A 285,211-nucleotide genomic window follows, 5' to 3' on the forward strand; every position below is an offset into this window, starting at 1 on the left:
CCCCCCCACCGCGGGGCTAAGTCCCACGCCGCCATACTCGGCCACACTGTCACCCTGTGCATGTGTGTCAGAGGCAGGGGACTGAGGACAGGCCTCACCCACCGTGACATGCAAACTGCCAACTGACTTGTTACATTCCAAAGCCACAGCCTTTTCCTTATTTACTGTTCCAGTAATTTGTCTAGTTATCTTAAAATTACTGATGCAATCGCAGGTTAGTGAATTTTAATTTTACGATGCGTCAAGAGTTGACTGTTGGGAAAGAAAAATAATAGTGTGACACACATTTGCTATGAAGCACATTTAAACCCCCTTGTTACATGGGCGGGGGGAGTTTCTAGGAAAAGCAACAAAGACAGGAGAGAAATTCGAAATGTCCTCCATGAATCAGGTAAAAGAGCTGAAAGAAGAGCTAAAAACAGAATTTGACATCTTTAAAAGAGTCTGGGCAGCAGAGAAACCAGCTGAAGATGTTAGGAAATCATTTCATTCGTCCTGTGACGCTGTACTAGGTGCCAGGCTCTCGGCTACGCTCCAGGGCCCGAGCCGCAGGCCGGCACTGTGGGGACACTGTGTGGGGACACAGTGGGGGGACTTCACTCAGACTCAGGTTCCCAAACCAAGTGCAGCTGCCCTGACACAAGAAGAACCTGCTCAGAGGGGGAGCTCAGTGGGACACAGAGGTGGGAGACCAACCCGCATGTCCAGGACCCCCTGGGGCCCTCTGAGGGCAAAGTGCTGTGCCCCATCCTTCCCTGCGGGGGGACAATGGGGTTCCACATTGATCTAGCACTTATTATCTGCGGGACGCTGGGGGAGCTCCCAAACCTCTCTGTGCCTCAGTTTCTTCGTCTATAAAACAGGGTACATACAGTAGCCCGCTTTCTAGTAGTCTATAGTATAAACTGTACTTTATAGGAATGTTACGAGCTTTCTATGAGATAATTCATATAAAGAGGCACCGAGGAAGTAATACATGTTGGCTGTAATCTTGTTCAATCCCCCAAACATCCGTCTACCCAGCCCTAGGTCAGTGCCTAACCCCCGGCAGATGCTTAATAAATATTTGCTAAATAAGATGAACACTGTGGTTACTGTCCCTAATTGACTGATGAGAGCACTGAAGGCTCAGAGATGAGGGGAAAGATGGGGTGCGAGTCCCCCATCTGTCTGAACAGGCTGCTTTCCTTGAAAACTGACCCACCTTGACCTGGGGAGCTGGGGGCAGGAGAAGGTTCGGTGGAATCTACCTGCAGCCCGACAGGCCAGAACATAAGATATGAGGGTACACACCTGTATGCCTGCTTATAAACTATTCCTTTAAGTCAGTCTGCTTGCTCGAGGAGGGAGATGCACTTATTATTTTTGTAAAATGCCTTTGAACAGCACAAGGAAGAAATGGCACTTTGCAGAGTCTCCCTTCCGTGAGAGTCGGCTGGAGGTACGTGAGCTGCCAAAGAGCCGCAAAGTAAATCTATACAGAATTTCTTTAACCCTGTGCATCAACTGGGTTTCACATTTGGTCACAAATGAAGCCCTTTATATTTTAATTTGCACAAAAATAAATACCACTATCCAAATTAATACTCAGACTGTTCAAAATAATCTTCTCTTGCTACATCTGTTTCTATTTTAGGGTACACAAAATACCATGCCCTTACCTGCCTGTCATTCATGGTTTCCAAGTTATTTTGAGGGTGGAAGAAAGAGAGTGCCCTAGCTTCTTAACAGCACCTCAAGATTTCAAGAGCTCAATGCTCAGAAGTGTCAATTAGTCTCAAGCAGAACTTTAACCTTTACATACGTGACTCAACAACCCCAGCATGCCTCTACACGAAATCAAGTTTTATATCGCTACTGGCAAAGGTTTAAAACTACACAGGCAGCAGGGAGAATAGGCCCATTTGCAAAGCAGAAAAACTTGGATATGCAAGATATGCTCCAAGCTCCCAGATTTATTTTCAGAGCGAAATGAAATTTCCTCCTCGGAATAAGAATGAGCCTCTGAGAGCCAGGAGAGCCCTCCATGGCTGGACCTTCCCTGCCAAGTCTGCGGAATTCAGCCAAGAGCTTACTTCTAGCTACAGGGAAAAAGCCTACAAAGTGGAAACATTTTGTCCACCTCCCTAAATTAGCATCAGCAAGTGCCAACAAAGCCTTCCTGTGCTTCATTTCGGAGTGCAAGGGGCCGATTCCGAACTGCTTCAGGATAACGGGCAAACACCAGGCCTGGCGCATGCAAACCGGGACAGGTGGTCACCCCGCCTACAAGGGGTGTGGGCAGGCACGGGAGGAGCAACACTTCTGAGTCCGCCTGATTCTTGAACCCTATACATGATTTCCATATTTGACAAAATAATTAAAAAAGATACAAACCCTATAGATGGGGGGGGGAGGATAAGGGGGAAGGTGAGGGGATTAGAAAACAGTCGGTAACCACAAGATGGCCTCAGAGTTTTTGAAAATTAATTTGGGGAACGTAATCAATAATGTTGTAAAGATTTTGTTGGATATCCGATGGACACGTGTCCCATTTGGGAGACCACCTCAGAGATGCTGTAGATGCCTGATCACGGCATTGTACACCTGAAGCTGAACAATAATGAATGCCAACTATAATTTTACATATATAATGTGATGGCTCGGTGCAATGTCGGAGGGATAGTGGATGGGAGGGTGGGAGGAGGGGGGGTCCACAGAGTGAGGGATATAAACGATGAACATCTAAGTAGTACCTTGTCTTATGCACCTGAAACTAATAAAAAGAAAAAAGAAAAAGCAAAAAAAAAAAAAAAAAAAGATACAAACCCTAAAATTAAGAACAAACAAAAACAAATGGACGTAATTGTGTATCAAATTGTACATGGTTATGTTACTTCACATTGCTTTAAAACCCATTACTCTAAGTATACTTGACCCTGGAACAATGGAAATCTTAGGGGTGTTGACTCCCCCAGTTGAAAATCTGCATATAACTTGTGACTGCCCCCAAACTTAACTACTAATAGCCTTCTGCTAACTGGAAGCCTTACCAGTAACATAAACAGCAGATTAACACATATTTTGTATGTTATATTTCATACGTAATATATTCTTACAATAAAGTAAGCTAGAGAAAAAAATGTTTAAAAACTCATAAAGAGGAGAAAATACATTTACAGGACTGCATGTATTTATTGAAAGAAATCCACGTATAAGTGGACCCATGCAGTTCAAACCCGTGTTGTTCAAGGGCCAACTCTCCTATATTCTTAAGTATGTTTCTTCTGAGACCCAAAAAGGATCACAAACAAAAATCTAAAACTTCTCTCAGTACGATGATTATAACAATACGGTACAAAAACTTTGAAACTATTTCATGAATATCACAGGATTTAAAAAAAAGCTAGTATCATTAGACAGCAAAACTGTCCGTGTAAGACAAGCAATGTAAAATAAAGTAAGGGGTAAAACTGAGTTTGATCTGTGAAGGAAACATCGACGTGCGACCAGGGTTTTCCTGTTAGGAACATGTCTGTGTAGCGCTGGCCCCGGAAAGGGTCTAAAAGAAGGCAGCCCCTAGATAATGATTCCTAAATGTCATCCCCCACCAAAAGAAACCCGGGCTCCTCAGAGGAATGATTTCAGATCTGAGGCAGGAAAAACACCAAGTGGGCCTAGGACAAACTTGTGTGCCAGAAAACAATGGCGCATTCAGACAACTAGGGCCTTGGCCAAAGGACACAGGAGCCAGTCTGAGGGGGACAACATGAGCACCCAAGGGATGACGCTGATAACTGATTGCGATGCCCTGAAGGCATACAGATCCAAGAGTGTGCAGCGGTTAAGAGACGGAAAGCACAGCGGGGGATGCTCTCTAGAGGGGCAGCACCAGTGAGCGAGTGAAGGAGGACCGAAAGGCGGGACAGTCACCATTTGGCACCTCCCGAGGTCGGCACAACCAGGGCAGGAACCGCGAGGGACGCTGGCATGAGTAGAAGTGCCCCAGTGACGAGGAAGGTCCCAGAGGCACAGGCTCCCCACGGCCCTCCGCAGATTCCTGTGGAAGTGCAGAGAGGCTAACAGCAGGGTCTGCAGTCGCAGCCTCACACCCCGCTTCCTACCATGAGGAGGGGACCACTGGGCATCGCGTCCCTCCCGAAGTGACGCCAAGAACAGGGGAAATGAGGTAAGGCTGCGAGGCAGAGGTGTTAAACCCATGACATGGGAACTGCACATTATTTATATTTTAACACGGCATGTATTACTCTTACAAATTTCTAACTAATAAAAAGTGTCAATATAGCAAGCAGCTACAGTGACCATTGTTACGCATAAAATTCCCTCCAGATAAGAACCATTTCCTGAGCAGAAGTAAAACTGCTAGGTCAGAATGTGAGCGGTTTTGAGGATCTTTACACACTGGTTCTCCAAAAGCCAGCAGATTACTCAGTGGTAGCTAGGCCAGACGGGTACCGCAGAAAGGCCTTCCTTGAGAACAGCTCCTCACAGAGAAGCGGAGGGGCCGCCCACAACTCAGCACCGGCGGGGCAGATGGACAGGCCGAAGGACAAAAAGGGTCCAGATCTCACCGGCAGACCTGGGAGGTGGCCTCTCAGACAGGAAAGGTCCTCCCCACAGGACCTGGAGACTGGCAGGATGAGGCAGGTGCAGAAAAGATGCCAAGCTGTCTCTGGTTCTACCACCTGACTAGGTAGAACACCGACCGCTCACAGCAGGAGGGGCTGCAGGGGGGGGGCGGGGAGATGGTTTGGGCCCAAGCGGAATTTGAGGAGCCCGAAGTGCACCCACCTGGAGTGCACTTCGGGGCTCAGGCAAGGCGGCTGCAGAAAGAGCAGCGAGAGCGAAGGGGCTGAGCGGGCAGCTGAGCCGAAGCTAGCAAGGACCCCCCACCCGGCCCACCCGGCCCTGCCCACACACAGGAAAAACGGCCCCTGCTCTGCAGCTGCCCCGTCCATGCATTTCATTTGCTAAAACTGAACCACGCAGTCTTTCATGCTTGTTTCTCTGCGCAACTAAAGGCGTATTTGGGCTGCATACCGCTGACTACACAGTGAACATTCAGCACCTAGAACAGTGCCTGGCCCAGAGCAGGCACTCCTACATACTTGGATACATTAATGCACACACGATGCGTATACACATAAACATTATGCACACGGCATTAAACACCGTGTATTTCTGTATGTAACGTAAAAGTGCGGCCTGTTCTGTACTTTATGGGATGGGTCATGTTAAGGTTTTTCCTTTTTGCCTAAAGCACTACCTTGATAGCTCACCTGTGCAGAAGTGACTGCTCTAACCCCCAGTTTCTACCCTGCAGCCATTCTTGCCCCACCCCCAACCCATTCTCCAAGCGGCATCAGTATGATCTCGTAAAAAATTCAACCAAATCACGTCAGTCCCTCCCCATTGAGGGCACAATGCCTGCGGGCCCTCAACCGTACTTACAACCAAAAACCCACCTCCGCCAGTAAGGCTCCATCTGACCCGGCCCTGCCCACGTGGCCACCTTGTTCCACTCTTCCCTTCCTCCAGGAACAATGGCCCCACTTCCAGGGCTGGAACCAAGGCCAAGTTCTTCCTTGCCTCCGGCCTTAGCCCCTGCAGCCACAGCGCCGGGAAACTGTCTCACGGGTGGCTCCTTGCCTCAGTCTTCTGATCTTAGCTCCAACGTGAGGCCTTTCCTGGATCTGGGCTGGCCAGCAGGCAGCCGCCCCACACAACCTTGGCCCTGCTTTTCCGTTTAACTCCTCATTCGTCAGGCTGCATCTCACGAGCTGTGTAGGCTGAGAAGGGGTATGTGAGTTATGTCAGCTCTCTGAGGACAGGGACCCTGCCTGCCTTCCCCACTGTGTCCGGGAGCATGGAACCCGGAACTTGAAACCTGGAACAGTACAAAGCCCCAGAGGGGCTCAATCAAGAGTGGAAGACTGTCCCGCGCAGACAATTAAAGGTGCAGAGAGTGGAAGACAAGAAGGCAGGGCTGCTTTCAGAAAGATGGCAAGTCGAGTATGTACGAAAGAGAGAAGATGCAGATGGACCAGTGCCACTTTGAAAAAACATGGTTAATTGTCCGTGAGGCACAAACAAAGGCAATGCGCACAGTCTTCTAAGAGGGGTTCTGCCACTCCTGCTAAAAAGGCAGTCAGTGGGCACACTGCAGGGGCACCACATCAGCTCCAGGCTCCCACCAGAATCAACCCTCAGCAGCGTCCGCTGACTAATCTCAGCTCATCCTGACTATGAGTGAAGTCGCCCTGATCTCACTAACTTCAGCTCAGCAAGGAAGCGTGTGACAGGACCCCACTCAGAGCACTAACACGGCACTACAACGGCAGAGTACGTACGCAGCACTCTGGAGCACACACTTGAGAAAGGCTTGTGCTGCTTTCCACCAGGGCTCCTCCCCTGGGCCGCGGCGGCAGGTAATTCCTCGCCTGTAGAATGCTCAGGAGCGTCCCTGCCCCCACATCCACTTTCTTGCCTTTCCAATGCACGCCACATGCTTTACACTGCTATCAGCTTACCTAAACCTCTGCTGTGACAATCCACACACTTGACCCAGGTAGACTTATTTTTCACTAAGTTGGAATTTTCAGACCTTATTTCCTAGGCTGTTCCGGGTCCTATAGATAGTCCTGACCCAGCGATTAGCAGACTCTGGGAGCGGCATGGACAAGGGCTGGGGTCCCACCCACAATTCAACCTGAACAGATTCTATTTTCTTGGTGTCATATGCTGGAGTTCTCTGCGTGTGATATCTTTAAAAAATCTCGTTTGTTGCTTTCACACAGACTTGATCTAACTGATATACAGAAAACACTGTATTCCCATCAACGACATTCTTTTCATGTGCCTGAGGAATATTTCACAAAAAATGAATATATGCTGGGCCATTAGGAAAGCTGAACACATCTCTAACGAATGAAATAATGCAGAGTATATTTAGGGATTGCTGTAGATTGACAGTTTATGTCCACCCCAAATTCATTACCCCCAAGGTGATGGTATTAAGAGGTAGGGACTTTGACAGGTGATTAGGTCCTGAGTGGAGAGAGCTCCTTCACCCCTGACATCATGTGAAGACAAGTGAGGAGCTGGCTGTCTATGAACCAGGAAACAGGCCCTCACCCAACATCGAATCTGCTGAAAACTTGACCTTGGACTTCCCAGCCCCTGGAACTGTGAGAAATAAATATCTGTAGTTTATAAGACAGCTCGTCTATAGTATTTTGTTATAGCAGCCCAAAAGAGGTATCTTCGTGAAATTAAACTAGAAATCAACAAAAAAGATAATTAGAAAATCCACTGGGATGTTAAGTGATACACTTTTTTAAAAGCTTTATGAATAAAAAAAGATACAACAGAAAATTTTAAATATTTTTACCTAAAAGAAAAAAATTTGGCTTATCAAAACTTAAGGAATGCAACTAAAGCTGTGCTTAGAGGGAAATTTATAGCCTTAAATGCATATACTGGACAAGAAGAAAGGCTAAAAATTAAGCATCTATCTCAAGAAACTAGAAACAAGTACAGCAAACAGAACACAAAGTGGATGAAAGAGAAAAAGAGCAAAAATTAATGAAATCGAAAACAAATATTAAATAGAAAAAAAAATCAATAAAACCAAAAGTTGGTTCTTTGGAAGGACTAATAAATTGATAAACCTCTAGCAAGAACGATAAGAAAGAGACGAAGCACAAGTTACCAATATAAAAAAAAATTTAAAGGGGACATTACAACAGAGCTTTCAGATAATAAAGATATTATGAACCACTTTACATGCATTAACTGGAAAGTTTGGGTGGCCTGAACAAATTCCTAGAGAAAAAAAATGCCTTACCTGAACAGATATAAGATTAAATAGAAATTCAAAAAAATCCTATTTCTACATGAAAAAGTGTATCTGAATTTAAAGCCTCTCACAAAGAAAACTCTACACCAGCTGGTTTTGCCAATCAATTCTTCCAAAAATCTAAGGAAGAAAACACCAGTCTCACAAGAACTGTTCTGGGAATAAACAAGGAACACTCTCCACCTTGTTTTATGAGACCAGAATAACCTTGACACCAAACCCAACAAAGACAATACAAGAAAGTAAAATTACAGACCCACCTCTCTCATGAAGGCAGATTTAAGAATCCTCAACAAAATAGTAACCAAAGAATCCAGTGAAAGAAGACTGTACTGAAATCAGGTTGGGATTATTCTAGAATTGCAAATTTAAAAAAAAAAGTAAAATCACCACATGAAAGAAAAATCAGGGCGGGCAAGGTGGCCCAGGTCGTTGGAGCCCCGAGCTCCTAACACGGTGGTCATGGGTTCGATTCCCACATGGGCCAGTGAGCTGCGCCCTCTACAGCTAAGATTGTGAACAACAGCTCTCCCTGGAGCTGGGCTGCCGTGAGCAGCTGGAGGTCAGTATGAGCTGCCGTGGGCTGCTACGGGCTGCTGTGTGCTGCCAGGAGTGGCTGGTGGCCAGCGTGAGTGGCCAGTGTGAGTGGCCGGCAACTAGGGTGAGTGGCCATAGGCTGCTGTGTGCTGCCGTGGGCTACCATGTGCTGCCATGAGCGGCTGGTGGCCAGCATGAGTGGCCGGCAGCCATTGTGAACGGCCAGCAGTCAGCGAGAGCTGCTGTGAGTGGCCAACCAATGACTGGGACTGACTGGGGGGCTGTGGGGGGGAGCGCAAGGCTGTTTCCTACACAACTAGAGTGAGAAACAGCGGCTTGGACAGGAGTGGGAGGGCAGGCGGCAGAAGGGGGAGGAGAAAAAAGAAAAATCAATTGGTTGTCTCTGAAGATGCAGAAAACACATATAAGTTAATATATAGAGAGAACAAATGGATGGCCGGCCGCCAGATGGGAGAGGGGTTGAGGGATGGGTGAAAAAGGTGAAGGGATTAAGAAGTACAAGCTGACAGTTACAAAACAGTCACGCAGGAGGATGTAAAGTACAGCACAGGAAATGTAGTCGATAATATTGTAATAACTATGCATGGTGCTAGGCGGGTTCTAGTCTCATCAGGGTATCACTGTAAGTTATACAAATGTCTAACCACTATTCTGTACACCTGAAACTAATAAAATACTGAACGTCAACTGTAATTGAAAAAGAGAAAGAAAAAATTTTAAAGGAAAATTAATAATTTAACTCATATTTTAAAAAAACTCTTAGCAAACTAAGAATACAGTTATATTTTGATAAAAACATCTACAAAGAAGCTACATCATATATATGTGAAATACTGAAAGCTTTCCCTCTGATATTGGGAACAACACAAGGCTACCTATTTTCACCACTTCTATTCAACACTGTATTGGAGGATCCTAGCCTGTACAATAAGGTAAAAAAAAAGAAAAATGGTTATAGCACTGGGAAAGAAAAAAAAAAACTGTCATTTGCAGACATAATTGTACACACAGAAAATACAAGAATTATTATTAGAAATAAATGGATTTAGCAAGTGAATACACAAAAATCAATTTTATCTCTACATACTTGTAACACAATTTACAAAGATATAATTTTTAATAACATCAAAACATCAAATACCTATGACTAAATTAAACATGTATAAGATAGATGTATATGTATATAACTGCAAAATATTAAGAAAAATTAAAGATCTAAATAAATAGAAGGCTATACTGTATTCATTGGTTATAAAACCAGTATTAAAAAGATGTCACAGAAAAAGCAGAGAACCCTATGATTTCACTGATATGTGGTATATAAACCAAAAAGAACAAGACAAACAAATGAGAAACAAAAACTCATAGACACAGACAATAATTTAGTGGTTACCAGAGGGTAAGGGGGTGGTGGGTGGGTGATGAGGGTAAAGGGGATCAAATATATGGTGATGGAAGGAGAACTGACTCTGGGTGGTGAGCACACAATGGGATTTATAGACGATGTAATACAGAATTGTACACCTGAAATCTATGTAAATTTACTAACAATTGTCACCCCAATAAATTTAATAAAAAAAAAAAAAAAAAAAAAAAGATGTCACTTCTCCCACACTGGTCTACAGATTAAATGCAATCTCAATTAAAATCCCACCACAGTTTCTGGGGAGAAATTGCCAAACAAATTCTAAAATTTATCTGAAAATACAAAGAGTCAAGATTAGCCAGGTAGTCGTGAATAAGAGCAAAGCTCGAGGACTTAAATCACCAGATACCAAGACTGACTTAATCTACAGTAATTCAGACCCTGTGGCATTTGTGCAAAGATAACAGAAAGATCAATGGAACAGAGGGGAGTGTAGCAACAGATCCATACATTTACAGTTGTGTGATTTATGACAGAGATGACATTGCAGTGCACTGGGGAAAGGATGGTCTTTTTAATAAATTACTGTATTTTGCCGTGTACGATGTGCGCTTTTTTTGTCCAGATTTGTGAGGGGAAAATAAGGATGCGCATTATACATGGGTAGTACTAATTCCGTATCTATATAATGTTTTTAATTCTTTTAGTTATGCTTATGAGTTAAAAGTGTAACTAGAGGGGGCGGCCCGGTGGCTCAGGTGGTTAGAGCTCCATGCTCCTAACTCCGACGGCTGCCGGTTCGATTCCCACATGGGCCAGTGGGCTCTCAACCACAAAGGCTGCCGGTTCAACTCCTCCAGTTCTGCAACGGATGGTGGGCTCCGCCCCCTGCAACTAAGATTGAATACGGCACCTTGAGCTGAGCTGCCGCTGAGCTCCCGGATGGCTCAGTTGGTTGGAGCGCGTCCTCTCAACCACAAGGTTGCTGGTTCGACTCCCACAAGGGATGGTGGCTGTGGGCTGTGCCCCCTGCAACTAGCAATGGCAACTGGACCTGGAGCTGAGCTGCGCCCTCCACAACTAAGACTGAAAGGACAACAACTTGACTTGGAAAGAAAAGTCCTGGAAGTACACACTGTTCTCCAATAAAGTCCTGTTCCCCTTCCCCAATAAAATCTTTAAAAAAAAAAAAAAAGTGTAACTAGAAATCAATAGCTATATCCATATGCAAAATAATATCCTGGAATATGATAATCGATTTTGGACTTACGACAATCTTGGCCTTCTATGATGCGTAAGTTTGTTACCGTACATAAAATTTCTTGTACCTCTATCTGTTCTCGTGATTTGTAATTATTTGTTACATAAAATTTCTTGTACTATGATATGTTAAAAAATAAATGTTAAAATTCCTTTATAATACAAAAAACAAGTACCTAAATGTAAACAGATAAAAATTTGAATTAAAATATTAAAATGAAAGATTTTGTCCCTGAAAGTTCGTGCCAAAAACGTGGGTGCTCATTATACACGGGAGCGCATTACACACGGCAAAATACAGTGTGTGAGGTCAACTGGATATCCACATATTTAAGAGAAAAAAAGGAATCTTTTTTCTTACACCCTATCTTACACCATAAACAAAAATCAATTTCAGATAGATTACAGATCTAAATGTGACAGATAAAACAATAAAGCTTTTACAGGATAATATCTTGATGAACTTCATGATAATGAACAAAGAGTATCAAGTAGGCTACACTAAAATTAAAACTTCTGTTTATCAAGACACCAGTGAAAGAGTGAAAAGGCAAACACACGAGAATGCAAAAAAAACACCTGCCATACGTATATGTACTCAATGTATACAAAGAACTCCTTCAAATTAGTAAGAAACAAAACAAACAACCCAATCCAAAAATGAGCAAAAGACAATCACCGCCCCGGAGGAGACGCCCAATGGCCAACGAACACGTGCCGGGCAAGTCTGCCTCCGCATGTCGCCTGGTCGGTCATCGGGAGCTGCAAGTTCCCACCTCACGGAGGTCTGTCCACTCAACACAGACAGCGAGAGGGAAAGAACTGACAAAACCAAGTCCTAGAGAACTGACTGCTCACACACTGCTGGTGCTGGTACAAACTGGCACCAGCACCCCACTTTGGGCAGTGTCTACTGAGGCTGACCACGTGCACACTCCATCACTCGGCAACGTCACTCCTTTGAACACACCTAGTAAAAATGGTTACATATCTGCACCAAAACAAAACAAAACGAAACAAAAAAACAAGCAATGATATTCAGGGCAGCACTTGCAAAAACTGCCAACAACCCAAGTACCCCCACACAGTAGAAAGAATAAATTATGGTACACCCCTGCATACACTGGCCTCCTAGACAGCAGATGGCAATGAACAAGCGACATGAGACAACATGGATGGAGCTCAGAAACATACCACTGAATCAAAGAATCAAGAAACAAAATACACGTCTTACTTTATTTCATTTATATAAAGTGGAGAGCATGCCACAATAATCAGTGACAAAAGTCAAGAGCGTGGTTAGCGTTGGGGGACAATTACCGGGAGTGGAGAGGAGGGGCTTCTGGGAAGCTTGGTAATGTTCTATTCCTTGTTCTAGGTGGTGGTTACAAGCGTGTGTTCACTTTCGGAAGCATTCAGAGATGAACATTTGTGATTTGTGAATTTTTCTGATATATATTATAGTCACAGTTTTTAAAGTATATTATTACTTGGCTACGTAATGTGCCAGAAGTACAAATGCACTTACTTTACTCATGTGTCTGTCTGGTTACACTACTGGCCACCGAACATGACACAAAGAAAAGGGAAGGATCCAAAACACGTTTACCTAATGGTTCCTATTTCTGCAATGCTGGACTCAGGTGCTCAGCCCGTGACGTGAACAGGTGACATCACCGCATTCTCTACTCAATGAGGCATTTCCAGGTTACCACACTGAGCAGTAGCTAGAAACAAATCATTGAGCAACTGTCTCACCCCACTGGTGTGACACCCTGTACTGCGTGAGACTATAGTGTAGAAAACGCCTGTCCCTTCCTTATTATGTCCTGTGCTCCTTCTTCCAAAAAACTACCTTATCAAATGCCTATTTAATTATACTTGAGTATATGTTCCTTGAATTACGTTAAAACAAATATAATCACACACACACACACACACACACACACACACACACACAAACTGAAAAGATTTACAAACACAATAAAATCCAGGTAAAACATAATTTGGCCAATCCTTTTAAGCTTCTTGTAATAAAATGTGACCTAAACAAACTTGCTAATTTAGAAAATAAGAATGAGAAAAATCTTAATGATTCTCCAATCCAAAAAAGGGAACATTATTGCATTGACATCAAATTATTGTTGCTAAAAAGGAAATCCAAATGCTTGGCTTATCAATCTTTCACGAGGACTGACTAAAGCCAAGAAACGCATTAAGGATAGTAATTATTCATTTACTAATTTACCACTGCAGCCCTATCATGAGAGTATAAATGTATGCTTATTCAGGTCTACCTGGAAGCAAAAAGGCACCTCTTATGAATAAGTAAAACGGCACCTAGACAGCTCATAAACACCCAAGTACCCTTCCTGTCTCCCACTATGCTCTGTGCCATTAACCTTACATTTCAGTTGACACTTTCTCCCTTCACCTATCATTAAATCCTCACTCAGCTCCATAAGAAAAGGCTTTGAAACACTGGGCCAAATGTAATATACTTAGATTAACAACTCCAGTGTGATTCTAAGCTTTATAATTCTCATCTGCTAAGGAGAACGCTACAAAGGAATCCATCTCCAGTATTCTAGTCCCTAAAACAAATCTGATTCACAAAACGCAGGTGGTCTGATAAAGGCAGTCTTAAAAATATTTTTCCTGTGAAACCAATCCTACTGTCCATTGAATGTCATTAGGAAACTGGAAATACAAGATACAATCCATGGGAAATACACGTTTAGCACAAAATGCCTTAAGACAACAATCGAAAGGCACCACATAGGTGCTTCACGGCCCATTTTCCAAAACTTTGGAGAACTATCCCCAATCTAGGCAGTTCCTTCTGCTGCCTCGAAGAAAGGAACATGAGTTATGAGGTGTGTTCACACAACTTGAGAGGACCACAGAGGTTGTTCTCCCTAAGCGTAATCCTCAGGACCTTCATGTATACGTGACTGACTTACAAATGCCAGAACCATTTCACAAATGATCATGCAAAATACTCATCTAAAATATCAACACCAAAGAAAATGACACCATAAAAAAAAAAAAAATGAGTGGAAGAAAATGTGTAAAGCTGCCCGTGAAAAGCATCCATACCTGTGGAAGTGCAGTGTTGAGCTGCCTCTGCAAGGAATCTCGTTCGTGACCGACCTCGTGTAATTTCCCCTGCGTTAATGCCAGCGTTTCTTGAGTCTCTCTCAGCGTGTCAAGAAGACGGTCCCTCTCCTCCAGCATGGAGACCATCAGCTGTTCAAAATGTGAATCTGCGTCTGGCTGCGAAGGGGAGCCGGACCCATGGCCCCCGCTGCCTCCTGGGGGGCCTTCTGCTTCACTGATGGTTGGCATCACCTCGCACATCATCTTCAAACGAAAGACCCAGACTGCAGTTAGTAAGTGCCTCTCCCACAAATCCGCAAGTTTGGAGCCATCTGTGGCTAAAAACACGAGAGGCTGACGCCCTCTTTATTGTCAGGTCCGACAATTAGGCCCCGAACCTCAACAAGCTGGGAAAAGGTACACGCGCAAATCCTAAGGGATGGAACACGCAAGGGGAAGGAAGAGAATGATTCAAGGAAGGGGGTCAGGACCAAAGGCCGCCCCTCCCGCAAAGAACAGACCCTTGGCGTTTGGTTTGCAAGGCTGCACTTCTCGTCGTGGAAAACAAATGTGCTTCTGTAACCTGGTTTTTTTTTCCCCTATTTCCCGGCGGGGGAGAGAAAGTCAAAACACACGCGCCCCAGTCACTTTCCGGGAAAAGCAGGGAAGGAGGGCGCGCGCGGCCAGTGAAAGCGACAGGACGGGACCCACGGGCGCCCGCGGGGACGGGCGCAGGGTCGGGAGAGGGGGTTTGCAGCGGCTTCGACGGTTGGTCGGACAACCCAACTTACGTAAGTGCACACGCACACGCACACACACACGCACACGCGCACACACACACACGCACACACACACACGCACACACGCACACACGCACGCACACACGCACACACACACACACGCACACGCGCACACACACACACGCACGCACACACGCACGCACACACACGCACACACACACGCACACACACACACGCACACGCACACACACACACACAGACGCACACACACGCACACACACACACGCACACACACACGCGCACACACACACGCACACACACACACACGCACGCGCACACACACACACACAGACGCACACACACACGCACACACACACACACGCACACACACACACGCGCACACACACACACACAGACGCACACACACACACACGCACACGCGCACACACACACACGCACGCACACACGCACGCACACACACGCACACACACACACACGTCCGCGAGGGAAACACAGCAGGTCGCCGCCGCCGCGCACGGCCAGGACGGACGGGAGGAAAAGTGAAAGACGAGCCCGGGAGAGGCTACCGGCGCCTCCGACACGAGGATGGGCGAGGCGCAGGCGAGCCGGGTCCTGGGGCCGCCGGCGGGAGGGAGACTGACCCCCCGCACCCGGAGCGCGGCGCCCCGGCCCCGCCGGAACGGCGAGAAGCGAGGCCGGGGCCGGGGCTCCAGCGGCCGCAGGCGCGGGCTCACCCGGGCGCTCGTCCCAGCAGCCGGCCCCCGGCGCCGCCCGCTCCCCCCGGCGAGCACCCTCCGCCCCGCGCTGACACCGACCGGCCGCGCTCCGCCCCGAGCCTGCCTCAGTCTCCCGCTCCCTTACCTTGCTCGCCGGCGGGAGCGGGCGAGAAGGCTCCGCGGCGGCTGGCGGGCGGCCGCTCGCTCCGGGCGAGCTCGGAGCCCGACGAAGGCAGCCCGCGCCCGCGCCCGCCGCCCGCCCCGCGCCCGCGGCCCCGGGCCCGCTGCCCCCAGTCAGTAAGGCCGGCCCGCGGCCGGACACTGGCGGAGTGCAGGAGGAGCGGGCCCGGCTGCGCGACGCCGGCGTCAACGTGCCCGACGTCGGGCGCGACGGCACAGCGTCAGCGCCGAGCGCCGCCGGCCCGCCCCGCCCCCCAGGAGGGGCGACGGGGAGGAGCCGCGGCGGCCGACTGCGCAAGCGCCGCCTCCACAGGTGGGTGGGCCGCGCCTCCCGGGCGCCGATTGGATGGGCGCGGCCGGAGCCCCGCCCCTCCAGGCCCCACCTGGGAGCGGGCGCCGCGGCCGGGCGGGGGCTTCGGGCTCTGGTCCTCGCGCCCCACCAGCATCTCCCACCTCGGGGCGTCCCCGCGCTCTCCGGCTCCGGCGCGGGGACGCCAAAGCCGTGACCGAGCGTCCACTGTGCCCCAGGTTCTGAGCCCGACACCTGCCCCACGTCACGTCTACGCGCCTGACGGGACGGCGCGCCCGGGCGGAAGCCACGCGCTGGCGACAGGTCGGAGCCCGCGGTGTCACCGCCAGGGCCTCCTGGGAGCGGGTCCTTACGGACTGGGAAGGACGCGGTCTGTACGCGAGGCCCCTGGCCGAGCTGCCCCTGCCGGGTGGCGGACACGGGCAGCGCCGATGCGGGGCTTCTGGGCGGCGTCCAGGGGCCCTTCTCCCTGCAGCGTGTGCCCGGGCAACGGAGGGGAATCCGCCTGGATTCGCCCCTTTTCTGGGATGGGAAGGTGGTCCAGGCCCACCCCGGGCCGGGAGAAAAGAGAACGCGGGCAGAGGGCAGCTGGTCGAGCACCTGGCCGGGGACGCGCGCCGTGGATCGGTCGCCGTCGTCATCCGTCCCAAACGGTTTTGCACGTGCTCAGCCTCATCCTGATGCAGACTTTTGAGAACGTCAGCTGCGTGCCGAGTCCTGTGCTCCCCGCACACAGACATGAACACACAGCCGTAATAAGTAAAAACGGGTGCTCCCCGCTCAGGATCTGACTCCCGGAGCACAAACTGTTGGCTCCCCGGCCACTGTCCGGCTGTCCGCGCGGCGCAGCCAGGAGCCCCCGCTCCAATCAGCGGTACGTGAGGGCTGCTGGGCAGGGTGCGTGACCCCGCGGGTGCCTTGACTCTCCCTCGTGAGCCCAGCACGGCCAGCTGCCACCTCTGGTTGGCCTTCTCGCCTCCCGGAGTCCAGCACCACACCTTTTTCGTTCATGTATTCCTTCACTCAGTACTTATCGAGTGACCGCACGTAAATACGAATTTGCACCCCTGACCCAAGGTCTGAAATAGAGAAAAGTTTCCGGCTCTCCAACTATGAACCAGCCGGATTCATCCAGCTCATACTGGCACCATGCTCCTAAAGTACCTGTCTCCTAAGAAATCGACAAAATACCGAAATTTAGCTCAACAGGGCAGAATGTTCGTTTACATCTGAATGTTTGTAGGGCACTCTGGGCCAGGCGTGCCCTAGGTTTGGGGAGTACAGAGTTAAGGCATCACTTCCCCCCAGTTCACAGCCTGGAAGAGAGAAGAGAAACAGGCTATTGCAATGTTTGTCCTATAAACACTGTGTGACTGGTGCTGTGGGACCTTAGAATAAGGAGGAACAAACTCTCCAGCTGGCATCACCAGGGCTTCGCAGAGGAGAAGACATCTTAGCTGGTTCTCGAAGGATGAGCAGTTTCCCCAGCAGGGGAGGGAGAAGCCTGTTTGGTATAGCTCCAGGGAAATGAGATCCCAGATTTCACTTATTTTCATTCATTCATTCATTTATTCCTCCCCCCTCCTCCCAATTGCAAAATCAGTAAGAGGAAAATGGTAAACAACCTAAATGGCCAACAATAAGAGATTGGTTAAACCATTGCACTTCCAAATGACAGAAAGCTTGGTGGTGTTCACAATTATATTTTAGATAACTAGCTAATAACAGGCAAAATTCTATATCTTGATTGTGGTGGTGGTTACAAGACTATATGCATTTATGGAAACCACAGAATTCTACATTAACATGTAAAGTGTGTCCTATTTTTTAAAAATGGGAAAAAACTTTTTTAAAAACAGCAAGTTACAAACCAGTATACAAGGTGTGATCAGACAATACAGTGAATGTTTAAATTTTAAAAAATTATTACAGTAAAAGACACATTGCCATTAATCCCCCTCAAAAACTCCCCTTCGCTTCAAACACACATATCCCATCCTTCGTGTCACTTTCTGAAGCAGTTCTGGAAGTCCTCTTTCCTGAGTGTCTTTAGTTGCACCGTCGTGAATCGATTCAGACATTTTCCTTTCACGGTCATTTTGATTTTGGGAAGAGCCAGAAGTCGCACGGTGCCAGATCCAGTGAATAAGGTGGATGAGGACACACCATAATGTTTTTATTGACAGAAATTGTCATATTCCAGAAGCGATGTGTGACAGAATGTTGTCATGATGGAGGATAATTTATGGCACACTTTAAAACACACTTTCTCTCAACCTTCTCTCAACCGTAGCTCACATCTGACTGATTACACCAAACAAGTTGAAATTTGCCACACACTGTTTCTAAGTTTCAATGTGCCGTTTCCGTATTTCTGGCTCTGCCCCAAAGTCAAAATGATACAGGACATCGAGGCAGCCATGACAACACAACTAAAGACACTCAGTAAAGAGGACGTCCAGAACTGCTTCAGAAAGTGGCAAGAATGATGGGATAAGTGTGTTTGAAGCGAGGGGGAGTATTTTGAAGGGGATTAATGGCAATGTGTCTTTTACTATAATAATTTTTTTATTTAGACATTCACCATATTGTTTGATCACACCTTGTATACAATGAGCCCAAATTCAAAAAAGAAAGCTGTCTGTGTTTAGATGAAGCATGTATTATGTAAAATTTACTTTGCACATAAAAAACTCTAGAATGTTGTTAATCAAAATAATAGAATTTTCAGAAAATGAGTTTTACATGAAATGAAATATTCTTGAAAGTGAAATTAAATTTTAAGTCTCAAATTTGTAAAAGAAAAACACACATCTATATGTGAAGATATTGTTACTATATGCAATTAGTGTTTTCTATTTCTCTATATAAACATATACATATATATTCTTGGAAAGAGAGAGATACATCAGTATGTTGGCACTGGTTGTCTTCGGGTGGGATCGTGGGTAGTTTTCCTGTCCTTCTTTGTGCTGCTCTGTACTTTCTAGATACTTTATGGCGAATGTGCATTGTTTTTATTATTAGGGGGGAAAAAGCCCACAAGTGGTACTTTAATAAAAGCTAGGTAAGAATGAACCATGGAGAATTGCTCAGGAAGCTAAAATGACTTTTCGGTGTAGTTATGTATACCACCCAGCTAAACTATCTCTCAGAAGTATTTATCTGAACAACACTGCAAGATTGGGAGGCTTCCTTATAAGCTTCAGTCGGGAAGACAATGAACATGGAAAAAAAAAAAACAGAAGAAAATCTAATTCTTCTGTTCAAGTTTCGGTACAGAAAATAAGGTAATATGGGTGGTGAGGGGTAGAGTTTATTTCTATGCCCAGGGTTGTGTCTTCACAAATGTGCTGCCAGCCTCGGCTCTGGATGAGGTAGTCAGTTGTCAACTTTGGGTATGACCCGGGCCACCTCTCCTTTCTAGAGAGGTAGGCAACCCACAGGGGAGGGTTCCTGTGAGATCAGAGTGTGTCATAGAGATGTGGATGTGTCTCGAGTTTATCTAGATTATGTAAGCAACCTAATGATGGTGGCGTGACAACGCCACTGGGGAAGTTCTGAGCTGGGAGAGCAGTGTGGGGGTGGATGGTGGAGATGTGGCCCTCCCTTTAGGAGGAAGAGACCGAAGCCAGAAAGGCAACAGGGACCTGCCCATAGGCACTGGTTTGCGGTAGAGATGGGACTGGAGCCTGGAGTGAACCTAGGGCGCCTAGTTCCTGAGTCCACCCCGCTGGGGTTTGCCGTGTACCCCTGCTAAGGTGGGGGGTCGGGAAATGAGGGGAAAGGGAAAGAAAGAGAGCTACCATTTTACTTACTCATCTCATTTAATTCCCCATGTGGGTTCCTGTATCTTTCCATTTTGCAGATGAGGAAACAGGTCTGAGTGGCCACTAAGCAGGGGAGGTCATCAGCCTGAGTATTCCAGTTTCCAAGGCAGTTCTATGTCTCATGGTCAATCAGTTAACTGAAATTGTGGACCATCGGTGAGCCTGTTGGGAGTGTGCTTGGTGTGTGTCAATCCCCGAGAACATGGGTGAGAAAAATCACATTTGCAGAGCATTTTACAGAAAAGCACTTACCCGTATAACCTCATTCAATCCCACATCCTTTTGTGGAGAACACTGAGACTTGCAGAGAGGAGATAATCTGCCCAACACCCCGCAGCCTATGATTTGGTAGAAGCTGGGGCTTGAACCCAAGACTGGCTCCAGAGCCAGGGTTTGTGATGCTACATCCACAGGTGTCCCCAAACCCCCAAGGCTGGGGACAAAACCCCTAGACCTGTGCCAGGCCCCCAAGGGACTGGTCCCCCGGGGCGCACTGAGGGTCTGTGCTGCCTCCTGGCCACCCCATTGTCCCAGCACAGTACCCAGTACAGTCCCAGTTCCGAGAGCGTCTCACAGCCTCCCATACACGGGGGACGATTTCTATCCCTTTCATTTATATAATTATGTTTCAAAAGCAAGTCATAAGCTTCCTGAAACTTGCTTCTCTGGACGATTTCATTGCGTTCATCAGATGGGACAATCTAATAAAAATGCCCAGCTATTGTGGGGAGAAGGGCCCAGAGGCAGTTCAAATTTCCCGAGGGCTGAGCCGAGCCCCAGCTCTTCCCTTAACCTTGACTCAGGCAAGGTATGTAAACCATACTAAGACTCAATCTCCTCATCTCTCAGATAGGCATAATAAACACTAACAACCACTCTGGGACATTAACATGAAAGGAGACAGCCCTGGCACCCCACCCCTGTGGTCCGGTCACCATGTCCCTCTTTGAAAGTCACTTTCACACAGTAGTTATAAAGGTAGACTCTGGAGCTGGGGGCCCTGCTTCACGTCTCGTCTCTGCTTCTTTTGGCTGTGTACTCTTAGGTAAGTTGGTTGACCTCTCTGTGTCTCAGTTTCCTCATTCCTAAGGTGTGGATGATAGTACTCATACACTGGCTGTGAGGGCTAAGTGTCTGCAGAACAGCTGTACAGTATGATAGACAGCTATTGTCACCCACAGAAATCCCTTTTATTTGGGCCGTGCCCATCCCCCCCTGGAGAGAATTGGGATTGGTCTGCGTCTGCTGGCATCTCGTACACCTGTGTCCCGATAGGCTAAGAGAGGGCTTGGGGCCGAGTTCCCATTAACGCCACATAAGGGACAGTGTGCAGGGTCTTCTGGGGTTTTCCTCTGATAAAAGAGAATGGTACGGGAGAAAGCCCTGTGGCCCCCATCCTTTCTGTCCTATTTGCAGCCTGCGCTCGAGGATGTGTAGCTGGGCGCTGTGACAATTGTCTTGAGGCCACAAGGAGAGGCACTGCCCATTGTATTTCCAGGCCAGAATGCCTTCCTGCCATGTTTCAGAAAACTTACGTTTTTCCCAATTCCAAAGAGCGAGAAAAATCGGTCAAGAAATCGAGAAAAAGAGAGAAGCATTATACGTAATTCTCTTTGGAGATTTAAACTTAGCAATCAATAGACGTGGTTACTGGTTGGAAGGAATCCATTGATCAAGTCCAAAGCAAGGGCAGGAAATGCTGTCACGTGCAGCTGAAGGATGAGGCTGACATTTCGGGAAAGGGACGGAAGCACGTGGGCCACAGCCGCCGCCAAGGGACCAGTCAGTCTTGCGTGTGGCTGCATGCGGCTGGTTGTAAGCGCTTGCCCTTGGCCTTGCCCTGCCAATGGTGAGTCATCCTTGCAAGTCCAAGAAATATTAATGAGCTTATACACACAACGTACTTCCTACAAACCCTACGAGTGCTGTTCTCAGGAACAAGCAAAGGAAGCACTTAAACTGGCCACTTCAACGTGTGATTCTGTGCAGAGCTATTAAGGTCGCTAAGAGACCTAAATGTTACACTCTTTGAATCCCACTCAATAATACTTGCCGGCGTTTTCCAGTGTTTGAATATGCACTGGAGGCTATGTTTTTGGGGAAGCAGATAAACTAGTTTCATCGTGGAAAAAGTAACCTCGTGGACAAAGCCTGAGGACATCATGCTCAGTGAAGTAAGCCAGCCACAAAATTCCACTCATAGGAGGTCCCTAAAGTAGTTCAATTCATAGAGACCGGAAGTAGGATGGGGGCGGCGGGGGGCTGGGGAGGGACTGAGTGTTTCACGGGGACCGAGTTTCAGTTTGGGAAGATGAAAAAGTTCTGGAGGTGACGGTGGTGACTTCTGCGAACGTGCTCGATGCCACTGAGCTGTGCACTTACAATGGTTAAGACGGGAAATTTCATGTTACATATATGTATATACACACATATCTTCCCACAAGGATGAAAAACAACCTGTTGCCCAACTCAGAGATGCTTTGGACAGACTCCTAAAAACGTGACCAACATCAATGCCAAATGAAAGACATTTTTCTACGTCTGGAATATTTGTCATGAAACAAAGTACGTACAAGATTATTGGAAGGGGCAATGAATATTTTAAATATGAGTTATTTGTGGAATTATCTTTACATTTTTTAAATGATTTCTATTTGGCATTTATTTTTGTTAATCCCTTCTTTTGATGTTTTCTATTCTCATGTGTCTATGTCAGACAGAGGCCATTTCACATTATTAAAATATGGAATATTATCAAAATATATTGATTTATAATAAGAAGCCATGCGTTTACATTACTTTTTACTGAAAACCTCTGGACCTGTTTCTTGTGGTCACCCATTATTTAAAAACATGTAAACACGGTGTTTTGAAAAACACTGAATAATAAGGGTTTGGGGGTATTCCGATTTCTCGTTCCCACGTCTCGAAGATAATTACCTGTTAGAAGAAACGTGGAAAACATGGTTGCTGACATACTGCGGAAAGAAGGTCATGCTGAGAGCCTGTGCCAATGAGCACAGCCCCCACCGGGCTGGTTAAGCAGAACAGTAAATGAGAGCGTTGTTTGAGTGTGTTTAGTTCAGTGACCTTTGGCACGAGGATAATGGCAGTACAACTTGGAAAGACTTCGTCTTTCCTCCTGACTCGTCCTTAAAATCACTTTAACTTTTCCAGATGATATGACCACTGTTAGGTGTTGCAATTTTTATACATTTATACAATGAACATTACCTGTTTTCGTTCATTTATTCAGCAGACACTATAGGGTTGAGCCACTTTCTGCCCGGCACTGGAAATCCATCAGTAAATCAAGACGGCAGAATCCATTGTCTAAGCAGAGAAATAGACACATGAGTAAGAAAAACGGCACCTGCTTTGGAGCAAGTACTATGTGCTTCGGCCAGTGATGGCTCTTCTGATGGGCTCACGTCAGCTGGACCGCCTCAGTCAAGAGATAGAAGTGAGGCCACCCATGGCCACAAGGTCCTCTCAGCCCTTCTGCTCTCCCGTTTCATGGGAAAGGAACTGAGCTTCTCCGGGAGAAGCCAGAGAGAGGCGGACAGACGTGCACTCACAATGGATTAACTGGTGAATCCATTTGTCAAGCTAAGGGCTCTTTTTTTTCTTTTTAATTTATTGGGGTGTCAATTGGTAATGAAATTACATAATTTCAGGTGTACAATTCTGTATTACATCATCTATAAATCCCATTGTGTGTTCACCAGCCAGGGTCAGTTCTCCTTCCATCACCACAAGGCTAAGGGCTCTTACGTCCATTTTGGATCTTTGTGTTGGAGTCTGGTTGTCAACCTTCCCTGCCAACACCAAGTTAACGTGAAATCGAAGTTTTAGCATTTCATGTAAAAAATACTGAAAACGCTGAAAAACGTTTTGTTTGAGATTGGCATGTGTGTTAATCTGCTAGGGTGGCTGTCACACAGTCCCCCAGACTGAGGGGCTTAAACCACAGACACTCGCTGTCCTCAGTCCTGGAGGCTGGAGCCTGAGAGCCAAGTGTCAACAGGGCTGGTTCTGAGGCCTCTCTCCTCGGCGTGTAGACAGCTGTCTCCTCCCCGTGTCCCCACATGGTGTCCCCTGTGTGTCTGTGTCCCGATCTTCTCCTCTTAAAGGACCCCAGTCACAGTGGATGAGGGCCCACCCTAGTGACCTCATTTCACCTTAATCACCCCTTTAAAGACCCAGCTCCACACATAGCCACATTCTGAGGTCCTGGGGGTTAGGACTCCAACCTATGAATTTGGGGGATGCAATGCAGCCCATCCCAGGCTCCCTGGGCAGTGTAATTGGCTGTCTTTTAAAAATTTTCAGTTTAAATTTACTTTAAATTTAAGTTTAAATACAGTATTAGCTACTTATCTGCCACATGTCCATTTCCAAGGTGTGACAGCTGACCGACCTAAGCTGGAATGGCCGGGCGCACTCAAGGATCACAGAATGCAGCTTACTGCACTGAGAGACTAGTTTTAGAAACGAACCTGAAAACACTCGAACTGGGAGTCGCCTCTTCCATCTCTGTGTTAAAGTATATTTTCACCACCATGCCCATTTCTTCACACCACGTCAGGGGAACTGTGAGCTGTCAGGGACAGGGGGCCTTTTTGTGTAACTGGCAGCACAGATCCCCTTACCCTGACCCTTGGCTTTCTCTAATTGTGTGTATGCGTACTGTGTTCAGGGAGGAACCTGTGGGTTCTCGTGCTTTATAGGTTTTCACACATCGATGCTTAGGACAAGTTCCTTCTTGATGTAGCGTGTGAGTGTAGGTCAGAGTAGTTGGGTGGGTCAGAGAGAATGTGAAAAGAAAAATGTTCCCACGCACGAGGGGAGCTTATGTCCCAAGCATGGAGCGTTGGCCCACTCTAGCCATCCCACGTCGGCACCCTCCGCCCTCTTCACCTGCCCCGGGTGCCCTGCTGCCTGCTGCCCAGAGGCCCACTCTTGCTGTACCTTCTCCTGGCCCTGGCATGATGAATGGCAGCCCACCGCGTGGCCGGGACTGGATGAGAACGTTGTCACTGGCCCCTCCAGCCCAGCCTTCTCAGAGCCCGCTGGTTGTGACTCAGAGCAAAGGAGGGGAAATGAGGCCTGCATCTTGGGCAGTGGGGTTTTTTAAATTTGAATTGAAATATTTAGCTCTGAGTAATGCTATCCTTGAAGCAGGCCAGGTGGCAGCAGCCTCTGAGGATCCTGATGAAGCCGAGAAGGCGTGAGGCAGGGTGTGGGGCGCAGCTCGGAGAAGCAGGGCAGTAAAGGAGTCTCCATCTCCTGGGAGAAGCAAGGGTCCCGTCATGTCAAGCGACCAGCCCACACCAATCCAGAGACAGTTCCGACTGCAACACAAAAGAACCACAATTGTGCTGGAAGTGCTGCCATGAGGCATTGCCAGGAACCGATCCACACAGAAGGGCCAGGCTGCTCAAAGCCCGGGGTCTGGGAGCCCAGGGTCCCAGCCTGCTCACGTTAGTTCACGGTGCTTGGGAGTTTGGCCTTTTCACAGCAGGCAGCATGAGGACGTGTGCGGTCTCTTTACGGGGATCCCCCACAGGTGGCCCGTGGGAAGTTGCAGAGCAGATCCTTCCCACTGCAGACCAGAACAGGCCCTTCCCCAAGTCTGAGCACAGACAGGGTTCCAGCAGGTGTGGGGGCGGGCGGGGCCGGGAGGCAGGACCCTTCCCTCGGCTGTGGGCGCGGCCGGGGAGCAGTCTGTCCTACTGTCTGTCTCCAGGAGCTCAGGCATCATTTGTAGGGCACTTACTGCCTAGGGAGCCTCCTAGCTGTCCAGTCAAGGTGGCAAGGCCGGAGACAGTGAGAGCGCTGCCGCTCTCAACTGCTGTAAGAAGGGAGAAAGGTCTCCATGAGACCACTTGGAGTAATTCCTTCTTCCTAGCCTGGCTGGGAGCCTTCCCTGTGACGCAGTCCGCCCTGCGGGCTCCTTTGGACCAGGACAAGAAGGGGCCATAGCACCCTTGCAGGACCTCATTCTTTCAGCCCACAATCTCTGGAGGGCCAACAGGAAAGAAGGAACAGGACAGGCAGGTCTTGGGGAGGCGATAAGCCAAGTAATTACCCGCCATTTCTTTAATTGCAAGGTGAGACATGCCCCAGAGGAAAGGAAAGGAAAGGGTGCCAGGAGAACAGCAGTGGCAAACCACACTGGACCACAGCTAGTCTGATGGGGGAGGGTGGCGGGCCACGGCGGGGTGCTGTGGGTGGCAGGTGGGGTTGGTGGGGGTGAGAACTGACTGCCCCTCCAGGCTCAGCTGCATCTTAACAGACCTGCACAGGCTCCTGAGGAAGCTTCCAGAAGCCTGGATGAGACCCCTTCTCCTCCATCACATTGAGCAGCAGGGAGAGGCAATGCCAGAAGCACCCCCACTCTTAGAGGGCCCCAAACTTTGGATCGAGCACCCCGATCACTAAGTAACTTTTGAGCACCTTCCTCTCCGTAGTGGGGGAATAGTGGCCTCCAAAAGATACGTCCATGTCCTAAACTCTGGGGCCTGGGGCTGCCATCTTTTTCAGATAAGGGTCTTTGCAGATGTGACCAAGGAAGGCCAGGGTGTCAAGAGCTGGGTTCAGAGTGGGCCCTTCACACAACGACTGTGTCCTTATAAAGAGGAGACACACAGACACGGGGAGAGGGCCGTGTGAGACAGAGACTGCAGTGACACGGCCAGGGGCCCAGGGACACCCAGGCTTTGGGCAACCACAAGAAGTTGGGAGAGGGGACATGGGACGCATTCTCCCTCGGAGCCTCTGGAAGGAACCAGCTCTGCCCACACCTTGATTTTGGACTTCTGGTCTCACAGAAATGTGCGAGAATGCATTTTGGGTGTTTTAAGAGATCGGTTTGTTTGTTACAGGAAAGCAATACACTCTAATAGACTCATGGATTTATATAGTTATCCATTAAACTTAACAACTCACGTTAATACCCTCTGTACACTCTAAAATCATCAAGCAGGGGGCACGAAGCAAGCGGTGAACAGGAAGAGGGAACATGAAGACAAAACCTGGGGTCCTGGTCCCCTGCGGGTGGGGTGGCAGGAGGGGCAATTAGTCCTGACGTGATACATATACGAGGTCTGACAATGAAGTTCGTCAACTCATCCTAGAAAAAGTGCTCCACACCTCATTGCTGAATATCACTACGGTCCCCTTTGAAGTCCTCCCCTTGGAAAGCTATGCACTGACGCCAGCGCCTAGTCCACCCTTCAACGCAATTTTGGAACTTTTTCTGGAATGGCCATCAGGGCTGTCGTTGTATTACCCTTGATGTCCTGAATGTCACCAAAATGTCTTCCTTTCAATATTTCCTTTATCTTCAGGTAAAGAAAGAAGTCACTGGGGGCCAGATCAGGTGAGTAGGGAGGATGTTCCAATACAGTTATTTGTTTACTGGCTAAAAGCTCCCTCATAGACAGTGCCATGTGAGCTGGTGCATTGTCGTGATGTAAGAGCCATGAATTGTTGGTGAAAAGTTCAGGTCGTTTTTGTCTGTTTCCACGCAGCCTTTTCAGCACTTCCAAATAGGAAACTTGGTTAACTGTTTGTCCAGTTGGTACAAATTCATAATGAATAATCCCTCTGATATCAAAAAAGGTTAGCAACATCGTTGCAACAAGTTGGCGATCTCAATGTGTGTTGGCGACCTCAATTGTCAGACCTCGTATTTCCCAAGTGGGCGGTGGTATGTGGATGTCCATTTATTAATATCTTATTATTTTCACCTCTATTCTTTTGTGTGAATGAACTATTTCATAAAAAAGGGTCTTTTTAAGGGCACAGGACTTGGGGTCATAGTCTGAACGTTCTGGCTTGTGGCTTGGTGAGGTCTCCCAAGCTCTCTGAGCCTCAGTTTGCTCATGTACTTATGCAGGGGTAGGCGATGGTGCCACCTTACAGAGGTGGAGAGATGGGAGTGCCTGGCGGAGGTGGGTATGACTTGTTGGTCTCCCAGGGCCAGGGATGGGACCCCAGCCAGGAGGGTGGCATCCAGACATGCAGCTGGTCCCTACGGCAGTTCAGGTCTTTTCCAATAAGGTAGAAAAAGAACGGTCCTTTTGGTCACCTAACTTAATACCGTTTTACAATATAACTTATACCTTTGTGTACGCATAAACCCAGCCACACTGCTTTGGCTTCAAGTTGAGAATGCCAATTGTGCCACTGTCTCCATCCATGTGGGTGGCTGAGAAGCAGGTTTTCTCCAGTCCCCGACCTGTTTCACACCAGGTGACATTAACTGTAGGAACCGGAAGGTAAGTGGAGCTCTGTGTCCCCGCCCACAGGACGCTTTCTTCCTCACTGTGCTTTCTGTGACTATCTGCAGGTTATGGCCATCGTCTGCAGGATGGCGGAGGCGGCTGAGGCCAGAGAGGCTTTGCAACCACCGTGACCCCCTTCCCCCAGCCCTGTCCGTCAGCCTGCCCTGCGTCAGGAAAGCCTGCCCACAGCCATGCTGGCTGAGTCAGGTTGTGTTGTTCCCTGGCTTTCAAAACACCTGGAATAAAATGTACAGTTCACTCAGCTCCACTCCTACTGGCCTTCAAACCTGCCAAGCTGGTTCCTGCCTCAGGGCCTTTGCACTGGTGGCTCCTCCTTGCCCAGAACACAGACCTGGCTCTTCACCTGGCTGACGTCTCCCAGTCACTGAGTTCTCACTCCATAAAGTCACCTCTTCCGGAGGCCACCCTGCCAGGGAGCCCCATTGGTCCAGCTTGCCTCTTCTGCTCCCTCTGCACAGGAGCTGTGTGCCCTGCTCCTGGCTGGCTTTGGTCCCAGTGGGCAAGGGAGAAGCCAGGAGCCTCAGGCAGTGAAGCTAGGTCCTGGCAGAGGAAAGAGGGAGACAGAACCAGCCCATATCCCGTTCCAGCTACTGCAAGACTCTGGTGTTCTGTGAGGTCAGGTGCGAGCACACAGGGGGGGAAGAAGGCACCATCCTGAGCCCAGGGAAAGCAGGGCAGCTTCCTGGAAGAAGCAACCTTAAAGGTAGGACAGAAAGAATGCGCAGGACTCAGTCACGTGAGGAGAGTGAGGGAAGAAGGTCCAGGCAGAGGAACAAGCCAGGACAAAGGCTTAGGAGGCCATGCAGCCCTGCGACCCAAAGATCCAAGGAACTCAGATTTGCTCTGCCTGAGGGAAGGGGAGCTCTGCAGAAGGAAGAAGGGCGCTCTTCCCTACCATCCCCTCCTCTGCAGAGGGGCCTCTCCTGCCCCCTTTCCCACGCCCCGTGGTGCCATCGCAGCCCCAGGGGAGAGTGGGAGAGGGCCAGATGCTGCGGCTGCCACCCACCAGCCAAGCAGCAACCTGCCTGGAGATAACAAGCTTCAGTCACTCGTGAGAAAGGTAATGAGGACCGCTAATAAAAACTGAAAACACCAAATCAAACCAGACCAGAACACATCACTGCTGGCACAGGTGAGCCAGGAAGAGCTGGCAATGGTTTCTCCTGGGCTTTCGGCTGAACAAAGGCTGTCTGAGACACCAGGTGGAGAGAGAAGAGCTGGGCAGGCTGATCACAGGGCCCAAGTCCCAGGTCTGGGGGACACTGCTGGGAGAACACAGAACCATCGCAGCCACACGGGAGTCTGGAAGCACCTGTTCTTCTGAGCCCGGAGCTCAGGCTCCTTTCTTGTGCTCTCGGGCGCCAAGGGAGCCCCTGGGCCAGATCCATTGGCCCAGCCAAGACAGCTTCCGCAGTCCCCCTGAAATCAGCTGGTGACATTCCAGCCCCTTCGGAGACAAGTGGTCATGGTCAGTCCAAAGCCGAATGCTCTGGGACACACTGACTCTCTGGAGCCGGACCAGCCAGGTCTGGGTCCTGGCTCTCCAACTTCCTGTGTGACCTTGGCGAGGCGACTTCGCCTCTCTGTGCCTGGTTTCTTTTGCAGGGTAGGGGTGACAACAGTACTCCTGCAGTACTATTACTGCTCCAGTACTCCAGTACTCCTACAGGTGGCCATACGATTCAATGAGCGGGTCCACAGGGGTGAGGTGTGCAGGGTAGCGCCTGACACGCAGTAAGGGGTCACTCATCATCAGCAGCAATAGGCGCCTTCCATCTTTTCTGGGAACAGGTGGTGGCCGTTGGGGACAGACGCTCTAAGGCTGCCAGGGCCATGAGTGCTGCCGCCCACAGGGGCTGAGTGCCCTGCAGGCCCAGCCTGGGATTTTCAGAAGGGGCCCCGCTAATGTGGCTGAGAATCAGAAGAGACCTTGGGGACCAGGGGTCTTGCCAAGTGAAAACGGAAGTGAAGGAACAGAAATGAAAGCCGCAGATGGGAGCAGGAGGCCATCGTCCCCCAAGTGGTGTCCCTCAGCTGCTTCTGCTCTGTGCATGGGTCCCTGAGTTGAGGGCTCCCTCCTGGAGGTGTCATTTGTATTGTTCTTAGTATTGTTGTTGTTGTTATTCTTGCTTAGTCTTCCTGAAGCAATAGGAAAGAGCAAAGGAGGAGCAGATAGAGGGAGGAATAGGTTTTGCCCCCTCAATGGCTCCACATGCTCCCTCATCATAGGGATGGAAAATGAGGAGGACGAGTATCGGGGTGAACAGCGAGAAGGGGTGCCCCTTTTCTGACACTCAGGACCTTGGACACATCCCACGCCCGCCCTGGCCAGGAGGCCAGACCCCAGTCATTGTTCACATTCACGCACCAAATGTCCGCTACCTGCCGGACACGTGTCCTGGGGGTGTCACGGTGAACAAACTCAGGGGAGTGTCCCAAACCTGGAGGGGCTTCCAGTCCTATGGGAAGAGCTGACAGCATCAGCAAAACTAATACATAAAAACTATGACTTACTCCACTTGCCTGAAAGACGTCTCCAAGGCCAGTGTGTGAAATTTACAAACAAAATTCCGTGCGGTCTGGGTTTTCCCCAAGCATTCCCCCAAAACCACTCTCTTCCTGAAAACCAGGGCACCCAGCTCAGCACCATCTTACTTGACATCCCACAGCACTGACCCTGCCCTCCTGCCCTCCCAGCTCTGACCAACCCCCCTGGCTCCGTTTTAGGGCTCCTCGCCCTGTGGGGACCCCGTAAGCACTAGGACTCCTTAGGGCTCCGTCCAAGGCCTCGTCTCCTCTCCATCTATACCCCCTGTGCATGCTCCTCCTTTCCTGGGGTGTCACTTACCATCTAGAAGCTGATGGCCCCCCAACTAGGTTGCACTGTGTTGTCCCAAATTCATGTCCACGTGGAACCTCGGGATGGGAGCACATTTGGAAATGGGGTCTCTGCAGACGGAATTAGGCAAAATGAAGTCACACTGGAGGAGGGTGGGGCCTAAAGCCAATGACCGGCGCCCTTATAAGAGGACCGTGTGAGGACACCAGGGAGGAGGACACGGGCCCTGGGGAGGCAGGGGGCGGATGACGCAGCTGCCAGCTACGGACCACCAGGATTACTGGAAACTGCCACAGCTGGAAGAGGCAGGCGTGACTCTTTCCTTGCACCTGTCCGACTTCTGTGGGGGAAAATCACTTTCTGTTGTTTAAGGCACCCAGTTTGTGTCATTTGTTATGGCAGCCCCAGGACAATGTCTCCCATCACGACCTGTCTCCTGAACTTCACACCTGTATTCTCACCTGCCTGCCCGGCAGCTCCTCTCTCGTGAGATCTGTTCCCACTTTGGACCCCTCAGCTGGGGGACTGCACCCTGGCTGCCCAAGTGAGAGCCCAGCGGTCACCCGGGATCCTCCCGACCGCACCCTGCCACCCAGTGACTCCACCTTCTCACTTGTTTCTGGACACGGAACAGATGCAACCAAGGGCGGCCCTGCAAACGTGACGGGGCCTTGGCTGCGCGAAGAAGCAAAACCCAGCTATGAAGGCATTCCTGCAGACGGCGCAGCCAGGGCTGCGGCTGCTGAACTCGGGCTTAAGGAGGGAACTGTCTTTACCCAGGGAGGTGCAGTAGAAGGGCCCGGGGAACGAGTGTCTTCATGTCTGCAACTTACTTTCACGTGGTTCAGTAAAGGGGAGTCTGTCTGTCTTGCTGTCCATCTAATGAGAGAAAACAAAGGGAAATGCATGAATGACTGTTGAACCAAGGTGGACACAGTGTTCACCAGCCGTTCCTCCAACTTTTGAGCAGGTGGAGAGCTTTCTAACAAGAAGTTTGGGGAGGACTCTTCTGACCCACCCATCCTCCCGGGCCCACTGCTGCCCGGCCCCAGGCTCCACCGCCCTCTCCCGCCTCCGTCACCTGCCACCTCTGCTCCAGCCTCCCAGCGGGCTTCCTGGCACCATGACTGCTCCCTCTCAGCTCCCACCCACTGCAAACCATCGCCCACCCTGCAGCCAGGCCGCTCTCTCCAAAGCAGAAACTTACCACGAGCAGCCTGCTCTCGGGACAAAGTCCACAGGCCTCAGTGGCCTCCGAGGTGCTGTGGGCCCTCCCGGCCGCTCTCCCCTCCGCACCAGGGTGAACGCTCCATCTGCGTCCCATCCGCTTCCCCTCCCACCTCCTCTCCTTTACAGGGACGCCCTTCCTTCCCATCCTCACCTGCGTCTTCTGCCCTCAGGCCTCAACTTGGAAGCTTCTTTTCTGCAAGTCGCATGCCTGCACCCTGCGCTCTGGGTGCACGTCTGCCCCGGGCGCACCTCTGCTCCGGGCGCACGTCTGCTCTGGGCGCACGTCTGCTCTAGGTGCACCTCTGCCCTGGGTGCACCTCTGCCCCGGGCGCACGTCTGCTCGGGGCGCACGTCTGCTCTGGGCGCACCTCTGCTCCGGGCGCACGTCTGCTCTGGGCGCACGTCTGCTCTAGGTGCACCTCTGCCCTGGGCGCACGTCTGCTCTGGGTGCACCTCTGCCCCGGGCGCACCTCTGCCCCGGGCGCACGTCTGCTCGGGGCGCACGTCTGCCCCGGGCGCACGTCTGCTCGGGGCACACGTCTGCTCGGGGCGCACCTCTGCTCGGGGTGCACGTCTGCCCCGGGCGCACCTCTGCCCCCGGCGCACGTCTGCTCGGGGCGCACCTCTGCTCGGGGCGCACGTCTGCTCGGGGCGCACCTCTGCTCGGGGCGCACGTCTGCCCCGGGCGCACCTCTGCCCCCGGCGCACGTCTGCTCGGGGCGCACCTCTGCTCGGGGCGCACCTCTGCTCGGGGCGCACCTCTGCTCGGGGCGCACGTCTGCTCGGGGCGCACCTCTGCTCGGGGCGCACCTCTGCTCGGGGCGCACGTCTGCTCGGGGCGCACCTCTGCCCCCGGCGCACCTCTGCTCGGGGCGCACCTCTGCTCGGGGCGCACGTCTGCTCGGGGCGCACCTCTGCTCGGGGCGCACGTCTGCTCGGGGCGCACCTCTGCTCGGGGCGCACGTCTGCCCCGGGCGCACCTCTGCCCCCGGCGCACGTCTGCTCGGGGCGCACCTCTGCTCGGGGCGCACCTCTGCTCGGGGCGCACCTCTGCTCGGGGCGCACGTCTGCTCGGGGCGCACCTCTGCTCGGGGCGCACCTCTGCTCGGGGCGCACGTCTGCTCGGGGCGCACCTCTGCCCCCGGCGCACCTCTGCTCGGGGCGCACCTCTGCTCGGGGCGCACGTCTGCTCGGGGCGCACCTCTGCTCGGGGCGCACGTCTGCTCGGGGCGCACCTCTGCTCGGGGCGCACGTCTGCCCCGGGCGCACCTCTGCCCCCGGCGCACGTCTGCTCGGGGCACACGTCTGCTCTGGGCGCACCTCTGCCCCGGGCGCACGTCTGCTCGGGGCACACGTCTGCTCTGGGCGCACGTCTGCTCGGGGCACACGTCTGCTCGGGGCGCACCTCTGCTCGGGGCGCACGTCTGCCCCGGGCGCACCTCTGCCCCCGGCGCACGTCTGCTTGGGGCGCACGTCTGCTCTGGGCGCACCTCTGCCCCGGGCGCACCTCTGCCCTGGGTGCACGTCTGCTCTGGGCGCACGTCTGCCCTGGGCGCACCTCTGCTCTGTGCATGAGCCGCGAAGCTCGGATGCTGGCAGTCAAGCCTGTCTGGCGGCGTCCGGCCCCCACCCGAGTTATCCCCACCCACGCAGGAGGGACTGGGACCGTGTCGTCAGGACCTCCTACCACCTGGAGAGGATCCGGCACACCGCGGGCACGCAGCCAGTGACTGGGGAGGGGCGGCTGTGTGGGGGCTGGGGACGCGGACGGACGGGTCCACGACGGGGGGCGGGCGGACGGCGGGTGGGCGGACGGGTAAATGCAGACACGGGTGGGGGGATAGGTGGAAGCACAGGAGGGTGGACGGGTGGCTGGCTGGCTGGGCGATGGGTGGATACGTGGAAGGGCAGGGGGGACATGTGTGGATGGTGGAGGATGGATGGTGGAGGATGGCGGGGGGGATACATGGACCGCCCGGGGCTGCACGACACAGCGCGCACCGAGGGCCGCGAGCACGTGGCCCGCCTTACGTGGCGGAGGCCTATTGGGGGGGCTGGGCGCAGCGCGTGGGGGAGGCTGCAGTTTAAGGAGCGCCTGCTCCTCGCTGGGCCCGGCCGGCGCTCTCCCTCCGCGACCTCCCTCCGTCCTGCTCGCTCGCAGCCCTTGCGCTGAGATACCGTCCCCTTTTCTAAGTCTTGTCTCATCGGTTAACATTATTTTAACAACAAAAATTAAATAAGCAACCGTTGCATTGGCTACAGCACTTACACGGTGCAAAGTACAGACAGTGAAGAACAATACGCTTCCCCACTGCCCCCCGGGCTACCGCACACGTGGCAGGAGCTCAGGAACACGCACCGAGCCACGTCACACGTGAAGAAACGGCTCAGCGTTTAGGAACACGCCCAACGCCTCACAGTCAGGACGTCAGCGTGCGTGGTCAGGGCGTCAGCGTGCGTGGTCAGGTCGTCAGCGTGCGTGGTCAGGGCGTCAGCGTGCGTGGTCAGGGCGTCAGCGTGCGTGGCCATGGCGTCAGCGTGCGTGGTCAGGTTGTCAGCGTGCGTGCTCAGGGTGTCAGCGTGCGTGCTCAGGGTGTCAGCGTGCGTGGTTAGGACGTCAGCGTGCGTGCTCAGGACGTCAGCGTGCGTGGTCAGGGCGTCAGAGTGCGTGGTCAGGGCGTCAGCGTGTGTGGTCAGGGCGTCAGCGTGTGTGGTCAGGGCGTCAGTGTGCGTGGTCAGGTCGTCAGAGTGTGTGGTCAGAGCGTTAGCGTGCGTGGTCAGGGTGTCAGCGTGCGTGATCAGGGCGTCAGAGTGCGTGTTTAGGACGTCAGCGTGCGTGCTCAGGACGTCAGCGTGCGTGCTAAGGGCGTCAGCATGTGTGGTCAGGGCGTCAGCGTGCGTGGTCAGGTCGTCAGAGTGCGTGGTCAGAGCGTCAGCGTGCGTGGTCAGGGCGTCAGAATGCGTGGTCAGAGCGTCAGTGTGCGTGGTCAGGGCGTCAGCGTGCGTGCTCAGGGCGTCGGCGTGCGTGCTCAGGCTCCTCCCACCACGACGTGCCCTGCCAGCCAGGCAGCAGGAGTGGGGTGAGGAGGGCCGGCACGGGTGGGCCGCTGGGGGTGGCCCGCGAGGCTCAGGGCCGGGAAAGTCATGGCACGTTCCGGGGGCGGGATGAATGCGGCCGCTGGGGAGGCCTGTGTCCGAGTGCGGGAGCGGATGTCGGCATCGCGGCCTGCGCGGGGCTGAGGAGCAGGCCCTGGCCGGCGGGCGGAGGGGCAGGGCCGCTGTGGCCTCAGGGCTGGAGGCCGGGGCTGCGGAGGCTGGAGGCTGCGCCGCCCCGCCTGGCCTTCCCCAGCGGCTGTCGCCTCCAGGCCGCCGGAGGGGCCCCGCGCGCTGTCCCCGGGCCCCGCGGGCTGAGCAGCTGGACCCCACAGGTGCGGCGTCGCCCGCGGGGCGTCCGGCCAGGGCCCTCCCGCGAGTCCGGGGCCCACGCAGCGCCGAGCGGGGGAGAAGGGCCTGCCTCAGTGACGGTGTTTCCGTGCGTGCTCGGCGCGTGGGAGCCGGCGAAGTCCCAGGGCTCAGGCTCCCACGGGAGCAGCGTGTCTCCCCCACGAACGCGGGTGGAGCGCGGCCTGTCGGGCGGCGGGGGCCCCGTGACCCGGCTCCGCCCGCTCGTGGCGCCGTCGCACGTGCCTCCCGGCGGGAAGGAGGCCGCTGGCCGCACAGCCTCCCCGCCCTCAGGGGTCCCGGGGCCACGTGCGCCCCGCACCCCGTGGTCGGGAGGCGCGGCCGGGACCCCGCGGGCGCTGTCCTCTCCCGGTGGAGCCGCCGGCCTCGCGTGTGACCGTCGGGAGCGGCCGTCGCCGGGGGCAGCGCTGGGGACGTGGAGGCTCCGGAGACGCGGGGCCGCCGAGCGAAGCCCGCGGGTGACCCTGGGCGAGCAGAGCGCCGACGGGGCGTCCACGCGGCGAGGGCTCCGTGCCCGCCGCCCCCAGCGCGCCCCCCGCACCGTGACCCTGTCCCCGTCCGTCCCCGTTGTGCGGCGACCGGGAGCTGCCAGCTGCCCCAGGGGCCCGGCTCATAACCGGCTGAGCAGGTCACGCGGAGTCCGGCCGATTCCCGCTCCTTCACGGGCGTCCTCGGGGCGGGCACGTGGGGGCCAGCCCGCTGGGTGCCGGGTGCCGGGTGCGGGTGGGTGGTGAGCGGAGCGCGTTCAGCTCGTGCCCCGCGTGCCCCGCAGGAGCCTCCTGGGCGGGGGCGCAGGCGGTCGGAGCTCCGGCCCCTGACTCCGAGGCTGCGGGTTCATTCCCACGTGGGCCAGCGGGCTCTGGGCCACACGGTTGTCAGTTCAACTCCTTTGACTCCCACAAGGGATGGTGGGCAGCGCCCCCTGCAACTAAGACTGAAAGGACAACAACGTGACTTGGAAAAAGTCCTGGAAGTGCACAGTGTTCCCCAATAAAGTCCTGTTCTCCTTCCCCAGTAAAAAATCTTTATAAAAAAGTCTCACGGGACAACACCCCCTCCCTCCAGCAGGGAGCCCTGGGGGTGGGGGTGGGGCGCTCAATTTTCCCAAAATAAAAGGGCGTGGGCACCGGAAGCGGCTCTCCGCTCCACCGGACTCTCCGGGCGGGAAGCCAGCGGCCGGTTTGCCTCCATTGCCCGCGGCAGAGCCTGTGAGCAGCGCACAGGCCTCAGTCAGCTCCGGGGGTCGTTCCTGCGCTGCCCCGAGACGCCCGGCCCCCGCGTGCTGCCCGTGACCGCCCGCCTGCGCCGAGACGGGACAGAGGCCGTGGGAGCCTTCCCGGGAGCCCCGCACAGGGCGCGCGTGGGCCCGTCCAGGAGCAGGGACTCTGCGGGTCGCCCGCTCAGTCTGGCCGCGACGGAAGGCGTCGTCCTCCCTCCTCCCGCGAAGCCCCGCCAGTGGCCAAACGCCCGCACCGTGTGTTCTTCCCTGTCCGACGGGACAACAGCCTCCCTCAGCCGCAGTGCAAGCTTCGGGGAGGCTCACGCAAAGCACTTGGACAGAAACGAAGCTGCTCTTATCAAACACCACATTCTTCCTAAGTGACAACACGTACGACACCAGGCTTTGCCTCCTAACTGAGCCCCAAACTTAAAGCACAACCCTTGTTTCGTTCCCTCATTTTACAATGAATGAGTCCATTCACTACATCTCTAATAAAATGAACCACACACTTAATCATGTCATCATCCTGTTTAAAACATGGTGCTGGGCCTTTTTGTCTGGAAGATAAAATCCAGGCCTTTCCTTTACCTTCAGGCTGCAAACATTCTCCCGAACCTGCCGGGAACCAGCCCCACTAATCTGCTTCCTGCCTCCCCAACCAGCCCTCTAACTTTATGCCTCCTGGCCTGTGCACTTGCTGTTTTCTGTGTCTGAACTGTTTGCCACCTGGTGAACTCCTACTTACCCTATGAAACCCAATTCAAAGGGCCCCTTCTCTGAAACACTATTAAGTGTCCTGGAAAACACATGGGCCCTGTAGTCATGAAGCTTGGGTTCCAGTCCTAGCGCCACCTTGTGACTTGACAAATCACTTCTGCTCTCAGTCCCTTCCCTTGTAATTGTTTCCATTTCTCCAGTGAGACCTGAACTCCTGAGTGTCATGTACCCATTTTACTCATCCCCAGTGCCTTCCTCCCGAATGCCTACGGAAGTTATTATCCCAGGATAATAATAAAGCAGCAACTAATTTTGCTGGGACTCAAGTTTTGCATTGGCCTTGTCTCACGGCAGCCCTAGGAAGGTGGGGCACCCCCAACTTTACTCAGGAAATAGAGAGTTGGGGGTGTTCAATACCAGTAAGCAGTGAGTGCTTAGGAGCCAGGCGTCCCTCCCTCAGAATGGGTCCCGGCACTGGGTGCACAGGGCTCTAGGGACTCGGGGTGTCACACATAGTCCCAGGCCGTCCTCCTCAGGAGGCTGTGAGCACTGCGCCTGCTGCCTTCCAGAGCCCAGACAGGGAACGAGGAAGGTCAATCACCCCCCCTCCGTTTATTTTACAAACTGGATGGCAGAGCCTCTTAGATTAACCTGAAAACAGAAACAAAACCCCAAAACACGAAAAGTTACTCCCAGCCTGGAGGAAGGTGGGTTTTAAATCTAGGGCTCAGCTATCGCATCCAAACATTCCATTCGCCCTGGTGGTGACTACCCGCCTTCTTGGGGAAACACCCTCCCTGTCCCCTAAGCTCTGAGTTTGCAGTGTGTGTGTGTGTGTGTGTGTGTGTGTCTGGATTGTCATCTGGGGGCCAGAACCCCACGAGGCCACTGGGAGACTCTGCCACGTCCACATGAAAGACAGTCAAGATGGTCCCAGCCTGTCCTAAGCAATTAGGTTGGGAGGAACGGGCAATTAGTGACACTTAACAGTTGGGATGGGAGTCATCCTGCCCAGGGCGGGCAGGGTGGGGCAATGCCAGGGCTCCACCCAGGACTGACTCACACTCTCTGGGGGCGGGGCCTGGGCTTCTGCAGTTTGAACGCGTTTCCAGAGGCTTCTTCCTCGGGGGCACGGTGCTCTGATTCTCCCCCTGGCCAGCTTGCACCCACTCTGTTATCATTCCAGCCCTCAGCCCTGTGGACACACCTCCTTGCCCACTGGACACCTTCCACGGCCTCTGAGGCCCCCCCATTCACGGTCATCAGAACCGAGCATACCTTTGTGGGCTGTCCCTGCCCACACCCAGCCCATTGGGTCCCCTTCTCAGGGTGCCACCTCTCATGGCACCTCCCAGCGCTGCCCCCTCTTTCTTGCCCCACGTGCAGGTCAGGCCCCAAATACCCTGGAATCTATTCCTGCTGTTTCTGGCATCACCACACACCATCCCAAGCCAGCTGCCACCGTCCCCTACCCTCTCCCCCAGCCCGTCTGCACCCTCGCCCACTAGTCCGTCCACCTCAGCCTGAGCAGCACCAGTCTGATGTCAGCCTCCACTCTCTGCCTGGACCTCTTCAGGGCCCTCCCCTTGCTCCTGGGACAAAATCACAGTCAGGACAGTTTCCAGCTGCAAAACAAAGAAAACAAACTGCAGCCAAGGTTGGTGTGGTTGGCGCAGCAAAGCAAGCTGTTCAAAGACAGCGGGTGGCTTTTGTGGGAGTCAGGGGGACAAGTGCCCCAGGACTTGTGCACAGGGGCTCCAGGGAACCGTCAAGTTGGCAGTGCCACCAAAAGCCACAAGACAGCTGCTGTGCTGCTCTAGCCCATGCAATGGGCTCGCTTGTGTCACCAGCGTGTGACTCAATGAATGCCCCGTCGGGTCCTGGGCCAACTCTGAGCTGCTGGGAGGCAGAGGCTGGGCAGGTGCCTCCGCTCGAGGATGTCTCTCAGGTACGTGTCGGCGCAGTGACAGGGAGCCTGGAGGCAGAGAGAGTCGATTCAGCCGTCACGATGGCCATCGCTGGGCTCTGCTATCGGCTACACAAATGTCATTGTGAACGTGAGGTAGTGCCAGGAACGAGAGGCAGACACGTCTTCACTTGTGTCCTTACCGTTGCTCTATGAGCAACTCACCGAATCCTCATGGCACCCTGGGGGGGGGGCAGAAGAATCCATTTGCGGACGAGTTCCGTTGCCAAGGTCACGTAGCTGCCAAGTGGCAGAGCTGGGATTTGAACCTGGGCGGTCGGCTCCAGAGCCAGCCCTCTGGGATGCCTCGCCCTTGGTGGCACTGTTCACTGTACCTGTTAGACCTGCCGACTGCTACCCTGTCACTACAGGGCCCCTTTCTTGGTCACCCGAACTTGGATCTTTGCTGGAAAGGATGAGTTGGTCTCCCAGTCTTGACAATCCTCATACGCTGATTTTCCCCCCCTGGTCTTTGGTTTATGACCTGGACTACAGACACCATCAGTGGGGTCAGATGACAGAAGCCCCATTTCGTGCCAACAGGACTGGGTGGGCAGCCTGGGTCACACGCTCCCACGTGAGAGGTCCCGGGCGGGCTCCCCTGGCGACACCCAGGGCCTCAGGTCTCCGGGAACGATCACATGATCTGAGAGCTTATATGCTGGCAGGCTTACCAGGTGTAAAGGCAAGGCACAGAAAACACGCAGTGACTTAGGAATAAACAATGACATTTAGTGACTACCGTGTGCCACTCTCAAGACACCACACATCTCCCTGAACCTCTCAGCAACCCTGGGAGAGGGAGGGTCCTACGAGGTGAGACAGGGAGGCTGTGGAGGCGAGGCTCCATTGTGGGGTCCCCCCCCAGAGGAGGTGAAGTGGGCCGCCCCAGGCCGAGCGCTTTGCTAAGAATCTCCTGAACGAAAGCTCGGGCGGGTGGATGAATGGAGCGTACAGCTCAGAGTGACCAGAGCTAAGAGGGCTGTCCGTTGCACAGGGTGAGGCCCTGCCTGGGGAGGGGGACCCATGGCGACCTGTGGCTGGGGGCGCCTCCCTGGCTGACCTGCTGGGACCAGGGGCTGTGTCTCGGTTACCGCAGGGCACTCTGGCTGGGGACACTGGGGTATGGGCCACCCTGACACGAACTGCACAGCCTGATGGGCTGGAGCCCAGGGAAAGCGAAGCCCACTGGGGAACCCAAACCCCTCAGATGACACTTTCTTGCCTGCAGGTAACTCCGGTCCCCACAGGAGCCCTGGGCCCGGCCCTTATTGTTGCAGTTTCTTCATTCATTCGCTCAGCAAACCCACAGTCAGCTGGGACTCCCAAAGCCGCTGGATGGACCGCGCTGGAAGCAGCAGTAAAGAGGAGGCCGGGGTGGGGGTGGGGGAATCACTGTGAGCTGCTCCCCCAACTAGATTGAACCAGCTAACCAGCTACTTGACTCGGAGCTGATGGGGCCTGGAGAAACATACTTAAATAAATCAAAGTTTAAAACAAAAAAGAGGAAGCCAGGGCTGGGGGCCCTCAGGGTGTGAGCCTGCGGGAGGGGGGGGCAGGAGGGACGGGGGCGGGGGCCTGCTGCGGGTGGTGGGGTAGGGGGTCGGGCAAGGCTGCCCTCAGACTGGGGTGGAGGGCCAAGAAGCCGCTTGGGCAGGCTGCTGGGCACCCCTCCTGGGCCTCATGAAGCTGTGGGTCAGGGCTGACGCTGAGGGGCCTGGGCGCCCTGGGAACCCGGTCTCTCCAGCCAGAGATCCCTCTGGGAGAGGCACACTGCCCCAGCCTCCCAGTAACGAGCAGAGCTTTGCTTGCGTTACTTCCACGCACACAAACGTAAGGCCCGATATAAGCTTACACTTGTAGGCCTTGTAAACTGTAAATCATCGTGAACGTACAAAAGAGGGAGACACGCCTGCAAAACGGATACGACTCAGATTAATAACGTAATCAAACAGTTTAGTGTGAAGGATGGTTTTTTAATGGGGGTAAGACATATGTAAGATTTACCCTTTTTACCATTTTCGTGTCACTGAGCACATTCAGTGTCGTGTGACCACCTCCCCACACAATAGCTCTGTCCCAGCAAACGTGATGATGACGTCATGTGTCTACTCTGTCATCAGGCAGGTTTGGGAGGCTGGGAGGTCGGGAGGCTGTGTACCCGCCTGGAGCCTGGGGTGACTCAAATGGCCCACATTTTTCTATTCAACCCTTACCAGGAAAGCTGTACGCACGTCACATGGCTCTCACTCCATGATGACCCCATTCACCCACTGAATAGGCCTCTGTTCCTTGGTGACAATTAACGTGATTGGAATACACGTGTGACTCTTGCCACAGTGTCTTTAGTCAGACTTAAAAGCTGAGAGCTTCTTTGATGAAAACGGCTTTCAACTGCAAATTTTCCTGTAGAAGACACATTCTTCCTTTGTACTAGCAGACGGACGGTGACAGGCCATTTTCACAGAAGCACACGCAACCCCGGCACGATCGCCTGGCCAGTTTCAGACGCAAGGCACACAGTGATCCCGCGGTTAGAAAGCAGTCAGCAAGACAACTCAGAGTAGTTATCGTGGAAATAAAAACACAACCCCCCAAAATATGTAGAACTTGTCGTTTCTAAGAATCCAGTAGGGGTCTGCAGATGGGGGATGGGAGGAGCAGGGACGAGCAGAGCTGAAGGGAGAAGGGGTGAGGCTCACTGGGGGGGAGGAGAAGGGAGGGGAAGGAGACATGCTGTGATGTAACCAAGGAGCTGGTGCGTTGAGCCCCAGGCAGGAGGGGCCAGGCAGGGAACTGGGCAGGGATGCCTGCCCCTCAGTGCCCACATCCTAACCTCCAGAACCAGTGAGCTTGTTTCCTTGCGTAGCAAAAGGTGTTGCCCCTCAGTGCTGACAATACGGGTCTAGGTGCCTCGGGGCGACGTGAGAGGTACCAGGGACCTGAAAGAGGGGGCCCGAGGATCTGTGCTCCCTGGTGTCTCAGAGAGGAGGGATGTGGATGGGTCCTGGGAGAGGCTGTGCGGGAGTGGCCGGGCAGGCGGGGGAGGAAAACCGGGAGAGAATTTCATGGAGAGAACGGTCAAGAGGTGTCCAAGGCCCCGAGGTCAAAGAGAAAGGTCAGGAGGTACCTTGTTCAAGGCCCCGAGGTCAAAGAGAAAGGTCAAGAGGTGTCCAAGGCCCTGAGGTCAAAGGGAAAGGTCAAGAGGTGTCCATGTCCAAGGCCCTAAGGTCAAAGAGGAAGGTCAGGAGGTGTCCAAGGCCCCGAGGTCAAAGAGAAAGGTCAGATGTCCAAGGCCCAGAGGTCAAGAGAAAGGTCAAGAGGGGTCCAAGGCCCCGAGGCCAAAGAGAAAGGTTAGGAGGTGTCCAAGGCCCCGAGGTCAAAAAGAAAGGTCAGGAGGTGTCCAAGGCCCTGAGGTCAAAGAGAAAGGTCGAGAGGTGTCCAAGGCCCTGAGGTCAAAGAGAGGTCAGGAGGTGTCCAAGGCCCCGAGGTCAAAGAGAAAGGTCAGATGTCCAAGGCCCAGAGGTCAAGAGAAAGGTCAAGAGGGGTCCAAGGCCCCGAGGCCAAAGAGAAAGGTTAGGAGGTGTCCAAGGCCCCGAGGTCAAAAAGAAAGGTCAGGAGGTGTCCAAGGCCCTGAGGTCAAAGAGAAAGGTCGAGAGGTGTCCAAGGCCCTGAGGTCAAAGAGAGGTCAGGAGGTGTCCAAGGCCCAGAGGTCAAGAGAAAGGTCAAGAGGGGTCCAAAGCCCCGAGGTCAGAGAAAGGTCAAGAGGCGTCCAAGGCCCTGAGGTCAAAGAGAAAGGTCAAGAGGTGTCCAAGGCCCCGAGGTTGAATAAGACAGAACAAACATGTGTGCAATGGGCTTGGCCACCTGCAACCTCAGCTAGTGCAGACTGGGGGGTGGTGGTGATGGGGGTGCTTGGAAGGAAGAGGCAGTGGGTGCAGAAGGGTGAGTGAGTGGGGAGAGCATGGGACGGAGAGGCCCTGCCCTGACCCCACGCCCCCAGTGCTCAGCGTCCCTGCAGAGCCCCGTGTGCGCGTGTCCAGGGAGCGGGGCTGGAGAGCGTGGGGCGGGGTGTGAAACTGGGTAACTTGTGGGGGGCAGAAGGCAGGGGGGCTGACCCTTTGGTTCAGGAAACACTTCATCAAATTCCTCTTTATTGGCCCGAAATCTGCAAAACACTCTTTCTCAGAGGAAAAGGGATTAAGAGCAAAATGCGGCCCTTAACTCTACCTTTCAAGTAAATCACATGACTTGTCGGCACCTTTACCAGAAACAAATTTTACATGATTGCAAAACAAACAAAAAACAAAAAGGAACAAGGATTTCATGTAAAGTTGCTATGAGAAATTCTTGGCCAAAACTTAGAGCAGCCCCTACTGAGGGTTGGTTAATTGATCCTGTCCTCGGGGCTTAGCGCCCATTACGTGTCAATCGTATCTGTCCCAGGAGAGGTTATGAAAAGCTCCAGAACACTGCCTTGAAGCAGTGGTAGGGAAATGCTGTGTGCAGGTCAGTTCAGAGGTGAGGGGAGGAAGGGACATCTCAGGACCACAGGCTCAAGCCTTCTGAGGCCACAGAGAGCAGCCTTCTGACAGACCTCGGGTGGCACTTCACTGCTTGCTGTTAAGGGACCTGAGAAGCCAGTTGCCACAGATTTGGGCACACACTTATAATGGCCCCTGTGCAAGGTGGCAGAGCCACAGGGAGTGGCCCAAGACTCGAACCCAGGTCAGACTCAAAAGCCACGTGCCCCACTGTTCTAGGGACACTCCCCGCGAAACAGTCCATGTTACAAAAAAACCCGTTATAAAAGATGTGGAAAGTGCAGAGTATAAATAACAACCGCCGTTAAGAAAGTGACGGTTTTCAAACGCTCGCTGTGTGTACTTCCACACCTAGTGCCCACATAAGCATTTGGGCTGTTGGTACACCCTATGTGCACATTTCATATGCGTTCCCTTGTTTCACAAAGCTGGGGACACTGCCTCCAGAGGCCAGGCTGCCTGGACAGATGCATGCGGCTATCCGGCTCCGACCCCCATCTCTGACCCCCGTCTCCTGGGGGCAGTTTCTCCTGCAAGTTGACCCCACACTCCGGCTTAAAGCTGGTGGCACTCCTCACCCCCTCCGGACCCTGGAAGTAGAGAGCTGCTGGGCCCAGCACAGGATGGGGGCACTTCCTCACTCGTCTCCTTTCCTGGGTCTTGTAACCCAAGGTCCAGGCTTGTGCCAGTGAGATGAGGTCACACGGCGGGTCACGGGAGGCTGCTCCCAGTCCCGGCTCCTCCCCACGCAGCACACGACAGCAGCTGCTCTCTGCAAGTCCTGGGATGGCAGTGCCTGGCCAGGCCGTGCCTCACCGCACGAGGGAGAGTGATGGGGTGCAGGGTGAGCAGGCACAGCTGGGGACCGAGCCCCGGCTAATTCTGGGCGTAGTGTTGTCAAAGCCTGCCAGAGCACCTGGTGTGATGGAGGGTCAGGGTCTCTCCAGCTATGCCCAGCACGCAGGGGGAGGTAGGGTGCTGTCAGGATGTTAGGTAATCCCAGTTTAGCAGCTTTTGCCATAAACCATAAGGGAATGGCAGACCTCTGAATTCTGCCACTGCTCAAAAAATATGGACGTTTCCCAGACCTACTTCACAAAGCCACCCATCCGCCAAGCCACTCACGTTTATCGATGGTGGGGAAGTGTCTCTCATCCACAGAACTAGCCCTGACCCGAGGCTTGAAGAGGCAGGTGCTTCTGGCCGGCGGGGGCCATGCAGTGCGTCGGGCCACAGCGTAGGGCCTGCAAGCGGCCCAGGGGCTTGGCACCGCCTCGAACCTGTGATGAACCGGTTAACACTGTGCTCCCAGCCAGGCTTTCGGGGTCTCCAGGACAGTGCCACCTCTGTCCCATGTGCTGCCACGGCCCCAGCTCCCAGCAGTTCCCAGCATCAGGAAGTTTATCTGCGAAGGTGCGGCGGGGCTCAAAGGCCAGCTCCACGGTTTCGCGGGGACGGTGCTGCTAGAATCTTAGCAACCCAAGGTCAAGGCAGTGTGGCAGGACATCCCAGCACATGTGGCTTTCCCAAGGCCACAGCTGGAAGGCCGGGAAAGGGGCAGCCACTTGGTTCCCTGCCTCTTGGTGGCCATGGCCCAAGCCGGCACAAGCTGCCCTGGCAGATGGGTGTGCTGAGGTCACCTCCCCCGCTGGAAGTCAGTGTGGCAGGCAGGCAACCCCGCCACCCATGATAAGCTGCACCAGAGACTGAAATCATCTGCCAGGGGACTTTTGAGAATATGTGCACTGGAACCATCGACGGGAATGGAAAATTCTGTAACACGGAGGATTGTGCTGGAGGCATTTGCTTTGCCAAGGTTACCTTAGAAGCTGGAAGGAAGGCTGCTTTTTCAAATTACAGGATTCAGCTACCGTGCCAATTCTGTTATCAAACAGAGTGTGATACAAAATAGGAACTGTGGAATCACAGGAATTATAGCACTTTCAGCAACTGACGCTCCAGAGGGCAATTCTGAGCATCTGATAGGCACTACTTTGGAGGAGACCTAACTCATGCAGGGCCAAGGGCTGGGGCATGGGCGTGGCAGGCCCCCAGAGCCAGGTCAGGGCACTTCTCACCCCGCGCCACGGGCCTTGGCCAACTGCGGCCTCTGGCCAACTGTGGGGGTGGCAGAACGACCCAGTGTCGGCTGTGGGGCCAGAGAGCGTTTGCTTCCAAGCCCAGCTCTGCTATTTGTATCCCAGTTTTCCTCCAGCTCCTTAACTGTGCTCTTTTCCTCCCCTGTAGAATTGTTAACGGTAAGAACTGCTAATTGTCACAGACCCCTTCTGCGTGCGGACATGGTTCTGAAATGTCCTCCTGTAGGAATTCATTTAACGGGCACACGACCATGAGGAATGAACGCAGGCATGTGCAGGATTCCCAAGCCCCGCCTGGCACGGAGAGTTGCTGCCTACATGCCACCTTTCACGGAGAAGTCAGGCTGGCCGAGAGCTGGGGTCCACACCCCAGGCTCACAAAGGACTGGCACCAGAAGGCACCCGGTCAACCTCAGTGGGCGGAACCAACATTCTGACTGCGCCGCTGCCCTCGGTCCCCCAGGAGAGCAGCCGGGTCATCAGACGGCGGTCGAGGAGGGCGCGTCTGAGGCCCATGACATCTGGGACAGACTGCCGCTCCCACTGTCCCCGTTGCCCTGCAGGGCCTGGGCCTGCTGACCCTCCTCCACGAGGTCTGCCACCAGGTTCAGCTGGCTCGCCCTGAGCGCCGCCACCAGGTATGACACCGTCGCGTCCTCCCGCTGGGCGTTCTTCCAGACTCGCAGAGACTCCCTCACCTGTTCTGTCAGGTTTCGGGGATACTTCACCTCGATGGCATCGATCTTGCTGTCTGACACTTTGAGCTGACGAGCCAGCCTTCTCCAGTCCTTCCCCACATGTTCAGAGACGATGTCAAATGCTGCTTGCAGGTCTGGGGATGGAAAGAACAAAATGATTTACCAGGTTTGGAGGCTCTCTAGGAGCCAGGTACCCCCATAGTCTCCGACGGGCTTCGGGCTTCACTCAGTGCTGACCGAAGTGCTGCATACACAGAGGTCCTTGCAGAGGCTGAAATCACCCATAGCAGAAGGGATGGGAGGTCACAGAAGGATCAAGAGTGGCCTCTAATCCTACCCCAGCCAACCCCAGCCCAAAATACTACCCAAGAGCTGGAGCCTGCTGAATGCTGAAGACTGACGGCTGCGGAGGGCTGTAGTGGGGGCTGGGAGTTGCCGGAGGGATACGGCTTGCTCCCCATGCCATCCTGAATGGTGGTCACTAAAAGGGTGCGTCCATGCCGAATCCTTGGACCGTGAATGTTAACTTACTTAGAAAAGGGTCTTTGAAGATGTGATTAAGCTGAGGATCTGGAGGTGAGATCATTCTGGATTATCCAGAGGGCCCCGAATCTAGTGAGAAGTGTCCTTAGGAGACAGACACGCAGAGGCCATGTGACCATGGAGACAGAAACTGGAGGGGTGGGCCACAGCCCAGGGACGCCTGGCACCCCAGAAGCCAGAAGAGCCTCCGGAAGGAGCGTGGCCCTGTGATACCTGGATTTCTGAAGGTGGTTCCAGAACAGTCAATCAACTTCCACTGCTTTTAGCCTCCAAGTCTGTGGATGGCAGCCCAGGAAGCTAACATACACCCGATTCTTATTTTGGAAGCTGCCCTGACTGACCAGCAGTCTTTGCCTCCTGGCTACCATGTCCTCATCTGCTAAAATCACCACTGAGATGAGCGATCTGGGCACTACAGACCATGAAAAGCTGTTTCTGGAATGCGGAGAAAGGACACGCTGCTTGGAGGTCTCCTGCTAACAACCCCCCGAGAGACATGTCAGCCTGGGTGCCATCCCCGCCAGTCCTGTGAGGTGGTCATTTGTTATTACGACCATCGGCACAGGTGAGGAAACCGAGGCATACAGCTGGGCACTGGCAGAGCAGGATGGCGAAACCCTGACAGTCTGATGCCAGAGCCCTTCTAACCACAAGGTGAAATTGTCTTCCGTAAAAGGGTGACACTCATTGCTCCTTATCAACCGCCACACACCTGCTGCTCACCTTCCGGTGTACTTTCCTGCAACATACAGTAACTACATAAATAAAACCACGCACAGACACACACACACACATCTAAACGGCTGTCTATAATTTGTGGACTGCCTTTTAAAAGTATGTTTTTATATCAGCGTTCTCCCTCAGTGAATTGCCTCGAAAGTGTGATTTTCCTAGTTCCGTCTATAGTTTGTGTAGCACCGTGTGTGTGTGTCAGGCAGCGCTGCGCTGTCCAGCTTGCCAGCAAGAAACACCGTACGGAGTGGCACCGTGTGCCCCGTTTATGTCCTCTTTGGTTCAGGGACTGCGTGTGCAGGGTGCCCCCAACGCGCTTCCTGGGAACACAGGGCTGTGGCCGGTGTGTGTCCTCGGGTGTCCCTCTTGGTCCTGGGAGGCTCTGCAAGCCCCAGGCAGGGGGGAAGCCGGTACAGAGTGGACGCGACGAGAGGGGCAGCTCAGCGGCGGGAACCGCCCACCCCAGGCTCCGCGGCCGGGCTTCAATCGGGCGCCGGTAGTTACTGACTGTGCGAGGCACGTGACGTCCCTCCGAGCCGCAGCCCGCTCGTCGTCAAGGCGGAAACGGCACCGGACAGCAGCGCTGAACTCGCGGGGTTAGTGTGCAAGTGCTCCGCACGGGGAGGGCGCAGCACGGCCCCGGGACGCTGTCACCGCCGGCCTCGGTCGGTGCAGGGAGGGCACGGGCACCCTCTTCTGCCCACCGCCCCCGCCCCCGCCCGGAGGCGTTTCCTGATCTACTTGTTGGGCGGGGGTGTCCATGTTCCGTAACGGAGGAGCCAGCCTTTCCGAGTTCTGACCCCCCCCCCCCCCCCCCCCCCCGCAAAGCGCAGGTCACCCGCCCGCCGGCTCGTTCCGGGGAAAGGCGCGCAGACGCCCCCCGCCCCCGGGCCGGCGCGCGTGCCCCCTCCCCCCCTCCCCTCCCCCCCGCCCGTGCCCCCTCCCCCCCGCCCTTCCCCCCCCGCTCGTGCCCCCTCCCCCCACCCTTTCCCCCTCCCCCCCTCCCCCCCGCCCCTCCCCCCGCCTGTGCCCCTCCCCCCCGCCCTTCCCCCCCCTCCCCCCGCCCTCCCCCCCGCCTCAAGCCCCGCCCGCGCGCACCTCGCTCCCCGGGGGCGGCCCGGCCCGCCGCGCCCGCCTCGAAGGCGTCCAGCAGGCGCAGCAGGTCCCGGCGCCGCAGGGCGGCCAGCAGCTCGCGCAGCAGCTCGGTGTGGTGCGCGTCCAGCTCCTTCTGCTCGAGCAGCGCGGAGAAGAGGTCCAGGCCGCTCTGCACGCGCTCCAGCTTCCTCTTGCTCACGTAGCGCTGGCACAGGAACTTGAGGTCGGTGAGCTCGCTGCTCGACAGGTCGGCCGACACCGAGTGCAGCAGCACCAGGAACGGGTCCATGGCGGCGGCGGCGGCAGCGGCGGCGGCGGCGGGACCCGGACCGAACCTTCCGCGCGCGTCCCCGCCCCGGCCCGCCGCCCGCTCAGCAGCCCGCGCCCGCGGGACCCCACAGCCTCGGCTTCCTCCTTATGCGCCCCGGACCTACGCCCCACTGCCGGAAGTCCGCTCAGGGGCCATTGGTCCGACATCTCGCGACTGCTCCGGGTCCCGCGCATGCGCTCCGAGACCGACCGTTGCCGTTTCCGCCCGGGAGGCGCGGAGCCGCCGCCAGGGGGCGCCTCACACAAGCTGGCGGCGCGGGGCTGGAACGGCCTCTGCGCCTGCGCCCTGCGCTCCCTCGTGGTGGGAACGTCTGGCCTTGCGGGGTCCCGAGATCCCTAAGCGCCCGCTGGGACTGCGGGCTTGCGTTTCCTGTGCCATGTTGCACAACGGATGTCGATCATAAATGCATTTATTATGAACATTTGTGATAATGCATGTCCTTTAGTGCCCCCTGCACACCTGTTTGTGGAAAAAAATACTCAAGGGTTTTATTTAGGTATTAATGTTTCACATTTGATTTTTAAAGTTGTAGTCATTGGTACTTTGAATGCTTTTCAGCATTTATTGAGCGCCTACTGTGTACCCGGCAGTAGGTGCTGAGGACAAATTCGGGAACAAACGGGGGAAGTCCTGGCCTGCCAGAGCTTAGTTTTCAGTACACAAGCTTACAAAACACAGTCTCTACAGCCAGGGCCAAGAAGATGGGGGCTGGGGGTGTGTGGCGATAAGGGCTGCACGTTTAGAGCTGTGGTCCCAGCAGGCCTCCTCTTGCAGGTGCAGGGGGTGAGGGGCAGAGATGTAGTGCGGGGAGGGGTCGTGGACCGTGCTGGGGAGGGCACAGGAGAGCAGAGCAGAGGCGCGGAGGAGCCCAGGTTCCAGGAGGGGGTGGGGGTGGGGGAGGTGTGTGTGTGTGGGGGGGGACCAGCAGGTCTGCAGCAGAGGGGGAGGCAGTGAGAGGTCAGGGAGGGGAGGGGCAGGTTAGGAGGGACCTCACAGGCCACATAAGCACCCAGCTTTTCTGCCCCTGGGATGGAGCCCCTGGAGAAGTGAGAGAGAAACCAACTGAGTTACTGTTAAAAAAATTATATATAAATTATATATATATTTAATTGAGAGATAATTCATATTCCATATAACTCACCCTTTTAAAGTGTACAATTCAGTGGTTTTTAGTACCACGTTCCCCCGAAAACAAGACGTAACTGGACCATCAGCTCTAATGCGTCTTTTGGAGCAAAAATTAATATAAGACCCTGTGTGTGATATTATATTACATAAGACCCCATCTTATATTAAAATAAGGCCGAGTCTTATATTAATTTTTGCTCCAAAAGACGCATTAGAGCTGATGGTCCAGCTACGTCTCATTTTCGGGGAAACAAAGGATATCCATAAGGTTGTACAACCCTTAATTAATTAATTTTTAAACGTTTTCATCACCCCAAGTAGGAACCTGGTAACCATTAGCCGTCACTTCCTTCTCCCTCTTCCCTCACATTGCCTGGCAACTGCTAATTTACTGTCTCTTTGGATTTGACTGTTCTGGACATTTCCTATAGATGGAACCAAGCATTACGTGTCTTTTTGTGCCTGGTTTCTTTCACTGAGCAGAATATTGTAGCTTGTGAGCAGAGTGTTGTAGTTTGTGACAGTGCTTTATTTATGCCTGTTTTTATTCCCCCTTCTTCTGCTTCCCCCACCTTCCCCAGTTCAAGCCATTGTTTCTCAGTCTAGTTGTGTAGGACACAGATCCCTGGCCCATGATGGTATTAGGAGCCTTGTGCTCCCCGCGGCTGAGGCAATTGGTCGCCTGTCTACGGTCAGCCGCTCACGGCAGCTCTCGCAGGCAGCTCTCACCGGCTGCCAGCCGCCCACAGCAGCACTCAGCAGCCCACCGCAGCTCACGCTGACCTCTGGCTGCTCACAGCAGCCCAGCTCCAGGGAGAGCCATTGTTCACAATCTTACCTGTAGAGGGCACAGCTCACTGGCCCGTGTGGGAATGGAACCGGCAACCTGGGCATTAGGAGCACGGCGCTCCAACCACCTGAGCCACCCGGCTGGCCCACTTTATGCCTTTTTATGGGTCAACAATAGTATTCCATCGATGGATGGACCATATCTGTCAATCCAGCCATCAGCTAATGGACATTTTGGTGGTTTCCACCTTTTGGCCATTATGAATGATGAACTTTGAGTTACATTTTTAAGGAAGCACTCTGTCCCCGGGCAGAAGCCAGGGGACTCTGTGACGCTGAAAGGAGGGCACCTGGATTGAGTGCAGCAGAGGGGGTGAGAAGGAAGCAGCCCCTGAATTTGGGGGTGTGCATGAAGGAGCTGAAGGATGGAGTGTCCATTGACTGACCTGGGGAAGGTGCAGGTGGGTTTGGGAGAGGACCTAGCAGAAATGTGGTGGGGAAAATGGGATGCACTGGCTAGGGTTTGGGACCGAGACCTGGGTGGGTGATGTGAATCTGGGAGTAGTCTGCAGATAGATGGGGTTTGTGATGGTATCTTTTGCACATCAACTTGACTGGGCTGCTGGGCTAGCTGGTAAAACATATTTCTGGCTGTGTCCGTGAAGATGTTTCTGGAAGAGATCAGCATTTGAATCGGTAGACTGAGTCAAGCAGAGGGCGCATGTTGGCCTCATCTAATCTGTTGAGGATCTGAACAGAACAAAAAGGCGAGGAAGAGCGAATTCACTCTCTCTGCTGGAGCTGGGCCGGTCATCCTCTCCTGCCCTTGGACAATGGTGCTCCTGGTTCGTGGGTTTCTGGACTCAGACTTGGACTCTGTCATGTAGGCACTCTTGCGAGGTCTCTGGTCCCGCTCCCCATATAAGAATACAGGATACGGTGAGGCCCAAAAAGGAACACCCACGGATCCATGGATAGGGGCGTCATACGGTTATATTCTCGCTGGAGGCTGGGTTGGAGACACAGGAAGCAGGATCCACACGATTCGCAGTCTGCCATTCACCCTTCTGCCTGCCAACCAACCAACCAACCAGAACAGTCCAGCAGTTACATCAGTGGGGAGCGGGAGCTGAGACCCCGCAGAGTCCCTACATGACAGACTCACACCATTGACATCTTCTCCCCCCCACCCCAGTTGACAGGCCTGTGGACTCAGACTGAACTACACCACTGGCTTTCCTGCTTCCCCAGCTTGCAGACAGCAGATGGTGGGATGTCCTGGCCTCCATAACTGTGTGAGCCAATTCCTACAACAAATGTCGTGTGTGTGTGCACATATCCTGTTGGTTCTGTTTCCCTGGAATACCTTGACTAATACGGTATTTAGGGCACCCTCAGAATACGGGCACCTATGGAGAGCAAAAAGAAAAGGGGACCAGTGACTGAGCCCCGGGGGTGTCCATTCGTATGTTTTCTCTGCAGAAGAGTCTATTCAAGTCCTCTGCCCATTTTCAGTTGGGGTGGTTGTCCTTTTGCTGTTGAGTTGAAGGGTTCATATCAGATATGAATCCCTTATCAGAAATATGATTTGCAAAAATGTTCTCCCATTTTGTGAATTGCCGTTTCACTCTGTTGATTATGTCCTTTGATGTACAAACGTTTTAAATTTTGATGAAGTCCAGTTTATGTTTTTTTCATTCACTTGGCATTGTGTCCTTAAAAAGAAGAAAGAAAAGGCATCTTTTACTGGTTTCATGGATGCAAATTGATCTTTATTTGTGTGGATGATGAGCAGAATTATTTTCCTTTCTTTCCTTGTGTTGTCTTGGTGTCCCCTGGGTTCTTTTCTTTTCCTTTTTCTGTTTGTTTTGGTCTCTCTTATTTTTTTTAATCTTTTTGTTTTCTTTTTTAAAATTTCATTGGGGAATATTGGGGAACAGTGTGTTTTTCCAGGGTCCGTCAGCTCCAGGTCGTTGTCCTTCAATCTAGTTGTGGAGGGGGCAGCTCAGCTCCAAGTCTAGTTGCCATTTTCAATCTTTAGTTGCAGGGAGTGTAGCCCACCATCCCATGCGGGAATTGAACCAGAAACCCTGTTGTTCAGAGCTCGCACTCTAACCAACTGAGCCATCCGGCGGCCCCCTGGTCTCTCTCATTCATGTTGACATCTTTCCTCAAATATCTGGGGACTCTGGGCTTTGCTGGGGGTAGTTAAGAAAAAGCCTCCGTCCTGGGGGACAGGGGTGTGTGGTGGCCAGAATAATGGTTCCTTAAGATGCCCACGTCCTAATCCCCAGACCTGGGAATACATTAGTTTACATGGCAGAAGCGGCTTTGCAGGTGTGATGAAGATGAAGGAGTTTGAGATGGGAGGTTATCCTGGATTATTCCCGGGAACCCAATCTCATGATGAGTCCTCATCGACGGAGGACTAGAGACAGTTTGAGAGGGATGGCCCGCCCCTGCTGGCTTGAAGATTGCGTAAGGGACCCAGCCCTGCTGACACCTTGATTTCAGCCCAGGGAGGCCTGTGTCAGACGTCTCACCTGCAGAACTGTAAGTGAATAAATGTGTGTGGTTTTAAGCCACTAGATTTGTGACAATTTGCCATAGCAGGAAACAAAACGAAACCAGGCCCCACGTGCTGGGTCTTCCTCCCCGAGTGCAGCTCCCACAGGCAGTCAGCAGAGGGCAGCAGCCACCAACAGGGAAAACCAGGGACCTGCTGTGGGAAATCAGGAATGCGTATCAAGACCCCGTGACAGTTAGATGAGGAGGGGTGACCAGAAGGGAGCACCAAGGGAAGTTTCTGAGGTGCCGTGTCATTCTGTTTCTGAGTCCTGGCTACAGAGGTGTGTGGTTTTTGTGGAAGTTGATTGATGTAAGATATGTGCACTTTTCTGTATGTTATACTTCATTATAAATGTGTGGGGAGACGGAGAGAAGGGGGCAGAGATAGGGGGACAAAGAGGAGGGCAGAGTGAGAATGGAGCAGCGTGAATGAGTCACTTGGCAGAATGGAGGAACTCAGACCTCAGTGTCTGCACGGTACCTCTTTTCAGGGTGCCTTCCCAGTGGGTCCTTGCAAGGGCAGCACACACACCAACCTGGCTGAGGGAGCGGGGCTAAGATGTCTGTGCTGGTCCAAGTCAGCGTTCCAGGTGTAAGCCCATCTCCCCAAGGCTGTGTGAGTGAGCAGCTGTGGGCATATTGTGGGCAGCAGACCTTACCTCCCACATTCCCACTTACCTCCTCCACCAGTACCCTTGCCAGCTTGATTCCAAGGTCCACTCAGCCCAAAGGCAGAAAAACCCAGTTGTCAGTCTATTTACCTGCCATCCATCCATCTATTCATTCATCCATCCATCCTTCATCTACCCATTCAACCATCCATTCATTCATCCATCCATCCATCATCCATCCGTCCATCCTTCATCCATTCATCCATCCACCATCCATCCATCTCTCCATCCATCCATCCTTCATCCAACCATTCAACCATCCATTCATTCATCCATCCATCCATCATCCATCCATCCATCCTCCATCCATTCATCCATCCACCATCCATCCATCTCTCCATCCATCCATCCTTCATCCATCCATCCATCCATCCATCCACCATCCATCCATCCATCCATCCATCCATTTATCCATCCATCCACCATCCATCCTTCATCCAACCATTCAACCATCCATCCATTCATCCATCCATCATCAATCCATCCATCCTTCATCCATTCATCCATCCACCATCCATCCATCTCTCCATCCATCCATCCATTCATCCATCCATCCATCATCCATCCTTCATCCAACCATTCAAACATCCATCCATTCATCCATCCATCATCAATCCATCCATCCCTCATCCATTCATCCATCCACCATCCATCCATCTCTCCATCCATCCATCCATCCATCCATCCATCCATCCATAAAGTGGTATGGGACCACTTTAAGGGGCATGCAAATGGCTCCTGGGTACCTGTAGATAGACTGTGTGGGAGGTGGTCATGTGGGTGCCTTGGGACAGTTCTGAGTCACCATGGAGTGCAGACAAGCCTATCTCAGGCACACACCTTGGCCACGCTCCATTCCAGGGACTCCCACAGCTGGTCCTGCATCTAGGGGAGAGAAGTGCCCCAAGGCTAATCTAGAAAAGCAAGAGTCTCCAGGAGCCACAGTCTCAGCTGCCCCCTTGACCAATGGGTAGGCATGTCTGGAAGGGTGGGAAGGCGGACTGTGATGGGTGGCAAGGGCACGCACCATCTAAAGAGGAGTGGCTACCACTGGGGTCCAGTCCCATGTGAGAATGTACATGGTGAAAAATGGGGCTGTGTATTCAGATGGTGTGATTTTTCAAGAGAACATGCAAACCTTGGGTTTTATTTGGATTTAACTGCTTTTTATGTATTAACTAAAAACCCCCCACAAATCAACAGATACTGAACCTATCAAAGGGAGGTTGCCTTGGGCTCGATGCAGCTTGCACCAGCCTCCACCATCTGGGGAGGGCAGCAGACACCAGTAGGAATGCCTGCCCCATTCCCACCACACTACTCCTGGGACCAGTAAAAAAATGGGCACTAGCTGCCACAGGGCCAGTTTGCTGTGTGACCACAGCAGAGTCCTGACCCTCTCTGGGCCTCCTTGTGCCTGAGTGTGAAATAATGGTGACGGCTGACCAGCTGAGGGAATCCCTACATTGTGAGCTTGCAGGTCTTTTTGACATTATCTGTTGCCTTTTCTCCACCACCTCTGCCACTGTTGTCCAAGCCCCCATCAATATTCTCAATATCCTCTCTGGCTTCCCACCCAATGGCTGGAATGACCTCAAAATGTCAATCAGATCCGTCACTGCCCTGGTGAAAACCACCCAGGCTCTGTTGTGGCACTTGGCACCAAGCTTGCAGTCGTCACATAGCTGGGGAGCCCTGCATGAGTTGGTTGCGGCTGCCTCCCCTGCCCTCTGCTCCTGCCACAGTGTCCTCAGTGCTCCTGAAACTCACCCAGCATGTTGCTGCCTCAGGACCTTTGCACCTACAGTTCTATCTGCCTGAACCATGCTGCCTTCCTCCAGGATTTTTTGTTCTGGCTCCATTGCTCAGGTCACCAGGGGTTTCTCTGACCAATTCAGTGACTCTCGGTCGTACCCTGTTAGATTTCCATCAGCACCCTTTTCTTCCTCTGAAGTTATCTGGTTCTGGGGTTCATTTTCTGGTTCAGCATCTGACGCCCTCTACAAGAATTCATCCCCTGGGGAACGGGCTGTGTCTACTTTGTTCACTGCTCTCTTCTTGAACGTTGCATGGATGAATGTCTATCAGGTCTGGCTGTCAGTCTCTATAAGGTCTCAGCTTAGATGCTCAGCAGGCTGTAATCTCGGATAAGTCACCTTCCCTCTGCTGTGCCTGTGTCCTCATCTATCAAATGGGGCTGAGGGTCCCACGTGAGCCCTCATGGGCTGCTGGGAGGACCCATGGAGGGGGAGGGACTCTTGTGACGCCGATTTGTGTGCTAGCCTGTTACAGGACTAAGGACATGGCCCCAAAGCTTTAGGAGGACGTTCTGGACCGAGGGCAGCCAGACATTATGGGCTTATGGTCTGCTGAGATTCTCGGGGGCGCCCGAGGCTTGGACTGTGCTGCTCCGCTGATGTTCACTGTTACAAATGCTCCTTCTTTCACGAGATGACGGTGATTCTCCAGGTGGTTTAAAAAAAGGTGACCCCACTTGGCCAGGTGAAAACACTGATAACCCTAAGTTGGTCCCCAAAAGGGTGGGGGGAAATTTTAGGGCCATGAAATCCTAAAGGCTACTCTGTTGGGTTGGTGGGACTGGGGGTTAGGATTTGGGGCTCATGGGAGAGGCTGTTGGGAAGGTCTGACAATTCCCATCTCAACACACACACACGGACACACAAGCACATATGCCCATATGCATACAGACACAAGCACATATAAACATGCACACGTGTACACACAAAACACACACACACACGGGCAGACAGATGAAGTCCCAAGAACATCTAGAACAATTCATGTGTCTATCACCAAAGAAATGGGTGCCTGTAAGTCTGTCTTGAATTTGCAGCTCAACCATGGGGTTTGGGGACATTGGGGACGGCCTCTGGAGCTTCCTGGGGCAAATGTCACCAGATAGCATTCAGTGAGGAAAGTGTCATGTATCCACATTTATTCAGATGAATGTTCAGCCATGGCCCTCTGTGGATTTGTGTACATTCACTTAAAAATAAAAAAAGGTTTCCGTAAGAGGATTTTTGGTAATCACCTAATTTTTAATATAATATTTATATACAAAACTCCCATTTCAAACGACTTACTGTACAGGAGAAAACAGAAGCATCAGATTGCATGATTTTAGCAAATAATGAACGTCTACAACGCTTACAGACTCTGATCAGAATTGGACGCTTCCGGGAATGTCAACGTCACACCAACCACATGTTCAACAAAACGCGTTTGTTTCCTTCCCTCCCTTTGGTGAAACATTTCTTTTCATGTTTCTCTGGGCGCTTGAGAAATTTCAGATGAGAAGTTCAGGCTAGACTGATCAATGTAAGCTTAGATCACCCATATCACCTAGGAGACCTGTTTGGTTTTTTTTTAACAAGCTTTTAAAATCATAATTGTCCAACAGTAATGTTCCTGTAAGTAAAAATATAGAGAAGTGTTACCAAAATAGAAAGCTTTATTAATAAAAATCTTTGGTAGTAACAGTATTTTAAATTCCTCTCAATGATATTTGGTTAACTAATAAAATAACTTCCTTCCACCTTTGAGCTACAGGAAAAAAAACAAAAAACAAAACACCCTCAAATCCACCGTAGAACTGATTTGGAAAAAAAAGAAAAAAAAAACAATAAATATCTTAAAGCTGCGGATGTTCCAGGAGGCTTTAAGATTTCGTGAAACCCCTAGGCCATCTTTACAAATGCCTTGGAGGTCATCTCTCTCTCACTACCCGTCGACCTGGCTTTGTCCCACAAGGAGGACGAACATTTGTGAGGTCAGCTCACTGCACTGGGGGAGGCGTGTGGCTGACGGTGGAGACCCCAAAGGTGTTGGTCACCTGCTTACTCAGGGTCACCCTGCTAGTTCTCCAGGAGTAAACCTGACGCCCCACGCCCTCTGGTGGACGGGCCAGGCCACCTCTCTTTTTGGCCAGAGTGTCCGATTCTGAACCCACAGAAGGAAGAGGATGCAGTCGGCTGGCTCCCGTCGCGGACCCAGAGGCAGGTGGTGCCCTGTGGATCCGGGCTCAGCGTCCTTCATTCCTCCTCTGCGTCTCTGTTCTCCTTTCAGCACCAGCACTGGCCCGGTTCCTTGGGCCGCCCTCTGAGTCTCTCTCTGGGCACCAGGAGGATAAAAGGAGGTGATTTCCCGACGCCTCTGCTCACCTTCCACTGAAGACCACAGCCCAGGTTTCCAAGAACTGCTTCTGCGAAGCGCGGGCTGGCGTCCTCCGTGGGTCACCACCCTATCCCCAGCAATCATCTGATTAACCTTGAATGTTAAAGATTAAAAAATTCCCTGCATAACGGTTTTGTGCAAAAACAAGGAAGAAAAGGAAACCAGAAAAATAGACCAAAAAATGTCCTATTAGAAGGTGGCCATCCAGGTTTGCGACAAACTCAGGAGCCACTGGGCCTGTGGGGGCGAGAAGCCGCCCGCCCGGGAGAGGGTGCCCGTTGGCCGGGGGTTGGGGGGGCGCCCGTGGCCCTACAGGGCGCCGCCGCCGTGGTGCTCGGGGCTGTCCAGGCCGGCCCGCGGGCTGTGGCTGTTGTACGGCCCGTCGTCCTTCCGGTCCTTCTCCATCCACGTGTCCAGCAGCCGCCGCTTGCCCTGCTCCTCCCTCATGAAGAGCTCCACCATGAGCACCTTCTCCTTGATGATCTGCTGGCTGATGTCCTTGGGAATGTCCGGGATGATCCAATCCACAAAGTCGCTCATGAACATGACCAGGTTCTGCAGGGGGGAGGGCAGTGCATGCGGTGGGAGGAGAGCCCCGGGAAGTGGGAGCGCCCCCCACCTCTACCTGCCTGCCCCCCGCCCCCCTGTGAGCTCCCGCGGCCTGGGTTTCCAAAAGGCACAAGCGAGGCAGGAAGGCAGGCAGCAGGCCATCCGGAAGTGTCGGCCAGCTTCTTGAAAGAGCAGGACAAATAGGCAAAGCCTCTGAAGGGTTCGGAATCCATTGGCTGGGAGGTTTAAGAAATGACCCAGCTGGTCACGTGTCACCCACTATGAAAAGGACTAAGGCTTTCTAGAAAATACCAGGGGTGCCAAAAAAGTGTATACACATGGACACTTTGGTCAATGTTGCTCAAGCAGTAGCTCGCCATCATCAGAAGTGTCTGAACGCTGATGGTAACCACTTTGAGCACCTCTTGGCATGGCAGAAGTCAAACGTGACTTGTATTAGTCTTTCGTTATCAGTATGTATTGAGTATTACAATTTTAATCGTTTTTTCTGTTCTTAAAATGTGCGTACGTTTCTTTGGCACCCTCTGTTGTTAAAAAACAGCAGAAAAAGGGATGGAACTGAACCCACTGCGCTGATTCTGCGGGCCCTTCGGCAGTTTGCAAGGCCTCCCCCGAGCACCCTCAACCACCGGTCGCCCCGAAGCTTTCTCACTAGAGAAATTTCTGGTTCGTAGAATGCAAATCAGTCACTTTTACAGAATAACCGAAATCTCTAGACCACCTGCTGGCTTGTTGTGGGTGCTAATGGTGCCCCAAACCCCCATTCCCAGTCGGGGCTCCCAACCCCCTGCTGTGGTCAGGGTTGGCTGCTAATGCTCACAGCTGCCCCTTCTCCAGGGAACTGCTCCCTCCCGCTCCCGTCTTCCCCCCCACCATAGCCCACAGCCAATGAAAGGCCAACCTCGGGGGACAAAAGGCCCTCTCTTGCCTCAAGGTGGGCCCAGGGCTCTCTGCAGTCTCAGGCCAGACCGTCTCTAGCCCAGATGCCCTCCTTGCTGAGCTCCCTCCCTGTGCTGGGGTCTCCCCTCAGTAACCCATTTGCAACAACGCATGTGCTTTTGGGGAGCCCGGCCTGGACACTTGTGACAGCTGTGTTCTGGAAAGCCGACAGAGGTGGCAGCAGAGCCTCGGGACTGGACGTCCTGCCTGATGCCACCTGTGTGTCAGGGCAGCTGGGCTTGACCCAGTTTTGGGGACACCTGTGCGTGGAGCCCCAGCAGGGCCCACATGGCTGGGACCCCAGCCCTGTGGGTACCAGCCGGGTCCCCAGTCTCGGGTCCTGTCCACTGAGAATCACTCTGGCCTCAGTTAGCCCATCCCACTCCCTAGAGATGGGCCGGGCGAGGCCGCGTTCCCTGGCTGCTGGCCGGGGGCTGGGGTCCGCCGGGAGCCCACTGCCCTCCTGTGCTCTGGGGAACAGTGGGGAGGGCAGGGGAGAGGAGAAACCCAGGTGGATCCCTTATCCTGAACTACGCCTGCTTTCCCCAGTGTCCAAGTCCTTCACCAGTGCTGCTCCGCCACTCAGTTACTCGTGGGGTTCTCCAGGGACCTGTCCTTGCACAGCCTGGGCGGCCAGGCTCCGTGGGGCAGTCAGAGCAAGCTCTCCAGGCCCTGAACCCCAACTCCAGAACTTAGGAAGAACGTAGGAACTTAGGAAGGCTCCTGCCGTCCTAACCCTGTTCTGAGCACAGAGCTTCCTCAGGGCCCCAGTTCGCAAACTCCTGGGACAGGGACCCGTCGTCGTACCTGGAAGACGATGACGAAGGCCAGCCGTGCTGCCAGGACGGCCCAGAAGTCCTTGGAGATGTCATACTTGTGCTCTGACCACGGGGGCTCCCGGTAGTCTTTGTACCTGCAGGAGACGGTGGGTCTGCAAGAGGAACCTGGGGTCCTGCCTGGTGCGTGTAGCCCCTGAGAGAGCGTCACGAAAGTCTCAGCCGGGCGGGCAGCCCTCTCTGGGGGGAGACGCCCCAGGCCAGCCAGCCCCGGGGGACAGTAGTCTCTCTCCGTGTTGGGGCAGGCTGGCCGGGGCCCATTGTGGGCTGGAAGGGCCCGAGGGGCTGCCTGGAAAATGCAGACCCCAGGAAGTGTCCTCGTAGGCCCACCTGTGGGCCCACAGATGTGGGCTCTGGGACCATCTGGTGAAGGAAGCCAACTTTTCCCACAAGAAGTCCCACCTGAGACCCCAGTAGGTCACACTAAGCAAGGGGGGTCTCCCTGGTGGGGTGGCATGAGGTTCCCTAAGGTTGGATCCCCCTAACCTCAACCCAATCACCATCATCCACAAACTCAAGGCTGAGTTCCACTTGGAAAAGCACCTGTCCAGCCTTTCCCCTCTTTGCGGGTCAAATTATTGGAAAAAAAGGAAACATTTTCTCCAAGTAGCCAGTGTAGGACGTTAAACACACAATCGGCTGGGTTGGGGCCTGCCGGGCAACTGCCCCACGGGGCCCAGCGCCCAAGGACACCTCCTTCCTCTCTTCCAGCTGTGGCCTCTTGGCTGTCACCCCGTCATCTCTCCATAATACCTGTCCGTTCGTCCTTGTTACCAGTTTTAGACGCTGCCTATTGACCTACTGCTCGGAGGGGAGGCTCCTTCGCCCCGTTTTGTGAACACGATCTTTATTTCTCGTCCGTCTGTTCCTCCACCAGTGGGTAAAATGGGCACAGCCCGTGCTTCACGTCTGCCCATTCCTTTCCTCTTTCTCACGGAGGCCCAGAGATGCCCAGGGTGAAAATCGGGTGTCCTGTCTCCACCTACCCCCCCCCCCTACTGCTCCCTGAGCTTGGGGGATGCTTCGGTTTTATGGAGCTGACACCGTTCTGCATTGAAAAGCCATCAGGAAAAGCCCGCGGCAGGGGCACTTTCCAGGTGCTGGGCCGCAGGTGTGTCCATACTGGCTCTGAAAAGCTGAGTTCCTGTGGGGGACACCAGGAGAGGTGGCACCTGGCTCTGTGGGCATAGCCCTGGCCTGGACCCAGAACCAGCTGCGGCTTGGCCTTGCTGTGTGTCCCAGGGCAATGCTTGGCCTCTCTGGGCCTCAGTCTGGCATTCCCTCATTAAGTCACATTGCAAGCATTTATTGAGCAGCTGCCATGTGCCAGACCCCATTCTGGGGTGCAGATTCAGAAGGGAACATGACGGGCAGGGCCCTTTACACACAGAGCTGAATGTCTGGAAGGAGCTGGATGGGAGTCTCGGAGGCCTGTTCAGCACTGTGCTGCCAACCTGAGAGAAAGGATTGGGTTGGGAACACGTGCTTTGCTGCCAGCTGCCGAGCGACTCAGAAATTGCACAACCTGACCTCTGATGGGAACAGGCAGCCCCTGTTCTCCCAGAGTCAGAAGCCGCACGATCTATTCCTCCCTATTCTTTCTGTGCTCAAGGCCAGCGGCTTCGAGAGGCTGGGAGACCTTTTCACCTGGAAAACTCCTATGCATCCCTCAAAGCCCACCTGTCCAGATGCCACCTCCCCACACCTGCACTGACCTCTATCAGAAATAATGTTATTTTTTGCCTTGCTTAGCTCTTGTTTGCAGCCTGCCAGCGCCCCTGGGGGAGAATAATAATGCCCTCTCTGGGGGTGGCTGTGACCACTAAATGAGACAATGCCTGTTTTAGTGCAGGAATACATGGTAGCCAGCGGTGATCGCAGCTCTCAGCTCTGCTATGCTGCCTCTCCCACACCCGTCTCCCCAGGCTGGGCTGGGTGCTGGGCCTCCTGCCCCCAGCTCCTGTGGGAGGCGGCCTGACATGGGTAGGGCCGGTAGTGGCCGGGAGCGTGTAGCACCTGCAGCCCGTGGTCATGGCCAATGGATGGGGGAGGCCCTGGCTAAAACCCGAATCCTAGGGAGCAGAGAGGTCTTCTGCCTCCATGGAGGTAAAAGCAACAAGACGCTTACAAAACGGGGTCTTTGCCCTGTCTTCTTGGCCTCTCCCCCACGTGGCTAGGACACCCCAATGACATAGGAGCCGGGGGGCTGCTTCCTTAACCAAGTCCTGCGACCCAATGCCTAATTCTTAAAAGCTGAGGCTCACCCATGAGTCCGCACTGCCACCTCTGAGGGGAGTGTTAATAAAAGGACCACCTATTTCCCTGCCTTCTTTAGTCATTCTGCCTCTAAAATTCACTTTCAGTGAACAGGTCAAGTTTGAGTGTGTGCTGGGTCACGTGTGTGCTGGGTTCGAACAATACAAAGGTGCTGGTGCTGCCCTGACTAGAAGCTGGGAGGTTGGTTCTGCTGCGGGTGCCTGGAGCCGTGCCAGCGGGAGGACGGCAAGGAGGGGCCCCCCGGCTCCCAGCTCCCCAACTCCACGTACTGCCCTTGGGGACCACGTGGGGGGAGCCCATCATCCCAGGCCCTCCTCGTGACTTATGTACACGCTGACGTGTGCACTGAAACGTGCAGCGGGGGGCGGGGGGCGGGGGGATTCTGTAAACCGGGAACTGTGATTCTGGGTGAACTGGGATTCTGTAAACCCGGGGCGGCTGGGCAGAGAGGCTGCAGAGCAGGAGCTGCTGGGGGCCTTCCGCCTGCTAGGAAACGGTGGCAGCACGCAGGAAAGCCACGTCGCACACAGGGCCCAGAGGGGCCGGCTGGCACGCGGTAGTGCCTGGATCCAGCCGTACCTGAGGCTGCCCTAAACTTCTGAATGCCCTCCTACCCTCATCCCAGGGATACTTTTTTTCCCCTTGAAGCAAGACTGAGCTGTTCCGTGACTCGCCCCTGAGAGAATCCCGGCTCGGAGTGAGCGGGGGTTTCCCGGCAGCCCAGCAAGTGTGGCTCTTCAGCGAGAGCTGGCGAGAGTGGTACCTGCAGATCTGCACCTCGTAGCCCAGGTCCAGGGGGTCATTGGGGGCGGTGCCGTTCTGGAAGTCGCTGACGTCAAAGGACGAGAGGGTGTGGTTGACGAAGCCGTGCATGGTCCCATCCTTGCTGTACATGTACAGGTACACCAGCCGCGGGATGAAGTCAGACGTGAAGGAGATCACGAACGCCTGCGCCGGGAACAGCGGGGTGAGCGCGACGCAGCTGGCAGGGACAGGATGCCCCGCAGCCCGGGGCCTGGCCAGGGGACACTCCGCCCACGAGTTGGAAATGTGACTGAAACGTGCAGTGAGCAAATGAAGGGTGGGGGCACTCCTGTCAGCCCCTCCGGCAGCCTGAAGAGCAGTCTGTCACTGGCTGTGTGGCCTCGGGAAAATTACCTGACCTCTCTGTGCCTCGGTTGTCTCACCTTTTAGATGGGGTGATAAGGCCCTGCCCCTGAGGGCTGTGTGTACAATGATGAGTGGGTGCACTAAAGGAGATTAGATGGGCCTGGAACATTCTAGATGCTCCATAAACAGTAGCTGCCATTATTATTCCCACTCAGAGGTCACTGCAACGTCTCAATACGACCAAGAGACACTTCTAAAGAGGACACAGACGGTCCGGCCAGCTGGGGCCACACCCAGGTTGGAGGCAGAGACCTGCCCAGCTCCCCTGGAAGGGGTCCCCATCTGGGGGCGGATCAGCCTGGGCTTCTGTTGGTCGAGGTCCCGAGGTCACTTACGTTGATAATGACCGCAAGCTTCCCAACGCCTCTGAGGATATTGTACCAGATTCCTGGGAGAAAGAGAAGCACAGTGTGAAAGACCATCCTGCAGCTGGCTCTGTCACTCCAGCTGGCAGGGGCCGCATGGGTCCCTTGCTGGGGTGCCTTCAGACTCGCAGTAATGGGGAGTTGTTCCCGGGGGGACCTGGGGGAGCCGGGCTGACGCCCATGGCTTGTGCCACTCATCAGCTGTTTGTAAGCAAATCGCAGCTTCTGAAAGAGGTGCTTAAAAACAGCTGGTGCCTAAGTAGCTCTGAAAATCTTCCGTGAACCTGTTCATACACTAACTGGCTTAGATGATACCTTTTTTCTCAAGAGACAAAGATTATTTGAGCACAGCTCCTGCCGCAAAGAGCCGACGTAACAGTAACTGGAGACCAAACCCATGAGGCTGGCTGTCCTGGAAGGGCCTCGTAGCTCCAGCACTAGGGTAACTGTATTTAGGGACAGGCCAGAGGTAGCACCGGGCTCAGAGAGCAAAGCCAGGGCCCTCATTGGGGAGGCCGGGTCATGATCTGTGTAAAAGTGATAAAATAACTTGACAGCAGTGGGGTGCAAACCACTTCCTGTCTGGACGCCCTTTGCTTGTCACCCCACGGCACCCTGTTGCACCCGCTCCCAGGTGAGTGAAGGATGACTGCACAGCACCTGGAAAAACGTGTGTTCCTCCACTGGCCTCCCCAGCAGATGTGGGAAATGGCCGGGCCCGGGAAGGAAGCGTCTTACCCAAGGGCCCAGGGCAGGCCCTGCCTGTTAGGGCCTCGATGTTGTGACTCCTGGAAAGGGGCCCAGCGCCCCCGGCCTGGCCTCTACCCATCTCTAATGTCCTATCAGGCCAGGACCCTGCCCCAGGGGCTCTCCCTTCTCCCCACTGAGCCAGATTTGAGATGGCGATAACCAGCACTTCTCAGAAAGGGCGGGAGGGGACAAGGCCTGTTACTGGGTATTGTCACCACAGAGGAATGTGGTGGCCTGAGCTTTCTCTGTCCAGGCCAGGAGAGCCATGAGCGCGTGGGGGCCCCGTTTTGGGGGTACATGCTGCTGGTCTGCAAAGACATGTGGCCCAGAGGCTGGAAGCCACAGGCCTGGAGGCAGTGCCCTAGGTCAGCGCAGGAGGTGCGGGGTCTCTCGCTCCCCAGCCCCGGCTGGTGACAATTCTGTGACAGCAAGCATTTGGTGTCCCCGCAGACCCACTTCTGCTGGCCCTTCCTGCGTCCCGTGCCGGCATGGTGCGAGCTATGACCTCATCTGAGATGGCAAGTTCACGGTGGCTCTCTTTGGTCTTCCCCACGGGAGCGGGAAAATGGTGACAATCACACAGCTCCGGGGCTGTGAGAACACTCCCTGTGCAGACGGTTCACTCATTCATGCAGCCCACCCGGCCCTGTGGGGCCTGAGCTTTAGACCTGTGCTGGGGCACAGGTGAGCCTGGGCAAGGTGAAGTCTCTGGGCAGGGAGCTCCCAAGGGAAGCAGCACCAGAGCTCAGCATGAGGAGACAGGTCTGTGGCTGGCCCCAGTGACCGGCCCAATGAGCCAAGAAAGGTGACAGCAGACAACGAGGTGGGTCAGGGGGAGTCTGCAGAGCCGGGAACTAAGCCTGTCTTGTCGGTGCTGACACGTCTTTATATCCAGACGGATGGTCCTCCGTGTGATCCCCACACCACAATCGGGGTCGGGTTTAAAAAATGCAAAACCAGGACTCCAGCCCCGGCCCGCAGAACCACCCTCTCTTGCAGTCTTGACCTTCCTCTTCCAGTTATTCGGATGCACACTGCAGGGTGAGAACCACTGCTCTGATGGTCTCCAGGAAAAAGGGGACGATGCTCTTGGGAAAAATCTATGGACTTCCTGCAGAAAATCTCGCAGGAGGAAGGGGAAGTTGCCATCTTCTTCAAGGCGCCTCTGTCCCTCCAGGGATGCTGAGCCCCTTTTTCAAGAACACGGAAAAGGAGGTGTTTCATCAGCCCTGACCACGTGCAGTGCCCAGGAGCTGAATGCAGGCAGAAGTTTGTCGCTGAGGCATGGAAGGAGGAGAGGAAGAGCAGGAAGCTTGTTAATCTGGCCTCAAAGGTCACGGCTCGGAAGTTGAAGCCGGTCCCACTTGCACAGGGCTGGTGCCGCCAGCAACTGGCCACGCCCCCTCCCCTCGCCAGGCAGGGAGCTCAAGGCGCATGTGTCTGGTGGCAGAGCTTCCTCCAGCCCCTGCCCTGTGGGTACAGGGCATGGGGGCCACTGGGCCCTCTGTCCCCTGGGGCCCCACAGGGATCGCAGGAGGAATACAAAGGCCTCTTCAAGGAAAGGTGGTTGTGAGGGAGCCCATAAATACCGTGTGAAAGAAGAGCAGATTATACCTTCACCCAACCAGGCAGAAACAGGAAGTGAGCTCTGACCCAGAAGACGTGGGACAAAATGAGGAGTCCTGAGCAACAATCCTGAAGACACGCATTCAAGCCTCGCTCGTGGCGGGCACCACGGCCACAGTGGCCCATGGAGGCTGGGAGGCTGTCCCAGGCACTCTCACCCCGGTGGGTTTTGCAAGTTTTAGGATGTGGCCGCAGGGAATGGCCAGGGCTCTGCCAAGCAAAGGTGCCAAAGCAAACACACGCCACTGTGGACTCGCCTGGGGCCTCTGGGCTCCTGAGAATTGGGTCTTTGTAAGGAACTACTGACAGAGAGGCCACACTCTGTACTGTTATTGGGCACTGAGCTCTAGGATTCCCAAGGACTGTCCACGGTGTGCCTGGTCCATCCGCCCCTTCCTTCCGAGGCCTCTGCTGTGCCACGGAAGCTTTTCAAGGCAAACCCTCTTCTTAGGGGCGCACACGGGGCGAGGAGGGGATGGCGGGGGAGGGAGACCGCTCCAGGAGGGGCCGAGGGCTTGGTGTTCTCCGGTTCCAGCTCAGCTGTTAATCCCCTGACCTCAGTCTCCCCATCCAGAAAGTGGGACCAAGGCTCCTCAGAGGACCTGGCAGCTGAACACCCCAGGAGACGTTCAATACCAGGCACCGCTCTGGGCTCCGTCCTCCGAGCAGGCGTGGTGTCCTTACTTACAGGAAGCCTGGTACAGTGTCACCTTGGTCTCCAGAGGGGATCTGCAAACCCAGCCTGTGGCCTGTGTTTGGATGGCCCACGAGTGAAGAATCGCTTCTTACATTTTGAAGAGTGAGATGAAGAAAACACGAGCGACGTGGCCTTTCTGTGAAAATGGTTGTCCTGGCTCAAGGATGTGACCTCTGGGTCCACAGAGCCCGAAACGTTGACTTGGTGGCCCTTCACGGAAACTATATGCTGAGCGCCGACCCATGTGAGGGTGAGGCACCAAGGATGAGGCAGAATCCGTGGCCAGAAGGGACCTCAGAAGGCCAGCTAGTTCAGGGGCCTTAATGACTGTTTCAAATCGTACCCAGATCTTACAGAAGTCCAGTGGGGAGGTGTCTGCTTGCAGAGTCTTCACTGATGGCTAAAACGCCACGTCACAGGGCAGTGACAGCTGTACTTGGTCCTGGTTCCACATCCCTCCCTACTGCATGCGCCTCTCACAGCAGGTCCCACTGCAGGTCTCACGACAGACCCCGCAGCACAAGTGGGGGGGGGCGCACTGGATGAAATCACTGACACATGACCGTGTCTGAGCTGTGGAAATGTCCAGGTCACGTAGTTTCACCTAGGAAGCTGCCTGTGCAGAAGAGTTCACGCTGTCTTGGAGGTGGACGGCGGAGAGCGGTGGGCACCCAGCAGAGGGCAAGGCACCCACAGAGCCTGCGGCCCCAGCGGGGCCCCTGCTGGGATGTGATGGCCACAGGGGCATTTCCAACGAGGGTCACCCAATGCCAAGGGCCGGAGAAGCTCCTGGAAGGAGCCCCCGCAGGTTAGCAAGATCACGTCTGGGCTACTGAAGTCCCACCTGGAGGTATGCTAACACGCTGCTCTCCAATCCTAATTTTGATAAAATGACAAATAACACTTCTAACATGCAATTCAATCTGCTTACTCCAAAAAGTAGCCCCGAAGTGCTGTTCTCACTCACCGTGTGTTAAATGGGAGAAAAAATTAATATAATTTTGTAATTTTCTATCTCATTTCAGAATGAAATCCCAATAAAGACTTCTTTATTTTCACCCTGAACACCGGGTTTCAGGTTTGAGTTGATTCACTTTAAGATGAGATGGGCCTGGTCCTTGTAGGTGTGGGCCGGCTTTGGCCAAGGCTTGTGTGGGGCTCTGAGCCCCGCCCACGCCATCTCCCTGATCCCTTACCACTTCCGGAAAGACGGGCACCCACATCTGCTTGAATGCCTCTGGTGACAGGGAGCTCAGCACTCCACAAGGAAATCGGCTCCATTTTTGACATCTCTATTAGAAAGTATTCTTTATACTGACATTACAAGGGCCATTCCCCAAGGCCCAGCCCCTCTGTCACATGGATGAGGAACCCCTTAGTGACTTGGGGTTAAAAAGCTCAGCCCTGACCCCTACGGGCAATGTTCTTCCTTCATCAGGGGAAGGGAGCTCTCCCCTCCCTCTCTTCCTCCCTCGCTCCCTCCCTCCTTTCCTTCTTCCTTTCTTTTCTGTGACCATGAAATGATTAAATGATACACTATGTGGAAAGGTACTTGCTAAGCAGCTAATATGAGCTTCCCATTGGTCTATCTCTGTGCTCTGGGGGGGGGTAGCACACAAACACCCCTTGTGAGGAGGGGTGTTGAGGACCACCTGAGAGAAAGCAGCTGGTGGATTGCCTGGGCAGCGGACTGGTGACAGATACCTGGGCTAACTCTTCCCGCGGCCAATACGTCTCAGGAGTTAGGAGGTCGGGGTGGCATGTGAAGGAGCCTTGGGGTCTTGCCTCACCCCCGCCCAAGTCTCTGAGTGTCCATGCAGGCAAGGTGCAGCAAGGGCCCGTGGGCCCCATTTTGCTGGCTCAGGCTCTAGCATCCGGAGAACAGGAGCCCTTCCCCCAACCCAACCCATGCGCAGAAGCCACTCCCATGGGTCACTCACCGATGTCTTTGGCTCTGACGGCCACCGGTCTTCGCAGCTCAGTGACGAACTTTTTGGCATCCAGGCGGATCTCAATGATATTATTCAGCAGTGCAAACAGCGGGGCCAGGGGGAAGGACGCGACGAACAAGGTGACAAAGCCAAACTGGATGACTGCAAAGAGAATGGGGGTCAGCACACGTCGTGCCCCGCCTCCCACACAGTGGGACCCCACCGCCTCACAAGCCCTATGAGCTGAATGGCTCTGGGTCTGGCTGGGGCCCTGCCTCTCGTGTTCTCTGCACGTGCAGGGTGACCCCGGGCTAGGAAGGGGCAGGGGAGGGTTCCACATTTTGCTCTGCACCTCAGTGTAGATTCCTGAACAATGGACGTGTACTCACTTATCATATCTCATCTTTAAAAATCACCGACATTGGGGAAAAGGCCCCCGTGAGCACGAAGGCCCAGCCTCAGCCATCCACGTCCCAGCTGGGAAGGGCCTCAATGCTCCCATCAGCTACATGGACCTGGGGGCCTGCCAGCAACCCCGCGTCCCCTCCCATCGGGCCTCGGGAGCCACTGAGGACAATCTCAGCCCTGCGTCACAGTCCTCCCGCTCATTCCTCCTTCTCATCCTCAGCAGGCCAGCCCTGGGGCTTCTCTGCCTGGACCACAGCAGCCCGCACACGGCTGGCCGGCTCCCCAGAGGGTCAGGAACAGGCTGCTGAGCAGAACTGCGGGAGCAGCTGGTTCAGGAAGTGCACAGCAGGGCCCATCCAAGGCGCCCATGCCAGGTGGTAAACAAGGAAGCAGCACCATGTCACCCTGTGCCTGGCCATCGTTAGCACGGCAGGTGGGGGGCTCCACATGGCCTCTGGGCCCTAGGGTGCTTCTGTGGACACTGGTCTCATTTGAAGGCTCTGGGGGTACTGGGGGCCCTCGAACAAGCTCGGTGTGCAGGCTCTGCGTGTGGGTTGGGGGCTGCTGAGGCTGAGGCTGTGGTCCGCTCTCCCTTACACTGATGGCCCAGGAGGGAAGCTGGAGCCTCCATGGGGCTGCGGTGGGACATGCCTGGCTGGGCCTTTTCTTCCTGTCTGTGGATACCTGCGTGCTCCAGGTGCCCAGCTGGAGCTGGCCTCCAGGAGACCAGGTGGGTGTGGCAGGGTGAAAGCCAGTGGGTGGTAGGGTGTGGCATGGGGCGTGGGTGGGCCATTCCTGGGTGGGCAGGAGGAGCCTGTCCTGGGATCTACTTCCATCAGACCCAAAAGGAACAATGGACTCAACCTCTGGCCTTCACATAAATTCAAGTGGGGGAAATGACCTCCGGTCTCTCAGCCCGTCACAGGTTGCCTCTCTCAATGTCCAGCCTCCCACGATGGCCGGCAGGGGAGGCCATTTCCTCATTTTAGTGTCAGGTTCTTTTCTGTCTGAGCCAAAGGCAAGTGTTCCCTGCACACTCACCCTGGAAGCTGGGAGTGACTTATATGGACTGGCTGGGCCAACAGGAGGGCACGGAAGGCTCGCGGTGCCATTAGACAGACACCTCCCAACCCAAGGTCACCCTGCCGCTCCCCGCTGCACCACGGCAGAGCAGCCCTTGGCTGTGTTTGCCCAGGGGGTCGTTAAAAAATACAGAGTCCCAGGTCTCATCCTGCACAGACCAGGGATGGGCCAGGGAACCAACATTTTAAATAAGCTCTGGATGGTGGCCAGGGGGCACTACATCTGGAACCCCTCTATATGAGTCTTCCTAGCCTCCTTTGCTCATCCATTCATTCAGCAAACATACTTTGAGCACCCACTGTATACCTGGGCCTGTTCTACGTGCAGGGGGGATGGCAGTGAAGAGAAAAATGAAAAGGTCCTGCTTTCACAGACTTTGGCTTCTACCGGGACAGACAGCAGGAAAAGGAATGAGGAGGGCTGACGATGAGAGGGTGATGGGGAACAGGAAGCAGGGGGAGGACAGAGCTTAGAGGCTGTGCCTGGGAGGTGCTGCCCCTTTTCAACACTGGGGTCAGGAAAACTCCTGTGCTGGGGACATTGGGAGCAGGAGCCTGGGGAGGGAGAGAGGACTCATGCAGGTGTTAGGGGGACAGTGTTCCAGGCAGAGCACAGCTAGGGCAAGCGCCAGCAGCAGGCCTGTGTCCGGGTGACAGCGGGGAGGCCAGTGTGGCCGGAGCAGAGGGAGGCAGGTGGGGAGGGGGCGATGGGGTCAGGAGGCTTCAGCTGGCTGCCATGCTGGCCACACCTGGTCTCGTCCCATCTCTCCCTGACCCCTGAGAGGTATGTGCCACCTCTGGTCAGCCTCTTCCCATCCAGGGACACGACTGCAGGTGACAAGGCTCTGTCCCTAAGTGTGTGTTGCTTGCCTCTGTGTCAGGGGCCCAGCGAGCCCAGGGCAGCTGCGGCCGCGTGTGTCCCGCCCGCCCCCACGGCCGCACGCTCACTCATCTCCATGTACTCGGGCGTGAGGCCCGCGAACGGCTCCAGCGTGAAGTCTGCCTCATAGCGCTGCCTCCTCTTCACGTGCTCGTCGTGGTCGGAGAGGCTCTGGCGCCTCAGTCTCAGGTAGCGGATGAATTTCTTCATCTTCCTGAAAGAGAGGAGGTGGCGTCACCTGTCCGGTGGCCAGCAGGGTGGGTGTCGGGGGCCTAGGGCCTGCACCTCCTCTGAGCTGTGCGCTCCACACCGTGTTGGCCGTGCCTTCTGTTCACGACCCCCTTTGCCCTTTCCCCCAAGACAGGGATCAAGGGTCATCGCTTTGCTGGCGACATAAGGAAACAGGTGCACAGAGGGCAGCTGGCCACCACAAAGCACGGAGGACCCTGAGGTGTCAGGGGTCTGGCTGTGCCCAAGAGGCACCTGGGATGGGGGAAGTCGTCGGGGAGGAGGGCGGCTGGGGACAGGAAGTGCATCAAGGACAACTGTCGACAATGTCCCCACCTGCAGAGGGCCAGCTGCCCTGGGGAGGGAACGGGACAGGATTCCTGAAGGGCGCAGGTAAGGAGGCACAGCCTCCACCTGCCAGCCGCAGAAGTGGGCACGTGGGCCTGGGGCCTTTCGGTTCCCTGCATCCTCAGCTTGTCTGGGGACAGAGTCACCGGCTCCTTCCTGTCCCCGTCCACCATGGGGAGGCTCCTGATCTGTCCTCCCTCGTCCTCACCACCTCCCTGTCTCACGCCCCCGCCCAGGCCCAGGCCCCACATCGCCTGTCACTCTGGTCACCCCCGAGGCCCCAGATCCCCTGCGCATGCGCCCGGAGGTACTCACGGGATGCCAATCTCGAACAGGTTGTTCTGGATGAGCTGCTTGCCCAGCATGATGATACTGAGCTGGATACACAGCTCCATCAGGCAGCCCCCGGGGGCGCACTGTGGGCAGAGAGCAGGCACTTGAGCCCCGCCCAGCCCGGGCTGACGGACAGCTCCAACAGGCAGCCCCGCCCCCCGGCACACAGTGGGCGGAGCCAGGACGTGAGCCCCGCCCCTCCTGGGCTGATGGACAGCTCCAACAGGCAGCCCCGCCCCCCGGCACACAGTGGGCGGAGCCAAGACGTGAGCCCCTCCCCTCCTGGGCTGATGGACAGCTCCATCAGGCAGCCCCGCCCCCTGGACACACAGTGGGCGGAGCCAGGACGTGAGCCCCGCCCCTCCTGGGCTGATGGACAGCTCCACCAGGCAACCTGGAGGGTGGGCCGCACTGGAGCAGACAGCGGAAGCGTGGGCCCCGCCCCAATCCGTGTGGGCACTGGCAAAGAGAACCGCAGCCCCCACGGAGGGGAGCGCACCCCTACTGGGATGGGTTGGATTGCATTCTTCACAAAGAGGTCCGTGTCCCAACCCTGGAACCTCAGAATGGGGTCTTATTTGGAAATAGGGTCTTTGCAGATGTGACCAAATTAAGATGAGGTCACACTGGAGGAGAGTGGGCTGTGATCCAGTGACTGGTGTCCTTATAAGAGAAACATAGACACACAGAGGAGAGGTTGTGTGAAGATGGAGGCAGACATTGGAGTGATGTGTCCAGGGGCAGGGGAGTGCCCAGGATTGCCAGCAGCCACCAGAAGCTGGGGGAGAGGCCTGGAAGAACCCTGCCTAGGACCTTCGGACAGAGTGCAGCCCTGTTGACATCTTGGTTTTGGACGCCTGCCCTCTAGAACCGTGAGAGAATGAACTTCTGTTGTGGAGCTGCCCCAGGAAGCCAATGCACCTGGCCTGCAGGCTGCTGGTGTGGAGCCAGGCTGGACAGGGGGGCACACCGCCAGGTAGGGGGCAGCGGTGGGCTGGACCTTGGGTCTCCTCCTGCTTCCCAAGTCAGTGCCCGGTGCCTGGCACCAGCTGCCTGTTCACAAGCCCCACGCCCACAGCAGTCGGGCCCCTGTAGTGGGGAAGCCACATGGGGAGGCAGCTGGCCACCCCTCCGAGGCCTAATGCCCGTCCTCAGTGGGCTTTGCTGCCTTAGCCTGGGAGCCTCCCCATGTGATGAGTGAGAAGCTTACCTTGTCCGAGCAAAGAGAATTCAAGGGACACTGCGTGACCCCCCTCGGCACAACTGACTCCTCTATGAGTCCCTAGCAACACTTTTTATACTGTTACCAAAAAAATGTATCTTGGAGAGCCATCATTTTATTAAAAAAAAGAAAAAGAGGATGTCCTTTGCTTTATTCTGTCCTACAAAGGCACGTCCCCAACATCTCCAAACATTAGAGTTTGACAGGGTGCCAATTAAGTAAAGGGCGTGTCATAACGGGAATACACTGTCTGGGCTTTTCGCAAACATGCGTTACTGTGAATGACACCCATGTCCGGGGATGTTCAGAGGCCAGCACTCGGGTGGTCAGACGTGTAGGCTGCACCCCAGACATCCAGGTCCCCTGCCAACGCCCACCCTGGTCCTCTCCACCTTGCTTTGCAGGGTGTTTATTAGGAAGACCTACTCCCTTATTTTCCCGTAAGATGAATTATTCTGGGAGGTGGAATACCCTGAGGCCTGAACCACTGACTGGCCCTGAAGCCCTGGCTTGGTCTGATGAGCCAGGACTCAGCTGCTGCACTAACCAGACCTGCGGTGGCCCGAGCACTGAGCAGAAGCCAGAGGTCACCAGCATTGTGTGTGTGGGAAGAGAAGTGGGCATTTCAATAGTAAAGTAAAAAAAAAGTAGCTGAGTTCTCTTTTCCCCTCATTAATTCATCTTAGCCAAAGAGAAAAACATTCAAAGTCTTATGAAAAAAGAAAGAAAACATTGGTGTAACTTTTTCATTCCACTGACTCTGAAGAGACTTTTAGGATAATCCTGTTGGACACACTAATAAGATCAAAGCCCGCCACAATGCTGGAGGAGAGAAGAGGGTTCTCAGGAAAAGGAAGGAAGCTCTCGCCTGACAAGGAATCGTTTGCTGGAGGACAAAGCCAGGAGAGTGGAATCAGAGGGTGCAGGAAACATCCAGCTCGGTTACCTCCTCCATGCGGAACGAACGGAAAATGTACACGTAGTCACCCGGGCGTCCGACGAACCTGCAACGATTTGGGGGGCGTTAGAGAGCAGAGACCAGCCCAGGAAGAGCCCGGGTGGGACCCAGCTGAGCTGTGATTCCTGAAGTTGGAGCTTTGAGTGTGTTTACGGATTTCTTCCCTGCCTGTTTCATTGGCTAAAAAATAAGCACAAGGTTTTCTGTTGGTTCATGTGATTTCCAAACCCACATCGGGGTAAGAAATGCAACTTCAACAGGAAAATAGGGGCTGAGGGGCAGATAGAGGCAGCCAGCCCACGAGGAGACTAAGGCCAAGCTGTGTGAGCACAGACAGTGGCACTCAACCGCTACCACCATCACCGCAGTACCCCGGGGACCCCCAGGGACACAGTACCCCCAGGGACCTCGAACACTGGGGTAAGGGTGGTCCCTGAGGCCGTCTCTCAGCTTCCTGTGGGATGTGTGGGGCAGGGGGTCTTCTGAGGGCCTGCTGTATTGTCATAGATATTCTCAGGGGGCCTGGACCCCTTGGCTGGGCTCTGGGGCCCTGGGGTGGGAGGGCAGCCGTGGGTCTTGTAAATCACATAATGCTGAAGAGTGTTCGGGCACGGTTCTGGGATCAGACCTGTCAGCCCCAGCAGGAGAGTCTTTGCGGGTGGGCCACAGGCCCCTCTAAGCCCAGAACAGCTCCAGAGGGTCCAGGCATGGTGTTCACCCGGCCACTAGCCCCGAACACCAAGCTGACCCTCTGTGGCACTTGCCCATTTGAGTCACGCCTACCCACCATGGGAGCACCTGGAGCTTGCTGCCTGGGGTCCTTGCTATCTGCGGTCGGTCCTGCCGCCCAGAGTCCCCACTGCCCAGCGCCCCTGCTACCCGGGGCCCCTATTGCCTGGGGTCCCTGTGGTCTGGGGTCCCTCTGGCCTGGGGTCCCCGTGATCTGGGGTCCCTGTGGTCTGGGGTCCCTCTGGCCTGGGGTCCCCGTGATCTGGGGTCCCTCTGGCCTGGGGGTCCCTCTGTCCTGGGGTCCCTGTGGTCTGGGGTCCCTGTGGTCTGGGGTCCCTCTGGCCTGGGGGTCCCTGTGGCCTGGGGTCCCTGCTGTGTGTCAGGGGCCCAGTGACCCTGTGGTCTGGGTCCCTGTGGCCTGGGGTCCCTGCTGGCTGGGGTCCCTGTGGCTTGGGGTCCCTGTGCTTCGGGGTCCCTGTGGGCCGGGGTCCCTGTGGCCTGGGGTCCCTGTGCTTCGGGGTCCTTATGGTCCAGGTCCCTGTGGCCTGGGGTCCTTATGGTCCGGGTCCCTGTGGCCGGGGGTCCGTGTGGCCTGGGGTCCTCACTACCCGGGGCCCCCGCTGCCTCACACCCAACAGCTGCCAGGCTTGTCTCTGAACTCGGTGGCAGTGGAACGACACTGACTGCTCTGCCCTGGGCCCAGGGGCCTCCCACCTGCAGGAGACGGAAGGGGGGCCTCCCACTGGATTGGGAGGAGCAAGGGGGGGCGAAGAAAGGCAGTGAGCTTCAGTAGCTGAGGAAGTCCTTACCGGCCTTTGAAGAAAGCCACGTAAAAGATGGGGGTGTAGGAATTGACGAACTTCAGCAGGAAAGCCTTGAAGATCAGCCTCTCTTCAAAACTCTTCTCAGTCTTGGGCACCTCTGGAAAGAGCGAGATGCACACTGCTGAGGGTCCAGGCTGACCACTCCACTCAGTTCTCATGGGAAGGGGGCTCAGAGGAAGGAAGTGACCGGGTGACGCAGGGCTGCCTGCTCCAGGGCTCGGCCCGGGGCCACGGCGCTCCTGGGATTCGGCCACTCACCAATCTTGGTGAGCCACCTGGCTATGCAGCCATACACCTCGTCTAGAAGGATGATGACCACCAGATTGATAATGACCGCAGTGGCCGTGACCGTGACCCGGATGTTGGACCGCACGGAGGGGGAGGAGTTCATGGCTAAGGCGGCGGCCGTGGAGATCCTGTAGATGATGACGCCAAGGACGATGGCGAAGGTCACCGCGACCTGCACAGGGAAGAGGGGAGGGGACGCCTTAGCTGGCCCCCCGGGGTCTCATCGGGCTCCCTCAGCCCAGCTCTCCCTTTACCCCGTAGCTCTTCAGCTTCCAAACAAACAGGGACATTTGTTGTCACCCACCACTTGCCATAGGCCTTATGGCATTAACGTCACAGATAGATGACAAGGGACTGGTTTCTGTTTTACAGAAGAGGAGAATGAAGTTCAGAGGTCAGGTAACCAGACCAGGTCACCCAGCGCATGAGCTGGGATTTACAAACCCTGGCTTGTGGGGCAGCAGCCTGACCACTGGGTGGGAGCCTCTCCCCACAACTTGGTGACTTTGAGCTAAAGCAGTGACATCTAGGGTGGAGTGCTGTTTAATGGAGATGGGTGGGGCGTGGGGCGGTCCGATCCCAGGGGGCAGTGCTGCAGGCCTGGCTGAGACAGTCAGATTGGGACCCTTCTCTCAACCTCCCAGGAGCCACCAACACGCTTCTGGCTCGTCCTGGAGAGCGAGCCCCTCGTCTTGCCAAACCCACTGTTGGACTGGAATATTCCATAAAACTCGGACTGGCGGTTGCCTGAGAGATGGGTGGGAGCTGGCTGTGACGACAAGTTTGTTCCGTGTGCAGCTGTCTTTCTGCCTGGGTTCCCTTTCCTTTTTCTCAAAGACCCTAACTCAACTGGGAAGACCCTTGTCCTCACCCTGTCCTGCCCGAGGGGTGAGGCCACTGGTCAACTGCAACCCACAGGACACACGGAGGATGGAGGCAGCCACTCCAGGCTGTCCACCAGGCCAACCCCTGTGTGTCCCATTAAAGGGGTGGAGGGCAGGCCCCGCCCCTGCTAGGACAGTCCCTGTGGCTCCCAGGAGGGTCCTGGAGAGGCAAGGGGCTGTGTGTGCTGCGTCTTTGCAGATTGAAAGGCTGTGGATGGTTCACCCCAGAGGGAGACCGCGGCCATGAGAAATCTCCTAGGAGAGCTCTTATTTTGAACTTTGGGCCAGTGACTCCCCTCCTGCACACATCTGCGGGTGACTAAAGGGTGACCACACCCTACCCAAGAAAACTGTCCAGGGCCATGCCACACCCTGATGAAGGGGAGGCCCCACTGTGAAGTGTGGGTACTCCTCCCAGCCAGCTCTGGGAATGAGGGCTTTCCTCGGAAAATCCCTGACCCCTGCCAAGAGGGCCCTCCTGGGGGAAGGCACCGCCCAGGCCTTGGAGACGTGCCTGCATGGGGGAGGAGGGGCTGAGCCTGCAGGGTGACTCAGCAAGGTGCCCCCCTTCCTAGCCAACGCGCTGGCAGTGCCCCATGATACGCAAGCCCTACAAGCAGTGTCCCTTTCTGGGTGCAATGCCCCTCTGGCAGGCAAGGGCCCCCAGGGCCCGGCTGTGGCTGGGGGTTCACCCCAGGACCTGTGACCCTGAGCACTGGGCACATAGAAGGTACTCGGCCACAAGCTGTTCACTGAATGGAGCTCCTGAGTGTGGGACAAAGCTGACTGATTCATGGAGGGCCAGCTCTTTCCCTCCCCACGGCCCCACCTTGGCTGGGAGCCACAGTGAGCTCATTCCTCAGGCTCCCTGCAGCTGGGGGGGACGATGAGGGGGGTACGTGAAACAGTCTGTCCAGTGAGAAGCAGAGGTTGGGGGCTGGCCTTCCGGAAAGCACCTTCAAAGAGGGGCTGCCTGCACTGGCATCGTCCCCTTCCCCTTGGCCCTTCCCTTCCTCCTGCCTGGAAAGTGGAGGTGATGTTGGAAGAGGGGTAGCCATGTTGTGACCGAGAGGGGACAGAGGCACAGGACGGGTGAGGAGGTCAGAGAAGCCTGACGGCATCACGGAGTTGCCGGCCAGTCCAACACAGCCCACCTCCCTGCGTCTGATCACACAAGGAACTTGAAGCTCCACGGAAGGCCCTGGGCTCTTGTGCCAGTTCCCTGCTGAGGTCAGGAGAAGGGTGCGGCCAGCCTTGCCACCTCCGCCCCCCACATTGCTCCTTCTGCAGTGACACTACTGAGTGGCTCCATGGTCGTGGGGCCCCCACCACAGGTTCCTTTACATGAACTGAGGTCCCTCTTACTGTGTGTGAGAGCGTGAGGGGAAACTGAGGCCTGACTCTGCTTCTAATTACTCAGATTAGGGAACCCTGCCCCCTTCCAACCCGGAAAACCAAGACAAGCCTTTGGCTCCATGTGTCCAAGTTCACACAGAACAGCGGGCTCCCGGGGCAGAGGGCGCGGCTGGCATGTGCCTCCATCACCTACTGGCTAGTGGCCTGGGAGAGGGGCCAGAACTTCGGGCCTCAGTTTCCTCCTCAGCAGGAGGGGACAGTATTGGGACAGGCAGATTGTGAAGACTAATGAGACGCTTCCGGCCGGGTGGGCACACGCTCAGCCCTCTGTCCACAGCAGCCCACCTGGGGCCTCTGGGGGGACAGTCATTTGTACAGTGACCACAGGTGGCCCTGACCTCTTGGGAAGGATGAAAGCACAGCTAGCCAGGGGCCGAGGCTCACTATGGGATTAAAATCCCCTAAATGCTGAGGGGGGGCGCTGATCATTCCAATCAGCAACACTGACCAGCCCAGAATCATAGACCCTCGGTCACCTGAGAAGCGCCATCTGACTTTGGTCCTATGCAAATTTAACGGTTTTCTTTAAAACAAAAACAAAAACAAAAAAACTCCTCAGTTTTGTCTTCAACGTGTCTGTGAAATCCTGGTGTTGAATGACTAGTTACTTAAATGTGTCACTCTCAGAATGAGAGATGAGCCCAGTGAACTCATCCCACTGGACCCGAGCGCAAGCAGCCCCTTTGGGGGTCACTGAGGAACCCTGGCTCCTTCCCATTTTAGGGCAGTGGTGGAATCTCCCCCACCCCCACCACCTCCCATGAATGCACCTGCCATGGTGACAGCTGACCCCGGTCCAGGGCGCTGCACCGCTCCCTGTGGGTTCCCCAATATCCTCCCACCTTAGCCTTCCAGAACTTACCATGAAGACAATGGAGACCAAGTTGGTCAAGTAGGCTGGGAACCGGTCTCTCCAGGTCAGCTTCACCTTGTCCGTCTACAACATAAAACAATGCTGGGTCAGCCGTGGCCATCACAGCCGGGGGAGGTGTGTGTGCGCACATGTGTGTGGCCGTGTGTGTGTGTGTGTGTGTGTGTGTGTGTGTGTGTGAACTTGGACAACAGAAATACTAAGAAACACCTTTAAAAAATGTGCAGGTGATGAGCACATGTAAACATCTAGTATTCAAAGAAATATCTGGGGTCTCATTACCTATGAAATGGTGTCACATAGGTAGTAAAGAGAGCAGTCATTTTAACATGTGATTCATCCACATATGGGGCATAATAGTGCCAAACGCTTTTCTAAATGAGACGATTAAACCCACGTCGGGGAGAAGCCCGTATCTAGAATCCATTGCTTTGGCTGAAAGTCTTAGTCCTAAGGTGGGTTTGCCCTTGGCCACCCAGACCATAATAGTTATTTTTCCTTTGCAGAGCAAGTTGAAACAAGCAACTAGCACGACAAGTTCAAACGCTGTTTGCCACGTAGCAACTACGGTGGACCTTGGTGACATATGGCCCGAAGGCTTTCTTGGTCCTGAGGAACCTAAAGTAGAAGCTTGTCTCTAACCTGGGATGTTTCAAGAATCGGGGTGGATTTTTAAATGGGAGAATGCATGGATTGGGTCAATGAATGCTGCTGGGGATGACACCAGAAGCCACTCGTTCTGGGGGCGGTGGCATGCATGTTAACAAGAAGACCAAGAACCGCTGGCAGGCAGTGGTGACAAGCACGTTTCACAAGCTCCAAATAAAGCAGAGCCCCCCCCACCCTACGAACCCACTGCAGCCATGCAGCAGTGACATCTCAACACGCGTCACAGCTCGTTGGGTGTGGCAAGAAGGCAAGGAAACATGGATGTGATGTTAACAAAAATATAACAGTCAGAGTTTGTTGAGCAAAAAAAAAACACACACAACAAAAATGGACTTTGGTCGTCTGCAAACAGTCAAGGCTCGCGTTGCCCCCGACATAGAAAAGTACCAATTTCACCCCCGCCATGGCTGTCTTAACCCTCTGCTTCCATTTGTTTGTTGACTCCTCTGGAATATTCCGGTGCTTCTGAGGGTGGGGGAGGGAACAAGAGAGCACCGCGGGGTGAGGTGTGAGGAGGTGCTGGCAGACCGTGGGGCCCAGGTCACCGCTGACCCCTTGTGTGCTTGCTGCCAAGGCTGATCCAGGTTCTGGGTGTTTTACACCAGTGAGAGATGGCAGAGACCCATGCTCTGAACAGAAAGGCTGCCGCACAGGTAATGAAGCAGCAGACAGGGTTCCAACACCAAGCCTCCAGCGCAGAAGCCCGGCTCACCAGCCCGCCGCCGCTGTAATTTAGACGGTCCGTTTACGCAGACGCGGAGTGGACGCCAACATAAGGAAGCCACACCCAGAATCGTATGTTAACATACCGATTAAGGGGTGGATTTCTTTAAAAAATGAATCTGGTGCCATAGCTGGGGGGGAAATGAAAACTATAAAGTGGCCGCTGGGAGCCAGTGAAATGGAGGAGAAAATAAAGGGTTGGCCCTCCATCCGGGGCCTGGGTCTGCCTCACGGCCTGCAGTACCTTGTTGCTGTCGTGACAAAGACCTTGGGTCCCAGCCAGGAGACGGGTCCCTGGGAGTCTGGGAGTCTGAGGTGCACTTCTGGCGCAGCTGCCCAGACCCACTGCTGGGGCTTGGTTAGGTCCCTTGATGTAAATGGACGCGATGTGTGCCACAAAGCCTTTTTATTCGCGTAGGAAGGGATGAAGGACCCATCCATGCTCACGCTAAGAGGTGCCACCGTGAAACCACGCCTGGACTGTCCTGGGGCCATCTCAACACAGTCCTGGGGCGGAGGCTGCTGCACTGAGCACGGGTCTTAGCGGCCCCCAGTGGAGGCCTGTGGGGCTTCAGAGCCATTGGCACCCACGCCTGTCCCTTTAGGAGGGGGAAACAGGGCACAGAGCGGGTAATGGAGCCATTCGAGGCCACAGGGTGACTGCTCAGAAGGCAGCCTGCATTGGGACAGGCGGAACTTCTGATTTGTTAAATTGAGAACAGACAGTCTCCTGACCGGGGGGACCACTCACGCTTCCGTGGTTATTTTCTTTGCAACCTTGAGTCATTCTCAGACTCTAAGAGGGTGTATGGGGAAGTGCAACCCCTTTCTGGCTGCAGCAGGACTAAGCTGTATTTTTGCTGTGTTACCGGAACTGGGACCCGAGAGGGGGTCCCAGTGCACCCACTTCACTTTTGGTGAACCCACTTCACCCCCTAGATGCGATGTCAGCAATCGCGACCCCTGGCCACTTTGAACCAGCAAACTCTGTCCACGTGACACATGACAAGGAAAGATAAGCCCTGGCTTTTATCCTGATTGGCCCAGAGGCTAAGTGTGCCAAGGGGAGAGCAAACACTGGCGCCCGGACACGCATCCTTCAATGGTCCCCCATCCCTTCGAGAACGGATGCAAACTTCCCCAGCTGCAGTTTGGTGCCAAGGGCCCAGGCGCTCTGTGCTTGTTCCAGGTCATGTATAAAACCTATTAAAAAAACAGCCAAGCGCCTCTGGAGGTTGGTGAGAACTCAGGCTGCCTACGTAAGACTGCCAATTCAAATGAGAGGATTGGGAGAAAGAAAGGCATGCATTATAAAAAGATGATGGCCTCAAGAACATCACAAAAGGAACACTCCTCTCTCTCATTGTTGTCTGTGAGTAAAACAAGGAATCTGCCATTTGCTCAGGGGCCCTGGTTAGGCAAACCCTTGCTTTTCATCCTTCAACACAGAACACAGAGAGGTCGACACACGAAATGTCTGGTGTACTGTGAAGCAGTCGCCAAGCTGCCCAGGTCTTGATGCTGAAATGTTGGCTGAAGTTTGAGATCTCCCTCAGGATAGATTAAGAAAGTAGATCTGTATAGCAGGTTGGACAAATTACAGCCTATGACCAAGTCTGGGCCCCTGCTTGTCTTTATAAATAAAGTTTTATTGGAACATAAGCCAGCCCTATCCCTCCTTTTGTGCCCCCCAACCTGTCGCCTATGGCTGCTTTTGAGCTACAATGGCAGAATTGAGTAGTTGTGACAGACCTGCAGAGTCTAAATATTTACTATCTGGCCCTCGTCTGGGGGCTAGCCCCTGGTCTACATTGTTGAACATACAGCATTTGCTGACCCACGGTCTACACTGCTGATGAATATACAATGTTTTACTGCGGGGAAAGCCACTAACAGTGGCCACCGTACCTCTTTGTTCTTGGATTCTTTCCTAAGTGACTTCTCCAAAACTCTGGCTTCATATTCAGCCCTGGGATGGTCCTGTGAGAGAAACCAAGTGGGCACAGAGACTTGTGAATTGTGAATTTGAGACCCTCACCATGAGCACGCATGGCAAGTGCAGCCCCTACATTCATCCTGGGCACCCTTTGGGGCCAGTTCGTAGCTGGCTGTTTATACCATTTCTAATTTAGGACTTCCCATACGCAGCCCGTCCAGGATTCTCCCCCTTTTTGGGAACCCCACCCCATTGGGAAGGTCACAGAACCTGGCTGTGCCCTGCATCCCACTTTCTCATTGTGAACACCCAGCCATGAACTGGCCCCGAGAACGTTCTATCAGGAGCTGTGGGGGTCGGAAGAGACGGCAGTAAGTGTCAGCAAGCGCGGGCAGACCAGAGGCGCCAGGCCTCGGGGGAGCCCAGAGCAGGTCAGCGAAGGCACTGGAACAGAAGAATGGGGTTAAGGAGAGACTCAGAGGTGGGGGAGAAAGCGGAGACCCCCAGCCACGGTGGAAGGGCTGCAGGGAGCTGCACGGTAGAAACAGACGGATCAGGTGCCCGAGCAGATCCCTCTCCCAGGGAGAGGCTATGGGAAGATAGAAGAGTGACAAAAAATTCCAAACCTTGACGGCCTCCTTCAGGGAACCAGAAACGTGAAAACAAAACAAAAAGATTTCATTACTTGTGTTGTTTTTAAAGAAACAGGACACATCCTGTAAAGGTAATTTACTCTAGAACCAGGACGAAGGTAAAGGATTGGGTGGACAGGAAACCTCAGGGAATCCGAGATCCGCTGACGGCCACGGCTGCTTTAGGGTTAACCGTGGGTGTGGCTGCTCTTGTAGTTCTCGTGGTTTTGGAAATTCCCAAGGGAGTGCTGGACCGAGCTGTCTCAGACCCAGCTAAGGGGCCCACGGGCCCAGTGGCCACAGGCTTCTCCTGCTCCCAGTGCCAACACCTGGGGGTCACCGCACATGATAAACTCCCAGAAGAGGCCCTGGCCAGCCATGGAGCGGGGAGGCAGACTCGCCTTAGGGGACTCATCGGGCCCCTGCCCAGTGGCTCCAATCGCCACCCCAAAACCAAGCCCCGGGCATCAGGGTGAAGAGATCACAGATCCCCAAGGGTGTGAACAGATGGGACTGGCCCTCCTCCCCCCAGCTTCCCCCACCCCAGGGACATCATGAAAAGGACATTCTAAATCTTCTACAATATGACATAGGCTGCTCTTTGTTGTATTACAATCTTTCTAACTGAAACAATAACAAGGAAAGAACACGCCCAGGTAGCCAGCTGTCTGCCACAGGGCACAGAGGGTTCCATGCCCGGCTCTGCCCCTCAAGAGCCGCGCGTTGGTGGACAATTGCATCCGTCTCGGTGCCACCATGTATGAAATGGGACAATGAGACCCGCTGTGGAAGAGGGTGGAGCCCAGAGGCGGCTAGCCAGGTGACAGGTGCAGGGCCCTGCTGCAGGGCCCTCCCTGCTCTAAGCGTTTTCTATCTGACCCACTGAGACCCCTCAGTGAGGGCTATTCCCCATTCCCCACGAGAAGGGAGGACACTGAAGCCCAGAGAGGTGAAACAACTGACCCGGGTCACACAGTGTAGGCGGTGTCTGGTCAGGGTGGAAGCCAGGCAGCCTGGCTGCAGAGGGCGAGCCGTCACCCCGAGGCTGCCACACCTCCTCCAGCGGACCCTGGTCCCTGGCCCACGGACAGCCTGTCAGCACGGAGCCCGCACAGCGGCTTCTCTGACTGGACAGACCACTTGGCTCAAGACTGACCAACAGACTCAGCCTCAGGAGGGAGCATGTTGTGTGGGGAATGTCACAAAATCCAGACACTAGGAATGTCAAAAAACTAATGAAGACATTTCCACATTACAGTGCAAATGCAGGAGAGCTTTCTCTTTTAAAAAATGAGCGCAGCGTTTTATAGAATTAAGTCACGGTCAGCGTGGCCACACCTTACAGCTCTGCTCTTTTCGCACTACTTGTGGGCACCAGTTTTCCTTTTCATCCCCACTCCTCCCATGGGGAATTCTGGCTGGAGCTGCCCACTCGGGGTTCCCCCGAGGAACCCCGGGGAGAGGATTCCCCACCACCCCAGAGCCCATTCGATCCTGAACGCCCCTCTCTTGGGAACACAAAGACGCCCAGCCAGCATCTGGTTTTCCCTCTTAGGAAAGGCTCTGCTCCCACTTCTCAGCCACGCCCTCTGGCTGGCTCTGTGGAGTGCGGCCCTGGCACCCGGGGCAAATGCTCATGGCTGCTTTTGGGGACTTCAGTTCCCTCCCAGACCCGCCCAGCCTCCCCCAGCCATGATGAGGTCAGTGTGGTGAGCCGTGGCGAGTGTCCCTGACCACGCTGGTGGGTGGTGTGTCCATGTGAGCCCTGAGTTCAGAAACACTCTACTGGACATCAAACGGTCGCCCTGGCAACCGGCGGCAACTCTTATACCAAAGAATAGGCAGGGAGCAGCCTTGCCTGGCCACCATGACCCTCCTGGGCTTCCGTGTGAGTCCCTAGGAAGTAATGGCACTGGGCTGGGGCAGAAGGACACCACAGAGGGCATGGGGGTGCCACTCACCTCCTCCTCCTCGAAGCCTGTGAGGTCCCAGCGGTAATTGAGCCGCATCTGTTTCCGCTTCCAGTGCTCCATGAAGGTGGCAGCTGCAGTTAGGGAGGGGACAACCAGAAGGTCAGGGGCCAAGAAGCCCTCAAATCACTGGATGACAGAGACACAGTCTCCTCTTCTGCCCCATTTGGTGAGTGAGGGCGACAACACGCTGGACCAAGAACGTCACACGAATTGACCCGTTCGGCCCCCTCACCCGCCAGTGAGGCAGAGACTGGATCACGTTCCTATTTTACAGATGAAGAAACTGAGGCACAGAGAAATCAACTCATAGCCAGCCAGTGAGAGGCGAGGCAGGCTGGTCCCAGAGCCTGTGCTCTTAACCGCCCTGGGGACCCCAGGTCACAGGAGGAGCCCCTGTGGGCCAAGGCCACTCCCTCAAGCTTCAAAACCACACAGGGGGTCTGACTGCTGAGCAGCACTCTTAGCTGCTACATCCTGCTTCGTATTCCCAACAGACTAAACAGAGTGCAAAGGCCACCTCCTCCAGGAAGCCTCTGAAAATCCTCCTCAGTGTCAGAAAGAAACCAACTCCTCTTGGGACCGGAGGTATCTGTGAGTTGACCAGGACCAACCCACATGGCCCCTGGGGGGGAGGAGTGGAGACAGTGGCTTGTTTGGCTTGGCTATGTTTAAGAAACAAAGACATTTGATATAAAATTATGACTTTCCTACCTCTGCTTTAAAAATTGGAAGCATTGGCACCAGAAGACTGGAAGTGAGAACTGACCATCCCCTTTTGGCATACCTTCCCTACCTGGCCACAGACCCCACTGTGCCCTTCTGCCTGGACTCTGTGGTACTGAATTTGCCATGTCTGCTTTGGCGCAAAAAGGTGGAGTCGTGCAGGGGGAGAGGGGAGATGTGAAGGCTCACGCAGAGCCCAGGGGCAGTCCCCCGTCTCAGCTCAGAGCCGGGCACTATGAGCAGTGTGATCCACCACCTTCTACTGGGCTGGGCAAAGGCGGAGAGAAAACCAAGTGTCCACCCTTTGCAATTGTGCTCCTGCAGCCCTCCCTCTTACACCAACCACGAGAACAGCAGTGAACACTTCCCTTTCAGGTTCCCAATAATGGTTCTCCTTGTCAACATGCCAACTGCATCATATGAATGTTATACAACGTCTAGCTGACACCAGGCCCTGGGCGGTGCCTCTGCACACCCAATGCCTAAATCCTACCCCCAAGTCCTCAATGCGAATATAACGCTCTCCTTGCACAGATGGGTAAACTGAGGAGTCGAATGACTGGTTAATAAACCTGGCAAAAACCTGGACCTAGGACTGAAGAGCAGTCGGGGTCGGGGCGATGGCTTCCCACCCACCTGAGGACAAGCTGTGTGCCCAGCTCCATGAGTGGCACAAACAGATGGAGAAGTGGCCTTGACCTCAACAGCCATACAAAGGGGCCAGAGAGACAAGCCTATCCCCCTAAAATCCAGAGCTCAGCAGACACCACAGCACACGGACGCAGAGGGGAAGGGAGACCAGCCCAGAGCAGGAGCAGGTGTCTAAGCTATTGTCCTTCTGTCCTCAAACATTTGCTTAATGACACGATGTTAGACAAACACATACTTGTGCAGGAGCCCAGAGGTGGCAGGTGAGTGAAGGTGTCTGGATGTATCGTGGGTCAAGTCCACGTGGGAGCGCAGGCAGGTGACCACCCGCCGCGGCCGGCCTCAGTCCCCAGGTATGCACAGTGGGCTTGAGAACAGTGCCGACTGGGGGACTCCACAGCTCAGCCCCCAGCAGTGCTTAGGGCCACAGAGGGGCGTGCTCGCCTGGCAGTGTCCTTAAGAGGCTGGTCATAGAACAAAAGGCCACCTACTGGATGATGCCCTTTCTAAGAAACATCTGGAATATTTACAGGGAAATCCACAGAGACAGGAAGCAGACTGGCGGATGCCAGGGGCAGGGAGTGGGCAGGGAGTGGGCAGGGAGAACAGGACTGCCTGCTCCTTGGGTCTGGGTTCCCATTTGGGGGGAAGACGTTCTAGAACTAGATGGTGGCAATGACCGCACAACACGGTCAATGTACTAAATGCCGCTGAACTCTGCACTTAAAATGGTTAGTTTACGTGAGTGAATTTCACCTTGATAAAAGAAATCAAACCGCAGAACAAGGGGGACGGGGGCTGTGTGTGTTCACCTGCCGTATACTAGAAGCACAGAGAAAACGGCAATTGTCCATTTTCCTCCAGCGTTTCTCAGAGTGTGGGCATGGGATCCCCCAGGGAGCTTGTTAACATAGGGATTCCCGGGCTCCATGCCTGGGCACCATGGGCTCTGCGTTTTCAACCAGCTGTGCAGGTCGCCCTTCTCCACACGAGGCATCTAGAAGCACCGATTTACCCACTGTCTGTCTGTCTTTCCTTCCATCCATCTCTGCCCATCAGATTAGCTGGCGGTCGATCCTCCCTGCACTCGCCTCTCCCTTCGCCTGCCCCCCCCACCCCCGCTACCCCCACCCTGCCCACCTCAGGCCCTGTCTTGACCCGCCTCACACCTAGGCCTCACTCCAGTCTCCCTAATTCTGGATGCCTCCTCGGCTGGCTGCCGAACCCCCTTTCTGAAACCCCCTCCCCTAAAATGCTTCCAAACTTCATTAGGTGCCCTTGGTTCGGCCTGCCAGCTGGATGTCAGACTCTCAGATCTTACGTGAGAGTCGCAGAGGCCACAGGGGCAAGGCTCTGACAGATGCGGGGCACTTCTGCAGCTGCCCGCAGAACAGCCCCGAGTCCCCGGTGAGGTCCAAGCTCCTGGGGTCTTGTCTCCCAGAAGTCTGCCACCCCCTCCTGAGCCGGCGGGTCCTGGGGGCAGGCAGGGCTCACCCGCTCAGACTCCATCACAATGCGCCCCCCGAGAGTAGAGACCAGCTTCATGGAACGCTGGCTCCCAGCTCCGTCAAACGTTTGCTCAACACACACCCCATTTTCTCACAGTGGAGAGCAGACACATCTCCTTGGGAGGCACAGGCTGGATCCCGCCTGTCAGCACACCGTGAACACCAGGTTCAGGCACAAAGGCGTCCAGCCCTTCATTTTCTCACTGAGTCAACAGGCACGCTACTTATTTATGCTCTGAACACGTGTTAGCTTGTGAACCCGCCACTGTTTAATTCCAGCAGAGAATCACAGTGGAACTTTCCCTACATCCCCACCTGGCTCAGGGTGACTCAGCCGGTGACCTGTCAACTCCATTCAGCCCCAGGGGAAGGGGTTTCAATTGCACCTCTGCCATTTCATTAAAGCTGGGACCATCTTTCTCCAGCTTCTTGCAGGCCGGGCTCAAATCAGATAACCTTTGTTCTGTATGAAACTGACAAGCAGTTAAACCCCATTATTATGCCATAATTTCAGAAAATTGATCCTGGAGAACAGCTAAATGGGGCTCTAAGTTGCTTCATGTGACACCTGATTTGAGGCTTTGAAATGCTGTAAATCCCAAGGAGCAGTGAACTGGGGAGCAGAGTGGCAGTCCCTGGGGAAGCCGGACTCCAAGGCAGAGTAGAAGCAACATTAAAACAGCAGCAGGAAGCAATTCCTCCGGGGCTGACAGAGCCTGGCTCTCTGTCATTGTGGGAGCAGAAACGGTAACAGTTGGAGGAGAGAAGAAAGGACCCAGTGGGAGAAGAAACACCAGCGGGAGGATGATCCCTTAGTGGGTAATGAAAAACTAATTGAGTAATGGACTAAAAACCCCACAACGGGGAGATCTCTGCTGACTACCCTTGACAGCAAGTGTGAAATGGCGGGGACAGAGGGGCTGTCTCCCTCCCGCTCCCTTTGAAGGGGGCGGAGTCCACATACCCCTCTCAGGCCCAGCAGGCTCTGTCCTGTTGCTTCTTTGATTTATAATCAAAGCTCCCTTTTCTTAAGTAAGTGCTTCATAGGAGTGGTTTGGCTTTTGTGTTATTTTTCTCCAAGTGGGAGTGCATAGACCGAATCTGCACTTGACTCTGTTTGACAGGTACATTTGTCGTCTCTCGCAGTGGAACTGGAGCTGGAGGAGGCGTGGGGCAAAAATAGCGGAATACAGACTTGCCTCTTTCCCTCTGTCTCTGTCTCGGGGGACATAACCATGTTTCAGTCCCAAGGACGGGGCGGCTGGTAAGGGCTGGCCAACACCTTTGAAGGTGTGAAGTGGCTTGCACGTAGTAAGTGCTTAATAAAGAAGTGTGAAATGAACAAGTTGGCTTCATGGACCGGAATACACTGGATTGAATAAATTTAATCAAATCTCTGAGGTCCTGGCTAGCTGAACAGTATTACTGCCTGTGTGTCTCTCACTTCCAGCTTTGGGTAAATCTCTGCTCCCTCAGGAGGGCAGAGCTTGGAGAATATCTGGATGGAGAGGTGTGGCCAGGGCACGGATCTGTCATGTCTGTTATGAATCTGTTAGCTGTGTGATCACTTAACCTCTCTGTGCTTGTTAACCTCAAGTCACTTAACCTCTCTGTGCTTCAGTGTCCTCATCAGAGAATACTGACAGAGCCTCCCTCTGTTGTGGGCTGTTGCGGGGTCACTGAGATAAGCTGTGCAGAGCTCTTACCCCAGGGTGGGGCACAGTCAGCCCTCAGTGCAGGTTCTGGAGGGGAAGTGAGGAGTATCTGGAGACAGATGAGGAAGCTATTCGAGGTGAGAATAAATGTGAGGTAATCCCATCAGGATAAGCCAGGCAGGTGTTCAGCGTGGGTTTCAGCCAGAGCCCATTAGGGAGTGGGGCCCAGGGGTAGAGTATTTGGGGTGGGGAACCAGATGCTGAGTTCCTGTCTTGCCCCTGCCTCTTAGTGGTATCAGCTTGGGAAACTTGCCTCTGTGTTCGTCTGCCAAATGGGGTCATGAAGATATTCACCTCCTAGAACCACTGGAGGAATGAATGAGCCACCACACGTCAAGACGCTTAGAACAGTGCCTGGCACAGAGTGGGGAGCCCAGCTCACTGAAGCTAGTGTTCTTTTCTAGAGGAGATGAAGTGACGTAATTCTCAGAGGCCCCAAGCACAGGTGAGAGGTTAGATCTGAGCTCCAGTTTCCTGGGGTCCAGGCTGTTTTCAGATTTTCAAAAAGCAAGTGCTCACTGAATTGATGTAGCAGCTAGTACAACATATCAACTAGCACGACGTGACAAGCAGCACCAGGCACAGAGAGAACGTCACAAGCAGTGCCTCATTCCAGGTTCCCCCCGCCCCGAGGTGGTGCTATTGCCAGCTCAATTTTACAGATGGGAAACCTGGGGCCCAGAGACTAGAAGCCACTTGCTTGAGGTCCCACAGCCGGTAGGTGACAGAGCTGGGAACTGAACTTGAGTCTGGCCCAGGACCTGGCCCCACCCTGGCACACAGCCAGCCCAGCTGAGTTATCCGACTGGAGCAGTCTGTGCAGCTGAGCTCCACCATGGGGCTGTGCAGGCCAGGTGAGCCTTCCCAGTTCAGGCAGGGGAAGCAGGAGGCCTCAGCTGGAGCTTTCTGGGCCCGGATGAGGGCCGGGGGAGGGAGGGAGGGAGCTGACCAGTGCTGAGGTCTTGAAAAAGGCCAGACAGGCTGGGGATGAGTTGCTGAGGGTGGTGGAGGGGTGTTGGTGGGATGGTTCCCATGCATGCAGGGTCCAGAGAGGCGGGGTGGTCAGTGGAGGGAGCACAGGCTCAGGCTGATGGAGGCTCAGTTCCTGGCCCTGACAGTTCAATCCTTGCCTTGCCCACTCAGGAACTCAAGTGACCCTGGGCACCCCACATTAACTCTCAGGGCCTCGGCTTCCTTACCTATAAAATGGGCATGTTGGAGCCTACAGGTATGCTGCAAGGATCTAATGAGAGATGTGCCCCCGGGCTGGCCCAGGTCAGGCCCTCCCTCCTGGAGAAAAGCTACCTTCCTGAGCCAACAGATCCTGGTCCCATGAAAGAGGACCTCTTCTAAGAGCAAATCACCCTCCTAGGCTTTTCACAGGGGCTCCTGGCTGGGTCAGAATAACTTGTCTGCAACTGTGACATAGCACAGAGCCTGGGAACCCACAGACAAAGTGGGGGCTTATTTCCACCTCCCTCCCTCTGTGTTCATTCCCGGCACACGTGGTCTGTGGATACTCCTAAGAAGAAGGAAATTAGGGACCCGCCCCAAATCGCTTCTGCAGCCTCCAAGGCACTCTGCTTACCCCAGAGGGCCATGAAGACAGAGAAAAAGACAGTGGCGGGGTTGTCGAAGAGGTGGCTGGCCCTGGCCGTGGCACACGCCGAGCTCATCTTCCAGTAGCTGCAGGTCTTGTCACACAGCGGACACATGGTAATGTTGTGTCTCTGGTCACACATCTCCATGCTGGAAAAGAGGGGCTTACGAGAGTGCCGGGCCAGAATGTGCAGGGCCTCTCCTGGGAGCCACAGTGGGGTGGGGGAAGTGCTGGGCCTGAGCTGGGGATTGGTGGGGGCCCCTGGGTCCTGCCATAGTGGACACCGGGAAGGCACACCAACCAGCTGCCAGTGCCACGTCCCTCCTCTCCATCGAGGTCCTGCTTCAGAGATATGTGACAGGTGCTGTCACACAGGGCCCCGCACTCAAGAGGGCCCTGCACTGGGTTTCATGCTTGGCTGTTCCCACCTTAAAATTCTTTATGACTTTGTAATAAAAGTCCCGCATTTTCATTCTGTATGGGGCCGCGACTGCTGGAGCTCACAACTTCTGGGTTCTGTGGACCCACCCAGACTTGCTGCGTGGTCACCTCTGGGAGTACCCTTGATTGGCAGCACCCACAGCCTGTGCTAGAGCTACTACCTTCAGGAGAAGCCGAGGTTCCCCAGCCAGCTTCCCTCTAATAACTGGGTGCTGTCAAGGCTTGTGTTAATACTGGACGCTATCCAGCTCTTTACATGTTAAGTCCCTGGAAACTGAAAGAGGAATAGGGTGAAACCACAAGAACACCGCACCCTTCCTGAGACCTGGCCACGTGCCAGGCGCCGTGCAGGTCTCCATGAGTCCTCGTGGGGACGCTGTGAAGAGGCACACATCCCCCAGCTGCCATGGGGTGAGACCCACCCCACGGGGCGCACTCAGGAAATGAGGGGAGTCTGGCCAGGATGGTAGGTTTTGCTCAGTGTAGGCTTTTGCTCTGCTGAGCAGACACAAAGTCTGGGGCAAGCACTCAGCTGCTACCGTTGGCCGGGAGAGGGGAGCTGCATAACCCCCAGCGGCCTTCCTCCTCCACCCTGCCCCCCAGCATGCGAGCTCTCTGAAAAACACCAATATTTAAAGGCCATCAGCTGTACGAGCAGGAGCCTGCACAGAGTCCACCTGGCCCACAGCAGCGTTGGGGACTACCTCAAGCCTGCCTTCACAGATGAGGAAAGGAGCCCAAAAGGGGAAGGGACTTGCTCAGGGCCACATAGCAGAGTGGGGACTGAGCCCTCGTCTCTGTAACGGTAAAGGTGGTGGCCTGCATGGCTCATTGGCTGCCCAGAGACCACAGGAGGGCCCCCAGCTGAGACCCCTGGTTGGGGCGTGCTCAGCTATGCCTGCCCAGCTATGCCTGCCTCTGTGTCACTGCCCAGGTCTTTTCACCTCAGACTTACTTTCTCCTTCTGGAACATGAGGGGAGGGGCCAGAATAAGGCCCTTCCAGCTCTGGCCTGCCCTGCCCATCTCCTCCCCACTAGTTTGGACAAGCCTTTGAGCTATAAATAGACACGGCTGGAGTGTTCACTCAGAGGTGAGCCGGTTACCTGCCAGCAGACTGAAAAGGCAAGGGTGCCGTTTTGGGTTTCTTTGCTTTTAATTTCTGATGCACCTGAATTTATGCACAGAATCACGCCTGGCCCACAGCAGTCGGTGTTTAAACATCAGCTGAAGGGCTCTGATGGGTCTTCCTCTGCCCAGCTCAGTGGGCATTCTGGCTCAATTCTCTGGTACTCACCAAATTTTTATTAAAAAACTGCACATGCCATATGTGCCAGGCACTGTGTTGGACACAGGAGATGGAATGACCAGTGGTGGCCAGCGTCATGGGCTTGAAGCACTCGGGGAAGTGAGCACCGATGGGCGTGAGCGGAGGGCGCGTGTGTGACAGGCGGGTGCACGCAGGCGGCCCGGCAGCGTGCAGCCGGAGCTGGGATGTGAATCTCAGCTCTAGCACTTGGGATCAGTGTGGCCTCGGGCAGGTTTCTCGAACTCTTTGGGCCTCAGTTTCCCCATCTGTAGACTGGGGGTGCTGAGAATGAAGAGCGCCCTTGTTACTGGGCTGTCAAGAGGATTAAACAGAGAATGCATGTGAAGCCCTGGACCAGGGCTGGCACTCGTGGGCCACATTTCTGTTCTCATTATTATTATCATGGGAATAACCAGGCACCAGGCAGCTACAGTGATTTTAAAAGGTGGACGCCATCTTGAGGCGTCCATCTCTTGCCCTTCTCTGAGCTTCCTGTGTTCTGGGGGCCTCTCCTGGGAGGCAGAAGAGGCCAGTGTGTGGGGCAGTACATGACCCGAGCCCCTCTCAGGGGACCAGCCCATAGAAGGCCCCCCACACTCCCCGCCATCGTTAGTGTGCCTCCTGAGGTCACAGTGACTGCCTGGCCCAAAGGTGAGGGGCCTGGAGCCCTGAAGTGGGCAGAGCCAGGGAGGGCCAGGGCCCCACATCTCAGACTGCTGTGAGCCCCATGGCTGCCCCAGCCCTCTTCCCTGCCAGCACCAACACCAGCCAGACAAAAAGCCTTTTTCTGCCAATTTTAAACCCTGTGCCTCTCCCTTCATCACCTTCAGCCAAAGTAAAGACAAGGAACTGGAAGGCCTGGTCTTTGGAGCGGGTGCAGGGGTGGGTCAGCCTCCAAGGGAAACAAGACCTCCCACTTCCTCCAAGGCGCTAACCGGGCCAAGGCCAAGCTCGGACAGGCCTCAGGGATCCCCTAAGTGCTGGGTGCCTCTCTGGCTGTGTGACAGGAGGCTAGGTTGCGGTGCTGGCCTGGCCTCGGGAGCTCAGCGCCCTTGTTGGGGCGTCCACGCCTGCCTGAGCAGAGCCTTCCGGCCGAGGCAGCTGGCAGGGGCATGGGGACGGAGGGTGGAGCCGTCCCCAGCTGCCTGCCAGGGGACCATGAGGGCTCCACTGACCTCATCCCTCCGGGGTTTGGAGTTCAATCTCCACCAGGTCTAGACTACTTTGATGTTCACCACAGTCACCCCTGCACAGGCCCTCCTGCCATACTATTAGCAAACAAAGGGACACGCTTTCTCCTGCCTAAGCCCAAAATAACTCTGGAGGGGACATAAGCCAGATTCCTTTAATGTTTGATTCTGGGTGGGGGGAATATTTTAAGTGTTATTCATGTAGTAAAATGTAATTTACACAAAAATGTACCGGATATGGCCTTTCTGTGCTGAGGGTCCTAACAGGCCAGTTTCCACGCCAGGTAAAGGCCCACTTGCTCTTTACTGCCTGGAACATCCGGTGTATTTTCCAAGCCATAGCTCTGCTTTAGAGATACTGGGCTGAGTCGTAAGAAATGTAACTGATTAATGTCATGGGACTTTTCCCGAGACCGTGAGCTCCTGGGAGACAGGGCCAGCGGGCAGTCAGCTTTCTAAACACCGATTTGCCCATCAGCACAGTGGCCTGTGGGCCTAACACACAAGAAAGTTGTCTTGGGGTCATTGTTAGCAGGCCTAGGAAATAGCTAGAAAGGACGGGAGACTTCTACGCATGTGAGGACGGCGTCCACTGAGCTCGTAAGGCTTCCCTTCTGTCTGGCTGCTACTCTGGCAAAGGCTCAGCCCTGCAGAAGGCCGGCCTGTCTCCGGGGTCTTGGCCTTCATCCCAGAGCCCCCACACCTGCCTGAACCCTTGGTCAACAGCAGAAGGAGCACAAGCTCCGTGATCCGAGGCCTGGGTCTGCTGTTCCTGCCATACTTTCCAGAGCCCTGAGGACAAAGGGAGCTTCGTGGAGAGACCTGGCAGGCTGGGTATCCTGCCCTGAGGCCTCTGAACATCATTTGTCTCCTTTCCTGACCTCAAGAGGAAAAAGTGCATTATCTTGTCACACAATGACTAACAACTAAAAGGGGAGGGGGAAAAAAGAAGTGAAAAGGAGCAGCATATTTGTTTTCTGTGTCCTTTCAACAATAAAACGTCTCCTAGGGCATATACGCCTAAAAAAGGAGGTCTGGTCTTCGATGCCAATTAAACCCCTTGCACGGCGCCTCTCGTCCTGATGGTGTGTGTCCTGGCACGCCGTGTCCGGGGCTGGGTGTGTGTGGGAGGCGGGCTGAGAGCCCCAATGCAAGGAAGCCTGGCGCTGCGCCGGGAACGTGGCTCCTTCCTAAGGAGAGTGGCCACCTACCTGGGGATGTTTTCATTAACAGTGGCACATCCGTAGAGGAAAACAATGATCCCGACCACGGAGGCTGGGATCAGCATCTGGGTATACACGCCCAGCCAGGCGAAGTACAGGCCGATCTTCTCCCCAAAATACTTCCTGCACCGCGGGGCAAAGCCAAACAGAGACAAGCTGACTCTCATTCTGTACCAGTGAGGAGACAAGTCACGTCCCCTCCCCAGTCCAATTCAGGGTCACCAATTCTCTAGACCAAGTAGTAGAGAGTGGGTGGGGCTCTGAGTTAGGCCATCAGGTTTGGGGGTGCGCTCTGCTTTTCCTCTGCCCGCCCCTCTTTTCTGTACCCCCAGGAAGGTGGGAACATTTCCGTGTGGGACGCCCACATTGGTGGATGGGATGGATGGCCCGGGGAAGCTGCCAGCTCCATTTCAAGTCCTGTTCAGCTAAGAACTGGAATGAACTCTGGCCTGGAGGCATCAGGAGAACCAACAGCTCGTCATTAAGCATTTTGGCACCTTGATGGGTTTAAATTAATTTTCATGAGCTGAACACTGGTCTACATGTTCCCACAGGACACACAGGCTTAGTCCAGTCTGCCCCACCTCTGTCCTTGGGACAGAGGTCTTCTTGGGAGAGGACAAATTTTGAGGCAGCTCTTCTGTTCCTCTCCACACAGCAATGCAAGAACCCCCCACCAGCTGCCCAACTGCTGGGCTCTGAATGTAGGAGGAGGCGGTGAATATGACAGGAGAACCCATCCTCCAGTGTGTTCGAATAAACCGCTTAAACTAAGGCTGGCCCAGGCCACTGGTCCTGCTAGAGACCTTGGGTCCTCTGCACAAGCTCTTCAAGTTCAAACAGGTTCCTAGATACTGAATACTCAGTGCAGTTGAAACCTATGGGGACATTTATCCAACTGACATCCAAGTAGGGACTCACCTCCTACAACCTCTGCCTGAGGAGCCAGGCCTGCTCTGGGTGTTCCTCTTACCTGACCAGGTCGATGGGCTGGTACTTATAAAAGACCCCGTAACTCGCCCACTCTTCGTACAGGAGCTGGGAGAGAGAACATAGTGAGGGGCCGGTGAGACTGTGCTAGTCCCAGTTCACTCCCTAGGACACAGAGCTACCAGGATGCTGATGAATTCCTGTGCTCAGTTAATAGCTACATAATCCATTCATTCACTCACTCAGAGTTGGCCATGTGCCAAGTACCCTGCTGGGCACTGGGCTTCCAAAGGTGAGTTTGGTAAACACAGCTCTGAGCCCTGAATTCCCATTCTGGCAGGGGAGATGGATATGAAAAAATGGATCACACCTTTCAGCTCTGGTAAGGATCCCAAACAACCCACCGCGGTGAGCCTCAGCTGGGACTGGAGGCCGGCAGTGGGGTGCGGGCACTCCCCGAGCAAGAATGAGCCTACATTTTTAGGTGAAGGTGGGGTGGGAAAGAAGCTTCGGGCATCATTATGAAATCCTCACTCTTCCTAATTTGATTCAGATTTCATCTAAAATGGTCGGATGCTGTAAGGCTTTTCCGTTTAGGTTTCCTGGTCATACCTGTCACACACCAAACCATCTTTATAAAGGACAAAATCCACCAGTTTCTGGAACAGAGAAATACGAGTGGCAAGATTTTTAAATCTCATAGGATGCAAAGAGCTCGACATTTATCTCCTGAGATGGGCTGTCTGATTAACATGCTTAGTGAAATAAATGAAATCTACACACACCCCATTATCCCCCAGGCTTTGGGCAGGGACAGTAATGAGTGTGACAGATCGGAAGCCTTGTATGAACACGTAGAGGGTGTCCTAGGAAAGACTCCGTGTAGGACTGCTGGTTCTAAGAAAGAAATCCCACGCATGTGGGTAATTAGTGCTTTACCGACCACAACTCAAAGCCTCAGGTCAGACAGCTGGGTGGAGGGGACTTGGGACCCTCCTGGGACCTTCTGTGCCTCGGCCACCTGTCTCTGCTGGAACAGACAAGAAATGGGCAGGAGGCAGGCAGGGGCACGCCCTGAGGACTCGCCAGTCCTCTTCTGTACACTGCAGCTTGCCTTGGGTCCTTTTTCCGTTTCTTAATACTGAACTTAAACAGATTTTTTTTGGGGGGGTCTCCTATATTCAAATTCAGCTGTGGCCCCATGAAAACATGGACCATCTTATCACCCCAAACATGCTATGCTATGAATGGAGTGTTTGTGTCCCCAAAATTCATATGGAAGCCCGAACCCCCACTGTGACTGCATTTGGAGATGGGGTCTTTATGGAAGTAACTGAAGTTAAATGAAGTCCTAAGAGTGGGGTTTTGATCTGAGAGGGCTGGTGTCCTTATAAGGAGACATCTGAGCTTGCTTTCTTCATGTATACACACGGAGGAAAGGCCACGTGAGGACATAGCGAGAAGGTGGGCGTCTGCAAGCCAGAAAGAGAGCCTTCACCAGAAGTCAACCCTGCCAGCACCTTGATCTTGGACTTCCAGACTCCAGAAGTGTGAGAAATAAACGTCTGTCGCTGTGTTACCAGCCTGAGCTAATGCATTCTCCCCCACTGACTTTGTGCATTTCTGTGCACAAAGATATCTCCAAGGAAGTCTTTGAAAATTAAAAATGTGTAAGAGGCTCGCTGGGTGGGTTCCACAGACCAGGGAGTCAGGGGTCCCTAGCAATGGCCCTCTAGTGAATGGATCCATTTCCTCAGGCTCCTCTGCACTTCTGAGAAAAAACGCTCAGGAGACTACAAGCGCTGTGTCTGAAAAGCAGGAGGGAAGTAGCTTAGCAAAGCAAAACACATTCTTAATACATTAAAAGTGACCCTTGCTGTCAGAATCCTGGGTTTTGCCTGCTCTGATCTGTATAAGAGTAGTTGTCTTTAGGTTTTAAGTCCTTCTCTAAGTGGTACACACAGGATGTATTCAGCAGGAATCCAAGTTCTGACAGACGGACGGCAAGGCTTGCTGCTAGCAGGTGAGCCTCTGCCGCTTGCGGTAAGGAACTGGGCTGCCCGGGGCCTCCCCCGTTGTCTCAGAGGGAAAAGCGTCCAGGAATGAGAGCTGTGCTCCTGGGCTGGGACAAGTGTGGCGTGGGCAGACTCTCCCTCTCTGAGTCCCTGGTGGTGGTCGTGGGCAGACCCTACTGGGAGTCCTGAGTGGGTCACCGGGGCAGGCCCTCCGCTCTGAGCCCCATCGTCTCCTTCGTACTGAAGGGTGCAGTTCTTCCTGCCAGTCACAGAGTGAGCCCAGATGGGCTCGTGCCCGTCAGAGCGCTTTCTAAAGGCAGATTGCTGGTGGTTCCTTATGCCTCACTCTCCTGGCAATGCAGCAAATGACGAAAAGCCTACACTTTTACTCTGTAAATAGGGAGGTCTAAACCAGCAAACTTTGATGAAATTGCACAGCATTTCGGGAAAAGCAAAGTGGCCCACACTCCTGGGCAGCTTCCTCCCCTTAGCTGAAATGAAGTCACTGATTTATACCACAGACGGACGGAAACTGGGAGATGCATCACAGGTGGGGGGGAGGGACGGAGGGACGGAGGGAGGAGACAGGGAGAGAGTGAAGGCACGACGGGAGAAGCCATGAAAGAGCTTCTGGAAGGCATGACCACGTCACACTGGTCACTCTGCTCACAGGCCTGCCCACAGCAGGCTGGCTACCATCCACTGACAATTGTGACAGTTGGGGGCACACCCAGCCTGCTCCATAAGCCATTTTACCTCTGGGATTTTCTACCTGTCAAGAAGCGAACATCTATCACTGCAGCCATCAGCATAAAGAAATCTGACTTTAGATTTTCCTATTACCAGTGGCAGAACCCTCAGGCTGCACCTCAGCCTTGTGAGTAGGGTGGGGGTGCTGGGGCCCTGGGTGTGCCTGTAAGGGCTGCTGGCTCCAGTCACAGTGACCCAGAACCTTCCAGCACACAGACCTCGGAGAGATCTCAGCTCAACCCGCTAGCATTCCTCCTGCCCAGACCTGCTTGAACATTCCTACTTGTGCCCCTGCCCCTCCAGCTCCAGGCCTCCACAGCAGGCAGGCCCATCACGGCACTGCAGTCTCCTTTATGTCTGAGACTTGCCCCTTGCCGTCTCCCCCCGTAATGGAGGTCCCAGGAGGACAGCTTTGCCTGCTCTGTGTCATCCCCACCACCTTGAACGAGGCCTGGGGCAGATAACAGGTTTCCAGTGAGTAACTGCTGCATGAATGAATGAATGAATGAATGAATGAATGAATGAATGAATGAATGAAAGAGCGAGCCAGGCCCTGTGACTCCCAGTGCAGCAAAGGATGGAACAACCTCAGTCCATACCTAGAGGAGGGGAGCCGCCCCCGCCCCCCAGTTATAGCCGTGCCTGCCTCTTGCTTGAACATTCCTACTTGTGCCCCTGCCCCTCCAGCTCAGTACCAGCCAATGGCCTTCGCTCGGCTGTGTCCCCCTGTCTGTCCTGTGAGGTACCTGGGGCGAGGCACCGGGGCGCCTGCACTGACAGAATGCCACAGATGCTGTCATTGGAAAGACAAATACTTAGAACCAGGTCGTTTAAGGTGCGGTCACCGTGGCAGAGTCAGTTCTCCAAGGTTCCGAGTTAGGACCCAAACTTATCTGAGGCACGCTCCCTCCCTTGATTTTTTCCTGTAATCCATCCACCCACTCATCTGTCTGTCCATCCATCCATCCATCCATCCATCCACATATCCACCCACCCACCCGCCCACCCACCTGTTCATTCATCTATCATCCATCCATCCGTCCGTCCGTCCATCATTCATCCACCCACCTACCCACCCATCTGCCAGTCTCTCCATCCATCCATCCATCCATCCATCCATCCATCCATCCATCCATCCATCCATCCATCCATCTGTATACCCACCCATCCACCTGTCCAAGACTCCCTGACTCCCTGACTACCCCCATGGCCAGGCCTTGTGTCCATTGCTGGGACATGATAAGGGGGTGGGCAGAGGGTGGGCAGCATGCCAGCCAGAGAGAACAGATGGGTCTGGATAAACCTGGAGCTGTGTTTGCTGGGCCTGGCACACAGTAGTGCCCAGTCAATAGTGCCTGAAAAAGTAACTGAACGAGATCGTCTTGGCACTGATGTGACCACGGGCTGAGTCGTCTTCAGATTAGCAAGGCGGCCGGCCAGTGTGGCTGGAGCAAGGGGAGGCGGGTAGAGGATCAGGGTGGAGGGGCCTCTATGGCCTGGAGCACTGAATTAGGCCAGCGGGGGTCGCTGGTACCCATGCGGGAGAGCTTCAGCGACTGGCAGAGGGGTGCCGAGGGCGACACGCTGACCAGAGTTGTCCGGGCAGGCCGTGCAAGGATGGGGGAGTGCTGTAAGTCATGGGGTCTCAGACGAATGCCAGATGTTCCACTAAAAATAACCAAATATGTAATTTTTGTGCTAACTCAGATAGCATCTTCAGCTGGATTCCTGAGCGGGCAAGTTGTGTCAAGTACCAAAAGTTTAAAAACACGTATGGGGGGCTGGACGGAGGCACGAATGGAGAACATTCCAGACACAGAGGTTCCCAGCCCCTGCGATTTGGGACAAGGCTACTATTGTGAAGCTCTCAGGGAAGCGTCTCCACCCACCACCTCAGAAGGATGCCCTCTTGGGGGCAAGAGGCAGGACAAGGGGGGCTGAGACGGCTACACGGTACAGGGGGGCTGCTCCCCGAGGTGAGAGAGGTTTGTGCTCATTTGGGGAACCGACAGGGACTGATGTGGAAGAGGGGAGCAAGGCTAGTACCCCAGCGTGGGGACGTGTGTAGGGTGGCAGGAAAGAACCTTCTTGAGCGTGGAGGGGAGGATGAGAAATGGCTGTGGTTGGGGAGACGCTCATGTGGGCGTGGGGTGGAGGAAAAGAGATTCTAGGAAAAGCCACGCTGAAGAGGAAAGGGGTCACTCAGTGTTTCCCAAAGTGCGTCCCTCGAAATACTAACTCAATAACTTTTCCATTAGAAAGGGCTCCAGGTCAAGTAAGTTTGAGAAACACTGGGTTGAACACCATCCCACAAGTGTCCCCAGGGTGCTGCTGGGGGCCGTGGCTCTCTGTGTGGCTGGCCACAGTGGTTCCCAAACTTATTTGCCCAGGAGCAGGGCAGGATTAGGCCAAGTGCCAGCAAAGGTGGCCAGAGGTTGATTACCCCGGTTACGACACAGGTTTGAGCCTGGTCAGGTCCAGTGGAGGGAGAACAAAGAGGTCGGGGCAGACTCTGAGGAGGACAGCCTTTCACACGTTCACCAGAAACGGCCACGGACACTTCTGAGAATCAGAAAGAACACAGCGAACCAACGAAACGGAATTCCCCAATGTTCTCCCTCAGATGTGGGAGGAGAAGCATTGTTCCCACGGATGGCCGCTACACACCCTGGCGGGAGCGCCCTGACCCTCCCGCGGCCCCGGGGTCCCTCCAGGCCCTGACAGAGCACCGTGTCGTCAACTTACCTTTCTGTCATTGAACTCCACGCTCTCACCTTCATAGTCTCCCTGTTCAAAAAGAGAAAAGGGACATTCTCATCATCCAAGGGAGCTTTCGAGTAGCTCAGACTCCTTATTTTTCCAGACGAACTTCACACACCTTCACTGATACAGTGAAGATAATCCTAGGACAAAACTTCACACAGAGTGGAAGACAGACCAGGCCTCCTTCCCCGATACAAAGTGCTCTGCGTGTCCCATGGCTGCTTGGCGTCACCAGCCACCAGCGGGAAAGCCCAAACCGCCCCCAATACCAACACAAAGTCCAGGAAAGGACCCATGGTCAGGACCTTGGAACTGGTAACACAAAAGAAAGGGGGCTTCTGGGGCTGGAAGAGTCGTATCAATAGGGTGAACATACATCCCACGCTGTGTCTTGTTCCCAGTGCCCTGCCCAGGTGGTGCCCTCTTTCACATTCAGTGTCCCAGGAAGGACAATAAATAATATGATCACTGTACATAGACATCAGGAGTCCAACACTCCCATTTTAGAGATGGAAACATTGAGTCTCAGAGGAGCAAACTGACTTTCCTGAGGACAGATGGCTGAATTTCGTCAGACTTGGGACTCAGATCTAGTCTCCAAGTCCACTGGAAGAGAAGGAGGGTCTAAAAGTCAAAAGTGAGCCCCGGGTACCAGCAGTTGACACCAGTGACTAAGCAAGAGCCACAACAGAGGCTCTGTGAGCCAGTCCCGGCATGGCTGGTATGACCACTGGCCCAGAGGATCGCCAGGCAGATAAGCCTGAGACCTCCTGGAGGTCTGCCTGCTGCCTGTTGCAGGTCCTTCCCTGACTCCCGCCAGCCCTGCCAGCCCCTCCAGGCGGGGAGGACTTGACCACCAGGCAGGCAACCCAATGCCCTGATCTTTGAATGGAGACCCTCAGAGCAGTTTAACCAGTTTCCTCCAGAGTTTTCAGGGACCCTCCCCTGCCCACGCCCAACCTTTTAGCATTTCCCAAGTTTCTCTCAAGAAGCCACATGGAAGACAGCCACCTGGTCCCAGCAGCAGCACCTCATTGATCCAGAGGTCAATTAGCCGGTGACCTCTAGGGGGGTAGATGCCAAACGTGAAGGAAAGTCAAAAGCTGCTGAGTAGCCAGCTGAAATGTCAAAGTCCTTCCTCTATAATTGACACACTAATTAGAGGAGACGCCCTGGGGTCTCCCTCAGAGCACAGCACGCTTCCTGCACACATTAGTCCCGCAGGTGGCTATCTGCCTGGCACCAGCCCCCTGCATCCTGCTGACAGATACTCTCATCGAATGAAAGAATGCAGTAAGCAGGCATTGGAGGGGGTGGCGATGCTATGGGCCATGCGCGGAGGGCAGCGAGCAGTGACATCAGACAACTTAGTGGTGAGGGAGACAGACGATGAAAACTTTCGAACCAGAGCTGCCAAGCACAGAGGCCAAGTTCCCTGCGGGCAGCATTCTGTTGGAGAGCATGGGCTGTACTTGGCCCCACTCAGAGTGATGTAGCTCCCTAAACGTTTGAACACAGCTTAGGTACTTAAGGAGGTGGGTGCCCTTCAAGTGCATGGAAAATTCACGGATGTAAAATTCCACATTCCCTCAAGATGCCCCAAGTCCCTCATCCAGCTGGAAAGGACCCTGGAAGGAGAGCCAGAGGACCTGGGCTTCTCGGGAGGAGGCGGGAGTGATGGCCAGGGTCTGCGGGGCCTGAGCCCTGCCCTTGAAACATTGTCCAGCAACAGGTTGCTCACCAAGGCAACTTGAGAAGATCCAACCCAAATCAATACCGCATTTATGGAGCAGCCACTAGGAACGAGCGTGGGGCTTTCATGAGCTACACTTACAAGCAACGGTGCCCAAACAGTGGTGTCTTTGTGGGACAGGGAGCATCAGAAGCCCAGAGGAGGAAGGAAGAGATCAACTGTGCCGGAGAAGGGGGGACAAGGAAAAGCTTGGAGCGGATGTGATGCTGAGTGTGCCCTGGGGAGTGGAGAGGCGCTGTCTAGGCAGAGGCGGCGAGGAAGAGCATTGCAGGCGGAAGGAACAGCAAACAGGAAGTTACAAAGGTGGGAGAGCTGGTCAGTCGACCCCAGATTCCTACAGTGAGTGATGAGGGGATGGGCAGCAGGTCATGGTCCGGGCGGGTGGCCCTCTGCTGTGCCGGCACCCTCCGTTTGTCCAATCCAGTGTTACTGAAAACCCTTTCATTTCTGTATTCCCTCTGACACCTCCTGCGACCCTGGCCATGGGACAGGGCAGGTATCATTCCTGACTCGCAGGTGGGGACGCTGGGGCTCAGAGGCAACAAGGGAATGAATGCCTCCATTCAAGGGTGCAGAGTGAGTGGCCGGGACTAGAAGCTGGGTCCCCGGCCCCCAGGCCCGCCCTCTCTTTCCAGCTTCTTGGCTCCTAGTCTTTGCAGTAACACAATTTGGAAAGTTCCAGAGATCCTCTGTCCGGGCTTCCCACAGTGCTCGGGCCTCACGGCCCATTCCCAGTGCCCTGCTGAACTCTAGTCCCTGTTTCCATAGAGATAATAAGAAGAAAATCATCTTGCTCTCTCTACCCCGAGCCAAGACAACACACGGCCATGGCCACGGGCTATATTTGTCAGGAGGATCCCAGTGGGATTTGAAGATTCAGCTCAGGAAGCTGGCCACTTGCTCTGAGGAGACAGAGACATACAGAGCCCTGGTCATTGGCCAACCCGGAGGGGCCAGGGACGACATTTCATGCCCAGCTGGCCGCAGCATTTCTGCCACAAATCCCTGTTGGGTGGAACTGTTCTGCAAGAAACGGTGGGCCCGCGTGTAACTTCTCAGTCCCCACCTGGGGGAACAGAGAAGGCCTGTGCACAGTTGACATTTAAGGGAGAACCAAAGCAGGAAGCCAGACCACAGGATAATTAGAGCTCCCTGGGTGGGGGAGGGGTGGCCCGCGGGGATGTGAGGAGGCAAATGACGCAGACATCAGTTGTGGGTCCAGGTCACTTACGTCGTGTAGGGGGTAGGCCGCTGAGTAAACGCCATTAGCCAGCAGGCTTGTGATACCTTAAAAATAAAGGCAGAGAGAGGATTATGGACCAGGCACGTCCCCCGCTGCTCCTCGTTCCATCAGAGCGGTCCCAGGACTCTCTCAATCACCGAGAATTTTCTCAAAGCGAACCACACCTGGCTGCACAGAGCCCGGCAACCTTCCTGGGGTTTCCTCCCCGGGTCCGACTAGATGACAAAAACATGCTCTACTGGCAGGATTAGGAAGACACAGAGGAAACCCCAAGAGGAAGTTACGTCTGGGAGGAAGGAGGAACCCCCAAACCTGCAATTCACCAACTACCCCGCCTGCTTGAGGGCAAGCCTGCAGATCAGAAAGATGGATTTTAAGTGGTTAGAAAAGCTGAATCATGAGAAAAATATGATGGGAAAATTGATGGTGTCAGAAACACACATACAATTTGGAATTAGATTTTAGGTTGATTGGAAAAGCCAAAGAGGAGGCCTGTGGGCCCCGTGCTGGGGCAGAGGCACTTACCGTATTTACCACATTTTCGCCTTTTACTTAAAAGGGCAGAGTCCTTCTTTCTTCCCTCTCCTTGCCCTGTTTATACATCGGCTATTAGTTACATGCAAAAGGGCCTGAAAGGATCAAAGCGGCATTTGGGGGAGAAAGTGCACTGTGGTCCAGTGCTCCTGGGGCAGTGGGATGAGAGCCAGGCCGTTATTTGCAGACCCCAGGCCCTGCACCTCCTGGACTCTGAAGGTGTGGATTCAGGCACAAGGCAGATGCGGCCAGTGCATGGGAACGGGGTTCCTGGGAGTCTGGTCAGCTCCACACACATCCTTGGGGGCCAGCGCTGCTGAGAAGTTTCCATGAAGCCCCTGTTAGTCACAGAACCCTCTGCCTAGCCCAAGAGGCTTTCTATGCAATAAATGAGTCAGATTTTTCAGGGGCTTGGCTGGCCCACTCTCTGCTACTGTGAAAGTGGTGGGAGAGTGCCTTCCTGAAGTCTGGTTAAACACAGACCATTTCCTCGGTTAGTGATCTGGAATGGTCAGGGCACCTGAGAGATGCTCAGAGAGACATGGGAGCACATTGCTAAAGTCACACGTGAGCGAGACATTCACCTGCAGTAAAAGATGCACATGGGGTCTGGTCCGGGTAGTCTCCTCCTCCCTGTTTTCCCAGGAGCTGCCAGTGTGCAGGCTGCTTCCCCTGTCTGCAGGGCTCGCCCCTCACCTTCTTCATGTCTACGCTTTCTCCAACCACTGCTTCTAATCCCCCAAGCGATCCCCACCCCCTTCAACTGCAAGGTTATGTTCTGGTTTATCTGATTATTTGCTATGTGTTTCCGTCCCCCGGAATACAGACCCCCTGAGGGCAGGGAGCTCCTGAGAAGAGGCTTGGCGTGTGACAGAATCCATCATTTGCTGCAAGTGGAATGAATGAAGTTCGGAGGCCCGCACGGCCTACAGGCAAGGCAATAACATGAAATGGGGGTGCAGAGAAGGCCCCTCGATCCATCTGCTCTGTCACCAGGCACTGGCAACCAGCCCTGCCAGACACCTGGCAGGAACAGAGTGCCCACCCCAGGGAGCACCCGGAGCAGGGTTCAGTTCCCGAGGTCAACCCTCAGACTCTGGACTCTTTGCAAACGTTCACAGAAACCACGGCAGTTCCCTCGCAGAGGGCCTCAAGGGGCCCCACGGGGACGCTGAGGTCTGGCACTGCATGGGACTAGGACCACGCTTCCTCCCCACTCTGGTGACCTGGGCCATTCTGGAGGCTCTCCCTCTGTCGGAGGTGGGCCAGGCCTATGGGGACAGTTTTCCGGGGCTCCTCTTGACCCCTGGGTGAGGGCCGCCACTCCCACTGTCTCAGGATACAGCTTAGAAATATCAGGCCTGGAAGGGTGTCCCTGTGACCGGCCAGAAGCCATACCAGCTAGGGGACATGCAGCCCACCTGATCCTGGAGAGTTCATCCTCTCCACCCTGTACCCTGGGCTTCTCCCCGGGCCTTCAGCTGCTGCGCATTTTACTCCTTCTCCTGTTCTCCATTTCCCCACCCGTGGCGTCTTTCCCTCCACAGGAAGACAGATGCGTGTGTAAGGACCTCTCTCCCGGAAGGGTGCACAGACTCAGGCTCTTACCAGGCCTGCCCTGTGGCCCTGCGGCCACAGCCCTGGGACCTGAGACGCCCCTGATGGCACTGTTAGCACAATGCTCGTCTGGCCATAACACAACTCGAGGAGAACGGGGAAGGCGAGAACAGCATTCCTTTGCTCTGAAATGTTCCACGTTAGCAAACACCCGCGTGGGGGTGGTTCCCGTCCACAGGCTTAATCAGAAAGGTTTTGCATCTGTGGCTTCCTCTGGAAACTGGGACCAGAGGAGCCTGGCTGGGGTGGTCCTGCGGCAGCTTCCGGAATCAGGGCGTGTGTCTAGGGGAGTGCTTTCCAGCAAAGCCTGCTGTGGGGCTGCATTGGCCCCGTGGGGCGCCCTCCACTCTAAGCCGTGAGCCTGCCTGGCTGCACCCAGCCTAGAGTGCTGCTTTGGGCCATCGCCCCGGCTGGAACCCTAACGACTTCCTGCTGGACTGTGAGGGACAAGAGAGGGTTAAGACACCTGGTTCCCCTACAGCTTCCAGAAGCCAGGATTTACGGCGCGTGTCTGTCTCCACACACCACCACAAATGCCTCAAGACAAAGAGAGGCAGACCTGGGTGTAAAAAGTGCCAGACTTTGGTAAAAACGGACCCTCGGTCCTGAAACGGTCCTGAAACGGCTCTCCTGTCTGAAACTGTCACACAGGCTTAAATCAAAACTCTAAGAAACCCCAAGGGGGCCGCCCACCCCCCACGGAGATGATTCTGAGGCAAGATTACCACTGGGAAAACCAGCGCTGATGTCAAGCCCCAAAAATGTCCTTACCCATGCTGTACTTGGCTTTGGTACACGTTGTTCTTTTCAGAATTTCATAGACCTAGTGTGGAGACAAAAAGGGGAGGACCGTCACTCAGGCTGCAATGGCACGCAGCAACGGCCGTGCGATCGCCGAGAAGGGACGTGGTCGAGTGTGACTAGTGACGACCTCCCACCCCTCTCCAGGGACAGTGGCAGACTTTTCTGAGGGTGCTTCATCAGCAGCTTCAGGGGCTCGATGTTCTCAGGGACAAGTAAGTACGTCGCGCAGGGGTCCCACCGGACACTTCCCTTCATGCAGCACTGACTCTGTGTCACGCTGCTGTTCATGGTTAGGACTTGTCCCATGTGCCCTGCTTGATGGGCTATTATTGTTCCTACAGCTGAGAGATGAGTTAGAATTCGGAGGGACGAGGACACAGCCAATAGGACAACTCCCGGGGATAGCCCTGAATGTTCTAGAAACCCAGGGGCAAGTCTCAGGATTCCATTCCATACTGTGTGAGGGGGCAGCAGAATGTGGGGTGTCTGGCAGAAGCCCCCCTGAACAGCCACACAGCACCCCAGTTCCATGCCCTCTTCACTAATGAAACATTTAGCTTGGTGGCCTCAGGAGCCCCAGCTGGGGAGTCTACCTGCCTGGGTCTGAGTTCTGGCTCCACCACTTGTAGCTGTGTGGTCTTGGGCAAACTATCTCACCACCCTGTGCCTCAGTTTCCCCACCTGCCAAATGGGATGAAAATAATCGGCCCTACACTATAGAGGCGCGGGTCAGAGCACACCAATCCCCCTCGAAACCCTCTGTGCTCCCATTCACTCGGGCGAGGCCAACGGCCTTCCAGGAGCTCCCCTGACCCGACTAGCTGACCTCCCCCCATCTCTGTCTGTTCCAGTTCTGTTCCAGCAACTCCAGCCCCCTGGCTCCTCCTCTCATTCACCAAACCCTCTCCCACAGCCTCGGGGCCTCCACTCTGCCTTTTCCTTTTGCTAGAAGCACTTGTCCCCTGAGCTTTAATTAGGGGGAACTTAACAGGCCAAAGAGCACCCACCATTTCGTTCGCTCTGCCTTCTAACTCTGCTGTCTTGTCCTGAAGTGCATTCCACCACCTGCCCTATTATAAATGTGCCTATTGCCTCTTCCCACCTGCCAGTCTTGGAAACGTGGTGGGTGCTCAATAACTGCCCACTGAATGAAGGAATGAGTGAATGAATGAATGAATGGTGCACTCAGATGGCTCCCTCCCCATCGCCCCCCCAAACCTAACTGGTGGCCTCTTCCTGACCGTGAGGATTCTCCTCCCATCACAGCCCTGTTCACAACTGCGGCTGTGACTGCATCGGCTTTCCATCTGCCCTCCCACAGCTGGCCACGGGCAGTGACTCTGTAGGACCGATCTGACTGCGTCTTGAACTTTGCCCCATGCCCTTCTATGGCTACCTAGTGCCCCCAAGCTGAAGGCCTAAGTCCTGAGACCAGCACTTCGGAGCTCTCTCCTGCTGTTCCCAACTCCTAGCTACTGGCACCCTGGGCGACCCTGAGGCCAGGAGCTCAGGGAAGGAGGCCGGAGGGGCTGTCGCATTTCAATAACTTTGCCTATAACGAACTCACCCCAAGCTTTCTTGCGGATCACAGACTGAACCCAATTTTATAGCAGAACCCCAATGAGATGGGGGCTACAGCTGTCGATTCACATATGTTCCCCCGTGCCCCACCTCGGCCACCTCCCCGATAGCAAGCACCTGACCTCTGCTTCTGGGGAACATTTGGCAGCCTCAGATAATGTAAAAAGATGGGGTGGACATGCATATTGGAACACAGGCACATGCCTCAGTTAATTCAGTTGGCCATTGTCTTGTGTCTCACACCAGCGCAGGAAAGGGAAACCATCCAGGTTAAAACTGGGGCTGGTTCTCCCACATCTCAGGGACAGGGATCACCTCTTACGGACACGTCAACCCCAAGCTACATCAGGCGGCTGGTGATTTTGCATAAACAAGTTCCTTGTGGTTTATAATTGTGTGATTTCATTGCTAAAATTAATCAGCAACATGGTCAATAATAAAAATCACAGCAGCAGCTCTGTTCCTGAAACTGCGTCCTGGTTACCCTCGGTGGGGGCACACGGCCGCCCTTTGAACAGAGAGCCAGGGTCGGCCTTGTTCAGGTGCCGGCTCAGTGACTCCCGAGGTCACGAGGCTGGGAGGGAATGAAGGGTGACGGTACCCGGATCTGCCTGTCCTGGCAGCGGCCTTGAGCCCCTCATGCCAATGGGACCTGCACCACTCTCTCACCTGGCCACCTTCCAGTCTCAGGATGTGGCCATGAGAGGCACTTATTTACTCAAGGTCAAGCTCTGCACCTCTCCCCACTAGGCTGGGCTTTCGGGGCAGGGAGGAGAGAGCAGCAACAACGGCTTGGCTGCGAGGTTCATTTCTTGTTTAGATAAAAGCTGGCTCCTGAGCCGTGCACGGCTCAGCCTGGCTAGCGGACAAGTTGGCAGCCAATGGATAAACATTCAACCAATACCTTGAATAGAGTAGGGTGGCCTGATCAGGTTTCAAACCTCAGTCAGCTCGCCTGGCAAAGCCCCAGATATCTACCCCAACCCTACCGCCACTGCCCCATCACTCCTGCCAGGCCTGCCTGCTGGGCAAGCTCAGGGTCTGGAACCCGACAGCGACAGCGAGGAGCGCACCAGGCGGGAGGCAAGGAGGCCGGGGAGGTGGGTGGGAAGCGGCAAAGACTGGACCCTGCGAAAATCATCCAAGGAACCCCTCTGCCTCTTTCCTGCTGTACCTCCTCTCCTCCTCTCCGGCCTGGGCTGGGCCATCCCCTGGGCCCCTTGCAGCCCTCTTGGTTATATTATTCTAATTATTTCAGTCACAGACAATTAGAGCCTCTTCCACCCGGAGGAATTTCTCCGAAATGAAATTATCATCGGTTTCCCCGGGGCCACCTTGCTGGTGACGAGCAAATCCCTCCATGACACTTACTATTGTGCTCCGGGTTTTGCTGTCGAAAAAGGAATCCTTGTCAGACAGGTCAAATCTGTTGAAATACCGGGAAGAAAAAGAGACACAGATCACGGGAGTCAGCTCTCCAGGTTTCTAAGGCCTTGGGGACCACGCTGTTCCCATGAGCAGCAACTGTGAAATCGGTGAAACTGCGGGCCAGGTGTGACGCGACCTGGGTACTTGGAACAGTCTGTTTCTTCTGCCCTCACCCCTCCGGGAGGCTGGGAAATCTACAGAGGTGGGAAGCGACCCTAATGGCCAGTGTGCTCAGACCTCCCCCTCAAGGGTCCCGTCTCCTTCTGATGATAAAATTAGTGGCCAGTTTTTGGTCTCTGTCTCACTATTGCTGGGTGTGGGGATGGTCTCACTTCACCATCACACTTCCAATATTTAAGAAAATCTCATGGGGCGGCCGGATGGCTCAGGTGGTTAGAGTGCGAGCTCTGAGCAACGGGGTTGCCAGTTCGATTCCCACATGGGCCAGTGAGCTGCGCCCTCCACAACTGGATTGAAGACAATGAGCGGCCACTGAGTTGCTGGAGGGGCAACTGGATGGTCCAGTGGTTAGAGCACGAGCTCTCAACAAGGTTGCCGGTTCAATTCCCGCATGGGATGGTGGCTGCACCCCCTGCAACTAAAGATTGAAAATGGCGACTGGACCTGGAGCTGAGCTGTGCCCTCCACAACTAGATTGAAGGACAACGACTTGGAGCTGATGGGCCCTGGAGAAGCACACTGTTCCCCAATATTCCCCAATACAATTTTTTTAAAAAGGAAAATCTCCCTGTAACTTCCAAACGGCTTCGGTCCTAAGGTCTGGGGGCTGCATGGACATCGCCTGTGGCTTTCTGAGTGCACAGGGACATCTGTGGGAAAGGTCCCACTCCCTAAGGTAGAGTTGGGGAGGGTGGCTGTGGGGGGCTGTGTCCCCATGGAACCTGGAGGTGAGCCTGCCTTGACAGGCCAGGGGGTCCAAGGGAGGTGTCCAGGGCAGAGCGAGGGAGGCCAAGGCCATGGGGGTCTGGAGGGCGGGGTGTCCTTCTAATGCCCGGGGAATTCTGTCCTGGAGTTGGTGAAAGGAGCAGAGCGGGATCCACTATCTTATCCCTATTTCTCATCCCAGTAGGATCAGGACACACAGCGGAGTGACACACGTGGCCTCTGCTCTGCGACTTACACATTTGCCAGGCAGAAGCCCCAGTTCTGAGTCTATGCACAGCTCTCCACATCCCGTGAGGCCAGGCTGTCCAGGAGCTCCCCATCAAAGTCCTACGGTGTTCCCAGAGCCCAAGCCTTCTCTTCCCACCGCTGCACATGCTCTAGCTTTGCTCAGCAGCCACCGACCCAGGTGGCTATGCCCCACTGCCCTGAGGGGGTGAGGGAAGAGGGAAGGTTCCAGACAGGTGCAGCACTGCCCGGCAACCTGGCTGGCTGCGAGTCCCCGGGGCCTCAGGATTCCAGCTGGGGCTGCTTTTCAGCTCCTGCATCCTGGAGCCTCCAGGAGGCCACGAACCAGACCCAAAAAGGACAGAGCTGGGTTGGAGGGAGGGGTGCCCAGACCACTGCTTTGGGGCTCTGATCCAAGGCCCATGCCTTCCCTCCCCTGTGCCTACACTAGTTATCCTCAGTGTCACCTGGCAAAACGACAAGACTATTTGCCCCCTTACTCTCTCAGTTATCAGTGACCTTGGAAAGCATTTTCAGGGCCTCTTCTGTGCTCAACAACTACAAGCTCTTATGAAACCAGGCTGCAAGGGCTGAAATGACCGCTTCTCCAGGGAATGGAGAAGTCCCTTTGGCCTTCAGAGGACTTTATCCCACAACCTGCATTTCTCATGTCATGTACGATGTACAGGAAAGATCACCACACAGCAGGGTCCTCCAGGGCGGGGCTGGAGGTCTCCACTTACAGGTGCTGCTTCTCCCTGGAGAAGGGGTAGGACAGCCTCTTCATGGTCTGGGGTCTGTGCTCCGCCACCTTGGGCTGGATGGGGTCCGTGATTTTCTGGAGCACGGAGTTGATCTTTTTCAGGAGGCCATGGGTCTCGTTAATGTGATACAGCTGCAGATGAGACCCGGAAGGAGGAATCCACGTCATCTGCTGAGCTGTGACCCTTGGGATCTATCCTCAGATGGTCCCCGAACTGTCCCACCCCACCGGGATGGCACGTCCTGGGAACAGCATGCCGGGATGGGCCAGGATGCCCCTCTCCACCCCTGGGTTCCAGATAAACCCTGAAAGCCTGCCGTTTCACGAGAGCCCAGCCAAAAGTACAATTATAATACATTCCAGGAAACTTCCCCCAAACTTTATTTTTGTTTCCAAAGAGGTAATGCAAAGGATTCCAGTGGATTTGAGGAGCGGGGCTGACTGACTCTGGGCACAGCCTCCCCCCACTTTCCTCTTTGCGCCCAGCTAAGCTTCGGCGGGCTCCCAGTCAGGCAGCGTCTGAGCTGTAACGTTTTCAGAGATTAAAAAGAGAAACGCCAGCCGGCTAGGAAGTGCAATTACAATCAGTCTGAGGAGCGAGCAGAGACGCCACAAGTATGAAATTCCCGCGTGGGAAGTTCAGTTGTATTTGGGTTTACAGCATGCCCCCACCCCCGGTGGGTCTGCTCTGGGGTCTAGTGCCCTCCCTGGGTGTCCCTGAAGCTCACTGGCTTTCATGACAACTCAGAGCCTCCTGATGGCATTTGATTATGGTGTCTGCGTGGCCCTGGGACCCGGAGACCCGCCTCAGAGCAACGCGTCACCACCAACCTTCTTGGTCGGCATCTTTAGTTTCAAAAACTCAGCCTCTCTGCACAGCACGTTCCAGGGCGCGTGGATCTTGACAAACCCCACCCCGTGGATCTTAGTCTGGAGAAAGGAGACAAGTTCTCAGTCAGCCTGGGCTGGCACTTGGGTTGAAAACCGTTCTCACCTTACGGCGCAACGACAGTTTGCCAGGGGCCGCTGCACATGGCGGCTCCCACCTGTCACCTCCCTGGCTCCTCCTGATGGCACTTTGGGGTGCTGTTAGAATCCTCTCCTTGCGGGTGTCACTAGGGAGCCCGGGGTTGAGCCTCACGGGAACGGTGAAGAGCCAGAGGGCCTGCAGGGGGGTCCCAGACTTCACAACCCCTGGGAAGTTTTCTGGGGGCTTAGCCGAGGGCCCCACAGCAGCCCCTCCACAAAACGGGAGCTTTCATAGCACAGGACCCGGGCCCTTCGGCCTCCACCTGGGGGCCCTGTTGTCACCGAGCAGGGACAAGGAGGTGATGGTGAAGATGGCCCCTCTGGGCATCCTCCCTCTGTGGGGACAAGCCACACACCTAGTATCTTGCAGCTAGCAGGTGTGGGAGCCCACGTTGAAATGCAGGCCGTGAGGCCCAGTCTGCACTCTTAGTCACGAATGAGATCCAAGATGCCCCTAACGACCTACTTTTCCGCCCCCACCCTCAGCCTTGGATCTCATGTTTAGAAGGTTCCCTTTATGAAGTGAACAGCGTCAATGTAGCAATCACACGTTTCCCCATCAACGGCAAATGCAACACCAACAGACGTTCCAGTCGCCCTAATATAACTGGGGTGCCCCGTGGCGTTGATGGCATTACAACAAAAAGCAAACGAAACACAAGGTTTCTCGGAGCCACAGCTGCTCTCCGGCAGTGTAGTCTGTGGGATCCACCAGACTTCAAGGGGACCCCCAGGGGCTGGGAGCCCAGACTGGCCCCCAGACTGACCTGCCTCTGCTCTCCTTCCCACAGTGCTCAGGCTGAAGGAACTGAGTGGGCGTCTCGGCCAAAGGGGTCCAGGCTAGGGAAGGGAGGGTACGGCTGGCACAGGGACACTCTCGGGACCCACGGAGCCAGGCCAAACCAAGGCCAGCCACTCTCTTCCAGGCCCCACATCACGTCACCAGCCTGAGAGTACGGGCACCACATGTGGGATCTTTGCAGGTTTTTTAAGAAAAGCAGCAGAGCCAAAGTCACTGGGGCTCCCTCCTCCTCCCAAGGGAAGGGCAAGCCCACACGTCCTGGGTGAATCCCAGCTGACTGCTCTTTATGGACGCTGACACCGAGGCCCTATGTCACCTCAGGGGGCAGGGAACCCCAGCTTTGGTGCCCCTCCACAGGCCTCCCTGTGCAGCCCCGGCTCGGGGACCCACTGCCAAATGGGTGGGCAAATGCCGATGGTGATGGTGATGATGGTGAGGGCTACGCGCAGCCTCTGCTTTACACATTCCCGGATATTAACTCAATCCCCACAACAGCCTGTGAGGCTGACCCTTCCACCGTCCTCATTCCGGAGCTGAGGAAACTGAGGCACAGAGGTGCAGTACGCAAGCTCCTTATAGGATTTCCTGGGGCTGCTATCACACACGGCCACCCACTGGGCAGCCTAAACACAGTCATTCTCTTCCAGTTCTGGAGCCAGAAGTCTGAGATCAAGGTGTCCGCAGGACCGAGCTCCCACCTGGGGCTCCAGGGGAGGCTCCTTCCTGCCTCCTCCAGCTTTTGGGGGCTCCAGGCTGCCCTGGGCTGTGGCCACATCCCTCCCCTCTCTGCCTCAGTCTTCACTCGGCCCCTCCCCTCTATGTATCTCTGTTTCAAATCTCCCCCCTGCTTTCTCTTCTAAGGACTCCTATCATTGGATCTGGGGCCCACCCTAAATCCAGGATGATCTGCTCCAGAGATCCTTAACTTACATATGCAAAGACACTTCTTCCAAATAAAGTCACGTTAGAAGGTTCTGGAAGCACACCAGTCACGAAGCTGCAGCTCAAGCCCCACAGGTCTCTGTGCACAGGGCTGTCTGGCTAAGCCGTCCGAGAAGCTCCACGGAAGCATGAGCCCAGAAGCTGGGGCTGGCGGCTGCTCCAGGATACAGCCAGGAATAGGGAGCTCAGGACCCGGACCCGATGGGCGAGGACTCGGAAGTGTGACGGTGCGGGGCCCGCCTGTGGGGAGCCTGGCGCCCTGACACAGCAGCCCGGGGCTGGGGGACTCGGGGAGGGGGTCACTAGGCCAGGCCACACGACTTAGGGTCCTTAGGTTGAGCAAATAACTCAACCTCTCTGAGTCCCCATATCATCATCTGCCAATCTGGGCAACACAGAACTTGCTTCACATTTGGGGGAGCCCCTGGCACCCAGCCTCTCAGCTGGTGGGAGAGGTCAGACAATGAGGGGCTGCTGCAGGTGCTCAGGACCTTCCCCCCCCCAACCACCCCCAGCCAGGAGGCAGCGGAGACCAGAGCTACTAGGAGCACAAACGCCTTTGGCCAAGAAGCTTGAAGCTGCCTCCCCAGCCCTGGGAAGCCCTGGCGGGCCCCGAGGCACGAGCCCTCCTCGTGGGGCACCCCTGAGCAGAGAGAAGCGACCATGGACAGCCCACGTGCGGCAGAGCCCGTCTCTTCCTGTTGCAGACCAGGTTTATTTCTAGCACTGCTCATCTGCACGCAAAGACCCAAAATACATCCTTCCGAGTCCATGGAGATTTCTCTTGATGGTGGTCAAAGAGCTGGTGCCGCGGCCGGCTTCCCTGGGAAAACACGCTCCTCTGTTTACGTGAGCAACGGGGTCTCTCCCAGGAAAACATCTGGTGGATTTAGGAAAAGGGTCATGGGACCAGTTCAGCGAGAGCCCACATGGGATGTTTGCAAACGTGGTGCCCGGCTTGATGGCAGCCCACCCCCGCAGGAAGACACCGTGAGACACAGGGTCCCCTTTTCCACCAGCCAGAGGTCCCAGAGCACCATCTGTCCTGACTCTGGCCCTCGTGCTGGGGGGAATTTGGAGGTCACAGACCAGCCAGGGCCAGGAGCCATGGCAGGGGGCTCCCTGAGGGGACAATCAGGGCCCTGACATGGCCCCCAACCAGAGGGGAGGGAGGGCGGCCCGAGAGAGCTGCTCCCCTCTGTGCAGAGCTCTCCCAGCACAAACTAAATACATTTAAATCTCCATTCCAAGCCCACCTCACAAAGGGTGATCTCACCAGAACTCTTTCCAGCATTTTCCTTTCAGAAGGAAGAAAACCACAATCCAAGCAAACAAGACACCCTCGTGGTGCATTCGTGGTAGTTAAGGACACTAAGGGGTCCCCTCTCTACCCCCTGGACCTTCTAAGTCACAGGCTGGACCACAGGCTCCACCATCCATTCATGGCTATCTACTACGGCGGAAGCGTGGGCTCAGAAATTGCTGGAAGGTTTGCACCACTAAGAGCCAAGTGTGGCCGTTTCTGGTGGCCCCTGGCCCCCTGAGGGATCTGCAGCACTACCCCTTCAGCCCCATCCTCACCCCACAGGCCACCTCACACCCTGAAGGGCACCTTGCGCTGTAGATGCGCACTCCTGAAATCAGGGAATTAGGGGCCCCCGGGTCCTGGTGCCACTAGGCGGGGCCACCCTGGACAGCATCCTGTGTGTGTGACTCTGTCCTAGCTATGGTCACCTGGGAGCCCTGGGCTGCATGCTACATACACAGCAGGGAGACAGAGACCCTCCCTGAGGCAGGCGGCCAGCAGCCCAGGAGGGGCTCAGGCACCACGGGGGCAAATTCCAGGCTCTCTCCATCCGTCCTCAGCTCCCAGGGGGACAGTACCACCCCCCGTGGGCATCGGAGGCCCGAGCGGGAGGGTCCAGTCCTCTCCTGGACCCTACCCTCTGGGAGGGTTCAAGTTTCCTGCAGCAAATAGGCTTTTAAGGCATGTGATGCCCAGTGCCTCGTCCCCTCTTGGTCCCTTATGACGAGGCATGTTTTCGGTGGCACTGGTATCTGCCTGATGTTTCTGTTCACACTGGCTTGAGCTAGCTCACATGGTGTGAGCTAGAATGCTGGTTCTGGGGGCTGTATTTGTCTGTTTAGGTGACCGGTGTGTCTTTATGATGGAGATAGAGCCTGGCGTGGAGTAGGTGCTCAATGGTATTTACTGAGTGAGCCGTGAAGGAAGAGGGGGACAGTCCCTGCTGAGTACCTACTGTGCGCCAGCCGAGGGCAGCCCTGGCATTTGGACCTCCCCCCAGCCTCCTGACAGGTAACCGGTGCCCACTCTAATACACAAGGACACGGCCTGAGAAAGGCCTATAGTCCGACCCCGGGGTTGGCCCTGAAAAGCTCCCGACTGCCCTCCGCCCAGATGGCTCCCTGGCGAGGGCAGGAGATGCTCAGTCCCGGGTGTGGTTCTGTGTGGAGAGGCTGCCCACTCACTGGCACTTTCTAAGCTGCGGTTACTGCTGACCGTGTCTGCACGGCCCGGGAGGAGTGGCTTTGACCCTTGGGCACCGTCACACTGTCACGCCTTCACAGCGTGATGGTGTCCTTTCAACTTGCGTCAAGAGAACCAGGGGTCCCGCAAATGCTGTCTCTGTGGGAGTCCGGGAGCTCACTCAGGGGCCGGCCGGGGGCGCCTTCCCCCCGCTCCACACAGGCTCCGGCCTCTACGGCCTGTCTGGTTGAAGAAATAAATGGTGAGTAAATCAGCAGAAAATACTCATTTATAGACCTGCTCTGTGATAGGCGGGTGGATCACTCAGACCCACCTTCCCACGGAAAATGATAAAAAAAAATGCTGGATAAAATAAAATAGAATAAAATAGAGTGAAGTGAAATGAGATGGAGTGGCCTTCAAGATGCTGAAGAGCTGAGAAGACAACAGGGTACTGCCAGGCCCAGGGGAGTGACCCAGGGGCATCTGTTGACAGAGCCACTTGGCCTGTGTGTGGGGGGCAGAGTTTTAGTCCCAGACCCATCGAGGTCGGGAGTCTAACAGGAGACCCCACGGAACTGGGTCCCCTGGAGACGACTCTTCCAGGTGACCTAGGGAATTGCAAAGATAGCAGTCCCGGTGCGAAAGGAGCAGAAGGGAAGGGACAGGAGGTGATGACAACCACCCGGGAAATCATGGCCCCAAAGGCCACAGCCATCGTGGGCCTGGGGACTTCAGCCATGACCTTGGTTCAAAGTGGTTCCATCTATAACGCCCTCGGATGTGTGATGGCCACAGCCCCAAGTCTCTCGGGACAAAAGCACCTTCCTCCCAGGCCTTGGGGACCCCACCATGGGTTATGTAGGGTGGTGACCAGTGGACAGGACAGCCAGGCCCACCAGGTCGGGAGATGGTTGGAGGAGTACCCCAGAAGTGAGCCCTCAACCTTGGAGTTCTGAAAGGACTAGATGGATAAGGAATCAGCTGTGATTACCTCATTTACACAGTCAAACCTCTAGATAGAAAGATTCTGTAAAGGACAGGAAACTATTAATACATAACATAGCCAATGTGGAAAAGAACCTAACAGAACTTCCAGAAATAAAGTGTCATAACGAGAATTAAAAACTCAACAGACATGTTTGAAAAGAGTTAACCCCTCCAAGGAAAGGAAGACAATGAGGTAGAGCAAGGATATGCCGGTAATCTGGCTTTCCAGAGAGAACGCAAAACAAACAAACAAACAAACAACAAACAAACAACTGGTCCTGATCTGCAGCTGTAGCTCTGCCCGTTTCCATGGTGTAAATACTCCTGCCAAGGCCTACTGCAAGCTGCCAATAGGTTAGCAACTGGCTGGCAGATTCCTGAAGAGCCAGAAAGAGCCAACGCTAGCACGCCAGGGCCTGGGACACACGAGGACATCAGAACTGCAGCTAGAGTGGCACAGATTTCACCTTAACCACCTGTTACCAAGAGGTGGTTGCAGAGCCGTGCAACCATCTTTGGGAGACTTTAAAGACTTGGCTTTAAAAAAAATGTCCAGAATTCATTTTAAAAGAAGTGTGTTTCCACAAACCAAGACAGGCCCAAAGGAAGTTAGGCGGGTGTATAAAAGCTGTAGCAGAAGACGTGAGAGACTTTAGGGCCAAACAAAGGACTGCGTAATGGTGGAATTATGAATGGAGAAATGGTAGCTTCAGAACTAGACCAGAGGCCCTTAACATCCCATCATATGAGAGGCCCACGGCGGGGGCACTCACCTGGGAATGGACGTGGGCAGCTAGAGACCGTATGGTTCAGGGCAACAACACGAGGAGCCGGGACTCAAGTTCAAGGGCTAGTCCTGACCCCGTCAGGTCCTTTGGGCTCCGTCTCCTTGCCCACCTCTCAGAGCCTCAGTTTCTTTCTTCCCATCTGTACAGGGATCTGATTCCTGCGCAACCTACTCATGGTGGGGTTAAGGAGCCCACACGAGGTGGGGGGGGCTGCGTCCAAATCAACAAGTCCCCTGAGAACGTGTGTCGCTCATTTGTCCTTATATATGGAGATGTTGGGATTAGACCTCAGGTTCCTCAAAGTCAAAGACCCTCCACCCTCAGTGTCCGGGGCTGTGAGGAGGGCCGCCCCCACCCCCTCCAGTACTAAGGGCCAAGCTCATCCCCACAGGTAGCCGAACCCCAGGACTGCTGGGGATAACTGCCCAGGCGCCCAGGCCCTCCCTGTGACCGTGGCCACAGCAGCCCTGCCCCCACCACCACCCCATCACCTAGTGGTGTCTCCACAGGCAAGGAGACCCTTCCTTTCCTGGATTTGCCTTCTGATTCCCAACTGGCAGGAACTATGAAGGGTTGTCTGGGTCCAAGGGCTGCGGGACGGGCAAGGAGACCCTTCCTTTCCTGGATTTGCCTTCTGATTCCCAACTGGCAGGAAGACGGGCAGGAACTGTGAAGGGTTGTCTGGGTCCAAGGGCTGCGGGAGAGGGTTGTTAATGCTCCTCTCAGCTCTTGCCCACCATTCCTTGAGGAAGGAAATGCTGTCACCTCCATTTTACAGATGGAAAAACTGAGGTCCAGCCTTTGCCTGAGGTTGCTCAGTAGGAAGTGGCCGAGGGGATCTCAATCTGCACGGGGAACTCCGAGCCCATGTCTCCACCGGCCCATGATGCACTCCGCACGCTGAAGCTTGACCAGCCCTTCTCCCACAGTCAGTTCCTCACTCCTTTCTCAAAAGAAACACAATAACGAAGATGGGAAGCAGATGTGCCGAGGGACCTGACTGGCTCCGTGGGAGGAGTGCCCAGGAACGAGCCAGCCAGCTGCGGCGCACGGCGAACCCCGGATCGCAGCATGAAAGCAGACCGACTTTATAGGGCTCTGGTGTCTGTGGCCTTCACGATGCTGCTAAAGCTGGGGTCAGGTTCAACCTCAGGGCAGTGGGGGCCTCGGCCACCCCCAGCACACACAGCCAGGATTTTAGTGTGTGGCCTTCTCGGCAATGACCCATGGACATAAATAATGTCCAGCGGGCTTTGAGGTTGGACTTGAAAAATGCTGATGGGTTTCAGTTGTTGGCTCAAAGCGCTCTTGTCCATTTGATGGGAACCCTGCACGCTGAGATCACGGCTGTCAGAGGATGGGGGGAAACTAGGGGGGGACCTTCCTTGAGAAGGAAGGCTGGGCCTCTGCCTCAATGACCCTTTTCTTCCCGTCATTTCCTATCATGCGTGCTGTCCTAGGGGGTTTCTAATGGGACCCCTCTTAGACTCCCTCATGTGTAAAATCTTCTTTTAGGGCCGTCCTCTGAATAAGGTGCCAGAGCCTATCGTGACACCCACGGTGAGTCTCCGTCTTCCAGGTGTCCTGGGGAGCAGTTTTCAAATTAGGTTCCTCTGAGCACACAGTGCCTGGGTGAGGGTAGTGGGGAGGAGGAGAATGGGGGAACTGTAGTCACAGCCTGTTGGCCAGGCTCAACCTTTATCTGTCCTATGCGGGGAAGAGGGGAAATAGGAACAGAGTATCGTCCCTTAAGCTGCCAGCATGCTTCTCAGATACCCATCCTCCCCCTCAACAGGCTCTCAGCCCAGCATGGCCAGTGTTGGGGGCTCTGTCCGGGGCTACCTCTGGGGTGCCAAGCAGTGGACTGGGGGCTTAAATGTTGGGGGCCCTTCTCTGAGGATGCCTCTGCTGGCATGTGGGGAAGAAGGCTTGCACGCTCCTCACGCCTCAAAGTGTGGTTCCGGACCAGCAGCCTCCGCACGCCCTGCGAGCAGCTCAGAAACTCAGTCCTGGGCCCACCCCAGGCCTGCTGAGTCAGAGCCCACATTCGACAGGACCACAGGGAGTTCCCGTGCACATTCAGGGCCCGCGGCCAAGGCTGGACCCCTCGCCCCAAACCACCTGCTGTGCTCTGCCCCCCCCCCCCCGCATGCCCCCCAATCACGAGCCATGTCTCCCTCACCCACTGGGGTCCTGTGAGTCCCCCCCCGAGATCACCACTCCAGTGCACAGTCTCAGCTGTTGTGGTGGGGTGAATGGGGTCTCCCCAAAAGAGATGTCCATGTCCTAACGGCCCGTTTCTGTGACTGAATGGGAACTTATTTGGAAGTAGGGTCTTCGCAGATGTCATTAGGTTAAGATAAAGTCACACTAGGTTAGGTGGGGCCCTACATCCAATGGCTCGAGACCTTATAAGAAGAGGAGAGACCTCACAGATACACACAGGAGGCCATGTGAAGGCAGAGGCAGAGGCTGGAGTGTCACAGCCACTCCAGGAGTGCCTGGGGCCCTGGAAGCCGGAAGGGGCAGGAAGCACCCTCCCCTGGAGCTTTGGGGGGTGGGGGGGAGGCAGGGCCCTGTGGACACCCTGATCACAGACTCCTGGCCTCCAAAAATGAAGAAAAGGTACTTGTGTTGTTTCAGCCACCCAGTTTGTGGCCATTTGTTGTGGCAGCCAGAGGAGACTAACCATTATATGTCCCTACGAACTGGCCCCCACTGTGCCTTCAGCCGGACTGGCCTTCCATATGTCATCATGGATGTCACAAAAATAAATCTTCTGACTTGGGGGAAAGGCAAGCACAGAGGGGCCCCAACTGTGTGGGGCGCATAGCCCACGCTGCCAAGAGCGGCACAGCATAACACACGCGCTGGCCCCTCTGGGAGCAAAGGCAGGTCACGTCTGTGCCACTGGTGACTTCCACACGGCTGTCTGGTCACAGCCGCAGAAGGCTGGGCCAGCAGACGGCTCAGGAGGGGGCTGCCAGGAGGCCTTGTTTATTTGTCCCCTGTGTCCGTCTCTTTAGCTCCCTCTTTTCCTTTTGCCCCCTTGTCCAGTCATTAAAGCAGGGCTTCTCAATGTTGCGCCGCAGGTGACATTTAGCAATCTCTGGGGACATTTTCGGTGGCATGACTTGGGGGTGCTACTGGCCAGAGAGAGGCCAGGGACGCTGATAAGGATCACATGCCAACAGCACGAGGTTGAGAAGCCCTGGTTTAAAGCAACGATCCCTCATCTTTTGGGGTCACTGAGCATTTGAGCACCTACTGGGTGGGTCTCCCCAGGAAAGTGCACATAAGCCCCCAATTTTGCATCACATTGGGGAAGGCTGTGCAACTGGGCTCTCTCGGAGCTCTCTTGTTTCCAGAACTGCAAAGCCTTTCACTCCCTGTAATCTGAGTATACATACCCCGGGGGCCAGCTCATTCACAGGGGCAGCTCTCCCCCTGAAATAAATATGGCAGCCACTCTCTGCTAATCACACTGGCAGGGGCCTACACACACCTCCAAAGAGGCATGCGCCCAAGCGGCCCTTGAATGGACTCCGGTCCTGCCGGTCTCGGGAGAGCAGGGGAGCGCTCTGGGCCGGCTGCAGCAGATGAAGGCTTCCCTGCCCACCCTGGGCCTAGCTCACTGCGGTGAGAGCCCCGGAATTGCAGGGGCCCTTCTACAACGTGGTATATAGCGGACATTCCACCGGGAGATGGCACACACTCAACTGCAGCTGCCTGGCAACCTCGAACCATCTAGTCTACACCACCGTAGCGTTTGTATTTTAAAATGGCCCAATCCATGGCTGATAAGCTACAGAGCCAAATTAGCAATGAAGTTTTCGGTCCCTTCAAGGGAGCCTAGATCTTTTCTTGGTGACAGTATCGAATGTCTTTACATTTGCTTGTTATGTCAAAGTCATAATGGAGAATATGAAGTTTTTGAAAAGATACGGCTCTCTTCTCCTTCCCGGGCACTGCTATTCCCACGTTCGTATGAGCAGTAATATCTGCTCTAATATTAACATCACTCAGGAAGAATTTGCTGCGTGCCAGATTCCGAGTTAAGCACTTTGCACTTTGCTCCCGATAACCCAGTGATGTAAACACACTATTGTTATTTCCATTTGACACACAGGGAAACTGAGGCCTGCATAGCTCGATACCTTGCAAAGGACAGATAGAGAGTCTGGGATCGGGCCAGGGGAGTGTGAACGACCAGACCTCGGAGGTCCTTTCAAGCCTCGTGAGGCTGCCTAATTGTAGCCAGGAAAGAACGACAGTGACAGACAGTAAATCCCTTGGTCAACAGACAAAGCACACATCGCACTGAGCTCAAGGCCTCAGCTCTGAAAGCCCCAGCTCCCGTGAGACGCCTCCCCTGCCTCGGATGGAGCCCGTCTGTTCCTCCAGTTATACAACGACTGTGGAAGGCAGATCTGCATAGTAGTAGCATTGTTCCCGCAAAAAGTTGTAGGGCTGGCCGGACATAATAATGCAAAAGGTCAGCAAGAATCGCCTGCTCTCCTCCGAGTGGCCCCAGCTCAAGCCACAGAAATGCCAACACACACCTGTCTGCAGCTGCTGCCCCAAGTCAGGCACAGAGGCTCTCTGTAACCTCGTCAGGACCGAATCTTTGCTTCCAGATCGTCAGCGTGGTTTAAGGCCCCTCACACATCCTCGAAACTCCAACGTCCCTGAGGCAGAAGTCACCACCCTGCTAGGCAGGCAGCCCCACCTCCAAAGGTGAATGGGACCCAGAGAAGTGCTCCCTGGGGAACACACGGTCCCTCGACCACAAGCTCAAGGTAGAAAGACGCCCCGCCGTGCATGTCTATTGCTTTCAGAGGAAGTCCTACGAACTCGGCATGAAACAGACTTCACACCCCGGGCTCCCTAACTGACCCCCAAAGGTATTCATTATTTAAGGACATGGTGGGTCTCATCAGTGAAATAGCAAATCAATACCAGCTTTTACTTTACACACTCATGGGTGACTGCTGACTTCTCAGTTAGCCTGCTGACCCCTTGTTCTGCTCTTAGAGTATTGGAGAGACTTTTGCTGATTTCTCAGTTAACAAGCACAGGGAGGGCTCGCTGGGCTGGGGGCCTGTCCCCCGTGCTCATGGAAGGCAGGGCCCCCATGCACAGACAGGTTCAGGGGGTGGTGGGGAAGCAACAGCAAAGCAAGGGCTGCCGAAGCCCTCTCCATCACCAGGGCAGCCCTGCTCGCCAGGGTGTCGGCTTTCTGCTCTCCCCCGAAATCCTTCCCTTAGAAAGGTTCTCAGGCTTTGCCAGGGAACGGAGGTCCAGAAAACAGTGTTACTGTCGAGTGGTTTCAGTGCACGAGGGCCCCAGCGATCAGTCAGACCCACCTCCTCATTTGACAGATGGAGAAACTGAGGCCCTGAGAAGGGCCAAGGTCGACTGCCAGAAAGCCTCCCAGGGGAGTCGGTTCTCTGCCCCTCTGACCAGGGAAGGAACTGACCCGAGCAGGAAATGCCTTGACCCCCAAAAGTCATCATTGCCAGGTCAGCCCCTTCCCTGGAGCACATGTGGCCCGGAGGGAGCTGGCCGGGGGCCTCCAAAGCCGCCCGGGGGCAACTTGTTGTGCCCAACCTCAACCAGAGTAGCATTGTCCTCCGCCATCTCTAAGAACAGCTTAGAGCGAGGACAGTCCCTGCACTGCACGGCCCGTGCCAGCCACCCCGCCACGCCCGTGCCCACGAGAAGCAGGATAGTTACGTCCTCGTCGTGCTCCAGCTCCAGGCCGGCCTCCCGGAGGTTCCCCTCGTACTCCTCCCTGCGGAACCGCTTGTCGTCCTCGTGGAAGTCTGCTGGGGGCTGCGGCTCGCCCGCTCCCACTGGGCCCCCCTTGCCGGGCAGCGGCTGGTCCTGCCTGATGCTGCGGGCGGCCAGCGCAGTGTCGTTGTGTGGGACCCTCCTGGCCAGACTCCTGTTGCCCGAGGGCCTCTTGTGATGGTATACCAGGACATAGTCCACCTTGCGCTTCCCGTCCCTGAAGTACAGGCCATACTTGCACTCGGCGTCGGGGTCCACGGACAAGGAGTTCAGCAGCTGAGGAGGAAGCAAAGGCAAAGCCACTCACCGTCACGTTGTCCGCGACGGGTCTTCTCGGGGCACGTGCTTCAAAGAGAACCACTTTGGCCACTCGCTCCTGCAGTCACTCAACAAACACCAAATGCCCGCCAAGGGCCGAGGCAGCGTGAACACAGCACGCAGGCCCTGCCTTCAGGCTGCTGCCATTCCAGAAAGGACACGCGCTGTGAGTGACACATGAAGATGTCACACATGCCAGGCAATCCCCCCCTTGGATCCAGAGCAGGCCGGCCACAAGGGACCGGGCAGCTCGCGAAAGGTGTCACACACGGTGACAGGGTGGCAGGCAGACCAGAGCCTGCACATCTCAACGTCTGGAGGTCAGCGTGTGCACAAGGTCGTGCCGGGGTGGCCGCAGGACCGTGACGGTGCCTGGGCCGGCTCTGCCGCTCACCAGCTGAGTGGTCGAGAAGCCAGGCACTTCCTGCGTTCATTTGGGTTCTCTCAAAAGCAGACCCCCAGTTGAGCGGTGGGGCTCAGTTGTTTATGTGGGAGGCGGTCTCAGGGGCCAGAGTGAAGATCAGGGGCCAGAGGTGGGGAACAGAGAGGGTCACTGCATCTATAGCCCTGCCTCGGTTTCCTTATCTGCCTGGACGGCTCTGGGAGCCAATGAGGTAGGGACGGCAGGCGAAAAAGCAAGACCGCCACACAGCTGCAGTGATGTCAGCTTCTGCTAATGTTAAACTCGAGTTTCTAGACCTCGCGTGGGATTTTGCTGGTTATGGAGGGCACGTGGGTTCATCCAAGCTGGTCTTCGGAACTAAGAGAAAATAAATAAATCCATGCTGAGAAGTAGCCTGAGGAGTGATTCCACACCGGGGACCGTCCTCAGAGCTGAGCCCCAGCCCTACACCGGCCCTCCTGGCTCCCCCACCACACCCCAACACACCCGCTTCCCCTTCCTGCTGTCTGTCCTCAAGATGCATGGAGTATGAGGCTGGCAGGTGGCTGAAGGCAGGCTCCCAACCCCCGTGGCCTGAGGACGGAGCTGTGCTGGGGCTTTGCTGGCCTGGAGAGTCTCCCCATAGGCTCACCTGGAGCTCAGGGCAGGGATGGGGGTGGGGAGGGGCTTCCCGCTGCACGAGGCCACCAAAGGGCTGTGCATTTGGTCAGGAGAAGCAAGAGTCCCTCACTCCAGTAGTGGCAGACTGTGCTAGCCAAAAGTGCCACCAGAACACCTGGAGGTGGGTCCCCATGTGATCAGGTTTCAAACTGTCAAGCATTCAGGGCAGCCAGAAGAAAGGAGAGGAAAGAGACTGGGTGATGGTGGAAGAAGAAGGGGCATTTGGGTAGGGCCTGGTGGCTGGGGTCTGCCCTGCCTTTTGGGGGTCAGGAAGCCTTCACTCCTGGTTAGGGAGGACGCTGCCTCCTGGAGACTGGGTACTGCTCACGGCCTGGCAGGGCATGGCCAGCAACTGGAGCCTGCAGGGGGCTGGACATAAGCAATCAACTTCGAGGCACAGTAACACAAGGCTCAGCACTGTCCTGTGGTCTTCACAAGACCAGATACTGTGGACGCCTGGCTGGCCTGCCCCACACGTCTCCCAGTCCAGAGACTGCCTGGTGCTTCAGGGCTGGGACCACGCCCTCGAGGGTGGGTGACACCGGGAGGGCTCAGGGGGCAGGCAGTCCCAGCGTGTCCAGGGCAGCACTAGTGGAAGACCCCAGTATCTTTGGTGGGTCATATTTCGGGAGAGGTGGGAAAGAGTTGTTCTTCTCAATGTGTCAGGGAGGAAACTGAGGCCCAGTGAGGTGAAGGGAGTCCGAGGTTACAGCCCAGCCTTGAATCCTATCTACACCTCTGAGGTACTCTGCCCCTCAATAGTAATGGGGACTCGGGTTAATGCTGTTCCTTAGCACGGAGTAAGGACTGCGAAGGGCAGCGGCCGAGCCCAAGGCCCTGCATTCAGCCAGACCTGGCTTGCAGTTGCGCTTGGTCCACCTGTATCAACAAGGCCTCTACTGCTTTGGGCCTCAGTGTCCGCCTCTGTGAAATGGGAGGATAATGTACGTGGCCCCACTGGCGGCCAGGAGGGTTAACCAACTCAAAGCACGCCAGTGCTGGGCAGACTCTCCATCTAATCCCCGGGACAGGTGCATGAGGGTCATCCCGGCACCGTGCCCTCGATCCTGGTGCCAATGTCAGAGGTTCATTGTCCTCCATATCTCAGGAATATCAGAGAATTGCAGAGTCATGGTGAGTTGGCGGCTAAAGGTGGTTTCTCTCCTCCCAGGGCAGTGGGCAGAGGAGCCAGACCTGTGGGCTGCCCAGGGAAGCCACCGGCCGGCACTCAGGAAATGAAGGTGCTGCCAGGCAGGGCAAGAGCGTGGGAGGTGGTCGGGCCATGGGGGACTCTCGGTCTCTGGTCAGGGCAGGGTGCGAGGGCACACCACCTGCTGCCAGCATCCTGGACACTCCACACTCCACACTCCAGCATCTCTAGGAGAGGCTCATCTCTATTTTCCAAATGAAGACCTGCGATTTTCCGAGCTGAGCCATGTACAGCTTCCACGAGCTGAATGTCCACCTCATGTCCTGCCTGCACCACCTCCCCCAGCTTCCTCCCCTGCCTCCTGCCACCCGGGGCTACACTGGAGTCAGGACATCCTCCTCGCTTTGCATGGGCTGCGTTCCTTACCTGTATGCCCTTCCTTCCTTCTCTGTGCTTTGTAATTTTATCCAGCTTCCAGAGCAGGGGACAAACCTCCCTGACCACTCTAGTCGGGCAGGTCTCATGTGCTGGGACTGCCTCGGAACCTTCCACACACAAGCTCTTAACTCCCAGGGGCCCCTAAGCTGGGTGACAGGATCCCTGAGGCCTGACACACCTCCATCCAGAAACTGCAATGCACATGGCGGGCTCGCCACCTGGCCCCATCGATGCCCCTGGTTGGCTGGAGTAATGACTAATACTGAACACAGTGGACAAACAAACCCTTAGAGAATGGGGAGGAAATTCAGAGAGACCCACCAAGCCAGAGAGCAGGGGAATCATAGTAGGGAGCAGCCCCAAATTCCCCACCAGCACGAGACAGGAAGTTGTTACCAAGTTCGATACTGAACGATGACTGTGCAGTGGGGTCTGACTGAGGCCCCTCAAGGCCTGACAGTCTGGGGAGCACGGAATCATCCGCTAAACATCTCCTCCCATCTGAGCAGCAGTACAGACACCTGAATAAGAGTGGGTGTCCTCCTGCCTGGCTCGAAGACCAGCTCTGCCACTGACTGTGTTCCCAGGCATACATGACAATGTCGCTGTCCTCTGGATCCAGCCCTCCTTGTAAAATGAGGGCCGGAGGAATAACAGACCACCCTCATCGGCTACGACTTTCCTTATACGGTTGTTGGAAGGATTGAACTTGTTAATATGAAGGTCTGACAATTAAGTTTGTGAACTTGTTGCAATGATGTTGCTGACCTTTTTTGATATCAGAGGGATTATTCATTATGAATTTGTACCAACTGAACAAACAGTGAACTGAGTTTACTGTTTGAAGGTGCTAAAAAGGCTGCGTGAAACAGTTAGATGACTTAGATCAGTTAGATGACTTTTCGCCAACAATTCATGGCTCTTGCATCTCGACAATGCACCAGCTCACACGGCACTGTCTGTGAGGGAGTTTTTAGCCAGTAAACAAATAACTGTATTGGAACACCCTCCCTACCCACCCGATCTGGCCCCCAATGACGTCTTTCTTTACCTAGAGATAAAGGAAATATCGAAAGGAAGACATTTTGATGACACTCAGGACATCAAGGGTAATATGACAACAGCCCTGATGGCCATTCCAGAAAAAGAGTTCCAAAACTGCTTTCAAGGGTGGACTAGGCACTGGCGTCGGTGCATAGCTTCCCAAGGGGAGGACTTCGAAGGTGACCATCGTGATATTCAGCAATGAGGGATATGGCACATTTTCTAGGATGAGTTCACAAACTTAATTGTCAGACCTCATATGTGTAGAATTTACCACAGGGCCTGGCATATGGTGAACCCTCAACAGCAGTTTGACCTAATTGGGATCTGAGACACAGCACAAAGAACTAGGGGAGGACAGGGGAAAACAATCTCATGGTCAAAGTGGACCACAAGTGAAAGATGGTGGCAGTGCCAAACTTAGATTTTAAAGTTACAGAAAGGGAGCTGGATGCGTTGCTGGGATCAGCAGGAGGCAGAACCAAGCACTGATATGAGAGTCCCAGATCTAACCCCTCACACACACACACACACACACACACACACACACACACACCCTGTCACTGATTTGTTGCACGATCCCAAGCAAGTTGCTTTGTCTCTTTAGTCTTGGCTTTATAAAATGGCTTTATAAAATCCTGCCTGACTAAGTGTAAGGGGAAGTTAGCAACCTTTAAACAGAAAGTATGGACTCTCTTCTTACTCTACTAGACATGGGCTGGGAGTCCCTCAGGGTCTGGAGAGAAATTCTGAGCGGGCTTAGAGTGGGTGTGGAGGTAGCCACACCATGAGGACCACAGAGGTTGCTGTGGAGGCCATGTGACCCTACGGCCCCTCCCACGGAGCAGGGGAGTGGATACTTTTCCTATGGCGGACAGGACAAAAGTGTAGATTTAACTTGCAGTGGGATGATGTGGGTTAGACTGCAGGCATAACTTCCCACTTCGAAGCTTGGGAAAGCTTTAGAATGTTCTCCTTTCCTATCCTTAAGAAAGAGGCAGGCAACCCCTCAGGGCATCGTGCTTGTGGAATGAATGAATGCAGGGGAGTGAATGACAGAGGCTTGGCTTTTACACACTTACTGTGGGGGCCCCCAGATCAAGGATACAGAAGCTGAGGCCCAGCCAGACCAGCAACTTAAACGTGATTCTCCCCAGCGCTGAGCCTCAGGTTTTCTCTTATCGGTGAGATGGGGACAAAATGGCTCCTGGACATAGGTCACCGATTCTTGTGAGGGCTAAGAGTGAGGGGAGATCCGGAAGTATTTGAAGATTAGCCCCCAGAATATTTGGGTGGAAGTGCTCCCGGATAGAGCTTCCCGGAGGAAGACAGAAAAATGGTGGAAGAGAAATGGCTCCCTGAGGTCCCGTGGGAAGATGGCAGGAGACAAAGGTCCTACCGCAAACAGGGAGAGGGCAACCTACGTATGTCTGATCCACACCTACCTCTCCAAACTCTTTCCCTTAACCTGGAGAACAGGGCAGAAGAGGGGACCGTAGCCCTGTGTCCACCTGGGATGCTGGATTGGGTGGGACCCCATGCATTCATTTATTTGGCTTCTGACCTGGAGTTGGTGCTCCAGGAGCTGAATTCACACATTCTTGTGACATAACCAAAGTCGGGTAAGTCTCAATGACCATTCCTGGGGAACCTCCTACACTCGCTTTTTCTGAAAGGGGGGAAATGAAATCAGTGACCTGCACATTTCCTTTTGGTGTTGATTTCACGTCTGAGGGATACATCCCTCTTAGACGTCATTTTATCCTCCCAATGTTTAAATTAAATCGCTAGCACTACATAACAATTTCTGATGATCGGGCCAATCTGTAACCTATCAACAGATCACCTGCAGTTGCAGATAAGCAGGGAAGCGCTCTTATCTTGCAGGCAGGCAGTTCCCAGAGTCAGGTGCCTGGCTGGGGTGTCTGGACTTGTCGGGTACACAGGTCCGGGGCCACTGACACATGTCAATTTGAAGGAAGAAAGTGGAAACACTCAAAGATGAACAAAGGACACTTAATGAAATAAATTGCATTCAACCTGGCCTCTGGCTTTTGAGTCATTTCTTACACCTCTTTGTACAGAAACGATGAAGTGACTTTTACCCTTGAACTTGGGAATGGCAGAGAGAGGAGAGGCACAGAGACATGAGTGCGGAACCACAGCCTGCATGGGATAGGCTTTTCTGACAGCCGATTTAAATCACGTTGTCCTTGTGCACATGGGGTGTATGTCTGGGAACCTGTAGGAACTTTCTGAAACGCAGCCCACGCCCTCTGGCCTTTACATGCACAGAACCACTGTCACTGGGTGACTCAAGATAACGACTGAGCAATAATTATTGGCTCCGGCTGTGCCAGGGATGCCCTGGGAGGTTCTCCCGTCATGCTGCTGCCTGCCTGCACAGACAGGCCCCCGGCTCCGGGAACTGCTGTTTCCAGCCTGTTACAGCCACTGCTGCAGTCAGTGCCACAATTCACAGCCCTTCAAGCCTGTGAGACCTGAAACCTGTGTGTGCACAATAAGAGTCTCATCTGGGCTTGTCTGCGTGTTTCCAGCCTGTGGAGACCTTGAAGGAAGGGCCCAGCTGCAGGCTTTGTGGCCCTCACTGGGGTTTAGGGGAGGCAGTTTCTGGATCCGGATAAACACGAGGTCTCTGAACTAGGACTCCAGAGCAAAGGGCCATTGGCGAAGACCTCCATTTCTTATCTCAGGTTGAATAGGACCTACCTCTGGAATGCCCGTTTCTCTCCATGTCCTTAGCTGCCACCATTATCTCAGGCCTCCTAACTGGTGTCCCACGTTCCTACCTCTGGGTCTGCACATGTTCAAGTTCTTTGTCGGAACCCCTACCACCCCAGCACAGGTATAACTAGCCCCTTCTCCAGAATGTCCATTCTTCTAGCAGGCTGATGATGGCCACCTCCTTTTGTGTCTTGGCCCCTCCTACCTCTCCTCCCAGCTGGTGGGTGACTGGGAACAGGTCATCTGTCCCTTCTTGGTTCCGGTTTCCTCATCTGCAGTAAGAGCACCTACCCCATACAGTTGTTCTGAGAATTAAATGAGCTAATATGCAGTGACTGGCCCAGAGCTATGGAAGTGTCCCTTGCCACTCTCCTGGGTAAGGTCCCATCACTGCTCCTTAAGCCCCAGATGGGCACAGCTTCCCTGTGTCAACGCCTGTGGGGTGCCCAGCGTCCAGTATGGCCTGGCACATAGCAGGCACACCGTGTTCGTTGAAATGATGACCCTGAAGTTCTCACAGCTAACGGTATTTCTCTTAGGCAGACACCCTCTCCATCAGTGCTGGTTCCCAACGCTCCCTGCACCTCTGTGCAAGTCCAGCTTCAGAAGAGCCCCCAAATGCCCACAAGGAGTCCCAGTTGTGACCCTAGGGGGTGCGAGGCCTGCCAGTCACTGCCCTGCATCAGTCCCACCCCGCAGGCACTTCCCTGGATGCCCGTGTCCAGCCCTGAGGCTAGAGCAGCAGGGTAGGGCAATCCTCTGCTTGGTCAGCCTGAGCAAAGGGCTGGGGTGTTGGCATCGCCTGGGCAGGGGCCTTGGCAGTGGCTGTGGGGGGATGGGGAGTCTGTTCTCTGGTCCCAGAGGAGCAGATGTGGGTTCCCCCAGCTGAGGGTGCTGGTCTCAGCCCGTCCCTTTGGGGCAAACTTTGTTCTAACATTAAGCCAAACCCCTCACGAGAGAATTCTGCCCTCTAGGCATCCCTACCACAGCTGGGACGGGCCGCAGGGAGAACGGTGGGGGCAGCGGGGACCCCTACTCCCCAGCCACGAGGCCGGCTCGACGCCGGCCCACGCGTCCCGGGTACCACCCGGATGGGTGTAAAGAAGCCTGACAGACCAGCGCCCCCCTGCTGCCCTGGGCGTTGGGAGCTCCCACACCGGGCCCCACGCCCTGGGAACTCCCCACACCCCGGGCAGGTGAGGGAGACACCAGCGGGTCGAACCCCAGAGGGTCGCAGCTGTCGCCAGAGGGTGGCGGCGCGGAGGGGCCTAGAGGCTGCCACCCTCCCGCGGCGATGCGGCTCCCCCACCCCCACCTCGGCTGCCCCCACCGGCACCCACGGGAAGGGAGTGTCCCACCCAGGGCCCCAGCCACGCGCTGCGGGGCACAGCGGCAGCGAGCCCGGACGCGGAGCCCAGGGGCCCGGTCAGGGACGCCGCGGTCACCGGTGGGCGCCGCGCCTGGACGCGCAGAGCGCAGACCGTGTGCTTGCCGGCGGCCAGTCCCCACGTGCGCGCGTGGAAGCCCCCGCAGGTGCGCGGCCCCCCGCCCGGCCCGGCCGCCCGCACTCACCGTGCCCTCGGACGGCAGGTAGCCGACGTCCTCGATGGCGCAGATGTTGATGATATGGACGCTGCGGTCCTCGGCCGGGAGCGTCGAGTACTTCTCGTTGACCCTCATCGCGGCCGCCTGTGCGCCGGGACCGCCGGGCGGCGCGCCCTCCCCATCCACGGCCCCGCCGGCGTCTGCAAGCGGACACGCAGCGTTCGCGGCGCGCGCTCCTCGCGCTCGCAGGGGGCCGGGCCTCCCGCTCCGCCCGCCGCGCTCGCCTCCCGCCGCCCCGCACCGGGGCGCCCACCCCCCACCCCGGCTCCGGTCCTTGGAGACGGAAGCGCTGCGCCCGCTCGGGGCCGCGCCGCCGGCCGCGGGTCAGATTTTCCGTAGAAATTTAAACACAGGAAGAAAGGATTACGTTCCTGCGGGCCCCCTCCAAGTTTTTATTTTTATCCGGGGAAGGAGCCCCTTGGATTTTTTTGAGGGTGGCCAAGGTTTCATACTTGGGAGGAAACTTCCTGCAGCCCCCACCTTAAATAAAAGTCTCCCAAACTCGCACGTCTGTGTGGAGTCGGCTTGCAGGGGAGAGCCGCTTCTGAGAATGTAGTCAGGAATGTTCTCCCTGCCCCTTCCCCCTCCACCCGCTGGCGTTCTCCTGCTGTCACTCAGTCTCACCTCCTCCGAGGAGCCTCCCCTGCTTGCTGCAGGCCCGCCCTCCCCAGCTTGTCCTGGCCCCTGGCGCGGCCTGAGCGTCTATCCAGGACCCCTCATGTTGCCGGCAGCCCCCACTTATGGAATGATTAGAAATCTGTGACCAGGCACGACCAGAATCCCTTACACAGCTCATCTCATTTAACCCCACACCTGGTCCTTATTTTGTAGAAGGGGATGGGGGCTTCCAAGGCCAAGGAAAGGGTGCGGTTCCTGCCCAGTTGCCTGGGAGTACTTGAACGACTCGCTACTGCCTCCCTGAGGGAGGGATGATGAGTTTGAACGCTCTCCTCCCACGATCAGCAGGGGCCTGGCACACAGTAGGTACTCCTCAGGACACGTTCATAATCCTCCATCCTGGCACAGGGTGGGTGAAGGTCTCCCGGGGCAGCCACACCAGGCAGCCCCCAGGGACCACACTGCCAACGCTGCCCAGTAGGAATTCTCTCCCTTTCCTCTGCCTCTCTGTATCCTGTTAGTTCTTCAAGGTGTGTGCCAAATGCCACCTCCTCCAGGAAGCCATCCTGGATTTCCCTTTACCCAAGCACTCAGGCCCAAGAACCTGCCTGTACTTCAACTACAGTACTTCCTTTATGCTACCTCATTTTACAGAGGGTTCATACAGTTGGTGTTCAATAACTGCTTGTTGGATGGCCGTTGAGGAACATTCAGGGCCTGCAGAGCCCTGAATGTTACAAAACTGCCTTCCAAGATCATGATGTCATCAGCATGCCATGGTTCCAAGGGTGGATTCTGGAATTAGGATGGGGTGGGGGCGATGGGATGGAGGCTGGTTCCAGCTCTGGCACTTCCCAGCCCTGTGACCTTGGGCGAGTCTCCTTAGCCTCACAGAGCCTCTGCCTTCTCCCCAAGAGCCTCCAGGGTGTGTCTGGCTGCAGCTCCACACCCAACACAAGGGGAAGCTGGGCAGTGGTGGCCACTGTTACCACTGCTGTCATCCTGTCTCTGTCATGGCCTCCCCTGCCCGCTCTGCCTCTCATGCAGGCTCAAGTTTGTGAATTTCTTGAACTTGGAGAGGTGCAGGAAGGTTAGCCCGTCCTTGGGCTGGCCTTGCCAAGAGGCGCTGCGTGGCCCTAAAGGACCCTTTGTCTGCACCTTGGACAGGGAGAGCAGCTTTGGAGAAGTGCACTAGACGGGCCAAGTCCCCGCCGGAAACAGCTGTCCACGGTCTTTGCCACGCCAGGGAGACCCGGCCCCTAAAAGTTCAAGTTTTTAGACCGGGAAGAATCACACACACACACACACACACACACACACACACACACACACACTTTATATAACTTCATTGTCTTATCCTTGCTGGTAAACAACAAAGATTGTGTAGCTGTGATATCGTCTTTCTAAATTTATTTTCAAGTCGCAAAGGGTTTTGCAGAAATCTACAACGTATAATTTGTGAAAAAGAGTAAATATATAATTCCTTAGTTCTGAGTACATTGGCATTCCCAAATGTTTGGGAAGTGACACTTGACTTCTGACCCTGAGAGGGCTCTGGGGCTTCGTGTTTGGGCCATTTGGGGCGCTACAGGGTGGGTGACAGTCTCTTAGGCATGGTAGCTCCCTGCTTCCTCCTGGGGCAGTGACCATATGGCTTTGCCCACGAAATTGTTTCACTCCTTGTTTCTGTGATTTATGCTGTAGCCGATACGCAGGACATCTGCTTGCTGTAAAACATTGTTTTCTTGGCCTTATCTCAGGGGACTCCCTTGCTTTGCCCCTCTCCTTGCATTCTGCTTCCCTTCACCCCTCCCCCAGTCTTCCCAGGTGGACAGTGTGGAAATATTTCAGCAAGGGGAGGGGAAATGCAGGCAGGGTGGCCTCTGCACAGGACAGGTGAGAGGATGGGCCAGAAAGGACCAATTCTGTCCCCAGGCCACTTATGGCGTGGGCCAGGAGTTCTTGGATGTTGGGATTTCAGGGACAAACAAAAAATAAAAACGATATTCCCCCAAAATCGGGGAGGAGGAATGAGATTCTTCTACATTATTTCCCAAGTTAGAGGACTCTAAAGAGTTCCTTTCCTTCTGGTGGTGATTTCGGCTGTCTCACGTGGACCACCTTTTTGGGATTCTGTCTTTACTCTGAGTCTCTAACTGCTTATAAACAGGCCCGAGAGATCCACTGTTGCATTAATACGGAGTGTTCTGCTTTTTGACTCAATGATTCTCATCACTAAAAATCCAAAGGGACAGATTTTACCAGTAGAATTAATTCCTGGCTCATGAATTAGTAAAAACCAGTCTCATTTGGTTCAATGCTATATTTGATTATGGGAAGTTCTGGGCTTCACCTTGTTTTGCCACCCATTGCCCTTCCGTGTCATTGGGATCTCACCCACTGTGAGCCATTTACGTCTTTGCTGACATTTTAATACCATGAGTACAGGCACAAAGTGACAGGGACATAGGAGACAATTGAGCAAATGTCGGGAGAATGTCACCCTTGTTAGAGGCCCTTTCCAGTAGTGTTTTATTTTCAACATCAGTTTCTCCTCCTTGGCTGCCCACAAGAAAGAACATCTTGCTCTCTGCCTAGCGGCACATGTCTGAGTGCTCCCCAGGCCATCTCCACCTTAGTGAAAAGGTGACCAAACCACTCTCTGCGAAGCTCGGCAGAACCAGGCCCTCCAACTCGCCTGGCCAGGGGACCTGGGTCAGGGGTTACTCCAGCGGTAGTCTCTTCTCATATGGAGGTCAGGGGCTTCTCAAGCTCGGCACTGCCGCAAGTGAGGCCGGAGAGGCCTTTGTCTGAGGGGCCGGCCTGTGTCCTGTGGCATGTGGAGCTGGTGGTACCTTCCCCTCCCAGGGTGACAACCAAAAATGTCTCCAGACATTGTCACATGTCCTCTAGGGGCATGCACCCTCAGGGAAGACCTGTGGGAGGGGGAGAAGGGGATGATCTTGTTATCCTGTATTTGTCAGATGAGAATGTGCAAGCCTGGGGAGGTGACGTGCTGGGCTTGAGGTCACAGTCCAGAAAGCTTTGGCCTTAAATCTAGGTCTCCTCACCACCCCCTCTGCCCTGCCAAACTAGGGCTCTTTCCATGAAGTGAACACACATACACATACACACACACACGCACACACACACACACAGAATTAGAGAGGTGGGGATTTGGTTTGTTCTGCCCTCAGTTGGTGGAGGGGATTTGGTTTGGGGCTGCCCTCAGTTGGTGGAGGGGTGGTACCATGTCCAGGCTGCTCTGTCCCTTGGTCCTGGCCACTCCTGCACAGCGCAGTTTTGTCCCCTGTACAGATCTCTGCGCTCAGAGGTGCTAAATAAATGCTACTGACTCACCACCAGTCCCGGGTGGGGAAGGAGCACGGAAGAAATGATCGGCTCATGACTCAGGGCTACTGTGAGCACCAACGGCCACCATCCAGCTCCCGCGCTGGCTCTGTGCCCCTTTAGAGCTTCCGGTGGGCAACCCATGTAGGAAAGCAACAAACCCCAAACAGGTATGTGACTTAACGCGCTAAAAGTGACTGGGGGTGTAATTATGCCCGGGGAAGACGTGCCTGGGGCATCTATAACTAAGAGATGGTGGGCGGGAGACCGGACCGCTGTCATTTCCTTCCCTCGCATGATGTCAGAACCCCCGAGCAGAGAACTGCAAGCTGAGCTGGACAGGGAGGCTCTGCGGGCACAGAAACTGCCAGCCCAGCGTCCTGGAATGCAGCCCAAGCATGAAGTTCTGTCTGGGGGATTTTTTTCCCCCAACAGAATCCATGGGTGTTGTTTCCATCCCAGGGTTTTCAGAAGCTTTATGTTTCCTTAACCCAAGGCCCGCCTTCTGAGAATTCCTAAGAACTCTAAAAACACACCCGGGGTAGGTTAGAACCCAGCAGCTCAGTCGCCCGCCACCTCCTCCTGGAAGCCTCTCTGGTCCCGTCCACTCAGTTGCATTACTCGCGTTTGTTCTGCTGGCTCCGCTCAGGGCTCTGTCCAGGCACACCGGCCCATTTCTGGCCCCTCACCCTCACGTCTCCTTCGTGATTTCTGTACTCGGCACCCCATCCGTCCTGGTCCTGGCACGCTACATGTGTCCCGTTTGTGTTTATTTAACAAGCAGTGGTACCGGGCTTCCTGCTCAGCACCGGGCTGAGCTGTCTACAAATACGCAAGTTCTTCGGCGATCCCCCCCCCTGCCGTTTGCAAGTGGCTTCACACAGAGGCCCCCAGCCCGGAGGGGGGTCCCTGCCTTGGAGGTGTGGGGAGAAGTCCAGACTGAGTCTCAACAGCTCCTTCCTCCAGAGTGACCCTGCAGGAATCACAGCATTAACCCCCACGAGGACAGAAACCTCGCCTCCCTTAAGCATCCCGGCCAGTGGGGGTTGGGGGTGGGGGGGGACTGGGACACCCTCCCTGAAGCAGAACAAGGCTGAGCCAGCGGCTGGACCACTCTGCCCAGCAGAGTGTGGAAACTGCGCGTCACAGCCCGCTGACTCCACGCTTCTCAAAGGGAAAGTCTTGTCCGCTGGTTAATTCTTCTTCCAGGCACTTGAAAGAATAAAAGAACTTCAGATTGCCCTGCTCTGAGTAACAGGGATCGCCTTTCTTTCTTTATTTCATGGCGGCCCCCAAGAGAACAAAGGATGTCCGTGTCCCAGGCAGAAGGAATCTCCTTCTGAGCTTGACCCACTCTGCAGAGGCAGGGACTTCCTCCTGAGATGTGTGGTCTCCCCAGCCCCACGAGCCTCTGACAGGTCAGGACCAGGTCCGTGGGCTGAAGGCTGCTTGAGGCCCCTAGGCTGGGAGCCAGGATGGAAACGGAGGTGCTGCCCTGCGGAGAGTGTGTGCACACGACCGAAGTGACTCTTATCACACAGCCCCGCGGCCCTTCATCCTGTACTGGGTGCTGGGGGCAGGGGGTCAGGGTGGGGGCACCACACCTCATCATTGCTCCCCTGGGGTCAGTGACCCTGAGCAGCTTCCCTAAAGATCCATTTCCAGGGAGGCCGGACCCTGTGTCACAGGCACTGGCTGCAGCCTGTCTTGCTCCAGAGGGGACCCTCTTGGACCAGTGTGGCCTCATGCAGCTTTCCCAAAGACAAAGCAAAGTCCGAGCTCCCTGGACAGACAGAGGACGAGGTGTCTTTATGGGAAGAGATCCTGATGCTTTCCTGTGAGACCCCAAAAGCAGAATAAAAGATCTTCCGGGTTTCTGTGGGGCCCGGATGGTCTTTCCCTGGAAGCCTTGGCCTCATTTGTGCCTTCATGTGCGTATGACTTGGGGCCAGTTCTGTTTTGTGTCAGGGCCTCCGCTAGGTCTAGGGTCTCCGTCCTGCCGCTGAGTGGGCCGCGAGCTTCTGGGGGGGGGGGGACACTCTGCGTCCTGTATTCCCAGGGCCTGCCTGCTGGATACCCAGCCCAAAGCAGTGGCCCAGTGTTTGCGGGAGACATGAACAAGCCGATGAACCAGGCGCCTCAACAGCACGTCTGCGGATATTCCCGACCCGACACTGGGGATTAGAGTCTAGAACCTCCACCAGGTTCCACCTCAGGCGTCATCCCCTCGAGGGAACTTTTCAGTGTCCTCGCGGAGGGCGTGCCCAGGCCCTACAGCGTGTCACTGTCCAACAGGAACGTGACAGGAGGCACACAGGTCAATGGAGATATTCCAGCAGCCCCGTTGTAGAGTAAAAGTAATCAGATGTGATTAATAAAAACATGTATGTAGCCTAGTCTATAAAAGTATTATCTTTTCAACATATAATCAACATAAAAAGTATTAATGAGGCATTCGACCTTCTTCACCCCGTGGTGTGTATTTTACACTCACAAAAGATCCTGGTTCAGATAAGCCATGCGTCAAGGGCTCAAAGCCACGCGTGAGCAAGGACAGCTTAGCCACAGAGCCTCTTCCTATTACTGAAGGAAAACCAATTGATGGCTTTCAATTTCTGCTTTATGTTTCTCTCTGTTTTCTAAGATTTCTGCAGTGAACACAGATTGGTTTTATCATCAGGAAAAGGGTGACTATTATTGAAAACACTGACATACTGTGTACCCTGCAGGCTTACACCGGACCCTTTTATTGTTTAAGGAAAAATGGCCAACGTATCGGATTTTTATCTGTACAGCACCAATTTAGAGAAAACCACTTCTGCCTAAGGGCCAGTTGGACGCACATTCCTGAAACATTTTGACAGAGCAGTCTTCAGTTTCAAAACATATCTGATTACACAGCTGGTCACATGGGCTTTCAGTGGAGGAGGAGAGCAAGTTCTCTATGTTGGGACCAAGAGAAGCCCACCTGGACTCCTCAGGGTTCCCGTGCTAAGTGTCTGCAGCACGTGTCAGCTGTGTGCCTCACCGTGAAGGGAACCAAAGCTGAAGCGGGCTGGGGATAGGGGTGTGGGGTGGGCAGGCTGTCTGAAAGGACAGGCCAAGTGCACGAGGTAGGGTTGTCTGACCAAGCCGCCTCCCTCGAGGACTCCTGGGCACGGGGGTCCAGCCAGTGCTCAAGCAGGTAGGTGCCCGAGAAGGAGACACTCAGGCTCCTGTGCCCTAGTTCTTTTGATAGCACCACGATGGCTGGTTGGGGCTTCATTCATTCCCTCACCCATGATTTACTCACTCATTCATTAACTCATTCATCCACTTATTCATTTGTTTACCCATTGTTGGTTCATTAGTCCATTCATTTACGCACGCGTCCACTGGCTCATGCATTCGTTCACTTACCCATCATTCATTGGCTCACACATTAGTTGGCTCACCCACTCACTCTTCACGCACTCACTGTCTTACGACCCTACCCCTCCCCAGTATCCGTCCCAGCTCCACGCTTCTCCATAGACTTTATCACCTTCTATCTATCGCATAATTCACTTCATTGTCTTGTTTGTTGTCTGCCCACCCAAGTCAGATCCAGGCTATTTTGTCATGATTTAATGGCTCCAGATTTTCTAGCCTGAAAATGACACCAGAAGTGTGCTCTAGGAGCCTAGGGAAAAGGCACAGAGTTGGGCCAGTTATTCAACGAGTTTTCCTCCTAAGCATATTTACTAAGGTCCAACTATGTGCAACCCCTGAGCTGTGAGCCATGGCCATCGAGGGAAAGACAGACCTGCCTGCACAGGGCTTACCGTCGCCTGGGAAAGTCAGACAACTGACGGGCTATAGAAGTACGGAAGGGCCTGAGAAAGAAAGGTCATGGGAGGTTCTGGAAGGTTCCCCAGAGGGAGTGGCTTCACAGCTGAGCCCTAACGTGTCCCCGGGAGCCAGGAAGATGAAGAGGAGGGGACGGCGATTCCGACAAGGGGGAAGGCCTGGGACAACAGTGCCTGGGCCTGGAGGGGACTTGTGTAGGGGTGGCTGGGGGGCGGGGAGATGGAGGGGCAAGAGGGGAGGGCAGCTGGGAAGGGGCCATATGTACGTCCCTCTGATCGTTGCCCCTGCAGCATTGCCATCGCGTGACACAACGTGACACAGATGACACAGCACTTAGAAGGCTGTAACAGTTGCACTGGAGCATGGCACAGGGGACCGAAAGTACCCGGAATGGCCAACGTGGACAGTGCCCGTCATCAGCCCAGATGCCAGCAGCCACTGGCCTCCACGTTGTCAGACGGCCTTTCCTCGCTTCGGGCGCCTTGGCATGTTGTTCACAGGTGGGCAGCTGTTTCCTGGCTGACCTAACAGTGTCTGTGGGCCCCGGGTTGAGCGTGTCTCTGTGATGTTGGTGCCCCCTCCCTTCGTGTGCCTGGGTAGCTGCTGGGGTCCTTCCATCCACAGTGCAATGTTGCAGTGATGGGCCAGCCTGTATCCCTGGGCCAGGAAGTATTTCAGACTCCTTGGGACAGAAGTCTTCTCTGTGCCAAAGTTGGGCTGCCCCTGCACTGACCCCCCATCACCAAGGAAAGGAAGATGCAGCATGCCTTTGGACCCGACAAATAGCAGGTGCGCAATAGGTACTCGTGGAAGAGATGGTCCCAGAGGACTCGTAAAAGTCTCTACCTATCAGAATAGAATTTTCCAGAGAATCCAATGATGGTGCCAGGCATCGGCCATCTCTTTCCGGGTCCCTGCATGTGTCATGGGTGGCCTTGGACAAATTATGTAGCATCTGCGGCCTGTTTCCTCCTTGGTCCCAATACTAGACAGGCTGCTGGGGTGCTAGACCCAGAGCACGGGTCCCCCATGTAAAGCAAGCTCAGCACCTGGACACCCGTGGTCACCACTGAGAAGCTAGGTATCTGGCTACCTGCTTGTAATAGCTGTTTATTATGACAATTATTACAGGTGCAGAGGGGCTGAACAGAGGGAACCCTCAGCCATCTGGGCCAGCAACTCCCACATCTGGCAGCTCAGCCATTCATTTGTTCACACAATGGACATTCATTCATTCATTCATTCACTGAACATGTCTAAGAACCAGGCTCAGAGCAGGTGCTGGAGACACAAAGTGAATGCTGCCGATGAGTCCCTGTTCTCATAGGGCTTACCTTCCCATGGGGGAGGCAGAAAAAAAACAAGCAAACAAACAGGTAAACGAGTATCAGAGGGTGATGGCTGCTGTGGGGGAGGTCACTCAGGATGGCAGGCTATCAAACGTGGGGGTGGGGGCAGGATGGTGGGAACTGGGATGTGTATTTCAGCCAAGGGCTGCCAAGCACCTGGTGCGGCACAACTCCTGACAGCGTGCAAGGCCTCCTCTCGTGACAGCTGACCCTAAGAGAGCCTACCCTCTGTGACAGAGACCTCACTGCCTCTGGGAGGGGGGCAGCTCTGCCTGTCTCAGAGGGAAGCTGTTCTACAAAATCAGCCCTGCTTCTGCGCTTCACACAAAACCACTTCTTCAGAAGAAAAACCTAAGCGATTTAGTGTCAGCTGTCTTAGGCAGCTCCCGGGATCTCCTCTTTGCCCAGTTCTCTCTATGCTTTGTCCCTGCTGATGCCACAAATCACTCTCAGATGGTGAGAGTGATTTTCAAAGTCCATTGTCCATGGACAGTGCAAAGTAAGGGAGGTATTGGGGGTAGCAGCTTGCGTGTGTAAGTACCTGGGCTCTGGCTATGACCTTCATCAGCCTCCCCCGACCCCACACTCCTGTTCTCCTATAACTGCCCTAACTGTCTATATGGCAACCCTAAACTTTTCCTTGACTTACAGCACAAATAACCTGAGAAAAGGCAAACTAGTCAGCTAATTCACACTAAGGTGTAAATGACTTTCTTTTCCCAAATAATTCTGATAGGTGAACAGGGCTACCAGCATCAGGCCCACAGACATCTGGAGATGGGAGAAGTGGAGAAAGAGGAAGAACTTCCCACAGCTAAGGGAAAGGGAAGAAAGAAGAGATTTGGGGGAAGGGGACAAGGAAAACCTTTATTTCCTGCTGGCCTGGCCTGGACTGGCTCAGGCCTTCACTGCCCACCACCTTAACACTGGAGGCCAGCACAGCCAGGGAGAGAATCGGCATCTGTCTGATCTCCGGGGGCAATTTTAAGCTCCCTTCAGTCTGAAAAATCTCTCCAGAGCAAAACTAGGACCCAGAACAAAGGAGAAAATGGTTCAGAGCAACAGAGGGCTACTTGGGGACTGAGAATCCTGTTTCTCAGATAAGCATCTGGCCTTTGGAGACATTTTCCTTTTCATCTGTGGGGCTGAGGCCAGAGAACCAGCCCTGGTGGGGGCAGGAGGGGGCAGGGGGAGTGAAGGAGCGATGTGGGGCTCTTCCCAACAGACAACAGGTGTGGCTGCACGCAATGCAGAGGCTGAGTGACCACCAGGCTCCAGCTGGGCCCAGGCTGCGTGACCCCCACCCTGGGCCCAGATCCACCTCTGTGGGCGGGGCTTCCAAGCCATCAACATGCTACAGGGGCCCCAACAGCAGCAGGAAGGACTCCGCCTGGTATTTCACTGTCCTTCCCTCAACAAGCCATGAATCTGCTGGCCTGGCACAAGAACCCTCTCAGCCGGACCCATCATGAAACCACCTGCATGTTGGGAAAAGTGATGAGGGAAGGCTGCGCCCTCCCCACTGTATTCACCTGTCCACTTTCAAAGTGTGAAGACTTCTTTACCAGATAAAGAAGACTCAAAGAAGGAAAGGGAAGAGAAAAGAAAGGAATGAGAGAACAAGGGGAATAAAGACAGAGCAAGATTCGCAGAAAGACCTGGATCTCTGAGAAAGGATGGTCCCTAAGGGGCCGATTCAGAACCTTCCATGTCCTATCTCGGTACCAGTGGTGGCCTGATTTTGATTCATCAAAAAATGAACAAAAGGGTGGGGGGTGAGTGAAGACTGGATATGACCGGGTCCTATTTCTACAGAACAAATGGGGTTCTGAAGGCCGGGGTGGGTGGGGTACGAAACACCCATTCTTCAGAAAATCACAGTGATGTTCTCAGGTTAATGGCATTTTCCTTATCACGGGTAAGGAGACACTAAGAAAGCAGCAGGTGAGGCACTTGGGGAAGGCTGCGTTTCCTGGCATAGTAAGACCTGCATTAATATAAATGTAGTCTTATCTCTAAGAAAGGCAGGAATTACTCAGCTGAAATGCCAGCTCTTGCTGCAAGGCCCACCACAGTGGAGCTGGGCTTGTTCTGATAGGATAAGAGGATCTCGGCCCCAGGCCCACTGATGTTCCCTTCCACTCCCCTCTCCTCCCTGCTTCCAGCTCTACCCTCCCTGCTACCAACACTCTCCTCACCTCCCCTTCTCGCCTTCATTTGACCAGGCACACTCTGGCCTATAGTAGTTTCCTATTCCAAGGAAGTTGAATATCTTGGCCAGTGTCTCGGACAATCCCTGCTTCACCTGGTAACTTTAAAAAATGTGGGGGTTTCACAGTCAGAGATTTTCAACTGTCCCCAGGGGCTCCAAGGGCAGTCAGGTTTGGGACCAGTCTCGTGCATGCATGCAGGAGGACACACATACACACGGGGGACTGTGGCACCGTGGGACCAGTAGACCCTTATCGAGACAGGCTGGGAGTCCAGTGGAAGCCCCAAGGAGGGAACGCTGGACAAAGCTCCCAAGAAAAGCCAGCTTCTGGGCCCTTCACCCGCCTCGCTCCACCTGACCTTTCCGAACATGCGGCCCTAGAGCACATTCTCAGTTGTTCTGCTTCTGCTCCGTGAGATTCAGCTCATCAGGAAAGTGTGTTTAGTGTCTTGTGGAAGATGAGCCCCCTGGGGAAGGTTTCCTGGAGCACTCGCCACCCCTTGCAGATTATTCATAAATGTCTATCAAGGGTTTGGTAACTTCACACAGCAAAAGGCTCTTGTTTTGACTCTGTTCCTTTATTTGGGACCCATGGCCTCTTCTTTATGAAACAAAAAAGTCACTTCTTCATTCTCCCAGTATGCTGGGCTGCATTCCCCATGGCTCATCCTCACACAAAGTGTATGACATACACAGGACAGGTAACATTAGACCCACTTTGCAGAGGAGAAAACTAAGGCCCTGACAGATCCAGCAGCTTCCTCAAGGTCATGCAGTTGGAAGCAACAGAGGTAGGGACCCTCCCCTAACTAGTAGACCCCCAAGAGCTGTCGATCTGAGGTTCCAACTCTCACAGCCACTCTGTGTGTCCACCTCTCAGGCATAAAAGAGTCTGCAGGGGGCAGCTATTAAGACGCATAATGGGAACTCTGCTTCCAACCACATAGAGTAGTGACTGTGTCTAGGGTACTCTTTCAGCTAAGAACAACCATAGAAGTTGGATAAAAACAAAAACAGAAAAACTTAGGTGTGGAAAAGGCTTGGAGGATAGCCAAGGCAGCCAGGACTCAAGGGTTAAGATCCCAGATAGAAGGGAACCACAGAGAAATGAGCTCAACATTTTGCTCAGTTGATTTCGGCAGCCTCTTGATCCTGGGGAAGCAAAAGTTGGAGTTCAGGGCCTACCAAGGAGATGGAGGTCCTGGTAAATGCTTCCGCTTTCAAACAAGAACCCTGAAAGGCTATGTCCCAGAAAGAGACAAACAATCCTGAAGTCTAGCCTCAAACCATCTCCAACCCTGACAGAAGCAAGCTGATCCATCTGTGTTCCGTGTACCAAAGGAACAAACATCCCCTTTGGAAGAACTGGGCATCATCCCTATATTCACACACAATATCCAAAAGTCAATGAGAAATTACCACAAGTGCCAGGAAGCAGGGTCAAACAATTAAAAATCAAGCAAAACAAACAAATAAATGACAATAGAAACAGACCAACAGCAGACCCAAATATTGGGGGTTATAAGAACCATGTATTCATATGTTGAAGAAAATAAATGAAAAGATGGAGAATTTCACCAGAGAACTGGAACCTACAAATAGAATCGAATGGATCTCAAGTCAGAAACAAGAATTCAAAAGGTGGTTAGAACAGCAGAGAAGAATACGTAGAAGAGATCAGTAAACAGGAAGATAGGTTAGCAGAAAATACTCGATTTGAAGCACACAGGACAACAAGTTTGGGTGAACTTGCCTGACATACGTGCAGTGGGAGTTCCAGAGAAAGACAAGAGAGAGAAAGGGGTCAGAAGCAATATTTGAAGAGAGTTTGACCAAGAATTTCCCACGACTGGTGAAACATACCAGGTCATGTTTAATTATGGATATGAGGAGCTCTGTAAAGCTCAAGGAGACATACAAGGAAAATGTCTTACAAAAGAAAAAAGGCTGAGAATCAATGATTTAAGTGCTCATATCTAGAAGCAAGGGGGAAAAAAAAACACAGCAAGTCGAACCCAAAGTGGAAGGAAGCAAATAATAAAGATACAGGTACATCACAGTGAAACTGGTGAAAACAAAGGAGAAGGAAAGTAAAGCAACAAAGCTTCTAGAAGATACCATAGGAGGCTATCTTTGTGACCTCAGGATGGACAAACATCTCTTAAACAGGACACAGGAAACAGTAACCACAAAGGAAAATATTATGCATTAGACTCCATTAAAGTTTAGAACATCTGTTTATCAAAAGCCATCACTAAGTCAGTGAAAAGAATCATGGAGCAGGAGAAGATATTTGCAATACACGAACCTCCAAGGACTTGTATTTAAAATATATTTTTTTAAAAAAAGCCTCCTACAAAGGAAGAGGCTCTTCCTTCCCCCAAAAGGCTCTCCCAATGGCCCATGTGTGGGTAACATGGTGATTCCCACCATCGGTGCTCAGAGAGATGAAAATTAAAACCACAGTGAGATTCCACTGTACACTCACCAGGTCGGCTCGAAGCAAAGCAAAACAAAACGGAAAACCCCGAACCTCACAGTTCCGCATGTCGGAGGGTGTGGGGTTCCTGGACATCTCATGGTGCTGATACAAGTTTTGACTGGTACGACCACCTTGGACAACTGGCAGTAATGACTGAAGCCGAAAACCGGCGTGTCTGATGACTCGGCAATTCCGCTCCCACGGGGGAGCCCAACGGAAGGCATGCAGACATTCACTAAGGGACCAGTTCAAGAGTTCACAGCAGCATTGCTCATCACAGCCCCCGACTGGAAACAGCTCAGATGCCCACCAGCAGGAGAACTGGGTGTGTTTACACCACAGAACATTCGAGAGAGATGCTGCCATAGTCAACAGCATGGCTGAATCTCGCAGACATAACACTGAGCAAAAGCCAGACTCCACTGAGTTCCAAAGCAGGTGAACTGAACGCACAGTGACGGATGGGGAGGTGAGGACGGGGACGTCCTGAAGGGGGTTTCTGGGGAGCTGAGATCTTCTTAGCCTGATCTGGGTGCTACTTATCAGGTGCATGCGTTTGTACAAACACATCAACTATGAACTTAGGATCTGGGCACGTTTATAACCGTCTGCTTCACTTCAATAGAAAATGTTTCCCCCAAGACAAAAACCTGCAGAAGACAGTGGTAGGTTCTTGGAGCACAAAGGGGTCCAGTTAACGCTGGCATCGGTTACCAGCCAGGGATTACTTTTCTATCCTTCTAAGAACTTCCAAAGACATCCCCTCTTTTAGTTTTCCCCTAGCCCTGCTAGTATCCCCATTTTACAGATCAGGAGAGTGTGGTCAGAGACGTGAAGGAACTTGCCCAAGGTCACACAGCTAGTGATGGCAGAGCAGGATTCGAACCTAGGCCTTTCCCCTTCACATACCCTGTCCTCTCTGCCTGTCTAAAGTGAAGCACCCCTGAGGAGAGACAGAGCTGTGAGCCTCAGGCAAGTATTAATTTATTAATTTAAGCACTAGCCATCGGTGAGACACCCACGGGGTGTACTGTTCTTAATGTTCCTGAAGAAGAAAGGCGGCGAGTGTGGGGCCAGCCCTGAGGAGCTCCAAGACCACCAGGAGAGAAGACCCAGGCCCCACAGTGGGGCAGCAGTGCCCAGGCAAGGTGCAGACGTGGGCATCAGGGCACCTTGGTGGGGAACACGGGCCAAGGTCTCCAGAGAAAGGGGAGAAGCACAGGGGGTGAGGAAAGTGAGAGAAGGCTCTGGAAGGAGGAGGCATGGGACTGGGCTCCGGGTGGGCTGGGGACCAGAAGAAGGGGGCTCCGTGCAAGGGACAAGCAGGAGCCATGGTTCCGGATGTGGAATAAGGGGGTGGCCTGCAGCTGCACTGGGAGCTGCCCCGCTGTGGGGAGGACCCAGGCCACCTACTTCACGAGGCTGTGCTTCCCAGTTCTTCTCTGTCAACAGTCATACAATTCCGACACCACCTGTCGCAGGTACAGAAAGAGCTGTGTTATCACAGCTGCGACAGAGTCTCCAGCATTAGGCTACTTTTGTCATTATGTAACTTGTACCACAAGGCAGATACTGGTTTCCATGTTAAAGGACTGGGGCCAGGAGGAAAATCTCCAGGTCACATTCAAGTGATTTTCCCAGAATGCAGTCTGTCTTCTGCAAGGATGGAAGAATCACTTCCAAAATGGTCCAGGTGCCATGTCTGTTGCTTTAAACACAGATAGCACATGTATTTGTAGGAGACGAGGTGCGCATATTCTCATTCATTCATTCATTTATTCCCTCACTCCCTGGAAGAGTTATCCTGACTATTACCTTTTAGCACTTGTCCAATGAGGTAAAGTCAAGACTAATATTTATAAAATCCAGCCCCAGGGCCCATAACAGTGCCTGGAACATAGTAGGTGCTCAAAGCACCACCTGCTGAATGAGTGAACCAACTACCATTTATTTAGTACCTACTATGTGTCAGGAACTGTACTTTATATCCTTTGTTTTGGTCATCTTTGAGAAAATCATTAGGCAGGACTCTTATCCCCACTTGACAGATGAAACTGAGGCACAAAGAGGCAAAGTAACCTGGCCAAGGTCACGGGCTGCAAACAGCCAAGTCAGGGCTTGAAACTGCAGAGGTCACGAGGCTGCCAGGATGCCTGCTGCCCCCACTGGGTGACACAGGGAGCAGCAGGAGTACAGGTCGTGGGGCTGAGGTGCCTGATCCTGTTTCATGCCAGGTCCTGGCTTTCTCTGCTGAGCTGGGCTTTTGGCGCCTTGTTGGACCTTGGATTTTTACTTGCCAGGTGTTACAGCCAGCTCCCAATGTAAGCCACCCAAAAGCACAGTGGCAACTGCTGTGAACACAGCCATGGTTCGGGAAGAAAGCACATCCTGCTGGTCCGGGAAGCTTATATCCAGGTGCTCACAGGACACACACAAACCCAAAGAAACAAGGCATAGTCCTTGACATTCAAGAAGAACCTGTTTCTGCTGGCAAACACAGCGCCCAGAACCCTGTCCGTCCACTTTCTGGAGTGGCAGCGAGGCCCCGGGTATACCATTTCCTGATGAGCAGAAACCAACTGCCAACTTGGAGGTCTCTAGTACGCACTAAACAGCACCTAGTGGCCTGAAAGGTAACTGTGTCTATCTATGCCTACCTCTGAGGACAGGAGAGAGAGGGGAGAGAAGGGGCCAGGAGAGAGGAGAGAGGAAAGAGAGGGAAGGATGGGTGGATGGACAGATGGATGGATGGGGGAGAGAGAGAAAGATAGAGGGAGAAAGAGAGGGGGAGAGAGAGAGAGAGAACAAAAACCAAGGACATAGTTTATTTCCAGTCTTGGATTTCCTGACGTTCAATCTTACATCCAGTCAATAACCGCCCCCCGCCACTGCCTAACCTCAAAAACTTGATTAAACACGAGCAGAGATGGTGTCTAGAACCATTTTTGAAGCAAGATGGGGGAGAAAAGAATATAAACTCATCTTTAAAACATATTCTGCATGAACCTTAAACTTTATTCAACCTTAAAAGAAGCAAAAACATCTAATAAATTGATACAGTTTAGAGAAACTAGATAGATTATTAAATAGAAAAATGTTTACTATGCTTCAAAAATTCAAATCCACCCGTTCATCCATTGGGTAAATGTTTAGCTAAAAGTTCAGGGGCAAAGTTAAACAGTTGAAATAAAATGGAATTAAGCCTTAATATTTTGTTTTACTTGCGTACAGATGGAAGACAAAAATAATATCTCATAAAACGGAAAGTTTCTATTTTCACCAAAATATTTGGAAAAGTGATTTTATTTTTAATTTGGATACCTAGATTCAATGTAACTTTTGCAAGGGGGGGTTTCTGTTGAATCCTGTGAGCTGGAATATATCTGGAAACTGGCTTTGGTTATTATTTAAAATATTCATTCTACAAAGATACAATTTGTTTCAAAAAGTGTCAGACCAGCCAGAAACTGCCTGTAAAAGCAGCCTTGTAAAATCCCGAAGACTCCAGGGGAAATTCCACCCTCCCCTTCTTTCATTTGACCTTATCTCAGGTGAAAAGGCAGGTCCTGAGTCTTTATATCTAAGGCACGGCTCTAATGGGTCAGGTCCCTCATTTCTGAGTTTCTCCTGGGTCTTTTTTATGATGACGATTTTGTAGGCAATCATCAAAATTATTTTCCAGAGTGTCATTGGCAATGCTGAATAACAAGAAAAGGTGATTATAATTCAAACAACTGCACAGAAAACTTTGTTCTCAGTTGAGAAGAAAGTCTTCAGAGACCCAGAAAGCAAACAGAAGTTATTCTTAACGGAGTCCTTCTTTGATCTTTTTTCCCCTCTAACCCAATTGCAGAAACACAGTTCTCTGTTTTTTGCTGTTATTCTGTCTTTATCCTCTATCAAAGCCTTGGCCTCACTCGTTAGCTGTCTCTGATCATTCAAAGATTCTTATATCTTTGATAGGTTTCAATCTATTGTGGCCATTATTCTTATTTTCCCATAGAATTAAAAACTGTAATTCTTAGCTTTATGGAAAAATGGAGGAGATGGTATAGAGTTCCCATCTCCCCAGCACCTGATTTCCCATGACAAACAGTTTATATTAGGATTAGCTACATTGTAACAAATGTCTACAATTAATGAACCCATATTGATACATTTTTATTAAAGTCAATGCTTCATTCAGATTTTTAGTTTTTACTTAATGTCCCATTTCTGTTCCAGGGCCCCACCCAGGACACCATATAACATCATTATTTTTTCTGACGCTCCAGTGTCCTCCTCTCTGGCCAGTGAGAGCCCCTGTGACCTCCTGACCCATCCACTATACTATGAGCTGTGAGCACACAACCAGAGGCCCCCCGCTTATTTGGGTCCTTTCTCACCCTGGGACCTGGAATCAGCCATTTCACACAGGATCCCGGGTGGTTTCATTTACCTTAAATTGCCATATTCCTGGAAAAGCTGCAAGTAACAACCAGCTATCTTCCCAACGTGGAATCTGCTTTTGTGACTTTCTTAGCCTGTTCTGGACCAGGTAAGGTCTGCTAAACTCTCTGGAACACAGACGACCCCGAGCCGCATGCATTGGTAAAAGACTCCCAGAGATGTCAAGGGACAAAAAGTTATTGTGTGTGCCACCCTTAGGCTTTGCGTGCTGATATGCGAGTAAATAAAGAGAAACCCTGTAAACTGCTCCTAGGGGACCACGTGTGCTCCCATATCATTTAAAAGAACCGGAAATGGGCACGCAACACACACAGGCACTGGGGGTTTCATGTGGAGCCTGACGAGCTCCCTGCTCTCGTCACAGTCCCCCACCACCCCTTTCTTGTGTCTCAGAACATTCTTCCTTCTGCTTTTCCCTGTGTTTGCTGGCACTATGGCCAGGCTCACTCAAAGATGGGGTCCCAGTGACCTGGGACTGAGTGTCTTGTCCTTCTCCTGCACCTGGGCCCCGAACACAGTCATCTAAGCTGACAACACATATTCCAGACAAGAAGAGACTCGAGGGCGGATTGACAGACATTCCTTTCTCTCTGAGGCCCAGATCCCAAATGCAGGAAAACCTCACACCTGGCCTCCGCATCTGACCAGCTGTCTGGTGTCGCATACAGGGAGCCCTCCTTCCCTTATGATCGCTTGGTGTCCCAGCTCTGTGCTTTTGCTCCCCTGGTGGGAGAGCTTATCCTGGAATGCCTTGTCACATGGATGGGAGTGGGAGGGGTGAGGTCGTGGGAAAGTAACGCTTCATCCTTCTTATATGACACGGAAGAAAATCCACTGTGAAAGTCTTGTTCAACTTCACACCCTGGCAAATTGATTAACTGATTGAACATTGGCCCTGGCGGCCTGGCCTGGAATGTTCGCTGATTCTTTTGCTGGTGTTCTTGAGTGTTCCAGTCACGGCATTTGAGGACCCACTGGAGGACCATGGGCTACCGTTTGTTCTAAAATAGCCTTATTCTTCAGCTTTGCTTTCTTGCTACATGAACGCAGCTTCTTAACATCCAGCCAGTCCCAGAAATTCTGCTATCAGACTGCATTTGGAATGAACTGTCACTTTTGAAAAAGAAAGTGTTGGATTTTTGTGCTTGTCTTTTTTATTTTGGGGAAAAAATTAATATTGAATAATTTCAATTTTACAGAGAAGTTGCAAGGATGGGACAAGGAACAGCTGTTTACCTTTTACCCAGATTCACAGATAGCCACGTACGTTTTGCCCCATTTTCTTTCTCATTCCCTCCATCGTCCCATAGCCCCTTTCTATTTCTATCTCGAGGTCCACGTGTGTATATCTACAAGTTATTTCTTTCCTGAACCATTGGAAAGTCAGGTGGAAACAAAACACTTCTGTTTGTGTTTCCCAAGTGTAACGACATCCTCTTACATAACCACAGTACAGTGATCAAAGTGGGGACATTGTACATTGAAACAATGCTACTACCTACCTCACAGCCTACGTCCAAATTTCATCACCGTCCCCACGTCCACTCCCTCAGATCCGGAATTCAACCTAAGACCAAGCATTGCATTTAGCTGTCATTTCTCTTTAGTCTCTTTCAATCTGGATCAGTTCCCCAGCCTTTCTTCGTCATTCCTGATCTTAACAGTTTTTAAGACTACAGGCCAGTCACTATTTTTCCCTTTGTAATCAGTAAGAAATTTGTAAGGAGATACCTTACGACTGAGCAAGAGCTCTGTTCCTCATCAAACATTCACCATCAATAGTAGCTTTCACTACTCATACTTCTGTATTTACAATTTGGTATTCAATTGTAAGAAACATCTTCCCTTTCTTTTTCTCATTCTCTTGCTCTGTCTCTCTTTCTCTCCCCCCGATAAACTCTCTATTGTACTCAGTGGATTATAATTGTTATTATATTACTTTTTAAATTTGATGATATTACTTTTTAATGTTGATGCTCCAATCATTCTAGAATTGGCCAGTGAAAGCCCCTTCCAGCTGGGTCATAGTGTCCTGCTTCTTTGTTTGCCTGGTAATTTTTGATTAGATGCCAGACATTGTGATTTTATGTGGCTGGGTGCAAGATTTTGCTGCTTATTCCTTTAAGTAGTGGTTGACTCTGTTCCGTCATGCCATTAAGTTGGTTAGCTTCAGTTGCTTCCTTTCAAAGTTTGCTCCTACACTTTTGGTAGTGCAGGTCCACAGGGCACCCTCGGAGGACCCGGCTCTGTGGTGCCCCATGTGTCGTGGGATCCCCACTTCAGCTGGTGGGCACTTGAGATATTTCCAGCCATGGGTGAGTCCTCAGAAGTGTCTCGTCTACTGCTTTCTGAGGGTTTCCCCCTAGCCTAGGTAGTTTGCTCTCATGCCTGGGCAGATCAGTAGTCGGCCAAAGATTCAAGGGCCCTTTGCAGATCTCTCCTTTCCAAGTGAACAAATATTGCAGTGAGGAGCAGACCCGGGTTTGTTACTCAGGGGTCGAGGTCGACGCAAAGTGTTGATTTGCTTGCACTCTCACAGCTGCAATTGCAACATGGCACTCACAAAAACCCATATATTTTACAGTCAAATGGAAATGCAATGTGAATGCCAATGGGGCTTGTGATTCCGCTTCTGGGGTGGGCAGCCCCTCCTCCCTGATGCCCTGCGTGGGGGCCGTCCCAGCACACGGCTCCATGGAGCCTCGGGGCTGTGAGGGAACTGACAGCCCACCTACTCGAATGCTGTAGTCAATGCCAGGCTGCCCCCAAGCTCCTGGAACAGCTCCGCCGACAGAGCCCCTCGAGCTGTGATGTTTAGAAAGTTCTTTCTTGGTTCAATTCAACGTTCGCTGACGGCTTCTTTCTAACGTGGGCCTGCTGTTCTGTGTTCTGCTTTCTGGAGCCCCGTGGAACACCTGCACATTCACAGAACTGCCCTCTCATGGCTTCACAGCCTCCCTCACTGAGACTCTGTCCACGTCTACTGAGCAGTCTTCGTGGAACATGGTTCCAAATCCTCCCGCGTCTGAAAAGCCACATCCAATGGTCTCATTTTAACCCTAATTCTCATGCGCCTATTTTTTTTTTGCCACACGAGGACCATTTGCTGTGTTCTCCTTTGTTTGTATCCACAGCTCCAACACGCAACAAGCTCTGTGACCCAGACATGGTTCTGACCTGCTCTCACTGCCTCAGTTTCCCCATCTGCAAATGGACGTCACTGTGCTCAACCAGAGCTGGTGTGAACTAGGAGGCAGTGACGTCTCTGCAGAGCCAGCCCCTAGCAAGCAGTCAGCACACATCAGCTGGTGCTGAGGGCCATCTTAGCTGGAGGCTGTTTTACCATGTGCTGTGGGAATATTCTTTCAAGTCTTCAAACTGCCTTGTCAGAAGTTATGATAGGCTCAGAGAGGCTGGGTAATCTCCCCAAGGTCCCACAGCTAACATGCTGTGCTGAAACTCTTTTCCCTGTGTATACTTTGGAAAGAATGTCTGCTCTCTGCTCATCTTCTCAAGGTTGTTTTTTTTGTTTTGTTTTTCTTTCTGATGTGTCCAGTTTATCCAGTCTGTCCTTGCAAACAGGGCCACAGGCAGTGAGACCACCCCAGCCGGTGGCTGCCACAGCAGCTGAAACGCCAGGGGAGGGGAACGGAAATCAATGCGTAATTGCTCCCTTTTCCTTTCACGATAAATAATTTATGTTGGTTTTGGACACTGCATTTGATCAGGAAAGTCGACTCTCCCTCCTGGCCCGGTGGTGCCCAGCTGACCTGTGTTCAGTGCCCATCTGCTTCCCCACAGCCCCCAAGCTCTGGCCGGCTGCAGGCACCAAGGGCTAGGGAGCTTTCCGGGTCGCTAGGCCAGGAGGGATTTTTCTGCCCTCCAAGCTCCTGAGACAACATGCCTGCCCCTTCCAAACGGCATGCGACACTTTCTACCTTGAATTTGTCATGAGCCGGGTGCTTGTCTTATTTTCCACACCAGTCGTTGGCCACCATTTTCTGTAAAGGACCAGATAGTACATATTTTAGGCATGGGGTCCCCTGGCATGGATAAAGGAAGACTGAATGGGAGAACCCAGCTTTGAGCACAGAGCTGACACCTGGCACACACTACCTGAGTCTCCTTCCTCCCCTGGGCCCAGCACCCGGCAGCCCTGAGGAAACCGTGCTGGGCTTGGGGATAAAAGGAGATGGCATTAAAGGGACTTGGCTTATATTTGTACATCCACAGAGAAAAGTCTGGAAGACAGCAGTCTACACTGTGTGCTGTGGTCTTTTTTCTCCTATGACAGTTGAGTTTCTCTGCCTCCCTTCCTCCATTCATCCTTTTTCCTTCCATCTTTTCGTTCCCCCTACCCCTCCCTCTCTCCCTTCGTTTGTCCTTTTCTTTTTCTTGCCATGAGCACGCATCCCCATTCTAAGTTGAAAAAACAAAAGCCAACCCTCTTTCATTCCCAAATGAATAGATTGGGTTGAGACACATGCACAAGGATCCCGGAACTGTTCCTGCTTTTTCCAGTAAAAGCAGAAGCTGCAGAGGCAGCCAGACTTCTCTCAGTAAATAGCACCACCGACCAGAAACTGGGAAACTACCGTGGACGCCTCCTCTCCGCCCCCACCAGGTAGGTTCTGTGGATTAGAGCCTCACAGGTGCCCCGAATCCACCCACCTCCCTCAGGACCCCTGGCTTCTCCCTGGGCAGGACCACCACCTCCCCTGACCCCGCTTCCTGCCAGGCTCCTCACTCCCTCCCACCTCAACGCCCTCCCGCCCAGAGTGACCTTGCAAGACACAATTGTTGAACTAAGTAACGTCCAAACCTGTGGATAATTTTTATGAGTTTATTTGAGCCAAACTGATGACAATTGCCGGGAAGCAGGATCTCAACGGATTGAGAAAATGCCTTGGAGAAGGCAGTTTTGTAGCTTATTTTACACATTACGGCTGGGATTATACATTAGTATTAAAGGAGGAGGCATAAGGAGGGCTATGTGAAATCCACTGGTTAAGGGGACAGGAGGAAGCAAAGCAGGGAACTCTCTGGGATTGGATAAAAAAGGTAAAACGGAGAGACACATACTTTTACACTGGTGGGTGCAGGATAGTAAATAATTAACATCTACGGCACACAGAGATGGTATTTGGGGAGCAAGATAACAATGAGGGGTCCTGTGGTCTCTGCTCTGGTGGGAGGTGGTGCCCTGAGGGGTGTGGAAAAAGAGACGACTGACATTTCAAAGGTATGTGATCTTAGGTGCCAAAAGAGAACAGACAGGCTCACTTAAGGTAAAGACTGACCTTTGTCAAGGAAGCTACAGGCCTAGGACGTGACTGCCCACCATGAGCGCTTAGAGTCTGGAATTTTTATGTTCAGACCATCCTGTGTGGTTACTTTCGGTCTCTGGGTTTGTAGGGCCCCCCCATATAGCCCCTCCCCGTCTCCCCCCTAGTTTATCAGGTTTTTCGTCCACACAATGGGGTCTGGTCCTTCTGCTGCTCTAAAAGTCCGGCTTCCCACTGCCTCAGCAGGAGCTGCCCAGCTCTCAGAGGGCAGCACACCCACCTCTTTCCCCGCCTCCACCCTCTTCCTGACAAGTACTCTCCTGTCACGAGGCCTCTTTTCGGGTCCTCAGACTTACCAGCCTTTCCTCGACCTGTGCTGCTCCACTGGGCTCCCTCCTTCCTCCGACCCTTCCTGACCTCTGACCCAGGGCGACCCCAGCATCCTCAGCTCAGCCCCAGGTTTACGCCCTTCACGCATGGACCACGTCGGAACCGTCCTAGTTGGCCGGGTCCTTCCCTGACCTCCCACTCACACACTGCCCGCTCCGAGGGGTAGAACCACATGCGTCTGGCTCTTCTCTGAGCTTCTGGAGCCAAGCAGAGAGCCTAGCTTGTGGTCAGCCCTCACTAAATGTTACTGAGTGAATGAATGAGCAAATGAACGGACAGTGCGGGAGGGGGTGAGTAGGGTGGGGGTGAGTGGACGAGGTGCCGCTTAGATTCCCTGGGAGTCTAAGGTGCTGCCATAGGCAGAAAGGAAGCCCCACAAGGGCTCCGGACCCCCAAGGAGTCCTCTCGGGCGGCAGGGGCATGAGTCTGAAGCCTCCTGGGCTGCCACACCTGGGGACCGCGAAGCCTGAACATCAGTGGGGAGGCCTGACCAGAGCTCGTCAGGTCCAGGCTGCTCCCATACCTGTGATGACGGCCATGGTGATCGAGGGCGCTGAAGGGTCTTCGCGGGTCTCCTGCTCACCACTTCAACCCCAGCTGTCTTTCTCCTCCCACCTTAAACACGAGACCCCTCCCTCTCCCCACTCCCACCAATCTCTTGGTCTCCTGGAATCTCGCCACTCTGGCTCTCAATGGCTCCTCTCACAGGGACCGTTCTCCTCTATGCCTCTTTCTTCTGCCCCAGTGGGTCCCTTACAGCTGGAACACTGGCTACAGCCAGCTGGTAATGGCCGTCCTAATCCCGTGGACTTGTGAATATGTCACCTTATATAGCAACGGCACTTAGCAGATGTGGGGAATTTAAGGCTCTTGAAATGGACAGATTATCCTGGATTATCTGGGTGGGGCCTAAAAGCCATCACATGTGTCCTTGTAAGAAGGATGCAGAGGGGCATTTGACTACAGACCAAGGCAGAGGCTGGAGAGACGTGGCCACCAGCCCAGGGACACCTGGAGCCCCCAGAAGCTGGAGGAGGCAGGAAGGAGCAGTCCCTGGACTTCTGGCCTCCAGACTGTGAGAGAATCAGTTTCTGTTGTCTGAAGCCATCGGTTTGTGGTCATTTGTTCCGGTGGCCACAGGAAGCCAGTCGTAGTCCGAGCAGGGGCACCAGGGTGCTCTCAGAGGCCTGGGCCTGACCCATGACCTTCACAGCTTTGACCCTTCCTGGCTGCGTCACAAATCACAAATCGGGACTGTTTGCTGGGAGAGATGATGAGGCCGTCTGCAGAGGAAGCCCCGCCCTGGCAGCAGCTCCAGTGGGTTCTTGGTTCTGGGAAGCCCTGATGAAGGGTGTTGGGGCCCCGAGCCCCAGGGGTGGCTGAATACCCGGGTCTCCCTGCTGCTGGGCCCCAGGTGGTCTCGCGTCTTCCTACCTTCAAGGGGAGGCTGACCCTCATGATGGTCCCTCATCCCCTTCAGCCGTCGGGGACAGGGGACGGCACACCCTTTGAATTTGAAGGAGTGGGGAGCATTGCGTACCTTGGGTACTCCACGTGCAGCACCCCCCACCCCAAAACAGGCAGCACCACCTTCCACACATCAAGTCTTCTGGTCCAGCCCCCACGGGAGCCAGCGCTCCTGCCTCTAGGAAACTTGGAGCCCAAAAGGCCCTGGACCCCCAGCTTTTCTCCCTCTGATTGGGAAACAAAATGAAATGCCCCACCATCAACCTGTTCCTTGAAATGTCGTCACTGCACCAGTGGAGGATTTTCGACATGACCAAATTCTGGACCCTATTATACTTTGCAAACATTTAAAACAACACCAACTAAGGCAAAGACACTGGCGGGGGCCTGATGGGTTCCAGCCACCCTGGGACACGGAGGGTCTCCACACACACTCCCATGCACGTGGATTCAGGGCACGCACACCTGCCCTTCACCTTAGCTCAGCATTCTGGAAGCGAGAGGAAGATGATTGGCTGGAGGAGGAGGGGCATACACCTACCAGGCAGCCCTACGATGAACTCTGCAACGCCAGGCGCGGCCTGTCAGTTATCCACGTGTGAGGGTCCAACGTGCCACACCTGTGTTTAACAACACCTCATTTTTATAAAAACACATCGAGCTCTTAAAACGTATCATTCGCTCTTTGGGAAATAGGGTTGTTGATTATTCAGACACACTTCTTCTGAGGAAAGTAAGCAGTACCTTAGCTTTTCATGAAATAATCTGCTTTTTAAAGAAAATAAAAAATACTTTCGACTTTTTGAAAACAAAAACAAAAAACCCAAGAATGCATTGAGCTCAATTATGTTACATAAAATTGAAAACCACAGACGTTCAAGACCCGGATGACTTAGAACCACACAAATGCCCCAACGACACAACACAGAGACTGGGATTTTCACGGTGCGCTTAGGACAGCGCTTTAAAAATGTGCAGCAACGGTGGGGGTCTCAGCAGTTTCCGCTAAAGGGGAGCACGAGTCACACCTGCCCAGCCCTGGGAAGTCCACCTGCACCCAAAGCTGCCCTGGCACCTGCAGCAATGACCACAACGGCCCTTTCTGTGAGGTCGCTCTGTGTCCTGGTTCCAGGTTACGACACCGGCAGCTGCTACGGATTCAAGCCCAGACTGCGGGCCAACCATGGATGAGGCACCGTTCCAGGCCCCCGGGGACAGGGTCCTCACCTCCCTGTGGCTTACGAGTTAGTGGCGGAGACAGACAATAAATCACACATGTCTTCTGAGAAAAGTTAGTAAGTAGTACCTTAACTTTTAATGAAATAATCTGCTTTGTAAAGAAAAAACAACAACTTTTGACTTTAAAAAAAACCAAACACCCAAGAATGCATTGAGCTCCATTATGTTACGTACAAATGTCTGGAAGTGTGAAGGCTGCGGAGAAAAGCAAAGCAGGAAAAGCACCTGGAAGGTTATGATGGGGTGCGATTCGGGGGCTTCTGTCACACTGGAGGTGTCAGGGGACATTTGGGCAGAGACCTGAAGGAGGGCAGGACATGAGCCACGTGGGAAACTTGAGGAAAGGTGTTGCCGGCAGAGGGAACAGCAAGCGTGAAGGTCTTGAGGTGGAAACACACCAGGGGTGTCTGAGGGGCCTGTTGACGAGGGGTGGACCCTGCACCCTGCATGAGAACCCCCTGCCCAGCTTCCTTGAGGAATCACCACTGTCCCCTCTCAATCAACATGGTTCCAGGGCACTGGGTCCCCCAGGCCCCAGGAGTGGCTGTGGGGTCTGCTTCTGGCCAATCACAATCTCCCAGCCATGGTGACTCACTTAGGGATGGTCACAGACCTAAGTCGGGACAAGTAGAGCTGACCTTGGAACTCTTGCTCAAGGGCTCAGGAGACAAGCGTTCTCAGTCCCCTGGGGCTGCCCAGGGTGGAGGCCAGAAGGTATGCTGAGGGTAGGCCCAACCCAAAGGACAGCAGAGCCCAGAAGAGATGGAGAAAGATGAAACTTTGGAGATGTGGAGCCCTGGATCCAGCTATGCCTGAAGCCGGCTTGGGTTTTCTGTCACTTACAACCCAAACACTCCTGACCCATAGGGAAGGGTGACACCAAACCACCTCCATTCTCTTGTTTAGTGTCTGTGTGACAAACCCCCTAGATTTAAAGTACAAACTTTAATGGCCAGCTAGTTTTCTTTATTGTCTTCCTTCCAACCCCCCACAGACAGCCTAGAGACACACACTCCTATGCAGATTCTGGAAGTAAAGTTCTGCATGAATTCACTAACAGAGAGTCATGCAGGGACTCTAGTACCACTCCCCACACAGGAACGCAGGACATGGTGAGGCCAAAAAGGAACACCAATGGAGCCATAGATACGGGAGTCATGCTGCTATATTCTCACTGGCGGCTGGTCGGAGATATAGGAAGCAGGAGCCACACAATCCACAATCCTCCACCCACGTTTCTAACCGCACTTGCTAGCCGCAATCCACCGTGTGCTTCTCTGCCAACCAACCAACCCCCTAGCAGTCACAGCAGTTATATTAGTAACTAATGGCTAACCGGTAACAGCTGATGGCCACCCAGCCACAGTGCATGGCCATCTGATTACAGCTGATGGCCATCTAATAACTGAGCCAGCACCTTTCCACGTGAGGCTGAGAGCCTGGACACTGCTCTCTGGGACTCTGTCCCCACACAGAGCCTTTATTATTATAAGCCATCTAGTGATGGTTTAAATCTTTGGCATTTCTTAAAACAAACTGAAATCTTCCTAGATGGGTTGTCTTGTTGTTTGGGTGCGAGGATGTGACTCTAAAACCAGGACAAAATAAAAGCTTGATCACCCCACGCCCTGACGTTGGGACGTTGGCAGGGGCTGGGCCATCTCAGGACGGGTCCAACTTCACCCCTGGAGGAAAAGCAAGTGACCCCTGCCCCCACCCAAAGGTCGCTGGGATCATCTACATTTGGGAAAGGCTGCACCCTGCCTCTTCCTCGTGGGCCTTCCTCATGGATGTTAACAATGAGAAGACACACAATGAAGACATCAACTGGACGTGGTTGGAGCTGGGCTCCCCCAAGCGGGTCTGCTCCTGAGGGCAGGGATGTGTCGGCCATATTCTTGGTCCACGAAACGGCAGAACTACGGAGCCTGGAAGCTCCTCTCCCCTCAACTGATGATGTAGCTTAAAATAACACACATGTATTGTCTTCCAGTGTTGGAAGCCAGAAGTCGGAAATGGGCTGAAATCAAGGCGTGGGCAGGGGGTTCCTTCTGGAGGCTCTAAGGGAATATCCATTCCCTGACCTTTTCCAGCTTCTAGAGGCACCTGCATTCCTTGGCTCATGGCCCCTTTTTCCACCTTCAAAGCTACCACATCCTCACTGCAGCTCCCACTTCCATGTCACGTCTCCTCTGACTCTGACCCCCTCTGCCACATTTGAGGATCCTACGATTCCATGAGACCCTCCTACCTCATCCAGGCTCATCTCCCCATGTCAAGGTCAGCTGCCTAGCAGCCCTTAGTCCATCTCCACCTTAACTCCTCACTGACTGTAAAGGAAGACATTCCCAGGTTCCGGGGATTAGCACGGGGCATCTTTGGGGGCTGTCGTTCTGCCAGCCACACCTACCAAGTGTGAACGCGACCAAACTTGGAGAAAACGAGAAACGAATAGAGGGGGTCTAAGGCCATTCATTCCTGCATCCATTCATTCAATAAGTGTTAGTGGAGTGCTTCTTGTGTGCCAGGCCCTGATGGGTACGGGATATACAGCAGGAGGAAGGCAGCCCAAGTCCCTACACTTATGGGGTCTTTTAGTAGAAATAAGGGGGCTAGAGGAGAGAAATCTGAATACACAGGAGAGGGCCGGCTGCTGTCTTGCCCAGCCCTGAAGCTGTCCATGGACCCGTATCAGAAATCCTTGTTTTCCTCTGGAATCCTTGTTTTTCTGCCTCTAAGCATGATGTCAGAGGGCCAGGAAATGGAAGGGGTGAGAGGAGGGGACACCGTTCTGAGGAAAAGCAGTGTTTTCTCAGTTTGGGTTGCTAAGCACACACCCCAGCCCACCTGTCCTTGGTTTTGTCTCCTGGTTTCTCTGACATTCTGGTCTTTTGGGGGAAGAAGCTCTCCTGTGAGGGCCGCGAGGGTTTAAGCCCCTCGCGGCCCTCCTTAGTTCGGTTCACACGCTCCTGACTTGGGAAGTCAGCGCGGTGGAAGCAGAGGGGCCACGTGTAGGGCTCAGGGTCAGGGTTTTACGGGCTCTCTCTTCATGTCTCTGGAGCCTTCCTGGGTAAGAGCCCGGATTTGCAGTCCTTGGCCAGCCATTGGCCAATGTTTAATACATCTCATCACTGGGATTTCTCAGACGATTAACATGGGAAAAACGGAGGGGCGAGCGGGCTGAGGAAGTGGGTGCATTAAAAATAATAAGGCTGCTTTAAACGGACACCGGTTCCAGGGAGAATGTGAACCAAGCCATTGGTTTATTTTAGAATACACTTTATTTTCCATTCTGTCTCTGTTTAATCTCTTCTGATAGAGCTAAGAAAAAAAAAAACCCTCCTTATTCTAAAAACTGAAATTTATATATAGCTTGAAAAAGAAAAAGGGGGGTTAAAATATAGGTCAAAACAGCACCCCACAACAACCATGCTTCTCTCAGCACAATGGAGCCAAATAAATAAATATTCGTCAGAACGAGGAGAAAATTGCTCCTTGAAATTTACAATGAAGCCCAGACTCCTGAGCCTACATGGGATGACGGCACTGGGCACATTTGAAAGTTCTATCATGTTCCTTGATCTTTTTGCAGATCCATATTTTTCCTTTTCTAGATAATTCTATGGTGATGCGGTGAGGATAAGCTCTAACTTTGGAATCAGGAAGATTGGGGTTCGAGTCCTGCTCTCCCTTAGCAGCCCAATGAGCTGGGGCAAGTCTTTTTACTTCTCTGAGAGATAAATGCTAATTCCCACAGGAAGGTCCTGGTGCCAACACACGACGTGTTTGGGAAGGGAGCACCCAGCACCCTGCCTGGCTCAGAGTAACTGCGCAGTAAATACAGTTACGACCGCCATCAGAAATTATGCCATGAGAGTAATAACAATAACCCAGCCTATTTTCCTAATAAAGATAGCTCTTGGCCCCCGAACAGTCAAGTCTTTTAATGCACAAAGAATAATCTGCTTTTGTGCCTCGTTCTGATTTAGACTAACAAACGGCTCCTGCTCAAACAGACACCAGGGGACCAGCACCAGGTAGAACACTGTCCTGTCCTCAAGGGTGTCGCAGGGCTGAAGTTCCAATGAGCAGGGACAGAGGACTTCTTGGGGGAAAGCTGTCTGAGTGCAGAGGTGCTCGTCCTTGCCTGAGACTGGGGGAGACTCCAGGAGACCCCTGGGGGGCTTGGCTCAGGTCCCTGGGGTTGGGGCAAAGTGGACCAGACCCCAACTTGGGCTTCAAAAGCATCTCTGGCTAGAGGCTGGCTGGAGAGCCCGGGCAGTGCTGACCATGGGGGGTATGGGGAAGGAAAGAGGGCAAGGGTATCAGAGAGGGTCCTAGAGACAAGAAATGAGCCTTTGGGAGGGAGGCGGCAGGAGCAAAGAGACCCCTGCATCGCTATTAGTCGCAGATGATCAGGTGGGGTTGGGGGTCCAAGTGGGATGTTTTCATCACACCAGGGTCTAAAAGACCCACGAAAGGATTCTCAAAGGAATAACATCAAACACCCACCCCACTTGGGAGATAGAAGCCCACTGAGCCAGTGCCCCCTGCCCCTCCAGCCTGCACCCCCTCACCCCTGTCCTGGAGGGTCTGAGGGCTCAGACTGTGGTGGCAGGCGGAGGAGAAGCATGGCACAGAAATGACAGAAGGGACAGCAGCCTCCCCCCCAAGCTGAGGCCTGGGGGGGAGGCCAAGCTGAAATTGCTGGGCTGGTGGAGAGAAAAAAGGTTGTTTTCAGGTGAAATCTCACATGGGACTGGACGTTTTAATTCTGCTTGTGAGAACTCATGCTTTTGTGACTAAACATGGCTGGGAAAGTTTTTATTATGACAGTGATTAGAAAGTCATGAGGCCTACCCTAGCATTACCCAGGGGCTGGGAAGAACCAGCTCCCGACAGTGGTGGGTGGGTCAGCTGGTTCTTGGAAACAAACAAATCAGACCTGATTTACAGTGTTTGCTGATTACGTGGTATAAATACTCCCACCATGGTGATTTCAGGCCACCGGTGTGATGTCACCGAAAGCAGAGCTGGGAAGAGATACACACAGTTGACTCTTGCGGTTGGGTGTGAGCCAGTGTGAGCCTGTGTGAGCGAGTGTGAGCTGCTGAGCTGGTGTGAGCCTGTGTGAGCGGGTGTGAGCTGCTGAGCTGGTGTGAGCCGGTGTGAGCTGGTGTGAGCTGACTCCAGCACACCCAGGGAGCAGTGCGGAAAGTATTGGACCTTTCCTGCTGTGCCCTCTGGAGTCCTGATCCTTTAATGTCATGACTTGTCTGCTTTACTTTCCTTCAGAATGCTCCTCCACTCCTCATATTTTGTGCATGTGTGTGTTTGGGGGGGTCTACTTTCTCTCCCCTGCACCCTAAGGTACCTGAGAACAGGCATACTGTTTTGATTACTGCTAACCCCCCCGCATAGGCTGCATAGGTCTGGCTCTAAGCAGGCTCTCCATGTTTGTTGAATGAATACAGAAATGAATGAACGGGGCACCTCCTCCAAGTCCTCCGGACCTGGGACAGGTCTCCCGGCCACACATTCACACAAGGCCATGCACTTTGCAGCAGATCATGTAACAGCGTTTAGCAATCTGTGGGCCCCAGATGTGTACGTCCGCTGGAAGAAAAGCCCCGTCAGGCCGGGACCACAGCTGCCTAACTGACGGCCACATCCCCAGCGCGGCTCCGTGCCCAGCACTTAGCAGACCCTCAGTAAATATTCCTGAACAGATGAACACATGCATAATTAACGTGTGGTCTCTCGCTGGTGCAAACACAGGCACAGGATTTGGTGTGAGCCCACATGTCCCCTCCGTCTTGTGGTCACGCTGGGCTGTCCGTCATACGGGTAGGTTCTGCTCAAGTAACAAACAAGGCCCAGCTCTCAGGGCTTCAGACGGTACTTTCTTTCTTGCTTACAACCCAGGTTGGAAGGGGCTGTGTTTGCTGGAGTCATGCAGGGTCTGGGCAGAGGGGGCAGCCACCACCCCAAACATTGCCAGAGGGATGAGAACTTGGGGGAGTAGAGAAACAGTCAAGAAACACTCCTGCCCAGAAAAGACCCAATGTCACCTCCACTCAATACTTGACAGTCAGACTAGTCCACAGCCCTCCACCAAGGAGGGGTCAGGAGACCCAGTCCCCATGTCCCGGAAGGAGGGAGACCTGGCAGTGCTTGGCGAACAGTTCCCTGCCTGCAGTAGCTAGCATCCAGTGAAAAGAAGACAGGGGCACAGGTAGGATGTACCCTGTGAAAGGCAGCGGTTATGCGGGGGCAGGACGTTTCAGGGGGCAGAGGGCTGCCGTCTGGGATGGGCGCCCAGGAAATGGCCTGATCATTGATGGCACACTGCAGAAGCTGGATATGCTGGCTCCTTCCGTTTCTCCTTTGCCCACAGTGTCCCGGGTGCAGCCAGCTGAAACTCACAGCAGTGCCCAGAACGGGCCTGCTCTGCGACCCCTTCAGTCCCTCCACAGGCCCGACAGCCTGGACAGAAAATCATGCAGGAAGACAAGTGGAAGTGCCCCCCAAAGTGTCTCCCTCACCCCCCGGAATCCCCAGGCTCAGAGCAGCAGCGGGGCAGGGCCCTGAGAACGTCCCTCTTCTGCCCCCAAGCAATTTCCGTCCTTAGCGTCCTGGGCTTCAATCCATCCTTCGATCCAAATCCAGTGACTGAGGTCGGGCAGGAGGATGGGGGCTCGGTCCACCTTGTCCTCGCTTTGCCTCCAAACTGAGGGTGAAAGGCACAAACCGTGACAGTTTTCCCTCGTCCTTTTGGCTCTCCTGAACTGTATCTCGTTTTTGCTAACATGCACATTGCAAAAGCTGAGAAACAGCCATACATCCTCTGTGTCATTATTTCTAGAGCAGATCGCTCAGAGGTAACATCCTTTTACTCTCCTGCCATCTCACAAGAAGAGACGGCTTAGAATGTGTCCTTGGAAGCTGTGCAGCCCTGGATGGGTCTCCTGACCTCTGTGGGGTCGTGTGGTCCCTGCCTGACTCCCTCTCCCCGGTCCTCCTGTGTCCTGGCCCTCGAGGGGCTGCAGCGTGATGCAGACCCCAGGACATCACAGGCCCTTGCTCCCCTCTGGTGCTGAGCAGGTGGCAGGGCAGCGAGCTCTGAACCAGTTCAGCACAGCTCAACGTGCAGTACTGGGAAGACGGAGCAAAAATAGCTTGCTGCATGGCCGAGTTAGCAATGTGGGCCGCTGAGGCTGGGCGATGCCAGGAGCCAGAGTCATGGCAAGCTCAGCAGAAGCAGCCAAGAGGAGTGAGGTCCCATCCATCCTTGGAAGGGCCAAGTAGACGGTCTTCTTGAGACTCCCCAGCCAGGGTCCCACTCCCTCAAAGTCAGTAAGTGACAGACACAGAGATGATGCTCAACTTTGGGGGACACACATCCTGGCGCCCCTTGGGATTATAGCCCCGCTGAGGGCAGGGGGCATATTTTAACCCCCTGGATTTTTTTTTTAAAAAGCCCAGCACACAATAGGTCCTCAATAAATCAATATCTAGTTATAGGGAAATAACTCACTGGTTTTTAACCTGCTTTTCTCCCTGGCTTGAGGGTTTTAAGACTTTAAGAAAATAATCACAACAATGAAAAGTCAACAAAGGCTCTGAGAGTGGAACAATGAAAAGACAGACGAAACGGAGAATAGACCCCAAGCTTTATAAATAAAAGGGGCAGCTGGGCCTCTTATAAAATAAGGCACCGCAGAGCCCTGGGCAAGAGGCTTCCACACGTCAGGCCCACGTGTCCAGGTCTCCTGGGCCACGCCCTCCTCTCCTCCGGATTCCCAGAAAAGCCCCCGCTCTGGTCCCACCTCAGCTGCCCGATTGCCACACGCCACAGGGTAGCCAAAGTGTCCTCCTAGAGAGGGAAATTGGAGGTGAGGCCACGGAGCCCTCGGAGCCCCCTCATGGTGCTGTGCAGAGTGTCACTTGGTGAAGTGACTTCAGAACATCTACTGGAGTGCCACCTGAATGCCCTTGGGACCTGGCAGTTCTACTCCCTGACCGGGACCTGACAGCAGTGTTCCCGCGTGTTCGCCAGCAGACTTGCGTAAGAATGACCAGAGCTGCGCTGTTCCCGGTACCCCCACACTGGGTGCCCGGCGGCACCGGCGGGTCAGGATGGGTGGTGGGCACAGAGGGGGCAGCAGAAATGCAGTGAGTGAACTAAACGGCACGGAGCAGCGCGCAGGCACGTAGCGAGGGAAAGCCTGACACGCACAAACGTTCTGTTGGTATGCCGTTCAAACAGGCATGAGAGTAGTGAGGGAAATGGGGGGAGCGGGGGGGGGGAATGAGAGGGGGTGGTGACTGGAAGAAGTCATGAGGAGGCTCGATGGGGGATCACATCCTTTTTCTCTGTTTGGGTGCTTGTTACATGGGTGTGTTCGCTCTGCGAAAATCCATTGGGTTGTCTGTTACTGACCGAATCATGTTCCGTACCCTCACCCCCAATCCATGTGCTGAAGCCCTATTCCCCAATGTGAGTGTGTGTGGAGACGAGGCCTTTACAGAACGAATTAAGGTGAAAGAGGTCATAAAGGTGAGACCCGATTCCCATAGGGCTAGTGTCTTGTACAGGAAAGAGACATCAGAGAGCTCTCTCTGCACGAGCTAACTGATCTCTATATGCTAGGACGTGTGCATTTTTCTCTATGGCTAGCATATCCAGTTCAAACTTGATTTGAAAAGGCAGATCTGCTCAGAGTCCTCCGTTTGAGATTCCTGAATTCTCCTCTGCTCTGATCAAGTCAAAATTCACAGGGTGGACCCAGCCTGACCAAGCCCCCTTTGGCCGCTCCAGCCGGGGGCTACTCGGCTGCAGCTACTCTAACTTTGTCTTAGTTGTCTGAACACACCAAGACTTACCTGCCTCAGGGCCTGTGCTCTTGCTGGTCCCTCTGCCGAAAACATTTTCTCCACCTTTTTGCCTGGCAAACTCCTACCCATCCTTCTGGGCTGGCTTAAACATGTTTTCCTTGAAAAAGTTTTCCTGATCCCAAGCTAGGTCAGATCCCTCGGGTGTAAACTCTTGAAGCATCTGCCTTTTCCTTCGTTGCACCCACGCCAGTTGGAAATAAATGAAATATTGCTGCCTCTTGTCTGTCTTCCCCACTAGACTGTGAACTCCCTGAGGGCAGGGGCTGGTCTTGTTCTCCACTGGGACCACAGTGCCCACTGTGAATGAAAGGATGGATGAAGAGATGGACAAATGAGTGGATGGATGGATGGATGGATGGGTGGGTGGACAAATGGCTGGATGGATGGACAAATGGATGGATGATGGATGGTGAATAGATGGATGAATGGATAATTGAATAGATGGACAGATGGATGGATGGAAGTCAATCCCCAGTAAAAATATTTCCAACAGACCGCAATTCTGTTTACAACTGTGATTCTAGCCATGTACTGAAACTCTGAGTTGTGTGGACACTGCAAAAATGAGTCAGCAGTCTGTACTCTGCTGATTTTTAAGAAGTGATCTAAGAATACATCTCGGAGGCTTTCATCGATGAGGCAAATGGTGGATGTCTTTAAATATTTATGTTTCTAAAGTGCTAAAGTTTGGAAACACCTAAAAAATACTCCTAACTGTGATGTATTGCCTTGGAATGCCTACTCGAGGCCATCCAGCTCTATGGAAAGGGGGGGGAAGAATGTTTTGTGAGTGGACAGGGGACATTTTCCCAGCACCATGGGGGAATGTGAGAAGATTCTTGTACCCAGTTGTGTAGGCAGCTGGCACATATCAGGGCGGTGGCTGCTGTGGTTATCAGAATCCCAAGGGGTGGTCCTCTAAGAACTGCAAGGTCAGACAGGCAGAGGTAGGGCTGAAGCGGGGCAGGGGGTAGTCTTAGACCCAGCTTACAAGGCACTGAGTGTTCTGATACCTGCATAACCTCGGAAGGTCACTTTCCACCCTCCACCCCACCCTCACCTGCTCTACTTCAGTCAAACGCCTTGTCTTTTATTTCTTCCATCCTGCTCTCTCCTTTCCAGGCCTTTGTATGCACTGTTCCCTCTGCTCAGAACACCCTTCCTTCATCTTTCTGCCTGACTAACTCCTACTCATCCTGTACGTTGTCAGCAGAAAGGTCACTCCCTCCAGGAGGCCCTTCTGAGATGCCCCCTAACAAATTACATCAGGCTCTCCTCCCACTGCTCTGTGGCACCTGGCACTTCCCCTCTACATTCACTCCACACTCGCAGGGCACCTACTGTGTGCAGGCGCATATCAAGGCACTGGGAGTGAGGTAGTGGGCAAGACAGCTTCTAGCCCCAGGGAACGTATGTCCTAGCGGAGGAAATAATAATAGCCACTGGATGCTGTGAACAATAATCAAACAGGCTGGGAACCCGGCCAGGTAGGTGGTGGGGAAAGTGTCTGAGCATGTGCAGTGCGGAGTACATCTCAGTCCCAGGCAGGAAGGACAGCAAGGACCAGGGCCCACGGTGGGAGGGGCGATGAGGCCTGTGGGCCCCTCTCACCTGCTTCTAGTGTCGCTGGGTGTCTGTCTGTCTCACTGTCACTTCGGGGCCCTCTGCTACCCCTGCTCTCAGAGGAGCTTCTGGCAGGCGGTTGGGGCTCTGGCAGCTTCAGTGTGGGCTGCCAGTCCCTCACCTGCACATGAAGGCCCTCCTGGCCTTTTCCAAGAGTTTCTCCAGTCCCCTGAGAAGATGGAAAAGCTCAGGTCTAGAGAAGGAAGCCGCTTTCTGTGGTCAGATGTTACCAGCAGTAGCCACAGGAGAATCTGGCGATGCCTACAGAAACCCCCAAAGTGTGTTCACCCCCAACCACAGGCCCCAAGGGGCAACCTGGGGTAAGTGGGAGCAAAGATGCTGGGTTCGAGGGTGAATATGGGGATGTCTTGGCTGAGAGGCTAAAACGAAAGCTCTCTTAGGGCTGAGTTGTGTCTCCTCAAAAGTCCTATGCTGGAGTCCTGAACCCCAGAACCTCAGAATGTGACTGTGTGAGGAGCTGGGTCTTTAAAGAGGTGATTAAGGTGAAATGAGGTCACTGGGGTGGGGCCTCACCCACTGTGACTGGGGTCCTTATAAGATGAGGAGATCAGGATAGACACGCATAGAGGACAACCTGGGAAGAAGATGGTCATCTACACACCAAGAAGAGAGGACTCTTTGGATTTCTAGCCTCTGGGACTGGGGACAGTAAGTGTCTGTTTAAACCGTCCTGGCTCTGGTGCTTCGTTATGGCCGCTGAGCAGATTCATACATTTCCCTTTAAAGGACAAAATGGACGTGCAACGCAAGGCTCCCAGATTTCCGTGACGTGTAAGGAAACAACCTAAGGCTTGAACCTGTGGGTAGCCCGAGCTGCAGAGATGGTTCCCAGCGCTCTTTCTGGGTGGCCTGTGAGTGAGAGGGAGCTTTCCATTGTTCTGGGGAAAATAATCATATATAAGCAGAGGTTTGTGGAGACTGCTTTCCTGCACTTCCTACGCAGCCCTCCACGAGGGGCCTCTCCAACCCCATCTCACACCTCAGGAGACAGAGCACAGGGAGGGAGTGATTGCGGGTCCTTGCTGTCCCAATCTCAGGCCCGGCCGCTTCCCTAGGTGTGGCCTGTGTCCGTCCTGGAGCGACCCCATCATCTGCAAAGACTTTCTCACGACTCTCGTGGCGGGGGTGTTACTTGCCCCTGTGGAAGAGCTGCTTGGCTCATATGCCCACATCCAGGGCTGCTGGACATGAGTGGGAGGACGTGCCCACCCCAAAGGGCTCCGAGAAATCCAGACCCTCCCCTCTCAGCGGGTTCTGCTTGTCATGACTCAAGCTCAGTGGCACAGGGAAGTCATTCAATCACGCCTTTTGTCCTTTGGTCCCCAATTGGCATAAATTCTGCTGGGTGTTAAGAGGAGGAAATAATAAAACCTGCCAGGACCATGTCATCATTTCCAGACGTCTGGGGGCACGTGTGGGAAAGGCCTGTGGCGTCTGGCCCCAAGAGGACTGTCTGGGCGCCTGGGTGCATGGCTAATCGCCTACGGAATGTGACTTTGTCTCGCTGGAGACTTTGGCTGGGCCACACTCATCCCTCAACATCTTGATGTCTCCCCACTGAGATGTGTGGGACAGCATGCTGAGTGCTGCATCCACGTGGGCTTCCTGGAAGTGGTATTTCTGCTCTTAGGCAGGGGAGGCTGGGATGTGGTCCACCATCGACAGTGACCCAGACACCACTCAGGACAGTTTCCCTTTGCAAGGTCTCTGTGGGCATAACCTGCTACCAAGTCTAAAGGGTGCTTGCTTTGTTCAAAGTTGGAGAACAAGTGAAAGCACATATTGCCAAAGATGAAGGGAAACACCACACCTTTCACAAAGAGCTAATAGTTCACAAATGGTGTGGCAGTGGCGTCGACACAGACACAAAGACCCGTGGCACAGAAGAGAGAGAACAGAAATAATCCTGTGTGTACAATCAAATCATATTCCACAGTAATCCAAGACCATTCAGTGGGGACAGGGTAGTCTTTTCATCAAATGGTGGTGGGAGAACTGGACATCCACATGCCAGAGAGTGAACTTGGACCCTTACCTTACGCCACATACAAAAATTAATGCAAAATGGGAGATCCGAGATGGCGGAATAGATAAACACCGTGCCTGCCTCCTGCTGTGAACACATTCAAATTACAACTAAATTATAGACCAATCAACCTGGAGAACCATCCGAAGTCTAGCTGAACATAAGTTTTATAACTAGGGATACAAAGAAGAAGCCAGGTCAAGACTGATAGGAGGGTGGAGATGTGAAACCGCTCGGCCCCACACCCACGTGCAGCAGTTGAGAATCAGGAGGGATATCTCAGCTGCGGAGGTTCCCCCTGGAGGAACAAGAGACCCCAGCCCCACACCGGCCTCCCCAGCCCAGAGTACTGGTGCTGAGAAGAGGAGCCCCCACAACATCTGGCTGTGAAAAACAGTGGGGATTCCGACCTTCGGGGTGGGATGGAAGGCTGCGGGAAACCCAGGCGTCCTCTTAAAGGAACTGTGCACAGACTCACATGCTCGCAGGCACTCACCTTGGGCTCCAGCGGAGGGAAGGTGACTCAGAGAGCCTCGGAGACATACGGGGGCATACTGAGGTGTGTGGCTTTGAGGGCAGGGCTGGAGGACAGCCACCATTTTCTGTGTGGGGTCCTCCTTCCGAGTAGCCGGCAGGCAGGCGCCATCTTTCCTGTGTTGAGCTCTGCCCCACAGGCCAAATCTGAATCTGATTGGCGTGGTGAGTTCTGCAGCTCCACCCTGCTGACTCACTGAGGCCCCGCCCCACCCAACTCCCCACTTTCTTCTGAGCAGCCAGCCCTGCCCACATTGCACTCTTTCTTAGAAAACTATCAGGGTCTGCAGGCCCCAGGCGGGTGGTGACTGGCCTCGGTGAGCTCTGAGTAGCTCAAACTACTTTTGCTGAGTAGCTCCAAGCTCAGCACTGGCACCAAACCAGAGTCTACATTAACCTGGTGACCACACTCTTTCCACTCTAGTGACTCCCTGAGACCCTGCCTCACCCAACTTGCGTACCACACGAGGCTTTACAGGTGGCTGAAACTTAAGGCAGCTGGCAGGTAGCAGCAGGCCTGGGGGTATCCTGGCTTTTTTGAGGAGCTACCCCAGGCCTGGTATTGGTGGCAGCTGTCCTCGGTTTGCAGGCCTCTCCCACATGTCTCCAATTTTAGCACAGGCAGGGAACAACCGTGGATCGCTCACTTTATAACTCCTACCAGTTAGTCCCCGGCCAGTCAAAGGCAACGGGTGACCTGGGCCTGCACCGGAGCCCTTCCCAAGAGTCCCTAGAACCAACATAATTGGAGATTGGCTTCAGATCACAGCAGAGCACCACCCAATTAGCCCCACAAATGGCACATCCAAAGGATGGTCTCAACAGGCACCAAAGCCCACTGGAGTGAATCCCACTCAGTGGGGTAAGCCCCACACACAGCAGCCTGTTAGCTGTGGATGTGGCCAAACCCCACAGCCAGTCAGCCTGAGGGTCAATACCACCCACTGAAGAGCCAGTAGCAATCCAGGCTCAACTATAACAGGAGGACACATACAACCCACACAAGGGACACTCCTGGAGCACCTGGAGCAGGTGACCAGGGAGACTGAGCCAGGGCCCACAGGGCACCTACTACATAAGGCCACCTGGCCAAGACTGGGAGACATAGCAGATCTACCAGATACATAGGAAAAAAAACAGAGAGACAGCCAAAATGAGGAAACAAAGAAATGTGTCCCAAATGAAAGAACAGGAGAAAACTCCAGAAAAAGAACTAAATGAAATGGAGGTAAGCAACCTACCAGAGACAGAATTTAAAACACTGGTTATAAGGATGCTCAAGGAACTTTGTGAGAACTTCATCAAAGAGATAGTAAGCATAAAGAAGGACATAGAAACCATTAAAAAAAAAGAACCAGTCAGAAGTAAAGAATATAGTAACTGAAATGAAGAATGCACTAGAAGGAATCACCAGCAGACCAGAAGAAGCAGAGGATCAGATCAGCAACTTGGAAGACAAGGTAGCAGAAAACACCCAGTTGAAACAGCAAAAAGAAGAAAGAATCCAAAAAAAATGAGGATAGTTTAAGAGACTTCTGGGACATCAAGCATAACAACATTGACATCATAGGGGTGCCAGAAGGAGAGAGAGAAAGCAAAGGACTGAGAACCTATTTGACGAAATAATATAATAACTGAAAACTTTCCTAACCTGGCAAAGAAAATAGACATAGAAGCCCAGGAAGCACAGAGTCCCCTCAAAAATGAACCCAAATAGGCCCACACCAAGACACCTTACAATTAGAGAGAATCTTAAAAGCAGCAAGAGAAAGGCAGCTAGTAACTTATAAGGGAGCCCTCATAAGATTGTCAGCTGATTTCTCAATAGAAACTTTGCAGGCCAGAAGCGATTGGCACAAAACACTCAGTGATGAAAAGCACGGACCTACAACCAAGGATACTCTACACAGAAAGGCTATCATTAAAAATCAAAGGACAGATAAAAAGCTTCAAACTTAAAATCATTCGTGTGTCAAAGGAAACCATCAATAGAGTGACAGGCAACCGACGCAATGGGAGAAAATATTTGCAAACCATTTATCTGACAAGTGGTTAATATTTAGATTATATAAGAAACTTCTACAATGCAGCAACAGAATCCGATTTAAAAAAATAGGTGGACTTGAATAGACATTTCTCCAAATGAGGTATATAAATGATCGACAAGCACATGAAAAATTGCTCAACCTCACTAATCATCAAGGAAACGCAAATGAAAAGCATGACATACCACCTCACACCCATTACAATGGCTACCATCATAAAAAAAAACACAAACAGAAAATAATAGATGGCGAGTAAGTAGAGAAATTGAAGCTTTGGGCACTACTGGTGGGAATGTAAAATGGGGCAGCCGCTCTGGAAAACAGGATGGAGATTCCTCGAAGAATTAAACAGAACTACCATACGACCCAGTGATCCCACTTGTGGGTATTGATACAAAAAAACTGAAAGCAGCATCCCGAAGAGATATTTGTATCCCACATTCATAGATGCATTATTCACAGTAGCCAAGAGGAGGCAGCAAACTGAGTGAGGAACCTCCACAGATGAATGGATACAGAACACGTGGTCCATCCATGCAATGGAATATTATTCAGCCTTGAAAAGCTAGGAAATCCTGACACATGCGACAACGTGGATGGACCTTGAAGACATGCTGAGTGAAATAAGCCCGTCACAGAGGGACACGTGCTGTGTGATTCCGCTTACAGGCGGTGTCTAACGTAGACAGACTATTGAAACAAAAAGTAGCATGGTGGTGGCCAGGGGCTGGGGGGGGGGGATAGGGAGGAGCTGCTGTTGCATGGGGACAGTTTCAGTTTTGCAGAATGAACAAGGTCTAGAGGCAGACTGAACGACAGTGCCCACAGTTAACAGTGCTGTGCTGCATGCTTAAACATGGTCAAGATGGTAAATTTTATGTTCTGATCCTTCAAAGGATCAGAATTTGCAGGAGAGGGTGGTGCATGGGGGTTAGGGACAGAGAGCAGAGCCGAGGAGAGATGGGTGGGCAAGCAAGAGGCATGCCGAGGTGGCACGAGCCCAACTAATCCAGGCTCTCCTTGTACTTGGCAAGTTCGCTAAACAGAGTTGGGGTCAGACAAGGTTTTGAGTTAATACAGGGAAGACACAGGCAGGCAGGCAGGAAGCCACAGGGATAAAGTGTGGTGATGGGAGGGAGGGGACAAGGTTGGCAATTGGGACTCAGGCTTGGGTGGGAGGAAGTCTGGGTAGCAAATGCGTTGCAAACTCCTGCAGCACCTGCTATGTGCTGGGTTGTGGGCACAAGTGGAGATGAGATAGCTCAGGGGATAGGGAGACAGAATTAGGCACCAGGCCTTGTCTCCGAGTGCAGGTAGTCTTGAAAGGGTCCTCTTGCCATGAACGTCATCTTTGGTTTCATGATCGATGGCCATGCCAGCCGAGAGCTACTGCAATTGTCCCCACTAACATTTGTTGGGAGTCTGCATGTGACCTTCAATGGCCAAGGTTTCAAGGGGGCCTCGGGTGCCCGGTACAGGGAGGGGAACCCCTTCTGGGCTTGCTCGGATCCTCGGAGACCAGGAACTCAGAGCAGCACAAATCTTGGGGTGTCGGTGCTCTGTGACCCCACATTGGCACAGACTGTCTTACAAACCGAGAAATGGAAACAGATGTACCTCTTGGTCCACCACTGTTTCCAATTCAAAAAGCAGATTGCTTTCAGTGGAAAGAGCAACTGTCCTTAACTGGTAGCCCCTTCACGGAGCCATCATCACAAATGATCAGACGCACTGCTGACAGGACAGACCTCCGCTCTCCCAAGGCGCCTAAAGCCACCTCCTGCTGCTCGCTCAAGATGCAGACTGTCCCTTCTCCGTTACTCACGGGAACTTTCCATTTTGAGTTCTCTGGAGCTGGTACACTCACTTGATTGGTCCATTCATTTGTGAATCATGCACAGGAAGTAAGATGAGGGGGGGGGAGGGGAAAGCCATGGCTTTATTTATAGAAAACTCATTTTTGCTATTCATCAAAAAAAATAAATAAACACAACCCACCTCACACTAAAAATATGCATCTGAAGATCAACAATGAGGCCATGTTTGGCTGACTCCACAGAGAAGTGGAGATTTCAAACCCTAGGAATTTCTCACAGACGTTCCTAGAATAATCCAGAATGGTGTGCCAACAAGCCCGTTTTTTTTTTTTTTCATTGACATTTTGAGCAACATGTCACCTCCTCCCTGAGACTGGCAAAGAAAAGCTCATGCTCTGATATATTAGTACAAGCTGTGTGACCTTTGCCAAGTTACTTAACCTCTCTGAGCCACAGTTTCTTTGTAGAATCTGGGGTTAATCATAGCTACCTTTCAGGGATGTTGTCAGGAGTAAATGAGATAATAAACCCATAACAAAGTACTGGACACAAAAGAGATGGTCAATAACCAGTAGTGACAATCATAATGCATGCACGGCAGGAATTTCTGTGGAATTCTAATTCCAGCAGTCAAGGGCCTTCGCAGCCATGCTGGTAAAGTTAGCCTTATGTGGGGCCACCATGTTGCACCTTGCCTAGCTGCACTGAAAGATTGTTTGCTGAGTCTAAAAGAAACCTAGGCAGTTGTGAAAAAGACAGCCTATGCTCCTGGTGTATTTAGAAGACAGAGCAATGGAGGCGTCTGTGGTCACAAGCCCTAAGGACAGAGGGTGCCACACAATGTCTCGATGGGTTTTTATCCTGAGCATCCATCCCATGGTGGCCTGGAGTGCTGCCAAGTGCACGGTCCCGCGTGTGGATATGAACCCTGACCCCACTCCGTCCTAACCCTGCGACCTTCACTGTTCCCATATGTGTGAAGGGGGAAGGAGCAGCAACTCCATGGTCAGATTCAATGACAAACGCTGAGGTGACCCATGGAAAGTGCACACACCAGCATCTGTAAATTTTAGCCACCGTAGTTGTTAATAGTGATAGCATTTTATAATCTATTCTCTCTCTCTCTCTCCACTTAACTGTGTTCCAGGCCACGTCTGTTTTATTCACCATTGTAACCCCCACACCTAGCACACACCAGACGGATGTTCAACAAACATCTTGCCATCACCGCAGGAACACGCCCTGCTCTCATTCAGATGAAGCCTAGTGAGGTGGGGGTGACGAGTAAGGGGGTTGTGTGTGGGGGGGTGCATGATGAGCTCCAGTGGTCAGGAAGGTTTGAGGAGGGAGAAGCAGGTACCGCCCCTTGTGAGGTGTCCCAGGTAATCACACACCCCTCACTGTGAACACCTAGGGGGTTTCCTGTTTTTCACTATTCTATGCAAAACATTCATTGCCCACCGCCTGCTCAATTAATTCCTTAGGATGTGTTTCTAGAATTGGAGTGATTGGATCAAGTGTAAACACCTGTTTTATTCATTCCATCATTCATTCATCACCCATCCATCCATCCATCCCCCCACCCACCAACCACTTATTAAGCCCCTATCTCTGGAGACAGAGGGTGAGAGGGCCCAACTGACCACTGCCCTCCTAGCACGTAGCAAGTTTCCTGATGCCTGGAGAGGGCTATAGAAGGGAAGGCTTTTCATATAAGAGCACCCGGCACATAGTAGGTCTGCAGTAAATCTGTGGAAATGAATAGTCACACACTGTCAGGCTGCTGTGAGATGCCGGGACCATGTCAGAGTCAAGAGTTGTTTGGGAAGGAGCTAGTTTTTTTACAGGCTCAGCCAGTGGGATTCTGACCAACGTGGCCAAAAAAGGACAACTCGGACGCTGTAATTTGCATTTCCCGGATTACTAGGAAAGCTATCTTTTCTAGAAATTCAGCCTTTTAGGGGTAAGTTGCCTATTTTGGTCTTGTGCTAATTTTCCTGTTGCTTGGTTGGTCTTTTTTTTTTAATTAATCTGTAAATACTTCTATTTTAGAGTGACAAAAGCAACTCTTTACCAGTACTCAGCAAGTAATTATCCCAAGCTTATTTTTTTATATTTGTTTATATTCATTTTTTCCTTAATCTGTAAAAGTTAATTTTTTTCTTTATAGTTTTTGGGTTTACTATTGTGCTTAGAAAATCTTTCCCCAAGATCTCATAAATGTCAATCTTATTTTCTTCTAGAATATTTATGATTTTTTTTTTTTTACACTTAAGTCTTCAATGCATCTGGAATTCATTTTGGTGTATTTTGGGTTTTGGTGTACGACAGGAATCAGATTTGCTTTTTCTTCAGTGGTTGTTGGTTATTACAAACCGATGAAGGGCTCCAGCCTCTCTCTGTCCTCAACTTCATACAAAGTTTCTTTAAAACTATTTCCTTACTTGTATCTTCCAGTTGTTTGGGAATTTGAAAATAATTTAAACACCCCTTCAGACACTGAACTTTTTATTGGAATTACGTTTCACTTATGAATCATCTTAGAAATAATTTGTCTTTACAATATTGATTTTCTCATTCAGGCATGAAGCGTGACTCTCCATTTATTTGAATTTTGGGTTTTTTTTTTTTTTGGTCCCTCAGTACAACTTCGCATTTTTGTTCATGTTAGTATTCTATTCCTCTTAAGTTTATTGCGAGACAGCTTTTTTTCCCTGCTCTTCTGAATTAGATCTTTATCCATTATAATTTCTAGTAGTTTCACCTGTTCAGGCCACCGATTGACTCTGGAGAGTTATTTAGAACCTGAGTTGGTTACTGAGCTCCCCTGTGAGTTCTCACCATGTTTCAGCTGATACGTCTGGATTTTTCAGGTAGGCCGTCACACCATCTTCAATCAGGGATCACTTTATTTCCCTCTTTCAGTGAGTATAATTATTATTGAATTTTCTTGCCCCGTAGCACATTCTAGAACTTCCTAGAACTAACACAGCTGATCACAGCATCCTTGATTTGTCCCCAACTTTAATGAGACTGCTTTACCATGTCACTATTCAGTGATATTGGCCCTTGCCTTGAAACAGATAATTTAATCCCATCACAAAGGTGTCCTTTTTGCTTTTTAAAAGAGTTTTGAATGGGCAGAGATGCTGAGTTCTATCAAATGTCTTTTTTGGCATCAAGTTAAGGTCACAAGGGTAAGTGGATTGCAGAAAAGCCACAGTTCTCCTACCTGACCTCATCTACACCCACATCACTTTGCAGTGCCTTCCATCAAGACGCAGGGGTATTTCTGTACTTTGAGTCTGGATGGCCTTGTGACTTGTCTTGGCCAATAGAAAGAGGCAAAGTCACAGACAGGCCTCTTGAGGTCTGTGTGCGTTGATTCTCCATCTTGGACCAAGCCACTACCATGTGAATAAGCCCAGGCCAGCCTGCTGGAGGATGACAGCCACATCACCGCCGTCACCCCAGCCAACAGCCAGCTTGTCTAGCTTTAATTACGGCTGACCATAGGACAGCCCATCCGAGCTGACCTGCCAGCTGACTGTGGATGCAGGAGAGAGCCCCGCTGAGATCAACCAAGCCCGGCCCAAAGCAGCCCTCTGACCCACAGCCTGATGAGCGATGACACATGGCTGTTGTTTCTGGGCCGGTCACTGTGCAACAATAGAAAACTATACAATGCTTCCTATCTGACCTACCCCGTTTCCCCAAAAATACGACCTAGCCGGACGATGAGCTCTAATGCGTCTTTTGGAGCAAAAATTAATATAAGACCCGGTCTTACTTTACTGTAAGATCAGATATAACGTAACGAACGTAACGTAACGTAACGTAATGTAGCATAACATAAAACGTAACATAACATAACACCGGGTCTTATTTTAATTTTTGCTCCAAAAGACACATTAGAGCTGATTGTCCGGCTAGGTCTTATTTTCGGGGAAACATGTTATCTAACACAAACTGAGGTTCCCGTGGTGTCCTGGAAGTCACAGGATGAGTCCGCACATGTGATGGTGCCCAGTCTTTCTAGCAACTTGTTGAGTTGCCAAAACCTAAGCAGGTGTGACCAGGCACTCTTTGTCAGAATTGGCTATCTGAGACCTCATGAAATTTAAGGCTCATTTATAAATGTCTTCTTGCCTGCACCCCCCCCCCATGACCCTACAATCAACTCGTGGGAAAGGACAGGTGTGGTTTCTGGATTTGCCCACTAGCCTGGCTTCTGGGTGTGCCAGGTAAGAGGACAGTGAGCATAATGTCCCCAATGAAGACATGGTGGTTGACACATAGGTCCGCTTAGGTCCCACAGACACAGGCCAGCTGAGGCCACTTTCTGAAGGGGCCTAGGGACCATTGGTTCCCTTCCACTGCTGGTCACAGAATCTAAGCTGAACAGGGCCCCCAGAATACTGCTGTCTCTGGAGCTTTGCTGTGTTTTAAAATATGTCCACCAATTCGGCGACTCTTCTATTCAGAAAGCAGAGCCTAATCTCCCCTTGAGTGTGGGCTGGACTTAGTGAGTCACTTCTAACAGAGTGAGGTAGCAGTGACAGTGTGTGACTATTGAAACTGGGTCATGAGACGCCTGTCAGCCTCTTTCTCGCGCTCTCTGGGACCACCGCTCTGGGGAATGCCAGCCGCCATGTTGTGGGGACATTCCAGCAGCCCTGTGGGGGGGCCATGTGGTGAGGCACTGAGGCCTCTTGTCACAGCCCGACAGCTGCACGAGCGTGACGTCTTGGCCCCAGGCCGGCTTTCAGGTGCCAGCAGCCCTGGCTGACACCCTGACTGCAACCTCCTGAGAGACCCTTAGCCAGAATCACCCAACGAAGTCATTCTTGAATTTGTGACCCACAGAAAGAAACTGAGATATTAAATACGTACTGTTTTAAGCCACTAGGTTTTAAGGTAGTTTGTTACATGGTGCCAGATAAATGGCACCTTTTTATGGTGGCTCTGAGTGGTGAGCTCATCCTTGTCAGCTTGCTCTCGGTCACCAACTCAAGCACCTGGTGCTGTCTTCTCGGCTCTAACCTCCCACTAGTGGAGACTTCTTACTTTTCTAGACACTCTGCCTAAAATGCATGCGGCAGGTTGCTTGGCAAGGAGCAGGCCTGGGTTTCTCAGACCAGTGCTGCACATGAGAAGCAAGATGTCTCTGAGCACTTCTACAGACCGCCGCAGGGAAAGCTGCCCCAACATTTGTTCCAACTGCCCTTTGCGTTGGCCTCTCACCCCCTTTGCAGTGATTGGCGACAGGCGGAGACCCCACAGAGCTCGGGGTACCCGCGTGCAGACAGAACCACCCCCACTCTGTAATTCCACAGCGGGAGCTGGCCAGAAAGGAGGCTGTTCTGTAGAGCTGCTTCTGGTGGCTCAAAGCAGGGGTGGCTTCTGGCAGTGCCCTCTCCGTGCTTCTTAAAAACATGTCATGAAAGTATCGCACACGGACCAGAAAATGTGCAACTTGGAAACTTCTCGCTAACTAAACACACATCTGCGCCAGCTCCCAGACGAGTCGCCTTCCTTACCCCAGAGGGAAACCACTGTCCCAACTCCTGCCACACCGACGGTTATGCACGTTTTAGAAACAGGGTCATGCACCTTGTTCTGGCCCCCTTTGTTCATCAGGACTTTTGAGATTCTCTCCCCAAGGTGGGGGCAGTTGGGGACAATGCACCCCTGTGGCTGTATAGGGCGAGCCAAGGTGGGAATGGATTCCATGTGTGTCCCTCCTCGTGTTGGTGGGCCTTCGGGGAGCGTCCAGTTTGGGGCTATTGTGGATGGTGCCGTGAGGAACGCCCACCATCTTTGGATGAGCAAGTGTGTGATTCCAGGGGAGAGCTTGCCCACGAGTGGCTAGAGTCTACATTTGTTTTACAAAGGAAATGCCGCCTATTGATTTTCCAGAGTGGTTTCAGCTCACATTTCCTGAAGGCGAGTGAACTTCAGTGCCTTTTCATATGCTTATTAGGTTCTATCTTTTAAAATGCTTTCTAATGACCTGCCCTGATTTTCCTGATTAATGGGAAGTTCCCTCTCTCTCTCTCTCTTTCTCAGCTTTCCCCTATAAGCAGGCAACACATTTCCTTTTCTGCCTTTGTGAGGAGCCCAAACACAGGAATGAAACTACTAGCTAATTATTGACAGAAAGAAGGCTTATCAGACAAATATTTTCCCCCCAGGGCTCATTTTGCATCGCTCTGTTCCGGCTTTAATCCCACCATTCAACAAGTAATCTCATTTAGTTACAGTTACACAAGTTTTCTCATGAGAAGTCCCCTGGGGGTTCTCTGTAAGTGCTGTCCTGAGACCTCACTCGGCCCAGGTGAGCATCTGGTTACACCTGACTCAGAACCTTTTCAGCACACAACAGCGCAGGCCGTGCTGTGGGGAGGACACACAGGGCTTCCCTGGCCTTTTGTCCTGGAGGAAACCCTTAGCACTGTCATCAGACACTCCCAGGCTGCCTCTGAGTGGACATGGGACCAGCCTGCTCCAGCTCTCACTATCTCCACTTTTCACAAAAGGACGTGTGTCCCTGGGCAATTAGAAGCAGAAAACAGACTAAAGGACAGGTATTTCCTTCATTTGGCAAATGTGTACCGAGTACCTACCACGTGTCCAGTCCTGAGCGGGGCGCTCAAGATTCAGGACGTGCTTCAGGACGCGCAAGAGACTCAATCGATCCTTGAACACCTGGCGGTTCCCTCACGGAAAGGGGCGGGGAGGGGGGGCACGATAGTAAAGAAGTCCAGTAAACAAAAACCCTATTACGATTCTCAGACACTGCGGGGGCGGGGGGAGGGTGCCGAAGCGCCTCGGCTGACTGTTTGGCAGTTTCTGAAATAGATAAACACACTTCTATCCTATGACCCAGATTCCACATGTAGGCATTTACCAGGGAAAGGAAAACATATGTCCATCAAAAGCTGTGCTCCTTGCAGTTTTATGTATAATGGCTCCAAACTGCAAACAAGCAACCTTTCTAAGAGAATGCATGTGCAGACTGTGGTCCGTCCACACCATGGGACAGACTCAGCAAGAAACCCACTACTGGCGTGCGCGAAATGTCATGTTGCACACCAGAAACTGGACGCGAGAGAGTGCATAGGTAGGCTTTTATGTCTATGAAGTTTAGAACAGGCGGAATTATTCCATGCTGATGCAGGTCGGGGTAGAATGGAAAAGGGCATGAGGCCCCGTTCTGGGGGTGATGGGAATATTCTATATCTTAATGGAGTGTGAGTTACACAGGTGGATGAATCTGTGTTAAAGCTGATGGAACCATGCACCGAAGACCTGGCCCTTTCACTGGATGTCGATTACACCACAATTTGAAACATGTAATTACGAAGCGTGATCAGAGTTATAAAGGAGACCGGCTGGTGTCGAAAGCATAGCTAATGGGCACTCCCAGTTGTATGGAGTGGCCGGGAAGGTCTCTCTGTCAGAAGACATCTTAGGTAAGAGAGTGAAAAGGAGACAGAGCGCAAAGCATCCCCAGGGGACGAGGCTACTTGTACAGAGTCCTTGTGGCTGCCGTTTCGGGGGCTGGAGACAGCCTTTCCTGAGCCACTGGTTGATTTTCATTTCATGGCCCGGTGGCCTGTGTGACCAACAGGTCTGGCTTCTCAGAGCCCAGGTGAGCACTGCCTGGGTTCACGCATAGCCCTTCTCTGTCCTCATCCTTTGCTTCCTTCACTGTGTTTTTTTTTCACCCTGGTGTTAAAGTACGCTATTTTCTTATATTTTATCCACATGTATAACCGGAGTGTAATCTTTTATTTGGGAGATAGGGGCACAAAGCAGGCTCTTTTATTTTCTTTTTTAAAAGCCAGAGTTAAATGTGAAATGTGAAATCAGCCCCGGTATGCTTTGGGGGCCATGCATATTCCCCTGGTGGGGACAGCGAACTCATACAGACTCAACTAAACTGGCTGGTCCCCGCCCCCAAGAAAAGAACTGTGATAAGAGCAAACATTTAACTACTGCAGGTGGTTCCACCCACCACCCACTTTCCAGGGCGGGGAAATCCCGGGGGAGCCTCGTTGAGAGAAGTGAACTTGCTGTTCCTTGTTCAGGGCTCATGCCTTCGTACCTTTCAGTCTGTGGGCATCGTCCACTCCCTGGGATCCCAGCCCTCTAGGAGCTTCATGCACTTTCCGAACTAGCTGCCCTCCAAAGCCAAGCTGAACTTTAGCTGCCATTCAGCTGGAAGAGACGGACGTGTTTCCAGTGGCAGGAAACAGGTGGCACTAGACTGAACTTAAAGGTTGGTTCCCAGTGTAGCCTTCTGAAGGGACTTTCCAGTGTCCCTGTCCTTACCCTCAAACCTCCTCATCAGATTCAGGAGATGGGGAGATAGCACCAGACGTGGAGTAAGCACACGTGAGCTCTAGTCACATCTCTGCCACCAAACTGCTCTGTGATCTTAGGAATATGACTCAACTTCTCTGAGCCCCCGTTTCCTTCTGTAACTAGGAATGTAAGGGAGTTGGACCTGGCTTTCTCATTCCAGGGTCTCTGGAGGAAATCTGGGACATTTATTACCTTTGTAAGGGGCAGAAAAGTACCTGTTCTGAGGAATAGTTATTAAAATGCATGACGTAATTATTGAAAGATTTCCTTTTGAAATGGCAGTTAGAGAGCCTCTGTGTATAAATAAGAGGGTCAGTTGAGGTCAAGACTCAATTTATCGCCCAGCTGAACCCTTCTAACCACTCTGGAACTGTGGCCCGGCGAGAGTTTTCAATTGTTTGTATTCTTCATCATCTATTGTTTAATTTATTACCACATGAACTGTCGGCCGTGTTTAAGGAATGCTGACGTTACAATATTCATTAAGGAAGAGGGTGACAGCAACTCAGCAAATTCAGTTCAGGATGTTTCTGTAAGTCGATGGCTTTGATCTAAAACCTTCTATGGCCCATTAATAAATCTCCAGAACTGCAAACACCAGAGTTCAAAAGAGAAACAAGTCACCACAGGGGAGAGGCCTGACAGGCACACCTCAGCCAGGTGAGCAAGGCCAGCGCCCCAGGGAGAGGCCATGTTGACAGCGTGCGCCCAGATATGATGGGATGAGAAGGCCACCTCACCTCTACGGTCCCCCTCCTCCCACACCCACAGCCCCGTCTAATTGTGAGAAAAAAGTTCCTATTAAGAGACATTCCACAAAAGACTGCATAGTCCGCTTCCAAACTGACAAGATCATCCAAACCGTCAAGGTCATCCAAACCAAAGGCAGTCTGTGGAGCCGTCATAGCCACGAGGAGCCTAAGGAGACACGACGACGAAAGGCAACGTCACGGATGGGGTCCTGGGACAGACAAGGACGTTAGGCAAAAGCCAGGGAAATCTGCAGAAAGGACAGACTTCCGTGAATTGTACGTGCACCTGTGTGTTGGTTATTAGTTGTGACAATGCCCCCCATTGACATAAGATGTTAACAGCAGGGAAACCTGGTGTGTGGTGTTTGGGGACGTTCTGTACTATCTTTGCAATAATTCTGTAAATCTAAAACTGTTCTGAAAGAAAAAGTTTAAACAAAAACAGAGTAACGATGGTGACAATTATCCAATTATGACTGCTGGGATTGAGCCCTGCTTTCGCCTGCCGTGTGCCCTGCTGGGAAGAGCTTCGGAGAAGCAGTCTGAACCCACCCGTCCCTCTTAGCTTACCAGCTGGAAACATACAAAACTGGCTGGCTGGTTTCTAAAACGCATCATGCCAGATGACAAAAGGAGCTATTTTCTTAATGTGACAACATACCCCCAAATCAGTCATATTGATCACAAATTTTAATTTATATATATATATATATATATATTTATCTATATATAGAGATTATATATGTTACACAAAATCGTGATATATCTAACTACCCATGTCCACCACTGTATCAAAATCCAAAATGAAATATTTTTCACTTAAAATCACTTCTTTCTTATATGGCTCACAAATGAAGCACAGTGGTGTGTCTAACTCCCAGACGCCCTTCCAAGACCAAGAACACTGTGAAAGGGTGGGTGACACCCAGCAAGAAGGGAATCCAGAGAGGCAGGAGCTCCACCTGCAGGGAGGAAAAGAGGGGGCGGGGGCGAAATGGACAGCCAGCCAGGGCAGAGGCGGCAGTGAACGTGCGTGAGGTGACAGGCGTGGGGAGCAGTGTGCATTGTGACACATGTGTAGGAACTGCTGTTAACCGAGCCAGGCAAAGGGTGGAATGTGGGGGCAAAGTGCAAATAGGGACAAAACACCGCTCACAGCTGCTCACAGCTTTGTGACTTCTGTAAGGCCCACATGGAGGCAGGAGGGGTCTGAGCCCCCTCACGCAGAGGAGAGAGCCGGATGAGGAACTAAATGCTCCAAGCTCCAGCACGGGGCCATCTCCACAGACCCACCTCCACAGAATGCGCAGATGGAGACCCGGGCACAGTCCTGGGCCCTCTGCCCACCCCCTTTGCTCCACACCCTCATCGGCTCCGGGCAGGGGCTGTTCACTGTCCAGGGAACACAATGCAGGAAAAATTATGGCCAATTACGCCTCCTCTCTGATAGCTCACATGAATAGCTCCATTTCCACTACAAACAGTGTGTTTAGACTTTTGCACTGAAAAGTGCCATGTCAACGCATTAGAAAATCATTATATACCCGAGGCCCTACGTAGGCAGAAGTCATTCCAGTTAGTGTGAAAGGGAAAGGATTCAATCTTGGGTGTTAAGGGTAATATTTGCATACCATGCCCAGAGCAAACAGGGGTGCAGCTGGAGATAGGGACGTCTGGGGCCTGGGGGTTTGGCTGTGTGGGAACCCCGAGCCCAGCCCAGTCTCTGTGAAAGGCGCAGAGGGGAGCTAAGTGTCCCCCTGGGCTGCAACAAGAACACAGGCTGGTTGCAGCCCCCTCTGAGGGCTAAGTGCATGAAACTAATAATTTGTCTACCTAATGGCCACGTGACATTGTCAAATGGGTTTCAGAGGATCAGAAGGCATTTAATACTTCATTAAGCAGCATGGAGACCCTGACACGTGCTGGTGCTGACGGCTGAGCGCCCACTGACGGACGTTCAGTGGGAACCAACACGCCAGGCAAAGCTCTCCTGAGCCACCAGGGTCCCTGCTGGAGCTCCAGCAGCAGTGAGGCCCCCCACAGGGGACAGCCTTCTCCCTGGACAGCTGGGCAGGAGCTGACTTGGGGAGGACCCTGGTGGGGGAGGGCTGGGGGCCCAGTTCCAGTCCTCACCTCGTTGCCCCGAATTCTGGTCTGAATGTCAGGGTCTCCATTCTCTCCTCCCGTCCCCCCCCCCCCCGCCCGGCACAATCAGGCATGGCCCACCCACCTCAATGGATTCACAGGGAACTCTTGACTGTGTGAGTATGGGCACGTTCCTTGTTTTTTTTGGTGCCTTGGTTTCCTCATCTTTCCAAAGGGGTTCATAATATTACCAATGGAACAAGTGGGCATTAAAGGATGTGACATATATAAAGGGTTTGCAGCAGTGCAAGGAACAGAATGAGTTGGCAAAACTGTCAGCTACCACCCATCCATCCATCCACCCATGGAGCCCTGCCATGTCCGGCCCTGTGCTGGGGCTAGCAAAATAAGTCCACCGGGGCAGGCAGACACGATAGGTGCGGTTAACAGAGACCTGACCTGCTGTGTGCTTTAAGGGAAGTGACAGCTGAGCCCCCATGGCAGCAGGGAATGGCTTGAGATGAGGAGGTGGGGCTGTCAGGATGGACCCCCCCCCGCCCCCCGCTCGGCACACAGAGCTTACTTAGGCAGAATCAGGAACACCCACAAGGTAAATGACAGCATACTTTTACAGAGGCCGTGAACTCCACGATAGCAAGGACCGCAGTCACCCTGCCGCTCCAGCTCCTGACACAGTAACTGGCTCTAAAAGGAGATTCGTCTGTTTAAGTTGAATTGAATTGTGCATCAAACTGCCGTGGTACCAGCTTCCTCGGTTTGTCACATCACAGCCTAGAAATACATTGTACGTGTGAGTCCATCAAAGAGAATTATCCAGAAAGTGAAAAGACGACCCACAGTCTGGGAGGAAATATTTGCAAATCATATAACTGGGAAGGGTTTAGTATCAAGAATATATAAAAAGCTCCTACAATTCAACAACCAAAAGGCAACGCATAAAAACCAGGCAAAGGAACTGAATATATACAAACAGCCAATAAGCATACAATAAAGACGCCCAACATCAAGAGTCCTCAGACAAATGTAAATCAAGACCACTACCAGCTACCATTCCACGCCTACGCGGATGGCTACAATAAAACAACAACAACAACAACAATAAAAAAAAAACCCCGTAAGATAGCGAGTGTGGGTTAGGATGTGGAGAAATTGGAACCCTGGTACCAACTGGGAACGTAAATGAGGGGGAACATAAAATGGCGTGGTCGCTGTGGAAACAACCTAGTGGTTCCTCAGACAGTTACAGATATGACGCAGATAACTGAAAATAGGGACTCAAACACGTGTCTGTAACGCAAACGTCCACTGTATCATTATAAACAACAGCCAAAAGGTGGAAATAACTCAAGTGTCCACGGGCAGGTGAATGGGTAAACAAAATGTGGTCTCTACAGACGATGGAATCTTATCCGGCCTTAAAAAAGGGACGGAGTTCGGATTCATGCTCCAACATGGATGAACCTTGAAAACACGTGAAGTGTAATATGCCAGACACAGATGGACACATAATGTGTGGTTCCACTTACATAAAGTCCCTAGAATAGTCAAATTCATGGAGGCAGAAAGTAGACTAAAGGTTCCCAGGGGCGAGGGGCAGGAGAGGCAAATGGCATTATTGCTTACCGGGTCCAAACTTTCTGTTTGGGGAAAAAAACCAACAACACAAAAGTTTTAGAAATCGGTGGTGGCGGTGGTTTCATATGTTGTGAGTGGACTTAATGCCACTGAATTGTACACTTAAAAATGATTAAAATGTTATGAGATACACACACACACACACACACACACACACACACACACACATATATACTCAACCTCAATTTAAAAGAACAAAAACAAAAAACCAAAAGTCAACCTCTCACCTAACCCACCCGAACTCTTTGTCCTGATCCAACCAGAACTCTTGGCGCTGTTCTTGATGCTTCTCTGACCCACATACCCCACATGCAGTGTGTAAGCAATTCCTGTCTGCTCAGATTTTCAACACATAGCCAGAACCTGACCTCCACCTCTCCCCCAACCCACGTCTCCAGCATCTCGCACCTGCGTTATTCCAAGAGCCTCTGAAGCAGCTTCTGCCCTTGCCCGCTCAGCCTGTTCTTTGAGGAGCAGCCAAAGGGATTCTGCCCAAACCTGTCAGCTCCCGCCACTCTCTGCTCGACACCGTTCCTTGAGCTCTTGCCTCACCCAGCCCAAATCCTTACAGTGAGCAGAGGTCCCTCATGATCTGATCACACCTCCTGCTCCCTCCCTCTCTCCATTCTCCCCAGTCTCCATGAACCTACCTGGAGTGTTTCAGTCACTCCAGTGCAGGGCTTTGCACTGGCTGTTCCCTCTGCCCAGAATGCTCTTCCCTCACTTCCTCTGGGTGTGTGTTCCCATACTGCCCATCGGTGAGTGCTTCCCTGGCCACGTTATGTAGAATTGCCCCAGTTCCTGTTTGACTTTTCTTAGCAATGAGACACATTGCTAAGCCAACATATTAGAGTCTTCTACGTGGTCAAGAAAGCTTCAGGAGGGCTAGGCCTTGGTCTGCTCTGTCCCCTGCTGTGTCCCAAGCCCCAGGAACACAGTGCCAGGTGCCCAGCAGGCGCTCCATAACTGTTCATTGAACAGGTGAATGAATGAAAGATTCAGGAGTGACAGCTCCCCAGTCCCCACTGAGGGGGTAGAACAGCACAGCCCGCCTAGGCTTCAGATCCTGCCTCTGCCACTTGTCAGCTATCTGACCTTGAGTAATCAGTCCATGCCTCAGTCTCCTCATGCATAGATAGGGAAAACAACGGGGCCCACCTTGTCGAGTGAGTGAGGACCGCACGTGATGGTGCAGTAAGAGGACTTCTACATGCCTGCCCACAGTGACCTGCTCAGCTAGTTAGCTATCTGTACTCTGCCTCCCTCCCTCCCTCCCTTCCTCTTTTCTTCCTTCCTCCCTCCCTTCCTCTCTCCCTCCATACCCAGGGTGTCATCCGTGTACACGGGCACATGGGACATTGCAATAGGGTTTTGAGGGATGAGCAGGAGTGCGTTGGGCAATGGAGCTGCCCACCTCCACCTCACCCTACCTCTCCACCTGCCCTTGCAGGAGGTACAGACCATGTACATGGGCTTATGAACAAAGAGCTTCTTAATAAATAATGAGGAAGCTGGTGAAGAAGCCAGTATGGGAGGTGGCATCTGCAACCATCAATTGCCCAGGGAAGTGAGAATGAGCAGGTCCTAGGATTCGCCACAGAACGTGGGGTATGACCTCACATCTGGGTCTCACAGACCAGGCTTATTTCGAGGAAGCCACTCGTGAAAGCAGGATAGTTTGGCCAGGCCCTCTAGGCTGACTTCCCAAGCCACCCCCTTCCCTCCTGTGCCCAGCTGTGCCCTCCCCACTTTGGCTGGCACAGACCCTCTCTCTTCCTCCTGGGCCCTTAATCTGATGAGTGCACAGTCACTTCTAGAAAGAAGTCAAATTGGGCCGTTTAAACTGATGTCAGGATAAGCTTCTCCTTGGAAATCCAAAAAGAAAAAGGGGGGCTGGGGAGGAGAGAGGGAGAAAGACAGAATAAGAAGGAGGGCTTCCCAAGCTATAGTTAGCAGCTCCCAGCCAGCGTCGGCATCCCGATTGCAGGGCACAGAGTCCTAACCAGGGCACTCCAGGAGGGTGGGACTCAGCTGCATAACTAAATCCAGGGAGTGTGGGCCGCAGCCCCTCGTCACTGCCCCGCTCACTCCCGGGTTTATTTAATCACCTCTGAACTGGGAGGGGGGAAATCATCCAGGAAACATTGCTTGGGTCATTTATTTTAAAGTTATTGGTATAAAAATATCCAGGGTCGTGATTTATGTGCAGGGAGGGGCCCAGGAAGTGAGGACACCCCCTCCCAGCCTCATTTATCCACCCCCCCCCCAGTTCCTCTGCAGTTTCCATTATGACTTCAAGTCATAGTAGTTACTTTATATCGCAAATAAATCTCCAGAATAGCACGGAAATATTATGTGTATTAATAGCGCCTGTAAAAACATCCGAAATCCTTCCATCCGCCTGGCGTGGACGGGGCAAGGCTGGGGGATGCTCTCCGGGGACTGGGGAGCCGCTGGGCGCCCTGGCAGTGCCCACAGGGGGGCGCGGCCACCCCCACCCCCAGCCCCAACCCAGCCCCATCCTGGCCCCAACCCAGCCCGCGGTCTGTCTGCTGTCTGTCCCTCCGTGGGTGCCCCCAGTGACCTCCTCACCGGGGAACGGCGCGGGGGCGGTCCTCCGACACCCAGACAGGGGTCCTGGTGTGCCCCTCTGTCCCCGAGAAGCCGCCATCCCCCGGCGACCCGACGCCGCTGCGGCCGCGCTGGGGGGACCCTGCGCCGTCCCTGGATACTCACGGGCCGCGGGGTCTTCCTTGGGGGACAAGCCCTCGAGACCGATGTCTCCCTCCAGCATGGCGCAGCTCGTGCGGGGCTCCGGCGAGCCGGGCGCACGGGTCCAGGAGAGGGGCTGACTTCGTCTTGGTCGACTCCAAGGGCCGGGGTCCAGCGCGGGAGGGGACAGTCCCTCTCCTCCTCCCCAGACGCAGGACGCGAAGCGGCGCGCGCGCGCCGGGAGCCAAACTTGGCCGCCTTGCGCACCGCCGCGCCGCTCCTCCCCCTCGGCTCTTTGGGCTGGGGGTCCCGGGCCGGCCTCTGGCCCCCGGGGGCTACCTGCGGACACCGCCCTGGCCCCGCCCCGCGGTCACCCAGACCCAGAGCGAGCGCGGGACACTGGAGACTAACAGCCGCCCTGCTCGGCCCGCGGGTCCCGCCTGCCCCTCGCCGCCCCTCTGCGGTCGCGTCCCCACCGGCTCCGGACCGTCTTATCAGTCCGGTTGGCCAGTGGGGCCCTGAGCGGCGGTGCGCAGCGCGCCCCTCGTCAGGGCCCCCGGGAAGGGTGCCCACTGAGAGGAGGGGGCAGCGACCCAGCACTGAGAGAGCGGCTCAGCGTGGGGTGATTCCGTGGGTGGCCCGTGCGGGTCCAGCGTCAGTGAGCGCACTCCAGCCCCCTCCTCCGGGCGGCAGGACCCTAATTCATCACTCAGTTTGTCGGAGGCGGAGGAGGTGAAGCCCTTGCATGACAAGGAGAGCTGAGGTCACAGGTCAAGTGCCAGCGAGGACTTGAACCCCAGCTAATGCAGAGCTCGGGGTCTGAGTAAAGGGAGCACTGCCCCCCAAATAGGAGAAAAATCCTGTGACTTTAGGACTCCAGTTAAGTGAGGCTAAGAGAACTTGACCAGCATTGAGGCAGGGGCGCCTGACTCCCATCCTGCAGCCCTGCTCCGGGCTGAGAGCTGGACTTGCCATGCTCCAGCCCTGCCGCTGTTTAGAAGGCCAGGTCTGGACAATTCAGCATCCTTGCCGACAGCAGAGATGTGGGCACCAGGAGAGTGCTGAGAGCCTCAGAGAAGGCACCTCCTGTGTCTGCAAACCTCAGGCCCATGGCACCTCAAATAAATACAATAAATTCTGAGCAGAACTGCCTTCAACAAAACACTAATTTAAGCTGGTCCCTGACCACCACACAGCGGTGGCAGGACAGGAGCAGCCCGCCTGACCTTTTGAAAGGTCATCTCACACTTTCTGCACCCCAAAGAGCTAGGCTGGGAGCCCTCCCATGCCAGGGCCCCCTGGGTCACACGCCAAGTTAACATGCCACAAGCCACTGGCTTTGGAGACAGACCCAGCACTCTGAGGGGACAGTTCACATTCACACGAACTCGCGGGTGCCAGTCCCCCCTGATGCAGCCAGGCCTGCCAAGTTGGTACCCACATGCCCGGCTCTGGGCAGAACTGCTCCTACTAGCAACAAAACCGCAAAGAAATGTCTCCGGTTGGGAATGTTCTCCTCTACTCCCCACCCAAAGTGCTGTCTGTGTACAGAAAGGAGAGTCAAGCCTCCTTCCCCCCAAGGAGTCAGGGAGAAAGGTGACCTGCCACTGTCTTTAGTATTTATCTTGTTCCAGTCTAGACTAAGAAATTGGGAGATGAGGTATCTGGTGGAACGTATTCTCCGCAGACGAAGTCTCGCCCAAGAAAGGTCTGCTTAGAAGCCCTGGGGCGTGAGCTGTGTACCCCAGATACCGGCCCCAGGAGGGCAGAGCGGCCCGTGCTGGGGCCACAGGCATTTCTCAGAGCTTTTCCACCTGACCCAAACCATTGTTGTGCAGGAATCAAGATAAAGACTCCTTTTTCTTGGGAGGGCCTGATAGCCAACATGATACATGGCAATAGTTCAGTTGTGTAAATACACAGAGAAAATTTTAGAATTCTAACCCCTGGAATGATGAAGTATAAACCAAAAAGGCTCAGGGGAAAAGAAATGTAAATACCTACTGGGGCTATTTTTAACCATCATTGTTTACCTTTTCGGGATAGGGATGGCTATGGTAGGTTAAGCCAGCTTCGAAATGCAACGTTATTTAACGCATTGTTATTAGCAGAAATATGTTAAACCGCCATTAATAGATGTTGATTCATTCCGATTGAAGCCATTTTTTTCCTTTTCACTTTCTTGGCTCCAATTAAGTTGTGTTCTGATGAAACCCTTCAGCCGAGTCCAACATATGCAAAAGAGCTGATTGTAGATGGAGACCATTTAAGAAGCTATTTAATTCTAGCCAGTTTAAAAAAGATATTTTGGTAAATACCCGAAACAGCTCATTTTTACAAAGATTCGTTTCGGCTGCTATTTTGGTAAATGTTACCGAGTGAGAAGGATATCAGGCTGGCGGGACATGGGACTGCCGTGTGGCCTGAACAGGGAGACAGTGCCCCGGGAGAAGGAGATGGAACACCCGGAGCACCCCAACCCATATTCCAGGGAGCCCCGTGAGGCAGGCAGGAACAGCATGTCAGGAATATGTTTATGTCAAAAGCAGAGTGGGGCGAGTGGACTGGCGCAGGGAGGTGGCCCGCCTGTCATCACCGCCAGAGCCATCATTATAGGATACGGCAATCACGCCGTACAATGCTTATAATTATGGAAAATGGTTTCCTTTTTTGGGGAGGCAGCGAGGGAGGAGAGAAGGCAGCTCCTGGCGAGCTCCGGCCCTGGGGTTGGCCCAGGTTTAAAATAGGCATTGCAGGGTGAGGCCAGCCCAGCTGGGTGGGACAGGCTCAGCCCTCCCGGGTGCTGGGGCCTTATCAGATGCCTGGGCCTCATAGAGACTCTGAACTTGGGCGAGACTCAAGGCCTCCAGCAACAGTCCCCGAGTCTCCGCTGTTGCCCACTGCAGCTCAGAGGCCAGAGCTGACGCTGCGAGCAGAGTGTCACCATGCGTGTCCAAAGCCACCCTGTCTGTAGCCCTCTCCGTGCATCACCTACAGTAACCCAGCCCCTCCCATAAACCAGGAGAGGCCCAGAGTGTCATATACACCCTGCCCCCACTGTCGTTTGTCCTCAGAACAGCTATAGAGTCACAGGTCATTTCAATACTGACTTCTTGACGTCTCAGGGAATCTGTTTTCAGTTCAACCTGGTTCTTTGAGCACCTCCTGTGAGTAGGGCCCCAACTTCGAGTTGGCAGGGGGTGAGCTTGCAAATACGCAAGATGAGGCCCCAGCCCCCCAGAGCTGGCATACGGTGGGAGGAGATAAGCCAGGGCCCGCAGTGCAAGACAGGAGATAAATTGGGGACAAGTTGCCTTTCGCACCTGGCTTTGAGCATCCACAAAAGAGGCCTTCGCTAGAGCTGCCTGGTGGGGTTTTGTGAACCTGGAAAGAGAATCCAGCTTCCAACCCAGAAGCTGGCTCTTGTAAGCACTGGGCTGGAGGTGTCACTACTCGGTGTGGCACCCTCAGCTCAGGCAGGGTCTGGGTGGAGGCCTCTCCCAGGAGAGCAGCGGGGAGCCCGCAGTGGCCCCTGACCTGGGGGTCAGAGTGAGGGGCGGTTCTCTAGGTTGAGAGCGGTTTAGGGCAGAGGCAAGGAGAAGGCACAAGGTGGGGGAGTGGGCAGGTGTTAGGAGGACAGTGAGTGATGAGGCGGAAGGCAGTGGCGGTCAGCCCTGGGGCCCCAGGCAACTGCGCTGAGCAGGACTGAAGGGTCTTTTTGAAAATTAAAAAAAAAATGGTATTGAGGTGAAAGTCATATAGCATAAAATTAACCATTTTAAAATAATGATTCAGTGGCATAAAGTATATTCACGGTGTCGTGCAGCCATAGGCACTGTCTAGTTCCAGAACATTTCTGTCACCCCGGAGTAACACCTTGAACCCTGGAGCCGGCACTGCCCATACCCCGCCCCACCCCCACTCCAGCCTCTGGCAACAACCCAGCTGCTTCCTGTCTCTGTGGATTTCTCTCTTTTGGACATTTCCTATACACGGACTCATACAGTATACGGTCTTTTGTGCCCTGCCTCTTTCATGGTGTTTTTCTTTTTCCATAATTCAGAATGTTCTTGATGCTCATCCGTATTATAGCACGTATCACAACTTAATTTCTTTTTGTGGCTGAGTCATTTCCATGCTCTGGCTATGCCACATTTGGTTATCCATTCCTCCATGGACGGTCCTTTGCGCTGTTCCCAAAGCGTCCCATCAAGGAGCTTGCAGGGGTGGGGGTTCCTCGATGGCCCGAGGGTCGCTGACAAGGCCGGGCAGAGGGCTCAGTGACTGTACCAGAAGAGGGGAACCAAGGAGCTGGGGAGAAACCAACCCAGCTTTCCTGGCAGCTGGAGACACGAGGCACTGCTCATTGCTGATTCTGGGGGCTCCACACTGGCACAAAGTTGCTGGAGTGAGCCCCGGGCCCCCACACCCAAGTAGACGACCCACTTCATCTCCGTGGGCTTCTCCTGCAAGGGGCCCCGCAGATGAGGCTGGCCACTGGCTGGGCTTCCCCTTGGAGCCTGTGGATTTAACAAGCACTTGGCGACACCTACTACTGTGCCCAGCCCTGTTCCAAGCAGTTTATAAAACCAGCTCTCTACCATTCGTGCTAGGATCACCCCCAGTTACAGGTGAAGACACTGAGGCTCAGAGAGGTGACGTCACACAGCGGCACGTGTGAGAGCTGGGACTCAGCGCAGGCCGCCTGGCTCCAAAGTCTGTGTCTGAACTGACGTGCGCTAAGGTAGAAACCCAGACTTTCCCTAACATCGGTTTTCCATTTCCCACGGCCCTGATTTGAGCCTGAGCTGGGATCCTCCTGGGCTCTAATGTGCTTCATGTTTCTTTTTAATGCAGTTCACTTTTCCAAACTTTTTTTGGTTAGTTTTATTTTTTTAAATTGTGGTAAAATGTATATGACATAAAATGGCCCGTTTTAAACATTTTGAGGTGTACTGTTCCGTGGTATTAAGCACATTCACGTACTGTTGTGCAACCGTCATCCATCCTCAGAACTTTCCATCATCCCAAACTGAAACTCTGTCCCAACGGAACACTCAAACTGTCCCCATGGAACACTCACTCCCCACCCCTCCCCCGGCCCTGGCACCACCATCTACTTCCTGTCTCTGTGAATCTGACTCCTCTAGGGACCTCCTGTGATGGGGTCACACGGGATTTGTCCTGCTGTGACTGGCTCATTTCACTCAGCACAGTGTCTGCCAGGTTCATCCACATTACAGTGGGTGCCAGCGTTTCCTTCTTTTTTAAATTTTTTTTAAGGCTCATCAAACTTTATTTTTAAAGAACCCAGTATCGCTATTGGAAATGGAAAACTAGAACCACTGGTCATAAACAGAAGGTGATGGCCTAATAAAGCACAATAAAAATACAGCCATGTTTGCTGCTACCTGGCAGTGGGCGGGGCCTGAGCCTGAACGGTGCCACTGACAAGGAGACTGGAGTGGGAGAGAGGTGACAGACCTCCTGACCCTAAGCCAAGACTTTCTCCTTGACATACTTGAAAAGGCTGTAGGAGAAGTGAAAACTGAACCTCATTCTCACCACGTGCTGCCAGCCCCCTATCCCCGAGTCTTCGTGCCACCTGAAATTGGTTCCCTTTGCACTGAAAGTAGGTTTGCAGCACACCAGTGTCTGGGGTGCCGCATTGAGAGAAATTTTAAAAATAGCAACAATCACTTCTGTGCATTACACAGGTTTTGTGAGCTGATACTGCGGCCCCATCACATTTATTGTCTTCCCTTTTAGATGTAAGAGGGCGGCCGCGGGCTCAGTGACCACGGGCAGCACAGTGTTGCCGGAATTAAATATTCACGCTATTATTTTTATCTGTTACCTCAACCACATGCGGTATGAGTTATTATTCCCACTTACAGCTGAGGAAACTGCTACCCAGAGAGGAGGAATGACTTGCCCAAGTCCACACAGCTGGTAAGCGACAGGACTGGGACTCAAAGCTAAGTGCAATCGATTCTAGAACTTTCTAGTTAATTCCAGAATTCTTCCCACCACACCATACCAACCTTCTGCTTGTTTCTCTAGAGTTTGGAATTAGCATGGATAGGCCCAGCACATCAGATGCAACACATTATTCTGGAAACAATAAGAAGTTTGTGGAAACAATAGGAAAAACCCTTGTTTAGTCCCTTTAATTTGCTACGTCCAAAATCCGGGCTTGGGGCAGCTTGGCCTCTCCTTCACCTTCTGCCTGTTTGTTGGTTTGCAGGAGAACAGGGCAGAGGCCCTATTGAGGAAGACACTCAGTTCGCAGTCTTCCAGGTATGACTAACATCTCACGGCCCTGTTCACCCTTCGAGGCTGCTCATATGGCTTGAGTTTTTGGAATTAAATGGACTCTAATTAATGGTGCAAATATTTACGCTCAACGCTCCATCAAAGAAAACACAGCCTGTTTTTTTCAGAGTAAATATCACAAATGCCACGGCTCTTGGTGACAAGCCAGAGGCGAGATTGCGGACTCTAGATACGTGTTAAGCTATCTGAGGATGGTAGATTTCTACAGAAAGTCCCTTCTGTAATTCAACACACCTGGCGGGTTTTGTCCCCAAACGGCCCAAGTTCTATTCAGGCAGTGCTCCGCGAAGACATCGGGCTTTCATTCAGGAGTCGGTGGTGAAATGCCTCACCGGCGAAGGATCACTTTACACTGCGTTTAGTTAAAAATACGGCAATCGAGCGAGCTGTCTGTAGTCACCCGGGACCTGCTTCTTAAGGCTGGGCCTTTTTCAGGTGCATTGCCAATGAAAACTTTAGACATTGCCATCTGATCGGAGGGGCTTGCCTGGCGAAACGGCCCATCAGACAGCGTGGGGTGCCAGCCCCTGCCAAGAGCTGGAGGGCAAGCCTTCATGTCACTGGGGGTCTTTTGCACAAGGGAGCCGTTTTGTCCCAAATGCCTCACCCTCTTCTTCATCATGGGTTGGGGGTGATGATTTCCAGGAAAGGAGAACAGGGAGTCCCCCGCTGCCCGCCTATGCTCTGAGGGCCCTTGAGCAAGGCTCCTCGAGTGTCCCCTGGGGGCTTTCCTTCCCCCTTTCAGTCACAGTATACAAGACAGAGAAGGCTGTGCACAAACGTTCCTCTCGGGCCAGATAACGCTTTCCCAGACATTCAGAGGGAACCTGAGAAGGGAAAGCAGAACTGACTCCATTTATCTGCAAAGGGCTGGGGGCCGCGGCGACACTGAGCCCATGGCACCCTGGGCCCTGGGGTGCACAAAGCCACGGTCATCTCGGGGGAACAGCCTGATGAGGAGTCAATGTCCTTTGTCCTTGAAAAGCAGAGGGGAAGGCATGTCCCCAGGCCACCTTAAGCTGCCATTTATGACATTCTGGATTGAAAAATCTCACACTCAGAACACCAACCCATGTCCACCCTAAACCCAGGGCCAGGCAGGCTGGCCTGGTGGTCGAGTCCACTGTGACAGCAGCATGGAGCATGGCGTAGCCCTGACACCCACCCTGCCAGCCCTGGGACTGTCAGTAGTTGTGCCTAAAGCACAAGGGGCCTTCCTGGGCTCGGGTGCGTCTGGACCGTCAGGCCACCGTGCACGGGCTCGGGAGGCTGGGGGCAGGACCATCCATCCACAGCCACGACGTGTGTTTGGAACAATGTCTAGCTGTCAGCACCGCGTTTCCTGTTTCCGTGGTCTTTGAGCGTGGCATTGTTTGGGAGTTGAATGGGCTTTTCTGGATGCTACTGAGCACGCAGGTGGGACTCCCCTGGGCCAGGGTCGGTTTGACAGGTAGGTTGCTCCCAGAGCTGCGTTCTGCCACCTCTGTTTACTTCAGTCTGAAGGATTTAGTGCCTTTGTGGGCCTCCCACTGGCATGATGAGTCCTGTCACACTCTGAGATGCAGGAGTCAGCAGGGTGTGGGTGGGACCACCTGGGCCCATGTCCGGTCTGTGCCGCTCACCACGGCACCCTTCAAAGCCTTCTCAAAAGGAGCACCCTTCTCAAACGGAGGGGTTGAGCATGAAGAACCCATGAGGGGAGCCCGGGGTCCAGGTGCGTTGAAGCCCACCGTACATCTGAGCTGTCGCGAGACTGTTGTGGAGTGCGCCAGTCAGCACCTGGCCGCAAACAGATGGCTCCCTCCAGGCGGGTTTGAATGAGACAGCCCACAACCAGTGCCACGGAGTAGGGGCTCACACACAGACACTCGCTGTCCCCAGTCCTGGAGGCTGGAGCCCGAGAGCCCGGTGTTGGCTCTGAGGCCTCTCTCCTCGGCGTGCAGACGGCCGTCTCCTCCCCGTGTCCCCACACGGTCATCCCTCTGTGCGTGTCTGTGTCCTGACCTCTGCTTATGAGGACCCCGGTCACAGTGGATGAGGGCCCCACCCCAGTGACCTCATTTCACCTTAATTACCTCCTTAAAGGCCCAGCTCCACACACAGTCACATTCTGAGGTGCTGGGTTAGTATTCCAACATATGAATTTGGGGGGACACTATTCAGCCCATGACAGGGTGCAATAAAAGGATAGTTTACAGAAGCAGGGGACAGCTTAGGGGAAATTGACAAGGAGGATGAGACACTGGGCCTCTAGCAGCAGTGGGGAACCAACCCGAAGGGCCATTAAGAGAGAGGGTGAGGGCAGGACCAGAGGGCTGCCTGGGGGCACTGTGGGCTTCAGGAAAGGGACCTCAGCCTGGCAGGAGTGGCCAGAAGGGTAGGCCCCCAGGTCCTCTGGTCCTGATGGCTGAGTGTTCAGAATCCAGAGGGTGGTGGGGACAAGCGGACACAGTCCACAAAGCCCCCACCCCCAGCACAGAGCAGAGCAGGGTGGCAAAGGAGCAGGGGCCACAGAGCCTCTGGCACTGTGTCCGAATGCTTGACCCCAACTGCGTGGACAGCTTAAGAAACCAAACAAACCAGAGCAAACTAAAACAAACAAACTGGTCAACCCCCTGGGCCTACCAGCCGCCAGGGTTTGAATGAACCATCCTAAAGGGCCAGTCACCCCACCTGGTCGAGGTCTTTCAGCTTCTCACTGGCTCAAGGGAAGGATATTGGTTCCGGGACCAGGGCGGCTGTTTGGGCACTTTGTCCAGGAGAGCCCTGGGCCCAGAGACGGAGCCCACAGCTGCCCAGAGCACGATGGACCCCATCAAGATGCTTCTGCACGTTTCTGAGGACCAGAAGAGGGGCTGTCCCTTTCGGGCCCTAATCACCCACAAGTCTCTCTGCTACAGGAGCCCAAGTCACCCCTGAAGGGGGATCGTGGACCTGCGCTCAGGCCCACTCAGCTCCCTGTGCTCAGGGGCCTCCTTTCCACAGAAAGGCAGCCCTCTTACCCCCAGCTTCTCCCTTAGAATCTGTGCTTCTCAGTGGAGCACTGTCGTGGAGGAGTCTGCAAGGAGGTGGGGGTGAGCTTTGGTCATTTTGGGGAGGGGGCTGCTCAGCACCTAACTCTCCTTCCAATTGGAGGGTCCCCCAGGTGTGATACTGGTAGATACAGAGCCCACACCTGTGTAAGGGGTTGTGAAATCTTCCAGCTCCAAATCCCTGGCAACTGGGCCACAGACATGTGACCCAGGCTTGCCCAATCAGACACACCAGTGAGTGGCTCGGCCTCTGGACCAGAAAGGGCAATGTTAGGGTTTTCTCAGGACAGCGTGGCACTGTCCAGGGCTATGGCAGCCATGTGCAGTGGCACGGGTCCTGCAGCAGCACGGGGGTGGGACACTTGCCCCTCCTGCTCACGGCTCTCCCAAGCTGTCTTCATTCCTGCGTCTCCTGGGGCCTCCCTTCATGTTCTTTTCCACATAGGAAACCAGACTTGGTGTCTGTTACTTATAGCCAGGAACTTGACCCATGGAAAGTGAAATGTGCACTCATAGCCAGAAACCCGCTGGTCTCTGACATCTTTCTTCTGAGCTATTGGTATGGTCTTATTTCGTGGACACTGTGGTTTGTACAATGGCTCTTGTTTCCTCTTAGAACTGGCTGCTGGGAGGCTCTGAGATGACGTGGGGAGGTGCTCTGAGCAGGTGTTTAGAACTCTGTGTCACCTGCACCTGCATCCAAGCATCAGGGCCAAGAGCATGGGCGAAGAGACGACTGACCCACACCCGCCTGCCCTCTGCCAGCTCAGCGATCTTGGGCAAGTGCCTTTTTCTTCCTGAGCCTCAGTTTCCTTATCTGTAACATGGGAGTCCAGTGCCTCCCCCCAGCATAACTTGTTGTCATGGACAGTAAGTGAGCAAAACAGTTAAAACGCTCCATACCTTGTGCACAGAAACCATTCGGTAAGTGTTGACGATTCTTTTTAACCATCTTACTTCTAGAACCTTATCTTCCCTGTGCCCCCTTTTCCCTACAAACCTCCGAATTCTTTTACTTCTTGGGGAATATTAAAGATCTTGGGAAGCTCCTTTCATGCCCTTTTAGAACAAGATGGAATCTAAAAGCATACGCTCCAGTAGAGCGCACACTCTGACGTCTTATGCCACCTGAGAACAATCCGTGAGAATTGCCAACCCAGGGAATTGAAAGCATCTTTCATCTTTAATAGAGTCTTGAAGGGCCAACAGGAAATATTTAGGAAAGAGGAAGACTTCAAGCGATGAGAATTTATCGAGCAGCTCATATCGTCGTGGCACTGGTCTAAGGGCTGAGGATATAGGGCTTTGAAAAAGTCTTGCCACTTTGGAAATTATATTCCCATGTGGGAGAAAGAGGATAAGCAAATAATGTCTTGCTGGAGAGCAAGGGAGGGGGTTGAAGAAAAATGAAGCAGGGTGAGGGGATAGAGAATGACAAGATACCATGGACGCGGGTCACGGAGGGGACTTGTGCTTGGAGGTCTCAGTAAAGGAGGGGAAGGAGTCCTGCAGGCACCTGGGGAAGGACTTTCCAGGCCCAGGGAACAGCTGTGGAAAGGCCCTGAGGGCAGCCGTCTGTTACTTTTACAACATGCTTAACTGTCCTCACAATGCTGGTGTAGAGGAAGGACACAGAATCCTCTCGGATTTAGGAACACGTCTTCAGGCATAATCCCAGGCAGATATTGACACAGCGTATTTACCCAGAACTATCTTATCACAATACAGTGTGAAAGTGACAAAAAAAATCCCACTGGTCACAGATTGTTTTACAGCTCCCGGAAGATGACACATATGCTGATAATTACAGCATTGTACAGTTTCCAACACGAGGAAGTAACAGAGATGTGTATGTAAAGCCTACCCGGGAAATGAGGTAGCCCAGGTGTCCGTGAGGCAGTTGTCTCATAATTGATTCACTGCCAGCTGCCTATGCACTTGAAAGAATGCTCACATTTCACTGGGACTGAAAAATACTTATCCAAGGGACCATGTCCCCACCTGACAAAAAAATGTCTAGGCTTGCCTGGCTCCCCCTGTACATGGAAGCCTGAGATAACGCCGGCATTTCCAAACATGGCCTAGTGGTCAAATACCCCAGCGGTTTCTCTGAACTCGCTTTTCTTTCCAATGGAGTCATTATCCGAAGCAGAGGCCGTGGGGGTCACCCATCCCATTTTACAGACGACAGACCAAGGCTCAGAGGGAGGAGGGGAACCCAGGTCCCCAGCCAGCTCACGGTCCGTCAGCACCAGGACGAGAAATTGTCCTGAACCTGAACCTGTGCCATGGACTGCCAGTTGCCCCACCCCCCAATATTTATTCTTTGTCTTTTTCCTAGTGAAAAAACTCCTAGTTTTCAGCTTGTACGTGACTACCCAGAACAAAGACCGCGTGTCCTGGTCTTCCTTGCAGCTCAGTGTGGGACCAAGTTCAGGCCCGTGGGAATGAGTGAAAGCGTGAGGGCAACTTTTAGGGAGGGACCGTGCCCTTCTTTGCCTTTTCTCTTTCCTGTACTGGAATGCAGATTTGATGGCTTGAGCTCAGGCAGTCATTTTGGGCCATGAGGTGCATGCCTTTGCTGAACAGGGCAGAACAGACTGAGAAAAGGACCCTCCCTGGATCTCTGATGAGGTCGGGAAACCCCTCACCAACCTGGAACCCTGAAATGCCCACCTCTGGACTTCTCTTCTATGAGAGGAAATCACTTCCACCTTTTTCAAGACAGCTTTTTGTCCCTTGCTGCTGAACCAACACAGGCCTTCCCTGGGTCTCCTCTCCCGGCAATGCGGCTGTTTGTGCAAGATGAAGAAACAGCCCCGGGGAGGGGGGTGTGAACTGTCCGAGGTCATGCAGCTCTTTTTACACGAACATTTCACTTCAGACCTTCGTGAAACGATTGCTACAGCAAATAGCCTCTGCCTCCAGGGCGGAGGCTGAGACTGAGGCCTGGGGAGCATTCCCACCAGGGCTAATCAGTGAGGCTCATGACACAGTGGAGGCCTTGGCCACCACGGCTGCTGTCAGCCCAGCCACACCCCGCCCTCCCTGAGGACACACTGCAGGGGCTCTGAGGAAACGCTTCCCTCAAAGGCCCTCGAGGCTCAGCATTGGGGACAGTTGGGTGCACTGATCCATTGAGCTCTGGTCAGGCTTCGTATGTGCAGCACCCTCATCCTGAGTTCCCTCGGGAGCGAGACGTTCCTTCAGGCCTCCCTCACCCCCCTTCCTATTTGCCCACACTTCCTACCTCCTAAGGACCTGATTGGCGAGGAGTGACCAATCAACCTGCCACGTTCCTGCCATGGGGTCTCACAGAACCCCCGAGTTGTCTCCTCTCCTTACCCTGAGAGTAGGGTTTCCAGGCGGGAATTCCCACCCATTTTCAGGAATTTTTTCGCTTTCCTGTTCCCGAATCCCAAGAAAAGTTGGTCAAGAAATCGCGAAAATCAACTCCTTGAACCCAGTAATACCCACAATGGGAAATAAGCGTACTACTCACAATGTATCTCTGAGACATTTTTTTCTATTTATCGCTAGGGTTTCCTGGTGGGAATTTCCGCCCGTTCTTGGGAATTCTTTTTGTTATTCCATTCCCGAATCCTGAGAAAAGTTGGTTGGGAAATTGGGAAAATCGGCTCCTCGAACCCAGGTCATTTGTAGTATTGGCCGTCACTTTGTGGAAACGATTCATCACGGAGAACAGAAAGCAGTTTATATTTCAGGATTCGGGAACGGGAAAGCAAAAACAAATTACTGAGAATGGGCGGGAATTCCCACCTGGAAACCCTACCTGAGAGCCCATAGTGGCGCTTCACAACTCTTCCTCTGGGTGCAGAGAGAGGCACAGGCTTTCAGTGGGGTTGGATACTGAAGAGGAAATAGAGGCAGCAGCCAGAGAGAGGCACTTTCCAGCTCCAATATCAGACAATGAGCAGAAAAAATGCTGCCACATGCATCCTATTCTTCTAGGAGCCCTCTGGAAGGGGGCTTGGGAGAATAGACCCATTTTACAGAAGAGGAAGCTGAGAACTGCGAGATTGATTTGCCCCAGCTCGGCAGCCCCAGCACCCAGATCTAACCCTGCCTGAGACCAGAGCCTGGGGTCTCCTTACCACCCTTTCCAGCCTCCATCCTGGGAGGAAAGGGAAACCCTGGATCTTAGGTGACGGCTGGAGGAGAGCAGCTTCTCACTGCCTGCCATGTACCCCCATCCCTTGCCAAGGACTCCCCCACGGTCTCTGCAACCCATGCTGTCCCATGGATGTCCAATACCCTCATCCATTAAGCAGCAGTCACCAGGAAAGTCTTGTGCTAACCTCATTTGTAGTAGGGTATGACTGATGGATATATGTCTGTTTTCCTTCTGAGATGCTGGAATTATAATCAAGGGCTCTGAGAACCTAGCGCTTAATGACAAAGGAAAGACGGAAAGATGCAGATTCCAACGGTAGAACAACAGGTCTTTTCAGGGGACTCTCGCTCAAGTTACAGCCCTGGGCTGCCAGTGGGGTAGTACTTAAAGCCAAGTCAGAGGACCGTGGGCTGCCCAGTCAGCGCAGAAGTATCATCTACTCTGCAGCTCCTGGACAGAAATCCCAGCCAGGAAATGTTCCTGGGAGAAGTGGAGGCTGGCTTCCGAGGCTGGAGATCTACGGGCTTATCCCGTCCAGATACAAATGGCACAGACCACTGCATCCCAGCCCTTCCCTGGAAGGACCCCAGAGACAGCCCCTCTGTTCCTGCTTTCCTTCATCATCTCTATCAAAGGGCTCACGTGTTTGCTCTAAGATTTGGCATTTCTCAGAATCCTTAGCCCAGATTCCCTGCCTCCTCTGCAGCGGGCTGGCCCCTCCCACCTGGCCTCTGCCTTATGCATGATGATGACAGCAGTGCCACCATGCCTCTCGGCTGGTCAGCCGAAGAGGAAACAGGTCCTCGGACAATCCCAGTGTAGGGATCTCAAAAATTTGGCAACGCTTTGTAGCTATTTGAGGGCTCCGCTGTAAACATTTGATTGCTCAATTTGCATTCTTCCGCCCTCTGTCTTGACTCTCAGGCACTTTGAGATCAAGCCAAAAATAAAAATTAGTTCTTTTCCAGCTAATTCGCTCATTTTTGCAAATCCTCACTCTGTCCCCCTCTACCCTTGGAACTTGTCTCCCAAAGGAGGCCAGAGGGCCCAGGAGACAGATAGTCATCCTGGGGGCTGTTCCAGCTTTAAGGGAGTCTCTGGGAAGACAGCTACCCCCCAGGACTCTGAATTCTGACCTCTGACCTCTGAGGAGGAAGTGGAGTGGGGGTCACTGAGAACCACCTCCTGCCCCCTCTGTCCTGCAGGAGAGGATTGCCCCAGCTCCTGTCTTGAAGTTCCCTCTGTGAGGCCAGAGGAGGTGAGTCAGCTTCCTCATTCATTTATTCATTCATTCATTCACTCACTCAATCACTCTTAGGTGGAGTGATGTCATTCATTCATTCACTAGTCAAAGGACAGAGGGTGGGGCTGGTCAGATGGAACCAAGTCTTGGACTTGGTGGCTGGATTCCCGTGAGACAAGAAGAGGGCTCTGTTTTCAGACACGCCCTCCACCCTGGCCCGAAGCACCCCCAGCTGGTCCCTGATGCCAGGAAGGTCCTCAGAGTATCCCGCTTCCCAAGCAGGGCCCTCCCTCTAGGGATTGCAGGCAGGACATTACTGGCTGGGAGAGCAGAGTGAGTTGTTGTCCTTTTTTGAGCTTCCTGGTCTTACCCACCTGGCGGGGAGGGTGTGAGAGACGCCGCCTGCCTCACCAGGCCAACCATAACCACCCCACGCGTGTTGCTCAGAATGGAATCTGCTCGTCGTACTGGAGGCCGAAGCCTGGAGTCAGGTCTCAGGCTGCCCGTGCCTCATGGTGAGGAGAGGGTGGGGCTGGGACCAAGCCCCAGTCTCTGAATTCTCAGCCCCCCTTTATGGTCCCCTCTTCCTACACGAGGGGCGGCTTAGTGGTTACAGGAGGAGTCTCTGGAGAGAGGCAGTCACTCACAGCCCTGACACCACACGCTGTGTGACCCTCGGGGATGACTTCATCTCTCTGGGCCTCAGCTTTACTATTATGTGAAATGGGATCATAACAGCACGTTAGGTACCAGACCCTGTGCTTACAGCCCTTAACACATTGTAACTCAAGTCTTTCCCCACCCTAGAGTGCTTTGGGGTGGACACTATTATTAGCCCCATTTTACCGATGAGTACACCAAGGCACAGAGAGGTGAAGCAACTTGCTCTAGGCAGCACAACTGGAACACAAAAGAGCAGGGGTCTCACAAAGGGCCTGGCCCCAAAACTTTGGCATCGGGTGACCTCACAGGGTCCTGGGCGGCCCCAGTACATTGTGGCCTGAAGGCTCGCCTGGATGTCCAGTACACAGTTAGCGCTCAATGCAGACAGTAGGCGGTTTGCAGTGGATGGAGGTGCATTGTGCCTTCAAGGGACATTGGGCAATGTCTGGAGACATTTTGGGTTGTCACACCACACAGAAGGTGGCCTCTAATGGGTGGGAGCCAGGGACGAGGCTCAATACACCACAGAGCACAGGACCGCTCCCCCGCAACGACAAGAACAAGCCAGCCCACATGCCAACCATGCCAAGGCTGAGAAGCTGGGAGTTGTGATCTAGAAGGATCTTGCCATCCAGAAGGTGACTTCACTGACCCTCTGATGAGCCTGCCCACACCGGGAGGGGGGCGCTTTCCCCAGACCAGCTGGTCTGGGTGTCCCTAGAAGCCTCATTCCCTGGGTCCTCCCTGCAGGCTTCCAGGGTCCCAGAGAGCAGACTGGGTGTCCAGCCTGGGCTGGCTGGGCTGGCAGCAAGCGGCATTCCCCTGGCCCCCACCCCTGTGGACCCCGCATGCTCCTTACTTGCCAGCAGAGGGTCCAGAGCCGTCTCCTCCATTGGAGCACCTCCTGTGCACTGGTCTCCGGTGGACGCTGGGCTCCTGCAGCCAAGCTGCATGACACCTCTGCACCGGAATCTCGGGCAAGGTGACAGAGGCCGCCCTTGAAGGTGAGCAGAGTTTGCAAAGTGAGTCAGCGGGACAGAGTGTTCACAGCCAGGTGTTGCTGGGGGGTTGATTATTAACATGCAGCTCAGACACTCCCCCAGGATCCCCCTGCATGGCATGCGCCAGCCTTAATCGTGGGCCTGAGTGACACACCCAATCAGGGCCTTGGTTATCTACTGAAGGGGAGGGGCGGTGCCCAGGGACCCTCTTCCCTTCACCTACAGGGCTTCAGTTCTGAAAAGTCAGGGTCGCTGAAGGAGAGTGGTCCCATTTCACAGCCGGCACTAACCCCCTGGTCAGCAGTGGTCCCTTCAGACCACCCTGCTGCCCTTTCGCAAGCACCTTTTCTGTTCCCCATGCTGTGCCAGGCACTCGGCATATGTCATCTCCTTGAATAGTCTCTCCAACCCTGCAAATAAAGGTTTGGGCATCTTTGTGTCACAGATTGAGTGAAGCAAGGCCCAGGCAGGTCGCTGTCCAGCAACAGGTCTGGTGATGAGCGAGGAAGAAGAAGAGTAAATCATTTCTTCTCTTGGGGTCTGTTTCCTTAACTGATAAATGAGCTCACAGTACTGCCTGCACCGCAGGGCTATTGTGAGGGGGATCAATGCAGGAAAAACGTTGAGCCTGGAAGTCTGAGCACACAGTGGGTGCTCAATAAATGTTGGCTGTTTATTACGTCACTGGGCCATGTCTCGAGACCAAGGATCCTTGCCTGCTCCGCTCACTGGCGTCTCAGCACGTGGCAGGTGATGGATGAATGGTTATGTCAGGGGACGTGGCCCAGGCCACAGGGCAGGACAGAGTCTCCACCCACGAGGGTCCGACTCCTTTGAGGCCCCAAGATATTACTCATCACCTGGGGAAGTGAATCACACTTCCTTTAGGTAGGAGGTTTGAAAGCAGCAGCTCTAGGTGTGTCCGCGGGCTCGGTCCACATGGGCCCCCGGCCAGGAAACTGCTGACATTCCACCCGTGGTGCACATGACAGCAGAGGCCTGGCCCTGGTGACAGTGTGGCTGCTCGGCACTCTCTCCTACTGCTCTCCTGATTGGAGGAGGGGTGTGAGGGTGTGGACCAGGGTGGTGGCTTGATGAAGGAACGTGGGGAGACCTCCCTTGTGCGAGTGGGGGAAGCTTGGAGGGCAGGGGACTCTTGACGGGGGCAGGGCAGGAGAGCTGAGAACACATTGCATTGTTGCCCTCCCTAAAAGTCAACTCTGCGCTCAAGCGTTTCATTCCTAAGCCGGTCCTGGCTCTCTGGCCACTGCAGCCCCATCCTACAGGACCTCAAGTGAGATTCAAGGAACGCAAATCAGAGGCTGCCATTGGAGAGATGCAATGATACATCCAATTCATTCATTTCCTCCCTCCCTCATTCCCTCATTCACTCATTCACTCATTCATTCCATTGTTCACGCTCCTCTCCAGAAAGCATTTTCTGAGCTCCCATGATGTCTGGAAAGGATGTTTTGGGGTAAAGAGCAGAGATGAAAGTAGCCACGTTCCTGACAGTGCCTGGGATGGTGCAAGGGGGTCTCGCGGGGAGAAAGACGGGTTACAAAATTCCATTTTGAAGGTGAAGTAGATGCTCTCCTGTTGTCCCCCTTTTATAAGATCGGTGCCCTCATCCTGGGCTCTAGATGTGGTCTACACTGGGTCATGCTGAAGCTGGCAGAATCCCCCAGGGTTAGAATTTTCTTCGCTGTAGGTGAGGTTAGTCCACAGGGAGGGTGCAAATGCCAGCCAGTTGAAGCTTTGTTTGGCATTTAAAGCCTCCTAATGGGTTTTCAACATTTACACTTGTCTTATTATTAATAATCCCAATTACTAAGGCTTGGCCCTGCCAACTGCATATCGTTTTATAAATACTGTCGGGACAGGAAGGTCATCCACGGCTCTTTGCAGCAGCAGCAATGGTCCTATTGGTGAAAGAAAGTTTGAAATAAATTCTCAGGGCAGAAAAAGTCACCTCCCAAACGGAGGGCTGAGGTTTGCCCTTTAAGAAGTGCCTCTGTTTGCACTCAGGTGCTAGAGTAAAACTTTTAGGGGCTCTCCTGACCTTTAAATCATGCATGTGGACATTCAAAGCCAGGTTCTGCAGGGACCCGGCTGCCTGAGGGCGAGACTGGGCCACTTCTCGGGTATTTAAAAAGTGACAAATGGGTGTTTCTGTCAGGACATTCGAACAGGCTCTGGGCAGAGTTACTGGTGCAGGGAATGGAAAGACTGGGGAACTGCACTTCTCCCGGTGCCCTCTGAGCCGCTGGCTTCGCGTGAGCCAGGCGGGCGTTGTAAACAGTGAAATGTAATATTGCCTTATTTGGTCACAGAGGCAAGTTATCACTTGCCGGGGCCTCTTTGGCTTTGACTGTGTGAGCAAGGGCCAGACGGTGGGAGTGTGGGGGCTGCCGGGCGGGGCTCCAGGACCCCCCATTTGGAAAGAGCCCCCTGGGTTCTGGCATTGACAGGCTGCTTATGCTGGGGCACTGCCGGAGTCAGGGGGTGTCTCCCCGAATCCGGGGCCCCTGGCTGGCTTTGCAGTAGACTAGGAGTCTAGTGCAGGGGACTAGGTGTTAGAACCGCCTTCTACTTCTCAGTGGTTTGTATGGTACCCACATAGAAACTACAAAACTGATCGTCTCAGAGCAGAGTGGGGTTGAGACGTGGCAGGGGCCCCTGAATTTCAGGGGTATCAAGGAAAGCAAAAGCCAGGGGTCACTGTAGTGGGGGTCACTGGGGTGCCACGCTCGCGACTCAGCACCTGCCATGTGTCCTGGACACTGAAGTGCTTGGCTTCTGTTGGAGGGACAGATGGCTGGGGCCCTGGTGCTTGAACCGGAGCCTAGTGACAGCCACAGAGAGGACAGTCCCTCCCTCCAGGAGCTGCCCAGAGATAGCCCAGTGGAAATCCCCCTTGGTCCAGGGACAGCAGCACGCCACATACCCCTCTGGGAGACGCTGGTCTCCATGGGAAAGGCAGCCTCCTGCTTAGTCACCATTCTCCATGCCTGGGCATTCCCTCTGAGGGGTGACCTGGGGAGGACCGGACAGCATGAATCACAGGAAACAAAGAGGAAACACAAAGGGGCCATGACTCACAGGTGGCCCAGAGTGGAGAGGAAGGGCTGGTGCACAAACTGGTGGGCGGGGTGTTGGAGCCGGGGCCTGGCATCAGAGGACCCTGGGCTCAGGGCACCCAGGCAGTGTCACACAGGCCACGGGGCGGAGTTTGACATGTTTCAGGTGAAAAGGCAACTCCTGCTGAATCTTGATGGTCTTGAGCAGCCTTCCAACTTCACCCTGGCCCAAGTCTTGACCTCTTCCCCAGGCTCCCTGTCTACTGGACGGTTGGTTTCAGGTGAGCAGACAAAGCTGTCTGGAGCACCCGTTTCTTTTCCTGGAACCTGCTGTCTCGAACAGGTGGGACATGGGCTCACTGGGGCGCAGCCGTGCTCTGGTGAAGAGTTCGGCGGCGTCCCCCATAGCTCAAGGGGCCGTCCCTTGGGCAAGTTTTACTTCCCTGGACACTGGTGTCCTCATCTGTCGAATGGAGAGGTGTGATGGTTCTTCTAGGGACATTGCCACGTCCAAAGCAGTAGAAAGCCTGAGGACACAGTTTGTGCTGAGCTGGCCCAGGTGAGCAGCAGAAGAGGCAGAGTGGCTGGAGGCGGCCCCACGTGGGGTGATCTTAGTGTGGACGCCCGTGACCTCGGCCTTTGCATCTGAAAAACCAGTGAGGCTTGATGACGGCCAAGATGGCGGATCGTAGTTTTCTGTGAGCTTCCCAATGGGTCTGGCCTTTTTTAAACCTTATCGTCTCATCAGGTGTTTAAACCCATTTGCACCAATTTGGTTGCTGAGAAAGCTGACACCTGAAGAAATGAAGCGACTTGGCTGAAGTCACTGAGACCTGGATCCCGGTCTCTGGGCTTGTCCTGTGGCACCGAGACCCTGTGGGGTGTCTGAGCTGGGGAGGCCCAAGACCATCGCCCCCCTACCAGCGATGCTGGGCTCCTTCTGGGTAAGGAGAGGAGGTTGGGTCTCCAGAAACATCTCTTTGGAAAGTTTTAAAAATTCCCATCATGAAACAATTCAGTTTGGGGGTGTGGGGGGGAGCAGGCACGATGTGAACATCTGATCTAAGAGTTGTTCCTCCTCCAAAAATCCTTCCAATAACTAAGAATAGTGGATTCTGTTCTGACCATTAAACTTGAACCCCACTTATCATTTTCCGACACGTTATGCCATTATTTTGAATTGTCGGCAAGAGCGCCTGTTGCTTCAGGGGTTGGCGGGCGTCCCGTTAGGCGCTTTTGTTTGGGCCTAGAGATAGGATTGCAGCTGTCTTATAAAGAGAGATGCGAGAAAAGGAGAAGAGTGGCATTTTTTTCCCCCTTCCCTTTCTGAGATATGTTCTGAGTTCTGCCTTCTGGGCTGGCTTCCTGGGGAAATGCATAGGAGGCCTTATTTGGGATTATGGAGTTCCTTGGATTTTACGGGCATTAAATACTTGCTCTCAACACCATGTCTGAGCTTCAGTTTCTGCGATGGGCGATGCTGGTCTTGTGGGAGGCTGCGTGTGACGGCGAGAAGCTGGCGGACCCGGTCACCAAAGTTGCTCGACTGAGCCGTCTGCTCTCCTGCACGGTGGCAGTGATGACAGCTCCAGATGCAGGATGCGATGAGATGCTGTGTGTGTGTGTGTGTGTGTGTGCGCGCGCGCGCGCGAGTGTTTGCGTAGGGACGTGGAGCGCACGTGGCAGCCTCTAGGGCCAAGCCTGCGTTGCATGCTGGGCTGAGAATAAAGAGTAGAGGTCTGCCGAGCGCTCACTGTGGCCCCAGATCTGATAGAGGCACTGCAATGCTCAGTGAACCCTCCCAGCAGCCCTGCTGGATGGACGAGGAAAGTGAGGCTCAGAGAGGTTTAGTTACTCTCTCAAGGGCACACAGCCTGAGTGGTCACACCAGAGTTTGAGTACTCTCACAGATTGTCCTTTCTCTCTCTGCTCTCAATCAAATGCCCACAGGTGCCAGAGACGTGGACCCATTGTTGGTGGTCTCCCTGTGACATGACAAGCCAGGCTTTTCAAAAAAACCCAAAAGGGAATGAAAAATGGTGCAGCAGTTGCAGAAAACACTTTGATTCCTCACTGAGTTAAACATAGACTAGTCCCATGACCTAGCACTTCCACTCCTGGGTATTCACCCCAAAGAACTGAAAATGGGTTTGAACAAAAGATGGTACACTATGTTCACAGCAGCATTATTCACAACAGCCCAAAGCGGGAAACAAGCCACACCCACCGACAGATGATGGATAAACCAAACGTGGTCCATCCACACGACGGAATGTTCCTCAGCCGTAAACAGGAATGAAGCACGGCACGCTACAGCACAGAGGGACCCTGAGGACATTATGCTGAGTGCAGGAAGCTGACCAAAAAGACCTCAAAATGTACGTTGCCATTTATATGCAATTCCCAAATAGTCGAACCTATAGGACAGAAAGCAAGTTGGTGGCTGCTAGGGGCTGGGGGGAGGGGCGGTGGGGAGTGACGGCCAATGGGCCTGGGTTTCCTTTTGGGGTGATGACAATATTCTGGGACTAGATGGTGGCCATAGTTGTATGACATGGTGAAGGCACAAAATGCCACTGAACTGTGCACCTTAAAAGAGTTAAAATGCTGAATGAGTCAGAGTCGGTATGTGGGGTCCCCAGGGGATGTGTGGCTTCTGCTTCCTGGCAGCCTGTCCTCCCTCTGAGACAAGGCTCCCACTTTCCCTGGGACCACCGTCCCCACTCTGGTCATGAGGACAAGAAGGGGCCGACCGCTCTGTCCAGCTATCGGGTGGCCTGTGACCCGGTCTGGCCTTGAGCTCTGCCAGTCCTGGGACACAGTGATAGGTCCAGGGATGGCCATGGGGCTCAGGCTGGCCTAGTAGAAGTTAGTCCTGGTAGTTTTGCTGGAATCTGGATGAGACAGAAGCCTGGAGCTGCTGATGGCATCGTCACCACCCCTTGGGGACAGCGCAGGGGTAGCAGAGCTAAAAGCTGAAGGCAGTTCTACCCTGGGTCCACCTGGGCCTAGTTAGTGGACACTTGACCTTCCAGAAATGTGACCTGATCGTTATTCAGTTGTCTAAGTTTTTATTAGGTTTCTGTCACTTGCAGATAGGGCGTCCTGAGGAATGCAGGAGGTGTGCAAATTTTAGCTGCCCCTCGGGCCGGGGTGGGAGCTGTTTGGATTAGCATTAGCTGACTGACCAGGCGGGTACTGGGGCCTGTCCTGCTAAAGAAAGGGTATGTAGCAGGGCCCTCGGACAGGGCAGTGTGGGGACACACCCTTCCTCACTGCGTCTCTGGGGCCCATGCCTCCTCAGAGGGCCAGCCTTCCCCACCACATAGTTGGGAAGGAGTCCTGGCTTTGGTTTCAGGCACACCTGCGTGTGGCACCTCCCCACCACCTGCCAACCATGTGACCTTGGGCTGGACTCTTGTCCTTAAGGCCTCAGTGTCCTCACCTGCAAGTTGGGGATCATGATGTCCAACACCAGGTACCATAGCCCTGAGTGCCCCTCGGTCTTTGAGCAGCCTGGCCAGATCCTGGCTCCATCATGTGCCCCCTCCTGCCTCCATTTCCCCATCTGTCACATAGGAGGAATGAGGTTTCTCCTTCCGGGGCGGCTGCCCAGCGGAGGAATCTGTGAGTATAAATGCTCAAAACAGTGGCTGGGTGACACTTGGTGAACACTGCTAGCCCCTGGCCGGGCTATGGTGAGGATTAAGGGGACAATCTGGGAAGGGCACGGGTCCCCCTGTTCACCCCGCTCCCAAGCCATTCCAAGCCTTGGAAGTGGCTGCAGCTGGCTTCCCTCCAGAGTGGGCTGATCTGTCACCCAGTGACAGCTGTGCCTGCACCCTTGCCCGCTCCTTAGCTGTGATGCCAGCGTCCAGGAATGCCCCGTCCCACAGCCTTCAGCCTCTTCTCTGGGAGCTCATGCATTACGGCTGCAAAGGTAAATAAATGCCGTAAGCTGTGCTCCAGCTGCCTGCCCGCTGATGTGGCATCTGCAAACACAGGGTGCCGCCGGCCACACGCTGGTGCCACACAATGGACCTGACTGCTCCACGTTCAAAATGGGGTGTGAAGGAGGCCCAGGGAGGGCCTGGTGGCTCCCTCCTTTACCCTGGTGGGCGGGGCACTGGCCTGGTGGGACCCTGGCTCATCCCTCGGCCCTGCACCTGCCCCCAGACCCCCTTCCTAACCCGTCCTCTAACTCTCCCCCTGCTTCTCCTCTCTCTTCTTCCCTTCCCCTCTCCCTCTGCCCTCTGTCTCTCCCCCACCCCACTCTCGGTTACACCAAAGCTCCTTGGAGACTTGGGCTGGCAGCAGGTTCCGTGGTAGCTGATGGAGAGAGAAGGACAGAAAATTCTCCTGCTGGTCTTTGGGGATTTGGAGAAAGGCAGATTTGAATTAAAATGAGACCTGACTAGATCTAGAAACCTTGATGTTAGAAAGAAAAAAAGGAAAGGAAGATGCCGCATTAAATCTGTGGCCCTAATTGTACCCCAGTGGGAAGAAACTGTACTCATTAACCAAGGAACGTATCATTTATAAGATTTTTGGCCTAGATAGAATCCAAAGGCACTCGGATCCCCAATAAACCCACCGCAGTGAGTACAGGCCAAGGGTTCCAGGTGACGGTGGGAAAAACGCCTGTTTCAGAGCCAGTTTCCAGGTAGCAACCTCTACAGTCACACAGAGCCCCACGCTTGGTTTAATGTTCTGCTGTCCCCATCCTACTCTTCTCAACTCTTTTATCTTTGAACTTGTGTTTTTAGATGAAGTCCTATGGAGCACGTGTACGACGAGCAAGGAGCCAGGTACAGCTCACCCTGGGAGCCAGGTGAGGCTCTCCCTGCCTTGCTGCCCTTTCCAGAACACACCTGAGCACTGAGTTCTGAGGCAAGGTAAGCGGGTTCCATCCAGACCCAGACATACTTCAGTCTCAGAGAGAAGGCACTGCCATCCTAGGAACTCACCCGGTTCTCCCTTCCCCACGTCAGCTCCCTATTTCACCAGGCACACCGCCACGGACAGTGTGGAAGGAAAGGGACAGATGTGATGGAAACACGGCTGAGACAGGTGTGCAGTCTTCCCGCTGCTCTGGTTAAAAACAGAAATGCACCTGTGTGTATGAGCTACGGAATGTGAGTGGTGTAATTTCGGCGATTCTGCACATGTGTTCGGTGGTCTTATATTTGCATTCCCTTTCCTCCCCCTCCCCCAGTTCACACTCAGGGTCCCCTCTCAGGATGGGATTCCCACAGTGATGGCCAGCACCAGAATCCAGCGCCACCTGGCAGGCGGGTGTCAGATACATGAAGTGTCACGTTTCGGTCGTGGTTAAGGCAGATTCTGACCATGTAATAAAGAGGGCAGTAGTACAGAGAAGGGGTTGGAGCATGAGCTTGAGGGGAGGTCGGGTAAAATGACCCATTGTGGCTAGACCATCTCTCCCTCCGGTGCTCTTAGGGAGGAGATGGACACACCTGTCCAGGGAGCAGGATTCTCCTGGGCAAGGGGATGGAACTCCAGACCCCTGGACACACTCTCGGATGGGAATGTCTCCAACCAAGGCCATGGACAAAAGAGGGACCTGGTTCTCAACGGGACCCCCACCTGCTGGCTTCATAGCCGAGTCTAAGGTTGAGGGAGCTGGTCCTGCCAAGCCGGGGCTCCTGATGGGGAACAGTGACAACCCTTCAATCCATGGGCCCGTTGGGACACGTGGAGGACCTGAGTGGGCCTCTCCAGGCGCGCAGCGGGGATGCGCCGGACCCGTGTTCCACAGCGACACCTTGTGGCGGCAATGGGAGCCATCAGTCCAACTTGGGCTCCGGGGGCCCATGGAGCCCGGCCCGCCTCCCATTGGAGAAAGACCTTTGGGCTATGAAATCTCCCAAGGTTCTCAGACCATTCACTGCGGTGGCGGAAGCTTCCAGAGGAAGATGCTCGACTTCCAGCTAAGGTGGGCAATGTCGGAATGCACAGAGAATTGGAAGACTACGAAAGGAGCCGGTTTCTGTGTCTGGGTGGGTTCTAGTCACGTAGGTCTCAGCGTCACGGGTGACACCAGCCTGGTGTGTGCAGCGTGGGCCTGGGCTTCACGAGCAGTTTGGCACAGAAACACAGAAATGCGTTTTCCTGCTGGAGCAAACAGTCCTCTCCCAGTGAGCTGTGCCCCTCAGCCAGCCCCCTCCAGGGCTCAGGACCTTCCACTGTCTGACAAGGCCCCTTTCACTCACCTGCCTCCCTGGTGCCAACCGTGGCTGACAAGCCCGCTGCCCTGCCTCCACCCGGCTCCCCTGGGGACCACAGTGGGCACCCCCTCTGCTCTGAAGCACCCAGATTGGAGCCCAGTCGTGTCTAAGGCAAGGACTTCCCTAGCTTTGCACTTGGAAGGGAAACCGGTAGGTGCTCAAGAATGTCAGCCTGGGTGTCTCATTCTTCCTGCCCAGGTTTGTCCTTCAAAGACCTGCCCGCTCTCCAGGAGACGGTTGGCCTACTTGAGTCGCCGGGAAGTCCCCAGTGGGGCGCCTGAACCTCAGCCGTGGGGGCAGCTGTCACCTAACATGTCCAAACTGACGGGCAAGCCCTGATCGTCAAGTGCACAGGTGGCGTCACACGTGTCACACCCCTGGAGCCGGATCCTGGGCTTACGTCCTGCATCTTGCACCCACAGGAACAGGACTGGGCTTGCCCCAAATTCTTCCCTGCAGCGGACATGACAGGTCACTGAGACCCACACCCGTCCTGGGGCAGAGGTGGGTCAGAAAGCATCTGGTGTCCCTCAGAGCCCCCTTTCACCAGCCCAGTGTCCTGGGGGGCTGACATGCACAGGCAGCCCGTGGCCCCCGTGTTGTTGCCCTCTGGCTTTCACTCTGGTTGCTGATTAGCCTGGCAATAGCAGGGGAGGGAGAGGTTGGGGAATTTGTCCCTCGTTCCTCCCCTGCAGTGGCCGAGCTCCTCTCGCAGAGGTGGCAGCATTGTTGGGTGGCCCATCCTACAGCCACGGCTTCATCCTGTTCTGATAACACCTGCCCCTGGCCCTTTCAGTCTGGGGACACATGGGCTACCCATCTACTGCTGCCAACAGGGGACCCTGGGTAACCCCCATCGTTGGTTTCTCTTCTCTCTGTTCACACCTTTAAAAAGTTCCATTCATTAACCGCTCTTGGTCTCCCCTTCTGAGAGGGATGTGTCATCTCTCTTCATTTGAGCACTTCTGGAGAGGGTTTCGGCCCTTGGAGAGGCAGAGGCGTGGGGCTGGGCAGGGCAGGCTAGGAAACGGTCTTCTCTGTCTAAAATTGTCCCGTGTCACAGCCACTCCTCATCTTGAGCAGTGACCAGCTCCCTCTGCTCTCTCTGCCATGAGTCAGTCCTGCAGATGGCGGGAGCCAGCCGTGCTGTCCCCTTCCATCTCTTTCCCTACAGCCTGGAGGTTCCGGCCCCTCCCTTTCCTGGTCTTTGTTCTCCACTCACACCCAGTGACTCAGGGTCCCCTTGACAAGCAGGCCCAGACGTGAACTTGTGCCCTGCGGTCTGATGCCAGGTGATGAGGGGCACAGATGTATAAGGAAAGCCCAAGCCTTGGAGACAGGGTGAGGTGCAGCATTAGGGGACACCCCTCCTTTTCATCTCTTTGCAAGCCCAGAGAGGGGCAAGTCCAGGAGAGGACGCTGGTCTGGCAGCCGGGAGGACCCGCACCCCGCCTGGGGAGGCCCAGCCCCAGCTGTGAATCGGAATCACCTGGAGAGTTTTTAAAAGTCCAGATGCCCAGGACGTTCCAGTCACACAGAACCAGACTCACCGAGGATTTCCAGGAAACACCTGGGGGCTGGGGACATGTTGCCTGGGCCAGGCCGGTTGGCTCAGGGAGGATGGTGGGAGGGGCCGCACGGCAGGGCAGTGTCTCTGTGCCAAGAACGCCTGTGTCAACAGGAATGGTTATTGCTCAGAAGCACAAGCTGGTGCCTGGGGACATTCCATGAACTGTGATGCTTAGAGCATCAGGGACTGGGGTTTCCAGAATGCCCAGTGTGCCTGCGGGGACCACAAACCACAGTGGGGTTTCACTCCTTTCCTTAAATAATTGTAGAAACGTGGAAGTGCTGGGATCTGGATGTATGGCTGTCCCCTTGTCCACGCGGCGGGGCTCTGCCTTGGGTGGCCTCTAGCCATGGGGCAGCTTCATGCACAATCAGGTTGAGGTGTCCCTTTTACCTGACAGAGAACTGCACAGACGTTTGTCTGCAAGGTCCATGCGGCAAGTGACGTCCCGAGGGGCCATGCCCTCATGCAGCACACACAGTGAACAATGCCACGGCCACTGAATGCCACAGAACTCCGAACCTGGTCGTTTCATTTTTAGGCTGTATGGGTAATTTCCTTCCTTCCTTCCTTCCTTCCTTCCTTCCTTCCTTCCTTCCTTCCTTCCTTCCTCCCTCCCTCCCTCCCTCTCCTTCCTTCCTTCCCTCCCTCCCTCCCCCCCTCTCCTTCCTTCCTTCCTCCCTCCCTCCCTCTCCTTCCTTCCTTCCCTCCCTCCCTCCCTCCCTCTCCTTCCTTCCTCCCTCCCTCCCTCTCCTTCCTTCCTTCCCTCCCTCCCTCCCTCTCCTTCCTTCCTTCCCTCCCTCTCCTTCCTTCCTTCCTCCCTCCCTCCCTCCCCCCTCCCTCCCTCTCCTTCCTTCCTTCCTTCCTCCCTCCCTCCCTCCTCCCTCCCTCTCCTTCCTTCCTTCCTTCCTCCCTCCCTCCCCCCTCCCTCCCTCTCCTTCCTTCCTTCCTCCCTCCCTCCCTCTCCTTCCTTCCCTCCCTCCCTCTCCTTCCTTCCTTCCTCCCTCCCTCCCTCCCTCTCCTTCCTTCCTTCCCTCCCTCCCTCTCCTTCCTTCCTTCCTTCCTCCCTCCCTCCCTCCTCCCTCCCTCCCTCTCCTTCCTTCCTTCCTTCCTCCCTCCCTCCCTCCTCCCTCCCTCCCTCTCCTTCCTCCCTTCCTCCCTCCCTCCCTCCCTCTCCTTCCTTCCTTCCTCCCTCCCTCCCTCTCCTTCCTTCCTTCCTTCCTCCCTCCCTCCCTCCCTCTCCTTCCTTCCTTCCCTCCCTCCCTCTCCTTCCTTCCTTCCCTCCCTCCCTCCCTCTCCTTCCTTCCTTCCTTCCTCCCTCCCTCCTCCCTCCCTCCCTCCCTTCCTCCCTCTCCTTCCTTCCTTCCTCCCTCCCTCCCTCTCCTTCCTTCCCCCCTCCCCCTCCCTCCCTCCCTCCTTCCTCCCTCCCTCCCTTCCTTCCTTCCTTCCTGTAAATAGTTGCTGAGCACCTGCTCTCTCTACTACCCCCTGATTAGAGTCTACTGAAAAATGAGTCTTTCCTGATTGAGGCCTGTTGAAGCCAAAGAGCAGCACCCGGGACCGGCCTCACAGGAGCAGCAGATTACACGGGCAGGCCCCACTGCCGGACGCTCATGGATTCTGCTTTGGGATTGTTTTCTCCTTACTTGCTTTCGTTACATTCTGGAGGCCAATAACCCAGCCTCACTGGGAGTCCCAGCTATTGAAATTGTGGTTAGTCCAGGTTTCATTTGTTACTCAGTTTCTACCAAGTGACACCTGAGTGAAGCCAGCTGGATTCTGGGTGGGAAATGACGCCTGAAGTGAGGGGGGAGAGGTGTCCCAGGAGAAGACGCGGGTGGGCAAGGAGGGGGATTGTCTCCATTTTGCCAGACGGGGTCCTCCCTTCTGTTCCAGGAGCAGGACGCCCCACAGAGAACAGGCAGGGGGTCCTGAGAGTATATTGCTCCATGGTCTGGGGGTACAGTCTCTTCCCAGCCCCAGGCCCATCTGACCAGAGGAGGCCAGACCCGGAGGGTGGGTGCCACCACGGGTCAACTCAGCAAGAACCTTGGCCACCTGTCATGCGGGGTCTCTGGTCCCGCTCCCCGCACAAGAACGCAGGAGATGGTGAGGCCAAAAAGGAACACCCAAGGAGCCATAGATAGGGGAGTCATACCTCTATATTCTCCCTGGCGACTGGGTTGGAGACACAGGAAGCAGGCTCCACATGATGTGCAATCCGCCATCCACTTCTCTGCCAACTGACCCCACTTGCTCACTGCAATCCCTGCCTCCTAGCTCAGCCACGGCAGTTATATCAGTGGCTAATGGCTAACTGGTTACAGCTGATGGCCAACTAGTCACAGCTGATGGCCATCTACTACCTGAGCCAGCACCTTTCCACGTGAGGCCGAGAGCCTGGAAACTGCTCTCTGGGGCTCTGTCCCCACACCACCCAAGCCCTGGAAGGTGGCAGTCCTTCAGGAACCCCCACTGTGCACACTCATTCTGGTCATTGGGCTTCTGCCTCAGTTTCCCTCAGTGCTGAATGGCCACACCTCCCACCCTGGCTGGGAACCGCTCCTGAACCCCGTCCAACTTAGCTGGGGTCCTCCTGCCAGCCCTTCCCATCTCAGGCACTGCTGTGGCTCTGGCATGTGACCCTCTTGCCCTGTCCACCGAGCTCAGGCCCCTGAGCAGAAACAGCGCCAAGGCAAATTAAAAGGAGGGCCCATGTTTTGATGAGAGCCCACAGCTTAATCAACAGCAGTCAGTGTTTCAGGGGAAATGCTTGTTTGTTGGGAGGTGGAAACATACCAGGTGACCATTCCCAACCATCTTTGCTTCACAAGCATGATTAGATTCCTCTCTACGGATGGATTTCAGTCCTGGCCATGCAGGAAGGACATCACAATTCTGTGTGGTCACTCGCCCCTTTGCTGACCTGGAAGAACTCAGAAGGCCTCTCACCTGGTGCCCTTTAAGACAACTTAAAAATGACTGACATTTTGGGGACCAGCCTCAGAGGAGAAGCAGGGTACCCGAATAATGGCTCCCCGATGGGGATTGAGTTTCTCAAGTCTTACAGTGACAAGCCCACAGGTATGAAATCAGGAGGGGCCTTGCTGAGTCCTGAAACCAAGACCTGGAGAGGAGCCCGGTGGCCTATCCAGGGCAGGACCCCCTCCGTGCCAGCGCCACCCGGTGGTACAGACTGGCCGTCAAGGAGGACGTCCCAAAGCCTCTCAGCGGGTGTCTTCCGCTGCTGCTGCTCTCTCAGGGCCCCTCCTGGGGAGCCTCCCAGCGCTGGCTTCCGGGTTTGGCCTGGGTCAGTCCCTGTAATAGCTTCCCCGTGGGAAGGAGGCGGCGGCGTGGGAAATGGCCGGGTTGGCCACAGGGCACACGCTGATGCAGACCCCCACCTCCCTCTGGCCTGGTCCCCGTGGGAGGAGGGAGGGGCGCCTGGCAGAGCAAGCTTTCTGTCCTCTAAGTCTTTTGTAAGTGCAGTGGGATTGTCCCGTCCCCATGGCTATTTCCACGGGCCACTCGGCTTCCTCCGGACCCACACTCAGGAGGAATTCCACAGGCAAAGTTCTCCTCTTTCAGGGTCCCTTTTAGGCCCTGCTTCCCGCCTCTGAGACCAGCCTCGCCCCACAGCCACAAGGTCTTAGCAGTGACTGAACTCGCCCGGTGGCCTTGTGGCCAGCAGTGTCCTGTCCGCCTCTGGGGTAGGGCCTTTGTGGGTTCAGGGCTCATCCTCAGCTCCTTCCTTACACCTGGAAACTGCCAGGCTGCCAGTCGGTCTTTGCCCTCCAACCCCGGCCTGTGGGAGCCTCTATAGGTCACCAGCAGGCTTGGCTTTGTCCTCTAGGGTAGGAGCTGCTTGAGGGGCCAGTGGCTGGGCTGGGCAGCACCTTAATTCCACCAAATCTGGAATCCTGTCTTCTGCCACCAGCACTGTTGGTGTCCTTCATTCCTTTATCCACCAAAGTTATTGTGTCCCGCCTGCTGTTAGGTACACACCCAGTCCTACCCTCTTGGGGGTTCAGCTCTGACGGAGGAGATGGACATTGATCAATTGAAACTGGCATCTTGGACTCACAGTGATGGGGAGGTCCCTGGTGCCACGAGGGTGTGCCCCACGGAAACTGGTCCTTGCCAGGGAGACCAGAGGACACCTCCCGTACATGATTACGCATGGGCTGAGATCTGCAGACTGTGGAGGAGGATGGGAGCGAGCCACCCACTGAAGCTTTGACACGAGGGCGAAGCCGGTTTGCTTTTTGAGTGGAGCATGGATTGGGGGAGGGGGTTCACTGGAGGGAGGGAGAACAGTCAGGGAGCAGGCAAGTTGTCCAGGTGAGAAGCGACGGGTCCCGGGTGGTATGGGTGCAGAGGGCAGAAATGGGCACAATTGTAGTATTTGCAACCATTTTCTCTTCTACTGTGTTTCCCCGAAAATAAGACCTAGCCAGACCATCAGCTCTAATGCGTCTTTGGAGCAAAAATTAATATAAGACCCGGTCTTATTTTACTATAATATGAGACTGGGTCTTATATAATGCAATGTAATGTAATATACTATACTATACTATACTATACTATACTATACTATACTATACTATACTATATAATACCGGTCTTATATTAATTTTTGTTCCAAAAGATGCATTAGAGCTGCTTGTCTGGCTAGGTCTTATTTTCGGGGAAACAGGGTAGGATGAACCAAGGCATCGCAGCCACGCGTGGAGCTCTAGTCCCCAGCACAGTGCAGCCAGGCCCCGCCTGTGGCTCCCCACTCCCTCGCCTCCTGGGCCGTCGCTCCGCTGGCTTCTCAAGGGTCTTCTTTGTGTGGATTTGGACTTGGGTGAAAACCGCTGCTTTTCCCCCATGAACCCACCTGTGCCGCCCACTTGGCGGTCCCGAGGCGCCTGGAACCTGCCGTGGCTTGATTTGATGAGCCCGTCTTGCTTCTGGCTCGTTTGTTCCTCTTTGTGGTAAAGGCCTTTTATTTTGTGAGAGATTTTGTCGGACGTATCCCTTTGCAGAGCCACAGAGGGAGCTCCAAGGTCCCAGGTGGGTGGGATCAGGGCCAGATTCACACGGGCTCCCAACGCCTGCACCTGGCCCGGCCTTCGCACCTGCCCCGTCTGCACGGAGCTCCCCTTCCTGTCGAGTGGAGAGGAAAGAGGCAGCCAGTCCTGGGCATGGGGAGGCCGAGCTTGGCATCAGGACAGACCCTCGTTCTCAATGGGACCAGGTGGCGTTGGAGGAAAGGGACAGGGATTTTGCCCCCCCCCCCCCCCGGGGACCCTTGGTGATGTCTGGAGACATTTTTGACTGCCACAGGTGGGCGGGGTGCTAGTGGCATATAGTGTCCTATAGAGCACGGGACAACGCCCACTCCAAGCAAGGCCTGTTCTCGCCCAAATGTCAGTCGTGCTGAGGGGAAGGACTCCGACCCTGGGGGAAGCCCATTCCAGCCTCCGTGAGGGGTTGACTTTGGGGTTCCTGGCACTCACTCTGCCCCCTGTGGGCTGAGAGTGCTGGCCCCGTGTTTGTCCATCTTTAATAAAGATTTGCTGTGGGCACTGGGCTATACTATTGAAATAGAAAAGAGAGTAAGAATTGGGACACAGCCCATGTCACCAGGGGCAGAGGCCAGCACAGGGGCAGTTACGGCTCAGTGTGGGGGTGGTGGGCAGCCTCCTGAACAAAAAAGGGGCTGGATCTGCCCCAGGGATGTGCCTTTGGGATGGGCCGGGACAAACCAGGCCAAAGGACACAGCATGCACAAAGGCCCTGAGGCGTGGCCCCTCCACAGGTTAATGCCCATCTGTCTGAGCTGAGAAGCTGGAAGGTGGAAAGGTCCTCCCTGGGGCCTTGTCCCTCCTGGGTGCCCTGGGTCCCCAACCCACGTTTATCCAGCCTTTTTACTTCCCTATCTCTGGGGGAAGAATGCTGATGGCAGCCAAGCCATCAACATGGACTTTCAACATGAAAGAAAGGGCAAATCCCAGGACTGCCACCCCTGTGACAGGGAGAGGACATCCCCCACTCCTGCACTGTGGCTGGAAATACAGCCCAGGATGGCTACGCGAAGCAAGTCTTGGAGCCGACCCAGTGCCCTGGCCTTGGCCATCCCACAGTCTCTCCCAGGACTGAGTGACCCATCCTGACAGCACACAGGACCAGGAGGGGCTGTTCACCCAGGATCTGGCAGCCAAGTGACCCTGGTCGTCAGGGAAGCGATGCCTGCCACGTCTCCCTGCGGGCACGCCGGGGAGGGCTGGCTGGGAGGACCGGCTTTCATTGTTTGCAGATATGTCCACTTTCTCTGTTCGCAGCCACGCTGTTGGTCTTCAAACTTGGCAGATGAACTTCCCGGCGGAGATAATATCCTAGCAACGTCCTGGGTAACCCGGACACCCGTGGTTAGAGCTGCAAAGTTGTTTACATTGTGTTTAATGGCATTTGAGAGAACTCGGCTGTTTTGAAGCCTGGAGCATGGCCGTTCGGAACTTCCAAAAGTCGATCCTAGGGCAGCGAGGTCTAAAAACAGATGGGCTGACTTTGTAGGATGGTGAACTCTAAACTTCAAACACAGCCCTGGGCGTTTGGAGGCTGCTGGGCTGCGAGAGGCTGCGTATCCTCTGTGGAGCTGCGTCTCCTGTGAGAGCCCCTCATGCTGTGGACGCAGGCTCAGGGCTGCTGGTCTCAGCTGGAAATGTGTATGTGTGTCTAGGGGGGGTTAAGGTGACGGGGGGTGGGGTGGATCAGAAAAAGAAGTGAAAGAGTCCACAAACTTAATAAGAATAACATCTAACTTTAAGTGTAGCACATATTAGGAGCTCAGTGTTTGTTGGAAGCAAAAGAAGTGTACTTTTAATAATGATGACGATGATGCCATTGTGGTGACTGTTTTTTTTACTGTTATTAGTGTGTTGAAGAGGTCCAGTGACAATGCAAACAAACAAACAAGCAAAAACCCACAAATAAATAAGAAAAAGAATAAGTTCCTGGAAGAAGAATCGCTGGGTCAAGTGGACAGCTGTTGTTCACTGACATCTGTAAAAGAGCAGATTTAGACTCCCAGCAGCAATAATGAGAGTTTTCTCCAAACCCTCCCCAGCACTGTGCACTATCCACCTTTTCCATCTTTGATAGGTAAAGACGTGTAGTTTTCTTCTGCAAATCTTTCTCTTTTTTTTATTGGGGAAGCGGATCAGGACTTTATTGGGGAACAGTGTGTACTTCCAGGACTTTTTTCCAAGTCAAATTGTTGTCCTTTCAGTCTTAGTTGTGGAGGGCGCAGCTCAGCTCCAGGTCCAGTTGCCGTTTTCTAGTTTCAGGGGGCACAGCCCACCATCCCTTGCGGGAATCGAACCGGCAACCTTGTGGTTGAGAGGATGTGCTCCAACAAACTGAGCCACACAGGAACTCAGTGGCAGCTCAGCTCAAGGTGCCGTATTCAATCTTAGTTGCAGGAGGCGGTACCCACCATCCTTTATCCCTTGCGGGACTCGAGGAATTGAACTGGCAACCTTGTGGTTGAGAGCCCACTGGCCCATGTGGGAATCGAACCAGCAGCCTTCGGAGTTAGGAGCATGGAGCTCTAACCACCTGAGCCACCGGGCCAGCCCTCTTCTGCAAATCTTGATTTCGACTGAAGTTGCCCTTTCCTTCACACACCTAAGAGTAATTTTTATTACTTTTCTGCGAGGTCTCTGTGCACCCTTTGCCCATTTTCCCCTGGACATTTGGTTTTTTTCTGTGACACTCACAAGTGCTCCTTGCCAAACAGTTTCGGTTCATGTCACATGGAGAATGTGGTTAAGCCACACTTTCTAGCCACATGGTGAGTACCGGGTCATATGTCGTTATAAAGGGAAGTTTCTGCCTTACTACCGGCATGTGCGTCTGATCGCTAGTTTGAAGCCCTCAGAACGCTCCTTTCTGCCTGGCAATGCAGACTGGCAACATCTGAGATGTTCCCTGAGTAACTAGGAGGAGACCAGCATGTCCACACACCCTAGCTGGATGTGTCTCATGAGCTAGAGATAAACCATGGTAGTTTTAGGCCATGACAATTTGGGGGTTGTTTTGTTCCTGAAGCATAACCTATCCTAGATTGACTAATACATTTTCTTATTGATTCATAAAAGCTGTTTATTCATTAAGGAAATTAACTCTTAGTCTGTGGTATGAATAACAAATATTTTATATAGGTTTTTTGACATTGGGCTGTTTTTGCCATTCAGAGATTACAATTTTTGTATAATCAACTTTATTAATGTTTCTCTCATGGATTGTGTTTTTCACCTATAGGAAGGCCTTTTCTTTTCCAAAACCCTTTTTTTAAAAAAATCCTCCCTGCTTCCTTTTTCCTTTTTCTTTTTATGACTTTATTAAGAGATGATTCAAATACCATAAAAGCTACCCATTTAAAGTGTATATTCACAGAGTTGTACAAATAAACCACAATCTAATTTTAGAATATTTTCATCCCCTCCCCAAAGAGAAACCTAGTCTCAATTAGTCGTCGTTCCCGATTCCTAACATAGCCCCAACCTCAGGCAACTACTGATTCGCTTTCTGGCTCTATACATATTCTGGGTCAAATGGAATCATGTAATCTGTGGTCTTTTGCGCCTGGCTTCTTTCACTTAGCATACTTATTCTGAGTTTCATCAATACTGTAGCATATATCAGTACTCCATTCCTTTTTATGACTGAATAATATTCCATTTTATCAGTTGATAGACATTTGGGTTGTTTCTGATTTGGGGCTATTATAAATAATGCTGTTATGAACATGCATGTACAAGCTTTTTCATCGACATATGTTTCCATTTCTCTTGGGTATTGGAATTTCTGGGTCACATGGTAACTCTATGTTCAGTATTTTGAGGAACTGCTAAAATGTTTTCCAAAGCAGCTGCACCATTTTACATTCCCACCAGCCACGTATGAGGGTTCCAGTTTCTCTACCTCCTCACCAACATTTGATATTGTCTGTTTTTTAAATTTGAGCCATCCAAGTAAGTGTGAAGTTGTTTCTCATTGTGGTTTTGATTAGCATTTATCTAATGACTCATATTCAGAATCTTTTTATATGCGTATTGACCATTTGTATATCTTCTTTGGAGAAATGTCTATTCGAATACTGTGCCCATTTCCAAACTGGATTATTTGTTGTTATTTTGAGTTGTAAGAAATTTTTATGTGATTCACAAATCTTTTTCTCCCATTCTGTAGGTTGTGTTTCCAATTTCTTGACATTATTGTTTGCAACACAAAAGGTTTTGATTTTGATGATGTCCAATTTATCTATTTTTTCTTTTGTTGCTTCTGCTTTTGGTATTATATCCAAGAAGGCTTTGCCTAACTCAAGCTTGTAACGATTTAGTCCTATATTTTCTTCTAGGGGTTTTATAATTTTAGCTCTTGCATATAGCTCTATGATCCACGTTTAGTTAATTTTTGTGTATGGTGTGAGGAAGGGATCCAAAGTCATCCGTTTGTGTGTAGATATCCAGTTATTCCAGCACCATGTGTTGAAAAGATGATTTCCACCCCCCATCCCCCCACTCCACTGAATGGTACCTTTGTCAAAAATCAAATGACTGTAAATGTGAGGGTCTATTTCAGGACTCTCTTCCATTCCATTGATCTCTAACTCTATCCTTATGCCACTGCCACTACTCGGCCTTACTACTGTAGCTTTACTGAAATTAGGAAGTGCGAGTCCTCCAACTTTGTTCTTTTTCAAGATTGTTTTGGCTGTTCTGCGTCCATATGAATATTAGGATCAGCTTGTCAATTTGCAAAAAAATGAAAAACAACACCTAGCTTGCATTTCGATTGCATTGAATCAGTAAATCAATTAGGGGAATATTGCCATCTTAACAATACTGAATATTCTGATGCATAAACATGGAATGTCTTTCCATTTATTTAGATCTTTTTAAGTTTTTACATGTCAACAATGTTGTATAGTTTTCAGTGTATACTAAGTCTTGCACTTCTTTTGTTAAATATCTTCCTAAGTATTTTACTTTTCTTGCTGCTATTATATAATAAACGGGGTTGTTTTCCGTATTCTATTTTCAGATTGTTCATTTCTGGTATATAGAAATGCAATTGTTTTTTTGTATACTGATCTTGTTTCCTGCTACATTGGTGAACTAGATTATTAGTTCAAATAATTTTTTTTAGTGGTTTCCTTCCTACTTTCTACATACAAGATCTGGATGCCTTTTATGTCTTTTCTGCCTGGAATCTCCAGTATAATCTTGAGTCAAAGTGGTGAGAGCAGACATCTTTGTCTTGTTCCTGATCATAAGGGGAAAGCATCCAGTATTTCACTGTTAAATGTGAGTTTTTCATAGATACCTTATCAGGCTGAGGAAGTTCTGTTCCTAGTTTGTTGCGTGTTTTCATCATGAAAGTGATTTACATTGTTAAATGCTTTTCCCACATGTATCGAGACAAACTTGTGGTTTTTATCTTTCATTCTGACAACGTGGTGTATTACACTGATTGATTTTCATGTTAAACCAACATGGCAGCCTGGGATTCATGCCATGTGGTCATGGTATACAATCTTTTGAAATGTTTCTGGATTTGGTTTGCTAGTATTTCCTTGAGGGTTTTTGCACCTGTATTCACAAGGATTTTATAATGCTTGCTAATATTCTATTTCAGGTTTTTGCCTTAATATTCTAGAGATTGGCCTGTGGTTTTCAAAATTTTGTTCTATCATTTTTGAATTTGGTATCAGCGTTGCACTAGCTTTTTCTAAAGATTTTTGAAACTTTTCTACTTTTTCCATGCCCTGAAACAGTGTAAATGGTCTCAGAATGACCTGTTCCCTAAAATTGTGTTAGAACTCCCATGTGAAGTCACATAGCTTGGTACCATCTGGGCACAGGACAGAGGCATCTACTTAAGGACTTTATGTTATTTTTTTTTAATGGTATTTGGGCCATTTTCTTTTTTCTGTCTCTTCTGGGGTTAAGTTTTATAATTTACATTTTCTTAGAAAGGATCTGTCTCATCCAAGTTTATAAATTTATTTGCACAGAGTTGATCAAAGCATTCTCTGTGGTTCTGTTCCTTTTCTGTCTGCTGGTACTTCTCTGTTTGTATTTTCTTATTCTGTATATGTGGGTGCACGAGTAGTCCCCTTTTCCTTAATGAATTTAGCGAGTGTAACTGCCTTTTGCCCTCCAAAGGGCCAGCTTGGCCGACCTTTCCTTGGAACAATGCTGCATTGGAGACTCATCCTGCACAGACAGTCCTATCTTACCTCTTTCCTTCCACAGGTGACAGTCCCGCACTGTGGTCTGAAGGCACTTTGTACTTTCTCCTACTTCTCCCTCAGTAAATCTCTCCAACGTCAAATCTTGTCTTTGTATCTGGCTCTTGGCAGACCCAAACAAGCCCCAAGCATTCCCTGGCTGCAGTGTGGAGAATGAACTAGAAGTGGGGGAAGGGAGGAGGAGGCCGTCTGCCTGGCTGTTGCAGTGGTCTGGGAGCCCAACCACGGCCCCATCCCAGACGATGGGCGTGGGAGGGGGTGTACAGTCAGGATGAGCCTGAGCTCTTGGAGATCAACAGGACGTAAGGGTCAAAACGCATAGCTGACATTTTACCATTTATTGCTTTAAACGTTCCTCCCCAGGATGATAAAAATCAGGCAAAACTACCAAACCGAAAACAGACTTGAAATGTTTATTCACAATTTCTCAACTTTGCCTTAAACCCCTCATCATATCTCAACAAGATCTTGCATGAGAAGGAAAGAGACGTGACTCTCAAGGTGACTGCGAATGTTATTAAACAGCCTGGAAGGGGCAGAGCCCCCAGCGGACCCCGCCTGCCCTGCACAGAGGGGTCTGGGGGCATTGGTTGGCTGGGGAGGGTCTAGCCAGCTCTGGCGAGTCCTGGACAAGGTATTTGGATCCAGGGTATCAACATGGGAGGGCTGGTGGCCAGCAGCCCACTTTCCCCCAAATGCTAAAAGAAGGAAAAATCCAGCAAAACCTAGTGCTTTCCAGATGGGTTTGTGTTGTTTGTCTAGTTTTTTTCGGCCATCCTGTACATTGTCTCTGTTTAGAAATAGAATGTTCTGGTGAAAGGAGACCTTAGAGACCATCTTAATTCCTTGGTCTTCAAGCCGCTCAGCAGAGAAGAGACAAGGGGGGCCGGCTGGGGGACTTCCTGCAGCCCAATACCCCCCACCTGCAACTCCAACTCCTGTGGTCCGCACTGGACCCCCCTCCCGCCCGGATGGGCAGACGTTTGCCCCGAAAGCAGACACGGCACCCCAAGCAGGTGTATGGTATCCCCAGTGTTAAGGTTCACCAGGCTAAATTAAGCCACAGAGGTTGATCCCATTGCACACAAAATGCCTTGTGCGTGACTGACAGCCCTCAGGGCCAGTGGTGCGGCGGGGAGAGTGACTCCAGCCAGTGGACTGGAGTCCGAGGGGCGCCTGTGCCCCAGGGCCCCTCCCACAGGATTGCTGCCTAGCTCATCTCCTTCCTCACTCCTCCCTTCATTGCTCTGTTCCTGCAGCCACTGCATGTAGCCGGGGTCAGGCCTGAACCAGCTGCTGGTCATCCAGGTGAAGGCGCTCACAGTAAAGGGCCAGCGAAACCCAGAAACTGAGTGCACTCAGGTGAGGGTCCCCCAGATGAAGGGGGGTGGTGGGCGCACTGGAGATTCACGCAGTACTCGTCTCCTGGGTTCTTTCCGTGTGCCGGTTCCGATAAAGGTAGATCAGGGCTGGGAGCCCCAAGAAAGATGGCAGTGAAGCGTCTGTGGGGGTCTGGCAAAGCGAGCGCTGTCAGTCATTGTCACGCCCAGACTGGCTTTGAAATCCCCAAGGGAAGGTACAAGGGACAGCTCGGACTTCACAGGGTTTCACACGTTGGCTCCTCCCCTGAATTAAGAGATTTTTCTTCTTGGGTAATATGTACAGAGGGTGCCAAAAATATACACATTTTAAGAAAGGAAAATTGTATTAAACTTATAATACTCAATATATGTATATATGTATATATATACATATATATGTATATATATATTAAAAACTCAAACCTGACGAGTTTCTTAAATAGCATTCTTTTTTTTACGCTTAATTTCCAGTAGGATTACTCCCTGTTGGGGCTAAGGATGGGTCCTGCTGGCTGGTAAGGAGTTGAAAGCAATCCTCAAACAGGGTCTCCCTGAGGCCTGGGGTCTGGTGCGCCTGCAGCTAGCCCAGGTGACAGAACGCAAGCTGTCTGCAAGCTAAAGCCCAAGCAAATGCCTTGTCCCCTCCAGTCCCCTTTTCCACGCCCTGTTGACAGGGCAGAGGGCAGAAGGTTCCTGAACCTGGCTGTCCATTCAGGTTAGAGGCACCTGCTGGAATGCATATCTCTAGGCCCCACCTTAGAGGCACCCACCCTCAAGGTCAGGCAAGGGAGCTGAGGAACCTGAATTTTTAGCAAGTGGGCCTGCAGGACGCTGATCAGTCTGTCCATGGCCTGGCATTTGGGAACCCTGGCTGCAGGGGACAGGGAGGCGAGACAGACACGGCCCTATCTCTGGGAAGCTGGCCGTCTGGCAGGGAGGGTAAGACATGGACCCACCCGAGTCACATACATCATCCCGGGAAGAAGGTGGTGACATGCTGGCCTCGGGGCCACGTGCTCTCTGGCACTGAGTCTGTAGGTTCCATGTATAGATGGGGAGATGGAGAGCTCCTCAAGTATAGTCATCTAGCCCAGTTACCGTTAGCTATGGGGCCGGGTTCGAGTCCTGAAGTACCTCCACTCGTGGCCTTGGAACACAGACTGTAGGATGTGTCAAGGAAGGGGCTGCCCTTGAAGGTGGTGAGCTGGGTGTGTCTCTCCGCCTGGGCTACCTGCCCGAGTCGAGGAGCCAGGTGTCCCTATGCAGGTCCCTCCTGGAGGCCCCGCTGTTCCCTATACACACTTAAAAACAATTGAAGTGAAATTCACATAACATAAAATTAACCATTTTAAGGTGAACAATTCGGTGGCAGTTAGTACATTCACAGTGTTGTATGACCAGCCCCCCTCCATCAAGTCCTAAATATTTTTGTCACCCCCAAAGGAAACCCTGTACCCGTGGAGCAATCACTCCCATTCCCCCCACTCCAAACTCTGGCAATCACCAATCTGTGTCATCCCCCTGCGTTTGCCCGTTCAAGACATTTCCTATAAATGGGATTGAGTGACATGTGGCCTTTTGAGTCTGGCTACTTTCACTGAGCATGATGGTTTCAAGGGTCATCCACGTGGTAGCATCTGTCACTGCTCTATTCCTTGCCAGGATTCCCACACATACTCTTGTGCCCTCCACTACAGAGCGGGGAGCGAGGGCCCAGCAAAAAAGCAGGCTGGTATCAGCTCGGGAGGAGGTAGGTCTCCTGAAGATCCAGGCCTCTCGCCTGCCTTCTGACCAACCCCCTCCCCACCCCTTCTACATCCTTCAGGTGAGCACGGGGACAGGAAACCTCAAATGCATCTCGGGTGTCGAGGACAGATGGAGGCAGCAGATGACCACTGGGAGCCACAAGCTGGGGTTCCATCCCCTTCCTCTCCTCCAGCCCCGAGGCCTACATCTGCCAGCAGTGTGGCATTTTCTAAATAACCTCTTTTGGACTTTGCTTGAAAGTACTGTTGGGTGGATTGCTCCAGGCCCTGCTTGTCCTTTAAACTAATTTCCTTGTGAAACTGCCCCGGGGCTGAGCGGCCATGCATGTGTGATGTCGGGTGATCCTCTTCCCACCGGACAGGGCACAAGGACTTCAACCCAAGCCAGTCCTGGGGAGCGGGAAGCCCTGAGACAAAGCGGGACCCTGGCTTCCAAAAGGAGGGCCACACCATCCTCCTGCTGCGAGGACTGGGCAAGCGGCTTCCTGCCCAGCTCCTCTCCTTCTGGAATCCAGCCTGTCTTGGGAGGCCCTTGTATCCCACAGCCCCTGGTTGGGCAGGATGTCATAGCTGTTTCCCCCCATCCCCTCTGTGTCTTCTTCCTGTAGTATGAGACTCGTGGGGGGTCTGGAGTGAGATAAGTGACATCCTGGTGCCTGGAGACGGCGGGATTGGAGGATTTCTAAGGCAGGAGACTCGTCCTGCCTCTGCTCTTCCCCGAGGCCTCGGATGGGCCACAGGTTCCCGCCAGTCGTGAGGCGTGACACCCCCCCCCCACACACACACACACACACTGGTGGCAGGAGGAAACCATTTATCATCACGGAAGGATCTGGCTGCTAGCATGTTTATTTAGAGGAAGGAAATGAACTCTTTTCATCTCCTCCAAGTGGCGTCTGGATCGCTCGAAGCCCTATCTGTCAGCCTGGGGAATTTTAAATAACGCGTCTCACATTTGTCAGTACCTGTTTTGTGTCTCCCACAGAGCCGTCTGCTCATCACTCCTTGGGTGTCACACTTTATTGCTCCTTCCTCCTTTAAATAAACTCTCATAAATTTAATTCTTGTTGGAGCCGAGTTTAGAAGTATGTCCCAGCCACATAGGCCAGCAGGCAAGGCTGTCTTCTTGGCCAGTGTCCACCATGGACTGCCCAAGACACCTGGGGGCCTGCGGGGTGCCAGCTGAGATGCCTGCATTGGTCTGGGAGGCTGCTATCCTTCAGGCTCAAGGATAGCACTTGTTTTTCCAGATTTCCAAGCCAGGGAATGAGTAGTAAAAAAGAAAAATCTCACCTGGCAACTGGCATGGAAATTGCTGAAGTGCAACGGCACAAACCCAGCAGCCTGCACCAGACTGGATACTTCTGGATGATAGGATCATTCAGCTAAGAGTGCCTTCCTAATTAACAACCATGGCATTTGCCCCTCATCTCCTCCAAGGCAAAGTGACACTACAGTGAGACCCTAGGGCAAGCAGCTTCCCATCCTTCCTTCCATTCATCCATCCATCCATCCATCCATCCATCCATCCATCCATCCATCCGCCATTCATCATCCATTCATCCATCCATCCATCCATCCATCCATCCATCCATCCATCCTCCATCCATCCACCATCCACCCGTCCATCCATCCATCCATCCATCCATCCTCCATCCATCATCCATTCATCCATCCATCCATCCAACCATCCATCCATCCATCCATCCATCCTCCATCCATCCACCATCCACCCGTCCATCCATCCATCCATCCATCCATCATCCATCCATCCATCCATCCATCCATCCATCCATCCATCATCCATCCACCCACCCATTTATTCATCATCCATCCATCTATTGAAGGAGTGAGGGGGGTTGTTTCAAAGAACAGATGTCTTTCTGCCCCACCCCACTTGCTATCACAGGTCTGGGGTAACTAGAGTTAATGGTGGGTTCTCCACATCTGTTGCATTAGTGTCTAGGTTCTGACAGGACAAAGTATCACAAACAGAGTGGTTTAAACAACAGAAACTTCTTCTGTGATGGTTCTTGAGGTCAAGGTGTCAGCAGGGCCACGCTCCCCCTGAAGGCACCTCGGAAGGCCTGTCCGGGGTCTCTGCTGACTTTTGGCTTGTGGCAGCTTCTCTCCAGCCGTCACATGCTGCTCCCCCTGTGTGGACATCTGTCCCTGTTTCTCCTGTTATACACCAGTCAGACTGGATCAGAGGCCACCCTACTCCAGTGTGACCTCACCTTGACTGATCTCTGCAATGACTGTCTGCAAATAAAGCCACATTCATGGGTTAGGACGCCGACGTAGGGATTTAGGGTGTGGGGGACACAATTCAGCCCATAACACTTGCTGAGGCTAAAATCCCTTTTAGGGTGGAAAAGGACCCTAGAGAATCGCACCCTCTGTTGTCTGACAGTCCTCACACTAGCGCCTCCGGGTAGCCAGTTCTTGGTCACAGCATTGGTGAGCTTCCTCCCTACTGTCTCCCAGCACTCAAGACCAGCGGGGTCAGGGCACCCAGAGCCCGTGGGGGTTCAGGCTGGGCTCCCTGCTGAGCCCAGGGACCTCTTGCAGGGAAGGTGTCAGGCCAGACTCAGGGCACCCAGCTCTGCCTTCCACCGCCTACCTCTCCATTCGCTGCCTCCCACAGGCTATTCCCAGCAGCCTCGGGTCCCCCTGGTCCTTCCGGTGTCCCAAGTTCCCAGAACTAACCCAAGGGTGCTGTTCCTGGGCCACACTCTGCCCAGTCTCAGGTGCCCTGACCTGAGGTAGCTCCAGGAAGCCGTGGAGCTCTAGGAGTTTGGAGGGGTCCAGAGCTATGTCCAGAGCCACTAGTTGGCCTGAGGCCCCTCTTGGCCTCTCAGAGAAGCTGAGTGGGGGAAGGAGGACAGCTGATGAAACCACATAGAGGAGACGCCCGGTGCTGGGCAGTTAACAGTCCCTCTCATCATGAATCACCTCCTTCCACCTTCTGGGAAGGGCATCAAGCTCACACCAAGCCCTCACAATAAAGACTCTGCTTTCCACACGCCCATTATCTGGAAAGAATTATTCCAGGTGGGCGTAGGGACAGGACACACACTTCCTGCCTCACCCACCTGCTCCCAATCGCTGGGCATGCCTGGAACTTTCCAGTCTGTCCCTGCTGTGCTCGGCCTGCAGCTAAGCTCTACCCAGCAGGGAGCCTCGGGGTCCCCAGGCCCCACAAGCCGGCACATGCAGGCTCCATAGAAGCTGGCTGGGGTGGGGGAATTAGAGAAGGACCCCAGGAAGGAGGACTCACCAGGGAGCCTCCAGGAGTCCCTGGGGAGAGGTGATTCCTGGGGCAGCTGGTGACAGCACAGAGAGGACCGTGCCCTAGAAGGCTGGAGGGGTGTTGTGTGTGACCGTATGCATGCATGAGTGAGTGTGTGTGTGTGTGGGCACAAATAGGTATGAGCAAGTGTGAGTTAGTGTGAATTTGTGTGTACAAAAGTGTGTGTGGACATGTAATCAAGTTTACATGCATGTGTACTTGTGCATTTCTGTGAGTGTGTGCATGTGTGCATGTGAGTGCTCATGAACATGTGTGAGTTCATGTGTGAGTACACGTGTGTGAGTGTTTATGTACGAGTGAGCATTGCGTGTGCACTCACATGCAGGGAATGTGAGTGGATCTATATGTATATGGCTGTCTATGTGTGCACATGTGCGTGTCGGTATGTGTGTGCATGCATGTGCATGAGTGTGTGTGTGTGAGTGCACATACATGTGTTAGTGTGCATTGTGCAATGCACTTGTGTGTGCAGGCATGTGTATGAATGCATCGTACGTGTGTGAGTGTGCACACATGTGTGTTAGTGTGCTGCATGTGTGCACGCGTGATTGCTCGCATCTGTGGGAGCACCAGAGCCCGCACCTGTGTGGAGTGAAGGAGCTCGAGGCCCTCCGAGGTTCCAACACCCTGTCGGTGACAGGGGTAAAAGGGGGACAGTGGCCTGGGGGAGGAGGGAAACGAGGACTCAGGGAAGGAGGTGGGTCCTGACTCCAGGCTGCCCAGGGCCGGGGAGCACAGAACCCAGCAGCATCGCTGGGATTCCCAGTGGGACTCAGGTGGGGAGGACGGTCCACCCTGGCCTTCCATGAGAGTGTAATCTTGGGAGCCACTCCTTAGGTTTATAGAAACAGGGAAACGGGGTGTGGGTAGGGCCAGGCCGGCTCTCACCGCCCACGCCCTATAAACCCAGGCCCTCTGCCCTCCTAGGGAGTGGGGGGGGCGACGCGCTCCCTCCCGAGGTCTCCCTGGTGGGAACCGATGCTTCCCCCTGGTGGTGGGAGAGCCTCCGGCCTGCGGTTCCTAAGTTTATATTCCCATTGCACCCTGGGAGGCTGAGGTAGAGATGCGTTATACAGGAGACCTTCTGGGCCAGGCTGAATGATCCAGTGGCCTCCAGATGTGAGACGGTGGGGGGACATCACTACTCTTTATCCCCTGACACCCTCTAAGGCCAGGGCGGTGGGCCTGTTTACCAGCCAGTGCTGGTGGGTCTGCCAATAGCTGGCAAATTCAGACTTGAACCCCAATCTTTCCACCTGATCCCATAGCCCTATTCTTCACATTTAATAGCATGGGAAACTGAGGCTCACAGGACGGAGAGGCCAGCCCCAGTACCAGCACTGGGAGGTCAGCCTGCCCCTAAGCTGTTCACCCCAATGGCCCAGAGCCCTGGGGTTCTGGGGTGAGGGACCGTGCTGCATGGGGGGAGGGGGGACTGAGATCGTTCCCTACAGTGGAACGCCTGCGGTAAGTCCCTGCTCGCTGAGCATTTGGGTCCCTGTGGCCGAAAGCCCTGGCCTTGCTGAACCTGTTTCCACTGGGATTGGGAAGCCACACCTGCTGCCCCAAACTGGAGTCCAGATAGAAATCCTCAGGAGAGTGAGGCCTGGTATGCAGTTGGTGCTCAATGCTCTAATCCAGGGGTGTCCACACTGCGGCCCGCGGGCCAACTGAGGCCCGTAATCCATTTTTTATTAGCCCGCAGCAAATTCCAAAAATATATTTAGTTTACTCAAATAAACCAGGTGAGGCAATACGTACTTCACCTCGAGTGAGTGGCCCGGCTGTTTGTGTATTTTACCGCATATGGCCCTTAATGAACAACGTTGAAAAAAGTTTGGACACCCCTGGTCTAATCAGTCCTCTGAGCACCAAGTGTGTTCAGAGTCTATTGTAGCTCGAAAATAATGGACACCCCGCCGCCAAGGTAATCCATATCTTAGTGCACAGAACCTGTGCATATGTGGCCGGACGTAGCAAAGGGCCACATTACAGATGTCATCCTGAGTTAAAGAGCCTGAGACGGAGATTATCCCAGGTGATCTGTGTGGCCCGATGTCATCGCAAAGGTCCGCATAAGACTCAGAGTCAGAGAAAAGACGTGACCGTGAAGCCGAGGCCAGAGGGAGGGAAGAAGGTTGGAAAATGCTGCACTGCTGACCTTGCAGACGGAAAGGGGGCCCCACGAGCTGAGGACTGTGGGTGCCTCTGGAAGCTGGAAAAAGCAGGGAATGGATTCTCCCCTGGAGTCCCCGAAAGCAACCAGCCCTGTGACCTCTTGATTTTAGCCCATCAGATTTTTGACCTCCAGACCGGTAGAGAGCAAATCTGTGTGGTTTCAAGCCAGTAAATTTGTGGTGATTTATTATTACAGCAGTGATAGGAAACTAATTCAGGTGCCATTCTAGGACGTGACTTAGTGAACTGTGAATGAAAGAGGTCACTTGGGCTTATTCCACAGTACTCACGTCATCCCCATGCCCCTTGGGAGAGACTCCAGCCCCGCTCTGCCCAGACCCCAAAGCTGGGGTGAGGCAGCTGGACGGCCTTATGGCGGGCTGGAGCACCCTCAGTTCTCCCGGGAAAGCAGGCAGCTGAGCACTGCTCTCATGGATCTGTCGGAGGCCAGGAGTCAGAGCTGAGCTATCGGAGCCCCCAAAGAGCTCTCGCTAGCAAGACGGCCTCGCCACAGCCAGAGCCTGCCAAGAGCCACCCAGCGGGAAATAGTAGAACATTCCTTGTGGACGTGTTTCCTCCTATTTTTAAATTGTTGGTTTCTCCCCATACCTTTTTGAGTACTGAAAAGGGCCAGGAGTGAAGCTATCTGGTCTATCTGAAGTGATCTCGGGTGGCCTAGAGTCCTGACCTGTCACACCCACTGCCGCCCCAGCCAGCGCCTCCCACCCAGCATGTTGATTCTTAGCCCCACTTTATGGAGGGGAACACTGAGGCTCGGGAGTAGAAGTGACTCAGCCAGTGTCACTCAGCTAGTGAAGCACACAGGGACTGGATCCAGACCCAGGTCCCCTGAAGCCAGCAGCTTTTTCCCACGACACCATGCTGCCCCCAAGAGGTGACTCTGCTTCTCCAGAGAGTGCTAAGCAGTGTGGTGCCTGTGGGCGTCCCTCTCCAGCTCCCACTGCCAGATCTGCAGCTAGACATGACTGATGGGTTAATCAGGGAATATGGTTTGTGTTGCTCAAACACAGCCGGTCTCAATGGGGACTGACTGGGAGCTGGCACCCCCTGTGTGGGGAAATAGGGCACAAGCAGAGGGAAAGCCCAGGAGTCTGGGGACTGGGCTGCAGTTTACGTCCATCTGGGGCCTTAAAAATATAACAATGCGTGCTTTGTATCTTTGCTCAATGGAAAGATATTAAGTCCTACTATGTGATGGGCCTGGATATACAGGAGAGAATGGCCTCATTATAATGGAAGGACTCCATTATAAGGGCACATTGTGGGGGTGTGAGGTAATGGAGAGGTGGGCAGAGGCTAGAGTGTGTGGGGGGGTGCTGGGAGCCCATGGTGAAGAGTTGGGCGGCGAGTGGGGCTCTGCAGGATGGGCCATGCAGTCTCTCACGAGCCGCATGCTCTCTGGGATGTTAAGATTTGGGCAGTTCTGGTGAATGCAGTCATTTTCTTTGACCTTGCAAAGGTAGGCTTATTGCTGCAACCCCTGCCTGTAGTATTGAGGTTCCCATGAGGAGAATACAATTTACTTTTCCAACGTGACCTGCAGCCACTTGCCTCCTTCTCCCCTTGAAAGCAGGTTTTCAGCTGATGCAGTCTGATAACGCATGATGTCCTTGCAGAGAAGCTCTGCTCTGGCACAACGGGCACTTTTAATTCTTCATGCAGCCCCATGTCTCCTGCCCCCTCCCGCCAGCCACAGAGCCTGGCTGAGCCCCTCCATCAGTGGGTGTCTCCTAGATTCCCCAAGGATGTGGAATGGAGGGGGCTCAGCCCACTCACCCAGGCTGACGTCCATCCCACACAGCTCTCTTTACTCCCCTAAGCCTTCCTGATACAGGGCTGTAAGCCTCTATCGGGCCTGAAGGTTTGGGAGAACAGGAAGGAAGAAGAGAGCGGGGTGGGAGAAAATTCAAATTCACCGTCAGACACCTGTGTCCCCAGAAACAGAGTCACCTCACGCTTACTGTGCACTTGCCACACCCCAGACCCCAACCTAAGTACTATGCCCGTGTTACCTTACAGAATTCCTCACAGCGGCTTCTTACAGAAGAGGGAACCGAGACACAGAGAGGTTAAATGATTGGCCGAAGTCCTGCCAAGGTGGTGCCAGGAAGTCTGGGTGGAGAGACACGTTCTCCCGTGGCCTCTCGGATGGCGGGGGGTCACACCCCTCCAGGTACCCCCCGGATGGAGTGGGGTCACACCTCTCCAGGGCCCGGCTCTTCACCTCTCACCTCCCTTCCCTGCCCTGGCTGAGTACCCCAGCCCCGGTCCCAACTGCTCACACCTTCATCTCTGTTGCGGGCCCAGCGTCTTCTGCTCCTGTTCCAGACGTGCCTGGCACCTTGGCTCCCCCAGGCACAAGAAGCAGTTTGATGATATGTAATTGTTTTGCTTTGTCTTATTTGTTCACTGTCATCCTCCTCCAAGATGGTTAGGTCCCCAAGGGTAGAGACCATGCCTGTCTTGCTGACCACTGTCTCCCCGGCACCTAGCACAGGCCTAGCACATAGAAGGTGCTCAGTGAGTGTTTGCTGAATGAAAGGATGTATGAACAAACACACATATCACCTGCCATGAAATGTGTCATTTGCTCCGTCTCATTCTTTTGGAAGAAGGTTCACGTCAGGGAAGGATGTTGGGAGTCAGGATTAGTGAAACAACTTCTGGGGAATGTTCTAGGCGCCATGCATCACACTAGTCTCCTGTACACCTCCACCTTTCTTCAACTTCTTTCCCTTTTGCCTTGGCTGCTAGGAAACTCTGAGCCAGCTTGTGTAACCAAGGATTAAATGATCTCCCTCAGACCCTGGAGAACTTCCTCCCTTCTCCTCCCTCCCCTGCTTTCTTTCTGATTTCCTTTCTAATTCCTCTTTATTACTTGCCACCTCCAATGCTGCAGAGAGCAGGCCGGTGACAGTGACAGGAAAGGCCTCTAGGGAAGCGGGTGCTGGGGGAAGGAGACAGAGGCTGGGTCCTGAGGCAGGAGGTCCCACCCCCGGGGCCAATCCAGACACCCTTGATTCCCCACCTGGGCCTCCTGTACCTCTAGGAGCCAGCTCCAGAATCCACAAGGACACACAGATAAGATCTCAGCAGATAAGGATCCATTGATCCTGGGGGCATGACGGAAACAGCAGGGCCTCGAGCTTTAACCACATCTCCTGGCATCAGACTCACGTGGGATTAAAATATCAGGGGAGGGTGGGTGTGGAACCTCTGGAGAGACTTCCCAGCCTGGCACCACTCTGCCAGGGTCACCATACAAAGGGAGGAACAACAGGAAATTCCAAACGTGGCCCCACCCAGCAGGAGAGGCCTGCCACTGGCCTGTGAATGCCCGCTGTGACCTTAAACAGCTGCCTGGCCTCCTTGGGCCTCGGTTTCCTCATCTGAAAAATGGAGTCACAGCCCCTGCCCCAGGTGGGTGTAAAGCTCAGAGGAGAGAGCCCACAGGAGGTGCCTTGTAAACTGTGGAGTGCTGTGCTCCTGCCATGGGCCTGGGTTGCTCTCTGAGGACACTCTGCTTGGAGCAGACTCTCTAAGCTGATCATCCCTCTCCACAACTGCCCGGTCCTGGACCAGCAGCAAAGGGGGAGGGCTCCCCGATTCAAGGTGACTCCTGGGTGCTGCCCCAAAGGCTCCTGAGGTCAGCTGATGGGCCCAGTCATCCTCAGTTTGAGACCATCTTGTTCCCAGGGAGGGGACTCATAGGGCCAAGCTGCAAAGCTAAGCCCAGCCTGGATGCTGTGTCCCGTTTCCGGAAGCCGGGCGGGAGATTGGGGCTGATGATGACAGAGACGCAGGGTCCAGTCTCATGTCGGGCTACCACCCTCTCTGCAGTGTGGGTGGGCGTATTCCGTCCACTGGGCCTTCCCAGCCTGCAGTCCCGGATTCGAGACGGGGGAGCCTGCTTGAGCTCAGGCCTGGGTCCGAGGTTGCGAGCACAGGTGCGAATCCTGCCCGCGTCCCCACACCTGAGCAGGTCCCCAGGGCGCAGCCCCACAGATTCCCACTCAGCAGGTGTGGGTGGCCCGGGTTGCGGCACTGTGGGAGGTGTGCGCAGGGAGAGGGTGCTGCTCTGTACCCCCTCTGCCTGGCTCAGTACTGGGCACACAGGGTAAGTGAGCAGACGCTCTTTGCCTGTGAATGAAGGATGCTGCTTGGGTATTTCCCCATGACCTTGGGGAGCCCTGTCCCAGAAAGGGCACTCTTGGGGTCCCAGGAGGCCTGAGGAATACCCCTGGCAGGTGAATGGGCCTTGAGTGCCCACCTGGGAGTATCTTGGGCAGCAGTTGACATCTCCACCCCCAGGAAATAGAGATTCCAGAGGCTTCCTGCTTGGATGGGAGCCCCTGGGGAGCATTCTGCTTGGATCGGCAGGCTCCTGCCCTGAGCCGGCCTGGAGCAGCTGCTCACACAGTTCCGAGATTGCCGTCCAGGGGGCAGTGCCTGCCTGGGGACCGGTCCCCCAGAGGACAGGGCTCCTCTTCCCTCCCTCCCTCCCTCCCTCTCTCCTTCCCTCCCTCCCTCCTTCCCTCCCTCCCTCTTTCCCTCCCTCCCTCCCTCTGACTTTTCTGGAATCCCACATAGGGCTGGAGCCTCAGGAACAGGCTGGCAGCCTCTGCACCAGCGTGGAGGAGCGGGGAGACGCCTGCAAAGGGAAGTGCCCAGAGCCAAAGGGACTGGCGGCTCAGAGGGTGGCACCCTATCTCCCCACTCCCAGGCTGGGGGACGGCTCTGAGGGCGAGGGCTCCCTTCCCCTAACCCGTGCTCAGGTCCTGTCTGCTGAGGGGCTCTCTCAGAATCAAGCCCACGCTCTGAGCTCTGCTTCCCACTGGCCTGTGGCCTCGGCTGCACTGTCCCCTGTCCCCTCCTGTCTCCCTGGCTCATGCCCACACCTGCCAGTCTGTCTTCTTGACCCACTTGAGGCCCCAGAGGAGATGCCGTCACTCAGCTGTTCCAGCTCATGGGACCTTTGTCATGTTGTTGGGACAGAAGGAGAGGACCTGGGGTCTCCTGGCTCCCCTGCTCCTTGACATGTGACCTCTGTCCCACTGGCCCCTTCAGTGCTGTCCAGAGGGTGGTGATGTCCAGTCTCCCTGGACCTGCTCCATCTTGCTCCCCACGCCAAGGAGGGCGGGGGACACATGCTCTATCTGTAGCACCATCACACCGCTATTGTGATTTGAAGCCCCTTTGCGGGGGGTGCACATGTGGAGATGGGAGGACAGATGGATGGTCCCTCTGGCTTTGCCAGGTCATGCTGAGTGCCCTGGGCCAGGCCATGGCGGACGGCCGTCCTGCCAGCAGCACTCTGTGTAAGGCCCATGTGGGACAGGTGCCATCCTCACCCCCACTGAGGCCCCCAGAGCAGAGGGAGGGGCCGTCAGCATCACTGGGGACAGCAGGGGCCCCCATAGGGGTGGCAGTAGAAAGGGGGGAGGGAGAGAAACAGGAGAAGAGTGGGAGACCACAACAGAGGGGGCTGTCTGCAGTAGACGCTACAGCCCCAGGTTGGCCACCTGGGGACTGGGGAGAAGCACTTTCTTTGGTCCACCCTCTGAATCAAGGGGTGGGGATGAGGACAGGCTGGGCCACCATGCCCTTTCCTGCTCCTGGGCGGGAGGCTGCATTGCTCAGATGGTGGGGGACTGTGGGTGGCCACAGCTGCAGCCCCGGACTGAACTGGACACTGACTTTTCCCCAACCCTCTCGGAATACATCGCAGCCAGAAGACGGCCCTGGCCTGACTCAGGAGAAGCCCAGATGTGAGTCCCTGACCCCAGCTCCCAGCTGGCCGCCGCTGCTCCAGGAGGTGTGTCCTCCGTCCAGCCACGGCAGGCCAGCACCCCCAGCCCGGACTGTAGGGACAGCAGAGCACGCCACTTGATATGTGTGCCTGTGAGCCCCAGTGCCACCTGGGAAGCTGCAGCCTCTGGCTCAGGGCCAGAAGCCCCTGGTGAGTGGGTGCCTGCTGCCTGCTGCTGGGTGTCATGGGGACCATCTCTCTCCCAGAGCCTACCTTCGGGGACCCTCTGGAAGAGGCTCGGGGTTGCCCAGCCTCTCTGCTCCAAGACAGAACCCCATCCAGGCTCACTCCTGGACAACTGCACCTGAGCCCACCTCTGTCATTGACTGGCAAATTCTTCATATTTCATGCCTCAGTTTCCTGCTCTGTTAAATGGGGGTAGTGACAGTACCTGCCTCCTGGGGGTTTTGTGATGACTACCCTAGTATCTGTAGGCCAAGTACTTGGCACCGTGCATACAGTTGGTGCTTACTAACTAGCATTGTCATTCGGCTGAGCCACGAGCACCGAGGAGCATTAACTCAGCCAGCACCACCAAGTGCCTGTACCATGGTTCCTTCCCCTGGGACTCCTGAGCTACTCGGATTTTTCGGAAGAGGAGGCAGCAGCTCAGGGAGATTATTCAATCTGCGCAGGTCACATAGCACGTTGGGGACAGACCCGGGGTCTGCCCAGGCTGGGGGATTCTAAGCCCAGGTTGCCTCTTCCTTACTGGGCACCAGGCTACCTGCTGCCCACCTGGCCCGCTATCTGTGTCTTATAAGGACACTTGTCGTTGGATTTAGGGTCACCCTGACCCAGGATGATCTCATCTCGAGACCTGACCTTAGTTACATCTGCCAAGAGTCTTGCGTCAAATAAAGTCATATTTGTTCTGAGGGTGAAGACAGGGATAGGTATAATACTTTTTATCTTTTATACTGTATTTTGCTGAACCTTTCCTATATTTAGACACACAAATACTCACCATCGTGTAACAATTGGTTACAGTATTCAGTGCAGGAACATCTGTTCAGGTGTGTAGCCCAGGTGTGCACTAGGCTGCCCCCTCTAGGGGTGCGGAAGTGCCCTCTGTGATGTTCGCATGACGAAATCGCCGACGACGCATTTCTCAGAAAGGATCCCCTTCGTGAGGCAGCACGTGACCATAACTTGTGAGGAAGATAAGGAAAATGCCCAAGCCCCACAACCCCTCATATGAAATCCGGGATAAAAATAAGGTTACATGATAAACTCAGTTCCAGGAACGTCTGTCTGTATGCGTGTTATGTGTATTTTAAAAGAAACAAACACTTTTTAAAATACTTTCTATTCTCATCTTTGCCTTTCTCATCCATTCCCTCTCTTGCCCCTGCGGCCTGTGGAACACCTTTGTACCAAGCGTGCGGGTCACAGAGTGGGACAACCATGAAACAGAGACAGGCCTGTGAGACGCGCAGCACTTACCTGGCACGTGGTTTTAAAGGAAACTGATGTCGCCCGGCGGTCATTGTCAGGTATGGAGCAACGTGGGGCTGAGGGGCTCCAGGAAAAGGATGGCTGAAGGGGCAGGGACCCAGGCCTGACCTCAGGTCCTTCAGCATGTCCGGCTGCCAACTTGCCAGGGTCATTAGTTAATACCAGTCTCTTCCTCTCACACAATGTCCCAGCTTGCGCAATAACTGCCATCGGAGTTGGCAAACTGTGGGCCTTGGGTGGAACCCACCCACCACCTGTTTCGGTCCAGCCTGTGAGCGAAGAACAGCTCTTACATTTTCAAATGGGTGAGAAAAATCAAAGAGAGAGTGCTATTTCACGACACATGAAAATGATACGAACTTCAAAGTCAGTGGCCGTCCTTCCGTGAGTCTTCTGGGCGCTCAGCCACCCGTTCACGGACTCTTGTCTGTGGCTGCTTTCCTGCTACAAGGCAGGAAACTGAGTGGATGCCACAGGACCATGGGGGCCGCAAAGCCAAAAATCTTCCCTCCCTGGCCCTTTATAGACCATTTTCAGGGCCCTGACCTGGTGGTGGGGGACTGGTCGTCCACGTGGGGAAATGGGGGGCTCTGTGTGGATTGTGGCCAACGTCCCTGCCTCTTAACATGAAATGTGGATAGAAATACCACCGGTGGGTAACGTCTGCTCTGCCCGGGGGCGCCACCCTAATCATTGTACACAGCTGGGGTGGCCTTGTGGTTAAGGGCACAGGCTCTGTAGCCACTCTGTGCCTCAGTTTCCCCAGCCTGAAAGTGAGATAATTGCACCGCGTTGGGAGAAAGGATTCTGTGAGTCAAGGGCCTGTGAAGTGCTTAGAACAATGCTGCTTCCTAGTGAGGAGGGCTCCATGCTGTGCTCACCTGCAGGTCTCATCCCCCCCCATCCTCCCTCCCCCACCCCCGCCGCTGCTCCCCACCCCTCACCCCACCGCTGTGCTCACACAGCAGCAAACCCCGCTCCACCCTCCATGGAGACCAGCGTGCAGCCCCTCCCGCCCCCTCTGGCTAGCGCTGGCCTCAGTGCCACCCACTCTTACGTGGCTGATGCGAGTCCACTACCTGGGCTCCTGCTTCTGTCCTGCCCCTCCGTCTCCTGACCACTCAGCAGTGAGTAAATCTTTCAAAAAGCAGAAAGATCATTATCTCTCCTGGGCTCAAAATGTCCCAGGTTCCATTCCACTCGAAGTCAAAGCCAAGTCCATGTACTGGCCTTTTACCTCCCTGCTTCCTCTCCTGACCTTCTCACTGATCCCTCCCCTCCAGCCCCCTGGCGATTCTCTGCACACGCCAGGCTCCTGCCCCGGGCCTTTGCACAGGCTGTAACCTCTGCCTGGACCACTCTTCCCGGATTACCATGTCTCACTTCCTCATCTCCTTTGGGTCTCGACTCAGATGTCCCCTGCCTTCCCTGGCCACACAACTGAAAGCTGAGGCTCCGTGCCCACCCTAGACATACTTGTCTCCACTCCCTCTGGAAGTGTCCTGTTTGGCTCTCATCACCATGTAACAGACCATGCATTCTACTTAGCTGTCACGTTTATCGTCTGTTTACTCCCGCCCATTGGAGTCTAGGGGCTGTGTCTGTTTTGGCCCCTGCGATGTCCCCAGCTTCCCTGCATGCCACATAGGAGATGCTCAACAGAGATTTCCTGAACAAAGGAATCCAGGGAACTGGACGGAACACACATCCCGGGGGCTCAGCCTGGCCTTGAATATCCTGTGGGGCGAGATCAGGGATCAGGCTCCTACAAACTTCCCTGAAGGATGGCACTTGGGTCAGCCCACTCTGGCTGGTTTCTAGGACCCGGGATGCTGCCACCTCCGTGCTTCCCCACAGCCACCCTGCAGGTGGGGGCCCAACGTCTTATGCTCATTTTACAGGTGAGGAAATTGAAGCTGGGGGGACAGTGGAGGCAGTAGCACAGGAAGGGGGAGACCGGGCTGCTGGGGTCCAAGCGTGCTGTGAGGGACGGGAGATCAAAGGGGGCAGAAGAAGAGGCGTGGGGCACAGGAGCACCACAGGGTCTCCCTCCCAGGGGCCCCTCTTCCTGTCACCTCCCCTGGCTCTGCTCCCACTTCAGGGCTGGTGAGCCGGGCTCGTCCTTGCCCTTCCTGGCCTCTGCTCTGCTTCCCCCAGCCCTCCACGCAAGGTTTCTTTAGGGCCCACGCAGCCAGCCACCGAGCCAGGGCTGGCACAGGGCCCGCTGCTTTATAAGGAAGAAATCTCGCCCGCCCCCACCCCCACCCCACTAGGCACTTTTGAAGATCACTCCTACTTCCCCAGAAGAAGCAAACTGCCCTCGTAAAAGCATAAACCAGTGACTGGCAGTGAATGGTGGCTGGAGATAAGACAGACCTTTATGATCAAATAAGCTGACAATAGCGTCTGGTCCCCGAAATTTGGTCTAGCACCAGGCACAGGGTGGAGCGAAGGCCCAGCTGGGCTTGTAAAAGATAAGAGGACAGAGGTGGGCTTCCTGGGCTGACCCCTTCCCTGGGGGCAGGGGACAGGGGACAGAGGGGCCAACAGCGGAACCTCCGCACAGGGGCTGGGCTGGGGAACAGGCCACTTGAAAGCAGGTGACATTTGGGGTAAGTTCTCTAGGTGGAGAGCTCTGGGCCCAGTGAGCCTTGTGTTTGGAGGTTTGATTGTTTTTCTGTCTTGGTTGAGAGTGGAGAAGCCCCTTAAAACGGCGTGGAGGGCATGTGGGCCCGGTAGCTCCACCGTGTGACTCCGGTCTGCTGGGTCTCTGTGGTCATTCTGTAGCAGTGGCCTTCCCATCAGCCCACGTGAAGCCCCCCGTAACTCTAGGCTGGCATTTCCCACCTTCAGGTCCTGGGGAAGGAGAGCACGTCTCCCTCACATTGCCACAAAGGCCCCCAGAAGGAGACCCCCCACTGACCTCAAGGTCAGGAATGCACCCCACCCCATGCATGCCTGGGCACAGGGCGTGTGCTAGAGCAGGGGGCAGGGCGTGCCCCGCCTGCACATCACATGGATGGGCAGGGGGTGGGTGGTTCTCCATAGGAAAATCAGACAGGGTGGGGGTGGCACCTGTGGTGCTGAGCAAGCTGACCTCAGGTTGAAGGTGAGAGACGCCCCACAGAAGTCAGCGGTGTGGGCGTAGCTAGGGGTGGGGGGTCTGGCCTTGCTGCTCTCCCAGAACCCCGGCCCTGGGCTAGCGATGACTGTGGGTCAATGCTTGCCAGGCAGCACTGGGTAAGGGTCGTTGTCCTGTCTGAGACGGAGTCATCACCCATAGCTGGCTGCGTCTTACAGCCTGGGAGGTGGTTCTCAAACTAGTGTGCCTTGGAACCCCCAGGCTCTCATCGTGCCGCTGACTTCGGGGTTTCGTCCCTGCAGGTTTGGATTCAGTGAGGCTGAGGTGAGGCCTCTATTTGTTTTCCAAAGGGGAAGTGGACAAATAAGATGAAGTAATCAGGGAGGCAGCATCCCACCGGGCCCTCGTGTGACGAGTCGGCTACGAGGCCCACAGGACTTAGGCCACGGCTCCAGGGCGGCTGTGGCCACCACTGCCTGGCCCCTGCAGCGCACAGGACAGAGGCTGAGTCCTTTTTCCAACACCCTGGGAGGCAGGAGCACATCTCCACTTTGACAAGAGGAAATTGGGGCCAGAGAGGAAGGGGACTTGCCCTTGGTGCGTACGGGGTGCACGTGGGATTGCTCCCCAGGCCCTGCGCACTTGGAACCTGCTCAGGCATTGACCCTTCACATCCGAAGCCCCCCCTTCCACCCCCACCATAGCTCCACTAAAGAAAAGGAAGCCCTTCACCGGTCTGCTTGCCCATTTACCTGGGTCCTGTTCTCAACGGCTCCCCCTAGAGGAGGCTGAGGGAACGGCACCGCTGGAGGCGAGGCTTTGCAGAGGGTCCCTCTGAGCTCCACGGACGTCATCCCATGAGTTACGGGAAGAAAACACATTTGTTTAAAAAAAGACTAGAAATAAATAAGCTAACAGGTTAAAAGTGGCTCATTCTAGGTGGGAATGTAAATGATTGCTACTTTTTAGTTGGTTCCTTTCTGAAGTAGTCAGGTTTCGAAATATATTGTAATAAAATATATATTGTTTTAAATATATATTGTTTTAAATATGTCTTGTTTTAAAATATATTGTAATAACTCCCCACCCCCTTTCTCTGCCACTGGAGGTGGCATGGGCACGTGTGGCAGCCTCCAGGCCTGGGTTCCCCGGAGCCGGAACTGGCAGGTTATTTATTAACCAAACCACCCAAGACAGGGAAGCTAGCCAGGAGAAGGGGTCTGCTTGTAGTTTGGCCCAGTGACTCAACAGGGGCTTCCGGACACCCCAGTGGTGGCCCGGGATTGCCTTGTAGGTCAGTGATCCCTGGCAGCCACCCCGGAGCTCGTTGTACCCTCACATCTACCTTGGGAACCAGTCCCAGCTCTGACCCAGCTCTGCACGGTTGCCCTGGCATTGCTGTGGTTATCGCCATCCGGCCGGGGGATGGCACGGGGTGTGGTGGTGGCCAGGACAGAGGCAGGATGGCATAGCGTTCTCTCCTTTCCTTTCTCAGGACGTATCTGAATAACTGACAATAGAAATGAACTGGGAGCCACAGGCAATATTAAATTTTACACTAACCACATTAAGAAAAAAAGTAAAACACAACAGATGAAGTTCATTTTGATAATATATTCTATTTATTCCAATATATCCCACATGTTCTGATTTCAACATATAATCAACAATAACACATTGTGAGAGGGCTATTGGACATTCTTACTTTCAAGCTAAGTCTTTAAGATCTGGCGTGGGTCACAGTCAGAACACATCTCAGTTCGAACTTGCCCCAGTTCAGTCTCCACAGCCACAGGTGGACCAGTAGCCACCATTGTGGACCCCACAGGTGTCGTTGTCCTGGCCTGAGGGGACCACTAACACCTTTCAGATAAGGCAATCGCAAATGGTTATGGCGACAGGGGAGATCCAGGCCACCTCCCCCGGCTCTCTCCTTGGTTAGAAGGCGCGTGCATGTCTGATGTCTGATTTGGCAGGTCTGACCCCTGGGCAGGGGGGCACCGGCCCGGTGTCAATCCCTGGGGAAGTGAACAGGTGAGACATGGCAGGCACATCTAGACTCTCCACACCTGTGACATGGAGGCTCTTAAACATGCAGCACTCGTGAAAAAAGGTGGGGTTCAGCTTTAGCACCACCCGTGTCGACCTCTTAGTTTTGTAAGATTGGGTTATGTAAGACGTTGGCATTTGGGGTAAACTGAGTGAAGGGCATATGAGGACTCTCTCAGACCATCTTAGCCACTTTTCAGTAACTCCAAAATTATTCCAAAACAAAACATTTATTTAAAAGACAGCAGTCTATCAAAAGTGATGAACTGGGTGAAATCTATGACAAAATCTCATTCGCATCAGTTAAAAATATACATGATCCCTTCTACTGTTGGCTACGGGAGAGTCATAGGGATTGGATTTACACTCCTGTCGAGAACCCAGATAAAACGTGGAGACCACGGTTCTCAAAATGCTGACTATCAGGCAACAAAAGACAGCGATTCCTAGGAGACGGTGATTTCCTTCACTTGCAGCCTTAAGAGTTTCCAGGATTTGCTACAGGGTAGAGAGCTCCCCGAGTTGAGACAAAGCTCAGAGTTTAGGGAGACAGGATCTGCAGAGGACCTCCCGTTAATATTCAGCAAAGAACATACCACCATGTGTGTGAAAAAATTACCCAGCATCAAGGAAAGAACTATCCAAAAGAATACATGAGAAATAATGCCTGTTTTCCCCAGACAGACTGGAAAACCTCATAATTTATAAGGTTTTGGGTTGAGTATTTAGAAAGGCTTTGCTTCCATAGCTCTGGCTCATCTAAAAAAAGTTAAGGCAAGACCCCAAATAATCAAACATAACTACATACAAGTGACTTAACTATACTCCAAACTCAAAGAATATTTATAGAAAAAAAATACCCAGCACCTAACAACATAAAATTCACAGTGTCAGGTAGCCAACCAAAAATTGCCAGCCATGCAAAGATGGACAATATGACACATAATGAGAAGGAAAACAACAACAAAAGGAAACTGACCCAGAATGGACACAGATGTTAGATTTAGCAGATAAGGACATGCAAATGATTGCTATGACTCTATTCCATATGTTCCAAAAGCTCTAAGAAAGATTGAACATGTCAAGTAGAGATACAGAAGATAGAGAAAAGACTGTTTTGGTTATCCATTGCTGTAGAATAAATTATCCAAAGCCTTAGTGGCTTCAATGTTGAATATGTTTTTTGTGGGGCAGGAATCTGGGTGTGGCTTAGCTGAGGCCTCCGACTCGGGGTCATTGACCAGGCTGCAGTCACGGTGTCAGCTGGGGCTGCAGCTATCTCAAGGCTGACTGGGGAACCTGGATCCCAAACTCCCTGATATAGCTGTTGCAGCCTCAGGTCATAAATGACTATTGCCCGGAGACATCAGTTCCGTGGCTTCTGGCCAAGGAGCCTCTCCATGGGGCAGCTCACAACATGGCACCTTGATTTCCCCAAAGTGATGACTCCAGGAGAAACAGAGTGCAAGAAAGGGCAAACAAGATAGAAGGTATAGTTTTTTCAAAACCTAATCTTGAAACTGATTGTTATCACTTTGTCATATTTTATTCACTAGAAAGACACTATTCAAAGGTAAGGGCTTCCCAACGGGGTGAATACCAGGAGGCGGGATCATTGAGGGCTATTCTGGACACTGCCGACCCCAAACACCCGAATCAAACTTTCAGAGATGAAAACGATAATGTCGGTGATGACTAATGCACTTGATGGCATTAACAGATTACAAGTGAAAGAAAAGGTCAGTGAACTTGGAGGTATGACAATAGAGACTGTCAAAATGAAACAGAGAATAAAAGGGGAAAAAAGAACCAAGAATTAGTGGGCCATGGGACTACTACATATATTATACGTGTGTGTGTGTGTGTGTGTGTGTGTGTGTGTAATTGGAATCCCCTAAAACAACGAAAGAAAGGGAGTAAAGGGGAAAAAAACTGAAAAACTGATGATCGAACATTTTTCTAAAGTGGTAAAAAATATAAGCTCACAGATCCAAGAAGCTTGATGGGCCCCAAGCGTAAGAGAAATAAAGAAAACTACACCAAAGCACAGCATAATAAAATTGCTCAGAACTAGTGATAAAGAGAACAGTTTTACATTGACAGAGAAAAAAAGATATGTTCAGAGAAACAAAGAGAAGAATGACAGCAGATTTCTTTTCAGAAACAATTTGAGTGAGAGAACAGTGCACCGACATCGTTAAAGCACAGAAAGAAAAATCTGTCAACCTGGAATTTTCTACCTAGTGAAAATATTTTTCAAAAATGGAAGTGAAAGAGAGACTTTCTCAGATATACAAACACTGAAAGAATTAATCACCAGCAGACCCACCCTCCAACAAATGTCAAAGATAGGTTTTTAGGCAGAAAGAAAGTGATACCTGATACATTTCTGAATCTGCATAAAGAAATGATGAGCATCAGAAATGATAACTATGTGAGACAATGTACAACTTGTTTCTTACTATTTAAATACCTTTAAAAGGTAATTAATTAACTATATAAGCAAAAATAACATAACGTAGGGTCATAACACAGGTATAAGTAAGATGTGTGACAACAGGAGCAGAAGGGGAGAAATAGAATAGAAATATGCTATTGGAAAATTCTTACACTAATGAAGTGACATACTAAAAATTACAAAACAAGGTGTTAGAGCTAATAAAGCAACACAGGAGATAAAACCAAGTCATACAAAGTACTCAATTAATCAAAAATATAGCAGAAAAAGAGGGAAAAGGAAACCAAGCACAGATGGGACAAACAGAAAACAATAGGAAGATGGTAGATGTAAACCCAACCATATTGATGATTACATTAAATGTAAATTATCCAAATACCTCAGTTAAACGGCAGAGACTTCAGTATGAGTGAAAAACCAAAACCCAACTGTATACTGTGTACAAGAAACTCACTTTAGACATAAGGGTATAAATAGGTTAAACAATAAAAGGATGGAAACAGATATATCACGCTACACTAATCACAATAAAGCTGAAGTGCTTATGTTAATACCAGAACAGACAGATATACATCACTATCAACCACCTTGATGTCATTTACATTTACACAATACTCTACCCCATTCCCCCCCACCAAAAAAACCCACAAAACTAAAGAAAACAACAACAACAAAAAACAACAGGATACACGAACATTATTCTGGTCTGGGTGCAGGAACTCTGATGGCAGGCTGTTCACCAGGCCCCACCATCAGATGGCATGCTTCATGGGGCAGGGACTAGGTCTGTGTTATTCACCAGCAGAGCTCCATGCATGCCTGGCACCGACACAGAGAAAGATTTATTTTAAGAAATTGGCTCACGCAATTGTGGGTGCTGGCATGTGTGAGGCTTGTGGGGCCGGCTGGCAGACTGGAGACTTGGGCAGGCTTTCTCCGTCACAGTCTGAAGGCAGAATTCCTTCTTCTCTGGGAAACCTCAGGTTTGCGCCTTAAGGCCTCCAACTGACTGGGTGAAGCTCATTGAGATTAATCTCCTTTACTTAAAGCCAACTGATTGCAACTGTTAATCACATGTACAAAACACCTTCACAGCAACACCTGGACTAATGTTTGACCAAACAATTGGGCACTGTGGCCTGGCCAACTGACACATGAAATGAACCATCACAATAGATGAGCCTTGTTGGGCTGAGGGTGGAGGAAGGCATTCCGGTGTCTCACTCTGATGGACAGACCCTGTGAGGCCCTGCTGTGGGCCCCCTCCCCGACCCAGGGGCCAGGCGTGGAACCTAAGGTCTGCGAGCCTTGAGATCATAGATAAAAATATGGTGTCTATGCACAAGCCTCCTTCCCTATTTTGAGTAGAGGTTTTCTAGCTTTCATCAGATTCTCAAAAGGACCCATGACCCTTGAAAGGTAAGGACCATAGCCGTCCGGGGTCCGTGGGACCGGAACCAGGTCAAAAGCCCCTGGATAGGGTCGTTGTTACAACCTCCAGCTCTAAGACTGATGCGTTCATCTCTGAAATGGCTGTGCCATCTTGGTAGGACTGTTCTGAAATCTTCACACATTCAATTTGCCCCCTGCCTGATGGCCGGAAGCACCCCTGACCAACAGCATAACGAATAAGGACAAACCCCATCCTGCAAAAATGGTTCCGTGAGCAGCTCTTCCAGCTGGAGGCAACAGAGGGAACACTCCGGAACCTGATTTCTGATTGCTATATCAGCACTGAGGAGGAACGTTGGGCTGAGAGGTGGTCAGCGCTCTACTCCCCGGGACACGGGCTGCACCCTCTTGCACCAGCCGATCTCCTTTGAGGGCCGTCCCAGAGGCTGGCTGGCTTCCTGGGCCAGACTGCAGCTCCTGCCACTTGCTGACTGTCACATTCCTATTCCTGGAGGGGTTGACTCATCGCACACAGAGCCCTGCTTCAGAAGGTCAAGGAGAGGCTATCCACCTCCACTGGAGTCCTGGCCTTTCTCCCGAGGCCGATGACCCCCTGTCCACACATGTGCTGGGCAGGGAGCTTGCCCTGCCTGAGGGACAAGAGGGCCAGACCCAGGACCTGTTTGCCCACGAGGCTCCGGCCTCCCCAGGCCCAGACCCAGAGTCCTCCTTGGCTGCAGAACCCGGGGTGTGCCCGAGGGGCAGCCCCAGGCGCAGGAGCGCCCCTGGGCCTCCCTAGGGCAGCACTGGCTATTCTCTGCTGGCTCCCCACATGCAGCTTCCTGGCCTCTGGGTTCCAGTTGTATTCAGCCAGTGGAAGGAGCCCGTGACAGATCAGAGTGTGGAAGGAGAGGGGCTGCTGGCTTTTTTGCTGGGCCATGGGGGCAGTTGGTGCCCTCTCTACCCAAAGCCACAGCTCCTGTTGGCACCTCCCACAGCCCCTCTCTCTCCGGGTTCCGTAACTGCTTGGGAAAATAACCAGGTAGGTATTCTACCTTCCTTCACCATCGATTCCCACTCACAGCGGGCCGTCTGCTTCTGCCAGGACCCTGATAGACACGTGTGTTGTTGGAACAAATAATAACAACGATAATAACAATAATTGCCACCCCTTGCAGGGCCCTTTATTTAATCCTCTGAGCAGTGTGGGCAGTAGGTACTCTTATTAGCTTTACAAATGGTGAAGCTGAGGCCCTGGGGGCGGGGCAGAGTAGCAGGCTTAGCAACCAAATCAAGGAGTTCAGGGCCGGGAGGAGGCGGGGTTTCTTCTCTGAAATGTGGGTGTGGGGTCAGTCACACCCAACCTTGCGTGAAATGTCAGGTGGTCAGCCCTGGAACTCATACAGGGGTCCTGTTCGGGTCCACAGGCCCCAGGATTGGCACCCCTGGGTGGGACCGTGCTGCGGACTGGGTTCCCCTCCAGGTGCAGACCCTCACTGGGTCCCTGGATGGACACCTTGATCCTTGCCTCTGGCCAGGCCTGGGTCCGCTCACACACCCTTACCCTCAAGGGCTGAGCGCCATTTGCCAGCTGTGGCAGGCTTGTCACGGGCAGAAGCTTGACCTCGGTGGCCTAAGCATTGCCCGAAAGTTACCCCGGTGTTCAAGCGACAAGCGTGTTACTCTCGGTTTCCTTTCTATTCAAATAGAGCATTAAAAAGGAAAGTCAGTGATCCCAGGGTAAAAGTGCAAGCTAAAAATACTCCCCATAAACAAACAAACCAGGTCAGTGATCAGCGATTCCGGATACACAAAGGCCGCCGTTTATGGCTGCCCATCTGAGTTGGTTGCCCAAAGAATGCCATGCCCGAGATAATGGCAGGCAGTGCCCCATTGGGCAAGCACGCCCACATGAAGTCATTAACCTCAGCTGGAGGCTTCGCCTTCCGAGGCTGCAAGGCCTTCCCCATGCCTTCCTGGAAAGGGCACTGGGCCCCTGACCCAGAGGGGATGAGGCTGCAGCTGGGCATTGAACCAAGGTGGAGACACATCTGGCCCGGTGGTTTATTATCCGTGACAGACAGAACTGTTCGGGAGCCGCTGTGAGGTGATTGCTTTCAGCGTGTTATCAGTGTGAACTCTTGGAGAGAGAGCGACACTGCGTGCCAAGGAGCCAGGGCTAGTCACCAGGGAGGGCCCTCTCCGCACCCTGCCCCCAGTGGGGCCCAGGGCATGGGAACCCGACTGGAGGTCTAAGGGCGGGGCAACTATTTGGGTCTTCAATGTCAGGATTTTAACCAAAAAGAAATGCATCGGTTATCGTTTCAGCGGGTTGATCCTCAATAATCTCCGGAGAGCTGTCAAAGCTTTCAGAGCCTCCATTTCTGTCAAATAGGGGCGATAACAGAGCCCGTTTCCTTGGTGTATTGAGAACATTCCAGGGGATCCCGTAGGATAAAGTGCCTGCACAGAACCTGGGCACAGTACGTGCCTGATAAGGGACACTTGTGTCTGTGAGTGCTATGGCTATCGTTTGGCTAATTTCACAGACTTCAGAAATCAGGATGGAACACAAAGGTCTCTGCCCCGTGGGTTCCCCGGGGAAAGCTAAGATGGTCCTGTTCCCTGCTTTATTTCTCAGGCTTTCCCTCTCATTAGTCTGCATAATGAGCTGGAACTGCTTCTCCTTGGCAATTAGGCATGCTCGCTCCCTGGGGACCCTGGATCTCTGGAGGGGGCTGCCACGGCTGAGTGGGGGGATGATGCAGGTGCCAAGAGGGACGGGGGCTGTCACGGATGGGCCTCAGATTCCCCTTGGAGCCAAGCCAGGCACGGCCGGTGCCCATGGGGGCGATGGTGGGGCTGCCCAGGCTGAGGGAGGGGCGCTGAACACTGGTGCTGGGGTCGCGCCACCTGGGCACACCCCCAGATCTTCAAGTAATGGGCGTCCATTGTGTGTCCAGCTCACAGCAGGGACATTCTATTTGGGAGAGGGCCAAGGGGCAGCAGTCTGGGTGGTGAATTAGGGAAATTGTCAGAAAGTGGAGGTGAGCCCTTTTTACTCCAATTGTGTTTGTTCAGAGCTGCAGGTGGGGACTGGGGGAGCTAAGGCCACCATCATGGCCACCAGAGAACCCCGTAAGGCTGCCAGACCATCTTCTGTGGACGTGGGCACGCATGCTCTGCCCCAGGACTGCCCGTGCCCTGGGCCTGCCGTGCTACTTGGTTTGCACTTGATGTCTTAGGCGCATTGTCACTGCAGTTACTGCTGGAAGTTTCCAGAAGAGTTCGAAGCCTGACTTGAGTGCAGCTTTGGCCGGCTTGGCCAGCGTCCTCTACACTTTGCTTTTTCACCAGGATGTGGGAGTTGGTTAGAGGCCAGGCGGTTTTACCCCTAACTGTTCCCCCTGATTCCTAAATAGGGGAAGGAGCCTGGAATCTCTCCATGAGGCACCCCAGGGCACAGTCTGGTGGTGAGGAGGAAGAGGAGGATGGGTCTTGCAGAGTGAGCCCCCCGAGCCTCCATTCCTATTATATGGCGGTTTACTTGGGGGCGGGGTGGAGGCTGATGGGCCACAGTAACCCCCAAACGTCCCACAGCTTGGCCTTTCAAAGCGTTCCCGTTGGAAGGATGTGGCTGCTGGGGCCGGCCCAGCTTTTCTGCACCAAACACTTGACACGTCGAGCGCTTTTAAAAGCCAAGTTTGCACACGACCTCAGAGCTTCGGTTTGGAGGTTTTGTCTTGACTGTGTGTCCACCAAGCCCCAGAAGGCAGACCGTGGGGCAGGCCTCCTTTGGGGATCCTTGTGGGGAGGTTTGAATGTAGGGCTGTGAGACCCATTAAACTGATTCTGCACATCCTTTGACAAAGGAGAGCCTTCAGCCAAAAGCCAGCGGCTGGGAGCTGGGGCAGGTGGACCACCAGGAAGGCTGAGGCCCTCATCTCCCAGATTCCCGGGTAGAGAAGGGTCGTGCCCTCAGTTACCCAGCTGGTTTTCAGCAGAGGTGACTTTAGAACACAAGCTGCCCAGTTCCGATCTTTGCCTGTTGTTTCTCTTCTTAGATCCAAGAAGGATTCAGATCAACAGCAAAGTATCATGTGCCCATCGCTGTATCTTCGGCCAGGAAACCAGAGCAGGCTCAGCAGACGGCAACTTGTTTTCAAGCGTCTCAGGGCTCACATTAGTCCTCGATTGGCAATTAGCAAATGTCGCAACCCCTCCTCTCTGTGCGAAGGCTGTTTCAGATGTCAGATTCCTGCCAAGCTTCACGTCTTGTTCTAAAACCTCTTTCCAGGGGGACTCGGGGGAAATTAACATTATGCCAGACAGGAGAAAGCCCCTCGGAGCCTGAGCGTGTCACGTTCTCCCAGGGAGGGAATTCAGGCGCCGCAGGACAAACGTTCGTTCCCATCGACAGTGAAAGATTAATTGGTGTGGAGCAAATTATGGAAATGCACAAAGCCATTCCCACCTCCGATGCCTTTGAAACTGGGTTCCCGGTCGTGACACCGCACATGCCAGGTCCACGGTGGGGCTGCAGAAATCCCAGCCTCCTCTTTTTGTCCTCTGCGAGAGGCCTGTCCCCCAAACTCTGGGGGATGAAGCCCAAAGTTAAATGTGTTTAGAACTGGGGAGAGGAGTTGAGCAAGGGTGTGAAGCCAGCTCCACCTCCGCACATAACACTTACCGAGCAGTTGCTGTAGGCCACGTGCTGGGCCGAGCACTTTGAATGAAATAAACTGCATTTACTCCTTCCAACAGCTCTGTAAGTTCTGTGGTTGTTCCCAGTACAGACGAAGGCTCTAATGCACGGAGACCTTTACCCCCCTGGTGAGTGAGTGACAGAAGCGGGAGTCACCCAGGCAGCAGTTGCAAAGCTGGGTGCTTCCCTCTCACTGCCAGGCGAATGTGGGGAAGGGCAGGTGGGAGAGATGCCATGCCTCCTCGTCCACCATTCAGGCTTCGGGGTCACTTGTTCACTGAATAGTTACGAGCTCTCGTCCCTGCTGGCGGGGGGCTGGGAACGGGGATAGGGAACAGAGCCCCTGCCTCAGAACTCAGGGTATCCTGGGGGCAGGGAATGCCCAGAGGAGGTGAGGGGTGCTGAAAAGTATTCTGGGGCTGTTGCCCAAATTCTCTATGGTCAGATTGTCTGAGTGGGGCCCAACATCCTGTATTTCTCACAAGCTCCCAGGTGGTCTGCTGAGGAGAAAGGGGGCCCCTGGTGCTGATTCCCAGCTAATCTCTAACATCCAGGTGGAGACCCCCAGGTAGTCTCGGCTTCAGGCCTCATGTAAGAAGGCAGACCAGTCTATTCACAGAGGTCCCAGGGCAGGATGAGAGATTCTAGATATAGGTGAGCATCAGTGTAATGGTCCCATTTCACAGATGAGACAAGTGAAGTCCAGGGGGAGGAAAGGCTTCCTAAAACCCCCAGAGCAGGACTCAGTGCCCAAGTGACCCCAGGCCCATCAGGAGCCAGTGTAGGAGGGAAAGGGTGTGGCTCCAAACCAGAGCACCCCACCACTGCCAAATAAAAGGGTGCCTAAGCGCCTGCCCCAGGCTCCCATCCCCTCCTCCCCTGGGGGAAAAAGGGGTGGTTACAATTGATGTCAGCCCACCTCAGAAGTGGCTCTAGGCAAAACCATTCCCAAAGGAAAGAGGCGGCCTGCTTCTTGCCTTGTCCAGCTGCCACCACAAGATGGTGCTGTTCTGTGGGGTTTGTGCTTTTTGTCTGGATTATTTGCAACCTAAGAGTGACCACCCCAGGCAGGGACCTTCCCCAGGTTAGATGAGGTTCTCAGGCGTCTGGGGCTGAAGGTGATTCTGTCATCCCACTGCAGAGAACAAAAGACACTCTCCATGTGTGTCCATGTGTGGGTTCCTTTGCATGCATGGGGTCTGCTCTTATCCATTTGTACATCCATACATGTGTGTGCACCTGTATGCATACTACATATGTGTGCTTGCATGTGTGGCCTCGTCTGTGTGTGCAATCTGCCTGCGCCTGTGTGCTTATGTTTGCAGATGTACGTGTGTGCATATATATTCATATGCTTGGTGCATACTCATCTGTGCACACATGTATTGTGTTTTTGTGTCAACGAATAAGTGTGTGCTTACATGCACGTGTGTTTGTGTGCACAGTGATTTCCTGTCTTGTGCACACACGTGTTCAGCTGTACGTGTGTGTATATTTGTATGCATGGGGTACACTCAATTCCACTGGCCTGTGCGTGTGTGTATGTACGTGTGTGTGCATGTTTGTGTGGTATACAATCGTGTCTGTGTGTGTGTCTGCATGTGTGTGTTGGAAGCAGTGAGACCTGTCACCTTTCCTTAGCTGCCCTTCTCCTCTTCTACTCCAGCTAGTACCACTTATTCTTCAAGACTCTACTCAGAGACCAGGTCCCCACGAGAGAGCCCGCCCGGATGCCAGGGGCCGGGTGGGGCTTCTCTCTGTTACTCAGGTACCATGTATGGACGTCTTCTCTTCCTATGCCCGGAGCTCTGTGAGGCTCAGGGCCGGGTGGTTTCAAAGGGCTCCCAGATTTGGGCATGGGACCTGGCCTCCAGTAAGCACTGTCTTCTCGAGACCAATAGGTGCTGAATACTGAGTGGTGCTTCCTGAGTCTGCCAGGTGCTGCTCTACGCAGTCTCTGAGTTTCATTTATTCTTCCAGCAGCCCTCTGAGGCAAGTTCTGTGACAACCCATCTTACGATGAGAAACTGAGGTCCAGAGAGGTTTCGGGTGAGTCACCCGAAACCACCAGCTGAGAAGTGGAGGGCTGGCGTCCCACCCAGGGTCTGAGTGGGTTGGTTTACGGGGGGAAGTGAATTAACGATTCCACTGGCCCGACCACGTTTTTGCTCAGGATGCTTCATCAGTGTCTTACTGCCACAGGGAGCTTCACTGCTGTGTCCACGGAGCAGGGGGCCGCGGGCAGTCCTTCTCAAGTCCTTCAAGAAGGTTCTTGACCCCATCAGAGTGAGTCCCGGCCTCCCCCGTGTGCCCACAGCCTGCGGCGGTCCAGCTGGTGGTCCTGGGGCTGGAAGCCAGGGGCTCGGGGAATGACTGACGCCTCTGAGATTCGGAAGAGACCTGTTGAAAGCCCTGTACGCTGGGATAATATAGGGGCCCAGGTAATCGCCCCTGGTCTTACGGGCTTCACTAACGATACTCTCTCAAAACACCCAGGCAGGATGCCGACTGCGGGGCCTCTCCCAAAGGGGCCCTGCACTGCCAGCACCCGTCCGGGGTCAGCCCCGAATCCAGCACTCAGTTTATCTGTAAAAGGGGAGCTGCAGTCGTTGTAACCCCCACACTGTGTGCTGACTGGACCAGGGGCTCCATGGTACTGGAGAGACTGGCCCTGTTTGTTCTCCGTGTGCAGGATGAGAGGAACCGAGAGTGCGAGAGTGTGAGCTGTAAGATGAGGAACGGCTGACTGCCCACAGACTGGAGGTGAAACCAAAGGGGAGCTGCATCCCGTGCTTTGTGGGAAAAGGAGAAAGAAAAAAAATTCCTCCCGCCGAGAACGCAGGTATGACAAGCCCTCCAGGATCTCTCTCCAGAGACTTCTGATCTCAGCCCGGGCCGGCGTGGCCTCATCCCCCCCCCTCCATGCCCGGGCTGCCCCTCCTTCCACTGGCCTTTTGCCGCTGCCATCACCCTCACATGGTGTCACCCCACTTTCTCCTGCACTTCCTGTGTCCCTGCCTGCTGGTTATCTTCACCTGGAGCCCATCCAACCTGAGATGCTCTCGCTCCCCAGACCTCAGACACTGTGCACCCCTGCGGATGTGGCCATCTCTGTGCCTTCTCCTTTAGGATACGCGTTGCCCGCTCCGGGATCTACCTAGTACTTGGCAGACAATTGGCGCTTAATAAATGTGTGCTGATTGAACGAAATTTGCATTTGAAAAAAACCTCTCGAAACCCAGAACATTCTGCAGGCCGTCATCTCCAGGCCCCACCTGGGAAAAGGACCGGGCTGTGGGCAGAATCCTGCCAGAGCGGGAGGCGCTTGGGTGGAGGTCCCAGGGATTAATCGCGGCTGGTGGAGAACTCTGCGAAGTCCTATTTGGTGACTGCTCCGGCCCTTGGAATGTCCCGGTTGGTATAAATTAATGGTTTGGACGTCCCGAGTGCTGTGAGGTCTGCGTCTGGATACACAGAAAGAGCTCCACCGAGATGCATTCTGACCCCGGACTCAGAGGCATTAATTACTTAAATGAATAAGTATTAAATCAAAGGCCTGGCTTCAAAAATTAAACTCAGATTAGCCCCTTGCTCTGCTTCCTGTAAAATCAAAACCATTTGGTTGAAGAATAGACACCCGGGAGGGGAGTGCTGAGAAGAAAGGCCTGGTGGCCGGCCTTGTCTCCCGAGGCAGGGCCGTGGGTGCCTTCCAGGGAGGGGCTGCTACCCCCACCCCCACCCCCTGCCCTCCTCACCTCCCACACCCAAGGCCCTGAATGAAAACCCCAGGCTCTGGAGAGGTCGGTTCACCGCAATGGTCTCTCTCCCCTGTGCTCCTGCATCCAGCCACGTCTGGGGGGCCAAGTTTCTGGAATACCAAGGAGGAGCAACCCCAGCCAGGTTGCCAGGTCTAACTTGGTGGCTCAGGTGAATTCTTGGGCACGCAGTCTCTGCCTTGGTGTCACTTAGGTATCAGATTGCTCGAGGGGCCACATGCTGTCTGAGCTGGCCCTGCGGTGGCCGGGGCAGCCCTAGTGACCACAGCAAATGGGAACAGATTGTTTCTGGGGCCCTGAGAGAGTACACCCTTGCCCCACGATGGGTCTGAAGGCAAATCTGCCCTGAGCCAGCTGCCTGGTTGGGAGTGACCGGGCTCACAGTGCCACATGGGTGGGCCACAGTGAACCACACAGACACCTTCTGATGCTCTGAGGAAAACCTGGGGCTGCAGGAGCACCGTCCTGAGATCTGGCCAGAGGAGTCATCCATCTGGGGGCTGGAGGGCTGGCATGGCTCCATCGGTGGAACTCGAAGGCTGAGGGCAAGGGGCAGTGGGCAGGGCCATGCTCTACGGGGCTGCCGTGGGAGGTGTTTTGTTGGGGAGTCCAAGGGGCTTTCAATAGGAGGCTAACGTGGGTAAGGATGGGCCTGGATGGGGCAGGGAGTAATTTCAGTTCAAAACTGCCCTGCCCGTAGCCCACTTCCCTTCCTGCAAGGTCCACGGGGTCGACAAGAGGCCCCCAAGAGAGAGGAGGGGCCATACATGGTGGGGATGGGGAAGGACCCGATTGTCCCATCTGTGCAATGGGCGAGGACCGACCCTGCTCACCCACCTCATGGCATCTGAGATGCCCGGGAAAGTGCTGGGTCAACCCGGCTTCCACTAAACAGATGAAGTGTTATGCTGAGGGCAGGAACGAGGTCCAGGACCCTGCCCCCCCCCCGACTTCAAGAGACAGGGGTCTCTGGGAACCTCAGCTCCATGGCTTCTCCTGAGACCCTAGAAAAGGTCTCGAGATGCAACACCGTCGGGTTGTTATTTATTTTTTAAGTTTTATTGGAGAGTATTGGGGAACAGTGTGTTTCTCCAGGGCCCAGCAGCTCCAAGTCGTTGTCCTTCAATCTAGTTGTGGAGGGCGCAGCTCAGCTCCAAGTCCAGTCGCCGTTTTCAATCTTAGTTGCAGGGGGCACAGCCCACCATCCCATGTGGAAATTGAACCGGCAACCTTGTTGTTGAAAACTCACGCTCTAACCAACTGAGCCATCTGGCAGCCCTCTTTTTTTTTTATTTATTTAAAGATTTTGTTGGGGAAGGGGAACAGGACTTTATTGGGAGAACATGTGTACTTCCAGGACTTTTTTTTTCCTTTCCCAAGTTGTTGTCCTTTCAGTCTTAGTTGTGGAGGGCGCAGCTCAGCTCCAGGTCCAGTTGCCATTGCTAGTTGCAGGGGGCGCAGCCCACCATCCCTTGCGGGACTCGAGGAATTGAACTGGCAACCTTGTGGTTGAGAGCCCACTGGCCCTTGTGGGAATCAAACCAGCAGCCTTTGGAGTTAGGAGCACGGAGCTCTAACCGCCTGAGCCACCAGGCCGGCCCCGGCTGCCCTTTTTTTTTTTAAAGAAACGTTTTGGTTCTGTGAGCATGCCTGCCCATTCTCTTTTGAAGCCCCACCCTCAGGGAAGGCAGACCCTAATCTCTGTGCCCTGTGAGGGGCCAGGCCTGGCAGCCAAGCCCCTGCTCTTGGAAGAGGCCCGGTCAGGTCGCTGCCTTGGGTGGAGCAGGAGGGGACAGGAGGCTCATAAAAGAAACCTTTCTCACCCCTCCTAGGAATTGAGTCTCCGCAGGACACTGTGCCTGGGTGACTGGGGTCGTTCCAATGCCTCCCCCAAACACAAACAAAAAAAAAGATACCGTGCCATTTGGCTCATCAAAGCCATTTTGTCCCTGGCTGGGCCCAATTCGCACCTGGTCACAGGTCATTGAACAGGCAGGGGTGGGGGGGGTAAGGGTAGCTGGAATGGGTTTATGATGGGCAGGGCGGGCCACACAGCCTTCAGCCGGGGGTCCTGGCCCCGGGAAGCTGCAGAGTTCACACCTTTTGGGGCCCCACATTGGGGTCTGTCTCTCCTGCAGGTCCCCACCCCGCCCCAGCACCAGCAGGTCTGGGAAGTGGCCGGCAGGGGGGGTGGCAGGCCCCACCCCTGCTGGGACAGGGGCGGCCCCTGGGTGTGCACCTCTGTACATGGCAGCCAGCGTGGTCTCTCCAAAAGCAGACTGGATCACAACACCGCCAGCTTATAGCCTTCCAGAGCTTTCTATAGGGCAGTCTTGCTGCCCCCTCCCCCAGCTCACAGGGCCTTGCTCTGTCCCTTCCCGCCTCACGCCAGAAACACCCTCCCCAGCTCAATTGTCACGTCCCCAGGGAGGTCTTCCCATATCTTCCTGCAGTCACCCCCTCCTAAGGACCTCACAGCCCAGATTCCACGTGGTCAATATCTGTCTTCCCAGCTGAACTTGGGGCTCCCTGGGGGAGAGGCCCCACTGCTGTTTGCTTACCTCTGTGTCCCCAACCCCATAACAAGCCTTGGGAGACAGCGGGTTCCCCAGAAACGTGTGTGGGTGAAATGAGGAGGGTGGAGGGTGTTTGCAAGTGTCCTGGATGAGCATCTGGGGGACCTGCGGGGCTCTGACAGGCCGAGGGCACCCAGCTTTTCCTCCCCTCGTCCTGGTGAGAGGGGCTGGGACTGCTGAGGCCCAAGGACAGGAGACCTCAATCGGCTCAGGACTCTGATGGCCCCTCCTGAGCCGAGCTCCGGGTCCAGCTCAAGAGCCTCCTCCAGTCCTTTCTCCACACGGGGGCAGGGAGCCAGGGCACTGGCCGTGTGACGAGGGAGAGGGGACTTTACAGCTTACACAGCACCCCGAGGGCCCCCGCAAGGAGACTGGGTCTGCGTGTGTCCCCGTCACACACAAGTTGGAGAGGCTCAGGGCATGCCTTCGCTATCATCCCTCTTATTCCCGCCTCCTCCCAGCCCCAGGCACCACTCGTCCACCTTCCATCTGAAGAGTGGCCTGCTCTGGACATTTCATAGGAATAGAATCATACAACACGAGGTCTTTCGTGCCTGGCTTCTATGACTTAGCAGAATGTCTTCGAGGTTCATCCGCGCTATCGTGTCAGCACTTCCTTTCTGTGGCTGAGTAATATTCCACTGCATGGCTAGAGCACATTTTGCTTGTCCTTTGTTAACTGATGGACACCTGGGTTGTGTCTACTTTGGGGCTATCTTGAATAGTGCTGTTATGAGCATTCGTGTACACATTTCTGTGGGGACCTATGTTTTTATTTCTAGGAAGGGAATTGCTGGGCCCGCATAGAGTCACTTTTGATTTAAGCATTTGGGAGATTTCAGGCTGTTTTCCCAAGCAGCTGTGCCTTTTTCCATCCCATCCAGGAGTGTACGAGGCTCTGAGTTCCCTACCTCCTCACCAACCCTTGGTATTATCTGACTTTTTTATTCTAGCCGTCTTGGTGGGTGTGGGTGCCAGACCTCACCTTTGCCTGGATGTGTAGGTTCCAACCCTGACAGGGCCCCTTGGAGGGCAGAGTTTCTCTCCAGCACGAGGCAGGACTGGGGTCACCTCCCCACAGCCCGGGCTGGGTCTAGAACTACCTGGCTGCCTGGCTAACAGCCCCAGCAGCACCTCCTTGATTTTCAGTGAGCTGCTCATCAGAGGCTGTCTCAAAAGACTTTGGTTTCCAAACAGGAGCGAGAAACTCAGCACCTATTGACTGAGCACCAGTAGTATACCCAGTAATGTTTTAGAATCTAGAGATTCCGGATGAAGAGGGAGGTGAGGGCCATGATTAACTGGACCCCACATTCTGGAGAGACAGACACATAGACACGAGGGACCAGTTCAAATTGTGAAACGTGCCTCCAAGCCAGCAGGCGGTGATGTACAGAGGGTATCCGGACCTGGGACGGCCCTCGGTGGGGTGCTGGGGAGCAGGCTTGCTCAGTGCTATGTAACCACGCTGGTGTCCATGGAGAGACTCAGTAACATCCGTAGCGCAGGTGAGGACACAGGGTGCGGATTTTTAGGCAAAAATGGTCTTTTCAGTGGCAGCCAGGCCTGCGAGCCTCGGACCACAAATTCCTGGGCCTGGAGCTTCAAGCTGTGTGTCCGAGCGAGGAGGTGGGTTGGTGGAACTTTTAATCAGGCCGAAATTGCACCAGCTGCCTCCGGGACGCACACAAGAGGAGCCACGAGGCTGGCCCAGCCATTACTTCCAGTTTGAGCTGGTTTAATAAATAGCTAAATAAAGCAACTGAGAACACTTCACAATTAGCCTGGATTCCTTGCTAAGTGGTAGGTGGTTTCCCGTTTTCCTAAAATAAGTTCTTTCCATTGCTTGGTGGCGAGGCAATCAGAGTCCCCTGTAGGACGAAAGCCCGTCCTGGCTGCTGAGACACAGCTTTGGGACAGGAAAGTTCCCTGCAGTTGAAGCAAATGACCGAGTCCGGCGTGGGGAACCCTTTGGAGCTGAACACACACCCAGCGGTGCCGAGCCCAGCGTCTCCTCAGGCAACGCAAACCCCCCGTGCCTGCCCATCTCTCAACCTTGCACTGCTTCCCAGGTATCGGTGTCCCCGTCCCTATGAGACGCCTGCAGAGCAGACCTCCCTCCCCTTAAGAATCTCCCTGGCAAATCACACGGGCAACATAGGCCAGAGCCCAGGAAAGCCACTCGCCAGCAGTCCGGAGACCCTGGGCTGTCTGCTCTGTAAAACGGGGCCTCTCCTGTGGGGTTCAAAGGAGACAGTCCCTGAAGCACTCCGTGTGGCATTTGGTACACTTCCACTCCCAACATCTGCCCTCTGGACACCTACGTGGTTCTCTGGCTCAAAACTGTCAAGGTGGAGGAAGGTTGGGAAGGGGCCAGCTTGGCGCTGGTGACCGCAGGTCCTCCAGCCTCGGGCCAGGGTTTTCCACATGCTAATTTCCGCCTCCTCTGGGCGGTCCAGGGTCTGCACCTTTATAAAAACCCAGCAAGGCCCACACGAGCCTCTGTCCCTTCTCAGATGCGGACATGGGCAGAAAGCAGTCAGGGCCATGTGGCACCTTGGTAGGCCCCATGCATTCCACTTTCTTCTCTGCGGCATCCTCACCCCCACGGTCATGCGGGGTCTCAGCTCCTGCTCCCCGTATGAGAACGCAGGACAAGGTGAGGCCAAAAAGGAACACCCACGGAGCCATGGATGGGGGGGTTCCACTATATTCTCGCTGGCGGCTGGGTTGGAGACACAGGAAGCAGGCTCCACACGAAGCACAATCCGCTGTCCGCCTCTCTGCCAACCAACCAACCCCACTTGCTAGCTGCAATCGTGCTTGCTAGTTCAGCCACAACAGTTATATTAGTGGCTAATGGCTAACTTGTTACAGCTGATGGCCAACGAATTACAGTTCAAGACATGGCCCAGGGGGTGTCCCTACTTTCTGGGCACAGCCAGGGTCTCTCAGGGTACTGCCAGTCTTTCCGGGCACAGCCAGACTTCCTGGGCACAGCCAGGGTTCTCAGGGTACCATGCTGGAACAATAGTGGCTCATAGCCAAGGTCATTACATATTCTCGACGGTGGCTGGTCAAGACACAGGAAGCAAACATCCCCCAGTACCCCAACATGGTGGTACGTTCCCAAGCAAACAGTCAAGCTGTCCATCAAAACAGGGATGGAAGGCAATTCCCCAGAGTTCACAGCCATTTGCCAGGGCTGTGTGTTGGCCTCTGTCACGCAGGGTGTCATGTGGGGTCTCTGGTCCCGCTCCCCACGTAAGAACGCAGGACATGGTGAGGCCAAAAAGGAACACCCACGGAGCCATAGGTAGGGGAGTCATACCACCATATTCTCGCTGGCGGCTGGGCTGGAGACACAGAAAGTAGGAGCCACACGATCCGCAACCTGCCCTCCACTTCTCTGCCAACCAACCCCACTGGCTAACTGCAATCCGCGCTTGCCAGCTCAGCCACCATCTTCTTGCTAGCCCCCATTTGCTGCTAGTGTAACCACGGCAGTTATATTAGTGGCCAATGGCTCACTGGTTACAGCTGATGGCCATCCAATCACAGTTGATGACCATTTACTACCCTAGTGAGCACCTTTCCACATGAGGCCGAGAGCCTGGAAACTGCTTTTTGGGGCTTTGTCCCCACACCTCACCCCTACAGGGTCTCGCCTCACAATCTACGTGACAAGCATCTTCTGCGTGGGGCCCTGTGCGAGGAGCCTGGAGGTGAATGCAATATCCTGGACACAGCCAGGCTTTCTGGGCACAGCCAGGGTTCTCACATATTCTCGACGGTGGCTGGTGGAGACACAAAAGCAAACATCTATCAGTTCCACTACATGGTGGTACGTTCCCAAGCAAACAGTCAAGCGGTCCATTAAACCAGGAATGGAAGGCAATTTCCCATAGTCCATAGTCATTCGCCAGGGCTGTGCACCGACCCCACAATGTGTGCCCTCTCCGCAGGGTGAGGGTTCCAAGTCCTCCCCAACCTGGGGGTGAGGGACGACCTTGACCTCACCCTCATCTCCCACTGAGGACTCAGCAAGCATTTCCTCCTGGGACTACAAGTCCCGCAATGGGGGCCGCCTCAGCAAGCACTTCTCAGCCCACACGGCCACAACGACCTTCACTTTCTCCGGCCTGTGCCGGTTGGAGAACCGTCCACGTCTTCCCACCCCTCCACGGGGGTCCAGCTGTCCGGCAACTGCATGGCTCTTTCTATGCCGGTTGGAGAACCATCCAGATCTTTCCACCTCTCTATGGAGGTCCGGCTCATGAGAACAGTGGCCACCGGGCACCACACATGGTGTGGGGGCCACATGTCCTCCTGCCCAGAGTCAGACTCCATTCCTACCTGGCCTGAGTCCTGTGCACCGCGCCAGGCATCCGATTGGGTGGAGGGCTCGGTGTGAGATGTCCGCAACCCTCGGAGCCTACAGCAGCAGCGGACCACCAAAAGGAAGGAAGGTGACGCCTGTCATGGCCAACAGGGTGGTGTGCCATCTGGAGGCTTGAGAGGACCACCGATTCACTGAGGGGTCACGTTTCTCCCAGGCAGATTGCGTTTCCTGCTCCCAGTGCCGCTCCTCACGGCTTCCCGAAGCTGAGGTTTCACACGTATAAACTGCTCCATTACCCCTTTGAAAATTCTGGCCAGCACCACACTCTGCTCGCTGCGCCGTGTGTCATGTGGGGACTCTGGTCCCACTCCCCACATAAGAACACAGGATATGGCGAGGCCAAAAAGGAACACCCACGGAGCCATGGATCGGGGGTGGGGGTTCCACTATAGTCTCGCTGGCAGCTGGGTTGGAGACACAGGAAGCAGGAGCCACACGATGTACAATCCACCGTCCGCTTCTCTGCCAACCAACCCACTGCACTCGCTAGCTGCTATCCCAGCCTGCTAGCTGCAATCTGCAGTTATATCAGTGGCCAATGGCTAACTGGTTACAGCTGACGGCCAACTAGTCACAGCTGATGGCCATGTACTACCTGAGCCAGCACCTGTTCACGTGAGGCCGAGAGCCTGGAAACTGCTCCCTGGGACTCTGTCCCCACACCCACTCTAGGACGGAGCCTCACAGGAGCTCCCATCTCAGCTGCTCACTTCCATCCTCCTGCATGGGGTCAGGTCCCTGGGCATACCCTAGGCATTCACTAGTGTTACGGGCCCCAAATTCCTATGTTGGAGTCCTGACCCCCAGGACTTCAGAATGTGATGTATTGGGAGCTGGGGTCTTTACAGGGGTGATTAAGGTAAAATGACGTCACTAGGATGGGCCCTGATCCACTGTGACTGGGGTCCTTATAACAGGAGATCAGGACACAGACACACATAGAGGGACGACCGTGTGGGGACACGGGGAGGAGACGGCCGTCCGCACGCCGAGGAGAGAGGCCTCAGCACCAGCCCTGCCGACACCCGGCTCTCGGACTCCAGCCTCCAGGACTCAAGACAGTGAGTGTCTGTGGTTTAAACCCCCAGGCTGTGGAACTTCGTTGTGGCGGGTTTCTCCTTGCCAACTCCAACATGGACTGTCAAAAAAGACCCTTGTTGGGGGTGGCTGGTTAGCTCAGTTGGTTAGAGCCTGGTGCTAATAACACCAAGGTTGCTGGTTCGATCCCTGTATGGGCCACTGTGAGCTATGCCCTCCTCAAAAAAAACAAACAACAAAACACTTGTTATTAAGTTCTTGAGATGTGCTGACCACACGCTTTCCCCATTAACCCTGTGATCCAGGGGCCACCTTTTAAATACGACCTGAGCACAGAGAGGCTGAGTAATGGCCTAGCCTCACACAGCATCAGAGCCCTGCTTCTAGCCTCTCGCCTCCGAGCTGCCCGGGGCTGCAGAGCAGGGCAGGGTGAGACAGGCTGACCATCTCATGGCCAGAGAGGGCCTGAGCCCCCATGATGTCTTACAGAAACCGCTCTTGGTGCCCATTTGTTTGGGCGTCTGCGCCTTGATGCCAGTGGGCACGGGGACACTAAAGTGAGGCCGGCCTGAGGCAAAATTGGGGCTGGAAGTTTCTGGAAACTTGCTCCAGCCACTCCAGCATTGGCAGGTACCCCAGTAATGTGCCCACACGTTTTCTGTTGATAAGCTACTGAAATGGAGCGGAGCTGTGATAATTAATGCTATGCAGTGACAGGTGTTGAGGGGTGTGGCATTGCCCACGTGAATTTGGCTAAGAATCAGAAAGCCAGCAGCTGCGGCCAGAGCTCGGCTGTAAATGGGCCTGGGCCTGGGGCCTCCTCCGCTTCCTACGTCAAGCTTCTGCCTCTTCCAGGCTCCGGATTCTCTGCACCATCTTTTTTCAATTGGTTGGTTTGTTTTTAAACTATTAACAGACAATTTTTAATACAGTTTTAGAGGTACAGGACAATTGAGCTGCCCCCCCCCCCACCACCCCACCGTTCTCCTCTATGGTTAACATCTCACATTAGGGTGACACGTTTGTTACCACTCATGGAGCAATACTGATACGTTGTCGCCAGCTGAAGTCTATGGTTTACATGACGGTTCGCGCCCTGTGTGGTACTGTCACGCCCCGTGGGTTTGCCAAATGTGAGACAATGTGCCCCGTATGACAGAATATTTCTCCCCTATAGCTCCCGCTTCACACCGTCCTTAATGTGGGCAGAAAGCCAGACTCCCAGGTGACACGAGAGCCAGGTGGGTGCACGTCAACCCCTGTTCGGAATGATCCTGAGACACAAGGACCGGGGTCTGGGGGAGCGTGAGGGGGCCAGGCGACCCCCGAGAGTCCAGTTTTCTCTCCCTTGCTTTTTGCCTCTCTTCTCATTTAACGTGGTTAGCTGTAGATAGCCATGGCTGCGTCTTACTTTTGTATCCATTCAGACCTCTTCCACCTTTTATTTGGGGCATTTCGACCATTTAAATTTAGTGTGAGATGGTTGAGCCAATGTCTGCCTGTCTCTGTTCTCTGTCTCGCTTTCCTCTTCCTCATCCTTCCCTTGAATTAATTGAGTATTTATGGTTCCATTCTACTTCCTCCATTTGCTCATTAGCTTTACTTCTTTGTTTTGTTTTTGTTTAGCGCTTGCTTTGACGGTCACGTGTCACCATCTGCCACACGTCCTGGACGTGTCACACACATAGACTGTTACTAGAATACCCCTCCCTACCTCTCGTGCTCTGTTGTCATACATTTACTCAGACATATTTTGTAAACTCCAGAATAAGCCATTTTTATCTTTCCTTTAAACTAGACACCCATTGATATTTTAAGGACATTTTCAAAAATAAAAGGAAAACGTTGTTTATTTCACTTCGTGAAAGGATCTGTTGCCCCAGTGTCTTGCTAATTCTGGGTAGTGTGATTTCTTTAAGTTTATGACATTGGAGGGTAGGGGAGGTGGCAAAAACTGTAGTATTAATAAGCAGTCCTTTGATTATAGAGCCCTGCGTGTTTTATATTTTGTATAGAAATAATGTTTAACATTTACTGTGCATTTTCCGTGCACTGGGGTCTGTGCCACGGCTTTATGTCGATGAAGTCGTCCATTCGCTAAAACAACTCAACGACATGGATTCTGTTATTATGTTGGTATAGATGGGGAAACTGAGGCAGGAGAGCATCACTGCTCTGGCCCTTCCTTTCCCACACGGCCCAGACCAGCCAGGGCACACAGACCCACATCCTGGCCCTCTTCCCTGTCTCCGGGGCTGTTTCTTGGCCACTGATGGGACCCACAGCAAAATGAAAACGCAAGCCCCTTGTTTAAAAACGATTAAAAGTATCCAGAACACATAAAGAACTTTCCAACTCAACAACAGAAACAACAAAAACTCATCCAAAAAATGGGCAAAGGACTTGAATAGATACCTCTCCAAAGAAGACACATACCTGCACGTGAAAAGACACTCGACATCGCTAGTCACCAGGGAAATGCAAATCCAACCCACAGTGAGACACCACCTCACACCCACTGGGGTGGCAATAATCAAACACAGAAAATAACAAGTGCTGGTGAGGACGTGGAAAAATTGGGCCCCGCATGCATGGCCGGTGGGCGTGTAATATGGTGCAGACGTTGTGGGAAACAGTCTAGCAGTTCCACAAAAAATTACACATAGAATGACCATTTGACCCAGCAAGTCTACTTCTGGGTGTGGACCCCAAAGAGTTAACACGGGGACTCACACGAGTACAAGCACACGCATGTTCACAGCAGCAGTATTCACATTGCCAAAAGGCAGAAACAGCCCAAATGTCCATCAAAGGATGAGTGGGTAGACAAACTGGGGTCCATCCGTACAACAAATACTATTCAGCCATAAAAAGGAATGACTCACTGACTCATGCGACTACATGGATGAACCTTAAAAACATTGCACTCGGTGGAAGCTGCCAGGCACGAAAGGTTCCATTTATATGAAATGTCCACCTGTGCAGGGTCCATGAACAGGTGACTGTGAAGCCAGCCATCATGTCCCTGGGGGTAAGGCTACAGGAAGGAGGACGGGACAGCCTCAGAGCCCACAGGTCTGGGGTGACATAGCCCTGGGTGCCAGCAGCAGCTCTGCCTTTCATGGTCCCTGTGGCCTTGGGCCAGTCATTCCATCTCTTTAAGCCTCAGTTACTTCACCTGTAAAGTGAGGAGCGTATCCGCGCTCCCCTTATTCCATCGGTGGGGGAGATGATGGGACCGGTGGGAAGGTCTTGATTCTCTCCAAACACAAGCACAGGTGGCAGAAACAGGTGGGCGTCTCTTGGAGAAGAGAAAGTAGCTGTTGGTTTTTGGGTGGTTTTTTTCATGGAGAAGTCGCTAGGCAGGCAGTGCTGGGCGGTGGTCAGCGCCTTGGGCCAGGACCTGCTCCTCTGTCCACGTCGCAGGGTGAGCAAGGCGGGAACCCGGGTGGCGTCTGGGCAGCAGTCTGTCCAGTGCTGACCTGCTTCTTGGCAGAGTCCTGGACCATCAGAGCCTGAGAGAATATCTGTGTTTCTCATGTGCCCGGACACTGGGGAACACGAGAGTGAGCAGGCAGCCACCGCCTGGTGGGGTGGGCATCCGGACCCTCCTGCCCACAGCGTAGCTCCAGTTTTCTCTGCTTTATTTGCAGTTGCTGTGTTTCATTTGGTAACAGGCCCTCCTGCCAAAACAACACTTTGTTTTTTTAACTTTTTTTTAATTAAAAAAAAATTTTTTTTTAGAAGTAAGGTTTTTGTTGGCAGTTGGGGGTAACAGGACTTTATTGGGGAACAGTGTGTACTTCCAGGACTTTCTCCAAGTCAAGTTGTTGCCCTTTCAATCTTAGTTGTGGAGGGCGCAGCTCAGCTCCAGGTCCAGTTGATGTTAGTAGTTGCAGGGGGCGCAGCCCACCATCCGTTGCCGGAGTCGAGGACTCAAACTGGCAACCTTGTGGCTGAGAGCCCACTGGCCCATGTGGGAATTGAACCGGCAGCCTTCGGAGTTAGGAGCACGGAGCTCCAACCACCTGAGCCACCGGGCCGGCCCCAAAGCAACACTTTTAAATGGTCTGTCACTTGCAACCGTGTTTTAAAGTGCTTGTCTTAAAGAAGGAAAGAGTGAATCTCAAGGAAGGGAAGTGGCTCGTCCAAGGCTGTGAAGGGCTCACGTTCAGTGCGAAGCCATGTATCAGAGCCTGCTCTGATCATCTTGTCCGGGTGCCCTGATGCCCAGTTACCCCAACCCAGGGAAGCCGACAACACTCGGTGAAGCAGACTCTTCAGTGACTGGCACTCAGACTGATCTCCTTGCCACAGGAAGCCTTGGGGTCCACATTCCACCCCCAGAACCCACTGTGTTCCTCTCTGTCCAGTGTGGGAGATCCAGTGTCCCTCTCTGGTAAGGGAACCATCTTTGCATCACTTAACCATGCCTGTCAGATCTCAGGGACCTCCCTGCAAGTTCCCCTCCTCCCCAAACTACAGGCCACCTCTCCTTGCACACAGCAGGTACTCAGCACCCACATACCTGGGACTTCCGAAGAGAAGCTGAGACCTGGGCTCAGCAAGGCAGAGTGGGCATTTGGAAACGGAGCCCTGATACACCACCCATTCAGCTAAGAACCGTCCCCTAGCCCAGGGACCAAAACCCTCTGCGGTCGCCCTGCCTCCTGCTGTGCTCAGCCCTCAGCTCGCGCCTCTCCAGGCTGGCCTCCAGGTGTGGCCACACTCTGCTGCCACTGGACCTTTGCACATGCCGGCCTCTTGGTTTAGAGAGATCCTGCCTCTCCTCACCCGGCTAGCCCCCTTCCTTCAGTTAGGCCAGGCTGTTGTGTGTTTTGTGTCCTGTCCTCCAGGGCTCTTCTCTCACCCAAGTCTGTCATTATCTTGTCTCCCTCATCAGACGTGAATTGATGTGTGAGGACTGAGGCAGGGGTTGCCTGTCGTTGGGTCCCCAGGAGTGGATGAAGCTAGCCAAGGGGACGTCAGCGCTACTCAAATGGCCTCAGGAGGTAAGCAGCCTGGGACAGGGGGCCGTCACTAGCCAGACCACCTGGAGCTGTGTGTGCCCCTCGTCACCCGGCCATTGTGTGGCTGTTGGTAAGTCAGGAGCTAGTTGTCACTCTTGAATAACAAGGGTCTTTCCGTTGCCAGCCTGTGAGCAATCATAGAGCACAGGAAGGGAGCATGTCCATGGCCAAGGCACTTGACCTCCCTGAGCCTCAGTTACCCCATCTATAAAATGGGGATCATGATTCTCGTCCCACCTGACAGGGTTGGTAAACAGTGGGATCTGGGTGGAGGGTTCATGGGTGTTGGGACCATTCAGTAAATGTGTCCCCATTTTAATACAGGGTCCAGACCCACTGGGAATAGGACCACACAAGGTACTAACCACCGACCCCAGTGTCCCCTGCCCACACCACTCAGGACAGCAAAGACCCCCAAGGGGTGGGGGTCTAATGCTGAAGCTTTGGTGTCACTTCAGTGCTGTGATGGCCCCTTTGAAGGTGCCGAGACTGATGGCCCCTTTTTTGGCCTATGTAAAGCTTGGCCTGGGAGCTGGCACCCTGTCACTGGGGCGTGACCAGGGGAGAGGGCCTCCCCTCTGAGGCCTGGGGCTTTGTGCTGGCCGGCCCGTGTGCTGGCTGGGCGGCCGGAGACAATGGGGGGCTGCGGCCAGCAGGGCTGGCATAGCGGGCTGGCAGGGAAGCGGAACCTTCCTGTACCTCCGCCCTCGCGAGAGAAACCTAATCCGGGGGGAGCAGGGCCGCAGCCCGGGGTGGGGGCGCCCCTTCAGCCTTCAGGCTGCAGTGTGTGTTCACGGTAATTTGAGGGCTTCCACTGGGGGGTTCCCGATCATTTGATGTGGCAATTAGCGAGGGGACTTTTGTCGTCCGGAAAGACACAGCCGCCCACTTCAATCACCCTGTTTATGCCCCACAGAAGCCAAACAGCCCCGGCGCAGATAACGGGTGGACTTCAAACGGCCCCAGGTCAGTGGCTTCTGGAACTGCCAGGCTGCACTGCGCCCTCCGCCTTTTATGCAGCCAAAGCGTTACTTTTCCCATGAGAAGTTCCGGCCCTAATGGCATCGGATGACATAGGCAGGCGCTCGCCCACCCAAGCCCTTTTTATGTGGGTACCTGGCTCTGGAGGTGGGTGGGGGAAGGGCTAAGTCCTTTCTCCCTGATTCAAAGGGTGTGTTGTCTCCCCCAAGTGGGGCAGGACAGGTGTCCCCTGGATGCCCACGAGGGTCTGGGTCTCTGTCCCTGTGCAAGGGTGGCAGCTCGAGACTTGGGCTTTGCTTTCCCTCATGCTCATAAGGGGTCCTCCTTTCAGAGCAAGTTCTTCTGTGGTTCAGGTGACAATGACATTACAGCCTCAAATGTTTCAGAGCCCAGTGGGTGGTGCCAGGTCCCGTGCCAGCATGGCACCTGAACCTCAGCCTGGAGACAGCCTCTCCCCAACACCTGCTGGTTTACAGACCCGTCTGGAGAAGGTTTCGGGATTCGCCAGAGGTCACACGTCATCCAGCAGCTGGAGCAGCTGTGCCCAGGGAAGGGAGGCCCATGAGAGTCCACGGGTGGGGACACATCCTGCCTGCTGCCCTGGCTCCTGGCGCTGAGGATAAGTCGAGGCCCTGCTCAGCCTCGTCATCGGGAAAACAGATGTTCTTCCCAAACATTGACCTTTGCTAGAGCACAAGGGTGTTTTGAGGGTCGAGCAGAGAAAGGCCTCAGCCCAAGCTCAAGCTCAGCAATTAGTACAGCTCTGTCACTGTCCCTCTGGGCGTCACTTCCCTCCCCTGGGAGTTGGAGCACCAGAGGGAGAACAGAGGCAAAGTGCCCAGCTTCATGCCTGCTGGGGCTTACCCCATGTTGGTCTTTCCCTGGGCTCCGCACTCTCCTAGGCCGGCCTCTGACGTCTAACTCCAGGCCCCTCACAGGCTGCCGTGAGCAGGACTGGACAGGTCGGGGAAGAAACCGGCTGCTGGGACATCCGTGCCCACCTCGTCCCAGCCAGGTGCCGCCTGAGGGCTCATACAACAGACACAGACACGCCCTTATTGATTGGTGGAACCAATTCATGTGTTCATCCATTGATGGATTCATTCCTTCTAGACCACCCGGGGTGCCACGCTGCTGGGGACAGGTTAGTGACAAGACAGAAGAGGAACCTACTCTGCCAGAAGTCATACTTGGAGGGGGGAATTGCAGGCGACTTCTGAGTAGAGGCCTCGTTCAACGTCACAACTGCTGGTGGAACTGGAAGGAACTGGGCCCACCCCCTACCCCTGGGGCCATGGTGCAGCAGCAGCGGTAACAAAAAAGAAATGAGGAGCTCGCTGGAGCACCAGCTGGCGGGCTTCCTGGAGGAGGTCATTGTGGCCTCTTGGACTTCCGTGGATGGTCATCTGCAGTAGGCTGGGGCCTCTGCCTGGACACACAGACAGGGCTCCTCTCCCTGGGCCTCAGTCGGTTCTAGTCCTGGTTTCTTAATCAACATCCTCAGCCACGTTGGGCGGCTTGAGTGTCAGCCCAGGGGCTGGAGTTCCTTATCCACAGGGCAGCAGCTGTGTGCTGAGCCCCCACACTGTGTCATGGTCTGGGAAGGAGACAGGAAACAGGGGTGAGGACCCAGCTCTGTGACTTGTTTGCTGTGTGACCCTGAGTAGGAAGCCACCCTTCTCTGGGCTGGCAATTTCTCTCTTCCTGACACCCAGAGAACAAATTGTCAGTGAATGAGGAGGCGGGGGTGCTAATCTGGGGCTCTGACCCCAAAGCCCAGGCACTTTTCCCTCCCTCCCCTGCCCGCCCTGTGTGGCAGCCCCCCTCGCGAGCCCTCCCCAGCCCCCACAGCCCCTTGCCAGGTGCAAGGGCTCATTCCCACCACAGGGAGCTGGTGCCCAGCCAGCCCTGCTCTCTGCCCCAGCAGGAGCCTCTGCCCTCCTCTCCCTGCACCCCACCCAGCCACTCCCACGCACGCTGGTTTCTTCCAACATTTAGGCCTCAACCAGAAGTCACCTGCTCAGAGCAGTTCCCCTGACCTAACGTCACCCTGTCCACCCCATCCGCCGGGTCTAGCTCCTCATTCCTTGTGCACGGCGCCCACTTGAAACCAACTCTCACTCGTGGGACAGAGTTGGAGGGGACAGGGACCTTGCGAGTCAGTCAGGCACCTCCAGCCCTCAGACCACATCCAGCGAGATGTAAGCATGACACCGACTGACAGGTCATGTCCCAAGGGGGACAGTGCGGGGAATGTTTTTGGAGGCGAGTTGATCCTGTCGCTGAGCTGGGAAAAGCAGAAAGGTGGGCATTTTTCAGCTTGTACAGAAGATAGCAAGAGGTGGGCAGGCCACTGACAAACCGCAGGCTCATGAATTCCAGCTCCTTCCCTGTTCGGGCAACACGATCACACTTGGGACTCGAGCGGTGGTTTTGAATGTTTAGTTAAGGTCCGTGAGAGACCTGAGCGATGACAGACTCCCCAGCCTGCAGCTGGTGATGGAAAGGAGACACACAGCACGACCTTCCGGGCCCATCGCCTCTTCCACAGCTCTGCCCACCTCTGTCTATGTGATCGCACCCCGGAGCCCAGTGAGGCGTGAGGCCAGGGCCGGCGAGGCCACCGTGCTCCTGGCCCCAGGCACACAAGCCCCAGCCCAGACTGACCGCTCGCCGAGAGGAGTGTCCCTTCCTAATTTCAACATTGCCAAAAGGTGGGGCCTGGGCCCCAGCCCTACCCGGCCTGCTCCCGAGGAGATAGCCTGAAGACCCTGCCTGGGAGGGGGGCCCTGGCAGGAAGGACCAGGAGGAGAGTTGGAGGAAAGGCCCTGCCATCCACACATCCACTGGGTGAGTCCACAAGGGTCAGGGGTGACCCCAGGGGGCACGGGGTCGGGCAGGATGCTGGTGTCTTCTTGGCCTGGGTGGTGATTTGTTTCGTGGATGACCTCTCACAACTCATCATTAAACGGTCCAAGCGAGTGAATGGGTGTCGGGCTCCTGGTGGGTCCAGGGCTGGCTCTGCCCCTCGCGCTGTGCTGGGGCAGCTCACTAACGTCTCCCTTTCTCATTTGTGAAGTGGGAAGACGGCACTACTTCCCTCCTGGGTAGTTGAGGATCCCACGGGGTGGTGTTTATGGAGAACAGGGGACAGAAGGAACAGAGTTGCTGCCCCCACCCCCACCCCTTACTGTGGTCATTGTGTCACAAATGCCAGCAAAGGGCTTGGCCTCAGCTCTGCTGGGCTGCCACTGAGGTTCTGCTGCTTGGAGGGGAAGAGGAGGCCTTCTCAGCTGACCACAGCCTGGGTATGGAGGACAGGAAGGTGACAGGCCAGAGAGGGGCCCAGAGGTACAGCCTGGCCGGCTGGATCTCTTAGAGCCAACTCTGAAGTTAGCCGGGATTCGGGGCCTCAGGCACCCTGGGGGTGTCGATACCGCAGGTTGGTCGCGCGATGGGGCAGTAACAGGCCCCGGCAGCCCAACCCCCAGGACACCAGGGAGTAGCTGGTAGCTGCCACAGATTCTTTATTGATCAGTAAAGTCTTCTGCATTCTGTCCCCACAGAAAGGCTCCTGGGAGGGGACGTCCCCCAGGGACAGGCCTTTGACACCTTGGGCAGGGCTGAAGTCGCTGGCCTTTGAGCATGTCTCTAAGACAGCAATTTGTCACTTCATTATGAGTTTGATGGATGATCATGGGTGGGACAGTCATCCCCTTGGAGGAGCAGCAGCTCCTGGCCCACCCGCCTGAGGCTGGAAAAAGGCCACTGCCCTCATGACAGAATGTTTTCTTACCACCCCTCCCGCCGGGTGCCTCTGACACGTCCCCTCAAAGGAAATGCAGTCACTGCAGAAGCGATTCACCATTAGTCTTTTTGTGGCGCTGAGGTTGGCTTTTATTTGGCGGTTGAAGAAAGGGCCACCGGCTCCTTGTTGTCTCTGGGAATGCCGTCCCCGTGGGCCACCAGCTGCCCAGCCAGCACGCACGAGGCCACTCTTCATTTTGATGAGGTTTCAGAAAGCCCTGGCTGCAGCCGGGGACCACCACCTCACCCCGGTCCCACGCCCAGGGCTGCGCTTGATTCTGGAAGACAGCAAAAGGCTCCTGCATCACAGTGGTAACCCAAGAGAGCACCAGGTCCCCAAAGTGCCCTGTGCCCACCCCATGGTAATCGAGTAATGAATTGGATCATGGGTCCATTGGCAACTTGCTCCCGCTAAAATGTAACCTCCACGTGGGCTGTTCCTATTGGCATTTGGTTCCAGCCATCGTCCCCCACCCCCCTTTGGGTTTGCTTTGCTGGGAAGACCCGGCCAGGCTCCAAACGCTCCCTTCTTTTCTGGTTTCCACGAGGGCTGGGCGCACAAGTCGACACATTTGCCAAAACCCACAGGACTGGACACCACAGAGTGAATTGTACTGTGTGTAAATTTAAAGAATGGTTACCTCTATTGTGGAGGGAGGCAGGGATGGAAGCCAGAGTTCTC

General features: G+C 53.7%; 3 protein-coding genes across 18 annotated transcripts in view; all 3 read right to left on the reverse strand.

The window, feature by feature from the left end:
• Positions 1-15,960, reverse strand: part of PPFIA1 (PTPRF interacting protein alpha 1) — an 85,155-nt gene extending 69,195 nt beyond the window's left edge. For 6 of the 7 annotated variants that reach the window (XM_081062080.1, XM_081062078.1, XM_081062076.1 and 3 more), the window contains exons 1-2: positions 15,764-15,896; positions 14,142-14,405 (exon numbers count right to left, since the gene is read on the reverse strand). In XM_081062080.1, the coding sequence (XP_080918206.1) occupies positions 14,142-14,405 (264 nt within the window). In that variant the 5' untranslated portion in view covers positions 15,764-15,896. Of the gene's footprint in view, positions 1-14,141; positions 14,406-15,763 lie in introns of all 7 variants that reach the window. The other variant, XM_081062081.1, reaches the window with a different exon arrangement.
• A 3,747-nt stretch (positions 15,961-19,707) lies between these two features.
• Positions 19,708-49,902, reverse strand: FADD (Fas associated via death domain). 9 transcript variants are annotated; one of them, XR_013994326.1, is made up of 7 exons: positions 49,401-49,902; positions 45,356-47,161; positions 31,923-31,968; positions 31,099-31,199; positions 24,910-25,292; positions 24,438-24,538; positions 19,708-23,271 (listed from the first exon to the last, which is right to left on the reverse strand). XR_013994326.1 is itself a non-coding variant. In XM_081064408.1 (2 exons), the coding sequence occupies exons 1-2, from the start codon at positions 49,684-49,686 to the stop codon at positions 46,809-46,811; spliced, it is 639 nt and encodes a 212-aa protein (XP_080920534.1). In that variant the 5' UTR covers positions 49,687-49,902; the 3' UTR covers positions 41,642-46,808. The 9 variants fall into 9 exon arrangements, 1 of the variants encoding a protein (XP_080920534.1); XR_013994325.1 differs by lacking the exon at positions 24,438-24,538; XR_013994327.1 differs by having other exon boundaries at positions 19,708-24,538.
• A 7,910-nt stretch (positions 49,903-57,812) lies between these two features.
• ANO1 (anoctamin 1) lies at positions 57,813-194,796 on the reverse strand (the record flags this gene model as incomplete). 2 transcript variants are annotated; one of them, XM_081064435.1, is made up of 27 exons in its annotated part: positions 57,813-59,633; positions 61,395-61,500; positions 64,464-64,648; positions 65,206-65,258; positions 70,249-70,401; positions 72,678-72,823; positions 73,501-73,601; positions 75,687-75,744; positions 77,237-77,348; positions 77,510-77,711; positions 80,702-80,776; positions 81,767-81,844; positions 84,011-84,082; positions 86,632-86,714; positions 92,826-92,986; positions 96,987-97,121; positions 97,972-98,036; positions 103,439-103,480; positions 106,441-106,496; positions 106,978-107,043; positions 109,375-109,426; positions 112,360-112,414; positions 114,291-114,442; positions 115,142-115,240; positions 127,086-127,418; positions 135,473-135,645; positions 194,739-194,796. In XM_081064435.1, the coding sequence occupies 27 exons, from the start codon at positions 194,794-194,796 to the stop codon at positions 59,388-59,390; spliced, it is 3,117 nt and encodes a 1,038-aa protein (XP_080920561.1). In that variant the 3' UTR covers positions 57,813-59,387. The 2 variants fall into 2 exon arrangements, with proteins under 2 accessions (XP_080920561.1, XP_080920562.1); XM_081064436.1 differs by lacking the exon at positions 81,767-81,844.
• Between the last annotated feature and the right edge of the window lie 90,415 nt (positions 194,797-285,211).

This window comes from Rhinolophus hipposideros, assembly GCF_964194185.1.
Source record: "Rhinolophus hipposideros genome assembly, chromosome: 10".
NCBI classification, from domain to species: Eukaryota; Metazoa; Chordata; class Mammalia; order Chiroptera; family Rhinolophidae; genus Rhinolophus; species Rhinolophus hipposideros.

What these genes read in the sequence shown, in the direction of transcription:
- FADD (XM_081064408.1), bottom strand. Translation starts at nt 49,686, where the DNA reads ATGGACCCGTTCCTGGTGCTGCTGCACTCGGTGTCGGCCGACCTGTCG. An exon ending in GGCCGCCCCCGGGGAGCGAG is followed by an intron (nt 47,162 to 49,400) that starts GTGCGCGCGGGC and finishes TTCCATCCCCAG; the next exon opens with ACCTGCAAGCAGCATTTGAC.